A 279,680-nucleotide genomic window follows, 5' to 3' on the forward strand; every position below is an offset into this window, starting at 1 on the left:
AGACTCTAAGAATCTAGCTTGGGGAATTAAAGGGATGGGAATGTGCTGCATTTTGTCAATGTAGGTCTCGAGTGGTCGTTCTTCTACAGGAAAATCGCTGCGTGAATTTGGGAACACAGGCAGATATTGGAGGCAAGGATCCCACGGAATCTTTGTCAATTCGAGAAGATCTCCTCTCTCCAGTATTTCCGACAAGATTGTGAACAGGTTCTTTCAGAAGAGCTTCATGAGAGGGGAGAACACATCGGGAACTCAGATGCAAGTGTGATTACATAGAGAATAACACATACCTGCGAGTGAGTATATAGACAGTAATCTATACCTGGGATTGGTTATACAGAGAATAACACATACCTGGGAGAGAGTATATAGACAGTAATCTATACCTGGGATTGGTTATACAGAGAATAACACATACCTGGGAGAGAGTATATAGACAGTAATCTATACCTGGGATTGATTATACAGAGAATAACACATACCTGGGAGAGAGTATATAGACAGTAATCTATACCTGGGATTGATTATACAGAGAATAACACATACCTGGGAGAGAGTATATAGACAGTAATCTATACCTGGGATTGGTTATACAGAGAATAACACATACCTGGGAGAGAGTATATAGACAGTAATCTATACCTGGGATTGATTATACAGAGAATAACACATACATGGGAGTGAGTATATAGACAGTAATCTATACCTGGGATTGGTTATACAGAGAATAACACATACCTGGGAGAGAGTATATAGACAGTAATCTATACCTGGGATTGATTATACAGAGAATAACACATACCTGGGAGAGAGTATATAGACAGTAATCTATACCTGGGATTGGTTATACAGAGAATAACACATACCTGCGAGTGAGTATATAGACAGTAATCTATACCTGGGATTGGTTATACAGAGAATAACACATACCTGGGAGAGAGTATATAGACAGTAATCTATACCTGGGATTGGTTATACAGAGAATAACACATACCTGGGAGTGAGTATATAGACAGCAATCTATGCCTGGGATTGGTTATACAGAGAATAACACATACCTGGGAGAGAGTATATAGACAGTAATCTATACCTGGGATTGGTTATACAGAGAATAACACATACATGGGAGTGAGTATATAGACAGTAATGTAAACCTGGGATTGGTTATACAGAGAATAACACATACATGGGAGTGAGTATATAGACAGTAATGTAAACCTGGGATTGGTTATACAGAGAATAACACATACCTGGGAGAGAGTATATAGACAGTAATCTATACCTGGGATTGGTTATACAGAGAATAACACATACCTGGGAGTGAGTATATAGACAGTAATCTATACCTGGGATTGGTTATACAGAGAATAACACATACATGGGAGTGAGTATATAGACAGCAATCTATACCTGGGATTGGTTATACAGAGAATAACACATACCTGGGAGAGAGTATATAGACGGTAATCTATACCTGGGATTGGTTATACAGAGAATAACACATACATGGGAGTGAGTATATAGACAGCAATCTATACCTGGGATTGGTTATACAGAGAATAACACATACCTGGGAGAGAGTATATAGACGGTAATCTATACCTGGGATTGATTATACAGAGAATAACACATACCTGGGAGAGAGTATATAGACAGTAATCTATACCTGGGATTGGTTATACAGAGAATAACACATACCTGGGAGTGAGTATATAGACAGCAATCTATGCCTGGGATTGGTTATACAGAGAATAACACATACATGGGAGTGAGTATATAGACAGTAATGTAAACCTGGGATTGGTTATACAGAGAATAACACATACCTGGGAGAGAGTATATAGACAGTAATCTATACCTGGGATTGGTTATACAGAGAATAACACATACCTGGGAGTGAGTATATAGACAGTAATCTATACCTGGGATTGGTTATACAGAGAATAACACATACCTGGGAGAGAGTATATAGACGGTAATCTATACCTGGGATTGGTTATACAGAGAATAACACATACATGGGAGTGAGTATATAGACAGCAATCTATACCTGGGATTGGTTATACAGAGAATAACACATACATGGGAGAGAGTATATAGACGGTAATCTATACCTGGGATTGGTTATACAGAGAATAACACATACATGGGAAAGAGTATATAGACAGTAATCTATACCTGGGATTGGTTATACAGAGAATAACACATACATGGGAGTGAGTATATAGACAGTAATCTATACCTGGGATTGGTTATACAGAGAATAACACATACCTGCGAGAGAGTATATATACAGTAATCTATACCTGGGATTGGTTATACAGAGAATAACACATACATGGGAGTGAGTATATAGACAGTAATCTATACCTGGGACTGATTATACAGAGAAGAACAGGTACTCCTATGATTTCCTGAGGATACTGGGTACCTCAATGTGAAGAGTACAACTAGGTTATAATGTACCTACTGACATGAGATTACAAACTTGTCATCACTTCCAGGTACATCTTCATTCATTCTATTATCAATGCAAGGAATTTTGAATGGGTTATGTGGTTGGTCCTACATTACAACAGTGACTCCACTTCAAAAGTACTTCATTGGCTGTAAAGCACTTTGGGACGTCCGGTGGTCGTGAAAGGCGCTATAGAAATGCAAGTCTTTCTTTTCTTGATGCCACTAGCTTTTTGATATTCGACTGCTGCAAAGTTGTAAATCCTATTTATTTATTTATTTGAGTGGTACCATTAGAAATATTAGTGACGGGCATGAGGCTAACAAAAGGTCACCAACAGTACTTTTGTGCTAAAATAACCAAAGTCATCACATCCCAAATCACATGCATGGTACAAACATTGGCCGGAATTTTCCCATTGCCGCGTGTGCAGGTTTGGAGGCGGGTCGGCTGTAAAAATTGCGAAAATAGGCGGCGCGTCGGGAACCCGCTGTCAGCCCGCTCCTCGCGCCTTTACCTCGGGCATGTTTGCCAGCGCGGCCGTGACCCGAATGGGAGAGGCGGGCCACCTAATTAAGCTCATTAAATTCTCATTATCAGACCCTTAACGGGGTTTTTAACAGCAGCTTCTGAATTTAACGGCGTGAGCACGGGAAGCACGCAGCTCGGGAACCTCGCCTGTGAGGGGAGGCGGAAGTTCAGTGGCCGTTGTGCGAGGGCATTAATTGAGAGCTGGGTTACGTAATAAAACTGACTACACACTTGGTTTGAGCATAAAGCAAGGCTTTAATCAACTTGTTTCAGAACATGGAGGTCTAGTTGTACTTCACTAGTTCCTTGTCTTACAAAATGTCCCTGGCAAGCTGGGCCCACGCCCGAGTATTTATACTCCTTGGACGGCGCCACCAGCTGGCCGTCCAGTGTTATTTCACGAGTAGTTTCTTGATGAAAGATGAGATTTATAACACAGGGAACACCAGATAAATACACACACCTTACACCTCATTAGTTGCCTAAGGGAAAGGCTCTTGCTGACTCCATTTTGTGCACAGCTTTAGGTTTCTGGAGTTGGCAAGTCATTTCTGCAACCTCAGAAGCCACTCTCACCACATTGCTAGTCTCTATCACAACATTGACGGGTTGGCCCTCTGATCGCCACTTCACCTGCCATCTATTACATCAGCATGGATGCCGCTTATACTGTCTCACCTTGGTCCTCAGAATCGGACCAAGATGAGCCCCAACACCAACAACACCAGCAGCAACCACAACAGTAGCCTTCTCCTCAACAACCTGATGCTCCACAGGAGAGAGGGGGCACCACAGGGATGCACCGCACCGGAGGCAATACCCTCAACACAGGGTATACAGGCAGAGGATGAGCTTCCTCAACAAGGCTGAGCAGCAGTGCTTCATTCAGGAGGCTCAGGCTATGGCGCCAGTTCGTCGCAGACATTTGTAGCTTGCTGGAACAAGACCTGCAGCCCAGAGGTCCTGGTGGACACGCCTTACCAGTGGCTGTCAAAGTCACCACCACCCTCAACCTCTTCGCCTCAGGCTCCTTCCAGGGATCTGCAGCAGACATTTGCGGCATCTTACAGTCGGCCGCCCACAGATGCATCACTCAGGCAACCGATGCCATGTTTCACAAGTCAGCTAATTATATCCACTTTGCCGCTAATGAAGCCAGTGTTACTGAGCGGGCGCATGGCTTTGCAGCTCTGGCTGGCTTCCCACAGGTGCAGGGCATCATTGACTGCACACATGTGGCCATCAGGGCACCCCATCATCACCCAGGAGTGTTTGTGAACCGCAAAGGCTTCCACTCCCTCAATGTACAGCTCATCTGCAACCATAGGAAGATTATCATGCATGTGTGTGCCAGATTCTCTGGCAGCTATCATGACTCTTCCGTGCTGCACCAGTCCACCCTCCCTCAGTTCTTTGCACCTCCAAACAGACTTACCAGCTGGCTGCTTGGAGACAAGGGCTGTCCACTGAAGATGTGGCTCATGACACCCCTGAGGAGGCCAAATAGTGAGGCCGAGGAGCGCTATAATGAGAGCCACATCTCCACCAGATGTGTCATAGAAAAAGCAGTAGGCATGCTGAAGATGCGCTTCAGATGCCTTGACAGATCTGGAGGAGCCCTTCAGTACGCAGCAGCCAGGGTCTCCAGAATCATCGTCGTCTGCTGCGCGCTGCACAACATAGCACAGCAGCGAGGATTGGAGCTGCAGGAGGAGCATGGCGCAGAGCGCACAGCCTCTTCAAAGGAGAAGGAGGAGGACGAGCAGGCGGAAGAGGAGGAGGAGAAGGAGGAAGCTGAGGAGGAGCAGGAGGAGGGACCTGAGGTGGAGATGGCAACAGCAGTGGTGCACATTGCTGCCCGGGAGGCCCGGGATGGCCTCATCATGGCCAGATTTACTTAACTTGCTCCAATACAGCCACATGGCTGCCCCATGTTGTACTAAGTTCCCCCTCCCCCCAGCAACGCTATAAAGCATCCGTACAATGACCAATCCATTGCGCTCACCCAAAGCTCCAGGTTAAATAATGTGTAACCATTCACTCCAAGTGACAAAGCCACTTCCAAGGTTTGAGGCAAAAACGGACAAGACCCGAAAGTGGTGCAAAGAAAAACGTTTGTGTGTGTAATCAAAACAACTGAAACTTAGCACTAACATTTGTTGATACACCCATGTGCTTACCCTTGTGCATCTACTTTTGTGTCATTTTTCTTTTGCGAGTGCTTCTACGAGGTGCGACCCCTGTGACTTAAGCAGAGGCAGGCTGCTCACTTCCCTGCTGTGACTGCTTATGACACTTTTGGCGGACCTCCTCTGGGCTTTGGAGCCCGTGAGGGCCCCGCCAATGACTGCTCCTCCTGCGACTGTGCAGGGGCAGATTCGACCATCGGGATCCGAGGCAGCATGTGGGGCTCTGACTGAGGGGGAGGCAACGGGGGAGAAGTGGGAGCGCTTTGAGAGGAGCCCCCACTTCCATGTCCCCTCTCACCATCATCCCTCTCATGAGCCACCCGCACTTCCTTGCTAGCAAGGAGCTGGAGAGCAGCTTCCCGCACAGCAGTGAGGCCATGAGGACCCAAGTCAACGTTTACATTCCACCTTGAGAGGAGGTCTATGAGCGCCTGCCATCTGTTGTCCACAGTTAGCATGTGCTCATGTGACTGGCGCATTTGCTGCTCCATGCAGGTGGCCATCCATTCCATGGAAGAGGAAAGGTTGGGTGATTGGGCAGATGCATGGCAAATGCAGTATAATGTGGATAAATGCGAGGTTATCCACTTCAGTGGCAAAAACAGGAAGACAGATTATTATCTGAACAGCAAAAGATTGGGAAAATGGGAAGTGCAACAAGACCTGGGTGTCCTTGTGCACCAGTCGCTGAAAGTAAGCATGCAGGTGCAGCAGGCGGTTAAGAAGGCAAATGGTATGTTGGCCTTCGTAGCGAGACGATTTGAGTACAGGAGCAAGGATGTCTTGCTGCAGTTGTACAGGGCCTTGGTGAGATCACACCTTGAGTATTGTGTTCAGTTTTGGTCGCCTTATCTGAGAAAGGATGTTTTTGCCATGGAGAGAGTGCAGTGAAGATTCACCAGGCTGATACCTGGGATGGCAGGAATGACGTATGAAGAGAGATTTGTCGATTAGGCTTATATTCGCTAGAGTTTAGAAGAATGAGAGGGGATCTCATTGAAACTTATAAAATTCTAACAGGACTAGACAGACTAGATGCAGGAAGGATGTTCCCGATGGTCGGGGAGTTCAGAACCAGGGGTCACAGTCTAAGGATAAGGGGTAAGCCATTTAGGACTGAGATGAGGAGGAATTTCTTCACCCAGAGAGTGGTGAACCTGTGGAATTCTCTACCACAGAAGCCAGTTGAGGCCAATTCATTAAATATATTCAAGAAGGAGTTAGATATATTTCTTAAGGCTAAAGGGATCAAGGGGTATGGAGAGAAAGCAGGGACAGGGTACTGAATTTGGATGATCAGCCGTGATCTCATTAAATAGCAGACCGGCTCGAGGGGCCGAATGGCCTACTCCTGCTCCTATCTTCAATGTTTCTATGTTTCTAAGAGCACATCATCGCCATCGCCTGCGACATGGTGGTGCTCATGTTGGAGATGGACTCCTCCACTCTCTGCACATTTGCAGACATCGCCGCTGCAAAAGCTGCCAGAGCCTCGTGCAATTGTTGCTGCCCCTCCAACATCACCCGCTTTCTCAACGGCCCCCGAGGCTCAGAGTCTGCATGCAGCTGAGCAGAGCTTGGAGCGTCCTGCGCCCTCCGGCGAGGAGTCTCCACTGCTGTCCCTGTCATTACCACCTGCTCTTGCTCACTTGTGAATTGGGAGAGACCAGGTGACAACTCTACTCTGTGGCGCAAAGGACCCACCCAGGTGTGCCTATCTGCGCTGGTGCTGGGTGTGCTTGGGTCTGCTGACTCTGCACCCTCAGAGGCTGGAGCTTCCTCTGAGGAGTTATCTTCCTCCTCCGCTGGACAGTGGGGGGGCGGGGGGGGCGGCAGCAGTTGATGGACCTGTGGGAGAGTAAAGAGATGAATTAGAAGTGTTATAATAAGAATGGGTAAGGTTACTGACGTAAGAAAACTACTAGGCACTTGGTCTAAGCGTTAAACAAAGCTTTAATCAACTGTTTTTCAACATGGAGGTCTAGTTGTGTCCTTCACTAGTTCATGTTAAAGAATGTCCTGAGCAAGCTGGGCCCATGCCCGAGTATTTATACTCTCCCTGGACAGCGCCACCAGCAGGCCGCCCAGTATTATTACATAAGTCATTTCCACATGAAGGACAAGATTCATGTCAGTTACCATTATGCACATGATGACATTTCACTAGCTGCTGACATCAGTCACCAAAAGGGTGACTGTTGTAAGCCATGTGGCTGCATGAGATATGATTCTGTCACCAGGTTGCTGGGAAGTCCCCCCTCTCTCCGTCTCCCAACGCCAGCGTCTCTCGAGCTCCTGAAATTCCAGAGTCACCTCCTCTGCTACTGTGAGATGTGCAGTTACTGGAGGGTCACCTCCGGTTCTCTCCCTCTCCCTGCTGTTGTGGGATCTCTTCTCGTGCGAGGAGTGAGAGAAAAGAAGTTTGAGTGAGCGGGATGGAATGACTGTAAGGAATGGATGGGTTACATCTGTAGAGGGTGACTATGAGGGAGTGGGGTGCCAATGCCAAATGGCCTCTTTCAGTGGTGTTACTTACTATGATTGCATTAGGATGAGGGTGAGTGTGAGGGGTGCTTAGTCAGAGGGAGATGTGAGTATGTACATAGAGAGAGAGAGATGGGTGGACATGCAAGGTGTGTTGGTGGGTGGAATGATGTGCAGGAGTAGGCTTGGGAAGGCAGAGTGATGGGGATGTGGTAACAGGCACATCAGGATGAAGGTGAGTGTGGTTTTGCAGTCACTTTTCCTGACCTCATCAGATCATTGAATCTCTTCCTGCACTGGATCCAGGTCCTCCTCACCACATCCCTGCTGCTAACATCCTCAGCTATATCCAGCCAGGCTCTTTTGGCTTCTTGTGGAGGTCTCCTTTGCCTATCAGCAGGGAAGAGGACTTCCCTGCGTGCTCCGACAGCCTCCACAAGAGTATGCAGTGATGAATCAGAGAAGCGTGGTCCAGCCCTTTGCCTTTGGCTATCCATTCTTCCAAAGTTTTATCTCACTTGTGGCCTTCCTTTGACACCTTCCACCCTCCTCTGGCAGCCTTCAAGTGAGTTCAGCGCAAATCCGCTTTAAATATCATCGCTGGAAACGAGTCATCGATGACGTCATCAGACCCGCACCATTTAATAGGACCGGGAAATGCGCATGACTCTTTCAATTGGGGCCATTAAGTGAAAGTCGCTCACAACATCGCGTTCCCAACCCGGCGCAAAGGTGAAAATCCCGGCCCTTCTTTCAGTTCTGATGCAGGATTGAACGTGAAGATTGTAAAGATAATTCTGTGACAGTATCTGGCGATATCAGAACTGGCAACATGGTTCCTTTCATAGTCTTATTGAACTGGGCTCAGATTATGAGTTCCAGGACCTTCTTCTGGTCAATGAGAATCAAGTAAAATGGGCCTACGAACCCAACACCTGGATTTCTCAGCAGACACTCTGGGAGTTGGCTCATGTCTGCTGGGCTCCCAGAATCTTTTCCATAGAATCTACAGCAGAGAAACAGGCCATTCGGCCCAACTGGTCTATGCCGGTGTTTATGCTCCACACGAGCCTCCTCCCACCCCTCTTCACCTCACCCCATCAACATATCCTTCTATTCCTTTCTCCCTCATGTGTTTATCGAGGTTTCTCTTAAATGTATCTATACTATTCACCTCAACCACTCCCTGTGGTAGCGAGTTCCACATTCTCACCACTCTCTGGGTAAAGGAGTTTCTCCTGAATTCCCGATTGGATTTATTAGTGACGATCTTATATTGATGGCCCCTAGTTCTGGTCTCCCCCACAAGTGGAAACATCTTCTCTACGTCTACCCTGTCAAACCCTTTCATAATGTTAAAGCCCTCTATTAGGTCTTTAAATTAGGTCTTTAATCTGAATTAAAAGAACAATATCAAAGTAGCTGAAAGGACATGTACTCCCAGAAGAGTGGATTGCCGTTGCACTAGATGCCAGAAATACTGTACTGCGATATTAGCAGACGGAGTCCTCATGCTTGGCGTTCTTCTGCCCACTATTATAACAGCCATCAGCCCATTTCAAATGAATGGGCTACCGCCTTGCTTAAAATAGCGGGCAGAAGACCGTCACCCAAGCATGTGAAGTGTGGGTCCACTAGTACCACCAATGGTCATTGCTGGCCCTTAATTCAGGAGAGCAAGGAAGTTATGCTAAACCTTTATAAATCACTGGTTGACCTCAGCTGGAGTATTGTGTCCAATTCTGGGCACCACACTTTAGGAAGGATGCCAAGGCCTTGGAGAGGGTGCAGAGGAGATTTACTAGAATGGTTCCAGGGATGAGGGACTTCAGTTATGTGGAGAGACTGGAGAAGCTGGGATTGTTCTCCTTAGAGCAGAGAAGGTTAAGGGGAGATTGACCAGAATGGTTCCAGGGATGAGGGACTTCAGTTATGTGGAGAGACTGGAGAAGCTGGGATTGTTCTCCTTAGAGCAGAGAAGGTTAAGGGGAGATTGACCAGAAGGGTACCAGGGATGAGGGACTTCAGTGATGTGGAGAGACTGGAGAAGCTGGGATTGTTCTCCTTAGAGCAGAGAAGGTTAAGGGGAGATTGACCAGAAGGGTACCAGGGATGAGTGACGTCAGTGATGTGGAGAGACTGGAGAAGCTGGGATTGTTCTCCTTAGAGCAGAGAAGGTAAAGGGGAGATTGACCAGAATGGTACCAGGGATGAGGGACTTCAGTTATGTGGAGAGACTAGAGAAGCTGGGATTGTTCTCCTTAGAGCAGAGAAGGTAAAGGGGAGATTGACCAGAATGGTACCAGGGATGAGGGACTTCAGTGATGTGGAGAGACTGGAGAAGCTGGGATTGTTCTCCTTAGAGCAGAGAAGGTAAAGGGGAGATTGACCAGAATGGTACCAGGGATGAGGGACTTCAGTTATGTGGGGAGACTGGAGAAGCTGGGATTGTTCTCTTTAGAGCAGAGCAGGTTGAGAGGAGATTTGATAGAGGTGTTAAAAATTATGAAGAGTAAATAAGGAAAAACTGTTTCCACTGGCAGGAGGGTCGGTAACCAGAGGACACAGACTTAAGATCATTGGCAAAAGAACCAGAGGGGAGATGAGGAGAATTTTTTTTTATGCAGCGAGTTGTTATGATCTGGAATGCGCTGCCTGAAAGAGCGGTGGAAGCAGATTCAATAGTAACTTTCAAAAGGGAATTGGATAAATATTTGAAATGGAAAATTTTGCAGGGAGAGAGCAGGGGAGTGGGGCGAATTGGACAGCTCTACCAAAGAGCCGGCCCAGGCATGATGGGCCGAATGGCCTCTTTCGGCGCTGTATCATTCTATGATTCTATGTCAGCAGAGCACTGTAACCACACAATACAAAAGAAATTGATATAAATAGATTTAATTTACCCATGGCAATTACAGTACCCTGCGTCGTTCAGCTTTCAGTGCCCCGTGGTTACTGTGGAGACACTGAATTGCTATCATCCGACCAACCATGATTGGGTTATGCACTGAAAGCTAATAAGTGCGCAATAATGCTGTAACTTCATTTGTAAATACAATGGATGCAAATTTAAATTGAATCTAAGGCAGTGAATAATCAGTTGAAGTGGAAATTTGCTACGGTTTGCTTTCGCCTGTGCAATCAGCTCGACTTAGTCAGAGAATCCTGTGGTGCAGAGCAAGGCTCTGGTTGACATTTTAATAAGTGTCTCTCTCTCTCGCTCCAAATAAACTCTTCATTTCCTGAAAGTCATACGTAGGGCAGCAGACAATATAAATTACTTAAAAGTTTAAGATGGAAGACAGCTGACACAGATCGGTTACCTTTTTAGTGTATTCTGAACAAGGCCAGCTGAAACTATGCAGTGCTCTGTCGAGCTACATCTGTCCAGGGTCACGCTGTCCCTGGAGCACTGCGTACGGTTCGGGTTATGACGTTGCAAGGGGTCATCCAGTGCCCTAGAGGTGGTGGAGGGGAGAGCCCTTGGGTCAGAGCGGCAAAATACGAGGAATGACCTGACAAGTTAGGGCTCGATAAGAGATGTCTCAAGGGGACTTTGTAGAGGTGTGCAAGATATTTAACGGGATAGAGAAAGTAAGACTTGCATTTCTATAGCGCCTTTCACGACCTCAGGACGTCCCAAAGCGCTTTACATACCCCAAAGTACTTTTGAAGTGGAGTCGCTGTTGTAATGCAGGAAATGCGGCAGCCAATTTGCGCACAGCAAGATCCCACAAACAGCAATGCAATAAATGACCAGATCATCTGTTTTTAGGCGTTGGGTGAGGGATAAATATTCGTCGGGGCACCGGGGAGAACTCCTCTGGTCTTCTTCGAATATTTCCATGGCAGCTTTCATGTCGACCCGAGAGGGCAGACGGGGCCTCGTTTTAACATCTCATCCGAAAGACGGCACCTCCGACAGTGCAGCTCTCCCTCAGCACTGCACTGGGAGTGCCAGCCTGGATTTTATGCTCATGTCTCTGGAGGTGGGGCTTGAACCCATGACGTGCTGATGCAGGTGAGAGTGCGACCCACTGAGCCACAGCTGACACCTGAGCACACCCAAGGCCATTACGGAGGTACGGTAGCATAGTGGTTATGTTACTGGACTAGTAATCTCAGAGGCCTGGACTCATGACCTGGCGACATGAGTTCAAATCCCACCACGGCAGCTGGGGAATTTAAAATTCAGTTAATTAAATAAATCTGGAATAAAAAGGTAGTATCAGAAATGGTGACCATCTGGTTCACTAATGTCCCTTCGAGAAGGAAATCTGCCGTCCTTACCCGGTCTGGCCGATATGTGACTCCAGACCCACAGCAATGTGGTTGACTCTTAACTGCCCTCTGAAATGGCCTAGCAAGCCACTCAGTTGTAACAAACCGCTACAAAAAAAGACCTTCACCACACAGACTGCAGAGGTTCAAGGTGGCAGCTCACCATCACCTTCTCGAGGGCAATTAGGGATGGGCAATAAATGCTGGCCTTACCAGCGATGCCCACATGAATGAATAATAAAAAAAAAATTGGGTAAAGGTACAGAAGGACATTCATATCCCACAGACATTCAGTGCCTTGAGGTGGGGGGAGGGACAGAGAAAATTGGAGCAATTTAACTAAATAGAACTCCCAGAAATCTACTTCCACCAGTGCTGAGTGAAAACAAAGCACAGATAACTGCTAACTGTTCAGGTAATTACAGGACTAGCTATAACTACAAAAGCATATGACTTCGAAGAAAGTAACCTCTCACGTTTCAGGTCTGGTATGAATTAGTAACAGTGGAAGAAATGATCCCTAACTAAAGCAAACGTGGAAGTGAGGTGAGAGTGACTGCCCTTGACATCAAGGCAGCATCTGACCGAGTGTGGCATCAAGGAGACACAGTAAAACTGAAGTCAATGGGAATCGGGGGTGAAAACTCTCCACTGGCTGGAGTCATACCTAGCACAAAGGACATTGCTGGAGGAGTTCCTCAGGGCAGTGTCCTGGACCCAACCATCTTCAGCTGCTTCATCAATGACCTTCCCATCATCATAAGGTCAGAAGTGGGGATGTTCGCTGATGATTGCAGTTAACAGTTCCATTCAGATAACGAAGCAGTCCATGCCCGCATGCAGCAAGACCTGGACGACGTTCAGACTTGAGCTGATAAGTGGCAGGTAACATTCGCGTCACAGAAGTGCCAGGCAATGACTATCTCCAACAAGCGAGAGTCTAATCACCTCCTCTTGACATTCAATGGCATTATCATCGCCGAATCCCCCACCATCACCATCCTGGGGGTCACCATTGACCAGAAACTTAACTGGACCAGCCACATAAATACTGTGGCAACAAGAGCAGGTCAGAGGCTGGGTATTCTGCGGCGAGTGTCTCACCTCCTGACTCCCCAAAGCCTTTCCACCATCTACAAGGCACAAGTCAGGAGTGTGATGGAATACTCTCCACTTGCCTGGATGAGTGCAGCTCTAACAACACTCAAGAAGCTCGACACCATCCAGGACAAAGCAGCCCACTTGATTGGCACCCCATCCACCACCTTAAACATTCACTCCCTCCACCACCGGCGTACCGTGGCTGCAGTGTGTACCATCTACAAGATGCACTGCAGCAACTCGCCAAGGCTTCTTCGGCAGCACCTCCCAAACCCGCGACCTCTTCCACCTAGAAGGACAAGGGCAGCAGGCGCATGGGAACACCACCACCTCCAAGTTCCCCTCCAAGTCACACATCATCCTGACTTGGAAGTATATCGCCGATCCTTCATCGTTGCTGGGTCAAAATCCTGGAACTCCCTCCCTAACAGCACTGTGGGAGTACCTTCACCACACGGACTGCAGCAGTTCAAGGAGGCGGCTCACCACCACCTTCTCAAGGGCAATTAGGGATGGGCAATAAATGCTGGCCTTGCCAACGATGCCCACACTCCAGGAACGAATTTTTTAAAAGTGCATATCTGTAAAATATATAAAAGCCTTGCGTATAGCGCATGCTTCCCCATCACACTTTGTTGATAACCCACTCCCTTTTATTGTAAAGCAGCATATCCTTCATAGAAACATAGAAAAATAGGAGCAGGAGTCGGCCATTCGGCCCTTCGAGCCTGCTCCGCCATTCAATATGATCACGGCTGATCCTCTATCTCAATACCATATTCCCGCTCTCTCCCCGTACCCCTTGATGCCTTTTGTGTCTAGAAATCTATCTATCTCCTTCTTAAATCTATTCAGTGACTTGGCCTCCACAGTCTTCTGTGGTGGAGAATTCCACAGGTTCACCACCCTCTGAGTGAAGACATTTCTCCTCATCTCAGTCCTAAATGTTCTACCCCGTATCCTGAGACTGTGACCCCTCGTTCTAGACCCCCCCAGCCAGGGGAAACATCCTCCCTGCATCCAGTCTGTCTAGCCCTGTCAGAATTTTATACGTTTCAATGAGATCCCCTCTCATTCTTCTAAACTCTAGTGAATACAGGCCTAGTCGACCCAATCTCTCCTCATACGACAGTCCTGCCATCCCAGGAATCAGTCTGGTGAACCTTCGCTGCACTCCCTCTATGGCAAGTATATCCTTCCTTAGGTAAGGAGACCAAAACTGCTCACAGTACTCCAGGTGTGGTCTCACCAAGGTCCTCTTCGCCTCACTGTGAGCAACACCAGGGGAGATCTGCTTCTTTCTAAATTCTGCTCTTAAAAGGAGGTATAAAGTGTTAAAATGAGTTGGAAATAAAAGCATTCCTTGTTCCCGTCTTTGCGGTGATAATTACAATTACAAGCTTCTCCAGGGAGTCCACTTTTTTAAGGAGACGTGTCAAAACTAATCTGTGACTGAAGCGGTTTCTTCTTAATATTCCCCATGAGAGGAGGTACCAAGGGCACTGGCCCAGTGATTGGGAGTGGACACAATGCAAGGTTGAATTCCAGGGCCTCATGTCACGCCAAGTCCCCACTCCTTTGAACGAGGTCAAGAAGCAGCGGTCTAACAACAGTCATTACTGCAGTGAGGAGTTAGCTGTCACATATCTGGCGGGAAGCACTTGCAATTTCCAATGTTGCACTGCAATTAGCAGTGACAGCTACACCAAGGGCAGTGGTGCCACTCGGTACCAAGCAGTTTTATGTTGCCCAAGTCAAAAAATGGGTACTGCCTGTTACTGTTGCGTCAGTGGGGAGGTAAAATTCCAATGTATTTATTTTTGTTTGCTTGCTTGTTCCTATTCATAGTGACACTGAGTGATTACTTTTAACCCTGTAACCTCCTCCAGCCCTACAACCCTCCGAGATCTCTGCGCGCCTCCAATTCTGGCCTCTTGCGCGTTCCCCGATTATAATCGCTCTACCATTGGTGGCCGTGCCTTCAGCAGCCCAGCCCCTAAGCTCTGGAATTCCCTCCCTAAACCTCTCCGCCTCTCTACCTCTCTCTCCTTTAAGACGCTCCTTAAAACCTACCTCTTTGACCAAGCCCTGTCCTAATATCTCCTTATGTGGCTCGGTGTCAAATTTTGCCTGATAACGCTCCTGTGAAGCACCTTGGGACGTTTTACTACGTTAACGGCGCTATATAAATGCAAGTGGTTGTTGTTTTATTTCTGAGGAAATAGTTACCTGCTTTAATTTGTGTTCAGTTTTGGTTTTATATACATATATAAGAACAAAAGAACTTGCATTTCTGTAGCGCCTTTCATGACCTCAGGGCGTCCCAAAGCGCTTCACAGCCAATGAAGCACTTTTTGAAGTGCAGTCACTGTTGTAATGTCGGATGTGGTACAGCAATACCCCAAGCACGGGAATGAAGATGAGCACACAGGAACAGGAGCCAGCCATTCGGCCCATCGAGCCTTCTCCACCACTTTGTTAGCCATTGCAGCTCTTTGGGGGAAAAATTGGGTAGCGCCCATTTTGAGGCGCTAATATTGGCCGGGCGCAAAGTTTAGCGCCCGCCGCTAATTATCGCCTCCGACTGCAAAATTCGCCTCCATCGCCCCGGATGTGATTTAAGCGCTAAATCAGGCGCTACACACCTCTCTTAAGGTGCTAACATCAGGGAGCGAGGCGCTACCTCAGAACGCTACCGAAGCTCAGGCGATGTCCGTTACCATGGAAGCCAGGCAGACTGGCGCCATCCAGTTCGTAAAGGGGAGGGGCCATCTTGCTGGCCAGCCACACCCTGCTCATTGCAGCCTTCAATCTCGGCCTGGAGAGACCTCAAAAGTGTTGGAAGGACTAATGGATAGGCCCTGGGAAAGAGCTCGGCACTTAGGAACCTCAAAAGTGGTGCTGAGGGCCAAAACTCCTTAGGACAGCATTAAAACCAAAAATGTTGCCGACAAGAAAAGACAGGACGCGCCCGCCTTTAAATAGCGCTCCCCCAGCCCCTTCCCGACTTGGAAACGTTCCCCATTACCTGTCGTTCCTAGCGGCAGGCGCTAAGGCAGGGGGCGCGACTCAATATCCGGTCCGGGGCGCTACCGGGGCGTTGCACACTTGACTGACATCACGATCTGTGGGCGCAGGAGATCGTGGCGGTAGTGTTCAGCGCTGCCGTAAAACGACTGGTCAATTTTGCGAGCGGCGCTAAAACCACCGCGCTGGGGCGCTAAGTTCCTAGCGTCCCGTTAGCGCCCCCCAGAGGCGCTAAAGGGAGGCACTAACCACCCGAACTTTTCCCCCTTAATCTTTTGAATGCATATCCAAGTACAACACAGATAACAGGAGAAATGCGATGTAGTCTTATTTGCCAAGCGAGGGCGGTGAAACACAAATAACTAAAGAAGCAGTGCATTGAGCCGACAATTCACACAAGGCTTTGTCCAGTGAAAATCCTGGTGGATGATCGGGATGGCAGATAATGGAGGGTCCACCACACTTCAGAAGCTTTTTAGTCTCTGCTTTGCAAAGATGTTGTACATCTGTGCCCAGGGTCTGAAGAGACTGATCTTCTGCCTAATGCACAGTCTTCTTGTCTAACATGGCATGTTTTGTCTGTAGCATTAGGAAGTGTCTGCAGGAGTGTATTTTTCTAACATAGGCTACCTCCAGCTCTGTTCCTGTGCACTGATTTCATGGCAAGAAGGATCAAAGGATTATCACTGGTGCAAAGGTCCAACTGCCTTCTTTTTTGTTTCTATGACAACAATATCTGTTTGATTTATATGGAACGTCGAGTCCTTTCTTTATAGCCTTATGGCCCACTTAATGAGAACACTGTCAAATTAGGCACCACAAATATAACTTGTAGTTTCTTACGCTAATGGAACCAACCTATATAACCCGAGCTCACATGTGTCTCTGTCACTTTACCAAATAAGGTCCCTGTTCATATCTTAAAGCAACATATAACAATGTGAATACTATTATTTGTCTCCCCGTATAATATGGCCCAGTGCACCATGAATTTTGCCGTGACCAAGGGTGTTCAGAGACGGGTTTTGCCAATGGGGAGCTTTTGGAGGCGGGACTCCCACTTGTCGGGTTTTAGTCCCGCCTCCATCGACTTCTGGCCAACCCACGCTATCTTCCCTTGATTGACCTTGTTAAGCCCGCCCAGCGGGCTCAGCAGGCCAATTAAGGGAAAGCCGATTACAGAGAACATCAGCGTATGATGTTTCAGATGCATTGTCATCGTTTGACAGCTCTGTGAAGCTGTCAAACACTGACATTCTCTGTAGTTTGATGAGTTCTTGAATTCAAGACCTCATCAAACCTCTTTCTTTAGCAGAAATTAGATGATTGTTGCACCGGAGAATGCAGCAGCCATCTGTCATCTCTGCCGCGGAGGTGCGAGACTCTCCGCATCCCCAACTCTTGAAGCCTGCAGGAAGAAACAAAGGTAAGTAAACTTTTACTAACACTTTCCACTTACCTCAGATACTCACCTCTCCACACTTGCACCCATCACTCACCTTCACCGCACTTTTGCACCCCTCCGACCCCCGCAGACCCACTGCTTGCCTCAGTGACCCTGGCGGGGTTCGCAGCCTTCGGGAAGCCCGCACTTCAGGGCTCAAAATGGGGATAATCCTCTTATCTGCCTGTTAACAGGCAGTTAAGTGGCTGTAATCCCCTTCCCGCCTCCAAGGAGACAGGACCCGGCGTGGGATGGCTACCCGCCTCCTGACAAGATGGCACGGAGGCGGGTTGGGCACCCGCCCCCAGATTCTGCCATTTTCCCAGCAGTCCCGCCTCCAAACCAGCCTCCCCAGGACTGGCAAGATCGCGGCAGTTGCCAGGCCCCTGCCAATGCCCAGAGTGCACTGCAAGAACCAGGTAGCAAGGGAATGTTCGACTGAACCAGACATTTCCAGCTACCCTTAGGAACTACAATACCAACAATCTACTATGACAACCCTTGTCACATAACTACCAAACTTAAAATGTATCAGTAACAACTGCAAGGCACAAGCAGTGAAAAATAACCATTAAAAAGAAAAAATATTTAGGCCCCAAATTGACACAGGCCTTCCAGCACGCTCTCTCCACAGCAGGAGTGCATGGGAAGGCACCAGGGATGAGTTTTTTCTGTGTTCCAATATTCCTCGCAGAAACATATGTGCAATCGTTTGTCGCAGAATTCAAATTACTACTGCGAGGTGGAAAAGTTCTGATCAAAACATAATTATTGATATCATTACGACTTGACCTCTCATGGAGTTGCTGCCCTGTAAAATGGTGCTCTGGAGGGGAGGCTGGGTCCTGGGATGGGGTGGGGGTGGCAATGGGGCGGTGTTCATATCCTGCTGATCTTACTCATCCGTGCAAACCATATGGGTTCAAGACGCTCTCCAGAACATTATCCAGGCTGACACTCCAGGGCAGTACTGAGGGAGTGCTGCACTGTCGGAGGGGCAGTACTGAGGGAGCGCTGCACTGTCGGAGGGCCAGTACCGAGGGAGCGCTGCACTGTCGGAGGGCCAGTACCGAGGGAGCGCTGCACTGTCGGAGGGGCAGTACCGAGGGAGCGCTGCACTGTCGGAGGGGCAGTACCGAGGGAGCGCTGCACTGTCGGAGGGGCAGTACCGAGGGAGTGCTGCACTGTCGGAGGGGCAGTACCGAGGGAGTGCTGCACTGTCGGAGGGGGAGTGCTGCACTGTCGGAGGGGCAGTGCTGCACTGTCGGAGGGGCAGTGCTGCACTGTCGGAGGGGCAGTGCTGCACTGTCGGAGGGGCAGTGCTGCACTGTCGGAGGGGCAGTGCTGCACTGTCGGAGGGGCAGTGCTGCACTGTCGGAGGGGCAGTGCTGCACTGTCGGAGGGGCAGTGCTGCACTGTCGGAGGGGCAGTGCTGCACTGTCGGAGGGGCAGTGCTGCACTGTCGGAGGGGCAGTGCTGCACTGTCGGAGGGGCAGTGCTGCACTGTCGGAGGGGCAGTACTGAGGGAGCGCTGCACTGTCGGAGGGGGCAGTACTGAGGGAGCGCTGCACTGCTGGAGGGGCAGTACTGAGGGAGCGCTGCACTGCCGGAGGGGCAGTACTGAGGGAGCGCCGCGCTGTCGGAGGTGTTAAACCGAGGCCCTGTCTGTCCTCCTAGGTGGACGTAAGAGACCCCATGACACATTGCAAAGAAGAGCACTGAGTTTTTCTGGGGTGTCCGCTATCATTGCTTCCTCAACCCCACCAGAAAGAGATTCATTGTTCAGCCATCTCATTTGTCCTTTGAGGGACCTTGCTGTGCACAACTTGGCTGCTATATTTGCCTACATAACACAATAACAGTGACCCCACTTCAAAAATAACTGATTGGCTGTGAATTGCCTTGGGACGTCCTGAGGATGTGGTAAGCACTATATAAATGCAAGTACTTTCTTTCCCATGGCAGCTCTTACGACATCCACCCAAATTATCGACAGCAGCTCATACAAACGACAGTGCCACTCTGACAGTGCCATGCTCCCTCAGTATTGCACTCAAGTGCCAGCCGAGATTATGTGCGCAAACTCATTCGTGGGACTTCAACCTACGACCTCCTGGCCTGGAGGTGAGAGTAATGACCCAAAGATGACCCAGTCCCGTTGGCGCACACAGTGTGTCATCACTTGACTTTCAAACATAACTGAATTTTTTTTTAAGTGATTATTAACACTCGATTGCACATTGAAAACTGTAATGGGTTAAGACATTCTCTAACTCTTGCGACTGGTTCTGTCTTGTGAAGTTTTGACTTTTACAAAGATTATGCAACACTGACACCTACTGGTACAATCAGGATCAGCAGCCCTTCCAGTCATCATCATGGTATATAACATGAAGTAACAACAGAGAATGCTGGAAAAACTCAGCAGGTCAGGCAACACCTGTGGAGAGAAATTTGACTTGACGTTTCGGGTCGAAACCCTTCTTCAAAACTGGAAAGAAAAGAAAATAGATCGAAGGCAAGGCTGCGATCGAACAAAAGAGACAATAAAAGGTATTCAAAGCCAGACGAGATGGCAATAGGCCCGTGGAGACAAAAGGCAGCTGAGATTACATGAGTCCAGCTTATTTCCCATGTCTCGAAACCACGGCCCAGAAATTCGGGTCGGAGGCTTCCCGCGGGTGCAAGCCCCCGACCTGCACTTACCTAGCGCGCTGGCTGTTGTGCTGTGGGCCCCTCTGGGATTCCGATCCTGGGCCTGCTCCAACTGCCGGTGCGCAGTGCTTGCGTATCCCAGGGGCGCAGTTAGTTCGATGCGTCCCCTGGGATCATGTGGGCCATGGAGAGCCAATTGTAGCAGGAAATCTCTATTCATAGATTTGACAGGAAGACCTGTCAAATTTATGAATGAAAGATCGACCCCAAAACATAACTAAAACTTCAAATAAATTTTTTTAAATCACATTTTTTAAATAATAAACCTGTGGAAAAAATGTTTTAATTTAACTTAATTCACCACGTACCTTGTTAAAAGCAGGCCTTGCGACTGCTTTTTACAAGCGTAGCTGCTGGAGACGTACCCTCCCGGAGAAACCGGTAAAAAAAACGGAAGTTCCAGGCGTACGCGCTGCCTCTCCGGCGCACGCGTTCGACCTCTGAACCCATTCCTTTAAGGGAACGGAAGTTCCGGTTTCCCGCGCATGCGCAGTGCATGCACGAAACCGGCACTTCCGTTGGGCCTACGCGTGAGTACCCCATGCGTACTCACCCGTGGGGACCCGAATTTCTGGCCCAATATATTATTTAGAGCACAGCCTAGTTCGTGTTTAGGGCTCCTAATGATCAGACTTCTTGAGTTTTGCTTTTCCATTCATTACCTTAATGTGCAACGGTTAATGGTGTAAACCTAGATTTTAAACTCATTGAAATGTATAAAATTCTTACAGGGCTTGACAGGGTAGATGCAGGGAGGATGTTTCCCCTGGCTGGGGAGTCTAGAACCAGGGGTCACAGTCTCAGAATAAGGGGTCGGCCATTTAGCACTGAGATGAGGAGAAATCTTTGGAATTCTCTACCCCAGAGGGCTGTGGAGGCTCAGTCGTTGAGTATATTCAAGACAGAGATCGATAGATTTTTGGATATTAAGGGAATGAAGGGATACGGGGATAGTGCAGGAAAGTGGAGTTGAGGTAGAAGATCAGCCATGCTCTCATTGACTGACGGAGCAGGCTCGAGGGGCCAAATGGCCTACTCCTGCTCCTATTTCTTATGTTCTTATTAACAGATTGCTCAATCAAAACAAAATTCAAAAAAATGATGCAAATTTGAGACACATTTATCAACTGGTTCAACACAACCGAAATGGCTTTTATTCAAATCGCCTCAGTATGTGGAGAAAGTCTCATCTATACTTCCACGTGATTATGCTCCCAATCTGCAACTTTAAGTATTATCAAATGCTTTGAAACAGTTTCAATGATGGATGAGAGCCTCAGCAAACTTATTGGTACAGCGATGGTTCCCTGACTTCAGCAAAGGGTATTACTGTACAATCTCCCCGAGTGTCAATAGACAACACTAGCAACAACTTGCATTTATGTAGCGCCTTTAACATCGTAAAACGTCCCAAGGCGCTTCACAGGAGCGATTATCAAACAAAATTTGACACCGAGCCACATAAGGAGATATTAGGGCAGGTGACCAAAAGCTTAGTCAAAGAGGTAGGTTTTAAGGAGCGTCTTAAAGGAGGAGAGAGAGGTAGAGAGGCGGAGAGGTTTAGGGAGGGAATTCCAGAGCTTAGGGCCCAGGCAACAGAAGGCATGGCCGCCAATGGTGGAGCAATTAAAATCAGGGATGCGCAAGAGGCCAGAATTGGAGGAGCGCAGAGATCTTGGGGGGTTGTAGGGCTGGAGGAGGTTACAGAGATAGGGAGGGGCGAGGGCCATGGAGGGATTTGAAAACAAGGATGAGAATTTTAAAAATCGAGGCGTTGCTGGACTGGGAGCCAATGTAGGTCAGCGAGCACAGGGGAGATGGGTGAACGGGACTTGGTGCGAGTTAGGACACAGGCAGCAGAGTTTTGGATGACCTCAAGTTTACGGACTTTGATGCAGATACTCAGACTTTTGTCTGTTTGGTTTGATAACGCTCCTGTGATGCACCTTGGGACCTTTTTACTATGTTAAAGGCGCTGTATAAATGCAAGTTGTTGTTGTTGCTACCTTTGAGCCAGGGCTGATACCTGGTGACATGAATCAGTCATTCATGAAGGAAAGACTTACGAAATAATACTGAGCGGCCTGCGGGTGGTGCTGTCCAGGGAGAGTATAAATACTCAGGCACGGGCCCAGCTTGCGCAGGGCATTCTTAACAGGAACTAGTGAAGGACACAACTAGACCTCCATGTTGTAAAACAGTTGATTAAAGCTTTGTTTAACGCTTAGACCAAGTGCCTAGTAGTTTTCTTACGTCACCTGGTACTGGGCTCCAAAATCCACAGTCCAAGCCTCTCTCAGCCCCACTGCCTTTCAGAGCTTTCCTCCTGAATAAATCCACTATTCCCTCCTCATATTCAGTGAGACGTTTCTGGTGGTATGGTCCACCAGCCTTTCAATTTATGCTGATGTGTAAATCAGTCCTTTAAACATAAGTGCAACGTGAATTAAATCAGGGTGATTTGACGATAGAAATTCCTTCTTGCAGTGCATTCTATTTCCCATCATGATGTGTGTAAGGTCATTTGAAGAAACCCTGCTATTTTCACTTCTACCTTTCTTGCTACACCCTTGCTAACATTTCCTTCATTTTTTTTTTATATTTGTTCCTGGGATGTGGGATGTTCCACCATCTACAAGGCACAAGTCAGGATTGTGATGGAATTCTCTCCACTTGCCTGGATGAGTGCAGCTCCAACAACACTCAAGAAGCTCGACACCATCCAGGACAAAGCAGCCCCTTGATTGGCACCCCATCCACCACCTTAAACATTCACTCCCTCCACCACCGGCGTACCGTGGCTGCAGTGTGTACCATCTAGAAGATGCACTGCAGCAACTCGCCAAGGCTTCTTCAACAGCAGCTCCCAAATCCGCGACCTCTTCCACCTAGAAGGACAAGGGCAGCAGGCGCATGGGAACACCACCACCTCCAGGTTCCCCTCCAAGTCACACATCATCTTGACTTGGAAATATATCGGCCGTTCCTTCATCGTTGCTGGGTCAAAATCCTGGAACTCCCTCCCTAACAGCACTGTGGGAGTACCTTCACCACACGGACTGCAGCGGTTCAAGAAGGCGGCTCACCGCCACCTTCTCAAGGGCAACTAGGGATGGGCAATAAATGCTGGCCTCGCCAGCGACGCCCACATCTCACGAACGAATAATAAAAATGAATGCCATCCTTGCCCACATTTTGAGAATGAATAAATAAGGAATTCACTTAACTACCTTTGGAAATCAGAGACATGCCAGAGTTTACTTGGTAGTTTTATTTGTCTTCATTCACCCCCCTCATCAAGTATCTTGACATTAACCAATTACACGAGGAATCATTGTCCCTGTTCGAGAGGTGGCTCAGTTTCAGCTGATGCACCAATGTAACTTAATGTAGTTAAAAGCCAAAGTCGTAAAAATACCCAGCGAGGATTTGCTCTGACATTCGACCGGCCATGGTTTTGTGCAATGTACTTTTGCTGCTGTAGCATTTTGAAAATTGGTTGGAAAGATACTGCATTCCAACTGGTTTCAAACATAGCCTCAGGAGACTTTGTCCATTCCATTGACAGCATGCAATCCCCAGCATGATTTCACCCCTTAATGAGGAAGTAATATTTCCGTGCATTAGTGAACCATCCGAGCCTTGCCACAGGATTTTCTTTTTTAAATCTGCTCTCTTTTCGACATACAACAGCGCTTGTATGACATACTGAGGTCCCACTGTTTGGTGACGCTGCAGAAATAGCAGTCGGAACGCAGGGACTGCAATCTTCTTGGTATGCCGAGGCCAATAAAGAGACAAAATACCAGGTTTTGTACATCCCAACACTTACTGCACTTTCTTTCCTGCATTGTTTCCCGACAGCCGATCAGTCAATGTTTTATGTCCCTCAGCCTCATGGCGCACCCACTCGAATAGCTCTCCTTGCCGAACCTGTCTGCATTTATTTTACGATAGCAAAATACTGCAGATGTTGGAAATCCGAAATAACAGAAAATGCTGGAAAAACTCAGCAGGTCAGGCAACATCCGTGGAGAGAAATTTGAGTTGACGTTTCGGGTTGAACCCTTCTTCAAAACTGGAAAGAAAAGAAACTGGATCGAAGGCAGGGCTGCGATCGGACAAAAGAATAAAAGAAACAAAAGAAGTAAAAGAGATTAGAAGCCAGACGAGATGGTAATAGGCTGAGATTAGGTGTAAAGTGTACTGGCAGGGCAAGAGATAGCTGCCAGGTGTGAGAGAGAAACAAAAGGAAAGGGGGGGGGGGGAAAGGAGAGGAAAAATTACAGGTAAAAATTAATAGGGGCCGAGGTTATGATCTGAAATTGTTGAACTCGATATTGAGTCCGGAAGGCTGCAAAGTGCCTAATCGGAAGATGAGGTGCTGTTCCTCGAGTTTACGCTGAGCTTCCGTGGAACAATACAAGAGGCCAAGGACGGTGAGGTCCGAGAGGGAATGGAGCGGTGAATTAAAGTGACAGGCGACCGGAAGCTTGGGGTCACCCTTACGGACTGAACGGAGGTGTTCCGCAAAATAAAATTTTACCTTTTCAATTATTCTCCACCTTCTCTCCTGATACTTGCTGGTATAAGATTTCATTCCTCTCTTGTTCAGAATACAAAAGTTCAAAGGTCAAGCGAGACACTAGTTATTATCTAACTTTCAAGAATTTAATTTGACATACAACGTGACAATCTGCACCAGAAAGAAAGTAGTAAACATAGAAACATAGAAGATAGGGGCAGGAGTAGGCCATTCGGCCCCTCGGGCCTGCTCCGCCATTCAATGCGATCATGGCTGATCATCCAAATTCAGTACCCTGTCCCTGCTTTCTCCCCATATCCCTTGATCCCCTTCGCCTTAAGAAATATATCCAACTCCTTCTTGAATATATTTAATGAATTGGCCTCGACTGCCTTCTGTGGTAGAGAATTCCACAGGTTCACCACTCTCTGGGTAAAGAAATTCCTCCTCATTTCTGTCCTAAATGGCTTACCCCTTATCCTTAGACTGTGACCCCTGGTTCTGGACTCCCCGGCCATCATAAACATCCTTCCTGCATCTAGTCTGTCCAGTCCTGTTAGAATTTTATAAGTTTCAATGAGATCCCCTCTCATTCTTCTAAACTCCAGCGAATATAAGCCCAATCGACCCAATCTCTCCTCATACGTCATTCCTGCCATCCCAGGTATCAGTCTGGTGAATCTTCGCTGCACTCCCTCCATGGCAAGAACATCCTTCCTCAGATAAGGCGACCAAAACTGCACACAATACTCAAGATGTGTAATTTTTCATACACCCTTTTTTCTAGCGAGTACAACTCAGGACAAAGAGTTGAGGAAGTTCTTTGTCCTGGGAGATGAAGATGGTTCCTCTCCTACACTGTCTTGCCCTGACGACGCATGTGGATCTCCTGAAAGCCCTTGTAGAATGGGGTCAATTTTCTTTCCAAAATCTGCTGTTTAATTATCATACTGTTCGTGGGGTGTTTCAAACATCAAAGAATCTTTTATCAGTTTTCAGGCTTTGTTTCTTTATCTCTGCAACTGTCAGTATTGTTTCTCCTTATCAGGTTTTATCTGAAGGCGCCATTCAATCTTGCTGACAATAACTCTCTCTTAGCATCCTGGACTATAAACAAAGACCATCATGCATCCTGTGTTTGGCCAAGCTGACAGTTCTGTGTTCTTTGACCTAGAAATGGAGGGTTTCAAGCCCCTTCTTTTAAAACAAGTATCAAAAGTCCACAATGAAAAGTCCAGAATCCTTCACTAGCTAAAGTTCCATGCCACCCCCTGCCTTCCAGTGCGTGTCGTCGAGTTATTCAACTATGTTGGCATCACAGCTGAGCCAATCTTGTCCTTGGCCAACCTTTGCGCATACATTCAAATAAAAGCCATTGGATAGAAATCGGAAGCGGGGACTCTACCTCATAAGTTGTAGGTTCAAGTCCCACTCCAGTAAATGAGCACATAATCCAGGCCGACACTCCCAGTGCAGTACTGAGGGAGTGCTGCACTGTCGGAGGAGCCTCCTTTCAGATGAGATGTTAAACTGAGGCCCCACCTATCTGTCCAGGTGAGCATGAAAGACCCCATGGCACTATTTTGAAGAAGAGTAGGCGAGTTGTGTGTCCTGGCCAAATTTCATCTCTCCATCAAAACCACCAAAAACAGATTATTGGGTCATTCATTCATTTTCTGTTTGTGGGATCTTGCTGTCCGCAAATTGGCTGCCATATTTGCCTGCATAACAACAGTGTCGCCACTTCAAAAGTAAACTTTTGGTTGTAAAGAACTTGGAGCCAGCCGGAGGATGTGTAAGGCACTATATAAATGCAAGTTTTTTCTTTGTAGTATCTCAGCTGCTGCCCTGGTAAGATTAGTTGACTCCAGGTGAACTCTTTGGAGGAGGCTGGGGAGCCACCAAGGGTTAATGGCGCCTGACATAATAAAACTCACTACGCACTTGGTTTGAGTATAAAGCAAGGCTTTAATCAACTTGTTTCAGAACATGGAGGTCTAGTTGTACTTCACTAGTTCCTTGTCTTACAAAATGTCCCTGAAAAGCTGGGCCCACACCCGAGTATTTATACTCCTTGGACGGCGCCACCAGCTGGCCGTCCAGCGTTATTTCATGAGTAGTTTCTTTACGATGATGAGATTTATAACAGCGCCGAGGCCAGAAGATCAGCTGGCAGGTCTCCTGCCACGCTGGAGATATGCCCCAACTCCACAGAAGTGGAAAGTCCAGACCACGGTGTCTGAGACAGTGTGCCCATTATTACAAATTACCCTTTTACTGAGACAGCGGGTAGTGGAGGTCATATGGGATTATCCATTGCATTATTCTATCATCTATCAGAGTTGTGCCAATTGTCCTGCCATCTTCTGCACAGTGTTGGGCACCATCCCCAGTGCCTGCACATACTCGATGCTCTGAAAGCATCGTTCTTTTAAAAGCAGGACCCGTGACATCGGGGTCCAGGCTCCTGAGCCCAGAAGGGACATCTCCTGATCCTCTGGGCAGCAATGTCTTCCTCCTCGTGATCAATCCCAGCTCCTTCTGCCCACCCACGCTCTGGGCATCAGCCCATGCGCTCCTTTCTAGTTCTTTTTCTAATAGCAACCTGGGTGGACGCCCGGGCTACCGCTTGGGAGGGAAAGAGTGACTGGCAACGTGTGCAATGAAATACTGGCAGGGCTAGGAGCAAGGGGTCTTCTTCTTCCTCTTGTATCTAATCTTCCTCGGCCCTTTCTGGAAGAGCAGAAGAAGAGAGGTTAGAATGGGTGGCCTGCAGCAGGCACCTAACCCTCTCCAGCTTCCTCTATTGCCTCCTTCTCCAGGAGCTCAGTTGCTTCCTCCTTGTAGTGGGCAAAAGAACCGAGATCTGGGGGGGTTTAATCAACCGTCGCCAACCTCTTTCAGCTGCCCGGGACTGTTTTGGCCGAGAAAAAATGAGGGCAACAGGGGTCAAATTAGAGGCAATAAAACCCAGCTATCTGTGTGCAGCTCATGTTGGGAGTGCATGTGAATTCACCAAGCAATTGCTGTCCATGTGAGGCTTTTAGTAGGGCGATTGTATGTCGGGCTATGAGTGAAGGACCACGATGAAGGCTGGGGTTGCCAGGGTAGGTTCATCAAGCACTTTCCCACAGTGAGACAGAGCGAGCTACGAGTGGCAGATAAGCGGAGTACAATTAATTCTTGGAAGGCAGCTGGCTGTTCTTACCTTGCCTGATATGGTGAGGTTGTTAAGCTTCTTGCATCATTGAGTGGCTGTGAATTGACACTGGCTACCCAGGCCATCTCCTTCCTCTTCTCTGCTTCCCTCCTGTCATTGATCTCCTGCAGAAGCACCTCAATATCTGTGAAGTGGGGCTCTTGCAGTAGACTTGCCGGACATTTTCCTGGCGACTAGCCAAAAGCCTTCAGATGGTGCCTGGCCCTTTAAGCTGCTGCAGGCATTTAAATCCTGCGGCAGCTTGCTATTTCCCAGGCCCCCGCCCCAGCCCCCAAATGGGCAAGTTCCCAACTAAGCGACGCTGTGCTTTCGGGTGGGCAGAGGGCCCTCCCTGCCCCCCTTCCAGCAGCAGTTGCGCTGGAGAGGAAAATCCAGGCTCCTGTGCATTGGCCAACATTCCCCCCCCTCAACCAACACCAACACGAACTGCGCGCAGTTTTATTGGGTTTTATTGCGTTGCATGCTGCTGAGCTCGTCAGTCATTTCAGTGGTGCTTGTGGGGTCGTGCTGTGCTTCTTGCATAGATAACAGGCATCCGCCAGGCCTTACTCACCCAAGCTGTGTTTTGAATTTGGAGATTAACTTTCGAAAAGTCAGTGGCATGGTTACAGAGCGATGCTGCTTGGCCCCATAGATCGGTCGGATGTGGGCTTGAGTTCACAGTTGGTGAGTTCTTGATCTGAGGCCATCTGAGGAGGTACTAAACTTAGGGGGGGGGGAGGGAGTGAAACAGGGGCAAGAAAAATGAGCACTTTATTATCCTTAAAACATATATGGAAGCAAGCGATCTCATGTGAGATCATGAATTATATATAGAATATAATTGACAGCTAAGCATAAGCAGATTCTGAATGTCATCAGAATCCTGATATTAGATTACACTCTCTGGTATCTATTATAAATAATATGCTTAGATATTCATTATGCTATTAAGTCCATTAGTCATGCTGGTTTAAGCCATAGTCCTATGCCCACAAGCCACATAAGGCATGTGCTTCATAACAAGATATTTCTCTTTGTGCACATCGAGCTTCTTGCTGGCCAAAAATGCCTCTCCCCAAGTATCAGCGGTAAGGAGCATTGTCACAGCCTGCTTGTTATTTTTTAATATTATCTCTTTATTCCACACTTATTGCATCAGTCCTCGAGGAGAGTTTACACTCCCGTGAGCCCGTTGTTGCTCATTCAGCTAAGGCATGCAGAACAGCCGCAGTAATAGAAACACTTGAGCTCATTATTGGATTTCCGTATAACAGACGGTAGACGGGGTAAATATTGCGAGACTCCGCTCCCTGCATGGAGTCTCACGTCACCACAGTGTAGATTAAAGAATCGGGTGCGGAGGTCCCGATTTTCTCAAAAGAAAGGAACACTTGCATTTATATAGAGCGCCTCTCACAACCTCAGGACGTCCCAAAGGGCTCTACAGCCACTAAAGTACTTTGGAAGTGTAGTCACTGTTGTGATGTAGGAAACACGGCAGCCAATCTAGGCTGATACTGTAGTGCAGTGCTGAGAAAGTGCTGCACTGTCGGAAAATAAGACGTTAAGCCGAGGCCCCGTCTGCTTGTTCAGATGGATATAAAAGATCCCACGGCACGATTTGAAAAGGAGCAGGGAGCTTTCCTGGCCACCCTTCCTCCCTCAGCCAATTCCAACAAAACACAGATTAAGCGGTGTTGGCATATGGAACTCAGTTAATTCAGCTTCTGAAAAGTGTTCATGTTTAGTTCATTCAATATAGGGAGGAAAATGCTGTTGGTATCATTGGAGAGAGAGAGGCACAGATTTCACTTAGCAACAGCCGGTGTTTGGTAACTATGGCCTTGGATATTTTCATAGTTTAGATTAGAAATGTTATGTTAGAATAAGAAAGTCTAGAGACTAGAAGGTTTATGCTTACCACAACAAGGCCACAGTGTTTTTACGTGCTTCTAACGTTGTTGATGGGTGTTGAAGAAAATGTAGACTTGTCTCTCTGGACCATGCAGTAGCTAAAGACTACCATACCAGTTTGATAAGAAAACAGTCTATAAATATAAGCTTTTTCCATGGTTCAAGCAGCACGAAAAGACCCATGCCTAGGTTCACGTACTCTATCTTTGACTATACTCCACTTGTAAATTGCTTTTCATGCTGTAGTTAAGAATAAAATGATTATAACCAGAAGACTGAATTGATTACTACTCAAGTGAACAAACAGAAGTATGTTTAAGACAACATACCCACCTGCCAAATCCCCCACCATCAACATCCTGGGGGGGTGGGGGGGGGGGGGGGGCGGTCACCATTGTCCAGAAACTTAACTGGACCAGCCACATAAATACTGTGGCAACAAGAACAGGTCAGAGGCTGGGTATTCTGCGGCGAGTGTCTCACCTCCCGACTCCCCAAAGCCTTTCCACCATCTGCAAGGCACAAGTAAGGAGTGTGATGGAATACTCTCCACTTGCCTGGATGAGTGCAGCTCCACCAACACTCAAGAAGCTCGACACGATCCAAGACAAAGCAGCCCGCTTGATTGGCACTCCATCCACCACCTTAAACATTCACTCCCTCCACCACCGGCGTATCGTAGCTGCAGTGTGTACTGTTATATCCGTGTATCTTAATGTTGTGTCCTTCAATAATCAGACAACAGACTGCAGGGAACGATCAACAGGTGTTTACTGAATGAGGGTTACTCTAGAACTAACGATACAGATCACTACTCAGGGTTTATATACAGGTGTGGTCACTGCCGGTACTACAGTATACAGGAGCTGTAAAAAGTAGTTCTCTCCCTTAAGGTATATATACATTACATACATTACAATTCCTCCCCTTTTAGATTAACAGTACCATAATACTCATTTAACAATTAACATTTTTAATATACAATGTTATATGAAAATAGTCCATTCATATATTCAGTCTCTGGGGAGGCTTCCTGATTCTTTCTGGATAACGCCTTTCCCGAGTGTCTCGCTCTTGGTGCGGAGGCGATTCTAGCACCCTGTCGTCAGTTGATTCATCAGCTTCCGATGTTCTGAGGTAGATGCGGCCTGTACGTCGGGTTCCTCACCAGGTACGTATGGCCGTGACATGGGGTTGACTTGTTCCTGTGACTCTAGGATCTGGTCAGCATGGCGTCTCACGATGCTCTCCCCAACGTCCACTGTGTACATTAGTGGGCCCTGCCGTGTGCATATCGTTCCTGGTTGCCATTTCTCTGTTCGGTAGTCGCGGGCCAAGACTGGTTGCCCTACATTGAAGCTCCTTGTCGGCTTCTCATTGATGTGCTGGAATTGCTTACTCTCAACATCTCTTTGTACATTTGGTCTGAGCAAATCCAGACGAGATCTCAACCTTCGGTTAAAGAACATCATGGCCGGGGTCTGGTTGGTGACTGCATGTGTCACATTTCTGTAGGCTAACAGGAAATTGTCCACCTTATGCTGCAGTGGAATGTCGTCATCGCACATGGCCTTTACTGCTTTTTTAAAGGTTTGTACGAACCTCTCAGCCAATCCATTTGTGGCTGGATGATACGGGGCGGATGTGTAATGCCTTACCCCATTCCTTTTCATAAATCTTCGAAACTCCTCGGACACAAACTGTGGTCCGTTGTCGGAGCAAATCTGCTCTGGCAAGCCATTCCTGGCAAAAATGGTCCGTAGGACTGCAATAGTTTTCTCCGTGGTGGTGGAGGACATTTTGATCACCTCAGGCCATTTCGAGTGCGCATCCACGGCTATTAAAAACATTCAGTCCATGAATGGACCAGCAAAATCAATATGCACCCGTTGCCATGGAGATGAGGGCCACTCCCATGGGTGTAGAGGGGCATGTGGTGGTGCATTTTGGACCTTCTGGCATCCTGAGCAGCTCTTTGTCAGGTCCTCGATTTGCTGATCGATCCCCGGCCACCACACATAAGCCCTAGCAAGGCTTTTCATTTTCACCCCTCCCAGATGACCTTCGTGAAGCTCATTGAGCACTCTCTCCCTTAACTTGGGTGGAATTACCACTCGGGATCCACACATCAAGGTCCCCTGGCATACTGACAGCGGTTCTCTTCTGGATGAGAATGCTGGCAACAGTGAGTCGCCATGTGCTGGCCATCCCTTCACCGTCAAATCATATACCCGAGACAGTGTCGGGTCATTTCGGGTCTCCTTCTCTATACCAGCGTTAGTTACTGGCAAGCATTCAATTAGAGTTGAATGAAATATTTCAACAGGATCCACTGCTGGTGCTTCCTCCGCAGTAGGCAGTGGCAGGCGTGATAGCCCATCAGCGTTTCCATGCTGTTTCGTGCCCTTATACTCGATTTCATATTGGTGCGCCCCTAGAAAAAGGGACCATCTTTGTAGCCGTTGCGCTGTCATCACCGGAACGCCCTTCTTTGGATTAAAGATGGAGACAAGTGGTTGGTGGTCAGTCAGCAAGGTGAACTTCTGCCCGTGCAGATAGTGATTGAACTTTTTCACTCCCCACACTAGGCTGAGGGCCTCCCTGTCAATCTGGGCGTAGTTACGCTCGGCTGAGGTTAGTGACCGAGACGCAAAGGCTACTGGCCTCTCCGAGTCGTCCGGGAATTTGTGCGACAGCACCGCTCCAATGCCATAGGGTGATGCATCACACGCCAACCGAATTGGTAGTGCTGGGTTGAAATGAGCCAACACCTCTTTTGATGTGATCAATGCTTTGCTCTTCTGGAAAGCTCGTTTACATTCGTCACTCCACTTCCATGGTACCCCCGTTTGCAGTAGGGTGTTCAGTGGGTGTAGTACGGTAGACAAATTCGGCGAGAACTTATGGTAGTAGTTCACCAGCCCGAGGAACGACCTCTGGAGCCTTGACTACTGCCTCAATCTTTTCAGGGGACTTATGTAACCCCTCTTTATCAATAACGTGGCCACAATACGAGATCTGCTTCTGGAAAAACTCGCATTTGTGGCGATTAGCTCGGAGCCCATATTCCTTCAATCTAGTGAGCACCTGCTCCAGGTTGCCGAGGTGATCACTGTCATTTTCGCCCGTGACCAGGATGTCGTCCAAATAGCACTGGGTCCCTGGAATCCCTTGCAGGACTTGTTCCATTGCCCTTTGCCAAATAGCCGGAGCCGATGCTACCCGGAACACCAGCCGGTTGTATTGGTGGAGACCTTTATGAGTGTTGATCGTGAGGTACTGTTTCGAGGCTTCTTCTACCTCCATTTGCAGGTACGCCTGGGCCAGATCAATCTTAGTGAAGCGTTTCCCTCCAGATAGCGAGGCGAAAATATCTTCAATCCGCGGAAGCGGATATCGTACAGTGTGAAGGACTGGGTTCACTGTCACCTTAAAGTCCCCACAGATGCGAACCTTCTTTGGTTCCTCAGGCATATTACTCAACGACCTCTTCATTACAGGAACGATGGGTGTAGCCCACTCGCTCCAGTCTACTTTGGACAGTACTCCTGAACGTTCCAAACCTTCCAGCTCTGCTTCGACGGCTGGGCGGATCGCATAAGGTACCGGTCTGGCCTTAAAAAACTTTGGGCTTGCATTTTCCTCTATTTTGATTGTCGCTGTTATGCTTTTTAGTGTTCCGAGTCCCTGCTGGAACACTTCTTGTGCGTCAGTTAGCATTTTTGACAGTCGTCCAGGTGTGACGTCGTCATCCTTTTTGGCATCTACAGTCAGTGCTTGTATGGAATGCCAATCTAGCTGTATCTTCCAGATCCATTCACGTCCTAGTAGTGGTGGTCCTCCATCTGGCAATACATATAGGTCCATTTTTGGTGTTTCCTTGCCATTATATATAACGTTCACCCTTATTTTTCCTTTGGGGTAGACTTTTTGCCCCGTGTACGTCTTCAAGACAATCTTTGTATCTCTCAAGGGTATATGTGAGAATAGCCGCTTGTAGTCCCTTCGGTTTATGACTGTTAGGGCTGATCCTGTGTCCAATTCCATTTTCACTTGGACTCCTGCTATCTTGAGCATGACCCAGATAGTTTGGTGATCCTCCGTTTTGATCACATTATGTAGTTTCAGACAACCCAGCTCCTTGCTTCCGGAGTCTGTATCACTCTTCTGTTCGTCTGAACTACTCTCCGTCACCTTATGTACCTTCTTGTACTTCTCCTGTGGAGATTTCTTGCTGCTGGTTTTCTTTCCCGACCTGCAGACTCTTGCTATGTGTCCTACTTTTCCACACTGTCTGCACACTTTGTCCTTGAACCAGCAATCATTATGGTCGTGTGTTGTTCTGCCGCAGCGATAGCACTTCACTGTTCCGTATGACATTTCATTTGTGCCATATTCTTGCGGTCTCCGTTGTATCTCTGCAGCGCCTCGTGCTGCTGCTTCGTGTGATACTGCAATGCTGAAAGCCTTGTCCAGCGTAAGATCCTTTTCTGATAGAAGCCGTTTCTGGGTTCCTTCACTTTGAAGCCCACACACAAACTTGTCCCTTATAGCATCTGCTAGTCCCGTTCCAAACTGGCAGTGTTTCGATAGCTTGCGCAGTTCCATTAAATACTCAGCATTACTTTCATCTTTATGCTGGTTCCTTTTGTGAAACTTAAATCTTTCTGCTATCAGCAGCGGTGTGGGGTTTAAGTGGTCCTGTAGGATTGACACTATGTTTTCAAAATCCTTTTCTACTGGCTTCTCTGGGGTTACTAGGTTTTGTAGTAAGCCATACGTTTTTGCACCCATTGAATTCAACAATACCAGCGCTTTCTTGTCATCTGGCACTTCATTCGCCTTGCAGTATACTTCTATGCGTTCGACATATGTCGTCCAATCTTCGACTTCATTGTCGAACGCTGTGATACTGCCACTCTTCGGCATTTTTGGGTGTGGTTAGACTGGCTTAAAATGGCGTCTCCCGCGCTTTCCTTTCTTCCCCGCTGCAGCTTAAAATGGCGTCTCCCGCGCTTTCCTTTCTTCCCCGCTGCGGCTTAAAATGGCGTCTCCCGCGCTGCTGCCAACGCCGCTCTCGGCGGTCCTCGTGGCAAATGTCGACGCCCTGTGTGTTTCGTGCGCTGCTCCTGCGCTGCTGCCAATGCCAGCACCTCGCGTTTTCCTGTGCGCCTCTCTCCCCCGTTGACGCTGCTCGGCCCTTGACCACCAGCTGCGCTCTGCTCTCTCTCGTCTCTCTCCCCGTTGATGCCGCTCGGTCCTGAACACCGGCTGCGCCCTGTGCGCTCTGCCCTCTCTCTCTCCCCCGTCAACGCTGCTCGGCCTTTTTCTGTGCCGCTTGGTCGGCTCTAGCCGCCACTGTCCGGGAAGGGTCTGCGCAGTACCTGTTGCCAGCCCGTTTCGCTGGACCACCGTGACTGGAAAGCCAAGCCTGGCTCTCGACAGCCTCCCTTGCGATGCTCAAATCTCCGCTGGATGACTGGGCAGTTGCCCGTGGTCGACGGCCGTGCTTCTGGACTCGACCTCCTTCCACTGTTCTCCAGGAGCGAATCCCTGGGAGGTGATGCAGAGTTGCAGGTAGGTTCGAATCTGCATCGTCGCCAATGTTATATCCGTGTATCTTAATGTTGTGTCCTTCAATAATCAGACAACAGACTGCAGGGAACGATCAACAGGTGTTTACTGAATGAGGGTTACTCTAGAACTAACTGTACAGATCACTACTCAGGGTTTATATACAGGTGTGGTCACTGCCGGTACTACAGTATATAGGAGCTGTAAAAAGTAGTTCTCTCCCTTAAGGTATATATACATTACATGTACCATCTACAAGATGCACTGCAGCAACTCGCCAAGGCTTCTTCGGCAGCACCTCCCAAACCCGCGACCTCTTCCAGCTAGAAAGGCAAGGGCAGCAGATGCACGGGAACAGCACCACCTCCAAGTTCCTCTCCAAGTCACACACCATCCTGACTTGGAAAGTTTTAGCATGTTTAAAACAGCAGATCATTTAAATAACAAGCAATGTTCTGTTGCCAATGGTACCGTGAAGTCACTTCCTTATTAGAGCCAGTGTTCCTCAGTGTGACAAAAATAGGAATTTCTGCCTTTACAGTAGTTTTATATAGTTTCAAGGAAGCAGGGTTTAAAATGGAGGCTACTCTTTTAGCTAAGGACAAAATGGTGGAATAGAGGTATTGCATCTGCATGAACCAGGCAGGGCTGGTTTATCATTGATTAGGTGATAAAGACAGTTCGCACTAATTGCTGGGGTGCTATATTTAAAATGTTAATATATGCAGCTTTGACAGACAGATGCATAATTTCTGTTGTGCTGAAATCAGTCTGGGGGAAATTGCCTAAAGTAACATGGCCATTTCAGGCCAGTATCCCATTGCCTGCCAAGCTGTGAAGACTGTTAATCGTTTGCTTGTTTGACTTCTTCAAAAGAAATTACTTCACTTCTAAGAAGTTCCACGGGATCCTAGGCTGGTTGTCTTCAGTTGTGGCAAAGGCATCCAGGCTCCATAAGCATGAGTGGCTCACGTATTCTACCGACACCATCTCCTCCCAAAAGATATCTTTTGACTGTAGACTGTGCACCAAGTTAAGGGAAAGCCTCAGCTGATTCATCCTATTGAACAGTTACATTCAAGAAACTGTCAAAGCAGACTGACCTCTCCGGAGTCTCCGCGACTGGCCTCTCCGGAGTCTCCGCGACTGGCCTCTCTGGAGGTCCCACGACTGACCTCTCTGGAGGTCCCATGACTGACCTCTCTGGAGGTCCCATGCGGGGCAGCATGTAGATGAGAAATAGGAGGGTGGCAAGGATAGATCATTGAGGGACTCGTGATATTGGTGTGGGAGTGGGAAGAGAAGCCATTGCAAGTGATTCTCTGGCTACGACTGGATAGATAAGGCAGTCCCACCCAGCTGGACAACGAAGGAGAGGCATTGGAGGAGGATAGTGTGGTCATCTGTGTCAAAGGCTGGAGAGAGATCGAAAAGGAGGAGGAGGGATAGTTTACCACGGTCACAGTCACATAGGCTGTAATTTGTGACTTTGATGAGAGCTGTTTCAGTACTGTGGCAGGAGCGTAAACCTGATTTTAGAGGGTGAAGCATGGAGTTGCAGGAAAGATGGGCACGGATTTGAGAGGCGACAACACGTTCAAGGACTTTGGAGAGCAAAGGGAGGTTGGAGATGGGGCGTTAGCTTGCACGGATAGAAAGAAAGAAAGACTATGAAGATGACAGTTAATGACCCCCAGATACAGGTGTTCAGCTGTGTAAGGCGAGGACTGTGCTGATTTGGCTCAGAGTTATGCTATTGCTTTAAGAACTACCACTTAATGAAGAAAGAAAAACTTGCATTTCTATAGCGCCTTTCATGACCACCGGACGTCTCAGCCAATGAAGTACTTTTTTTGAAGTGTAGTCACTGTTGTAATGTGGAAGACGCAGCAGCCAATTTTGCGCACAGCAAGCTCCCACAAACAGCAATGTGATAATGACCAGATCATCTATTTTTGTTATGTGGATAGAGGGATAAATATTGGCCAGGACACTGGTGATAACTCCCCCTGCTCTTGTCCAAAGTAGTGCCCGCGGGATCTTTTATGTCCACCTGAGAGAACAGACAGGGCCTCGGTTTAACGTCTCATCCTCCGACAGTGCAGCACTCCCTCAGCACTGCACTGGAGCGTCAGTCTAGATTTATGTGCTCAAGTCCCTGGAGTGGGACTTGAACCCACAACCTTCGCACTCAGGGCGCGAGGGTGCTCCCCACTGAGCCACAGCTGACACAGGGATAGGGGTAAAGGGAGGGTTTTTTGAGGAAGGGATTGATGACAGCAGAATTGAATGGGAGTGGGACAGTACCAGAGGAGAGGGAACCATTTACAATATCAGCTCGCATGAGGGCCAGGAAGGGAAGTTGGCTGGTCAGCAGTTTAGTGGGAGTAGGGTCGAGAGAGCAGGAAGTGGTTACACTGCTTGCATTACAATGATCACTGAGTTGTGTAAGTACATTGGTCACCTGACCTTCAAAAGAACATTGATGCATTGGGAAGCGTTCAGAGAAGAACATGAAGGCTAGTTCCAGGGCCACGGTCAAGACCATTCTACATTTCAGACTTCAATGTCATTTGCCAAGATAAGGCCTCATTGATTATGATGCCATCTAGACCCCTCTATTTTGTAATCATCTCATTTAGAGCTCTCACAGAGCCATCTGTTAGCGATAGCTTTCTGAGACTGGAAAGCTGACACCCTACACAGGTCCAACATCTATCGATGTGGACTTTCAAATGATTTGCACTGGAGGGCTGGCAGTATCCTTGGATCCATAACCCAGCACGAGTTAGGAGAGGATCAGAGGAAAATTGGGGACATAAAATCCTGAATATATCCCTTCAATGTGAGCACAAAAGTACTGTTTCCCCTCCTGTACCCAATAAGTTCGATGATGTCACAGGTTCAACTGATAACATCATCCTGCATTTCATATGATAATTGCAACAGTATCATTTTCAAACCATTTAACGCTATGCTTGGGATTCTGAACATTTGAGCACTAGCTTTCTCACTGAAGATTCATTAACACACTGTTTACGTTATGGCACAAGTCAGGAGTGTGATGGAATACTCTCCACTGGCCTGGATGAGTGCAGCTCCAACAACACTCATGAAGCTCGACACCATCCAGGACAAAGCAGCCCGCTTGATTGGCACCCCATCCACCACCTTCAACATTCACTCCCTCCACCACCAGCGTACCGTGGCTGCAGTGTGTACCATCTACAAGATGCACTGCAGCAACTCGCCAAGGCTTCTTCGGCAACACCTCCCAAACTCGCGACCTCTTCCACCTAGAAGGACAAGGGCAGCAGGCGCATGGGAACACCACCACCTCCAAGTTCCCTTCCAAGTCACACACCATCCTGACTTGGAAATATATCGCCGATCCTTCATCGTCGCTGGGTCAAAATCCAGGAACTCCCTCCCTAACAGCACTGTAGGAGTACCTTCACCACACGGACTGCAGCGGTTCAAGGCGGCGGCTCACCACCACCTTCTCAAGGGCAATTAGGGATGGGCAACAAATGGTGGCCTTGCCAGCGATGACCACATCCTGTGAATGAATTTTTTAAAAATCTTGCTGTGTGCAAATTGGCTGTTGCATTCATTCGTGACTTAATAAAAAAAAATTGAAGAAATAATCATAAATTAGGATTCTTTTATTGAATTCTGTCTTTGTTTTAACACTGAGTGCTAATGGAATCATTAGGAAACTGGTTTGTAGAGATTACTAAGCCTTGACAGTGTAAAGGAACATAGGAACGAGAGGAGGCCATTCATCCCCTGGAGCCTGTTCCGCCCTTCTATTAGATCATGGCTAATTGCATCGCAACTCCATTTAACCGCCTTGGATTCACATCCCTTGATACCCTTACCTAACAAAAATCAATCTTGAAAATTTCAATTGACCCCCAACATCCACAAACTTTTTTGGGGGGCAGGAATAGAATTCTAGATTTCCACTATCCTTTGTGTGATAACGTGCTTCCTGATTTCACTCCGAAATGGCCTAGCTTTAATTTTAAGGTTGTGCACCCTTTTGCTGGATTCCTCTACCAGAGGAAATAGTTTCTCTCTATCGACCCCTTTCAACATTTTAAGCACCTCAATCAGATCACCCCTTAACCTTCGAAACTCAAGGGTCTACAAGCTAAACTGAAGGAAGAAAATGAACATGCACCATCCAAGCTTAAGCACCTCAGGTGAAAATGGAGGCAGGAATGCTTGGACTGCTATGTGGTAGGACTTTGTCTAACCACAGACTGCTTTTGATTCATAGTTTTTGGACACGTTGGAATGGGTCCATGAAAGGACGACACCACGGAGATGAACCACAAAGGAGAAGTGGTGGTGGAGGGCTTTATTGCTTTTTTTTTTTAAAGATTCCTTTCCCACCTTCCAATGTCTCCTCAAACCATGCCCTAAGTCACCTCACACACACAGAATCCCCACAGTGCAGATAGAGGCCATTTCGGCCCATCGAGCCTGCACCGACACATATCCCACCCTATCCCCGTAACCCCACGTATTTAATCCCCTAACACTAAGGGTCAATTTATCATAGCCAAATCAACCTAACCCGCACATCTTTGGACTGTGGGAGGAAACCGGAGCACCCGGAGGAAACCCACGCAGACACAGGGAGAATGTGCAAACTCCACACAGACAGTCGCCTGAGGCCAGATTTGAACCCGGGATCCCTGGCGCTGTGAGGCAACAGTGCTAACCACTATGCTCCTCTAACTTCTCCCTGGTTCCTGCTCAGTATCCATCACTGCCCTTCTAAGCACTTTGGGACAGTTCCTTATTGTGAAAGGTGTTGTATGAATTTAAGTGGTTGATTTAAGGTGCAGATGCAAAAATTATTAGGCTGCGATGTTCTCTGTACACTTGCAATTGTGTACAATTCCAAGCCGAACTCTGTTTAGCTTCAGAGATCGCAGCGGATCGGGCACTATCAGAGGACTGTAGCGGTTGGCTAATATTGGCCAGGACACCGGGGAGAACTCCCCTGCTCTTCTTTGAAATAGTGCCATGGGCTTTTTTACGTCCACCTGAGAGAGCAGACGGGGCCTCGGTTTAACGTCTCATCCGAATGATGGCATGCAACTTAATGACATGAGCCTCGGAGCGAGTGATGGACTTTCTTTGCAGCCCGCTATGCATGGCTGCAGTATTCTATTCCTGAGTCTACATGACTTTGTCGAGTACGACTGTGGCAATTCAGGGCGGGAGTTCTTGAGAGCTCCCGTTATTCTTCCAGCTTTTTTTTTTAGCCCTCTTTGTACAGTGAAAGTAAATTGCACTATATTTTGAAATACCAGTGTAGTAAAATGCACTGGCATCCCAGAAACGTGGTGTGGAGATGCCGGAGTTGGACTGGGGTGGACAAATGTAAGAAGTCACACAACACCAGGTTATAGTCCAACAGCTTTATTTGAAATCACAAGCTTTCGGAGCGCTGCTCCTTCTTCAGGTGAAGTGGAGAAATGCATAAAGACACAGCTTATATAGTCAGAGAATCATGTCAGATGTTTACAGGTAACCTTTCCAACTGCCATTTATCGCACCTCGGCAGAGAGATAATCACAGCAGTCAAAGGTGTGAATGGTGTCCAAACAGGTCAGTCAGGGAAACATTACATCAAAGAACAATGAGGTGGGGTCACAAGGGGTCAAATATTGCAGATGCTGGGGTCTGTATGAAAAACAAAAAAAGACAAAAAACCGGAGCATGGTACATCGGCGAGACCATGCAGACACTGCGACAACGGATGAACGGACACCGCGCAACAATCACCAGGCAGGAGTGTTCCCTCCCAGTCGGGGAACACTTCAGCAGTCAAGAACATTCAGCCTCCGATCTTCGGGTAAGCATTCTCCAAGGTGGCCTTCGAGACACACAACGCAAAATCGTCGAGCAGAAACTGATAGCCAAGTTCCGCACTCATGAGGACGGCCTCAACCGAGATCTTGGGTTCATGTCACGCTACATGTAACCCCACCTGATGCAGGGTCATCCAGACTCGAGTCGACATTGGCTTGTTCTCTCTACACAGATGCGGCCGGACCTGCTGTGATTTCCAGCCAAAAAAAATGTTTTTTGTCTTTTTTATACAGACCCCAGCATCTGCAATATTTGACCCCTTGTGACCCCACCTCATTGTTCTTTGATGTAATGTTTCCCTGACTGACCTGTTTGGACACCATTCACACCTTTGACTGCTGTGATTATCTCTCTGCCGAGGTGTGATAAATGGCAGTTGGAAAGGTTACCTGTAAACATCTGACATTATTCTCTGACTATATAAGCTGTGTCTTTATGCATTTCTCCACTTCACCTGATGAAGGAGCAGCGCTCCGAAAGCTTGTGATTTCAAATAAAGCTGTTGGACTATAACCTGGTGTTGTGTGATTTCTTACATTTATCCCAGAAACATTCCATGACAGATTTGGATTTGCCCGACCATGAGTCACGTATATCAGCGACCAAAAGTAGACCCACTCGCGATTATCAATTGGAAGCAGCGAGACATGATTTTATAAGCAGCGCCGTGACTGACACAAAATATTTGCGACTTTGATACTGAGCTTCTGGTAAGGTTAGAGACACTTTGCTGTGACATTGGGCCCAATTGATTGTTCCAGAGACTTCCTGTTGCTAATGGAGCTTTGCGTGGCCTCTCACTTCCTCACTGAATATCCTGTATTTCACACTCGTGAAGAACAATAGGAGCACAGCTATCAAAGTAATATAGTATGCATCTACAAAGACTACTTTTAATGCAGCTAGCAAAGAAAACTCAGAATAATCTTTCTTTTCCTATTTTTGTACAGGGTGTTCCTGTTAATTTATCTTGGGAACAGGGTATGAAGCCGATAGTTAATGACCCCCGGACACAGGTATTCAGCTGTGTAAGGAGAGGACTGTGCTGATTTGGCTCAAAGAGTTACGCTATTACTTTAAGAACTACTGCTTAATGAAGAAAGACCTGCATTTATATAGCGCCTTTCACAACCATCGGACATCTCAAAGCGCTTTACAGCCAATGAAATACTTTTTGAAGAAGTGTACTCACTGTTGTAATGTGGGAAACGCGGCAGCCAATTAGCACACAGCAAGCTCCCACAAACATCAATGTGATTATGACCAGATCATCTGTTTTAGTGATGTTGGTTGAGGGATAAATATTGGCCCAGGACACCGGGGAGAACTCCCCTGCTCTTCTTCGAAATAGTGGCCATGAGATCTTTTACGTCCACCCGAGAGGGCAGACGGGGCCTCGGTTTAACGTCTCATCTAAAAGACAGCACCTCCGACAGTGCAGCACTCCCTCGGGAGTGTCAGCCTAACTTTACGTGCATCAGGTCCCTGGAGCGGGACTTGAACCCACAACCTTCGGACTCAGAGGCGAGGGTGCTGCCCACTGAGCCATGGCCGACACTTAAAGGGCCACTGGCAGCATCAGGTCCTCCAGTTAGAAATTTAAAGCTCCAATTTTTGTGCTGGCAGCGAGGAAGCTTGCCTGCCACCAGCGCATCCCAGAAAATAGTGGGCAAGCTGCCCGCAATTGTCCATCTGGTGAAATCAATGGGTGGCAAATTGCGAGCAATGTCCACGCAATTTTCCGATATGTAACAGTGGCAGGTGCATACTCTGAAAATGACTGCCTGAGCATTATCCAGTTGTATTTAAAAGGGGCAGTGACAGTATGAGGTACTTTTGAACCGGGCCAAATTCCCAGAACCAGCCTGTTCTCAAAACTCAGCCTGCGGGCTGCTGAGAAGAGGGTTGCCCGATAGCAGATCCGCTATCAACGGTCACTTGAAACTCTTCCAAGCAGCCCTGGAGAGTACTGTGGAGCCGAGAGAAACGCTCCTGCTCCTCCTGACTCCACATCAAACTTAAGAAAATATAACCTACCTTTCCGGTGGCAGCCGCTTACGAGGCCGCATCCAGGCCTGGCAAACCTGTGCGGAGTAGGCCAGGCTCCTGCTCTGCTCAGGGTTAGTCCAGTTTCCGTGAGGGGTCTGAAAATAGGCCTTAGGCCCCCTCATTAACAAATGCAAGGGGCCCAACACCTGTTTTTTTTTTTTTTTTTTTTTTTTTTAAGGTGGCTGACCCAGGTGCCTGAAAAGTGGCCTGATGCAATATCGAATCGGACGTCTTTCAGACGCCCTTGGGGCTCAAAACGTTGCTACCTCAAATTGTCCCATGGCCCAATGAACGAGGTCCAATTTCTACCTCTACGTGGGGTGAACTGGACATGGCTGCTTGACCAATCAGAAATGGTGCATATAGTGTATAAGTAGCAGGAAGCCATATTAACAAGTAACTGGTAAGTGGTGCTGACTAAAAAAAAAGACAAGTGTCTGTTTCATGAACAGCCTACTTATTCATAATTCACAGCTAACAGTTTAAATATAAAAAACAAAGGCAAATGTAACTTGCGTGGTAGAAAAATATATAACAATTCTTGTCAAATGTCAGCTCATCTGTTACGGTGGGCATATAGCTTCTCCAGTTTACATGTTTGTACAAGTGTTGATGCTGACACGAAAGGACTATTTGTCTAGTGCAGCGGATTGATAAATAGATCTGAGGAAGACCCGGATTACACAGGGCAATGCTTTCTTGGGTCTCTTTTTAATTGAACATAGCCCACTGTCGAAGCTGACTGAGATAGAGCAAGTTTTCAATGCATACAGGGCTCAGAGACTGAAAGAGGAAAAGGAGGATGTGAAGCAAGAAGCAAATGAAGCGTGGTCCACGAAGGAATGACTTCGGCAGCAACATCTTCTTCGGCAGCATCTCCCAAACCCGCGACCTCTTCCACCTAGAAGGACAAGGGCAGCAGGCTCATGGGAACACTGCCACCTCCAAGTTCCCCTCCAAGTCACACATCATCCTGACTTGGAAATATATCGGCCGATCCTTCATCGTCGCTGGGTCAAACTCCTGGAACTCCCTCCCTAACAGCACTGTGGGAGTACTTTCACCACACGGACTGCAGCGGTTCAAGAAGGCAGCTCATCACCACCTTCTCAAGGGCAACTAGGGATGGGCAATAAATGCTGGCCTCGCCAGCGACGCCCACATCCCATGAATGAATAAAACAACCATACAGGTACATCTCATCACCTCACCTTTTCATTTGTACCAGATCCCTCTCCAGCCAGGTGACCTTAGTAGTTTGCTTAAGGGAATCCACATTAAGTATGCTAGAAATTCTTTAAATATTTTTAGCGTTTCAGCCATATATTTCCTTGGCGCTGGTATCTGTAAAAAGTGACCGTAAAGCTGTCCGATTGTCGTAAAAACCCAGCTGGCTCATCAATGTCCCTTTAGAGAAAGAAACCTGCCTTCCTTACCCAGTCTGGCCTATATTTGATTCAACAACAACTTGTATTTATATAGCGCCTTTAATGTAGCAAAACGTCCCAAGGTGCTTCACAGGAGTATTTTTTAAGACAAAAAAATTTGACACCGAGCCACATAAGGATTAATTAGGGCAGGTGACCAAATTCCAGTCCCACACCAATGTGGTTGACTCTTAACTGTCCTCTGAAGTGACTCAGCTTTTGGTCACCTGTCCGAATGTCTCCTTATGCTGCTCGGTGTCAAATTTTGTTCGATAACGCTCCTGCGAAGCGGTGTGGGACCTTTTACTGCGCGAAAGGCGCTATATAAATGCACGATGCTGTTGCGGCTGTTCCTCGCTAAGAAGGAAAAAGTTTGGGATTCTACATTATGGGATAGAGTCGTATGAACGCTTGCGATTTAACACCACGCTCTGTGTTCAATTTTTTGGCTACCAGATTGCTGGGACAATAACTTTGTGAGTTTGTTGTGCATACTCAAGAGTTCAATTCTGTCGCCTTCTGGATCTAGCTAGCTAGCCTTGCACTTCACGGTTTTCACATCATGCTCAGAGGCATGAGCTATTAGATAATGTGGCAATATGTTTTCTGATCATGACACTTCCCGGAACCCATTTCAAATGATTGGGTTCCCGTTCGGAACTACAATTGTAAAACCTAGACCTTAACCTCTATTAACCTTACAATTTCATCTCGTAAACTCCTCCGTCTTCTGCCGAGCAGGTCAAAGGGTTGGTCGCCTTTTGTTTAACCTCCTGCTCCTTTCTAAAGTTCCCTGCCTTTCTCGTCAACCTCTCTTTGTTCGTCTCTCTTCCTTCCTTTTGGCTTTTCCCTTTCCTTCTCCTCTCTGGTTGGTGAGGGGAAAGGTCTGTTGTTTTTAAATCTTAAATCTGTACCGAGATAAAACCTCTTGCCAGGGCTAAATCTCAATGTCCAGTTAAGAGTTATGCGAGTCCCTCCCAATGTGTCAATCGATTTTGCGAAGAACGTCAGAAATTATAATGGTCAAATTTTGCGTTTGGCTGAGAAGCACAGCTTCCTGACCAGTTGAACCTTTCTCCTCAATCCGCTCCAGATTGAGGGTCAGCATCACAACTTTGACAGCACCTTAAAAATCATTGTGTTCATCTCGTGGTCAGGTACCCAGACTGATCGTGGGACAGGTTTATAACCTTTATGGCCCCAGGCTCTCTCAATTAGACGTTTGTCGGTTATCTATGGCTGAGAGTTGCTTAGCCGTCAACTTTTCAAGGATCTGGGCTTCCCAGAATTCCAGTATTAACCCTTTGGGGTTCTCCCAGAATTCAGGGCCCCTCCGACAGGGAAAGGGAAATAAAGGCACAGTTAAACTAAAGTAGTTTTGGAAGAGAATTCCAAAGGGCAGGGGCATACTGATTGAGTGGGTGGGAAGTGGCAGTAATCCAGAGTCGGAGGAACAAGAGAGTGTGGTAGGAATGGTTGGTGGGAGAAGATTACCCAGATCTGGGTAGGGCCATGGAGTGTTTTGAAATGAGGATGTGGATGTTCAAGTTGATTCATTGGGGCACAAGGAGCCAGTTTAGCTGGAGAACAGGACTGAAGCGTCAACTAGACGTAAGAGGAGAGGAGGGAGGCGAGAGTGAGTAGTTATTGTTGGCAAATAGACATTTGAGGCTTTTATTGCATTATCCTGGAGTAATAGGAGGATTTCACCAGCAAGACTGAGAGATGTACTGTTTTAAAGAGGCCTAGCCAGATAGGATGGTGATTGTGGGATGATAATGAGATAGTCAGTGCCTATAGAGCAATTGCATTATTTAGTGCTGAAGCCTGAGGCCTACTGTGCGCCTCCACTCCACGGTGCAGTTTAATGGGGTGGAGAAGCACCTGTGGTGCTAAGGGCTAGTACATTAGGCAAGCACTAGTCTCATTCAGGCCTCAAAAATATATTAATGGCCTCAATGCCGGAACTCGGTGCCCATATCAAACGGTCGATGGCTAGTTGGCCCAGTCACCCACGTTGGTTGCATTAAGTAGCTGCATGCATACCTGCGCTGCCCGTCTGAAGCAGGAGGCTGTGGGTTCAAATCCCACTCGAGACTTGAGCACAAAATCAAGGCTGACACTCCAGTGAAATACTGAGGGAGTGCTGCACTGTTGGAGGTTCCATCTTACAGATGAGACATTAACCCGAAGCCCAGTCTGCTCTCTCAGGTGGATGTAAAAGATCCCATGGCACTATTTTGAAGAAGAGCAGGGGGAGTTCTCCCCGGTGTCCTGGGCCAATATTTATCCCTCAACCAACATAACAAACAGATTATCTAGTCATGATCACATTGCTGTTTGTGGGAGCTTGCTGTGCGCAAATTGGGTGCCACGTTTCCTACATTACAACAGTGACTACACTTCAAAAAGTACTTCATTGGCTGTAAAGCGCTTTGGGACGTCCTGAGGTCGTGATATGGTGCTATAGAAATGCAAGTCTTTCCTTCTTTACTGGCGGTGACCAATTTCCCCCCATAAGGTTTTTGCTGCCCACGTGAACCTAGGGAGAAGCTGCGATTCTAGTGTTGTTTTCCGTGAAAAAGGGCAGAATTCACACCGCTTGCTGCTGCCATCCTGAAACAGCAAGAGATCGTTCCAAATCAAACAAACCAATTAAAAAAAAGATTCTCTACCCTCTTTGTATTACAATGCCAACATTTAGCCACCTCAGGGTTTGAGCACCACCCGAACCCCTCGCTCATAGGTTATAACGTCATTTGTCTTTTCCATTCCAGTACTGTCTTTTCTTGCACTTATTTATCTTTTTTCAAAAAAACAAGTGCTCTTTGTTGTGAATCTCTTCCAGAAGAGGGGGGTGTTGCACTGTGGCTTGCAATGCAACAATCCCACTGACTGTGGCCTCAAAGGGGTAGGGACCAAAAATGAGCTCTTTGTCTTTAAATGTAGATTGTATCCATAGTGTATCCCCACAATCACTTGCTACAATTCTACCAACAGTCAGAAAAATGGCTTGCTGGTGCCGTTTTTTCAGTCCTCCTTTTAATCTTGGCAGTTTTAACATAATGTGGATATGCCGGTGTTGGACTGGGGTGGACAAATGGAAGAAGTCACACAACACCAGGTTATAGTCCAACAGCTTTATTTGAAATCACAAGCTTTCGGAGCGCTGCTCCTTCGTCAGGTGAACATGGGATACTTGGAATTCCCACCCTAAACCTCTCCGCCTCTCTTTCCTCCTTCAAGACGCTCCTTAAAACCTACCTCTTTGCCCTAATACCTCCTGTGGCCTGGTGTCAATTTTTGTCTGATAACGCTCCCGTGACGTGCCTTGGGATGTTTCACTATGTTAAAGGCGCTATACAAATGCAAGTAGTTGTTGTTGACAGTTCCGAAAGGCGAGCAGCCATGTGAAGCGAAACAAGTCAAAAGGGAGAGGCGCTCGATTAGTAACATTACAGGCAGGATGAAGGAGTTCAACAGGGCTAAAAACTGGGTGCGTAACTCTGGGGACAAATTTGATGCAGCAAATTCTCTGGACACACTCCGTACACACCACATCTATCCAGGGACGACCACTGTAACATTCAGGCTGCCCATTTGCATCACTTCTACAGTGAAGGAATTCAATTCTAAACTTTTGGTTCAAACATCTGAAAAATCACCTTCCCAAATTCAGCGTTTGGACGTATAAACTACCGAGACAGTTTCAATCACACACAACGTACAACCCAACTTTTCACCTCGAAAGATGGCTTCAGGTTAAATGGACATCCCAGTCTATTCCCCTCGATTTGTTGAAAGAACTGGGACAGATAGTGTAGCTTTTTTGGGGTGGGTCAAACTATGACGTTTGCACATTCTGGCTCCCTCGGGTTGTTGCTCATGGGGTGAGTGAGTCAAAATGGCAGCAATACTAAACCATAAATGCTGAGAAGTTGTTTCCCCTGGCTGGAGTGTCTAGAACTAGGGGGCATAGTCTCAGGATAAAGGGGTCGGCCATTTAAGACCGAGACGAGGAGGAATTTCTTCACCCAGAGGGTTGTGAATCTTTGGAATTCTCTGCCCTAGAGGGCTGAGAATGCTGAGTCTTTGAGTATATTCAAGGTTGAGATCGATAGATGTTTTTTGGACTCTAGGGGAATCAAGGGATATGGGGATCGGGCGGGAAAGTGGAGTTGAGGTCAATGATCAGCCATGATCTTATTGAATGGCGGAGCAGGCTCGAGGGGCCGTATGGCCCACTCCTGCTCTTATTTCTTATGTTCTTATGGTCTGAATTATGTGGATAGGCTCGAAACACTTGTGAATTATTTAGCCTTGAAAGGAGGTCAATCAGAGGGGACTGTCTGGAGGTACGTATGTGAAATAGAAAAGGTCATATCTAGAGCACTATTTTAAGTGACAAGGGGATTGTCGTGGATTGGGCTTTTCCCAAACACTGCAGCATGCATAATCAGAGTCTCTTACCAATCAAAACCTGTATCCTTACTTCCTGCCGTATACAGGTTAGTGTGCCCAGGTTTAACAATTAACCAGCACATTTTCCCATCACCAGGTTGAGAAAGGGTGAAGAGCGCTTTAGTCTTTCTCTCTTTTCTTCAATGACGGGAAAGTCCTAATGTAGGTTAACCTTCTGGTGTAGGAGGGGGAGTTGGTCTTACGCTGGGGACATGCCCCTTTGCCAAAGTCCCTCACATGAGGACCTGGATTCACGGTGACAAATAAGCCTGATACCTGGCATTGGGCCTGGACATCTAGAACATCAAGGTAGCTGGCACATTGAAAGCTGCTCTGTACACATCCTACCAGGACTGGCGCAACAGCTGCTGAAAGGCAGTGCTGGAGCCTGGGCACTTGTGCGACCCTCCTGGTCTCTGTGGCAGGTAACATTCGCGCCACATAAGTGCCAGGCAATGACTATCTCCAACAAGCGAGGGTCTAGCCACCTCCCCTCGACATTCAATGGCATTATTAATCGCTGAATCCCCCAGCATCAAGATCCTGGGGGTCACCATTGACCAGAAACTTAACTGGACCAGCCACATAAATACTGTGGCAACAAGAGCAGGTCAGAGGCTGGGTATTCTGCAGCGAGTGTCTCACCTCCTGACTCCCCAAAGCCTTTCCACCATCTACAAGGTACGAGTAAGGAGTGTGATGGAATACTCTCCACTTGCCTGGATGAGTGCAGCTCCAACAACACTCAAGAAGCTCGACACCATCCAAGACAAAGCAGCCCGTTTGATTGGCACCTCATCCACCACCTTAAACCTTCACTCCCTCCACCACCGGCGTACCGTGGCTGTAGTGTGTATCATCTACAAGATGCACTGCAGCAACTCGCCAAGGTTTCTTCGGCAGCACCTCCCAAACCTGACCTCTACCACCTAGAAGGACAAGGGCAGCAGGCGCATGGGAACACCACCACCTCCAAGTTCCCCTCCAAGTCACACACCATCCTGACTTGGAAATATATCGGCCGGTCCTTCATCGTCGCTGGGTCAAAATCCTGGAACTCCCTCCCCAACAGCACTGTGGGAGCACCTTCACCACACGGACTGCAGCGGTTCAAGGCGGCGGCTCACCACCACCTTCTCAAGGGCAACTAGGGATGGGCAATAAATGCTGGCCTTACCAGCAACACCTACATCCCATAAACGAATTTTTAAAAGTACCACACTGCCAGTGCTGTCTTCTACTTCGTGAATCTGGTCGGTGAGGCAAACATGTCAGTTTAGCAACTGCATCAATCCCGTTCATATCATGTACTCTTTCAAGATGCATTTACCAGTTAACATTATTATCCCTTTAAATGGACATTCCTAGTCATTGTTTTGTGCACTACATGAACCAGGTTTGGGTGCTCTGGGACCTTGGGCAGATTGTGGACGGACCTTACAGGATGATTTACCCTTGGTCCCAAGATGTGTCACTAACCTCTTGCTGATTTGAACCGCTCGGTAAAATCTCCTCTGGTGTACAGTTCAGACGTAGGGTGATCATTTGGGCAGCTTGCCTTTCAGATCAAAGACCAATGGAAAGTAAAATGGCTTCCAGGTTACAGGGGATTATCATTGTTGAACTGAGGGCTTGTTAACAGCAGCTTCAAGGAGGTGGTGGGGTGCTTTTGCTGGCACTTTGCCGACATCCTCGTCAATGCTGCATCTATCCATTGCTTTGCACCACATCTCGAACAACAAATTTCCTTGGAAATGTTAGGGGTGGGTCATATAGAACCCTCCCCTGTCTATTAACTTCACCTCAGAAATCCGGCCACCAAGATTGATCCATGGTTGTGTCAGCTGTCCTGCTCCCAGGCAGCTTTGTGCTTCTAAGTGCCCCACTGATTATCCTGATAGGACCATAGGAATTGCTAGATGGAAAAAACACAAGGCCCATCTAGTTCACCTTCTACCATCCTGGTGGTCGTATGATACAATGATAATGGAGTTGTTGACTAATCACAGCAATCAGTCTGTTATCAATTAATCTACAACAGATCCAGACGTGAGGCGAGGAAAACCCCCAGTGGTGAAGAGCTTTGGGAACCATTGGCCCAAAGCCACCCGTTCCCCCCGAGCATGCTACACTCCCCACACATCATGTCTCAAATAACTCTCATACTGCATCCCAAAATGTTACTTTTGGAAAGAAATCAGTCATAGTCATAATGGCACAGAAGGAGGCCATTCGGCCCATCGAGTCAGTGCCAGCTCACTGTAGAGCAATCCAGTCAGTCCCATTCCCCCGCTCTCTCCCCGTAGCCCTGCAAGTTTATTTCCCTCAAGTGCCTATCCAGTCTCCCCTTGAAAACATTGAATGTCTCCGCTTCCATCGGCAGCGAGTTCCAAGTCCTCACCACTCACTGCGTAAAAGTTTTTCCTCACAGCCCCCCTGTATCTCTTGCCCAAAACCTTATATCTGTGTCCCCTAGTCCTTGTACCATCAGCTAGTGGGAACAGCCTTTCCCCGTCTAGCCTATCCAAACCCGTCATAATCTTGTACACCTCTATCAAATCACCCCTCAACCTCCTTTGCTCTAATGAAAACAAATCCAGCTTCTCCAACTTGTCCCTGTAGCTAAAGATTCCCCATCCCCAGAACCATTCTGGTAAATCTCCTCTGCACCCTCTCAAGGACCTTCACAACTTTCCTAAAGCGTGGTGACCAGAACTGGACGCAATACTCCAGTTGTGATTTAAAAAAACTTCCTGAAGGAGCTATCAAGCTGTCACGGGGCAAGCACAAAACTGTTACATGAGCATCTTAGCCTTGGTGCTACACACTGGGAGACAAATAGTTAATAGCGCTTAGCCACGAGACATGATCATCCCAGGCTGGGCTCTGAACTCCAGCCCTCCCACTGGCAGCCCAACTTTTGGTCACTAGAAATACGGGAGAATCTTTCATATTTCCACTAAAAATGTAAGAACACGTAAATCACAACACTTAGACCACACAGAGCTGGATTTATAATAATTATTAAGAATAATATGTACAGTATTGCTTAGAGGCTGAAGGCCTCAACTTTGGCATAGTTTTAAAAAACAGTTTAAAAAAAAATTGAAAAATGGAATGAATTTAACAGATTTTTTACAATTACAAAAGGATACAGTTAACTAGAAGAATGTAGAGTTTGGAACGGATTGGAATGGTTAAAATACAAACTAAATATTGCATACGTAATACATGCCAGAAAGACACAAAAATAAAATGGCAACCCCGTGGCTTTGTACAAGGAATGTATGGATTATTTGAAGTCTATTTCCTTCCCCCACCCGCCCCCCACCCAAGTCCACAGCTTACTTTTTAAATAATGACTACTGATGGGCAGACTTATTCAAATCCAGTATTATAAAAATATACATATATATCCTGAGTCTACACCTCAGCATTTATTACTAAAATGTCACTGCCCCCCCACCACCCCCAGCTTTGTATCAGCTATTCTGCTGGATGATGTCACGAACTAAACAAACAATGCAAGGCCATTCAATCCATGACATCAGGAACATTCCATTCATATGCGGGGGAAGCAACATAAATTGAAAAATAAAACTGATGGCACAGATCCAGAGTTTTAAACTTTTCAACAGTGTCATTTTAAAAAGTTTGCTGCTCGGGTTATTTTGTTTGAAAATGAAAGGCCAATGAGTTACTTTGAAACAACTTGCTTTAAATAATTTTGTCGTCTTTGGACAGCAACGTTTACAAACATAATTTTAAAACTTTCCAATAAATAAAACTGATCAGTGAACCGGCTGATAATACATCAATTTCCCATCGTCAGACTCGACCTCCGCCTCACGAACCCATCTGTAATAATCGGGAGATCTAGGGTCAATGATGTACACTCAAGCCATTCTGAAGGTCGTCATTTTTCGGGAGCTCGACGGGACTTGTTACCATGCCGGGTCAACCTGGCTACGCCTGTAATAAAGTCAGCTAAATTGAGAGAGAGTCCATTAAGGAATAGGTTTGGGCCTACTTGGGGGTGGAAGCAGAGCTCTGTAATGTAGCAGCACAATGGGCTTGGGAGAGGCCAGAAAATGAGTGAGAGAAAGGTACACACACACAGAAAGAATCAGAGAGTCATACACATATACACGAGAGAAACAGAGAGAGAGCGAGAGAGAGGCATAAGAACCGCGGAATAAAGAAAAAGCATGCCCGCTTTCAAGAGTCCATAGAAGCATCAGGCCTTGATATGGTTAGGCTCATGTACATTATCTAGATGAAGCTTCAGCCTTTCACCAACATGAACCTAGATTCCCATTTTAGTAAAATACACTCTGAGGGGGGTTGGGGGCCTGGAACAAACCTGCAGTCCTGTCCATTTGGTATTTTTGCTCACTCAATAGAGAGCCGAACAGTAATCAGGGAAAGAGCATTATAAAAGATCACATCAAATAAAACTCAGTGTCATACTAACATCTTCAGTAGAATCCCACAGCAGGCAAACAGTTATCTGGTCTGGGTTTCTGCAGGGCTGCTGTATATTACTAGGTCATAGTAGTCATGGTTACTTGAAGTCTTTTTAAAAAAATTAAACAGTAAGTGATGTTGAATTTGTACAAGATACTGCTTAGGCAGTTCTGGGCACCCCATTATAGGAAGGATAATAGAGCCGTGGAAAGGGAACGGTGAAGATTCATTATAATGATGCCAGGAATGAGATGCAATAATTAAGAAGGACGGCTTGATAAATTGGGGCTTTTTTTTGTTGGAACAGAGAAAGAAAGACTTGCATTTCTATAGCGCCTTTCACGACCACTGGACGTCCCAAAGCGCTTTACAGCCAATGAAGTACTTTTTGGAGTGTAGTCACTGTTGTAAAGTAGGAAACGCGGCAGCCAATTTGCACACAGCAAGCTCCCACAAACAGCAATGAAATAATGACCAGATAATCGTGTTTTTTTTTGTTTTTTTTTAAAAAGCGATCTTGGTTGAGGGATAAATATTAGCCAGGGCTCACGGGATAACTCCCCTGTTAGATTAAGGAAGGGAGCTGACAGGTTTCCAAAATTATGAAAGGCTTTGAGAGGATTAATAGTGAAAGACTGTTTCGACTGGTTGCTGAATCAATAAAAAAAGGGGGCCATAGACTATGGGTTATCACTAGAAGAAGAATGAAGAGGAAATAAGAAGAAATTTGTCCCAAGTTATTAGAAGGTGGAATGTTTTGCCAGAAGTGACTGTCAAAAAAGGGAATTAGATAAGATTTGAAAAGGAGGAGATAAAAGCATATGTGGAAAGAGCAGAGAAATGAGATTAGAGTAGCTGGATCCAGTTAAGAAGCTGGCACTGGGACAGGCACGATAGGCAGAATGGCCTCCTTTGTGCTGCAAATGGTTTTTGAGTGATGATGCAGCTAAGCATCAAAACCACAAATTTGGATTAGAACGCAAGGCTGATTTTTTTTTTTTTTTAAACAAGGTCTCGCACAAGATCATTGGGTTTTTTTCCACCTCTTTTGCAAAATGACATCGGAGAAAACCGTAACACTAAATTGCATCTGAAATGCCTTATATTTACATGTAAACCTTTGATTCTTGGCCTTCAGGTAACCCTTTCAGACGGCAAGTGTTCAATTCCCTAAAATAGGCTACCGACAGCTTCCAGGAGTTTGTTACATTTTCTTAAATATAGGAATTTCAACTTTACATTGTAAAGCACAACTTTGGTACTGCCTAATAAAATTAGAAACTGTCAGTTTTTAATCGCCTGATGCTTGCATTTAGAGCTGACCGATGTACATTCTGGGAACCGCGGACACCAGTGAGAGCTGGAGGCGGAGCCTCACCTGACTGGAGTTTGGTTTTGATAACTGCACAGATTCACTTTTTGTTCTTCTTTCCCCCCCCTACCACCAACTCATACTGAGGTGCAGGTTCCACGGGCACCAGCCATTCTCTGGTGCCTCACCCAAGTGGTCCTTCTTCACGTGGGAGCCTGAGCAGCGAGTGCCCGCCGGCTAGTCAACCGCGAAGGGCGTCTGAGCCGAGTCCGCCCCACTCGACGCCCAAGCAACAAAGGTGCTCCTTTCAGCCGAGTTGCTTTAAGGGAGGCCAGGAGCCAGCCCAGCGGAGATCAGCGAGCTCGGCCGCGATTCTTTGGCAGGGCTGTCACTGGCGGTGGTAGCGAAGGAGTAGTTTGAGGTCATGAACTAAGGGTTTGACCCCAGAATTGTATCACAACATTTAAGGGTATTGGCTTAAGTGCAAATGTTCCTATAGTGTATACAGTAAATAAATCTAGTGACAGATCAGAGGTCTATCTCAATTGAAAACCATAACATTGCAAGGGAGTGTGACTGAGTGTCCTAACAATAGGTAAGTCAATTCCCTCGACAGCATTCAGTCCCATAACTTCCAACAGGAGAGAATGTGCCAGTTAGCAAGGGAAGAAAAAAAAACCTGGAATAAAATGATTGCCGGATCTGAACTGAACCAGTTCCGATTCTAATTGGATGCATCCTTCTCAATTCACCGGGCTCAGATCTAGTCAGGATTGGACTCATGGGGCCACGGCTGTGCAGCAGGTCAAGAACCTGGAGCCAGCCTGTCGAGTGTCGGTGACGTAATCCTAAACTCAGACCCCCCACACGCAATCTGAAAAATAGGAGCCCCGAGTCCAGGACCAAAGTCAGGATTGAAATTCCATCCCATGTAATCAACACTTGGTGGAAGATTAACCCTTTGAGTACTGCAACAGTCATAAGTAAATGGATAACCAAGAATGGGCTGGATGTAAAACATGGAGTAGAATGCAGATTTTAATCATTCAGATTTTTCCCAGAGTGTCTTTAAGTGGCTGAAACCCGCAGTAAAAACAAAAAGTGAAGAGATTCGACTTATTAAGAGGGGGGGGGGGGGGGATTTGTCCCTACATCTGTTTCTAGGTAGACTTCATGGCTCTAAACTTTTCTTTCATTGAGTATTATGGGAGGGAAAATGCCTCCCCTTCAGTAAAAATCCTCCCATCCTGAAAAAAACTGCAAGTCTAACTGGACTTCCTTTTGTTGTTGTTGCTGGATGTGATTTCCAAATAAACCAAAATACTTAGCAATACTCAAAGGGCTAATCACCTGGAAATGCTCAGAAGGAATTCCAAATGGGTTTGAAATCAATGCAAGAGAAAAATAACGAAGGCAGCCGCCATTTTACTTTGGCAATAACAGACGCCAAAGTTCCTTTGGAGTCGCCACAAAAGGCCAAATCGACTGTACAAAACATAGGAGTAATATTAGAAAAATACCTTAAATTAATTAAGACTACAAGCACAGAAAGAACTTCATGGTTAATGTGTCCAGGCTAATACTGTCGTAGCAAGGCATTCAATTTTCACGGGCTGTCCAAGTTTGGTTGGAAAGACAACACTTCTCGTCAAGTCTTTTCTCTTGAGGAATGCTCGCTCCCCAACCTCCACCGTTGTTTTGAGCTCTTTTTTTCTCCACACAACGCCGTTCTTGTGTGCCCATGTGTAGTGGATTAGGAAGATACACGTGCAGGAAATTCATTTCAGGGAGTCGTTGGGACTAACAAAAATAAGTTCATCCCAAGATGCTCCTCAATGGAACAGTTTTCAATAACACTGTCTTTTTTGGTCGCAGTTCCCCCAACCCACCCTTTTCTTCAGAGGCGTTTCCACCCGTTTCGTATCACCGCATCTGCGCGTCGGTACGGTTGACTTCTAAGATCTGTGGAAAACAGAAACCAAAAAGGGTAAAGGTAATTGGTACCAATGACTTTGCTCTTCTGGTTGGGTAACAAGAGGCAATCAAGCGACAAAGCGAAGCAGCTCTGCAGGGGAGCGGGTCTGAAACAACGACAAGACATCAAGTTGCGTACAATCAAAATGACGGCAAGCAATAGCAAATGGTACCTCTGAAGATACACGCACACTTATCCAGCTAACAGGTATAGGTGTTGGGAAATGGATGATTATTTTTCAAATGGACTCAATCAGTCACAGCTGATGTGTAGTACAAACTGAGTGCACAGGAAGGCTGGGAACAGTAGCATAGTGGTTATGTTACTGGACTAGTAATCCAGAGGCTTGGACTAATCCAGAGAAATGAGTTCAAATCCCACCACGGTAGCTGGGGAATTTAAATTCAGTGAATTAAATAAATCTGGAATAAAAAGCTAGTATCGGTAATGGTGACCATGAAACCATCAGATTGTCGTAAAAACCCATCTGGTTCACTAATGTCCTTTAGGGAGGGAAATCTGCCGTCCTGACCCGGTCTGGCCTGTATGTGACTCCAGACCCACAGCAATGTGGTTGACTCTTAACTGCCCTCTGAAATGGCCCAGCAAGCCACTCAGTTGTACCAAACCGCTAATAAGAGCATCGGTTCAAGGCAGCAGCTCACCACCTTCTCAAGGGCAATTAGGGATGGCCAATAAATGCTGGCCTTGCCAGCGACGCCCACATCCCGTGAACAAATAAATTTAAAAAAAACTCCCCACACGTTGCACTTAATTGGTTCCCTTTTCCATACTCTTTTTCTTATGGCTTCAGCATTTAGATGGTCAAAGACACACCATTAAGGAAGAGCGGACACCACCAGTCCTGTCCTACCAAAGTTAGGAGAGTGCAATGGCACCACAGCTCAGCTGCCTGCCTTCTATTGGATGGAAGGAAGTTTGGGAGAACAGCTGGGATACTCTGTAATTCACTTGACACTTGGACTGCCTCCGCCCCTTTGCCGTCAGATCCACAATCTCTCCTTCACCCAGGAAGAAGGGGTGGCACAAGTAGTCACCGTCGCTCAACAATTGAGCCAACAGCAGCTACCCTCACGTGAGCTTGGACTGGTCCAGTCACTTGGTGTACCTTGAGAGGGGTACAAACCAACAATGTGCTCCATCTCAATGGCTGTTTTGTATCCTAACTCCATCTATCCGCCTTGGCTCCATATCTCTTAATAACCCATCGATCTCACATTTGCAGGAAGTACTCCCTCTGCCTTTCCGTCACCTTCAGCCCTAAGGCTGGACACTTTTTGAAACAATTCAGGTACAATCTGTTCAACAAGTTCTGCTTTCATGCTTGACTGCAAAAAAATAAATAATCGAGTTGACTGGCAACCAAAAGTCACAATTTATCCCATTGTCCAATCAAAAAGAGGCACCCTTCTAAAACTCCTTTCTCAAAACAAGGTCGAGTAAATGATCAAAGTTACCCGTGGTCCCATCACCGAGGCGAGGACACCCGAAAATTAGGTCCCTGAGCCAGCACTTAAAATTCCTGAAATGTCGTGCTGCAATGCAACAAGTGGAATTATTCCTTCGACCAGCTTTCCCCAGACGGCACGGTGGGTAAATGCCGTGGTACTGAGCCAGAGAGACCTGGGAGATCCTAGGTTCAATCTGTGTTGACTCAGCTGGTCTCAGCCAGGGTAGCAGTGTGGGCAATGCAACTGGCCGCAACAGGAAAACGAAGGAACTTTCACGACCTCAGGACGTCCCAAAGCACTTTGAATGACGTGCTTTGGCAGTGTGGTCACTGTTGTAATGTAGAAAATGCCGATTTGTGTGCCGATCTGTGCCACAAACAGCAATGTGATAATGATCAGCTCATCTGTTTTAGTGATGTTGGTTGAGGGATAAATACTGGGCCAGGACACCAGGAAGAATTCCCCCGCTCTTCTTCAAATAGTGGCCGTGGGATCTTTTACATCCACCTGAGAGCGCAGACGGGGCCTCGGTACTGGAGTGTCAGCCCAGATTATGTGCTCAAGTCTCTGGAGTGGGACTTGAACCTACTGAATCAGAGGCGAGGGCGCTGCGGCTGAATACTGGAAGCTGCGGAAGGGCAAAAAAAAAAATCAGCAGGGGTTTCCACTATCCAATAACCACTACCCTGATGCCCTTCACAGTCCAATAGCCTGCCAACACTCAAGTCTCTAGGCATATACGTCAAGAACAGCTACTTGGGTGCAGTGCCCGCGGAACAGTACCTCACTAAAGGTTATGGCCTTCAGGAGAGCAAGGGAAACAATTGGAAAAACAAATCGACTGGCTGAGGAGTCATTAAAGCTTTGTGTTATGATCCGCATGTCCCCATATACTGGGAGAGTTAGCAATGGAACACAGCCATCTGACTGGAACAAGGCAATCAGCAGTCGCGTATTTGATTTCAGGCAACTCTTGGGTCATGTTCCTTGTAGTCCATAGCAACTAGTGAAACCGAGCCTGGAGCTGGTTCTGCTCCTTATGCGCATCAAGGACTTATTATGTATTTCCTTTTTTTTTTTTTAAAACCACACAGGCCTGTGAAAGAAAAGAGTCTCAGAATCGTCTGGCAACACGGGGTCAATTTTGCAACTGCACCCTTGTTTGAGCCGGAATTCGGCATTTGTTTAATAGTTGCATCTGGGTGCGATAAAATTCTAACGTTGAGCGATATTCTGAGAAAAAAATAAATTTAAAAGTTTGTAACATTTGCAAAAATTTCTCAAAGCAGATCAGTTGACCTAGATTGTAAACCAAAAGCATTTCAAAGCCTTCCCTTAGCCTTCGCCCTCCCAGAGGACTCTTACTTGAGGCTCGATTCACATTAGCTTCTCATTTTGGGCTACAGATGGTAGGGCTGAAGCTGGCAAGCTTGCGAGCACACTAGTTTCATTGCTGTGGCCGTGCATTCAACAAACCCTTACCCGTGTCGGAGAATTTGGAAAATTACGGATCATACTCTTCCCTTCAGCTAAAGAAATGAAGAAAATGAAGATGAATGAATGGAGGCGACAGAAGAAAAGCTTTTTAATAAAAAGGGATGGGATTCCGACCATCGCCAGTTTTACCTGCAGCTAGAACTTCAGCGAAGAGTCATGGTGCTGAGAGGAGGAGACAACTACAATCCTTTCAGAAATTAGAATTTCTTTCACTTACTTTTATTGTCCCAGAATAAACAAGACTATTCCATTTGAAAAGATGATAAGATGTCACAGAGACTACACATTCAATTAGAAATGCAAGGAGAGCAACAAAGGATGAGGAGAATGAACGTGGGAATGAATGAATGGAAGAGCTTTGCAAAAATATTGATCAGGCACACAAAGAAACAACAGAATTCTCTCGCCTAAAATTGAAACACTTGCCTTGTAGCTTTCCGCCGTCGCACTGTCCTACAGGTAACAGAAGACAACCTGGCTGGCAAAGTTCTGCTTGGCCACCGTCAATGTTCCTTAGCAACAGCTACCAAGAGGCAACACCACCCACCACCACCCCATCTGAACCAATCCCCCCCACCTCCCTCAACCCACCCCAACTGATTCTTCCCCCTCAACCAAACCCCAAATTGGGGGACCTTGCATCAGTGTCTGGACAAGCCATTTTACTAGCTGGGTATATCCAGGTCTGAATGAATCCCTGCCTCAACTGGCAAACTCCATGTTCTACCATTGACTGCAAGGAGCCATCTCCTGGAACACCAGGGGAGAGGCATTAAATGATCATTTACAGTGAATTGATAAAAGAAAACTCTCAGAAGGGTTAATTAAAATGGACCATGTAAAACGATCATTTCCTTTTAAAAAACAGTAAGAGACACACAATGAAAAAAAAGGATTATATAAACCTGTCACAGCTGTAGACTGTAGAGGGCACAAATATTAACAATTGGACTCTTCACACAATGACGTTTCACAGAAGAACCGGGACCCACGTTTAGCAGTTCGGGCTGTGAAGGGCACACTCTTCAGCACTGCAGAAAGAAGATTGCGCAATAGAGAGAGGCGAGGGGAGGAAGAGAGAGAGAGAGAGAGAGAGAAGCAGAAGGGGGGGGAAAAAAGAAAAAGAAACCACATCAAATCATACAATAGCGAGGAGCCTCAATATGCTCATAATGCAAAAAGCAACACATGCAATTGAAGGTGAAACCTTTGTCAGAATGTCCACACCTGTCCATTATTTTTTGGACCACTGCATAATCAAAAATATATGTCACAAGACTGGAACAGTCATAAGAACAGAACATAAGAACTAGGAGCAGGAGTGGACCATTTGGCCCCTCGAGCCTGCTCCATCATTCAATAAGATCATGGCTGATCTTCTACCTCATCTCCACTTTCCCGCACTATCCCCATATCCCTCGATACCCTTAATATTCAAAATCTATCGATCTCTGTCTTGAATATACTCAATGATTGAGCTTCCACAGCCCTCTGGGGTAGAGAATTCCAAAGATTCACCACCCTCTGAGTGAAGAAATTCCTCCTCATCTCAGTCCTAAATGGCACCTTCACCACACGGACTGCAGCGGTTCAAGGCAGCGGCTCACCACCACCTTCTCAAGGGCAACTAGGGATGGGCAATAAATGCTGGCCTTGCCAGCGACGCCCACATCCCATGAATGAATACATTTTTAAAAAACGAAGGAATTTGCCAATAAACTGGACCAAAGAGCGATGGGATGTGGCTCGAAGTCCTTGAATCCACATACGCCAAGCTCTGGAATCCAATCATGCCATTATGGCCAGTTACTGACTGGAGGCCTGGTACTTCCCAACATGAAGGAAAAAATTCATAGCTCCCGGAAGTTTTAATAGTCATTTCACTCACTCTATGGGTGTTGGGTTGACCTCCCTCCTAACATCATTCCCTTGATTTTTAAAAACACAGAAAAAGAGGGGAAGTAGGATTCAATGGTGACTTTATATGAGTTTATATTACAAAGCCAGGTAGGGTTTGAACTGAGGCCCAGGGACACGAGAAGCAAAAGTCTTCCTGGAGTCATGGGTGAAGGGGGAGCTATGCTGCAAACAACGTATCTTAAACAAATATGTTTTCTTCTTGCTGAAACCCTCATCCATGCCTTTGTTACCTCTACCTCTAGACTGGACTATTCCAATGCTCTCCCGGCCGGCCTCTCCCCTTGCACCCTCTGTAAACTTAAGCTCATCCAAAACTCGGCTGCCCGTGTCCCAACTCGCACCAAGTCCCGTTCACCCATCACTCCTGTGCTTGCGGACCTACATTGGCTCCCAGTCCACCAACGCCTCGATTTTAAAATTCTCATCCTCGTTTTCAAATCGCTCCATGGCCTCGCCCCTCCCCATCTCTAACCTCCTTCAGCCCTACAACCCCCTCCTCCAATTCTGGCTTCTTGTACATCCCCGATTTTAATCACTCCACCATTGGTGGCCGTGCCTTCAGCTGCCTGGGCCCATAAGCTCTGGAATTCCCTCCTTAAACCTCTCCGCCTCTCTACCTGTTTCTCTCTCCAACTTTAAGACGCTCCTTAAAACCTACCCATAACCAAGCATTTGGTCACCTGTCCCAATATCTCATGTGGCTCGGTGTCAAATTTTGTTTGATAATCGCTCCTGTGAACGTTTTACTACGTTAAAGGGGCTAGATAAATGCACAAGTTATTGTGGGTTTTACCAAAAAATCAGAATCAAGTATCTGTTTTAAAAGGAGCATCTTTGTTGCCCATTTTAATTGCAGCACTTTGATATAACAAGTTAGGCTGCTGGTGGACGAGTCTTGTAACACGATATAGACCATGACAGTGTGGTTCAAGTTGTGAAGCTGGACATCCTGTATTCACTTCATAAAAATAAACAGTCAGTCAGCCATAACCAAGAGCCAATACAGCAGATGAAGAAAATGATTTGGCCATTTTCAGTGTCCAGCCAGTTCAGGTATTCATTGAATTAGGTGTGGAGCAGGCTGTACCATTTGATCAGGTACCATGCAACATGACAGAGGTTCCACCTATCAAATAAAACAAGGCTGAACCAAGAAACCACCACCCCTCCCCCATCACCAACAGATTACCCACTTTGAAATGACATCATAGATCAAGCACCACCACCAGGTAGTTAGCAGAGCCAGTTTGAGAAAGAAACCCAACAAGAATGAAGACACCTCAGACGTAACATGGGTTATTCTTGCAGTCAGGGCAGAAAGATAAATTAATCTACCTGCTCTGGGCTTTGCTCACAGCCGATTGGGATTTAAACCCTTCAGAGACAGTTGGGGGTTTTCCCAGGAGCTTCTGTATAGAATATTTCAAGGACCACCTCAACTGAAGAGCACCCTTTGATCTGTCACCTCCACAATTCTGTATTCGGCAGAATTGACGCACGTCTCTCGGTCTTGGTTTGGAGCACAGACCGACAGCGAGCAGGTAAAGCTCGCCACTCAGGAGCACAAGTTGGCGCAAGATCAGAAACCTGGATTAATGGACCGGAGACGGCTTTCGCAAACCCCGAACCCAATTACATCCAATTTATTTGATCCCTTACCAAAAACAAAAAAATGTTGCAAAGCTATAGGTATCTGCGAGAGGCCTATTCTGGCATCCATACCACATCTCTTTTGTGCCAGTAATATTTAAAGCATAATATAAATGCTTGGCCACACAGTCAAGCATTTCAACAAGGCAACTGGTTCGAGCAGAACAAAGAGGAAATCCCACCCAAACAAGCCTGTTAACCTTGGCACTCAAGGTCAACCTTGCAGTAAGAACATCAAGGGCAATGGCTTGAGCAGCAGTACAGAAACTCGCTGGAACTGGGTCAATTGTCTACAAACATGCTGCCTATCACATATGATCTACATTTAAGGAATCCAAAAAAGCAAAAAAATACAGGCAACTTTTATTTGAAATAGATGATCATCGGAATTCTCAGCGAGGACATCGGACTTGAGAACACGAAGATGATCTACTTCTTCCACCAACCCATCTAACCTGACCCATGACATATTCCTGGCCTTTACCTGTGATAATGTCTTCAATGGTTCCATCTTTCCCTTCATACACCGGTCGGTGATCTTTGACCTGCCGTCTCCGCAACTCGGCAATGAGCTCCTGCTGCTGCCGTTTGTTCCGGTGGCACGGAGTCTGTAAAAACAAAACCGCCTTTACTGAAGAGGTGGAACTGAATAAGCCATGAGGTTCTTTCACTATTTTCCAGCTTCATGCCCTAAATACAACATCAATGTACATTGAAAGTTGATCTGAAAACAAAATGTAAGAAAAAAATGTCGAAAGTAGAGCTCTGGGCGATTGAGCGTTTGAAATAGTTGACGGCGATCATTTCAAGATAGTGCAGCAAATCTGAATTTGCTTGGAGGTAAATTTTTTGCCTCTTCAAAGTCAAATAAAGAATTATCCAGACTTCACCACAGTGTTAAAGCAACGTGGCACTAGATTACGATTAAAAGTCAAATATTCACCGGTGCGCACTCAATGACAGAGGGAGCAAAAAAGGTAAAAATGTATTCAATCTGTTCATTTCCAGTTACAAGTAAAGTGAGGTCACTGGCCGTCTGTCTGTGTTGGGTCAGCCATCGTACGATCGTCCATTTTGAAATTAAGAGGCCATTGAGACTCCTGTGTCCAACTTGGAATCAATGTGGAAAATGAGTTGGCGGATTCACGACTTGTTTTGCTCTTCGATGTCTGTCGCATGCTTTGCAAAACAACACTGCTCCATTGTGCTAGCGACACTTAGTGGCTGGATGAGAATACTGCACCAACCCTTTTTTATTATTAAATTTTTTTAAACAAACATTCTCCAATAGCTGGGGCTCATTCTATAGTATCCAACTGGAATGCCAATTTTTCATTGGACAGTTGGAGCAGGGACCACTTCCAAGCACAGATAACGTGATCACTCTGTTCAGACCTGAACATTTCACATTGGAACTCCCATTCTTCATGGAAGTGTTTGAGCTTAAGGAAGATTTGCTCTCTCAATTATCTGAAGTGGGTTATGTGAATTTGATAGGACAATCAACAGGCCCTCTGGAAACTCCGCCTAACCAAATTCTACCCTCCTCTCCTGAAGGAGCAGGCCCACGTATCCAGTACCGAGGGAGCGCTGCAACGTCAGAGGTGTCATCTTTCGGATGAGACGTTAAACCAAGATGTCTGCCTTCTCAGGTGGGCGTAAAAGATCCCAGGGCACGATGTGAAGAGGAGCCGGGGAGTTCTCCCTGGTGTTCTGACCAATCTTTATCACTCAACCAACATCACTAAAAACAGATTATCTGGTCATCATCACATTGCTGTTTGTGGGATCTTGCTGTGCACAAATTGGCTGCCGTGTTTCCTACATTACAACAGTGACTACACTTCAAACGTACTTCATTGGCTGTAAAGTGTCATAGAGTTTTACAGCACAGAAAGAGGCCCTTCGGCCCATCGTGTCTGCGCCGCCCATCCATCCCTGTCCAGTCTAATCCCATTTTCCAGCATTTGGTCCATAACCTTGTATGCAATGGCATTTCAAGTGCTCATCCAAATGCTTCTTGAACGTTGTGAGGGTTCCTGCCTCTACCACCCTTTCAGGCATTGAGTTCCACATTCCAACCACCCTCTGGGTGAAAAAGTTCCTCCTCAAATCCCCTCTAAATCTCCTGCTTTGGGACATCCTGAGGTCATGAAAGGCGCTATAGAAATGCAAGTCTTTCTTTAGACAATAACAGTTGGTGGGCTATTCCACCATGATGACTGAACCCAATCCTTTTATAATTCAACACCCAAACAAATGCGGCTTCCAGCAGGAGTCACCGGAGAAGCCCAACTGGCTTTTACTATTTCCTGAAGCCAATTGCTTTGTTTCACCCCGCCCCCCCCTCCCCGCCACATTGTTAATCCCCTGGCTATGATGAGCACAGGTCAAGGGTCGAAGTTGAGACATTCCTGGTCTGCTTGCGCAAAGTGAAGCGGTGAGATTAAAGTCGGTGCGTCACGTACCTTTTGGTCCTGTTGAAGCTTGGCTTCCTGTGCCAGCATCTTCTCTCTCAAAGCTTGTTCCTGCTTTTTCCTCAGCTCATTTTCCTGTTCTGCTTCCTGGAAACAGATTCGAAGAAGATACATTCTTAGCGTTTCTCCTTTCAGTGTCCATTCGTCAGCCGCTTTCTAAGCAGCTGTTAGTGGAGGTTAATGGTGTGAAGGAACATGACCACGTTGCTCCTCCATGGGAAAGTGTCTGATCTCTGCTCAGCAAGCAGCACATCCATAGAATCTCTCAGCACAGGAGGAGGCCGTTCAGCCCCTTGCGCCTGTGCCAGCTCTTTGAAAGTGCTATCCAATTAATCGCAACTCCACTCGCTCTTTCCCCAGAGCCCTGCAATTTTTTTCTCCTTCAAGTATATATCGAATTCCCTTTTGAAAGATACCATTCAATTTGCTTCCACTGCCCTTTCATTGCATTCCAGAGAATAACACGCTGCATTAAAATAAAAAAATCTACCCTCTGGTTCTTTTGCCAATTATCTTAAATCTGTGTCCTCTGGTTACCGACCCTCCTGCCACTGAAAACTGTTTCTCCTTATTTACTCTGTCAAAACCCCTCATAATAGTGAGCACTTCTATTAAATCTCCCCTTAACCTTCTCTGCTCTAAGGAGAACAATCCCAGCTTCTCCAGTCTCTCCACATCACTGAACTCCCTCATCCCTGGTACCATTCTAGTAAATCTCCTCTGCACCCTCTCCAAGGCCTTGATGTCCTTCCTAAAGTGTGGTGCCCAGAATTGGGCACAATAACCCAGCTGGGGCCTAACCAGGTATACCCATGCAGGTATAGAAACTTGTGTTCCATCCTTCTGTGACACAGCACATTGGAAGACCAACATGGTGTCACTCTGTAAACCCCACATCCTTAGATTAAAGAAGTAATTGCTTGCAATGCAGCAACATGAAAATGCATGGCACTTCAGTGTTAGCGTTGCTACCATTACGTGGAAGAAAGTCGCAAAGTAGTGGAAAGAATCTTTCATTATTTACCATCTCAAGACTACAAAAACCTCGACTACATCTCCCTTTAGCCTTCTCTTGCACAGTGAAAAATGCCCCAATTTTTCAAACCAGTCTTCAAAATTATAACCCCTCATTCCTGGCATAATTCTACAGACTGCCCTTTCCATGCCTCGGATATCCTTCCTGTAAGGGGGAGGCCCAGAACTGCACACAATACGCTGACCGTGGCCCCACCAATGTCTTCTACACATGCAACATCTAGTAGAAGATGTCAACTCGACAAGATGGTGAGGTACCACCTTGTGTCTTTGGAGTCACAGCATCCGGGGACCCTCAGATCTCTTAATTAGAGATTCAGTATCCCCAGTTAATAGAAAGTCAAAGAATAAGAAATACAACCAATCATTAAATCAGCTGTGGCTCAGTGGGTAGCACACTCGCCTCCGAGTCAGAAGGTTGTGGGTTCAAGTCCCACTCCAGGGACTTGAGCACATATATCTAAGCTGACACTCCAGTGCAGTGCTGTACTGAGGGAGCGCTGCACTGTTGGAGGTGTCATCTTTCGGATGAGATGTTAAACAGAGGCCCTGTCTGCTCTCGCAGGTGGACGTAAAAGATCCCATGGCACTATTTTGAAGAAGAGCAGGGGAGTTCTCCCCGGTGTCCTGGCTAATATTTATCCCTCAATCAACATAACAAAAACAGATTATCTGGTCATTATCACATTGCTGTTTGTGGGAGCTTGCTGTGCTCAAATTGGCTGCCGCGTTTCCCACATTACAACAGTGACTACACTTCAAATAGTACTTCATTGGCTGTAAAGCAATTTGAGACGTCCAATGGTCGTGAAAGGCGCTATAGAAAGGCAAGTCTGTCTTTCTTTCATTTTACATAGTATTGACAGCACAGAAACAGGCCATTCGGCCCAACTGGTCCGTGCCGGTGTTTATGTGCCACACGAGCCTCCTCCCACCCCTCTTCATCTCACCCCATCAACATATCCCTCTATTCCTTTCTCCCTCGTGTGTTTATCGAGCTTCCCCTTAAAGGCATCTATACTATTCGCCTCAACTATTCCCTGTGGTAGCGAGTTCCACATTCTAACCATTCTCTGGGTAAAGAAGTTTCTCCTAAATTTTGTGTCTTTTCATTGCATGTAGTTTGTTTTTCAATGTAAACATACAATGATTTAGTGGCGTGGTTGACCTTCGACCTACATTGGACACAAGCCCATATTTATTACAGCATAATGGAGCTCCTTATTTGGTATAGTTCTGAGCACAGCAAAGTAAAAGGAATAACTAACTTTGAGGTGAAGTAAAGATGGATTTTCAAAGTCAATCAGCGCAGCAGCTGTGTTTACTGAAGGAAGGAGGTTTCAATTCTTTTTGTTAAACAGTATTTCAATTGTGAATGTGCACAAATCGCACAGGCTTCAAAAAATAAACTGCAGACACACACAACAGCCTGTTGTTTGATTCCTTGCCTCGCTGAGGAAACACAGTACAATACGGCACTTTCTACTCAGAGTGGACCTCTTCTTGGCTCAGTTTGCAAGCGCACTGTCTAGTCTGCTACTCATGGACACACAAGAACAGGAGGGGGCCATTCAGCCCCTCAGCCCTGCACTGCTATTCAATTGGATCATGGCTGATCTGTACCTCGACCCCACTTACCCGCCCAAGCTCCATACCGCTCGATACCCTTACACAACAAAAATCTAGCAATCTTGGTCTTTAAAGCTCCAATTGTCCCCCCCAAATCCACAGCCTTTTTGAGGGAGCGAGTTCCAGATTTCCACAACCCTTTGTGTGAAAAAGTGCTTCCTGATTTCACTCCTAATTGGCCAAGATAATATCCCCTCATGCTTGATTTCCCCCACCAGAGGAAATAGTTTATCTGTATCTACTCCATTGAACGTTTTAAACACCTTGGTCAGATCTCCCCTCAATCTTCTACAGACCAGCAAGTTCTGCTGTGGACGGAGTTAGCTGATCCAGCCAGGATATCTGGATGGGTGCTACAATTCAGCAGAGTAACCCTTGAGCAATCAGCCAGGACTTCCGCTCCTGACCAGCGAGCCCTGTTGGAGGGCGCAGGCATGAGGGCTTCAGGTCTAGGACAGAATAAGGTTCTCCACTGAAGCTCCCTATAGTGAAACACCGTGTTAATGTTCACCGACCAGGCTCGGGCATGAAGGATGACCGCTTGGGCCAGTTATTAAACAGCACCCATCAAACCATACCCGCCGCATGACTTAGCACCTTCAAGATATGAGAGGAAGTTGGGTGGGGGAGGTGGAGGGGAAGAAGAGGAAGGGGAAACATTTACAGTGCATGAGTCAACCTTGATAAAACCCACTGAGAATTGAGCACAAACATCTAGGAGGAGAATTTCAGTGGGAGTTCTCCGGATTTCCCGCCGAGCTTTCGGCGGAGACCCTGGAGCGAGGGTGCGAACGGCTAAAAACCGTCACCTCCTGCACCTCGTTTCTCTGGGATTTGCGCCGATCTTCCACTGAAGTTACAGCGGGAGAGCGGGTCAACCTGCCCTGCAGAAGTTCTACACCCTAAATTCTGGGCCAAGTTTTGAATCTTTAAATCCGATATTGGCAAAAATTCGACCACAGCTCTTAATGGGTTAAGAACGCAGTTCATCTTTACATAGAAAAGAAAAGCAGGTGAGAAACGCTTTCCTCAAATGGCTTCCTCAGCTACTTCAAGAACTCCTCTCCCACCGTTGTACGGTACGTCAGAGACTTGCTGGCCGTTTTATTTTCCTAAACAGAAAGCCTAATGTGATCATAGTCCCGATTACAAGTATTCGCCTTCCATCCACATCCAATGCTTTTATTGTTGCAACAAATAGTCTGCAACATGTGAACAAGTGGGAGGCCAGCACCAGGTGGCCATGGGGAGTTCAGGAAATGGGAGGCATCTGCTAGACAATGCCAGGAAGCGAGTGGATTCATTAACTCCATCCCTCGCCATTCAGCAGCACTGTGCCCTTTCACAGGTAGCTGTGGTGTTGGCCCTTCAGGCTGGGAATCACAAGCAGGCTTCCCTCCACAGGGAGAGTCTGACCAAAAATCAGCTCAAGTAATTTTAAACAGCAAATGGCAAGTGACCAGGGGAGGGGGCGGAGAGACATATCTGCTGCCCATACCGCTCAAACAAGCATTGGATGGTCAACCAAGGTGCCCCATACAATAACCTGGGTCTCTAACGGGGTGACCCTGCCTCATCCTCCATCACGAAATACACGCAGATAGATTTGAAACATCCCTGGAAACTGTCACAACAGAAAGAGTACTGATCCAAATTATCTCAGAAGATTAAATAATTTATAAAAAGCAGAATAATGATGGATCTCCATCAAATCAAGATATTTTCTTTCACTTAGCTCCTTCCAATGGCTTATGAGTAAATGCACCACCCGGTTTGAAATGGAGCCATACAGAGCCGGAAAGTGTCACGTTTAATCCCTACTTTATGCCAAGTTAGCTCATCGCAGCCAGGACAACAGTGGGTGGCCTCGGTGCGTTGGGCATTGTGGAATTTAACAGGGTTTCTGCATCCTGATCACTACCTGGTGACCCCGGCTGGAGTGTGCATGCATGGGCATTGGTTAGGAGAGTACTGGGCTCGACTGTGATGCCCCTCCCCCCCCCGCCCAATGTGGAATAACCCGGCAACATTTGCTGTCTAGCCTCACCTATGAAGAATGGTCATGTGGCAGAGTGCTAGAGGGTAGCTAATGCCCTTGGATCCACATCCGAGCAAGGAGTCAATGCCTTCAGGACTGGGGGAGGACAAAGGCAGGGGGGGTGGGGTGGAAGAGAGAAAAAAAGGGCACTATCTTCTCATTTCAACAGAGGAGATTCCAGTCTCAGCAAAGGCAGACCATAATATGGTTCAACTATTGAGGAGTTAATTTTCATTAATGTGTACAAAGAATTTTTTTTTTTTTTAGGTTGTATGATGTGGTACACCATGACATCTCCCAGCACCTTCCCCCATTTACTAAATGGGGCCTAAACAACAGGGCGTGCCAGCTGGGCCGAGTTGCTTTTTCCTCATTCCCCCTTGTTATTAAACTTAAAGCTGCTGATGCCAGTGGATAAAAGTCGTTTCAATATTGAATATAGTAAGGGATACACAAAATTAAGAAAAAGGCAGAGGGACAAAAGAAAGTCATAGTCAAGGTCTCATTAACTTTGCCACGTCATATTAATGGCCACTTGCCTTCCAAGGGCAGCAACTAGAACCATTTCCTCCATGCACTAGATCTACCATTTGAAGTTACAGGAATGCCAAATGGATGCAGAAGGGGAAAAAAAACAAACAGATCAGCTGAAAGATCTTACCCTGTAGGACTTGACAAACCGGACAAAGACTGGGAAGAACACGGATGGGGGCGTTGTCTTGGGACTTTCTCCAAAATACTCAACCACTTTATTGTACGCTTCCTGTACAGGGCAAAAAGGAAATTAGGTACAGTCTCATTAACCCTCCATCTTCACCAGGTTACAGTTCCAACAATAGAGCCAGCTTTTTTAATAGCAGCCATGTTTTTCTTTTCCTTGCTCTCTCTCGCTGGCAAAGGTTAAAGATCAAGGATCAAGCAACTAGGCGTAATTGCAATCCACCAAGAATTAATTATCTTTTCGCTTCTGTGAAGGAACTGTTGATTTTAAGGTTTCCTTGCCCTCACTTTCTCGCTCAGAAACACAGACGATGTTGACTCAAAAGCTTAGCTGTGAGGGGGAGGCCACTGAAGTCTGTAACATTTTCCCACACATTCCATTTTATCCTGGTCTCTTCCCAAACTTCAGAGAGGGATTACACAAGGATTCACCATAAAACCCAGCGCACAAGTCACAGGAGAGCAAGATACACTCCCACTTTACAATTGATTTTATGTATCCTGTACCCTGGTGTAGTTCAGTGAGCCAATGTTCAATTTGTGCCTTAACTCTTTAAAGACAACTGCAGAATTTCAATGGCAAAATCATTTCGAATTCTGTAGCACAGTGTCCACCTCCGACAGGCTAGGGTTGTCAATAAATAAAGATTCAACTGCAGGATACTGTTGTGAGCAACCCAGGAAAAAAATCATAAGGGCATTAAAAAAAAGTGTTTCTTTCATTTTCTTTGAACTCTTCCATTTATTAGTTACAAAAGACATCAGAGATTTTTTTTAAACTTCATTCACGGGATGTGGGCGTCGTTGGCAAGGCCAGCATTTATTGCCCATCCCTAATTGCCCTCGAGAAGGTGGTGATCTGCCTTATACAACTGAGTGGCTTGCTAGGTCATTTCAGAGGGTAGTTAAGAGTCAACCACACTGCTGTGGGTCTGGAGTCACATATAGGCCAGACCGGGTAAGGGCAGTAGATTTCCTTCCCTAAAGGACATTAGTGAACCAGATGGGTTTTTACGACAATCCGATAGTTTACCATCATTGATACCAGCTTTTTATTCCAGATTTGTTTAATTAACTGAATTTAAATTCCCCAGCTGCCGTGGTGGGATTTGAACTTATGTCTCCAGATCACTGAGTCCAGTACCCTAACCACGATGCTACCGGTGGAAAAGAGGCTGCTTGACTGGCAGTCAAGAATCAACCAATCGGGTAACCGAGTGTCTGTCCGCTTTCCAATCGCTGTGGGAAGGTGGTGCACGCAAGGATGGACAGGTCAGGTGACCAATGGCAGGAGCGTGGGGGCGGAGCAATTGGACACCATCCCGCAGGTTTCAGAGGAGATTCCAGTCTCGGCAAAGGCAGACCATAATATGGTTCAACTATTGAGGAGTTAATTTTCATTCATGTGTACAAAGACTTACTTTCTTTTGGGATCGCAGACATAATCCCAGATGTAGTGCACTATGATGTCACCCAGCACCCTGCCCCTTGGGGCTGAAACCTCTACGAATGGGCCCAACCTTGGTTGGCAACCCTACTTATGGCGGGCGCAAATTTGATCTGCCCGCTATATGTGTTGGACGGTTTCACCCCTCTATCTGCAACATTCGTGAGGTTCAGAACTGAAATATCAACGAAACAGATTCAATGAAAGGTTTTGACCGAGTGGATACAGAGAGAATGTTTCCACTTGTGGGGAAGAGCATAACTAGAGGCCATCAATATAAGATAGTCACCAAGAAATCCAATTGGGAATTCAGAAGAAACTTCTTTACCCAGAGAGTGGTGAGAATGTGGAACTCGCTGCCACAGGGAGTGGTTGAAGTGAATAGTATAGATGCATTTAAGGGGAGGCTGGACAAGCATATGAGGGAGAAGGGAATAGAGGGTTATGGTGATAGATTTAGATGAGGAAAGACGGGAGGAGGCTCGAGTGGAGCATAAACACCGGCATGGACTGGTTGGGCCAAATGGCCTGTTTCTGTGCCATATATCCGATGTAATCCTATGTAATGCTCGACAGCTTTGTGTGAAAAAATTAATTAATCAAGATTTAGCTAATCCTTTGTAGAATGACGTAATGATTTGGGATATTTTAGAATTGGACACACTACTTCAGGTTTCATGTTTTCTCTGTGACTGGAAGGGGAGGTGGGGGATGGGCGGTTACATGAGAAATCAAAACTTGAACTTGAAGTACTTTTTTTTTTAAAGTGTAGTCACTGTTGCAATGTAGGAAACGTGGCAAACAAATTGCACACAGCAAGCTCCCACAAACAGCAGTGAGATAAATGACCAGATAATCTCTTTCCCCCACCCCCCCCCCAAGGTGATGTTGGTTGAGGGATAAATATTGGCCAGGACACCAGGCAGAACTTCCCCGCTCTTCTTCAAACTGGTGCGGAGAGATCTTTTACGTCCACCTGAGAGGGCTACCAGCAACATTTCCTATAAGCCACGCGGCTGCGCAGCTCTCTGCCGGTCTCGCGCAGTCCGGAACCGGCTTTTTCAGTGTTAAATTTCGGGCATGTGCGAAACAGTGAATGGGCCGCGCACCCAAAAATAAAATTAGGAAGAACATTGGCAGCCAGGGGCCTTGGTTAAGTGACTCATCTGAAAGACTCCATGATGAGATTGGAATCTTAGCACTCCTGGTCTTTCCATAATCTATAACCGGTTAAAAGTGTAACATCCCCACCGACACCTGGGAAACCCTGGCTCAAGACCACACAAAATGGAGGAGAAGCATCCGGGAAAGCGCCGAACACCTCGAGTCTCTTCGCCGGGAGCAAGCGTAAGCCAAGCGCAGGCAGCGCACGTTAACCCAAGCACCCCACCCACCCGCCCCTTCAACCACCGTCTGCCCCACCTGTGACAGAGACTGTAGGTCCCACATTGGACTCATCAGTCACCTGAGAACTCATTTTTAATGTGGAAGCAAGTCATCCTCGGTTCCGAGGGACTGCCTAAGAAGAACCACCACCTCTTACAGTAGGTACAGGGTAACAGATCTATTGAGGAAAGATCTATTGAGGAAAAAAACAAGGTCAATGCTAACCTCTTTTATATTTAGGGCTCATGTTGTATCTGACCTGAAAATCCTTGATTTAATCACTGAGTGCAAAGAATAGAAAAGCAAAGCTGTTTGAACGACAAACTAATTTGATCGAGAGGAAACTCAGTGATGTGTTCTACTTGCCTGTGCAGTTCTGGAATCTCTCTGAAGTTTTTCCAGCTTCCCTTCATTTTGTGACAGGAAATCCTTCAGCACCACATTGTGCTCGTGCATGCTGCTCTCCCGTTTGACCAGCTCCATGTTGTGTCCCATCTCCTTTACGTCCAATAGAACATTTTCCAATGACACTGCAAGAGGGAGTGGTGTGAAAAGGTCATTAAAACACCCGGACGCTGTCTCTATCAATGCACCCTGTGGGCAAATAGAATCACAAGACTGGAGAAAGTGGTTTTAACCTTAATACAAACCGCTCCCTACCTACTATGCTACTTCCTGTGCAGTTCTGTCAATGGCACTCAAGAATTCTAACAGGACTAGACAGACTAGATGCAGGAAGGATGTTCCCGATGGTCGGGGAGTCCAGAACCAGGGGTCACAGTCTAAGGATAAGGGGTAAGCCATTTAGGACAGAGATGAGGAGGAATTTCTTCACCCAGAGAGTGGTGAACCTGTGGAATTCTCTACCACAGAAGGCAGTAGAGGCCAATTCATTAAATATATTCAAGAAGGAGTTGGATATATATCTTAAGGCTAAAGGGATCAAGGGGTATGGGGAGAAGGCAGGGACAGGGTACTGAATTTGGATGATCAGCCATGATCTCATTGAATGGCGGAGCAGGCTCGAGGGGCCGAATGGCCTACTCCTGCTCCTATCTTCTATGTCACAAGGAGATGCTCGATAAACTGCCCAAAGTAACTCACCCTTTGACTTCCCCTTCCATTAGGAAAACCAGCTAGATTCCATTTGGTGCCATCTTCATAGAATGGCACAGCACAGGAAGCCGCCATTCGGCCCATCATGCCTGTGCCAGCTCTTTGGTAGAGCTCTCCAATTAGTCCCACTCCCCTGCACATTTTTTTCTTCAAGTATTTATCCAATTCTCTTTTGAATGTTACTGTTGAACCTGCTTCCACTGCCCTTTCTGACAGTGCATGCCAGCGTAAAAAAATGTTTCTTTCATGTTCTTTTGCCAATCACCTTAAATCGGTGTGCTTTGGTTACTGACCCTTCTGCCACTGGAAACAGTTTTTCCTTATTTACTCTGTCCAGACCCATCATTTTGAATCTCCTCTTAACCTTCTCTGCTCCAAGGAGAACAACCCCAGCTTCTCCAGTCTCCCCACATAACTGAAGCCCTTCATCCCTGGTACCATTCTAGCAAATCTCCTCTGCACCCTCTCCAATACTTTGACATCCTTCCTAAAGTGCGGTTCCCAGAATTGGAAACAATACTCTAGCTGAGGCCTAACCAGTGATTTATAAAGGTTTAGCATCTTCTGTTGAAAGTCAAATGACCCAACGTAACGAATCAGGGTATGATGCCATGTCTTACTATGCCATGACACAGCATGTTAGAGCGCCAACTCATTGCGGCACCACTCCACCAGCACAGGCGACCCTACTGAGTCTTCATCCACACCCATTGTCGCCCATCTCCTCCCAAAGGCACACCGTGGCACAGTCCCATGGCTACCAGCCACTCCCCCAGGACCTTGCTAAGTGGCGGTCCTTCATGTGGCACCCAAGACAGTGAATGCCAGCGGGCTACTCCAAGGACACTAACCTGCCGCAGCTTTCTCGATGAAATGCAGCTCACTCCAGAACGTGGCGATGTTAGAGTACTTCTTCTTCGCGACGATCGCAATGTAGTGCAACAGGGTCAGCTTGCGATCGGTGGATTTTGTATCCGAGAGCTGAACAGACAAAAACATTTGAAATTAGAGAGAATCGTTTCGCCTTTTATTCATCATCACCAGCCATCTTTTACAAATATTGTCACTCTTGACTCATAATTTGATGCCTTATAAGGAATTTGATAAAGAAAAAGCCAATAGCAACCCCATGCTTGACAATCATTTCTCGCCCCCCCCCCCCAATTGACTCCTCACCTCAAGGGGTGCTGTCCTACAAGTAGGCCTTACTTACCTCATCCCAAGTAGCCACTATTTCTGTGTGAGTTTAGTCATTAAAGGTCGGTTTTCAAGCCCCTCGCCCCAGCCAACCCCTCTTCCGCCGGAAACCGTGAAGTCGGGAGGGGGGGCGCGGCGGAAGGGTGGAGGAATTCCCGCCGCATTCCCACCTCAGTCATTTTTACTTGCCTGCCCCAGAAGGGTGGAGGCCTAATTTAAATGGCATCACTGCCAGAGACAGCAGCAAATAGTCAAGACCACAGGAGGCCCAGGCATATTTTTTTTCTTAACTTTTCAAAAAAGGTTCCTTGTGGGCCAGGAGGAGTGGTGCCTTGGGCCTCCCCTGCCCCAGCTTTCCCCCTCCCTCCCCCGATCACAGACTTGCTGCCATCTTCCAATCCATACTTAACTTGCCGGGGACCGTTTCCATGGGTCCCAAGAGGCAGCCTGACCCGCCCCAATCACCCTCATTCTGACCTCTGCTCGCTGCCAGTGGCATCCATTGGTCATGGTGGGATTTGAACACCGACCTCTGGGTTGCTGGTCCAGCAGAATCATTAGTTGTTGGTGGGTTTGGTGCTAAACGGCAGAATGATACTCCGACTCCAGGGGTTAAATTACGAGGAAAGATTACATAAACTAGGGTTATATTCCCTGAAATGTAGAAGGTTAAGGTGTGATTTGATCAAAGTTTTCAGGATATTAAGGGGAACAGATAGGGTAGATAGAGAGAAAGTATTTCCGCTGGTTGGGGATTCTAGGACGAGGGGGCATAGTCTAAAAATTACAGCCAGACCTTTCAGGAGTGAAATTAGGAACCACTTCTACACACAAAGGGTGGTAGAAGCTTGGAACTCTCTTCTGCAAACAGCAAGTGATGCTGGGGGTCAGTTGTAAATTTTAAATGAGATTGATAGATTTTTGTTAATCAAAAGGTATTAAGGGATATGAGCCAAAGGTGGGTATATGGAGTTAGGTCACAGATCAGCCATGATCTCATTGAATGGCAGAACAGGCTCAAGGGGCTCAATGGCCTAGTCCTGGTCCTATGATACGAATTGAGACGTACAGCTCCTTTAATGAATAGTAGCTCATCTTAAAAAGGAAAAAAAGGGTCTTTTACAAAACTCTCACGCGAGCCTAAATGTGATAAAGGGAGATACCTGAATACTTGCGGGAATCCCAAGTTCCTTTCTAGAACTGAGGGCAATGCCTAAAGCCCCACGCGTCATAATGTGACTGGGATGGAGCTGCGACACAAAGCGGCAGCTTGATCGTATTAAACGCAAGAACAAAGGGCTACGACATACTAGCTGGTGCGAAGGTATCTCCCTTAATAATACTTCACGTTATGTAGTAATCCTGTAAAAAGTCCCCTTCTTTTAAAAGATATTCCCACTCTGGAGGGGGAGGGGGGAAATAAATATTCGACATTCAGAAAAACATGATTGTTGCTACAATCCCACTGCCCTCTTTTGGGGCTTTCTGTCTGAAATGGGAACTCCCTGCGCTAGGCACCTGACCAAACCGAGTAGCGATAGGTTGCTAGGGTGGTTGCTCCGGACGACCAACAACATTGAAAGCTGAACTATGCTTCAAACTTCCCTAAATACCAGTTTCACTTTTACCCTCTGCCTGGATAACTTTCTGCAGGGAGAATAGCATGACGTGAATAATTTGCAAAGAGCATGGAGCACTTAGACTGGAATCCGGTTCAGCAACTTCCAGACTCCTTGGGCCGGCCATTTAATTTTCAGTTCTCAAGCTCATAATGTTGGCACATGCGTTAATACTTAAACCTACTTGGATATTAGGGAGCAGCTTTATTGCTGTGATACAAATCCTACAGAATTCAAAAATATTGGCTTCAAAATACAGGCCAAGAAATTCGTCACGGGCGGGATCGGATCAGATCGGCCGCCCACTCTACGCAGCGCGCCTGATATTCAGTTCCACTGACCGCCACCCGAGGTGAATTGCTCAGCCATAATCTTGAACACATGACTCTGTCTTGCCCACCACTTCAATCACTTCACTGCAAAAAATAAATGTTCCTGCCATTTTCATCACGGGTTGCAAGCTGTGCGCCGAATTCTTTTGCTGTCCCACAGGCTGCAATTAAATCTTTTGGTTTTTAGCGACGTTAGTCGTTCACAGCTATGAACTGAGCGATTTCCTCCTTTCCCCCCTCCATCAAGATATTCCATTGACCAGAATGCAACAACAGCATCTAAGGTTTGGCAGAATTATTGTGGCTTTCAATCAATACTTCTGCACTAAACACGTCTCTTTTCGAAGAGAGACGTTTCCCAAGACAGACACAGCAGGGCGGGCTCGGCCGCCATCTGTTTTAGGACAAGGGGGTTCCAAGTCGTGAGCGTACAGTAGGCTTTTGGCTCCAAGAGCTGGTTCCAGGACAGTTGAACTTGTCTCGTCGAAAATGTGCTTGGATTCCGGTGGCTGCCAATAGGAGGAGATGACAAATCGCCAACTGGCAAACTCGGAATTAGTTAAATTAGGCCGCGGTTATAATCTTGGGGAAAAATAAAACACTTTTGAAAACATTTTACACAGAAACAGATTTCTAAAAAATGCCTCAGTGGAAAGAAAATGAAACTGTGGATGCTGGAAATCGGAGCTAAAAAGCAACAAACTGCTTCTCATGTAGTAACTAAATGCCTCAGGGTAATCCTCAAGGGATCTTGGGCACCAAGCAGGAACAGGAGGAGACCTTTCAGCCCCTCGGGCCTGTTCCGCCATTCAATTAGATCATGGCTGATCTGTACCTCAACTCCATTTTCCCAGCTTTGCTCCATACCCCTTGATACCCTTAACCAACAAAAGTCTACCAATAAGAACATAAGAATCAGGAGCAGGAGGCGGCCATTTGGCCCTTCGAGCCTGCTCTGCCATTCAGCAAGATCATGGCTGATCTTCTACCTCACCTCAGTCTTGAAAGCTCCAACTGTCCCCCAGCATCCACAGCCTTTGGGGCGAGTTTTCCAGATTTCCACTACCCTCCGTGTGAAAAAGTGGTTCCTGATTTCACCCAACTCTAATTTTAACATTGAGCTCCCTTGTTTTGTATTCTGTCACCAGAGGAAATGGTTTCTCTGTATCTACCCTATCGAATCTTTTTAACATTTTAAACGCCTTGATCAGATCAGCCCCTCAACCTTCTAGCTAGGAGGGTGGAAAGAAGTTACAGGAGGTGACTGAAGGTGCAGTTGAAAGGGCTGGGAATGCCCCAACAGGCCGGCCAGCCTCCGAAAGAGAGAAACGAAAAGGTGAACGTCTCAAATGACAACAGAAAATGCTGGAAACACTCAGCAGGTCAGGCAGCATCGAGGAGAGGAGAAACAGAGTCGACGTTTCGGGTGGAGGACCCTTCGCCAAACTGGAAAAGGTTGGAGAGAAGAGAGATTTTTAAGCAGGGGAGGAAAGAACAAAGGGAAGGCTGGTGATAGGCTGGAAGGCAGGAGAGATTAAATGACAAAAGGGACGATGGTGCGAGGCAAAAAGAGAGGTAATGGGACAAGTTAAGAAACAAAAGATGACCCTAGATGAGGTGTGAATGGCGACGGCAGAATCATCGACAGCTGCCATGTGAGAAGACAAGGGGGGGAAAAATAAACAGATATAGGGGTCGAGGTTATAGTTTTAACGTCTCAGGTAGGCCTGGACAAAAGTTCTATCCCTGAAACACTCATCTGCTTTTCTCCCTCTCACCCGCCACCTTCAGATACTGACTGGTTCGCTGTGTGCTTCCAGCATTTCCTGTCTTTTTTTTTCAAACCTCCTAAAATGCGCTGATCACAGGCTGAAATGTTGGCAATGGTCCGTCTGCTTTTTTAACACTCAAGTGCATGAAATAAACAGTTGGAAAGCACATCCTGTTTCGGTCAGTAACGCTGCAGAGCATAAGTGAATGGAATGTGATTTTGATAAACTGAGCCTCTATATTTAGACCAAGTTATGCGTTTGTCCAGAAACAACTAATCCTGTGGGGGTGGGGGGGCGGAAGGAAAGGGGGAAATCAGGCAGTTACAAGGCTGTCTTTCTGTCTCTGGAACTTAGGTTTAAATCCAGCCTAGACTAGCTAGATGAACACCTCTCTCTCTCTATGTTTCTCCCTGCAAGTCTCCTCGCTGCTGACTGTAAAAGGTGCAAACAGGAGGTGGCTTCGAGCGCGCTGAACTTCAGCACAACGCAACACCCACCAGAAGCTGGACACCACTCAGAAATGGCCGGCCCACGGGTGGCTGGGGCCAGACGCGAGATGACGCACAGGCACAGGCGCCCCTCTGACGCCAGAGTCAAGGGAGAGACAGCCGCGCTCTTCATCGAACCCAAGCAACCGCTGACCCAGAATGCCCACACCGCTGGCCAAAAGTGGAAAGCTTTCCCATTCCCCTCTCTGCTGTCTTTCACCGTGAGAAGGGCTCGCCTTGCGAGTTCAGAAACTGCCAAGGCCCCACAGGGCAGGACATCACCCAAGATTGAAAGAGTAGGACAGAAGATGAGGGAAGTCGAGATAAGGATGAGGGTCAAATGCTGGTTTGGGCTGCTCCAGGATTGCCTACACAAGCAAATTAGCAATTAATAGGCTTTATTTTGTGGGGCTAGGGCACGCTCTAAACCTGCACACTTCAAATATATTACCACACACTTAATAAAGAATACTCTGATTGCACCAGTCTTTAGAATGAGAGGCATCATCAGTACATTACCCTGCAGAGCCTGCGAATGGAATATTCTACATACCAGGTCCAAGCTCTGCAATTTGAAGCCGTACACAGCTCCTCTTTTACTGCTGTTCATGTAGTTCCCGAGTGCCAGAATAATCTGGGGGGCAGGGGGAGAAAGACACGCTATTAGATACGTTACAAAGAGTATGGCAAAAGACAGTTGCTCCGTATAAGCTCCAGCAGCATTAAAGGCAGTTGTGATCGCAGAGAACGCTGCACGAGTCCACTATTAGTACAGACACATCCCTTTGTGGGACAGGCATATTGCAGGCCAGTGGTACTCGCAGTACAGCCACTTGCGGCCGTCAGAGGACCTACTGCTCAAGGTGCTGCTGGCCATCCAGTTGCAGCCTGCCCAGCTCTGGGATGCCGACGGAGCTGGGATGCAGTGCTGCCCTTTTCCTGTGCTTTTCATTGCCCTTCAGTATAAAGATGGCAACTATTAGGAGAGTCGGGGCTGCCCCCAGCTTCGACTGGACAAATAGCACCAATTTCCACAATTGTGGTCCCTTAGACAGCTTTTATTGGAGCACATAATCTAGGCTGACACTCCTCATGCAGCACTGAGGGAGTGCTGCACTGTCGGAGGTGCCATCTTTCAGATGAGACATTGAACCGAGACACCGTCTGCCCCCTCAGGTGGACATAAATGATCACACAGCCACTATTGCGAAGAAGAGCAGGGGCATTCTCCCCGGTGTCCTGACCAATATTTATCCCTCAACCAACATCACCAGCATGGACCTGTTGGGCTGAATAGCCGGTTTCTGTGCTGTAGATACTTTGTAATCACTAAAACAGATTAGTCATTATCTCATTGTTTGTGGGATCTTGCTGTGCACAAATTGCCTGTCGCGTTTCCTACATTACAACAGTGACGACACTTCAAAAAGTACTTCAGTGGCTGTAAAGGGCTTTGGGACGTCCTGAGGTTGTGAAAGGCACTATAGAAACGCAAGGTCTTTGTTTAATCAGTTATTATCTTTTGGGAAGTGCCTGGTCTCCACTCAACAATTGGCCACCGTGGCGGGATTGAAATCCTATGCCCCGTCATTCCACACCGCAGCGTGTGGCAGGATTCCAGAAAGAGAACCTTGAACAGGACACTGACCGGGATCATAGGCCTTGGCAAAGAGGTTCGTTAAGCAACACAGGCACACACTCAAATACAAGCAGGTAATTAAGATACTCTTCGGAAGTAGGAAATGATCCCAATTTAGTCCGATCACAGTTGATTGAAGTGAAAAAGGTTATAAGCAAAGCTCTGTGACACTAAGATTGCTGCTTTTCCACATGATGTATATAACGCGTGTCATTTTAATGGGATTAATTTGTGACCAATTGGTTATGCATGCGTTTTTACAATTTTTTTTCTTGGAAGCAACAGCTTTTCCCCACTTCACTCCAAGCAGAATTAGCTTTTTTATTTCTGAATTAATTAGTTTGTACTTCTCATGTTTGTTACTCCCTAAATGTATTTCTTCAAAATATTTCCAGAGCTTCCTTAGCCACCTTGCAAGTGTACAGATTTGTGTAATGCCTTCAACTGCCTAGACCCCAAGCTCTGGAATTCCCTCCCTAAACCTCTCCGCCTCTCTATCCTGCTTTAAGACGCTCCTTAAAATCTACCTCTTTCCTGTGCTAAAGTCTCTTTATGTGGCTCGGTGTCAAATTTTGTTTGATAACGCTCCTTGGGACGTTTATGTTAAAGGCGCTATATAAATGCAAGTCATTTTTGTTGTCAAATGGCAGGGTAGGGGAGACTGTCAGAGACTCTTCTGCAGCAGAGGAGCTGGATTCAAGCAGTTCTCAAACCTAGGGACATGCGGGTATACATACAAGACTGCATAATCACCAGGGCTTAAAGCAAGTTGCGCTGCGATGGTCTCAACCCTGTTTTTACACTGGTGTAGTCATGCAAGTATAATTATGAAGGGTGAAATTAAACTAGCTCTTCAGTTTTGGATGAGAATTTTTTCCGATCCTTTTCCCAGGAGAAGAACAACCTGCTCACAGCCCACCCAGTGCCAGCCGTGGCTCAGTGGGCAGCACTCTCGCCCCCGAGTCAGAAGGTTGTGGGTTCAAATCCTACTCCAGAGACTTGAGCACAAAATCCAGGCTGACACGCCTGGACATTGTCAGAGGTGCCGTCTTTCAGATGAGAAGTTAAATTGAGCGGTCTGCTCTCTCAGGGGGACGCAAATGATCCCATGGCACTATTTCGAAGAAGAGCAGGGGAGTTATCCCTGGTGTCCTGGCCATCATTTAAGAGTTTTCCTGGCCATCATTTAAACACTCAACCAATATCACTAAAACAGATGAGTTGGTCATTATGTCACTGCTGTTTGTGGGATCTTGCTGTGTTTCCTACATTACAACAAGGACTACACTTCAAACGTACTTCATTGGCTGCAATGCGCTTTGGGGCTGTCCTGAGGTCGTGAGAGGCGCTATATAATTGCAAGTCTTTCTTTCTCTGCCTAGGCTGGTCTAAACTGACTTTGAGGAGATGGGCAAGAATGACACATGGTAACTGGTCCTCAAATATACCCTCCCCTGCAGAACGGTCTGGCATCAGCACAGCAGAATCTGGCAACTTGATATGGGTGAAATCACTCTGGAATCTTACTCCACGGCTGTTCGAATATACCGCGCAAATCTTATCCCAATTGGAATCATAACGAAAGCACACTCACCTCCAACATTCTCTTCAACTTCTGCGAGGTCTTAATAGATGCAGAAGCAGCTATTATTGCATTCAGTTGCTGGAAGAAAAAGTTAGAAGGTAAAATATCTTATAGGTTCTATATATTGGTATACAGATGTTGACCTCAGATACTAATGTTATGAAACCCATTGATGTAATAAAACTCACTACGCACTTGGTTCGAGTATAAAGCAAGGCTTTAATCAACTTGTTTCAGAACATGGAGGTCTAGTTGTACTTCACTAGTTCCTGTCTTACAAAATGTCCCTGAGCAAGCTGGGCCCACGCCCGAGTATTTATACTCCTTGGACGGCGCCACCAGCTGGCCGTCCAGCGTTATTTCATGAGTTGTTTCTTCATGATGAGATTTATAACACCCATCGTGTAAATATATTGGAACACAGGGTTCAGGGGGATTTCACAACAAAATTTACTTTTCAATTTACTGAACAGTTGAAGGAGATCAAAGATATAAAGCAACTAGCCTGAGGTCATTTACAACAACAATCTGCAGCTGTAGGGGTGGGGGAGGGAGAGGAAGCGGAGGGGGAAGAAAGGGCCTTGGCAGGGGGGGGTGGGGGGCAGGTCCTGGGGGTGTAGGTGGGGGGGGGGGGGGGGGGGAGAAAGAGGAAAGGGCCTGGGGGCGGGGGAATTGCGGGAGGATAACAGATAAGGGAAATGGAAAGAGGATCGAGTCAAGGAATGAAGGAGGGGTTCGGAAGATGTCTCGTGTAAAACGAAACCCTAGCGGTTTACCTCCAAGTGAAAGATAGATCAGCCCTCATCAGAGAGAGTAGCTGGGTCATCCAGTATTATAGTCTTCAATGCATGGGGTGCGGAGGGCAATTGTCATGGCCTAATGCCATCATAGCAGAGCTCAGCCAAGCCAAAACAAATGGTGATTGAGCCTGGGATCTTGCTGGTCCATATAGCGCAGGACCACAACGAATGGTGTATTTACCATCATTGGGGAATTTCTTGTGTTTATTGATAGAAACATAGCAGGAGATAACTGCAGAATATGGTCAGTGAATTGCTAATGTTGCTCCAATACTTGGAATGTTCTCTCTATATCAAACACTGGAAATGTGGCTTACTTCCCCGCGACCCCCTCCCTAGTGCCCCCGATTTAAAGATGAAGGAGACCTACCGGATTCAACATCTGAATATTTTCGGAGAAGTTGCCGACAAACGTCATGATGGTCATGCGCTGAGAGAGGCGCTCGATTTTGCAGAACTGCAGCATGAAGCGGTCCTCATTGGACAGGTCGTCGAGTGGTTTCCGCTCCTTCTCGTACTGCTTCAGAAGCTTCACCTCATTCTCTAAAGGCAGGAAGCGATTCAGACACTCCACAAAGTCCAGGGGCAGGGTCTTCAAATCATACCTACAAGAGGGAAGTCAACGCTTTAGTCCAGTAAAATAAACTCGAATCACCATAAACAGTCATCAGAGCCTTTACAACTGAAAATTACTCTGGGGGGTGGGGGGAGGGGGTTAATTTCCCACACGCGCTCCAAGCGAGTCATTTCAAGAGTGCCGCAGAGCGCGCGCATCTTTTGCCCGGCTTGATCGCACATTACAAAATGATCCCCGGCACGGAATGGCTGGCTCGCCGTTATAGCGCTGAATTCATGCCTTGGCATTGTTAAGCTTGCAAATGCGGGCAAAATTGGCATCTAAAATCCAGCTTGCACCATTTATTATTATTATTTTTATTTTTTTGCAGCGTCCTCGCTTCGTGCAATTATTTCGATCCCTTTGCTGGCTTCCCAAGAGCGCCGGAAGTTACCGACTGTACCCGGGTTGCAGTTTGGGACGCTGGGCACAGAGCAATGCCCCAACATGAATTGCGAAGGCTTTGACTTAATCAGCAGGTATGCGCCCCTTGGGTCAGAATCATGCAGATATATGCCCGCTGCCCGGGAGCACACACAATGCCTTCATTTTAAAGGCAGTCCACAGTGCTGCCGCTGTTTGAAGGGAAAGGAAGATCGGAGGGTAAGGATACCCACTGCTGCCACAACTGATGCCGCTTTTGCGCCCCTCAAACTACAGCCGAAAACAAGTACAACAAGGCTCACCAACACGACAAGGATGATCATGGGTCCAGTTTTTCGTGAATGGATGTCCATCCATCAATCATGCAGTCAGACTCTGCAGTAGATACGTTTGGGGAGTGCTAAACGAACGATCCCAAAGATCCTGGCTCAATCCAGAGCCGTGGCACTCCTGCACCGCCTTGAAGAGTGAGGGCGGGGATGGGAGCTGGTTCTCCAGCTGCTTGCCTCTCTTCTAAGGACTTGTGCGTGCCCGGGTGACCCTGGAGCAAGATCACATGGGGCCCACCAGTTTGCTTCAAGCATCTCATGACCGGTGGGCACCCTTGTCTGGAAGTGATCGTTGTTTTGTGGCATTGTGGGGGGGGGGGGGGGGGGGGGAAAGCCACTGGCACGCGCCCGGTTCAAGCAAAATAGGACAAGGACAATCAGCCAACTTATGGAGGGAGGAGCAGAATCCACTGCTCACGGCAACGCTTGAAGGCCCAGAGTGAGAACAACGAACATGAGTACCAGTGCAAGGCAGAAAGGCTGCACCAACATGCGATGCTTTCCAAAGAGCCCGACTGTTAGCGGATTCAAAATGCCAACACTCCAAATCTACCCATGTGTCTTTCCAGTCTCACTTTCTGCTGCACTTTTGTCTCATGTTCTGTCCTCATCATAGCTCTTAGTCTGGAGCCGCTTTCCCCCCCCCCCCCCCCCCGAGCGCTCTTAAAATAAATACTCTGTACAACACCAGAGTTCGAGTCCAGTGCTTTTAAGCTGAAAATTGCTGCTGTCCATATTATTTGGTGGACAATTAACGCATTTGCAAGACATTCCTTCGTTTGTTATTACACCGGCGGTAACTCACACATTGCAAAATGAGTTAGTCTCCACTAGAATAGCGGATAAAGGCATGTCCTCTGAATAGATGACCTGTCCGTCACCAAGAGTAACGTCGAGGTTTTTATTACCACCATTCTGTGTGCCGTGAATGTCACCAGCGCGATTTTGCACACTACTTTCCGCTTGTGCCGCATGTGCATGTGGTGTGAGCCATCAATCACACTACTCCTGATGCCCTAATGCCAGGAGTAGGTATGCTGGCAGGCTGTGTTGGTTTCCCTGCTGGTCTGCTGGGATTACAGTGGCACGAGAGCGCCAAGGGTCCAGCATCGGAGTCAGCGGCATCGGGCACCGTTCGAGCAGCCTGGTGCTGCCCGTCTTCTGGCACATCTGCCCTCGCCGCTGCAAAAGTGCTTGATGGCCTGGATTTGGCACCGTGGCGAGAACCTTGACCGCTACATGCATGCGCCTGCTGAAGGCTCGCTCCTTCCCATGACCAATAATCCGTCGGAGAGCACAGTTTTGGGCATCTACAAGGCCTGTGAATCCCCGCGTCAAGGTTGTGCAACTGTTTTCCAAGCGGGTTGGAACTGGCATCTTGGAGTCTGGACCCATATGGTTCCCAAAGGAGCAATCGAAGCATTCACGAGGGATGCCCCCACTGTGCCTATGCCCATGAGGTCTCCACTGCAAATGCCACTGGTGTTCCACATGCTCCATGGCAGGCTGCAGTGCCACCAACCTTTCATCCAGAAATGCGCAGATTTGGGCGATGGGACTCCTCCACAAGCATCCCCAGAGGTTGTAGCGCGTGTTCCGCCGAGACAAGTGGCAGACGATCCTGCTCAGACAATAATCTCTATCTGTAAAGAGGCCCGATGGAGGTCAAACTCCCCAGGTGCTGCAGCAAGGTCAATAACCAAGCAAGACCTCCATCCAGCTTAGCGATGGGGCAAAGTGGAGGAGCCATCTACACTGCCACATTACCTTCTAGTAAGATGAAGAGTGCCTGCAGAGGTGCAGCATTCCGTCCAGCTCTCTGGAGGGAAGGGAGGAGGAACGGATGGTGTCAAAACGCAGGTTAAGAAAAATTGCAATGTTACAGAGACACACAAAACGCCATTCAGATACCAGCAGCAGCAAACCCCTTTGTACCAAAGCACCAGATTGGTGACCGGTTTAAGAAAATGCATCAGAGAAGCATGCAAAGACCAATGGAGTGAGAAACTGGGATGGCCAAAGTGGACAGCTCCAGTGTGAAGTCAGGTGGACAGATAAGCTGGGGTTGGGATGCAAATCCATTTACTAGGAGCGGAGCGAATTGGGTTTCCTCGTAGTCCGAACTGGTCAAGCCAATCAGAGGCTTGCAGCCCCGAGTCACGTGCCCACAGAAAACTTTAGTCACAGGTAGGGCGGGGCGAGAGGAAGGGAAGCGATTCTGCTGCAGTAACAATGCCAGCCATGAGCGACCCTGGGGAAAGGGGAGGGAGGGGTAAGAGGCAACAGGAAATGTCAGTCACTTTCTTAAGTGGACCGTGCGGGTGAAAGTCAAATCTGTCACCTACAAAGTAAAAATAGGCCTTCTGCACGTGGCAGGGTCAACATTCACGAATGAAAACACCACGCGGTCAGTGAGATAGTGACTGAAATTTTACAGCCCCAATATTTTAGTAGCCTTACAATAAAGCAAAAGCACAACCCACATGTTAAGAAGTGGGTGGGGAGTGGGCAGGGCAACTGCAAGATTAGAAGCAGAGATTGGGGGGGGGGGGGGGTATCATAATTCGTGGTAAAAATATTGGGAGGGGTCAGGCACACCCCCCCTCATCCCTCCCAGTGGTTGCGCCCGTGCGACAAAGCGCAACTGTTAAATCCTTCCCGGCAAATCGGATCCGGGCGGAAAACTGGAGGCGGGGGGGGGGGAAAGAGCAATCCTGGACTGTGGGGGGGGCGGGGCAAAGGGGTTGAGCAAAACGATCTACGCAAATGCACGCGGCTGCCAGTCCACACTTCACACTCAAGCGACACAATTAAAGAGGTCTGAAGGCTTTACAACATACATTTGAATGGCCCTGCAAATCTCTTCAGTTGTCTTGCCAGCCTTGCGCAGCGTAATGGCGAGATTCTTTGCTCGGTTGGCTTCGAGCAGCATCACTTTACTCAGCGCTTTCTGCGCACTTTTGCTTTTCTGACAGGAGATTTCAATGGAGGGTCCCTGGGCTTTCGTCTTGAAGAGGTCTTCAAATTCATCCAGGTCAAGCTCCTACAGCACAAAGTGATTGGATAAACACCTTTATTATTATTTTACACTCGTCGGTCTCCCGTGCTCACGGGCAATTTCGCTTTCAAATTGTGCCTCCCTGCGATTGAAACCTTCTCTCTGCACGTGGCCACTTCTTTCCGCGTGCATCTCTCTGCCTTTCTGCTCGTGTTCCACTTTTTCCTCTCTCTTTCGCTACAGCTCTCGCACACTTTCATTGCTGTCTCTCTGCTTGACTCTTGATGCCACCCTCCGTCTCCCTCTTTCTGCAAGTCACGCCTTCCCTCCATTGCATCGCTCCTCTGTACGTCTCCCACTCTCCATCGCTCTCGCACGTTTGACGGTAGGCGAATACAGGGATCGGGCGGGGGGAGGAGAGGGGGCCGGACTGGGCCTGGTGGACTGCGAGAGAGGGGCCATCTGGAAGTTGTAACACGTGCGAGTGAGGGAGGAACTGGAGGATGGGGCTTGAGCTGGGATAGGAGGCTCAGGAGAGAACAGTGTGGGAGCCTGGGAACTGGGAGGGAGAGGTGGCAAGGTCTGGATTGAGAAGAGCCGGGGGGGGGCGGGGTGGGTGGCTAGAGTCTGGGCTTGAAGAGAGTGGACGGGGAGGGGCATTGGGGTTTAGCTGTGCTGTGGACCAATTCCTCTTGCTGTTGCGATAGATGTGGAGTTGCAGTCCTGACTGGCCTGATACTGACACTGCAGCTGGTGATGGGGGCGGGCGCGTGGAACACGGTGGCCTGAGGCTAGGAGGGTATGGGAAAGTCCTGGGGTTGGTTAGGCAGCGGGACCTTAGGTTTTGGCCGGGAGGGAGCTGGGCTGAGTGGAGAGGCAAGCAAGAATAGGTCCGTCAGCACAGGGGAACCTGCCTCATCAAGATTGCTGGGCATGAGACAGCAAGGCACCAGGGAGAGGAGCGGAGGTGCAGGGAGCATGACATGGGCACAAGGAGCAGAGTCTGGGACTGGGGAGAGCTGCTGGATTGAAGCCTGGAGACGTGGCAGTAGGGTGCACCTAAAACCACAATGGTGTAGTGAGGGAGTGGAGATGGATGGTCTTCTGTGGTAGAATGGGGAGTACATCAGGTGGGCTTCAGTGAGAGAGCAGAAGCTTTGCAGGGAACAAAGCCCGAAAAGAGTGGGGAAAGGATTGATGGAGGAGGAGAAGAATGGACAACTATCATGGCAACAAAAAACAAGTGGAATACTTCGCCCCCTCCGAAAGATCTGACTGGTCCATGACCGTTGTATTGTGTGGCTTGCATGGATGAATCAACAATGTTAGAGGCTCACTACACTATCACAGATACAAGGGCGTTAAATCGGGGCGGGATCAGTGTGTGCGGCGGAGGGGCCAGGGCAAGCAACAAACTCGCAGGCCAAGGCTCGAAGAGATTTTGACTCCCGGGCCATTTTAACTAGTCGGGCCCCCGACTCCCACCCGAACCCGGCAAGAATCACTGCCTGGCCGGTGGGCGGGAGCGGGAATCCGTGCAAGGGAGGCCCAAGGTTTCCTTGTGGGGCCCAAGAGGAGAATTCAGATCCCTCCTGGCCCCACAAGGAAATTTAGAAAAACATTTCAAACTTACCTCGCTAGGCCTCTCCTGGTCCTCGATCCAGCTCCTGGCAGGTTTGGCCTGGTGGGGAAGCCACCAGTGCTCTCCCGCTCAGGCCTCAGGCTAAAATCGCAGATCGGGCCCCATTGACATCACCACAGCCCGACCTGCATATTTAAAGAGGACCCCACCGGCTCGGGAGAGGGTGTCCTCGCCGCCCGCAATTTCAAAATTACAGTTGGTCATATCAGGGCAGGAAAGGAGTGGGCAAGTCCCCCACTCCATTTTAACTTCCTGCCTCACCGGTCTGGTTTCCACCAGTTGAGGCCGAACCAGTGTTTTATAAAGGTTCATCATAACTTCCTTGCTTTTGTACTCTATGCCTCTATTTATGAAGCCCAGGATCCCGTATGCTTTTTTAACCACTTTCTCAATCTGCCCTGCCACCTTCAACGATTTGTGCACATATACCCCCAGGTCTCTCTGTTCGTGCACCCCCTTCAGGATTGTACCATTTAGTTTATATTTCCTCTCCTCGTTCTTCCTACCAAAATGTATCACTTCACACTTTTCTGCGTTAAATTTGATCTGCCACGTGTCCACCCATTCCACCAGCCTGTCTCTGTCCTCTTGAGGCCGATCACTCTCCTCCTCACTGTTCACTATACTTCCAAGTTTTGTCTCATCTGCAATTTTTGAAATTGTGCCCTGTACACCCACGTCTAAGTCATTAATATATATCAAGAAAAGCAGTGGTCCTAGTACCGACCCCTGGGGAACCCCACTGTGTACCTTCCTCCAGTCTGAAAAACAACCGTTCACCACTACTCTCTGTTTCCTGTCACTTAGCTAATTCCGTATCCATGCTGCCACTGTCCCTTTTATTCCATGGGCTTCAACTTTGCTGGCAAGCCTATTATGTGGCACTTTATCAAACGCCTTTTGGAAATCCATGTACACCACGTCAACCGCATTGCCCTCATCAACCCTCTCTGTTACCTCATCAAAAAACTCAATCAACTTAGTTAAACACGATTTGCCTTTAACAAATCCGTGCTGGCTTTCCTTAATTAATCCATACTTATCCAAGTGACTGTTAATTTTGTCCCTGATCGTTTCTAAAAGCTTCCCCACTACCGAGGTTAAACTGACTGGCCTGTAGTTGCTGGGTTTATCCTTACACCCTTTTTTGAACAAGGGTGTAACATTTGTAATTCTCCAGTCCTCTGGCACCAGCCCCGTATCCAAGGAGGATTGGAAGATTATGGCCAGTACCTCCGCAATTTCCACCTTTACTTCCCTCAGCGTCCGAGGATGCATCCCATCCGGTCCTGGTGACTTATCTACTTTAAGTACAGCCAGCCTTTCTAGTACTTCCTCTTCATCAATTTTTATCCCATCCAGTATCTCAACTACCTCCTCTTTCACTATGACTTTGGCAGCATCTTCTTCCTTGGTAAAGACAGATGCAAGGTACTCATTTAGTACCCCAGCCATGCTCTCTGCCTCCATGCGTAGGTCTCCTTTTTAGTTCCTAATCGGCCCCACCCCTCCTCTTACTACCCGTTTACTATTTATATATCTATAGAAGACTTTTGGATTCCCTTTTACGTTAGCTGCCAATCTATTCTTATACTCTCTCTTTGCCCCTCTTATTTCCTTTTTCACTTCCCCTCTGAACTTTCTACATTCAGCCTGGTTCTCACTTGTATTCTCAACCTGACATCTGTCATACGTTTTCTGCTTCATCATCCAGGGAGCTCTGTCTTTGGTTGCCCTACCTTTGCCCCTCGTGGGAATGTACCTCAATTGTACCTGAACCATCTCCTCTTTAAAGGCAGCCCATTGTTCGATTATAGTTTTGCCTGCCAATCTTTGATTCCAATTTACCAGGGCCAGCTCTATCTCAACCCACTGAAATTGGCCTTCCACCAATTAAGTATTTTTACTCTAGATTGCTCCGTCATTTTCCATAGCTAATCTAAACCTTATGATACTGTGATCACTGTTCCTTAAATGTTCCCCGACTGACACTTGCTCTACTTGACCCACCTCATTGTCCAGAACCAGGTCCAGCAATGTCTCCTTTCTCGTTGGGCCGGAAACGTACTGATCAAGAAAGTGCTCCTGAACACGCTTCAGAAATTCTTCCCCTTCTCTGCCCTTTACACTATTACTATCCCAGTCTATATTAGGATAGTTGAAGTCCTCCATTATCACTACTCTATAGTTCTTGCACCTCTGCAAATTTGCTCCTCTATATCCTTCCCACGAGTTGACGGCCTATAGAATACACCTAGTAGTGTAATGGCACCTCTATTGTTTCTCAACTCTAACCAATTAGATTGTGTCCTTGACCCCTCCAGGACATCCTCCCTCTCCAGCATCTTTAATATTCTCCTTAATCAATACTGCCACCCCACTGCCTTTCTTTCCTTCCCCATCTTTGCTGAACACCTTATATCCAGGAATATTTAGTACCCAATCCTGCCCTTTTTTGAGCCAGGTCTCCGTTATCGCCACAACATCATATTCCCAGGCCAGGTTGAGCACTGGGTAGATGCAGGGTAATGCCTTACCCAAACAAGTGCATCAACCACAACCTTGAAAGATCAGCCCCTGCTCCGGCAGGATCTTTCAAAACACCTCAGATAACTGTGTTCTAGTTCTTCATCCTTTCTGGGTCCACCTTACCAAGGATAATGGATTGCAGCATCTTTCCCACTGTTACCCAATCTCATCACCGTCTACCTTCCCTGTGCACTTTTCCTGCAGTTGGATGTTGTGTGTACTTGTGCATGTCTACAATCAACATCTAGCCATATCATCCAAAACAACGTGGAGCAAGTCTTGGGCTGTTGAGGTTCATACCCAGGACTGGGGAGTGGGATGGATGGGACAAATGTCCATGGTCCAAAATAGTAGAGAGAACTTAATCAAGGCAAATTTAATAGGACCACTTACGTTGCTCAATATTATTATTTTTTGGGGCGGGGGGCTGCGGGTGTATAACATGATTTGTCCCAAGTCCTTTTTGGAACCCCTGCAGCCCTGTGGCATGACTTAACACGCTTGTTGTAGTCTTGTTTGAAGCAAAGAGGCCAGGGGTGGGGAAAAAAAAAATCATCAAATCAAATCACCCAGCTTACCTCTAATATTTTTTCATCATCGATTTCGGTGAAGACCGTCCCATTGATCTGGTTGGGTTTCAGAGGCATCCAGTTAAATACCGGCAACCGGAATTTCGTTTTAATTGGTTTCTTTATCCGGATGGCTGAAAGGAGAAAGGAAAGGATTTAGCTCAGGCCACAATACTAATGACGGAGGGGGTTTATGGCTCAGTGGCAGTATTCCTGCCTCAGAGCCAGAAGGTGCAGGGTTCGAACCCCACTCCGGACAGTCCCTGCGAGTGGAGACCGGAGTTCCGGCTCCGAATTCTGGGTTATCCAGCGGGATACTCATGTTCGGTGGGCGTGGGTGGCCTCCCCCTCATTGTATGGGTTATGGGAGCCCGTAAACCCCTCCCGCTGTATAGGACTAATCGCCCTATCAACTGATATAAAGATAGTTACAGCCATGGAAGGAATGGTTACGTCACGGCCCATCAAGAGCGTGAATCAGCCAGCGAATCCTTCCACTACTTCACACCGTTCTCCAAGGGAAGAGCGCGAAGACACAAAATCAACAAAGTGTACAATTTGACCTCGACAGTCCTTCCCAGAGCGTGAAAGGCCGAGAACGCAATGTCACAAGTAAGATTCTGAGGTTTGGTCAAAGGAGTGACGTTTGGCCACATTGTTGGAAATATATAGGAGGCCATTCTGCCCATTGTGCCTATGCTAGCACCACAATGGCGCCCTGTACTGTAATCGTATTTCTCTGTTCTGGTTCTCCATAGCCTTTGATATTTTTCTTCAAGTGATTAGCTAATTCCCTCTTAAATGTTGTGGTCGACTCCGCTTCAGTTGCCACTTAGTGATGCATTCCATATTTTGATAAACATTTGTGTGAAAATATTCTTTGAATTTGCCCCTTTTCTGTTTCCAGCACTAATCCTAGCTTTATGCCCCTGGTTACTTATTCACCAACCAAAGCTTTCAACACTTACCCTTCTCAAATCCTTTCATTACTTTGAACAATTCTATTACACTCCCTATTAACATTCTCTGCTCCAGCGAATGTCACTCAAGTTTTCCAAGTCTCATCAGAGCTCATAGGTTGTCCCTTTGTCGTTTCATTACTGACCTCCTCCAGTATTCTGGAGTGTTGAACAGCCAGGCCGGACAAATTATGGGGTGGAAGTGGGGAATCTTTCTCTTTAGAACTTGGAGGTAGACCATATAGTAAGGTCAGGCGGGGAGGATCACGTCACAGGAACAGGAGTAGGCCATTTAATCCCTCGAGCCTGTTCCGCCATTCAATGAGATCATGGCTGATCTGTGACCTAACTCCATATACCCGCCTTTGGCCCATATCCCTTAATACAGGAAACTCTTTTACCCGGCACCGACGGGACCGGCGTGGTGCCGGTTTATCAAAAAGTCCGGATTACAGAGAGGTATAGTAAAAGGTATGAGAGCTCCGTACACAGCAACAAATCCAGGCTTCCCTGTTGCTTAGCAACATGTGCAAGAACCCCGGCCACAGACCAAGCGTCCCTGTTGCTTAGCAACAAGTGCAGGAACCCCGGTTACACAGCCACAGATCCAGGAACGGCCACGAATATGAAGTAAAACTTACCTGAACCTACTCCCGAATTTTGCCGGTTAACCGAGATTTCCGGTTATTTAGGAGCCGGTAAATCGAGAGTTTCCTGTATCTTTGGTTAACAAAAATCTATCACTCAGATTTAAATTTAGCAATTGATCCAGCATTAAATGCCATTTGCGGAGAGTTACAAACTTCTACCGCCCTTTGCTGTAGAAGTGTTTCCTAACTTCGCTCTCGAAAGGCTCGGTTCTAACTTTTAGGCTATGTTCCCTGGTCCTAGACTCCCCAACCAGCGAAAATAGTTTCTCTCTCTCTGTTCTCCTGAATACCTTGAAAACTTCGATCAGATCACCCCTTAATCTTCTAAATTCCAAGGAATACAACCCTAGTTTGTGTCCTGAATGCAGCCCACCTAATTGGACAGAAAATCGGACAGGCTGCATTGCTGTTGTGGGATTCCTGCCCTGTTCGTTTTTCCCATATGATGCTCCATGCCCAAGAACTGAAAAGGAAAATAATGCTCACCAATCTCAAGTACCATTAACCCTGTTAATACAGTTTTTGAGATATCTCTCTTGGTGGTGGCTGCCGTACCACAGCCCCAAAAACAACAACTTGCATTTATATAGCGCCTTTAACATAGCGTAAGTTTCATGGAACAGTTTGGCCCCAGCACTGAACGGCATGGAACGCTTAAACTTTGAGGCACAGAAAAGTTTGCAGTTCCTGGAGAACACAGTGATACTGGACAATGAAAGCTTTGACTCATGATTAACTCTGAAAAGGACATGGACATTGAACTGTGAGGTCTTGAATCATAATTTTTCCCATCGAAACCAATCAACATCTGGACAATGCTCTGAGTTTAACTGAAACAATGGGGGTCACGATCGACTTCCTGACATGAATGGAAGACACACTAGTCCTGAGCAGACAATCAGCTAACCGCCCATCAACAGCAATAGAAATCACATTGTGTATGCGTTACAGAGAACGGGAAAGGAGATAGAGAGTTATCTTCGATCTCACAGCTCTGCATAGCTCCGGTGATTGAATTACAGGTCGACGAGGTGTGAACGGCCAGTTCAGCAAACCGACAACCGAAACTGGTTGGGGGAGGCCCAGCCAAGGGGCCATGTGATGGAAGAACTATAAGAAGGAGCGACATCGACTTGCTGCAGTCAGGTGAATGAGGACGGGGGACCGGTCACCTCCAGATCCAAGGCCTACGACCAACATCGGTAACGACCAGCCGCACGGGAGATTGTAAGTTTCAGCCAAATCTCGAAGGGGTTTTTGTCTGTGGTTTGTTGGTTTTAATAAACTAACAGTTTTGGGTTGAGCCTAAACCTTTGTGTCGTGTATATTTTGTTCCTGTAAATCCAGAGTCCAAGAATCCTTGTAAGGCACAAGCGAACTGAACACCTTACAACAGTAAAACGTCCCAAGGTGCTTCACAGCAGCATTATCAAAATTTGACACCGAGCCACGTAACGAGCTATTCGGACAGGTGACCAAAAGCTTGGTCAAAGAGGTAGGTTTTAAGGAGCGTCTTAAAAGGTGGAGAGAGGTAGAGAGGCAGAGGTGTTTAGGGAGAGAATTCCAGAGCTTAGGGCCCAGGCAACAGAAGGCACGGCCGGCAATGGTGGAGCAATTAAAATCGGGGATGCTCAAGAGGCCAGAATTGGAGGAGCGCAGAGATCTCGGAGGGTTGTAGACCTGGAGGAGGTTCCAGAGATTGGGAGAGACAGCGGTTTCAGGAGAGGGAGGGGTGCAAAAAAGCAAGAAAATTGGAAAATTACAACAAAAAATTCCCGCTGCTCCAAATGTAGCATTTCAATCACATGAAGAATAAAAAAGTACTTATATTGTGTCAAACACAGCAGAACCTGGCGCAGGAACTCCCGTTAAAACCACACCTTATATTTCCAAGGCCTTTTTAGCGCATTGCTCTTTGAGAAAGGTAGTTTCAGCAATAAGTCTCATCACGATAGATAACACATGGACCGTTACCTGACAATCCATGACTGAGGATAACCGCTAGAGAACTGCCAGGTAACGGGGGAGCAGCAGGAGGTGGTGGTGGCGGCGGCGGCGGTGGCGGTGCTTGACCTGTAGGAAAAGACAAACGTTATTAAAATCCCCTGGTCCGCACCCGCCCTTGCAAAACAGACATTTTGATTTAAATTGCCAGTGCACCGATTTTGCTTCAAGCCCAATTTGTGACTCTACATCCCAGCACATCCTTCCCACTGGCACACTTCCTTTCATCCTTGCGCCCAAAGGATGAGACAATTCAGGAAGAGGGCTGCTCCAGAGGCACCATCAGTGCCAGTCTACGATCAGCTGATGGCAAACTTGTATGCCAACAGGCCAGAGATATTGAGAACTGCGCAACCATTTAAATAAAAATAGGTCCATGTCGCCCATGGAAAGCAACCCATTGCCCTCGAGCCAATAATCTGCAATCATCCCCGTAACTTTTCCTTGGCCGGAATGAGGAACACACGTGGGTCAGGTCATCTTACCCAGAATGCACTCCAGGAAGGAGAAGCAATAACACCCCCTGGTGGTGAAGAAATGATATTTTCCAAGCAGAAAAGGTGGCACCATTCCGAGTAAAGTATTCCCATCTTAAATAGGATCAGGAATGCCTTTAAGCCGCATTTGCACATTTGTTAATCTGAGTAAACTCACGACAGTGTCAAGCTACCACTGAATCTGGCCCCTTTTAATAAGGCAGCAGATTAGGCCCAATGTAAACACAATGCCGTAAGATGAATCTGAGCCTACCATTCATCAATGGTCTTGAGGAAAGGTGGGGGGGGGGGCGGAGGGGGTATGTTCAAGCAGTTTGATCAGGAGGTGTACAAGTTCTATCTGGGAGGGATCAGCCACGTTGCCTGCCAATTCCCGAAGTTTCCGGCAAACCTCCCATCTGCACTGTTCCATTGCCCTGTCTGAGGTGGTGCCACTGGGAGATTTGCTGCTGGCACAGGTGATACAGGAGATCGTAAGGCCTACTCCACACAGCACTCTCCAGAGCATCTCAGAGTACCGTGCACAGTTCTGGTCTCCATATTAGAAAAAGGATAGAGAGGCACCGGTGAAGGTGCAAAAAAGATTTACAAGGATGATACCAGAACTGAGTAGTTATACTCATCAGGAAAGACTGGTGCTCTTTTCTCTAGAACAGAGAAGACTGAGGGGATTGCATAGGATATACAGCACAGAGACAGGCCATTCGGCCCAACCAGTCCATGCCGGCGTTTATGCTCCACTCGAGCCTCCTCCCGTCTTTCCTCATCTAAATCTATCAGCATAACCCTCTATTCCTTTCTCCCTCATATGCTTGTCTAGCCTCCCCTTAAATCCATCTATACTATTCACCTCAACCACTCCCAGTCGGTAGCGAGTTCCACATTCTCACCACTCTCTGGGTAAAGAAGTTTCTCCTGAATTCCCGATTGGATTTCTTGGTGACCATCTTATATTGATGGCCTCTAGTTATGCTCTTCCCCACAAGTGGAAAGATTCTCTCTGCATCCACTCGATCAAAAGCTTTCATAATTTTAAAGATCTATATTAGGTCACCTTTTTTTTTTTTTTTTTGCGAGAAACGAGACCCAGCCTGTTCATCCTTTCCTGATAGGTATACCCTCGCATTTCTGGTATCATCCTTGAAAATCTTCTCTGCACCCTCTCCAGTGCCTCTAAATCCTTTTTATAATATGGCGACCAGCACTGTACGCAGTACTCTAAGTGTGGTCTAACCAAGGTTCGATACAGGTTTAGCATAACTTCCCTACTTTTCAATTCTATCCCTCTAGAAATAAACCCTAGTGCTTGGTTTGCTTTTTTTATGGCCTTGCTAACCTGTGTCGCAACTTTTAGTGATTTGTGTATTTGTAATCCGAGATCCCTTTGTTCCTCTACCTCACCTAGACTCGCACCCTCCAAGTGATAAATGACCTCCCTATTCTTCCTACCAAAATGTAACACCTCACATTTATCTGTGTTGAACTTCATTTGTCAATTATATTATTAGGGGTGGCCTAACGTAGGTCTTCAAGATTATGAAAGGGTTCGATAGGGTACACGTAGAGATAGAAACATAGAAGATAGGAGCAGGAGTAGGCCATTCGGCCCCTCGAGCCTGCTCCGCCATTCAATGAGATCATGGCTGATCATCCAAACTCAGTACCCTGTCCCTGCTTTCTCCCCATATCCCTTGATCCCTTTAGCCTTAAGAAATATATCCAACTCCTTCTTGAATATATTTAATGAATTGGCCTCTACTGCCTTCTGTGGTAGAGAATTCCACAGGTTCACCACTCTCTGGGTGAAGAAATTCCTCCTCATCTCTGTCCTAAATGGCTTACCCCTTATCCTTAGACTGTGACCTCTGGTTCTGGACTCCCCTGCCAGCGGGAACATCCTTCCTGCATCTAGTCTGTCTAGTCCGGTTAGAATTTTATAAGTTTCAATGAGATCCCCTCTCATTCTTCTAAACTCGAGCGAATATAAGCCCAATCGACCCAATCTCTCCTCATACGTCATTCCTGCCATCCCAGGTATCAGTCTGGTGAATCTTCGCTGCACTCCCTCCATGGCAAGAACATCCTTCCTCAGATAAGGCGACCAAAACTGCACACAATACTCAAGGTGGGGTCTCACCAAGGCCCTGTACAACTGCAGCAAGGCATCTTTGTTCCCGTACTCGAATCCTCTCGCTATGAAGGCCAACATACCATTTGCCTTCTTAACCGCCTGCTGCACCTGCATGCTTACCTTCAGCGACTGGTGCACAAGAACACCCAGGTCTCGTTGCACTTCCCCTTCTCCCAATCTATTGCCATTCAGATAATAATCTGTCTTCCTGTTTTTGCCACTGAAGTGAATAACCTCGCATTTATCCACATTATACTGCATCTGCCATGCATCTGCCCAATCACCCAACCTGTCCAAATCATACTGGAGTTTCTCTGCATCCTCCTCACAACACACACGCCCACCCAGCTTTGTGTCGTCTGCAAACTTGGAGATATTACATCTAGTTCCCTCGTCTAGATCATTAATATATATCGTGAATAGGTGGGGTCCTAGCACCGATCCCTGCGGTACCCCACCAGTCACTGCCTGCCACTTGGAAAAAGACCCGTTTATTCCAACTCTTTGCTTCCTGTCTGCCAACCAGTTCTCTATCCAAGTCAGTACCTTACCCCCAATCCCATGTGCTTTAACTTTACACACTAATCTCTTATGCGGGATCTTATCGAAAGCCTTCTGAAAGTCCAAATACATAACATCCACTGGTTCTCCCTTATCTATTCTACCAGTTACATCCTCAAAAAATTCCAGTAGGTTAGTCAAGTACGATTTACCTTTTGTAAATCCATGTTGACTTTGTCCGATCCTGTCACTGTTTTCCAAGTGCTCTGCTATTACATCTTTTATAATGGACTCTAGCATTTTCCCCACTACCGATTTCCCCGTTTTCTCTCCACCACCTTTTTTGAATAGTGGGGTTACATTAGCTACCCTCCAATCCATGGGAACTGTGCCAGAGTCTATAGAATTTTGGAAGATGACCAGCAATGCATCTACTATTTCTAGGGCCACTTCCTTAAGTACCCTAGGATGTAGATTATCAGCCTTCAATCCCGTCAATTTCCCGAACACCATTTCCCTACAAATATTGATTTCATTCAATTCCTCCCTCTTATTAGACCCTATGTTGCCCGACATCTCTGGGAGTTTATTTGTGTCCACTTGTGGGGGAGACCAGAACTAGGGGCCATCAATATAAGATCGTCACTAATAAATCCAACAGGGAATTTAAGAGAAACTTCTTTACCCAGAGAGTGGTGAGAATGTGGAACTCGCTACCACAGGGAGTGGTTGAGGCGAATAGCACAGATACATTGAAGGGGAAGCTGGATAAACACAGGAGGGAGAAAGCAATAGAAGGTTATGCAGGTAGGGTTAGATGAAGTAGGGTGGGAGGCGGCTCTTGGGAACCTCTTTCTGTGCTGTAATGTCGATGTAATCTAACATTCACTGATCTGCAAAAGGTTGGAAAATTCCTCCTACCAGTTAACCAGGACAGAGGTGACTTTCCAGCTCTGAGCCATGTGTGTGTTTTTCTCTCTCTAATCATTTGGGATTTCCATTCTCAGCTTTCATGCTACATTTAATCCTTTGTGGCCTATTTCTAACTCTTCATCTGCACCAAAAGGTGTATTAAGTCATATTTACATTTAATTTCCTCTGATGAAATTCAGTAAGGCTGTTTAATTAATTGAGAAGTTAACTTAGGCAAGTTGTTTTTTTTTTTTTTTAAGTTCTACTTGCAAAACTTCTTAAGATCTTTGAACATTGCCGACTTCTGATCTCATCGCAGCCCTGTGCCGAGTAAGACAGAGACAAGGGACCTTCATTTCCTCAGCACAAGCAGGAGCAGTGTTGACACACGAGGCCCACAGGTACCAAGTTTCAAAATTAATTTCAGTCAGATTACAGGACAGCCTCACCTCACAAATGATTGCATTTGTGCAAAGAGGAGAGAAGGAAGGAATTTAAGCCAAGAGGGAAGATTAAAGGAACGTTGGGCTGGTTTCCTTTGATAAAGGCAAGACCTTCAAGGTGACCGGATTGAAGTCGTCGGGGCTATGAAGGGAATTGACAGCATCGATCACTGTGGCAGAGGCTTCAAATCCCAGGGGATCGTTAAAATGGGAAAAAGGAGCAAGGAGGGAAGTCCGGTGGTATCTTTTTGCACAAAAGGCAATTAGAGTTGAGTAATAAATTTCCAGGGAAGGGCACTGAAGCAGACAGTATAAATGGGTGGAAGAAGCAATTAGACGTGTTTGTGGAGAGAGAAGGGACTGAGGGATGTGGCGAGAAGGTGGATCAATCTGTCAAAAAGTGTATGGGCTTGTTCAGCTTAACCTCCGTTCCCAAGTTGTAAAAGTGCTTGTAACAGATTTGAGGTGTGACGTAAGCTGCTTCTGGCAAAACTAATATTATTTGCGATTTTGGCTCTCTTTTGAAAACCGAGTGATTTCAAATATTGGTTCCGTGAACAGGTCAAAATCACTGAAACTCCCTGAAATCACAGAGTCAGTAGGGTTGATTGTATACCTGCTGACCCAGCGGGAACACTGCGGCGGGTGGGGGAGGGGGGTTAAAAATCAGGTTTGGGAACTTGCCCCGCCATTCCAGAACCATTTACTTCAGTCACCCTTTTAGCTGGTGCCTGGAGCTCGACAAGCAAGGGCCTAATTGAAATGGCAAAGTCGTGGCCCAGTGACATCATTCGGACGTGCGCGCCATTTTAACTGCGGGCCGCGCAGTTCTGGACCCGCCAGCATCGCGGCCAGAAGAGGCACGGGTACAGTTTAGGTTCCTTGTGGGCCAGGAGGACACCTTGGGCCTCCCCTACCCAGGCTTCCTCCACCACCCTCACCACCCTGACCATGCTCATTGCCAGCTCCCACCCACCCCCACCACCACCTTTCTAGCTTACCTTGCTGGGGGTCCGATTCCGTGGGTCCAATTCCGTGGGTCCCAGGTTACGGCCTACCACCGCACGATTTCCCACAATCCGCCCCGCGTCATTCCCACAGATCGCTTCAGCTCCCGTTTCTCCCCACCCAGAGTATCTGTGGGACCCCTCCCCCCCCCCTTTTTTCTCCCCGAATAGTGAGGAGCACAGCTTTACCTGGTAACGGTGGAGCTAGTGGCGGTGGCGGAGGGGTTGGTGGTGCAGCTGGTGCAGGAATGGTTTCCATTAGTTCCGAACCCATGGCAGACCGAGACAGCATGGAAAAACCTCCGTCGGGACAATCCCCAACGGATCCGCGTTGCAGACCAGTCATCTGTTTCTCCAGGTGAAACTGCCGCTGGAAAGCCTCCTCTTTCTCCTTGATCATCTTCCGCAACGTGTGCACCTGGCTGCTGGCATCTTTGTACGTTTCCTGTCAGGGCGCAAAGAGTTGGCGTGGCTTGCGGTCAAACAGTGCTCGACGGCAAGTTGCGTTACTTTCCAACTAACTTCAATTGTTTTAACACTCAACAAGGAGCCTTCCACATCTGCACGCATCTCCACCAACCAGGGGTGCTGGATGGTCTAAGCGAGCCACCTGGTCAACAACAGTCGACAAAGCCACTCTGTAATGAACGTCCAGCGTGGCTTCAAACAAATGGCAACCAGGCAGCTGAAAGCTCTGCACTTGGAAGCAGCAACATCCTTAACTCTGGTCAAGGAGTTTTAGTCCATTAACATCGTCTTCAATATTTGACTGATTTCCAAGTACAATAGAGAACTGTATCCATAGAAACATAGGAGCAGGAGTCGGCCATTCGGCCCTTCGAGCCTGCTCCGCCATTCAATATGATCATGGCTGATCCTGTATCTCAATACCATATTCCCGCTCTCTTCCCATACCCCTTGATGCCTTTTGTGTCTAGAAATCTATCTATCTCCTTCTTAAATATATTCAGTGACTTGGCCTCCACTGCCTTCTGTGGTAGAGAATTCCACAGGTTCACCACCCTCTGAGTGAAGACATTTCTCCTCATCTCAGTCCTAAATGTCTTACCCCGTATCCTGAGACTGTGACCCCTCGTTCTAGACCCCCCCAGCAAGGGGAAACATCCTCCCTGCATCCAGTCTGTCTGGCCCTGTCAGAATTTAGCCAAGCAAAGTAGGCTTGTTTGGTGGCCCAGGCTATCCTGGGGACTAGTGCCAGAGTCTACAGTGCAGCTACAGCACAGGGACCCCTGAACGTCACAAAAGAAAGAGGAAACTATGGGGTTAAGCGACTTAAGCCACTGCATATTTTCCACTCCATATTTTCCTGAGACTTTTGCACAATTCCGCCATTACCCTCGCTGTAAACAGTTAGACGGTAATTATCATTGCGCCTCCCCTTCTTGAAATCGACAGCAGTCGCTGCTCTGTACAAGCATGCTATTTAAAAAAAAAAATTAAATTGCGATATGAAGATACTACACAATCCCAGCCTGGAGACCCTACCTTTATCGTTTCCAGTTCAGTATCTCGATGGAGTAGCTGCTTTTCCAGTTCCGCCACCCTCATCATATTTTCATTCTCCAGTTCCTGAAGCTTCTCAGACAACTGGGAGGAGAGAGACAGTTTCAAGTTCAATTAATCGGAAACAAAACCCTTTTCGCTTAACAAATAATTCAGCCAGTTACATTCGCAATGAAGGATTCGGATTCTGAATATCTACAGTGCTATGGGACTACTCAAGGTACCATTCTCCCAGAAATGCAGATCCCAACATCTCTAAATTACAGATGCCAGATAGCCCTCGACTCACCAACTCATCAAATGCTTCAAAATGTGGCCTCAACGTGATAACTTACTGGTAGTCAGTTTGCCTCCAGACCAGAATGTTGGGTGTTCAAATGACACCAGAAGAGTGTAGATGTAGTATGTAGGTGTGGAGGGTAGTATACCCAATACTAATATCCCAGGGATGTTCAAGGCACGGAGCTTTCAGTAAGATATGAAACTATCTCTATCTGCCATACTGCGTTTGTCACCATCCAATGACATTTCTTGTAGGGAGTCATGACAGAGAGAAAGAAGAACTATCCCAATATTTTCTCCAGAACGCTGTCCAGTATCCATTTTTTAATTCGGTCCCAACATAAGTAATGGCATCGCACGGAGTTCATCTGCTTTACCTTAAAAGGTTTTCCAAATGCAGGCTACAGGCAGGGAGCTTCACCCACCAGCCGAGCTCATCGGGAAGTGGCAAGTAGCCTTGTTACAGATAGAAAATTGCATCAATTGACAGTGGCTGAGGTTCCCAGCCAGTGCGGTCCATGCGGATAATCGGTCCTTTAAGCCTATGTACAGGAGATCATAGGAGGCCACAGCTCCACTTAGTTGCAAATAGCTCCTTCACCCATTTCCTTTTATTTTTCTCTGGCCCTGTACTTGCTTCTCAACTGTTCAATCTCTAACATCTTCCAGTTCTGATGAAAGGTCATTGACCTTCCAGCCACCTTTTTTTGTTTATTAGGCTTCAGCATAATTAACGGCAAGGTGTCAGCCATGGCTCAGTGGGGTAGCACTCTCACTTGAGTCGGAAGGTTGTGGGTTCAAGTCCCACTCCAACAGACTTGAACACAAAAATCTAGGCTGACACTCCCAGTGCAGTGCTGAGGGACTGCCGCACTGTCTGAGGTGCCGTCTTTCGGATGAGACTTTAAACAAAATCTGCTCTCTCAGGTGGATGCAAAAGATCCCAGGGCACTATTTCGAAGAGAAGCAGGGGAGTTCTCCCCGGTGTCCTGGCCAATATTTATCCCTCAATCAACATCACTAAAACAGATTATCTGGTCATTATCACAGTGCTGTTTGTGGGAGCTTGCTGTGCACAAATTGGCTGCTACATTACAACAGTGATTACACTTCAAAAGTACGTCATTGGTTGTAAAGCGCTTTGGGACATCTTGAGGTCGCGAAAGGCGCTATATAAATGCAAGTCTTTCTTTTTTTGAAACGTTAACTCGGTTTCTCTCTCCACTGATGCTGACCTGCTGAGTGTTTCCAGCATTTTCGGTTTCTGGATTAGCTCCTTCACAGTGCTCCCTGTAAATGTCAACACAGACCCAGGGGGGGGGGGGGGGGGGGATCTCGGTAAATACTGACACGCACCTCGGGACTCCCTGCGAAGGTCCACGCAGTCCCCGGCAACCTGCATAAATACTGACACACTCCCGCAGGCGAGGGTCGCCAACCCTCCAGGATTGCCCTGGCAGGAATGACGTATGAGGAGAGATTGGGTCGATTGGGCTGGTACTCGCTGGAGTTTAGAAGAATGAGAGGGGATCTCATCGAAACTTATAAAATTCTGACAGGACTAGACAAACTAGATGCAGGAAGGATGTTCCCGATGGTCGGGGAGTCCAGAACCAGGGGTCACAGTCTAAGGATAAGGGGTAAGCCATTTAGGACAGAGATGAGGAGGAATTTCTTCACCCAGAGAGTGGTGAACCTGTGGAATTCTCTACCACAGAAGGCGGTGGAGGCCAATTCATTAAATATATTCAAGAAGGAGTTGGATATATTTCTTAAGGCTAAAGGGATCAAGGGATATGGAGAGAAGGCAGGGACCGGGTACTGAGTTTGGATGATCAGCCATGATCTCATTGAATGGCGGAGCAGGCTCGAGGGGCCGAATGGCCTACTCCTGCTCCTATCTTCTATGTTTCTATGTTACGAAGAATGTTTCTATGGGTCTCCAGGAACTAAAGAGGAATCTCCTGGACAACTGCTGCGAGCAACCCGGTCATTAAAAAAGTGTTTGCCCCCCACCCAATTTTCTTTGAACACTTTTGTTTATTAATTATTAAAAAAATGGGAGATGGGGGGCGCGGGGGTTGGAGGTCACGTGATGAAAGCTCCAGGACTATGCCCAACCAGAGTTGGCAACTCTACCACAGATCCCCTTCTCCTACCTTCGGAAACAGAGTGTCAGTAAATGTTCCTTTTAAGCTGCGTAACCGCACAGCACTCTGCAGCTCCCGCGCAGCCGGCTTTTACATCTGAAAAACCGCGCATGCGCCCAAAAAATATTAAAGTGAACATTGGTGCCAATTGGCGCACAGCAATGGAGATAACATCCCAGTAACGAAACATTGGAGAATGTTTACCATACCGTGCTCGCAGTGCACAATATGAACAGTCTTACACAGAGAGAAATTTTATGAGTTTGCAGATCCTGCGCCCCGCACCCCCCCCCCCGATAACTTGAATCTCTTGCAGCCGCGAGTGGCAGACACCCAATACGGCAACGGCGCAAGAACCTGTGCAGTTTGAGGTAGCATGCTCTGCTCTACGTGAACTACCAGTCTTCCGCGTCAAAGGGAGACAAGTCCAAGAATGACATTACATATTGACATGAATCAGTCATTCATGAAAGAAAGACTTAGGAAATAATACTGAGCGGCCTGCGGGTGGCGCTGTCCAGGGAGAGTATAAATACTCAGGCACAGGCCCAGCTTGCGCAGGACATTCTTAACAGGAACTAGTGAAGGACACAACTAGACCTCCATGTTGTAAAACAGTTGATTAAAGCTTTGTTTAACGCTTAGACCAAGTGCCCAGTAGTTTTCTTACGTCACATATCATTTAAACTTCATCTAGAGTCATCTTTTGTTTCTTTACTTGTCCCATTACCATCTCCTCTTGCCTTGCGCCATCATCCCTTTTGTCTCTTAATCTCTCCTGCCTTCCATCCTATCACAGACCTTCCCTTTTGTTCTTTCCTCCCCTCCCCCATCTCCCTGCCCCTACATTTGCTTAAAAACCGGTTCCATCTCCAGCTTCTTCCAGTTCTGACGAAGGGTCGTTGACCTGAACCGTTAATTCTGTTTCTCTCTCCACAGATGCTGCCTGACCCGCTGAGTATTTCCAGTTTTCATTTCAGATTTCCAGCATCCGCAGTATTGTGATTTTGTATAACATATGTGCTCACATGCGACAAGTGCTCCTCCAGTTCGTCCACTTTCTCCAAGGCGGCGTTCTTTGTCTCGGCATCCTCGAGGAGGCCTCCCACATCAAACACATTGTCCAGGTAGGCCTGGATCTGAACCTGGAGTTTGTCACTTTCCGTGTGCTTGGATTTCTGAAGAGAAAATAAATTGTAACCATTATCGGGGGGGGTGCAGTAACAGACTTCTGTTTCCACTAAATAGCTGGCTTTAAATTGCGTTGTGTGTTCCCAAAACAAGAATGGAAGATGGGGTGACAAGGCCATTGACGTAATTTGGAATTTGAGGAATGCTGATTAAAGATACTGGCAATGCACTGCACAGATTTAAATGGTTTTGAAGATATCACTGTGCTGGGCAGGGAGGACACATTCCACCCACACAATTGGGGTCATTTTGGGGTCTCCACCCTCCATGCCTTAAATATGGCTGATATAAAGAATATGGGTTTGCATTGTGACTTGGGAGAGACTTGCCATCATGTTGACCAGGCCTTTGGCAAGACTCCCTTCCCTCAAGACTATTCGATGGATATCGTGGGTTGAACTCTCATATTACCCACGTGCCTTTCTTTTATAGAGACAGATTACAAAAAAAAGACGCAAGCTGTGGCGATTAGATCTTTTATTCTCTCTTTTTCTGCACTCACTGTACAACCTGATCCCTCAGGCCAATATTTTCAGCACAGTACGTGGATTTCTGATGTCGCATCTCGACAGGATGCAACTGCCCCAGAGAATGCTTAAAGCAACATTACAAATATGCTGGATATTATTATGGGGGGGGGGCGCTAGTGGTGGTGTCAAGTGAGTGAGCCATATCATTTTGATAAAATCTAGCTGGCAGACCAGTACCAATAATTCCAAAGTGCGGGTTTAGGCTAAGAGAGGGTATTATAAAGCTTTCCATTTTAAATGTGCGAGGGGCCCCTTCAATTGGCCCTGCACTTTGTGAGGGTGGGGGGGTGGAGGGGGGGGAGAAATAAAGAAATTGCCAGGGTTAAGTGGGACCATGCTTTTCACGAGTGCACCGACGAATCTCACACCCACCTCCAGGAATTCGTCGAGGCCCAGCTTGGTGAACTCGAACTGCAAGTGGACCCGGAAGTTCATGTCCTCCACAGAATGGACCACGATGTTGATGAACTGCATGCACGCCACCTAGCAGAACGCAAGGGGGGGGAAAGAGAGAGAAGAAGCTGAGAGACAATGTCAGAGTAACTTCCACTAGAGCAAAATAATAAGTAAGTTATGATGATCTGGAACGTGCTGCCTGAAAGGGTGGTGGAAGCAGATTCAATAGTAACTTTCAAAAGGGAATTGGGTAAGTACTTGAAGGGAAAAATTGCAGGGCTGTGGGGAACGAGCAGGGGCGGAGTGGGACTAATTGAGTAGGTCTTTCAAAGAGCCGGCACAGGCACGATGGGTCAAATGGCCTCTTTCTGTGCTGTATGATTCCAGGATTCACTCTACAGTATTGTAAATTGGAGGCCAATGGTTTATTTTTTTTAAAAATCATAAAAATGAGAAGGGTTGGAATCATACTGCATGATATTAACAACAAACTTTCAGCACATTCATACATAGAAGATAGGAGCAGGAGTGGGCCATTCGGCCCCTCGAGCCCGCTCCGCCATTCAATGAGATCATGGCTGATCATCCAAATTCAGTACCCTGTCCCTGCCTTCTCCCCATATCGCTTGATCCCCTTAAGAAATATATCTAACTCCTTCTTGAATATATTTAATGAATTGGCCTCTACTGCCTTCTGTGGTAGAGAATTCCACAGTTCACCACTCTCTGGGTGAAGAAATTCCTCCTCATCTCAGTCCTAAATGGCTTACCCCTTATCCTTAGACTGTGACCCCTGGTTCTGGACTCCCCCGACCATCGGGAACATCCTTCCTGCATCTAGTCTGTCCAGTCCTGTTAGAATTTTATAAGTTTCAATGAGATCCCCTCTCATTCTTCTAAACTCTAGCGAATATAAGCCTAATCAACCCAATCTCTCCTCATACGTCATTCCTGCCACCCCAGGTATCAGTCTGGTGAATCTTCGCTGCACTCCCTCCATGGCAAGAACATCCTTCCTCAGATAAGGTGACCAAAACTGCACACAATACTCAAGATGTGGTCTCACCAAGGCCCTGTACAACTGCAGCAAGACATCCTTGTTCCTGTACTCAAACCCTCTCGCTATGAAGGCCAACATACCATTTGCCTTCTTAACCGCCTGCTGCACCTGCATGCTTACCTTCAGCGACTGGTGCACAAGGACACCCAGGTCTCGTTGCACTTCCCCTTTTCCCAATCTATTGCCGTTCAGATAATAATCTGCCTTCCTGTTTTTGCTACAAAATGTGAATCTGCTATTTTAAATAATAAAAGATGCCCTACCACTTAAAATAAACCTAAAAGATAGCGGGGACATTGACGAGGTCCAGCTTGCTCACCCCATCATTTAGATCCATCCTGGCCTGCACCAATTCTATCCCTCTCAGTACTGAACTCCTATCCCTCTACTCCCTGTTGAAACAGCAGTCTATTCATTTCCTTCTTTAACGCTTATACCAATTTCCCATGTACCGTACCATCAGGGAAGATTTTCGCTTGCTAATATTGCCGGTGAAATTCTAAATGCATCGTTTTAGAACACGTTTAATGATTCAATCAGAAATAGCAATCAGAGGAAATGTTCCCACTACATTTACGATGTCGCTGATGTACTTCTCTTTCTCATGGAGAACAGACTTAGCTCCTTCAGCCTCTCCTCGTAGCTCACTGACGCAAGGAGCCACAACTGCAAGCAGAGACACGGACTTCAGTCTACCGAGTAAATAGAGCTGCAATCTGCTCTTTCCCTTCACGGCAAGGCATGCGGAAATATAGGAACAGAAGAAACAGTCATGGACAAGGACAGGCCCCATGGCCCATCGAGCTCGTCCCCCCCAAGTACAGGAAACTCTTTTATCCGGCACCGACGGGACCGGCGTGGTGCCGGTTTATCAAAAAGTCCGGATTACAGAGAGTTATAGTTTAAAAGGTACGAGAGCCCCGTACACAGCAACAAATCCAGGCTTCCCTGTTGCTTAGCAACAGGTGCAAGAAGCCCGGCCACAGACCAAGCGTCCCTGTTGCTTAGCAACAAGTGCAGGAACCCCCGATTACACAGCCAAGAATCAAGAAACGGCCCCGAATATGAAGAAAAACTTAACTGAACCTACTCCTGAATTTTGCCGGTTAACCGAGATTTCTGGTTGTTTGGGTGCCGGTAAATCGAGAGTTTCCTATACTTCAACTCACCCATCCCAGCCTCCAACTCCACCACCGCTCCCAACGCATTCTATTTAAAATCCCGCGTCTTCATCTAAAACTTCATCCATGCCCTCGCCCCACCCCATGCTGCTTTCATGAGAGAGGAAATTATGGGGTGATTTGATAAACGTGTTTAAAATGGTGAAGGGATGAGACAGGGTTGGTAGAAACAGGCCGATTCCAGTGGTTGCAGGGTCTAGAACAAGAGGATATAGATACAAGATTAAATGGGAGAGATTTAGGACAGGGAGCAGGAGAAACCTTTTTATATGAAGGGTTGAGAGGCTGTGGAATGCACTAAGTGATTGAGGCAGAGATCATGTCGACATTTAAGAATAGGTTAGAGAGGTGGCTGAAGGAAAGGGATATGGGAACAGGGAGGGCACATGTGGAGGATAAACACCAACATGGACTGGTTGGGCTACATGGCCAGTTTCTGTTATAATTTCTATGTAATTCTATGTAATTTCCTCCAGCCCTACATCTCCTCCCACGGATTCCAGCCTTCGGTTTTATCCTCCTCTCCACGCAACGCATATTTTCAAGCAGCACTTCACCGTGATGCTACTTTTGCAACTCCCCTCGAAGCTCCTCCACCTCCCAAAACCTCAAGGCCCAACTCTTTGACGAAGCTTTTGGTCACCCCATCTAATTTCTCCGTTCTTGGCTCGAGAGCCATTTTCCTTCCATCTCCGTGAAGTGTCTTGGGACAGTTTGTTGCATTGCAGGCGCTGTATAGAAATGCAAGTTGTTTGTTGCTGAACTCCATTAATGTCTTCACCTAACCGAACACCCTTCGAGAAGCTCAGGAAATCCCTCCCTAAACCTCTCCGCCTCTCTCTCCTGCTTTAAGACGCTCCGTAAAACCTCCCTCTTTGACCAAGCTTTTGGTCACCTGTCCTAATATCTCCTTATGTGGCTCGGTGTCAAATTTTGTTTGATAATTGCTCCTGTGAAGCGCCTTGGGATGTTTTACTCTGTTAAAGGCGCTATATAAATGCAAGTTGTTGTTGAGTGAGGAAACCTTTTTCTAAGATTTAATTTGAATTTCTGGCTTTTCATTCTACTAGTCTGACTGACCATAAACTATCATTCTGGTTTCATCTTCTCTACATGCAATTAATACTTTAGATACTTCAATGAGGTTCCTCCCCCGGCTTAATCTCCTTCTCTCTGGACTGTACAGCTCAAGCTTCTCTAGTCTTTGATCCAGCTCATTCCCTGGACACTTCTGCATAAAACCCAGTGACTCGTCGCTGGAAATAGAGATAAAGAAAGACTTGCATTTCCATAGCGCCTTTCACGACCACTGGACGTCCCAAAGCGCTTTACAGCCAATGAAGTACTTTTGAAGTGTACTCACTATTGTAATGTAGGAAACACGGCAGCCAATTTGCACACAGCAAGCTTCCACAAACAGCAATGTGAAAATGACCAGATAATCTGTTTTTGTTATGTTGGTTGAGGGAGAAATATTGGCCAGGACACCAGGGAGAACTCCCCTGCTCTTCTTCGAAATAGTGTCATAGGATCTTTTACATCCACCTCAGGGAGCAGACGGGGCCTCGGTTTAACATCTCATCCGAAAGACGGCACCTCTGACGGTGCAGCGTTCCCTCAGCACTCCACTGGAGTGTCAACCTGGATTTTTGTGCTCAAGTCTCTGCAGTGGGACTTGAACCCACAACCTTCTGACTCAGAGGAGAGGGTGCTGCCCACTGAGCCACAGCTGGCACTGAAATAAGTGAGGCCTTTGGCCCAAAGGTGTCCTTACTGCCTTCTTCAAAATGTTTCCCGTGCTACGGTTGGTGGTCTTCCAAAGGTGGCTTCACCCGATGTTTCAGCGCGCGCCCAGCTCCGTCGAGGGGGTGGCAAAGCGGTGCCAAACGCATGGGAGCCTGGACAGTGCCGATTCTCTGAGGTACAACCTCCAGCGGAGAGCGTCGCCTACCCGCTGTGACATCGCAAGCACGTTGCACTGAAGCTACAGGGCAACTGCGGAGAGCCTGCACTGCTGGCACGGACCCACGCTTGTGGCAAATACGGATCGGGCAATCAGTGCCCACCTGGTGAGGCTCCACACTGGGAGCTCAGCCTCACACCTTTTCCCCTTGTACCCCACTTCCAATGAGCAGGTCTTGCTGGCTCTTACCATGAAATCAATGTTGCTGTCTTCATTTCGAAAATATTCCATCAGGTTTTCAAAGCGATGCTTTTCTTTGCACACCTAAAAGAAACAGAACAGTTAGCCCTTTTATTACTTTTTAGAAGAAAAGGAAACAATCTTACCAATTCAACAAAAGAGGAAGTGAGGAAGCTAATGTCGATCTCGCAGTCCAGGAGCAAGAGGAGAGAAAACCAGTAAACAACAACAACTTGTATTTACATAGCGCCTTAAACGTAGTAAAACACCCCAAGGTGCTTCACAGGAGCGATTATCAAACAACATTTGACACATGAGATATTAAGGTGGCATAGTGGTTAGCACTGTTGCCTCACAGCGCCAGAGACCCGGGTTCGAATCCGGCCTCGGGCGACTGTCTGTGTGGAGTTTGCACATTCTCCCCGTGTTTGCGTGGGTTTTCTCCGGGTGCTCCAGTTTCCTCCCACAGTCCAAAGATGTGCGGGTTAGGTTGATTGGCTATGATAAATTGACCCTTAGTGTTAGGGGGATTAAATACGTGGGGTTACGGGGATAGGGTGGGATATGTGTTGGTGTAGGGGTTACAGGGATCGGGTGGGATATGTGTCGGTGCAGGCTCGATGGGCCGAAATGGCCTCTATCTGCACTGTGGGGTTTCTGTGATTCTGTGATTCTGTGATGACCAAAAGCTTGGTTAAAGAGGTGGGTTTTAAGGAGCATCTTAAAGGAGGAGAGGTGTGTAGAGAGGCGGAGAGGTTTAGGGAGGGAATTCCAGAGCTTGGGGCCCAGGCAGCTGAAGGCACGGCCGCCAATTGTGGAGCGATTAAAATCAGGGATGTGCAAGAGGCCAGGAGCGCAGAGATCTCGGAGGGTTGTGGGGCTGGAGCGGATTACAGAGGGAGGGCGAAGGCCCTGGAGGGATTTGAAAACAAGGATGAGGATTTTTAAAATTTTAAAATAAACTTGTATCTGAGCAGCAGTCAGGCAGGGGGTAAGGGGGGCAATAAATTAATATCAGACCTATGGTTTGAGGTGTGGGAGGGGGGTGAGAAAACCAACAATATTAGGCCCAATTAATACTATGTGGCTGAGGAACTTCAAGCAAAAGGAACAAAAGCAGTCGAGGTAGCTTTCCTCCTAATGCAAAGGAACAGATCTTCAGAGCTCAGTAGACCTTTATACCCGGGGGGGGGGGGGGGGGGGGGGGAGAAATTGGCTTGCGCCCCATTTGAGGCGATATCTTCAGTAGCACCCCGAAAAAGTTAGCATCCCCGCGCCCGAGATTGAATGGTAGCGCCCCAAGGAGGAGGCGGGGCTACTGGAAACGCTCCCCTCCCTCTTGGGGCGCTCCCATTGAATATCGCGGCGCTACGTGTGGCAGAGCCACGGTACTGCAGGCCTCCCACCCCTGATTAAAGGGGAGGGGCCTAGCGCAGTGCTCACTGGGGCCCTGCTGGACCACCGGGGAGCAGGGTGCCGGCAAAAGAGCCCGGCACTCAAGAGGAGGAGTGCTGGGCTGCCCGATGCCGCGCGGGAGGCGGCGAGAGGGGACCCCCCCAAAAAATGGCCGCCCGGCTCCTGCCCTTTAATTATCGCCGCCCTGGCTGCAAAAACGTCCCCCTGACCCTGTCAGACATAGCGTCCGGTGGCAGGTCAGGGGGCACGAACCAAGTTTGCAGCCGGGGTGCTGCACACGGCAAAGACGTCATCGGCAGAGGTGCAGCGCCGCAGCGCCGCAGGGCGCTACCGGCTACCGCCGCCGCTAACCTCCTGCTGAATTTCGAGAGAGGCGTTAGCGGGCACTAACGAGGCGCCAAGCAACCGACTTCTTCTCCCCAGGTGTGTATCGCCGCATACATGGCTCCACACGCACAGACTCTGCTACCTGATGAGGTGATTTCATCTCCTGCCTTTGGAGGGAAAACCCAACTGGTGGCCAATGTAAATGATCACCAGATACAGCCCACCCATACAGGCCGCCATTGTAAGTTCCACGTTTGTACGGGCCTTTCCTCAACATTGGGCAAAGTCCTTGGCCAGAGTTGAGGCCTCCTTAAGGTTACTTGAAGGCAGCTGCGGGTGCATCAGATTCCAATGCCCAGAACTCCAGCAGCCCCCCTCACATCACGGGAGCTGCGTCTGGCGGAATAGCTCCCCAGTGTGGAGGGCGAGGTGTGCCACGAGCCGAGCGGTGGCTCATTCCCACCGGACACAGGACAAGCTACCTTCGTCAGGCAGTTGGCCAGGACAACCCCAAACAGCAGCAGGACCTTGCTCACCCTGGAGAAGGCAACCTCCGACAAGCAACACCACTGGCAGGCAGCAGCCACGAAGAAACACCCAGCTGGCGATACCCCACCCTCTCTTCGGGAAAGGGGAAGTCAGATGAGCAACAGTTGCAATGATCCAAGAGCCCAAAGATAGCTCTCCCCTCCGCCCACACACATGCACGCGCTCAGAAGTCACCATTGGGATGTTGAAAGTTCCCTACCGGCAGGACGGAACTAAAAGCTCTCTTACCTCTTTGAAGTGGTCGAACGCAGATAGGATGATTTCATGTCCTCCTCGCACAAGACAGACTGCCGCTAATAGCTCCAGTACCAGGGCTTTGGTTCTGCGAAAAAAAGGGCATTTATTCACTATTCGGGACTTAGGAATTGCCAGTCTAAAAAAGACCACAGTCCATCTAGTTCGCGTTCTACCCTCCTGGTAGTCACATGATCCAACGATAATGGAGTTGTTGACTAATCACAGCGATCAATCTCGATCAATGAGTTTACAACAGACCCAGACATGAGCTGAGGAAAACTCCCAGTGGTGGAGAGCTTTGGGAACCATAGGTCCAAAGTCACCTGTTCCTCCCAAGCACGCTGCACTCCCCACACGTCATGTCTCAAATTACTCCTATACGGTGTGTCCCAAAATGTTATTTTCTGATATAGTCGCAGTCAGAATCAGAATGGAAGATTTTACGGTTTGAAAGAGATGACATTCTTGTGTTTGGGGGGTGGGGGGGAAGGAAAAGAGGTGTGGTCAATTTTTCCTGAGTATGCGCCAGTGACTGGGAACCTCGCCTGCTGCCATTGCCCATTAAAGAAAGACTTGCATTTCTATAGCGCCTTTCACAACCACCGGATGTCTCAAAGCGCTTCACAGCCAATGAAGTACTTTTGAAGTGGAGTCACTGTTGTATTGTGGGAAACACGGCAGCCAATTTGCACACAGCAAGCTCCCACAAACAGCAATGTGATGATGACCAGATATTCTGTTTTAATGATGTTGGTTGAGGGATAAATATTGGCCAGAACACCGGGGAGAACTCCCCTGCTCTTCTTCGAAATAGTGCCACGTGATCTTTTACATCCACCCGAGAGAGCAGACGGGGCCTCGGTTTAATGTCTCATCCGAAAGACGGCACCTCCGACAGTGCAGCACTCCCTCAGTACTGCACTGGAGTGTCAGCCTAGCTTAATGTGCTCAAGTGTAATGATCAATAACATGTCATTCTATAGTGGACACTAGGTGGAGCCGTAGAGCTGTGTAGAGCTGTATGTATAAGACTACACTACCCAGCTGTATGTATATTAAGATTACATTACCCATTAGGCACTAGGCTACCCACAAGGCAACAGTCAAGATGGATGCCTCTACAGATACCGTACCTAGTCCACATGTGCTCAATAAAAGTGTCTAGCAAAAGCTAGCTGTGTTCATAAGAAGAATGTCTATTTATTAATGAACATGAGAGTGTCAGCCTAGCTTGATGTGCTCAAGTTCCTGGAGTGGGGCTTGAACCCACAACCTTCTGACTCAGAGGCGAGGGTGCCGCCCACTGAGCCACGGTTGACACATTAGAACATCGCGGACGAGGCTCCTCATCACTAGCGTGCAATCGGAAAATTACTGCCAGGCTTTCCCCTTCAGCTGGAATGGCAGGATGGTTAGGCCCAAGGATCTCTTCATGACTAACCAACCATGTCACTTAACAACTGGCCATCCAGCAACCTGCCGATACCCAGGTCGGCCATGGTCTAATTGAATGGTGGAACGGGCTGAGCGGCCTCCTCCGGTTCCTATGTTCCACTCTCTTACCCCCAGCGTGAATCAGCACCTTCCAAGGAAGGCGGGAGAATCAGATGGCAAAAAAAGGTGACAAATTTGTTGACATGAAATGAATTGATTCATGAGGAGGAGGAGGCGGACCTGTGTGGGAGCGGCAGCGGGACCCGAGAGAAGGCGGAGCAGCCATAAAGGAGCACTGCAGAGGAGTGCTGCAAGTTGGGAAAAAGAGTCCGAGAGCGGGAGCAGTCAAACAACAACTGCGAAACCGCTAAAGTGACGTCGCAACCAGGGAAGAAGCTGATTAGAAATACTCACCAGGTCCTATTTACCACAGTCCAGTCGTTGAAGTAAAAGTAAGGTCTCTAGTTTAGAGTTAGTGGCTAAAGTGAAGTAAGGTCCCTAGTGTATTTAATATTCTTTAATTTAAAAGGAAGTAAAGGGAGTAAGTTAAGGTTAAGACATGGCAGGGCAGCTCGGCAGCGTGGAGTGCTCCTCTTGTGCTATGTGGGAAGTCAGGGACACTTTCGGTGTCCACAGCGAACACATGCGCAGGAAGTGTCTCCAGCTGCAGCTACTCGAAATCCGCATTTCGGAGCTGGAGCTGCGGCTGAAGTCACTGTGGAGCATCCGCGAAGCTGAGATCTTCATGGATAGCACGTTTAACGAGGTGGTCACACCGCAGGTAAAGAGTGCACAGGCAGAAAGGGAATGGGTGACCGCTAGACAGAGTAAAAGAACTAGGAAGGTAGTACAGGAGTCCCCTGGGTCCATCTCCCTCTCCAACAGATTTTCCGTTTTGGATACTGCTGGGGGAGATGGTTTCTCAGGGGAATGCAGCAAGAGCCAAGTCCGTGGCACTACGAGTGGCTCAGCTGCACAGGAGGGGAGGAAAAAGTGTGGAAGAGCAATAGTGATAGGGGATTCTATCGTGAGGGGAACAGATAGACGTTCCTGTGGCCGCAGACATGACTCCAAGATGGTATGTTGCCTCCCTGGTGCCAGGGTCAAGGATGTCACTGGATGGCTGCAGGGCATTCTGAAGGGGGAGGGCGAACAGTCAGAGGTTGTGGTTCACATTGGTACCAATGACATAGGTAGAAAGAAGGATGAGGTCCTGCAACAGGAATTTAGGGAGCTAGGTAGCAGATTAAAAAACAGGACCTCAAAGATTGTAATCTCTGGATTACTCCTGGTGCCACGTGCTAGTGAGTATAGGAATAGAAGGATAGAGCAGATAAATGCGTGGCTAAAGAGTTGGTGCAGGAGGGAGGGCTTTAGTTTCCTGGATCACTAGGTCTGCTTCTGGGGAAGGTGGGACCTGGACGAGTCGGACGGGTTGCACCTGAACCGGAACAGGACCAACATCCTTGTGGGGAGGTTTGCTAGTACTGTTGGGGGGGGGGGGGGGGGGGGTTTAAACTAACTTGGCAGGGGGGTGGGATACGGAGTGGAGCTATAGTAGGGGGTGATGCACAGCCAAATGTAGAGGAAAAAAACAAGTCAGCCTGGAAGGCAGAGCCAATATGTAACAGCACAAGGGAGTATGGCAAGGCTGGATGGCATTTATTTTAATGCAAGGAGTCTTATGAGTAAGGCAGATGAATTGAAGGTGTTGATGAACACATGGGAGTATGATATTGTTGCTATCACAGATACATGGTTGAGGGAGGGGCAGGACTGGCAGCTCAATATTCCGGGGTATAGAATCTTCAGACGAGACAGAGGGGGGTGTAAAAGAGGGGGTGTTGCAATATTAATCAAGGAGTCAATTACTGCAGTAAGGAGGGATGATATCTAGCAGGTTCCTCTAATGAGGCCATATGGGTAGAACTTAAAAACAAAAAGGGGGAAAGCACTTTGCTGGGAGTGTACTATATGCCCCCAAACAGTCAGGGGGAGATAGAGAAACAGATATGTAGGCAAATCTCAGAGAAGTGTAGAAATAATAGGATAATAGTAGGGGATTTCAACTTCCCCAATATTAACTGGGATAGTCAGAGTGTGAAAGGCTTAGAGGGTGCAGAATTCTTAAAGTGCATCCAGGAGAGCTTTTTGAGCCAGCATGTAGAAAGTCCTACAAGAGAGGGGGCGGTACTGGACCTAATTCTAGGGAATGTAGCCGGGCAAGTGGTAGAAGTGTCAGTAGGAGAGCATTTTGGTGACAGTGACCATAGTTCGATGAGATTTAAGGTAGTCATGGAAAAGGACAAAGATGGACCGGAAATAAAGGTTCTAAATTGGGGGAAGGCCGATTTTAGTATGATAAGGCAGGATCTGGCCAAAGTGGATTGGGATAAGCTACTTGTAGGAAAATCCACATCAGAGCAGTGGGAGTCTTTCAGAAAGGAAATAGAGAGGAGAGTACAACGCCAACATGTTCCCGTAAAGGTCAAGGGTGGGACCAACAAGCCCAGGGAACCCTGGATGTCAAGGGATGTACAAGAATGGATTAGGAAAAAAGGGAGGCTTTTAGCAGATACAAAGGACTAAAAACAATGGAAGCCCTAGAGGAGTATAGAAAGTGCAGGGTGGTACTTAAAGAAATTAGGAGAGCGAAGAGGTGGCATGAAAAAACACCGGCGGCCAAAATAAAAGGAAAATCCCAAGGTGCTTTATAAGTATATTATTAAGGGCAAGAGGATAACCAGGGAAAGAGTAGCGCCCATTAGGGACCAAAGTGGCAATCTGTGTGCAGAGCCAGAAGATGTGGGTGAGGTTTTAAATGAATATTTTGCATCTGTGTTCACTATGGAGAAGGACGATGTAGGTATAGAAATCAGGCAGGGGGATTGTGATATACTTGAACAAATTAGTATTGAGGGGGAGGAGGTACTAGTGGTTTTAGCAGGCTTAAAAGTGGATAAATCCCCAGGCCGCTGTGTGAGGCAAGGGAGGAGATTGCAGGGGCTCTGACACAAATTTTCAGAACCTCTCTGGCCACAGAGGAGATGCCAGAGGACTGGAGGACAGCTAACGTAGTACCATTATTCAAGAAGGGTAGTGGGATAAACCAGGGAATTACAGGCCAGTGAGCCGAACATCAGTGGTAGGAAAATTATTGGAAAAAATTATGAGGGAGAGAATTAGTCTCCACTTGGAGAGACAAGGATTAATCAAGGATAGTCAGCATGGTTTTGTCAAGGGGAAATCATGTCTAACCAATTTGATTGAATTTTTCGAGGGGGTGACTAGGTGTGTAGATGAGGGTAGCACAGTTGATGTAGTCTACATGGACTTCAGTAAGGCTTTTGACAAAGTCCCACATGGGAGACTGGTCAAGAAGGTAAGAGCCCATGGGATCCAGGGCAATTTGGCACATTGGATCCAAAATTGGCTTAGTGGCAGGAGGCAGAGGGTGATGGTTGAAGATTGTTTTTGTGACTGGAAGCCTGTGTCCAGTGGTGTACCGCAGGGATCGGTACTGGGTCCTTTGCTGTTTGTAGTGTACATTATGATTTAGATATGAATGTAGGAGGTATGATCAGTAAGTTCGCAGATGACACGAAAATTGGTGGGGTGGTAAATAGCGAGGCGGGAAGCCTCAGGCTACAGGACGATATAGACGGGTTGGTCAGATGGGCAGAACAGCAGAAAATGGAATTTAACCCTGAAAAGTGTGAGGTGATGCATTTTGGGAAGACTAACAAGGCAAGGGAATACACAATGAATGGTAGGACCCTAGGAAGCACAGAGGATCAGATAGACCTTGGTGTGCAATAGATTGGGAGAAGGGGAAGTGCAACGAGACCTGGGTGTCCTTGTGCACCAGTCGCTGAAGGTAAGCATGCAGGTGCAGCAGGCGGTTAAGAAGGCAAATGGTATGTTGGCCTTCGTAGTGAGAGGGTTCGAGTACAGGAGCAAGGATGTCTTGCTGCAGTAGAGGCCAAGTCATTAAATATATTCAAGAGGGAGTTAGATATACAGGAAACTCTTTTTTATCCGGCACCGACGGGACTGGCGTGGTGCTGGTTTATCAAAAAGTCCGGATTACAGAGAGGTATAGTTTAAAAGGTACGAGAGCTCCATACACAGCAACAAATCCAGGCTTCCCTGTTGCTTAGCAACAGGTGCAAGAACCCCGGCCACAGACCAAGCGTCCCTGTTCCTTAGCAACAAGTGCAGAAACCCCCGATTACACAGCCAAGAATCAAGAAACGGCCCCTAATATGAAGAAAAACTTAACTGAACCTACTCCTGAATTTTGCCGGTTAACCGAGATTTCCGGTTGTTTGGGTGCCGGTAAAGCGAGAGTTTCCTGTATTTCTTAAGGCTAAAGGGATCAAGGGATATGGGGAGAAAGCAGGGACAGGGTACTGAATTTGGATGATCAGCCATGATCTCATTGAATGGCGGAGCAGGCTCGAAGGGCCGAATGGCCTCCTCCTGCTCCTATCTTATGTTTCTAATGTTTACATAGATTCCTGAAGGCAGCAGGACAGGTAGATAAGGTGGTTAAAACTATACTTATATTCTATGCCTCGGCTAATGAAGGCAAGAGCAGGGAGGTTATGATGGAGCTGTAAAACGCTAGTTAGGCCACAGCTGGAATACTGTGTGCAGTTCTGTTTGCCACACTATAGGAAGGATGTGATTGCATTGGAGAGGGTGCAGAGGAGATTCACCAGGATGTTACCTGGGCTGGAGCGCTTCAGCTATGAAGAGAGACTGGACAGGCTGGGGTTGTTTTCCTTAGAGCAGAGAAGGCTGAGGGGGGACCTGATTGAGGTGTACAAAATTATGAGGGGCATAGATAGGGTAGATAGAAAGGAACTTTTCCCCTTAGTAGAGGGGTCAATAACCAGGGGGCATAGTTTCAAGGTAAGGGGCAGGAGGTTTAGAGGGGATTTGAGGAGGAACTTTTTCACCCAGAGGGTGGTTGGAATCTGGAACTCACTGCCTGAAAGGGTGGTAGAGGCAGGAACCCTCACAACATTCAAGAAGCATTTAGATGAGCACTTGAAACGCCACAGCATACAAGACTACGGACCAAGTGCTGGAAAATGGGATTAGAATAGACGGGGCTTGATGGCCGGCGTGGACACGATGGGCCGAAGGGCCTCTTTCTGTGCTGTATAAATCTATGATTTTATGACTCTGATTCCCGATGACTTTGGACAAACAAGAACAAGAGAAGATGCTGGTTTCTTACCTGGGATTTTTGTTGTTCAGGCTAAGTGCGATTTCATTCACAGCATGTGGGTGCGACATGACTAAATTGAAGCCATACTGAAAGAGAGAAGGGAGAACAGTAGGGGACATCAGCACATCTTTAATAAAAGCAGATCCCAGAAAATTAATGAACCCTATTGTGTAATGGAGTAGCATTAGCCGATGGACTTGCGTGTCAATCACAATGATATAAAGCGCAGATGGGGGAACAGGCTCTTATGAAGTCGTCACTTGGAGGGAATGTCTTCCTTCAGTTAATTGGAAGTTTCAAGGAGTCCCAGTTTAATTTGGCCGTACCTGGTAGTTCATGACCGCCCGCAAGCACATGATACAGACGTGGACATCGTCCTTCTGGCTCACAAGTCTGGAATTCTTCAGAAGTTTCCTGTCAGGTAAAGTGTTGTAGCTGTGGAAAAAACTCAACGTTACTACAGTCATCACTGGACCGGTTGTATACCCACCGTAAAATGGCAGCCAGTGCCAAGACCCGGAGAAGTTGGCGATAAGAGGAACTGATGCCCATTCCTCTGGCATGCTGGATGGCTAGAAAAGCTGTATTAAAGGTATCCACGCTAAAACAGCTCTCCAACACTTGCTGTCAAGGCTCACGTGTGAAGAATGGCTGCTTGGGTCAGGCAAACAACAACAACAACTTGTATTTATATACAGGTAGCTCCTTTCATGTAGTAAAACGTCCCAAGGCGCTTCACAGGAGCGATTATCAAACAAAATTTGACACCGAGCCACATAAGGAGATATTAGGGCAGGTGACCAAAAGCTTGGTCAAAGAGGTAGGTTTTAAAGAGCGTCTTAAAAAGGAGGAAAAGATAGATGGAGAGGTTTAGGGAGGGAATTCCAGAGCTTCGGGCCTAGGCAGCTGAAGGCACGGCCGCCAATGAAGGAAATTGGGGATTTTAAGGAGGGCATCCCAGAGCCTGTGGAGCACTAACCCGCAGGAGAAGAGGAGAAAATTGGAGGAAAAAAGCTTAAAACACATCCCTCATCACTCAAGAAGGCAACACCCCCACATACTGATAAATTACAAGATTATTTTCTCGAAGACGTATTTGCATTTAGTGAGTGGAGAAGGTGAAGGCCTATTGGAATTGGGTCGAGAGCTCTTTTAGCAGAAGAAGCAGAGATTCAGCTGGTTTAGCGAGATTCAAACCAAACAGCAAATAGGATTAGCCGACACTCAAATTAGATTAATGGGAATTGCCTCAATATTACATGGTCGGCTGCATTCGAGACAATTTGAGGCTTCATTTTACACACATGAAAGAGAACCCAACATTCTATGCGGCTGCATTCTAAAATTCTTGCCGCTCGCATTGGGCTAATGCGCAAAACGAAATAGAACCTAGATCCTGAAACGGAGATAAGCAACGTTTCTTGTAAAAAAAGGCAATGGTCCGAGAACCACAGAATGAGCCTTTTCCTGTTCACAGCAGTTTGGTGGTTTTCCCGTCAGGTACAGGTATGTGCACTGAAAGAGGAAATGGAAACACTCAGACACAAGAGGCTTTAAGGGAGTCACAAAGGAGGCCTGAAGACATTTCTTTCAACAAGAGAGCAACAAGTTGCTTTGCAAAGAAATGACAACAATCCAAATTAGGATGGAGGTGGTGTTTGGGAGTCTCTGCAGAAGCAAGGGTGAATGATGTCCTCAGATCATCTGCCGCAGCCTTCTTGTTGGAGAAGGCTCTGTGTTCGTAAGTGTCGAGACTTCTTGGAGCTTTCAGAGTGTAAATCTACTGCATTGGCTTAAATGCATTGTGAAAGGTACCTTTTTGCAAGTCAGCTAAAACTCAGTGGAAAAGCACGAGTCAGATGTGGTTACGTCACCCTACCAAAATACACTTCAGAAAGGAGAACCAGCAGTGTCCCTTCCTGGACTATTTTAATGAATGAATTACCAACTGGATAACACCACACAGCTCAGAGCATTTAAGTGTTTGTTGGTGAACAAACTGCTGACATTTTTATTAGCAGGGCTGAGTGACCCATTTTATTACCTAACCTGCATCTGGCCGGTGCTTACAGTAGGGAATGTCATTCTGTGTCTATTTTTTTGCTTACTAGTTTCTTTTGCTCTCTCCACCCCAAAGAAAAGTCCCACTGCCACATTTAGTCTTCAGCCAAGACGACTCCTGGTCTCAGATGACAATGGCTCTCTCCAGATTTTTAAAAATTAATTCTCGGGATGTGGGCGTCGCTGGCAAGGCCAGCATTTATTGCCCATCCCTCGTTGCCCTCGAGAAGGCGGTGGTGAGCCGCCTTCTTGAACCGCTGCAGTCCGTGTGGTGAAGGTGCTCCCACAGTGCTGTTAGGGAGGGAGTTCCAGGATTTTGACTCAGCGACGATGAAGGAATGGGCAATCCATGTCCAAATCAGGATGGTGTGCAACTTGGAGGTGATGGTGTTCCCATGCACATGCTCTTCCCTTGTCCTTCTAGACGGCGGAGGTCGCTGGTTTGGGAGGTGTTCCAATAAGATGGACTGGAAGCTGTTGTTTTTTTTTAAAGAAGTTCTCTTTGATGGAAGCTTTCCTCTTCATTGCTCCATCTAGCAACCAGGCTCCAAACTAGTTCATGAGAATTGACAGCACTTGATGTCCCCCAAACCCATAGAGTTATGTACTTCGACAGTGAAGGATGCCAAATTAAGATGATGATGAAGAATGAGACCTGAACACTTGCCATGTGATCAAGGGGAAGGGGCGAAGAACCACCCATGGTCGATCAATCAATGGGCCAGTGCTTTAATCCATCAATATGCTCCCTCGCTACACCACCAGAGCATCTAAAATGTGACCACATGTTGGAAGGAAACCACTATGGAAAGAACAGGAAATGAAAACCCATGTTGCATAAAACAGATGGGTCATAAATAACCCACCATTGTTATCCCATGTTATTTAGTGTCATAATCTTGCAAACCAAAGTCACGAATATAAATTTCACAAAGTTCCCCACTGGAACTGATACAGCCGTTGGAGATCCACCTTCTTTCACCAAACAGTGGTTCATTTGAGAACACGGCCATTGGACACACTTGGGGATGAACGCAATTGAGGAATTCCAGGGAAAACAATAAGCTGTACTTCCTAACTGACTAAAGCCCAATCAAGATAGGCACGCGACAGTGGACTGCCTGTACATGATGCTGAATGCCTTTGCAGAGCAACTGAAAATAGCTGGGGCCAGCTGTATAGGACAGGACTCAAGAGGTCTAGCAGAAGCTACGCATCCCACCTACTGCACTGCATATATCTCTGATTATAAATCAAAGATTATGCTGGATAGCTGTCACTGCTATTTATGTCATTTGCACTGAAGATAGCCAGACACTTCATATTTTAAACCAAGCACAGATTTCTGCTCCAGTTACAGCTCCATTGCACCACAGGCAAGATATATAACACACATATACTCACAAACAAGTTAGATGTCAAATAATGGATAGGTTTGTAAAAGATTCGTCAGGAACTCTGGTTCAACTCAGGGCCTCGGTTGTCATTCCAACTTGGCTTCCATGAATGGGTGGATAGGAATATTGGCAGTACTCGGAGAAGCATCCCAAGCACGAGGGGGCTGGAGTTGTGTGGACAGGAAGGTGGAACTGACAGCGCCAGCCCCATGCTCCGAAGAGCAGCAGTTCTCGCGGGGTACTAACATGGGCAATGAAGAAATTCATGGTCAGGACTTCATTACCCCCTTGCTGGCGTGGAGGAGGAAACTTAGTGGCTAAGTCAGGACTTTAAACTGGAGGTTTTCTGCGAAGAGTCAACTGCTGAGAGTTGAGCGCTACTGGATCCCCCTCTAAATTATAATCCTCCTCTTCCTCTATTTATTCAATGATTCTCCTTTTCCACTCTCCAACCAAGCGGAAACATCTGTTTCTGTTCATTTCTCCCAGAGCCTGGAGGTATGGGCAGTGCGAGTGGAATATGGGTTGGTTCACCCTGACAGATCTCCTCACTTCTATTCAACACCTTGCCCCCGCCCCCCCCGCTCCCCGGCAGCCCCTGGAGAGATTGATGCGTCTCTTCAAGGCACAACAAATCAATGCAATAAAAAGCCACATTGCCAGGGAAATCAGAATTAGAAATATTGCAACAAAAAAAAGAAAAACCCGGCAATGAACCTACAAGAGAGGAGAAAAAAAAAACAATCCTACAAATTAAACATGGAAACATTTGGTAACTTGGCTTGTGGCCATCAAGAACCCCCAGTCTCAATGCAACTGCGATACACGACTCCTAACCGATCCGCTAGGCGGATCACTGGGACCTCATTCGGCGAAATGCAGCATTTGGCGTAAAACGTGAGCAGCACAAACAGCAGGCAATAGGCAAGTTATCGGCACATTGTAAAGCTGAGACTCCAGGGATGCAATGGTTCAACTCAAGGCCACTCCCACCGCCTTTGTCGTGGCAAGGTTCAAATAGGCCTGGTCTGCTACTCTTGTCTTCATGACTGATCACTGGCATGGCACTGTCCCTTTAAACAATCCGTCAAACTGGAAGCCAAATGGCTTTAACCGAATAACTCGGGGAAGTGATGAAACCTTTACACATAAACTCTCGCATAGAAAAACTGCGATGCAGTCCAATTTGTCTTCAGATTTGACAGATTTTATATAAACACATACCATACAGATACCCCCACACACACATAAATATACATTAAAGCCAGTTTTAAAGGAACACTGCCACTTTTAGCGATCAAACTCAAGATTTTTTTTTTTTATAGAAGCTTTTGCTAGATTCAGGGTTAAGTGCAGAATGACGGAGAGCAGGGAGCGAGTTATTCTGCTGTAATCTGAAGTGCAAGCATTTCATGAACGTTCCCTGACCTTTGAGTTCAGATTAGTACTGCAAGCATACTTTTTTGTCAAAAAAAAAAGCGCAACAAATAGCGGGGATCGGGAGTGGGAATGGTGATTTCTGTCTTCGGTTTACAGTTGCCAACTCGGGTTGGACGTATTCCTGGCGGGTTCGTCACATCGTCCCCCCCCCCCCACGACACTCACACCACTGGTCGCCCGACACGCCTATCCTCACAAAGCGCCTCCCCCCGCCATCCCAGTGCACAGCCCCCGTACTATTGGTCTTACTGGCACAGAAATAAGGTCGCCAACTCTCCAGGGTTGCCCTGGAGTCTCCAGAAATTGAAGATTAGTCTCCAGGACATTGCTGCAATGCAACCTGGGAGTAAAAAAAAATCACATGGGCATTATAAAAAAAAGTGGCCTTTTCTCCCCCCCATTTTCTTGACCACTTGTTTATTAGTTATAAAAATATTGGAAATGGGAAAAGAAGGCTGTTTGACTGACAGTCGAGAATCATCCAATCAGGTAATGAAGAGCCTCTTCGCTTTCCAATCGGCGCGTGAAGGCGCCGAGTGGCGAGGATGGACATGTCGGGCAACCAATGGCGGGAGTGTGGGGGGCGGGAGGTCATGTGATGAAACCGCCAGGAACACGTCCAACCAGAGTTGGTAACCCTAAACAGAAGACAGAAGTCTTCATCCCCACTCCCGATCACTATCCAGTGACTGTTGTTGGTAAGGTTTAAGTGTAGCCAGCAGAGTCAGCGAAGATAGCCCTCATGGTCAAATAGCCTGTTGGCAATCCTGGTCTCGTTTCCACATGAAAAACGGCCACTTGGCTGAGGTCTTGAGGGGTCTTCAGTGTCCTTAGAACCATACCTCCTTCAGGACAGCAGGAAAGTCAATTGTGTCGATTAAAAAGGGCTGCCCTTGATACTGAAAAGGCCAATCAAAATGAGGACCGGGCTGCATGCGCCACTTGGCACCACAGAATCTATACACACAGGACTGTGCATTCTTTCATTCTTCAGGAAGAGCAGCATTTGCAGCCAGACCACTCACTGCATTTGTACAGTTAGCGCGTTTATTTTACTTCATCCATTCATCAATCCTGTCCTGGCCCTGGTTGTATTGCTCCTGGTTGGCAGTCTTTCGGATGAGACGTTAAACCGAGGCCCGGTCTGCTCAGTGGATGTAAAAGTTCCCATGGCACTATTTTGAAGAGGAGCAGGGGAGTTCTCCCCGGTGTCCCGGGCCAATATTTATCCCTCAACCAACATCACTAAAACAGATGATATGGTCATTATCACATTGCTGTTTTGTGGGAGCTTGCTGTGCGCCAATGGGCTGCCCCGTTTCCCACAATACAACAGTGACTACACTTCAAAAAGTACTTAATTGGCTGTAAAGCACTTTGGGACGTTTGGTGGTTGTGAAAGGCGCTATAGAAATGCAAGTCTTTCTTTCACTGCGCAACAGTCCAGAACGTTGGGGGAAAAAAGCTTGCTTTAATTCGTCACACAGCTCTCCGATAGAAGTGCCTCCGACAGCGAGAATTATGGGCGTACCCCTACTGAATGTACATCTGCTGCACCAAGTGCCCATGTGGGCTCCAGATGTTTGTGCTAAATCTTTCCCCTGTGCCAACCAGGAGCAATAAAACAAGGGCCAGGACAGGATTGTTGAATGCAGCAAAGATAATGAATGAAAGAGGAGCCTCGGCTCAAACAGTGAACGTAAAAGGACTGTGGAATGTTCACCTTTAGGTGGTCTTTGCAGACAGGTGATCGAGACTAATTTCTTGCACGAGTCCTGAGCGTTAAAAAAAATGCAACTTATGGGTGATGTGCAAGTGGTTGGAATGATTACAAGGGCTGGTCTCTTTTTAAATATTTCAAATTTTTGTGCGCAAGGTGAGGGAATGGAACATTTTTTTTCCATTTGAGGCGCCCAGTATCCCCATCAAGTTCTCCCAAGTCAGATGCAAAGTAAAGCTCCCTCCAACTCTGCCCCAACACTAAGCCTCAATCTCAACCTCAAATGAGCATCTCCTACTGCACCAGTGAGAGTGTTTTTTTCCCATTTCCGTTTGGCCCTTAGAAATTGGCAATTAGGGAGAATTTTGCGCTGTGGGCCCATGTTCCCTAGGATCTGGATTGAGGCAGCCCAAACTCATTACACGTTGGATCCTTACAGCCAGCAGACAGAGAAGACATCATCTCATCAGTCCGGCCTGGATTTGAACCCAGGTACCAGAGGTGACAATGAACTTTCAACAAGGGCCTTTCCTGTATAGTGTGTAGTCCTGATCTCTCCGTGGGCGAGGCCAAGTACTCATTGCATCCCTTAGTGTCCGTTAGAAGCGGAGCAGTACATACCGTAGGATAGATTGCCTGGCAGAGCGAGAGAGGCTGTTGCTGAAAGCCAGGGGCAGGACATTGCTCTGGTGCAGATCTTCTATAGACCTGCCCCAGGGTTTCGACTTGTCGAGTGCACCATCATCACCATTCTCCACAAGGTCAAAGTCAAACCTAGGTCACAATGGGATAAAAATGTCTTTTGATCACCCCCATCCACATTTATTAACACGTAGCCCCTTCAAGTACAGGATCGCCCTTGCGCCTATTTCCGTCATATATTACCAACAAAAAAGTACACGTTGCCTAAAATGTCTGTTGCTGAATGTTTAAATGAGGATTAAGGAGCTTTGCAAGCTAGGCATTGACGGTTTTTTTTCCTTGAAGATTTGCACATTGTTCGAGAATCGTGAGTTTTCTCCCTTTAACTTACGGACACCGTTTTCATCAGAGCAAGCACAAGTCGCGCGAAGAACAGCAAGGGGTCACCACGTGCGAAACCAACGGTGCTGTGCTGCTCCTCACCAGCAACGGTGGTCATGCGCAAGAGCAAAACCATGACAACCACCTGCTCTGGTCAGAGCCAGTTCAAAGCAGACGGGATTTCCGCAGAATGCGCAGGTGCCGGTCAATCCACACCCGTCGAGAAGAGACGAGTTCTTCCCAGAGCCAGACGGTCATTTCCAACGTGCAAAAAAAAAAAAGGGGGAGTTTCATCATGGAAAAATTTGGAAATGCGCAACGTCAACACATCAACAACAGTTGGATGCTAGAGAGCATTTTGGAAGCACTTCACACTCAAAGATCTAGTTACTGAAAGCACTGAGGAATGGGGGAAGAGTCTGCAACAATGAAATGAAGCATGAAATGCAGAATGCTGAAGCACAGAGCTATAAAACGGGTTACAAATTTGTTGCTAATGGTTAGAACGTTCCTCTGAAAAACCCCCCAGAGAATTTACAAATGCAAGTTTACGACTAAAATATGCTTTTTGCCTTTGTGGGCTGCTCGGGTGCAATACACGGAGTCTGGGGGCCGCCACATATAAACTAATAAACCCATGGTCCCATTAATTCCCAGATCGCTCCAGCTACCGATGCGAATTGCCGTTCCGATTTAAGATTTAAAAGGCAACAGGGTTAAGAACAGGCACTTCCGATTAGGCACTTTACAGCCTTCCGGACTCAATATCATCGAGTTCAACAACTTCAGATCATAACCTCGGCCCCTATTATATTTTTAAACCACACTTTTGGTTTGTGCCTTTTCCTTTTTATTTTCTCTCTCCCACATGGCAGCTGTCTCTCACTCTGCCAGCGCATTTCACACTTCATCTAGAGCCATTGTCTGTTTCTTTACCTGTCCTATTACCATCTCGTCCCGCCTTGAATATCTCTTAATGTCTCTTCTTTCATCCCCTCCCCCATTTCCCAGCCCCCAAACTGCCTTTTAATCTGTTTCATTTCCTGCCTTTTTTCTCAGTTCTGACGAAGGGTTTCGACCCAAAACGTTGACTATTTCTCTCTCCACGGATGTTGCCTGGCCTGCTGAGTTTTTCCAGCGTTTTCTGTTGTTATTTAGGGTTAAGAACAGCCCTTTCCCAACCTCCAAGGTCACATGCAGAAGAAACCAATGAATACGAAATACAAATCCAAAAAGAACAGAGTTGCCTGGGTTTTGCGGGCCAGAATGTGGACAGCTTGAACAGTCTATGGGATCCTTTCTTCTGCATTGTATTTCAATAATGACATCGGGCCTGGCTAGACATTGCTTAAGGCAATTGCAAATTTAAAAAAAAAATTAATTCAAGAAAGGTAAAGCAAAGGTTAATTGAACTGTGAAACTCTGCAGCGGATGTGGTCACCCACTTGACCATTCAAGATGGAGGATGGGGTTGAGGAAAATGTGATAGCCAAGACTGGTAGCTCGAAGGATCTGATCAGTTTGGCCAGCTACAACTGTACATCTGTCCACTTAGGGAACAACGGTGGCGCAACCATGGAAAATCTCTCAGATGAGGGAAGCCATTTGGCTTAATCCGTTCACAAAAACCTATACACGCCCCCCCCGGACCCCTTCTTTAAGATGGCTCATGCTGGAATTGAACCCAGGACCTGCCAAGTGTTATTAATGAAACTCCTGATGGCAGCATCGTACCTCGAGGCCCACAAACCAGGCAACTTGCGGCCGCCGGGAATCAAATCCATTTGTCGACAGTGAATCTTGAGACATCCTGCCCAAATACAAGGTGTGGCTGTACGCAGACAGGAGGCCTTGTTTTGAGATGGATGGAGGGATTCAACGCTGGTAGGTAGAATCAAGTTATGTAAATTGTTGCGATTTCAATCCAAGATGCCATGGACGTGAGGAAAAGTCACAATCTCCATGTTACTGGGCCACCCAAGAACTAAGTATATTCCCACACTATTCACTTACCACAAGTGTATTCAAGGGAGTTTAATTGTTTAGGCAGTTTTAATGCATCCAGTCCTAACATCTGTTGTGCCCGACTTCCGTTGTTGAAAGATTTCAACGAGAGCAGAGATAAGAAATGGAAAGCAGAGAATGAAGTCTTGAATAGAACTTAAATTTTAAATAAACAAGAGGGGTGGAAGAATAAAGATGGATGAGGGAGATACCAGGCAACTCCCCCTCTGGCTACTTACATGACTGCACACTGTGCAAAGGAGAGATAGTCCACCAGCACATTGAGACCCTGGTTCTCATCATTTAAAAACTCTCGCACCCACCTAGAAAAGAATAGAACAGATTTAATTAAAGGCCGGCATTTATTGCCCATCCCTAATTGCCCTCGAGAATGTGGTGGTGAGCCACCTTCGTGAACCGCTACAGTCCATGTGGTGACAGTGCTGTTAGGGAGGGAGTTCCAGGATTTTGACCCAGCGACGATGAAGGAACGGCCGATCTATTCCCAAGTCAGGATGGTGTGTGACTTGGAGGGCGGGAGGAGGTTTCCGAGATAGGGAGGGAGCGAGGTCGTGGAGGGATTTGAAAACCAAGATGAGAATCTCAAAATCGAGGCGTTTAAAATCTTAATTTTAACATTTTAAAATCCAATAGCTACAAGATTGGCAAGACTTTCCTCCCATTAGTCTGGGCTGGATTTGAACCAGAGAGCAGGAGCTCCTCCAGTGTATCCTGCCTCTTTGAACAATCACTGGCCTATTTATTTTCATTATCGAGAAGCGGCAATACACTGCCGGTTCTGATTTGTAGGAAGCGGTTCATTTCCTCCTCCCCTCCTCCACCAGCTCACGCCATTACGGAGTGAAGTTCAGGAGCTGTTTTGCACATCTGCGCTGGTTGTGTACCCAATACAGTACATGGCCATTTAACTCGAGCCTGTTGATTCTGAATGTGCCGATAGCCCAAAATAGCAGTAGCTGTAATGAGCAGGAAATGGAGGCCCAGCATCAGATAGGATGTATGCTGCAGGCAAACCTTTTTTTTCATGTGCGGAATTGAAGTGACTTGAGGTCACAGACGTTGTTGCGGTTCCATTTTTATTTATTTATTTGCTGAAAAGGAAGCTATTTTTGAAGGTGAATTATCTCCTCTCTTTGTCTCCATTTAATCCTGTGTCCTCTTCCGGTGGCTTTTGTTTTCAAATGCCGCCCGGACGGACGGAAGAAAAATCTCCTCCATCTTATTGCTTGTTGTCCTATTTACTGAAGCACTGATTTTTTTTTTTTTTTTTTTTTTTTTATAAATGATTTGCCAAGAAATAAAATGATTCCCAAACACACCCTAACCAAAAAAAAGAAGAGCTGCTTTGATAGTTGGGTAAATGCTGCGTCTGATGGGCGACTGAGGCAGACAGATGGGGAAGAGTCCAAATTCTGTTGGCCATGGTTGAGGTAGCTGACCTCAGCAGAGATTACTTCAGCGATGCTACCACTGGCCTCGCCAACCCTGGGCTCAGGAGGGGAGGAAGGAAACCAGCCCTGATCAGCATCCGGCAACTCCCACTAGGAAGAGCCAGTGTCTGGACACTGGGGGAGGACAGGGTGAGGCTCGGCTGCGTTGGCTTTCATGGTTGAATAACCCACTAGCACTCGCTATCTAAGCTCATACATGAAGTATGGTCACTTGGATGAGGTATCGGTGGAACTGCACCCAGCAAGCAGGATTCAATGCCTTTGGGTGAGGAAATGGGACAATCGAAGGGGTAAAAAAACGATGACAAAAACCAGAGATGGATCGGACACTATCTTGGGAATGATTGTCTTTTTGAGTGGAATTTCAAGTACATGGCATTTTCCCCCTTAACTGTAAGGTAAGCAGGTTGGGCCGGTAAAAATGTCAAAAACCACAAGGGGACACCGAGGTAAGCTTTCCCTCATCGTGGTCTCTCTCCTCGTCCCGCTTTCTCCCCCTGTAACCTGCTCAGCCTTTGATCCAGTGTGCTGAGCATGCCGACACTACACCCAGAGGCCACCATCTGCCTCTGGGAGTCTTTCAGCAAAATCACACTGACGCAAGAAAACTACTAGGCACTTGGTCTAAGCGTTAAACAAAGCTTTAATCAACGGTTTTACAACATGGAGGTCTAGTTGTGTCCTTCACTAGTTCCTGTTAAGAATGTCCTGCGCAAGCTGGGCCCGTGCCCGAGTATTTATACTCTCCCTGGACAGCGCCACCCGTGGCCGCTCAGTATTATTTCATAAGTCTTTCTTTCATGAATTACTGATTCATGTCACACATTACTTGTGCAATGCAGTAACTCTTGGGATGTCACACCCTGTAAAAAAAAAAATCGCCCGCCTCAACTATCTGACGGGCATCAGGATGGACAACAGAACACAAAGTTAGCAAGTGCACAAGATAATACAACTCCTCTGCACTTGTGGGCAGCAGTTAGGATCTGATTGTGAACCTGAATACTTCGCTACTGTGACTGCATGGCTCTTTCTGCAACACAATGGAGGCTGGATAAGCTCCGCCTAACCTCCTGGTCAATCTCGGGGTCCTCCCACTGAAGAGACTGCAGATCAGGGTAAAGGAAAGGGAGCAGGAAACGGAGGCGGGACAACAAGGTAAGCCCAACTGCGAGTGGAATTAACCTATGTACGTTCAGGAACTCACATCCTATGTCAACAACATTCCAAAATTATTTTTGTTTTGGCAACAAGCCCTCTATGGGACGGCTTCTCCGCAAAATCTGTTTATGCTCTGTGCAACTGCTTTCAACAGGGCTTCCCAGGCAAAATGGACAGGCACTGCTGTTTATCGCCAAACATCCTACCAACCGAGCTATTCAACAATATGACGTACACCGCCACCTGCAAGGGGACACCGAACCTTGGTTAGACCACACTTGGAGCACGGTGCACAGTTCTGGTTTCCATATTACAAAAAGAATATAGAGGGCACTGGTAAAGGTGCAAGAAAAAGATTTATGGGGAGACCAGAACTGCCAGATTATAACGATCAGGAAAGGCTAAACAGGCTCAGGATCTTTTCTCTAGAAAAGAGAAGGCCGAGAGGTGGCCTGATAGAGGTCTTTAAAAGAGGCGTTCGATAGGGTGGACGTAGGGAAGATGTTTCGACTTGTGTGGGAATCCAAAGCTAGGGGTCATAAACAATGTTCCCTTTAGGCTGCGTGGCCATCCGGCCGCACAGCGTTCTAGGGGTCCCTTGCAGCCGGTGAGCCGGCTTTTAAACTGAAAAAACCGCGCATGCACAGGATTTTGTATGAGCCGTCCAGCCTGTTAAAGGGGCCGCACGGCCCAAAAATAAATTACTGGGAACATTGGGTCATAAATCTAAGATAGTCACTAATAAATCCAATCAGGAATTCAGGAGAAACTTCTTTACCCAGAGAGTGGTGAGAATGTGGAACTCGCTACCACAGGGAGTGGTTGAAGCGAATAGTATAGATACAGTTAAGGGGAGGCTAGACAAGTATATGAGGGAGAAGGGAACAGAAGGATCTGCTGATAGGGGGAGATGAAGTAGGGTGGGAGGAGGTTTGTGTGGAGCATAAACCAGTGGGGCCAAATGGCCTGTTTCTGTGCTGTATATTCTATGTAGTTCTATGTAACGGAGTTTCTCCCACTAGTGGATAATTCAAGCATACGGTTAGAAACACACTATGTGCATTGAGGGATGGCGTCGACACAGTGGCGATGTACTTTTGGTGTCAATTACTCCTCCCAATCTTGGAAAACTCCTAATCTACAGCAGACATTCAATTATATTCCCTCCCACGGATAGACAGGTTGTTTTGACCCTTTTAACTCAGTTGGTATTGAAGCTTTGCGGTCTAGACACCTCCTGATTGGCATCCATGACGAGGAGGAATGCCAGTCAGTGTGGCATCCCATTAGGTCAGTCACTTGACGAGTCCCAAAGCTGTCAATGGGTGACCAGCTCCTTGAGGAGTGTGGAGGCCTGGCTCTATGGGTCCCCATCAGAGGGGGTGATGATTGGGGGGGCAAGGGGGGCAGGAAATAAAACTTTTAAAATACAAGAGAAGGGGAGATTTGAATGATTCTCAAAGTCGAATGAAACAACTTCTTCCTCCCACAGTTAGCTTTTAGTTCATGCTATTCCTCCCATCACCCATTGATGCATGACTCCGTCGACAGGCCTCCCTGCATACCAGTTCAGTTCACAAATCGGCTTTAGGGGATCTAGGCTCTATTTGGCAGACTATGCATTGGATTAATCCCAACTGGTTTAATGAAGACTATGATGCTTATCGTTATTCCCCAATAGAGATTCTTTTCAAAAAGGAAAATGCCCCCAACAAGACTAAACTGGGCTCAACCACCCCAGGCTCAATCTGCCCCCACTATAATTCAGTCCTGACCTACGTCCCAGTTCCTCATGGGGCCTTTGTACTCCACAAAGTGTTTTGATGAGGAGCAGTAACAAGGACAGCCAAAGGCCACAGCCACTTGGACAGGAGCTCATGTGGGATCATAGGTCTAGCCAGACAGGAAATGTTTACAATTTTAAATGCAAGGTTTTTAAAAAAATATAGTTTTTAAGATATACATCTCGGATAGGTTGGGGCTGAAACGGAGCTAATGTTCTGGCAATTGAATAGAAAAGCGAGATGCCATTCCGATAATTATGTCCATCCATCAGTGCCTGATACGTGGGATGAAGAACCTAACAGTGGGAGTATTGGAAGTTTCGAGCAAATACAGAAGCACAGTGCACAATACGTCCTTTCTTGGAACACCGAGACTTTAAACAAAGGGCCTCATCCAAAGTGTTAACCCATCTTTCTCTCTCAGATGCTCAGTACATAACTAACTCCAGTTGCCTACACAGCGACGAGGACTGCGCTCCATAGTAATTCATTATTCTGTGAAGCATTTGGAGGCACTTGGCAGGGATGTAATACAGTCAGATAAATGAGTGTCTCTCTTTCTTTCTTTCTGACAGGCCTGCTGTGCATGACCAGGATTTTCTGGCCATTCTTTCAGATTTCCAACTGTTTATATCTAACTTTAAAAAAAAGAAATAGTGAGCACTTGACTTCCTATTCCCTCAGCTCTCTCGTGCTCCCGCCAATGTACAAGTCCATTCCCATCGGGTACAGGTCTGCCGCTTCCAGCCGATCTTACGGAAACACAGCCTTGAAGAGGCTTCGAAGCACGGAAATTTACGAACTGGTCCGTGTGTCACTGGCCCTCCCCACCAGTCCTGGAAATGCAATCACTTTGGAGTCGAAATGCAGAATCTGGACCAGCACCAAATGCAAGACCCCTAAAGAGGGAGAGTACGAGGTACTGGGTACTGGGTACCGCCCCCCACCACCACCCTCCCAAGGAGTTTTTAATGTTACAACAACAAACATTGCACACATCCCAAATGTTTTTTTTTAAAATTCTGGCAAGGCGCCTCCAACGGGAACGAGATCTCTGCAGCAATCCGTTAGCACTTCAGTGCAATTGCTTTCAGTGGAGCTTCCCAGGCAAGAGGCATGCGCACAAACTGTTTATCTCCAAACATCCTGCCAAGCAGGCCGTGCAACAATGCGATGTGCGCCGCCATCTGCAAGGGGACTGTGACGCGGGACCGGCGTTATCACTGGATCTCGTGGATTCAGCAGTCTGCAGGAAGCCATTGTAGCACAGATAATGGGAGGCTTTTCCTCCCAGCTAGTCGAGTCCAACCTGCTGTGTAATTGAGGCTGTACAATGGCATTTCCGAACCGTATTTCCACCATTCATTTACTAACTCCCCTCCCCAACCCTTACAGATTATATTCCTTTTCATTCCGACACCTCCTCGGCTTAACCCTTGCAATGCATTTTTCTTCTGCCAAGGCCTGCAATTATTTTTTTTTAAATGAGCAATAATTAATTACAGCTTCAGGCTGACTGTGGTCGTCCCACCCACATGGTGACTGACCACTGAAAAGAAAAACAAATGGATCCAACCTCATGTTACCCTGTATTGGTAATTACTGTATGTGGAGCACAGAACCGTGTGTCGGAAAGTAATCACTATGGCGATGTTTAGAAAGCTTGTTTGAATGACATGAAATATTCTTTCTAATCTCTAGTCTTGCTTGAGGCTGGTTAATGTTACGCTGCAGTTCTGGGTCCACGCTCTCAAGTTAAACGACCTGTTTGCAGTGACATTGTCAAGTGTTCTTAAAAAACTGGATCATGGCCTCCTCCGCCCCCACTCAAAAAAACAATTCGCCCAATAAATACTGATCTGGAAGGCCATTCAGCCCATCTTTACTCATCTGTACAGTCCTCCCATGGCAGCATCCGACTGGCTCTTAAATGGTTTTTGTCTCCCCTAGTCTACCCAGAGCTCCATTCCAAGTGTTACTCAGTTTTTGCACAAAAGAGGCTCCTGATATTTGTCCAAATTTGCCTTTCACCAATTGGACTCTGTTCCCCGCCTTGTCCCACCAAGAGCCTCTCCTCCCCGCCTTGTCCCACCAAGAGCCTCTCCTCACAAGTTAGAGCCCTCACTCCCCAGGTCATCCAGTCAATCTTCTCTGAACCTTGCCAACGTCCTCCTGAAGGCCGTTGCCCAAAACTACAGACAAAGGGGTCGAAATCCATCTTGGGCAGCAGCGCGAAGCGGGCGGAATCGCAATGGGACCGAATGTCGGGTGGGGAGTACAAGGGTCGGCGATAGGGCAGTGCCCGTCTTGCGCCACTTCCCAAGACAAATTTCTACCCCAATATTTCAAATTTGGCCTCAGATGTGAGCTAAGGGAAATTTGGGGAAGAAACTAAGGTTATAAGGAGAGACTCGAGATACTGGGAGTATTTCCACGGCAGCAGAGAAGGCCAAGAGGAGATTTAATGGAGCTTTTTAGAATTATGAAAAGGTATCGATAGGGTGAATATGGAAAGACTATTTCCTCTGCTTGGGGAGTCAGTGATGAGGAGCCATCAGTTTAAAATGGTCACTAGGAGAGCGAGAAGTGAGGTTAAGAGAAATGTCTTTATGCAGAGGGTTGTTGGAAGCATAAAATGCTTTGCTACAGGAAGTGGTTGCAGCAGAGAGCATTGCATCTTAAGGGTAAAGTGGATAATCATTTAAACAGAGGAATATACAGGGCAATGGGGAGAGCGCAGGGTAGCGGGCTAAGTTTTGGATTGCTCTTGCAAAGAGCTGGCACAGACATGATGGGCAAAATGGTCTTCCTCCAAGCTGTAAATCCTAGAATGGTTCCAGCACGGAGGAGGCCATTTGGCCCGTGCCAGCTCTCTGCAAGAGCACTTCAGCGAGTCCCACTCCCCCAACCTTTCCCCGTAGCCCTGCAAATTTTTTTCCTTCAGATACTTATCCAATTCCCTTTTGAAAGCCACGATTGAGTCTGCCTCCACCGCCCCCTCAGACAGTGCATTCCAGATCCTAACCACTCGCTGTCGCCTTTGGTTCTTCTGCCAATCACCTTAAATCTGTGTCCTCTGGTTCTCAACCCTTCCGCCAATGGGAACAGTTTCTCTCTATCTACTCTGTCCAGACCCCTCATGATTTTGAACACCTCGATCAAATCTCCTCTCAACCTTCTCTGCTCTAAAAGAGGTGACAGGAAGGAGTTAACTCTGCTTCCTGCACCCCCTCAACAGTAGCCTGTCTCACACTTATTCCTGACCCCTGTCCTCACTGACCTACACTGGCTCCTCCTCTCCCCCCAGCATTAAATTTGAACTTCTCATCCTAGTCTTCAAATCACCCCATCTCTGCAATTTTCTCCAGCCCTATCCTCTCTCCAGTACACTTCAGTGCACCGACTCTGGCCTTGTATGCAACCCTCCCTCTGACGATTAATGGAAGAGTGTTCAGCCACCTCAGCCCTGCTCCTTATAACTCTCTGCCTGCATCCTTAGGTCTCTCCACCTTTGAAAACCCTTTCTTTTTAACTAGGCTTTCGGTCAGCTCTCCGAAACACTCCCTCCGTGGCTCAGCGTTCGTTTCCTGCCTTATTTCAATTTGGTGAGGCGTTGGGACGACTTGTTGTGTGTTAAGGGCGCCGTATAAATGCAAGCTGTTGTTGTTCCGATGACTCGACAGTGAGCACAGCCCCCTGCAATGTCAAGGCACACAGCACACTCACCCAATGTAGTTGGTTCGGAGGGAGATCTCAAGCTCCCGCAGTACTTTGGTTGATTCTTGCACTCGGCGTCTGAATTTCTGCAATAAAAGAAGAAAAGGGATCAGACTGGCACAGGGTGCAGATCTGGTTCCTTCCTGGCTGGGGCATTAAACAGAGGACTACACGAAAGAGACAGAAAAGATGGTACAACTCACCACCCTATAAGTGCACAGATGCACACAATAGCCCATCTCTCCCTCCCTCCACCCTTTCTCGCTCCCCCTCCACCCCGCTCTCCCTCCTCCGCCTCCCTTCCCGCTCTCCCTCCTCCCCCCCCCTTTCTCGCTCCCCCTCCCCGCTCTCCCTCCTCCCCCCCTTCCCGCTCCTCCCCCCCTTCCCGCTCTCCCTCCTCCGCCTCCCTTCCCGCTCTCCCTCCTCCCCCCCCTTTCTCGCTCCCCCTCCCTCCTCCCCCCTCCCTCCTCTCCCCCCTTCCCGCTCTCGCTCCTCCCCCCTCCCTCCCTCTTCCCGCTCTCCCTCCTCCCCCCTCCCTCCTCCTCCCCCCCTCTTCCCGCTCTCCCTCCTCCCCCCCTCTCCCTCCTCCTCCCCCCCTCTTCCCCCTCCCTCTCCCTCCTCCGCCTCTCCCTCCTTTCCTGCTCTCCCTCCTCCCCCCCCTTCCCGCTCTCCCTCCTCCCCCCCTTTCCCCCTCCTCCTCCTCCCCCGCTCTCCCTCCCCCTCCTCCTCCCCCCCTCTTCCTCCTCCCCCCCCTCTTCCCGCTCTCCCTCCTCCTCCCCCCCTCCTCCCCCCCCGCCCTCCTCCTCCCCCCCCGCCCTCCTCCTCCCCCCCCGCCCTCCTCCTCCCCCCCCTCTTCCCGCTCTCCCTCCTCCCCCCCTCTCCCTCCTCCTCCCCCCCTCTTCCCCCTCCGCCCCTCCCTCCTTTCCCGCTCTCCCTCCTCCCCCCCCTTCCCGCTCTCCCTCCTCCCCCCCTTTCCCGCTCTCCCTCCTCCCCCCCCTTTCCCGCTCTCCCTCCTCCCCCCCCTTTCCCGCTCTCCCTCCTCCCCCCCCCTTTCCCGCTCTCCCTCCTTCCCCCCCCCTTCCCGCTCTCCCTCCTCCCCCCCCTTTCCCGCTCTCTCTCCTCCCCCCCACTTTCCCGCTCTCCCTCCTTCCCCCCCCCTTTCCCGCTCTCCCTCCTCCCCCCCCCTTTCCCGCTCTCCCTCCTCCTCCCCCCCTTTCCCGCTCTCCCTCCTCCCCCCCCTTTCCCGCTCTCCCTCCTCACCCCCCCTTTCCCGCTCTCCCTCCTCACCCCCCTTTCCCGCTCTCCCTCCTCCCCCCCCCGTCTCGCTCGCCAAGAAAGTCAGGCGGCAAGGAAATGGAGGAAAAATTGAACAACCTTGCCGTGTAACCTGGATCTGTGGCCGGGGTTCCTGCATGGATCATTTGATTTTTGGTGAATTCTGGGCTCAGCAAGGTGAGGGCCAACAATGCTGGGGTTTTTGAACACCTGCACGCTTGGCATCAGTGGGGAGCCTTGCTCGCAGAGAGAGATTATTGGAAGCTCTGGTGTGTACCGAGCCCAATTTTCTGACTGGAATTTCTGATCGGTGTTCTCCGTGGGCAAGGCTCCTCTCCAAGAGCAAGAAGTCAGAAAGTGGCTGCTCACACGTGGTCACCCAGCACTCCCGGATCAGGAAAGGTGCCAACGGTCTTATAACCTGGCAAGAAAGCCACATGTCTCAACCAATCAGGCCAGTGTTAAAATAGCAGTCGGGGCCCGATGACATCACCGAACACCGATCTGCAAATGTCAATGAGGACCCCTGCCGGCTTTGGGCAGACAGGCTAGCTGCCTGTCCAGAAGCCAGAGTCAAAATAGCAGGGTGGGGTGGCAAGATCCAGGCAGCTGGAGGGCGAATAAACCTGGGTGATTTATTGCCAGGTGGGTAGGGTTAAAATCATCCCCTCAATCCCAGAGATGAAAGGACTGTGCGATATACCTTCACAAAAATTATTTCGAAGTACACACAGCTCATGTATTGTGCCACCATTTGCTGTGATGCGCAAGAAACTAAGGGGGAAAAATTCGGTTGCTTAGCGCCTCCAGGGGTGCTAACGGAGGCGCTAGGAACTTGGCGCCTGAGTGCAGCGATTTTAGAGCCGTTCGCGAAACTGACCAGTCGTTTTACGGTGGCGCTAATCACCATCGCCATGACCTCCTGCGCCTGCAGATCGTGACGTCTGTCGAGCATGAAACGCCCCAGACCGGATATTGAGTCACGCCTCCTGCCTTAGCGCCTGCCGCTAGGAACGACAGGTAGAGGGGAACGTTGTCAAGTCGGGAAGGGGCTGGGGGAGCGCTATTTAAAGGCAGGCGCTTCCTGCCTTTTCTCGTCGGCAAAATTTTTGGTACACGCAGGTTAAGAAACATGTCTGGAGAGATTCGACGCTGTCCAAAGGAGCTTTGGGTCCAGAGAACCACTTTTGAGGTTCCTAAGTGCCGAGCTCTTTCCCTGGGCCTATCCATTAGTGCTTCCAACACAATTGCTTTTGAGGTCTCTCCAGGCCGAGATTCAAGGTTGCAATGAGCAGGGAGTGGCTGGCCAGCAAGATGGCCCCTCCCCTTTAAGAACTGGACGGCACTAGTCTGTCTGGCTTCCATGGTGACGGATATCGCCTGAGCTTCGGTAGCGTTCTGAGGTAGCGCCTCGCTCCCTGATGTTTGCGCCAAGAGAGGTGTGTAGCACCTGATTTAACGCTCCAATCACCTCCAGGGGCGATAGAGGCGAATTTTGCAGTTGGAGGCGATAATTAGCGCCGGGCGCTAAACTTTGCGCCCGGCCGATATTGGCGCCCCAAAATGGGCGATACCCAATTTTTCTCCCAAGGCTCTCTGCGTAACAACCCCTTTATTTGTGAGTGTGCAGCCATAGCTCCTTTTACCTTCCTGGTGACTCCTGGGTCCAGGTAGCTCTTCAGTTTCTGGATGTAGGTATGTGGAGGATTCTTCACCTGAAACCGCTCCTGACAATGCAGAACAAAACAAACAAACAAACAAACGTCAGTCAGTCCTTTAGTCTCAAACACAACAAAAAGGAAATAGAAGAGAAATGAAAAGCTCTCTGGCATGTGCAGTGGCACCTCATTTGTAAATTTACATCAATCCAAATTCAATATTGAAAATGAAATGTTTTCACCTCACACTTAAGAATAGTGGGCTTATGGTTAAAGAACCAGAGGGGCGACGAGGAGAAATTTCTTTATGCAGCGCGTTATGATGATCTGGAATGCACCCCTTGGAAGCAGATTCAATAATAACTTTCAAAAGGAAATTGGATAAACACTTGAAAAGTAAACATTTGCAGGACTCGGGATAAGATCGGGTTTGGGGGGGGGGGGGGGGCGGTGGAGAATTAATTGGATTGCTCTTTCAAAGAGACTGCACAGGCACGATGGGCCTCCTTCTGTGCTGTATGATCTATGTCACAACAGATAAACATACAGTAAGTACAAATCATTGCCTACATTGCAGTACTTGGGAGGAGCGAGGCCCCCTTCGCCCAGTTTTATCTCTTCTCCTAAAGGCTGGGGCACAACTCTGCCCGCCGACAGCTCACCCAAGTGGCCATTCTTCACGTGCGAGCCAAGTCACTGAGTGTTGGCAGGACATCTGAGCGCAGGAGGAGGAGTCACAACCAAGCCCGATCCCTTCCTCGCTCAAAGCCCACGTACGCGCTTTCCACTGGAAAGCAATCGGGGGCGGGGGTGGGAGGCAGGAACCCTGGCCGATTGTCTTTCCCATACCCAAGGCACAGATGCAGAGGCCAACAGTAATGCCCCCAGCCCGTTAGCAGGTAGAGAACGGCTTACTCAGGGCAGACCGGGGATCTAACCTGGGCCAGTCATGTCATGTATGGCCAGTTCGACACCATGAAGCGCATTTGCTGATTGGCTAATCAATTAGAGGGGACAAGATTGAACCGTTAATGCAGTGCAAGCCTCGATTGCCCAAAGCAGCAACGAAAATTCCAGAAGGCACGATTCTTAGTTAAATAGATTAACGGAGTTAAATGGCCTCTTGCACATCCCCGATTTTAATCGCTCCACCATTGGCGGCCGTGCCTTCAGCTGCCTGGGCCCTAAGCTCTGGAATTCCTTCCCTAAACCTCTCTACCTCTTTCTCCTCCTTTAAGGCGATCCTTAAAACCTACCTCTTTGACCAAGCTTTTGGTCACCTGCCCTAATACCTCATGTGGCTCGTTGTCAAATTTTGTTCGATTACGCTCCTGTGAAGTACCCTGGGATGTTTTACTAAAGGCGCTAAGTAAATGCAAGTTGTTCATAGAAATCATCATAGAAAGTTACAGCACAGAAGGAGGCCATTCGGCCCATCGTGTCTGTGCCGGCCGAAAAAGAGCTCTCCAGCCTAATCCCACTTTCCAGCTCTTGGTCCGTAGCCCTGTAGGTTACGGCACTTCAAGTGCCTATCCAAGGTTTTTAAATGCGGTGAGGGTTTCTGCCTCTACCACCCTTTCAGGCAGTGAGTTCCAGATCCCCACCACCATCTGGGGGTGAAAGAAGTTCTCAACTCCCCTCTAATCCTTCTACCAATTACGTTAAATCTATGCCCCCCCCCTGGTTATTGACCTCTCTGCTAAGGGAAATAGGTCCTTCCTATCCACTCTATCTAGGCCCCTCATAATTTTATACATCTCAATTAACATCACATCATAGATGCACCTTGGGTGCACTTTTATACGTGACAACATGGAAGAGGCGGTGAACAATTATTCTTGTTGGTGACCAAATACTGCTTAATGGCACCTAGACGAGTAAACATGTCCATTACACTAGGAGAGTTAAAAACTGGTAGAGAGTATTGCCAGATAAGGCCAAATATATTCCATTGTTTCCTTTTGCCAACCTACCCTTTAATTAGGTTGAACTAATGGGCCAGTAATTCCGGTCCCAACGCGTGAGTACGGACGGTGTACTCATGCGTGTGGCCGGAGGAATTGCCGGATTCCAGCATGCACAGCGCATGCGCGGGAAACCGGCATTTCCTCTCCATCGAACCAAGGGGTTAAGAGGTCCAACGCGTGCGCGCAGGACTCTGCGCGCACGCGTTGAACTTCCTTCTTTTTGACAGGTTTGCCCGTGTGCAAGGGCCTGAACTTTTTAGAAATGAAAAAAGGAGGCGTAAGGAGTGGATTCTTGCAGGTAAGTGGTCTATTATTTAAAATTATTACATTTTTTCCACAGCTTCATTGTTTTTAAGGACTTTACAGTAAGGTAAGTTTATTTTTAGACCCGATTTCGTAAAAAATTATTTTTCAAAAATTTTATTAATTGTTTTAAATAGTTTTTTAAAGTTATTTATAGTTTATTTAATTATTGGGGTGTTTTTTTAAAATGTTAATTAAAGTTAAACTAGTCTTTTGGGCGCCCGTACTTTTCATGAGTTTGACAGTTCTTACTATCAAACTCATGAATGAGTTTCCCCTCCCCTGATTGGCTGCAGAGTGCTCACCTGATCCCAGCCGGCACATCGCACTAACTACGCCGCTGGATCAGGTAAGCACATCGCGCCGACATCTGAACCGGGCCTGTGACAGGAATTCCAAGCAGGCCCAGGCTTCAGATGTCGGCGCGCCGGGTGAGTGCACATCGGGGGCTTGCACGCACGGCAAGCAGCTGATCCTAATTTCTGGGCCAATAAAAGAAAATGGGATTGCACTGAAGAAATCGGCACCTATTCAGTGGAGACACGGAATGAAATAAAAGGATGGTATAGATTTTAGGAACAAAGTTATCAGTACGAGCCATACACACTTAAATTAAACATATGATGATAGAGTATGCTGATTCTTATAATAGATTAATAAGGGGCTGAATATATTGCCAGACAAATTCAAAAAATAAGTAAGCAGAATCCTGCCTGGGCACCTCCACAATGAACCAAAAATATATATTTGATTTATTATAGGAAGAGGATACTGAAGTAGTGCTCCATGTAATTAAATAACAGGTATAGTTGCAGTCTGAAGTTTACCTTTTTAATTTGCCTCAAGTTTCAGCATTCACAAATATTTTGCACAAGCTCACAATGAGGACTTCCTCTTAAGAGCTGCCTTCTCCAATTATTTTACACTAGCAGTACGTACTAAAATATGCTGCGAGATCAACATGAAAAGATTTCTGAACTGAATTAACCCGATTATCTCTTACTGGTAGGCTGCTCACAGATGCTCACCAGGACATTAGTGAACTCCATGTTGGGAATTATTTTTATTTATTTATTTTTTTTTAAATTTTTTTTTAAATAATTTGTTCTTGGGATGCGAGTGACGCAGGTAAGAGAGTATTTATGTCCATTCCTAGTAGCCACAAAGGCATCGAGTCACCCACGTTGACTGGAGTCATATGTAGGGCAGATCAGGTAAATATGGCTGGTTCCCTTCCCTGAAGGACATTAGTGCACCAGTTAGGTGTAGTAGATCGGGCTTTGGGGCAGGGTTGGGGGGTTGGTCAGAACAGAATGGATATCACAGCATCATGTAGCTAAGTTCATAGGGCCAATTTTTGGAATGCGTGCTCCTGTTGGGCAGCCTCACCCCTCGAGAGTCCACATTGGGAAACCGCAGGTGCAGTCCCCCACAATTTTCCATCCATTAAAATGAATGGGAAGGAAATCATTGGCAGCCGCCTGTGATTTATGATGTGTTCTCCCGCCCGGCGAGCTTTCCCCAACGGGAGCACGCATCCAAAAGATTGGCCCCATGGAGCTCATGGTACATGTCCAGGCTGACCATTTTGTCCAACCTTATTGCCAACATCTGAACCGACAGATACACTTGGTTGTCTTCGACCGACCGATTGCATTGGCGTGAATCAGATTTCAACCGTGCCGTATCCTTTCAGCAAACAGGGCCTGCGAACTTTTCTGATGCAGCAATACTAGGCCGAGAGTGTTTTATTGATCCAGATGCTGGCACAGAGGAGCTGCCCGGGGGCTTTTCCGTGCGGTTGACAGCACAGCCAAACCTGACAGACCTCAAGGGCTAAAAATTGAGTAACGCCCCAATCGGGGCGCTAACTTCGCCGGGGCGCTAAAAGTAGCGTCCCCGCGCCGGAAATTGAGTGGTTGCGCCCCAAGAAGGAAGCGGGGCGCTACTGGAGGTGCCCCGCATCCCTCTTGGGGCACTGCAAGTCAATATTGCGGCGTTATGTGCCGCAGCGCCACACGTTGCAGCACGTCGCGCCGTGGTATTGCAGGCCTTCCTCCCCTTCTTAAAGGGGAGGGGCCTTGTGCAGCGCGACCTGGGGACCAGCTGGGCCCCCAGGGATCGGGAGTGCAGGCAAGAGAGCCCGGCACTCAAGAGAAGTGCCGGGCTCCTGGAGCGCAGCCGGCACTCTGCGGGGGGAGGGGGTGGGGTGGGTCAGGAGGCCGGGGACGGGATCGCAGGCAGGTGCTGGCAGGCGGCCAGCAACAAAAATGGCTGCCCCACACCTCGCCTTTAAATTGCACCTCCCCGGCCGCAGGTACGCCCCCCTGACCCCGCCTGACATAGCGTCCGGCGGTAAGTCAGGGGGCACTCCCGAAGATCATGGCTGGGGCATCAGCAGGGTGCCGCGCACACCAATGATGTCATCGCCAGCGGCGCAGCGCCACAGGGCGCTACGGGTTAGTGCCACCACTAACCTCCCGCTGAATTTTGCGGGAGGCGTGGGCAGTGCCGCGCCCGGGCGCTAGTTGCGTTGCGTCCCGTTGCGCCCTCTTAAGGCGCTAACGGGAGGCGCAACCAACTGAATTTCCCCCCCAATTCTCGCGTCTAGCAGAACCGTTCCCTGAAGAGGGGAGAGTCAGTGGCCCGGAATGGACCCTCATCAACGCAAAGTGAATTTCTAAACAAACATGGAGAGGCGACATTTCCCGTCCCACCCCACGAATGTTCGAGGAGAAGGGCACCATAGGACTCTCTGCAATTTACACATGGATTGCAAGTACCTGGTCACAGATGAGATCCCATTTCTTCTCGTTGTCGTACTGTCGCAGCAACCGTGCTTTATCTGGAGGAAGGTTCATAGAATTCTGCAAAGCAAACAAATGCAGTGCTGTGTTATTTCCCAGTGGGATAGATTCACAAAGTTACGGCAAACTCCGTCATGTCAGCAAACAAACACCGAGCAATGTTAGGAAACGGTGGGGTAGATTTTCAACTAAAACTGGCATTGTGGATTGGCCGCCCATTCCAGCAACCGCCCGATTTTCACAAAATCGATGCAAATGAAAAAACGGGCACTTTTCTAGAACAGGTGGCCGATCCACAACAGCAGTTTTACACCCAGGCGGCAAGTGGAAAATCAGCCACGTCTCAAATACCGTCGACCCACCCAACATATACAGCATACCATCCGCCCCACCCAATATAGGCTGCCGAGGACAGGGGCGATGGGTGAGCGGGACTAAGTGTGGGATAAGATACGGGCAGCAGAGTGCACAAGCTCTGCTCACCAGCTGTCCACATCATGGAGACCGAGATTGGGAACTCCACAGCATGGAGGAGGTTGAATACATTCCAGAAATAATGGGGAACCAAGGGTCTACAGAGAATGAGGAATTTAAAGAAATCAGTGTAAGTAAATCACAGAAACCCCAGTGTGCAGATAGAGGCCATTTCGGCCATCGAGCACATATCCCACCCTATCCCCGTAACCCCACGTATTTAATCCCCCTAACACTAAGGGTCAATTTATCATAGCCAATCATCCTAACCCGCACATCTTTGGACTAAAGACATGGTGCTGGAGAAATTAATGGGACTAAGTGGCGACAAATCCCCTGGACCAGACGACCTGCATCCTTGGGTTTTAAAAGAGTTAGCTGCAGAGATAGTGGATGCACTGGTATTAATATTGCAGAATTCCCTAGATTCTAGAACAGTCCCCAAGGATTGGAAGGTAGCAAACATAACCCCGCTATTTAAAAAAGGAGGAAGAGAAAAAACAGGGAACTATAGGCCTGTTAATCTATCAGTAGTAGGCAAAATGCTAGAATCTATTAATAGGGATGTGGTAACAGGGCACTTAGAAAATCGTAATATGATTAGGCAAAGTCAACATGGTTTTATGAAAGGGAAATCGTGTTTGACAAATCTGTTAAGAGTTTTTTGAAGATGTAACTGGTCGGATGGATATGGGGGGGAAACCAGTAGATGTAGTGTATTTGGATTTTCAAAAAAGCATTCGATAGACGTTATTACACAAAATTAGGACTCATGGGGTTGGGGATAATATATTAGCATGGATTGAGAATTGGTTGATGGACAGAAAACAGAGAGTAGGAATAAAAAGGGACTTTTTCGGGTCGGCAGGCTGTAACTAGAGGGATTCCGCAAGGATCAGTGCTTGGGCCTCAGCCATTTACAATCTATATTAATGACTTAGATGAAGGGACTGAGTGTAACGTATCCAAGTTTGCTGATGATACAAAGTTAGGTGGGAAAGTAAGCTGTGAGGGGGGACGCAAAGAGGCTGCAGAGAGATATAGACAGGTTGACTGAGTGGGCAAGAACACGGCAAATGGAATACAATGTGGGGAAGTGTGAAGTTATCCACTTTGGTACGAAAAACAAAAAAGCAGAATATTTTTTGAATGGAGAGAGACTGAGAAATGTTTGGATTCAGGAGGGACCTGGGTGTCCTTGTACATGAATCACAGAAAGTGAACATGCAGGTACAGCAAACAATTAGGTAAGCAAATGATACGTTAGCTTTTGTTGCAAAGGGATTAGAGTATAAGAGTAAAGAAGTCTCACTACAATTATACAGGGCCCTGGTGAGGCCACTCCTGGAGTACTGTGTACAGTTCTGGTCTCCTTACCTAAGGAAAGACATACTTACCTTAGAGGGAGTGCAATGAAGGTTCACCAGACTGGTTCCTGGAATGGGGGGGATTGCTCAATGAGGAGAGATTGAGTAGACTAGGCCTACATTTCCTAGAGTTTAAAAGAATGAGAGGTGCTCTAATTGAAACATATAAAATTCTTAAGGGGCTTGACAGGGTAGATGCTGAGAAAATGTTTCCCCTGGCTGGGGAATCCAGAACACGGGGTCACAGTCTCAGAATAAGGGGTCAGCCATTTAGGACTGAGATGAGGAGAAATTTCTTCACTCAGAGGGTGGTGAATCTTTGGAATTCTCTACCCCAGAGGGCTGTGGAGGCTCAGTCGTGGAGAATATTCAAGACAGAGGTCGATAAATTTTTGGGAACTCAGGGAATTGAGTGATATGGGGATAGTGCAGGAAAGTGGAGTTGAGGTAGAAGATCAGCCATGATCTTATTGAATGGCGGAGCAGGCCCAAAGGGCCTACTCCTTCTTATGTTATGTTCTTGCGTTTCCCTCCACGCCATGGTGCCTGATCTGAAGAGTTCCACTACACTAATGTAATTCCTCCACCAGGCAGATTAAGCCACATCGCATGAATTCAGCCACAGCCCCATATGTTCTATGCCATACCCTCTGCTAACATGACTGAATGCTGCGGAAAAGAAGAAAAAAACTAAAAAGGAGAGGCTAAGTTTGACCTGCAGAAACACTCAAGTCAGGTCATGTACACATATGCCAACCGAATGCATTTTACTGTACAACATGGATACTGAACTCCAGAAGCTCTGGAGACCACATTACTTTGAACACCGAGTGCCTGTGTCGATAATCAAGAACAAATGAACTTGGATTGATATAGCACCTCCGCCCATCTCTCAGAAACATCCCGGAGAGCTTCACAAAAAATGAATTGCTGCGAGTGTTATTAAACATGGCAGCCGTGCAGTGCACATCGAGGTCTTCCAAATAATATGAATGACCAGTTAATCTATTCCCCATGGCGTTGACCGAGGCAAGATTGTTGGCCAAGACACCTCCTTGCTGTCAGTGTGAACTATACTACTAGAACAGGCAGATAGGCCCTCGTTAAAATGTCTGATCTGAAGGTAGACCTCCAGGAGGAGTGCGAAGTCCGAAGTCCTGGAGTGGAGCTTGTTCTTATGTAACCCACAATTTTCCACCTCAGAAGTCCGAGTGTTACCAGCTAAGCCACGCTGACACATGACCTACAGATTATCGCCGGACTTATATAATCGGTGGCTATACTCTAATGTTAAAGATATTGGAGAACATACGTCGTAGGCATTATTTGCCGTCACGTTTCAGGATCTAGACCAGAGTTATTTTAAAATGTGCTTCCAAGTTAAAACGCGCTTAGAAAAAGGGGCAAGTTTCTCAAGAACAGCCACATACTGGGATGCAAGTCCGCAGCCAGACAAAGCCATCTGGCTGGATGGCCTCAGCCAATGGAGCTCGTTAAAATACTTTCCAGCAAACAGTCACACCTTACAGATGCGAATGCCTCATTCTTTTTTGAGTTTCGCATGGAGCTCGTTGCAAGGGTGGCCCGTAGCCGGACAGATTTGATTGGCAGCTCCACTGGCCAGCCCTCGGTCCCCAAACAAAGTCAGAAGTAAGATAGCCGAGCTTGCTGGTCATTGAAAGATTTTGAATCAGCTGGGTTTCAAGAGCAGTCGGTCTTTTGTCAAGGGAAAAGCTGTGAGGGCATTCATTGAGGCAAAGAGGCTCAAAACGTTGAACCCCTGCTTAAGTCAAGCAAGATAACCCGTTGAAGCAGGGTAGCGTAACGTGTTCATTATTTTTATGTTATTAAGTGGAAATAGGTTGCGTCGATTGAACCAAGTGAACCTAAGCAGAACGATTGCTCTGTACATTCACTTTGCTGTGTAATAAAGCAGCTCAATGATTCAAACCAAGCCCCGCCTCATCTAATGTTAGCTCGGTCTGCCTTTGGAGAGATTGAGGAAATACACTGGTGAATGACGTGGAGATCCGGTCCAGATCACAAGGGAGTTTCATTGTTACACCCCTGGGTCGCACTGCTGCACAAGTAGATATAGAGTCATGTGAGTCGACTCCCATAAACCTAAGGCACTCAGACCATTTACGGGACACTAGTGAACCCGAGAAGGTATCTACAGCAGACCTGAATTCATGCCGGTTGCCTTCATCCGAGTTACAGTACTTGCAAAGCAGGAGCCCAGTCTCCCTGGCATAAAGGGAGATTGTCCTTCCTTTTATCTCGACAGGTGCAATGTTTGACCTCTTGACCCAGAGCTGTGGGCAGGCCAAGATCCTGATGGATTTCAGCTGCCTCCCGACTACCAGGCATGCTTTTCGGTATTTCCCAGAAAACATTCTTCTCTCAACTGACTAGCTGTAATGTGGGGGTATGAGAAGAGAAGAAAGACAGAGGAATACTCTTTGTCCTTCAGCCTGGGCTGGAAGAACTCCAATAATTGGGAGGTACCCCATCTGATTGCCTGGTGGAAAAGTGTTTCGCACAATCATGAAGGACCAGAGTCACAGAGAACCTTGGCGCTTGAACCCATAAACCATCTGGTTGTAAATGAGACAACCCCCTCCCCCAACATCTTACAAATCAATCTCAGCTTGGATAATCTATTTACTTAAGACTAAACTGAACCAAGAACTCTGAGCCAGAGTGTAAGCACTAAAAACAAATCATCAAATTGGTTCAGCTCAAATGTCACAGATGAATTTATGCAATAATAATTGCCTTTACTTTATTCCCTTAAAAATAACAATCCCTTGATAGCTCAATTAATGTTTGCAACGAGTGGCTGAGCTAGACAAAGCAAGTAGGTCCCACATTCAACCTCAATCAATCAGTGCTGTGAGTTGATCTCAGTCAGTGCAGCTGTAGGGGTATTATACAGGAAACTCTTTGGTATCCGGCACCGACGGGACCGGCGTGTTGCCGGTTGATCAAAAATTCCGGATGACGGAGAGGGTTATCTACCGAGGCTATTTTTAACAAAGAAAAATAAAAAATCAAGAAATGTGCAGTATACAGTAATTGGGTACTCACCTACAGAATGTTGTGTTAAATGGACGGTGGAAGATGCTTGATTAAGTACAGTACTGCCAGTTGACGGTAATGCAATGCAGTGACTACCAGCAGCGTGGGAGACACACAGTACCCCTGTAAAATGGTGGATCAGAAGAGACTCCCGGCAGCGCGGGAGAGTCAGACTCCTGTTATTGAGGTGTTCGGACTTCCGACAGCGCCAAGAAGCCGAGTAGTGGCAGTTAGGAGAACTACCCCCACTGACTAACTCGGCCACCGTGGGAGACTCGGACTCGGCAACATTGCCGGTTATTGAGGTGTTGTTTTCGGAGTGAGAATTTTGCCGGTTAATAGAGAATTCCGGATATTTAGGTGCCGTTTAAACGAGAGTTTCCTGTAATTGGTCTCGGTGGCTGGGGTAGGATGGGGGGGGGGGGGGGGGGGGGAAAAAAAAAAAAAAAAATGGGCCATGGTTCCTGCTCTTGGATCACTCTCAGATGATCGCTGTATGCACACGTGCGCGCGAGAATGCGCACAAGTGAATGTGGCTGAAGAGAGGATTGGGTACGGGCGAATACCCAGCCAACACGCAGGTAAAGAATAGTCACCTGGGTGGGATCCTGAAGGATGATTGGCAACTGTGGAACTCAGCAAGGAGTCAATGCCTTCAGGAGAGATGGGGAGAAAATAGGAGGACTTTTTTTTTTTTTTTTTTAAATGGAGGTATCTCAGCTGCTTTTTTCCCCTCCCCTCTTGAAAGTGTCACGTAGCCACTGGGTGAAGACAGAATCAGGCTGGGTTGCAAATTGTGCCCAGTGGCCACGTGCACCCACATCCAGCATTCTCTGGATGTGAATCAAGAGTAGGAATCCTGGCTGATTTATCCCTGCCCTGACCCAGGAGGATGAGTCTATTGATCAGCTAACTCAGCTCAGACCAGTGATTGAACCTGGTACTTTCGCAAAACTCCACTGATGGGGAGATCCACTATGCACAAGGTATCTAGACGAGAATACCACTGGGACGCTCCCCTTCCCCGGGATGGCTCAGTGGGTGATAGCACGTCAGGGGATGGTAATGAGACCCGCATACCAAGGTGGTCCCAGGATACCTGATCTCAGCTGAGGCTGCAGGGGTTGCTACAACTAGTGCCTGCGGGTTGGCGGAGGAGGACGGGGAAAGAGAGGCAGTCAGTCCGTCAGGGTTCCTGGGCCTGATTCAATGAGCCATGTGGATATTGGGTGAAGACGGGCTCAAGTTCGACTCCGAGGTCCACTATAACCTGGTCACAAACCTTACCAACACTCTACCCAACAGCCTGGGCGCGGTACTGGAGTTCACCTTCAGGAGAGGAGGGGATTAAAAAAATAAATCACTCACGGGACAGTAAAATGATGGATAATCCATGATGAACTAATATAAACCAGTGCCAGCCGTGGCTCAGTGGGCAGCACTCTCACCTCCGAGTCAGAAGGTTGTGGGTTCAAGTCCCACTCCAGAGACTTGAGCACGGAAAGCCAGGTAGACACTCCAGTGCAGTGCTGAGGGAGTGCTACACTGTCGGAGGTGCCGTCTTTCAGATGAGACATTAAACCGAGCTCTCAGGTAAAAGATCCCATGGCACTATTTCGAAGAAGAGCAGGGGAGATCTCACCCCAGTTTCCTGGCCAATATTTATCTCTCAGTCAGCATCACAAAAAAAGGAGATTATCTGGTCATTATCACATTGCGGGAGCTTGCTGTGCGCAAATTGACTGCCGCGTTTCTATAATTTATTAATTGTGCTTACTAAAAAAAGAGCAGCAACAGTAACAATGGGCTGGAGGAGGATTAAATGAAGAAACCGTACCAGCTTCAGGCCTCTTTTATAGGTTGTCTCTGCAACTTTTTGAGATGGTTAAGAGGGGGGGATAAAAAAAATCTCGAAACATTTCCTCTTGTGCCTTCTCAGGAGGGAGACTCTCAAAATTGTCTAATAATGCAAACGACATCATTTCCTGTCTGGTGTGCATGGGGCTGAAGGCCACACAGTGTGCGCGCCTCACAGACCATTCCAGGGCATGAGTAACTGCCACAAGAGGAACCCAGAGTGGTGCGTTTTGCTTTGTAAGAAAAAAAAATTAAAACTGGTGCTCATGCGGGAAGAATGCAATGAGCTATAAATTCTAAATCGAACCCACTTTAAGCCCACGGTTTGGCTCAGTCCAAAGACTGTACAATTCATTTCTCAAGGGCAGCCGAATTAATCGCCGCACCAGCACAAGTCTAGCTTTATGTTTGAACAGAATGCATCCTGGGCAGAATTAACTCTCTCCTAGCCCAGGGTTTTTCCCTGGTATATAGTTTACGGGACCTTTCTGCACTGCCAGATATCAAAGAGAAGCTCCGAGTGAGCTCCCTCACTAGTTTACTGGGTCAAGTCATTAGCTCGTGTAGTACTGAGCCAAGCAGATTAGATGGTGTCAAGCTTGATTACCGGTCTATAACAATTTACATTTATACAGCGCCTTGAACATAGTAAAACGTCCCAAAGTGCTTCACAAGAGCGATTATCAAACAAAAATGGACACCGAGCCACAGAAAGAGAAATTAGGGCAGGTGACCAAAAGGAGGAGTGAGAGGTAGAGGTGGAGGAGTTCAGGGAGGGAACTCCAGAACTTGGAGCCCAGGCAGTTGAAGGCACGGCCGCCAATGGTGGAGCGATGAAAATCGGGGCTGCGCAAGAGGCCAGAATTGGAGGAGAGCAGAGATCTCCGAGGGTCGTGAGGCTGGAGGAGAGCAGAGATCTCCGAGGCTGGAGGAGAGCAGAGATCTCCGAGGCTGGAGGAGAGCAGAGATCTCCGAGGCTGGAGGAGAGCAGAGATCTCCGAGGCTGGAGGAGAGCAGAGATCTCCGAGGCTGGAGGAGAGCAGAGATCTCCGAGGCTGGAGGAGAGCAGAGATCTCCGAGGCTGGAGGAGAGCAGAGATCTCCGAGGCTGGAGGAGAGCAGAGATCTCCGAGGCTGGAGGAGAGCAGAGATCTCCGAGGCTGGAGGAGAGCAGAGATCTCCGAGGCTGGAGGAGAGCAGAGATCTCCGAGGCTGGAGGAGAGCAGAGATCTCCGAGGCTGGAGGAGAGCAGAGATCTCCGAGGCTGGAGGAGAGCAGAGATCTCCGAGGCTGGAGGAGAGCAGAGATCTCCGAGGCTGGAGGAGAGCAGAGATCTCCGAGGCTGGAGGAGAGCAGAGATCTCCGAGGCTGGAGGAGAGCAGAGATCTCCGAGGGTTGCGAGGCTGGAGGAGAGCAGAGATCTCCGAGGGTTGCGAGGCTGGAGGAGAGCAGAGATCTCCGAGGCTGGAGGAGAGCAGAGATCTCCGAGGCTGGAGGAGAGCAGAGATCTCCGAGGCTGGAGGAGAGCAGAGATCTCCGAGGCTGGAGGAGAGCAGAGATCTCCGAGGCTGGAGGAGAGCAGAGATCTCCGAGGCTGGAGGAGAGCAGAGATCTCCGAGGCTGGAGGAGAGCAGAGATCTCCGAGGCTGGAGGAGAGCAGAGATCTCCGAGGCTGGAGGAGAGCAGAGATCTCCGAGGGTTGCGAGGCTGGAGGAGAGCAGAGATCTCCGAGGGTTGCGAGGCTGGAGGAGAGCAGAGATCTCCGAGGGTTGCGAGGCTGGAGGAGAGCAGAGATCTCCGAGGGTTGCGAGGCTGGAGGAGAGCAGAGATCTCCGAGGGTTGCGAGGCTGGAGGAGAGCAGAGATCTCCGAGGGTTGCGAGGCTGGAGGAGAGCAGAGATCTCCGAGGGTTGCGAGGCTGGAGGAGAGCAGAGATCTCCGAGGGTTGCGAGGCTGGAGGAGAGCAGAGATCTCCGAGGGTTGCGAGGCTGGAGGAGAGCAGAGATCTCCGAGGGTTGCGAGGCTGGAGGAGAGTATAGAGATGGGGAGGGACGAGGCCACGGCGTCAATTTGAAAACGAGGATGAGAATTCATTCCATGAGAAGTTAGCTGACCCCAACCTCAAGAAGCTACAAGTAGCTCCGTTACCTTGGGACCGGGGAGGGGCAAAAGAGCCGAGGGAAATCACCTAGGCTTCCCACTTATTATCGCTCTCCAGTAATCCTCACGCTGGAAAGCACGTGTCTAGAGGTTGAACGAGAACAGAAATCGGGCTCGCCAGCAACGCCCTCCGCAGTGAGAACAGCCTGGTGACGCTCACCGTCTACGGCAACATGTGAAGGTTGGTCACTTGGGCAATTTAGCGGCGGGCGGATGGAGCCTGTGTTACTATACCCCAGAGTCAGCACTTTTGAAGAGAAGGGGGGAAAACTGGCAAAAGTTAAATACTTGGCTCCGCAGGCAGGGATATCCAATGACCCTCAGGTGACAGGACTGACCCCTCCCCTCCCCCTCGTGATCAGAGGGGGGGAAACAAAAGTTACCGCGACTGCTTCACAATCGTAAACTAAATGGAAGAGGAAAAGAGAAGTGCTTTTTTTTTTTAAAACTTTGTTCTCTTTCTTCTCCCTTTCAAAATGAGTACAAAGTCGAGGGGGGCGGGGCACGTGCTCGGCTCCGGGTGAAGGAGTGACCCTCCATCGCATCAGAAAGTTGGCATCTCCGCCTCATCGTAATGAGGATAAGGTGCACTTGCCTGCTGCCAAGCCAGTCACGGCTCTGCCATCCCTACTGTGTGCAGGTCTGGCAATAAGCAATGGTTTAAGGTCTCTCCCGGCTGGTTACACATGAACAGGATTGGATTACATCTTCGTATAAACATGTTGATCAAGGAGAACACACATTTTATGCCATTTCCAACCCCTGCTCCCCCTTTCCCACCTTCCCCCGCCGCCACCCTGCAAAACGAGGTGGATCAGCCAACCTTGGTGAATGGAGCCTTTGTCTACAATTTGCCCAGTATGACGGAAAAATCTAACAGAAGACCAGCTGAATTTGGAAAAACCCAGGAAGGCCACAGGACAGAAACGTGGGTATTTTGGAAGCTATAATGAAGTCGTAGCCTTTCCAGAGGGCAAAGGTCAAGCTTTTACGGACAGCAGTGGCAGCGAGGCTGGACTCGAAACATTAACAAACCATTATAGACACAAGCCAGTATTGAAAGGGGCCTTGTCATTTTACAAGGTTTGTAAACCAAGTTGCGAAAAAAAAAAACATAACACACTACCACATTGTTAATCGTCTTCCCCGAGCGGCTCAGCGGCTGGCACCGTGTGATGTGGCGCTGAACCACACACACCAGAGAAGGTCCCAAGTTTTGATGCTTAGCCTGTGCTGTGTTTGCTGATCTTGGCTGGGAGAGCAGCGAGACCACTAAAATTAGCTTCAGTATCCCCAGGCGAGAGAGAGAGAGAGAGACAATAAAAATAAACCAAGGTTCTGGTAACCCTTGTTGGTGTGCGTGTGTGTCGAGAAAGGGCAGGATCGGACTCTGCTCTCGGGTTGCCAACTCTGGTCAGACATATTCCTGGAGATTTCATCACATGACCTCCTAGCTCCAATTTTTTTCATTTAACTAAAACAAAAAAGTGTTTCAAGACAAATGAAACTTTTTTTTTTTTTTTTTAAAAACACCCCTATTATTTTTCTCCCTGGGTTGCTCGCCTGCAGGGTCCTGGAGATTAATCCCTAATTCCCGGAGACTCCAGGCCAATCCTGGAGGGTTGGCAACACTGCTCGGCTTCGATGCCCTTGCAATTCAATTGCCTGCTGACTCAGACCTGAAAAATGGCCCGAGAAGAGGGAAGCGAAGAGTGGTTACTGCCCATGAAACTGTAGACCAGCACAAGTCACAACCTTGAGGACAACACGTTTTGTTTATGACACACATCAGTCAAGAAGGGCTTTTGGCTTTAGTTACACGCCAGCTGGAGGCGTACCAGCAGACACTGGAAAGCCAGCTGGAGGCGTACCAGCAGACACTGGAAAGCCAGCTGGAGGCGTACCAGCAGACACTGGAAAGCCAGCTGGAGGCGTACCAGCAGACACTGGAAAGCCAGCTGGAGGCGTACCAGCAGACACTGGAAATCCAGCTGGAGGCGTACCAGCAGACACTGGAAATCCAGCTGGAGGCGTACCAGCAGACACTGGAAATCCAGCTGGAGGCGTACCAGCAGACACTGGAAATCCAGCTGGAGGCGTACCAGCAGACACTGGAAATCCAGCTGGAGGCGTACCAGCAGACACTGGAAATCCAGCTGGAGGCGTACCAGCAGACATTGGAAATCCCACTTAACATATTAAAGAAGTGAAGATTAATCTCTTGGACACTGCTGTGAGAAACTCGAGAAAAATCATAGGAGCATTGAAAACAAGTGTGTGTTTTTTCTAATTTTCTTTGAACACTTGTTGATTAATTATAAAAAAACATTGGAGATGAGGAAAAGGCTGTTCGACAAGGCGGGGAGTCACGCGATGAAACCTCGAGGAACACGTCCAACCAGCACTAGGCAGCCCTAGCCGCAGCAGTTTTGCCGCTTAGGCCCGGGTTAAAACACAGTCAAGGGACCACCGACGTCATGAGACCCCGACTTGCATTCATTCATGAGGCACTCGCTCGAGTCCAGCGGGGGCGCCTCATCTGCTGCCAAACCAGCGACGCCGATTCCAAAATCTGCCGGAGCGGAGAACACCATTTTAAAGGCCTCCGCCCCATTGCCAACAAGCAGGGCGAGTTAAAATCGCCCCCCTGTTGTTTCGCTCATTTCTCCGATAACCTCGTGTTATTATTTTCACTATTGATGCAGATATACTCAGGAGAGTTAGCCAATAACAATCCCCGACACAAAAGGCGTGCAGGGAGGAAGAAAACAACCAAAATGGCCGCCCCTTGTATTCCATAAAAGAGCACAAAGGTTTAACCTGAATTCTGCGCTTCCATCTGAAGTGAAGACTGTGTGGTCTTTGAATTTAGCTGTTACAATTCAACTGTTTACTTAGACCTATTTTCTCCCAGAGGAAGTGAGGACAACTCTCAGGGGGTGTATGGCTGGCTGCTGCAGAGAAACGGCGAGACATGAGTCCCTTTCACAAAAGTGCATTCAGTTCAAACCATGCGGTGGATTGATTTCCACCCCCCACCGCCCCCCCGAAATCCCCGAGGCAGTTTCTCTGCCATAGGAAGTGCAGGCCCGACCAGAGACTTTCATTACACTGTTCAGAAAGCTCTTGATCTCGGTATTGGGATAAAACAGCTCTCGCCTCTCCTTCAGTAGCTTGTCCTGCTCACTACATGGGTGCACCCTTAAGGTCATAAAAGAAAGAACTTAGATTTATACAGCACCTTTCACATTCTTGGGACCTCCCAAAGCTTCCCCCAAGGTCCTGCTGGAGTAGCTTTTTTGATGAGCTTTTTGCTTTTGAATTGTCTGCCAATACATTCTACAGTTCTTAGGAAGTATCAAGAAAGACTTGCATTTCTATAGCGCCTTGCACGATCTCAGGATGTCCCAAAGTGCTTTACAGCCAATGAAGTACTTTTTGAAGTGTCGTCACTGTTGTAATGTAGAAGACGCAGCAGCCAATTTGCACACAGCAAGATCCCACAAACAGCAATGTGATAATGACCAGATATGGCCTATAAAACACCACTGACTACACTTCAAAAGTAATTAATTGCCTGCGACTACGGGATGTACGGGGGATACAAAAGATGCTATGTAAATGAAAGTTCTCTCTTAATCTATGCCTTGCTGTACAAACTCCTGGCACCAGGAGGGCTTCTTATCCAAAAACACTACAAGCGGGCATCACTTTGAGTTTATTTGCCTGTTATTTTGCTGGGTGAATTTCGCCCAACTTGGCTGCACTGGCATCGTTCCCGTCCCTCGATCAGGAGCACGTGCCCGCTCGAGCCTCAGATCAAGGGCGCACATAATCCAAACAGTGTCATACTGAGTGCGCGCTGCATTATCGGGTGGTTGCAGTTGTTCCGGTGGGACATTAAAACGGTGGTCCTGCCTCCCCTCTTCAAGTGGATTTGAAAGATTCCCCCTGGTACTAACTCAAAGAGGAGCAGGGCAGTTCTCCTGGGCCAACATTCTCCCCTCAAAAAAAAAAAACCAAATCAACTGCTCGTTTATCTCAGTGCTGTGCACAGAACAAAAGCCATTGCACTTCAAAAATAATTCAATGCGTGAAACATTCCAAGGTGTTTTGACGTCAAGCACGATATCAATTCAAATAAGGTCAAATTTTGTTTAGTAAATTGTAGATTCCCAAGTTCCTTTGGACAGTTGAATCGACAAAGCTTCACCTCCCCCCTTGACCTTTAACATTTCCTTTCTCTGCCTTTTGGTTCTTGACATCATTGACTCCCAACAGCATACACGCCGTATGGTTAACACAACACAAGTAGCACTGCAAAGGGTTAAAAGACAGAAGCACACGCAAAACAAAACCGTATGTGCAGAGAACAAAAAGCCCATTCAGAACTTTTTGGTAAAATACACAAACCAAATGGACTCGTACTTTTCTTTTTCCATTTCAGAAAGAGTCTCGGCTTCAGATAACGGAGTCTCGTATAATCCTTCCACGCAGATGCAAGTTTTTTTGTGAGTTCTTTTGCCATTAAAAGTAACGCAGCACTAAACCATTCAGGCCGGGGGTGCTGGGTTATTAATTCGCCCCTCCCCAACAGTGCAAGCACAATCGAAACCAGGTGCCCTTCACGGGTCAGTTATTAGCATTCATTCAAAGTCTAGAAACACTTTCGTACTTGGACCAAAGCTTCTGGTAGCCAAAGATACCAAAACGCTTTAACACAAATTCTGGGGAATCTGACTTAAAAAGGAAAGTTCCACAAGTCAAATGAAACCAGTCAGGAGTCGAGGCTGTTGAGAAAATATTGGACGTCTCCCAAGTAGATTAGCCCTGTTCTCCATCAATGGACCCAATTCCTGGAGGACCTCCATCATCATCTTGGTTGCAAAGCAAGGAGGAAGCAAAAATAAAAAGGACCAAGGGTCAAGCTCCCAATTGCCAGATTAGCGCAACCTCAGATCATAGATGGGAAAAGCAGAAGGAAAGTCCCCATGGCTCAGTGGGTATTTTAGCTGCTCTGTGATACTGAGCCATCCAGATTCGAGGAGCTCAGGGGTTCAATGCCGGGTCGCCAATGCTGGTTGGACGTTTTCCTTGCGGTTTCGTCACATGACCTCCCGTCTCCAACTGCCCCGCCCCCGCACTCCCACCATTGGTCACCCGACACGTCGCTCATGGCGCCCCGCCTCCCCATGCCAATTGAACAGCGATCATACCGCCATTAACAGATTGGAGGTATCTTGGCGGTCACAAAACAGCCTTCTTTCGCATCTCCCCCTCTAAAAATGTTCAAAGAATTGAATTTTTTTTTTTATATATATATATATATATATATATATATATTTATATTATTGGCGACCTCATTTCTGGCCTGAACCGAGGTAGCTAATCTTAGTCTCAAAATACGGATACCACAATCAGCCACAGCACCACTGGGCTAGAGAGAAGAAAATATTAGTCAAGCACGTGTGGACAGATTCGACCTTGGCTGTGATGCTCCTGTAGTCGAATAGCCTGCCTACTCGTTGCTAAGGTTCGGTCATGAAGAATGGGCCCTCGCATTCAGCACCAGAGGCCAACCGATGGAGCATATCTCAGTAAGAGTCGGCACTTAAGGAGGGGAAATAAGGGGAGGAAAACAGCACAAGGAATGGAAAGAAAAGGTCACATTCAATAGTAACCATTAGTAATTCTCTTAATCTTCTTTAATTTTCTTTCTTCTGTGTATTAGGCAAGATGGAGGCCATTAACAATGAGTTAGCTCATAAAATGGACCCGACAGTTGCGAAGAGAAAGACAACCCTGGAGAAGTATTCGGGTACCCCAACTGTACAAATTGCTCCCCTCCATATTGTGTCAGCTGTGGCTCAGTTGGTAACACATTCGCCTGAGTCAGAAGGTTGTGGGTTAAAGTCCCACTCCAGGGGCTTGCGCAAATAAAGCTAGGCTGACACTCCAGTGCAGTACTGAGGGAGTGCTGCACTGTCGGAGGTGCAGTCTTTCGGATGATATGTTAAACCGCGGCCCTGTCTGAGGTGGACGTAAAAGATCCCATGACACTATTTCAAAGAAGACTGGGGGAGCTATCCCTGGTGTCCTGGCCAATATTTCTCCCTCAACCAACCTAACAAAAAGAGATTTTATCTGGTCATTTTCACATTGCTGTTTGTGGGACCTTGCTGTGCGCAAAATTGGCTGCTGCGTTTCCCACATTACAACAGCAACTACACTTCAAAAGTACTTCATTGGCTGTAAAGCGCTTGGAGATGCCCGGTGGTCGTGAAAGACGCTATATAAATGCAAGTCTTTCTTTTTCATACAACATAAGATCGTAGTCGGGAATGTGCTTTTAGATCCAATGAAGGGATTAGGAAGATAGGAATGTAAAGGACTGGAAAGGGACACTCCAGTCAGTCAATCTGGTTGGTCCCAGTGTCCAGGAAACAGCATACCCCACCATACACCTGAATAATCTTTTTAAAACATTTTTTTTTAATTGCTCTCTCTAGGATTTGCTGATACAAATCAGCCCCCCATCCTTCCCACCCCCCCCCCCCCACTCCCCGGGCACTCCGCCCCCATTCCCCCCCCCCCCCAGGCACTCCGCCGCCGCCGCCGCCCCCCCCCCCCCAGGGTCACTCCGCCCCCATCCTCCCCACCCCCACCCCGGGTCACTCCGCCCCCATCCTCCCCACCCCCACCCCGGGTCACTCCGCCCCCATCCTCCCCACCCCCACCCCGGGTCACTCCGCCCCCATCCTCCCCACCCCCACCCCGGGTCACTCCGCCCCCATCCTCCTCCCCGGGGCACTCCGCCCCCATCCTCCTCCCCGGGGCAACTTCTCTTATCTTTGCAGACATGTGCTAAAAGGAAAACCCAGAGTTAAAGTCTTTCAAGACATCTCAAACTACCAACCCCCATCCAGCCTCTGTGTAAAGTAGTTAAATCTAATCCCTGACTGGATTAAATATATTGACGTTCATCTTGTCTGTACCCTTTATGATCTTGGGTCCTTTAAGAAGATGACCCCCGAGCTGCCTCTTCTCCAGTGTAAACATTCCCAGCTTCTGCCGCCTCTCCTCATACCTCAGACGGACTGATCCCAGCTATCAATTTAATTGCCCTTCAATGCACAATGCCTGGATGTCTTTCTCATACATGGTGACCAGATTTGTATTCCCAGACCTGCTCCCTACACAAACTCAGCATCATGTTTGAGAGATTGGGTTCCATTCTATCCTATTTGCTTTCTTTCAAACTGCCATACACTGTGCTGGTGGCTTCAGTGGCCTACCCACCAGTGACTCCCCCCACCCCCAGATCCCTGGCCTCCCATCGTGTCCTGTAGAACAGAACCAATTTAGCTTCTACCACAAAAGTTCATTCCCCTTCCTCAATGCACCTGTCCCCATTTAAACGACATTTGCCACTTGTTAGCCCAGTTTCCCAATCGATCCTGGCCCTACTGTTGCTCATAGTCCCTCCCGTTTTGGCATTGCCTACGATCTTGGAATTTTGCTCCTGTTCCCCGTTACCAAATCACTGGCATACGTTGTAAACAGCAACAGCCCCAGTACTGATCCTCGAGGCACCTCACGAGTTACTTCCTTCTTCCTTGCGAATGGAGGCTTTTGATATCTGTATCTAATGACCACATTTTCATAGACTTGTTAACAGGTCAAGGGGTTACCAGTTGCAATTGAGATAGGTCTGCCAAACAGCAAAGCTTGAACTTGCACACGCAGTTCCATTAGAGACTGCACTATCTTGTTAGGGAGGGGAAGGAGACACACACACGCGGTAACGTCCCCTTCTCTTATCTTTGCAGACGTGCTAAAAGGAAAACCCAGAGTTAAAGTCTTTCAAGACATCTCAAACTACCAACTCCCAAGATGATGATGATGAAAAATAAACCATGTCAACACAATCGGGCAGCCAGATATTCAGTCACACGGGCCTGGGGTGGGGTTGGGGGGTTCAAAAATTCTTCGTTACATAGAAACATCGAAGATAGGAGCAGGCCATTCGGCCCCTCGAGCCTACTCCGCCATTCAATGAGATCATGGCTGATCATCCAAACTCAGTACCCGGTCCCTGCTTTCTCCCCATATCCCTTGATCCCTTTAGCCTTAAGAAGTATATCTAACTCCTTCTTGAATATATTTAATGAATTGGCCTCCACTGCCTTCTGTGGTAGAGAATTCCACAGGTTCACCACTCTCTGGGTGAAGAAATTCCTCCTCATCTGTCCTAAATGGCTTACCCCTTATCCTTAGACTGTGACCCCTGTTACAATTGAGATGTGGTGTGTGTCAGCTTGGTGCGTCGAGTCTCAGCTGCGATCATTCCCTTCCAGGAAACGCAGTTGCCATAACGACTGGGGAGTTTCCTTGCCACTGCTGACTCGCCTGGCGGATCAGTCAGCTGGGCGGCAGGCATCAGAGGGGAAACACAAGGTGGGTGGGACGGGCGGCTGCTCCGACACAGAAAAGGAAGAGCCAGCATACACAACCCAAAAAAAAAGAGAAACGTGTTCAGTGAGTAACGCGACCACTGAAGCCACAGAACCGCTCTTCAGGGACACAGCATCCAAGCCTGGCAAAGCGCGTCACAAATGGCCAATGGCCTCGGAGTCATTGAATCTTCGTTCCTGCGGAAGCAAAATTGTTCTCAAGGTCGTGGCATGAATTTTTTTTTTTTTTTTTTTAAAAAGGGTAATGAGGTTTTCTTTATGAGTCATTGGTCATAAGGGCCCACAAGAGGCTTGAAGCTCCATGGGACACTCTAAAAATAGACCACGCGAGTTCAAAGATCTGGTTCAACGAAACTGGCCGACTCCAGGACATGCCGCCACGGACGGCGAGAGCCCTGCGGGTGTCCAAATCGTAAATCTTTGATATTTCAAATCGCACACATTAATGTTGTTGGACCCAAATGAACTTGCGAGCAGCTGACCAGTCTGAATTAACCACTAAAATAACTGTTCATACGTGTCTTCCACGCTGTCAACTAGCACTAGCGTACCATATAATAACCGACCACAATACCCAGTGGATAAATGAAGCAAAACATCCTAACGTTCAATTCTGCCACCAATTACACCAACAACCCTTGAAGCCACAAATCCCAATTGCCAGGCGATTCCACGTGTACTCAGATATTACCACGTTGGGGTTTGTTAAAATTACTGCTTTCCCTTTCAATGGCTTCCCAGCCAGTCCCGTAAGCAAGTGGATCTCATCACTTGCGACCCAGAAGCTGTATTTGTTCAAACATCTGCCCTACACAGGAGGTGCACGACCCAGGGGCTACCAGACGCGCAGCAATATTCTTACGTCATGTGTCAGCCATGGCTCAGTCGGTAGCACCCTCGCCTCAGAGTCAGAAGGTTATGGGTTCAAGTCCCACCCCAGAGACTTGAGCACATAAAGCTAGGCCGACACTGCAGTGCAGTACCGAGGGAGTGCCGCACTGTCGGAGGTGCTGTCTTTCGGAGGAGACGTTAAACCGAGGCCCCGTCAGGTGGACGTAAAAGATCCCATGGCACTATTTCGAAGAGCAGGGGAGTTCTTCCCGGTGTCCTGGCCAATATTTATCCCTCAAATCAACATCACTAAAACAAATGATCTGGTCATTATCACATTGCTGTTTGCTGTGTGCAAATTGGCTGCCGCGTTTCCCACATTATAACAGCGACTCCACTTCAAAAGTACTTGATTGGCTGTAAAGCGCTTTGGGACGTCCGGTGGTTGTGAAAGGCGCTGTAGAAATGCAAGTCTGTTGTTCTAACAGCTTTACGGGTGCTATGCTTGTCCATTGATATAATAGAATATCAAACATTGAATTGAGCTTTCACAGGCTAAATTAAGCATCAGGAAAACATCTGACGAAGATGTGAAAAAAAGAGGGTCAGTTTTGCTTCACGAGGTAGTGCAAGCAGAGCTAAGGGACTCAAAGGGACTCTTGATGGAGTCAAATTTCCTTTGATGTCCAAAATTACAAACTTATGTATCAAACTGTGCCACCGAGGCGTGGAGCGAAGACAAAAATGAGCTGATTTTTATTTTTAAATTCACCTGATGGTTGTGGGCATAACTGGGAGCCATTTTTAACAAACGCACCACACATTCACGTCCATGAAATAAAGACATCGAAACCAGGACATTGGTTGTAAAAAGAGTGCTTCAGTGACTGAACTGGCTAAGCAGGTTATCCTGGAGAACCATTTAACACAGAAACCCATTCCAAGTGGGCCCTTCCCAATTTAAACATCAAGACCCTGATCAGAACTACATCTCTTGCAGGTAACTTTTCCCTGGAAACTACTGCGATTTAAAGGGGCAATGATTTAATGGAACGGCGACATATTTTTCAACATTCCCGACACCAGAAATAAATGCATCTCTTCCAAAGGCATAAGGATATTCAGATGGATCACTGATGGCTTGACTTCTCGGTCTCATAAATTGGCTTATAAATCTACCCAAAGATCCATCGTGACTCAATATTCCAATTGGACGGAATGAGCTATCATACCCCACTTCAACCAGCTTTATCGCACTGAAAATCGCACGGGCCACTCTGGGAAACAGTCTTCATGCAGCTGGTATCGACCCACTATCCAGATGGACGGAATCGTGGGACGCATGCAGCCAACACGCAGAGGTCCCTGGCTTCGACCTCCCTCGAAGACAGTGGACAGCGCTCGGCCGAGTCCGCACAGGGCATGGGCGATGCCAGGAAGGATGTTCTTGCCATGGAGGGAGTGCAGCGAAGATTCACCAGACTGATACCTGGGATGGCAGGAATGACGTATGAGGAGAGATTGGGTCGATTGGGCTTATACTCACTGGAGTTTAGAAGAATGAGAGGGGATCTCATTGAAACTTATAAAATTCTAACAGGACTAGATGCAGGAAGGATGTTCCCGATGGTCGGGGAGTCCAGAACCAGGGGTCACAGTCTAAGGATAAGGGGTAAGCCATTTAGGACAGAAATGGAGAGTGGTGAACCTGTGGAATTCTCTACCACAGAAGGCAGTAGAGGCCAATTCATTAAATATATTCAAGAAAGAGTTGGATATATTTCTTAAGGCTAAAGGGATCAAGGGATATGGGGAGAAGGCAGGGACAGGGTACTGAATTTGGATGATCAGCCGTGATCTCACTGCATGGCGGAGCAGGCTCGAGGGGCCGAATGGCCGACTCCTGCTCCTATCTTCTATGTTTCTATGATGTGGTCACCTGCTCCACAAGTGGAAGGTGAGGGACGCCCCGAAATTAGACTGTGGCCATGAGCCCCAGACCATGGAACACATCACATCAACCCACCCATTGCGATCTGTTGCAGGAGGCACCTCATTTCTCCACTCAGCATCTCAGGAGGCCATCGAGTGGAGAGCCAAACTAGACATCCCATCATAAGCTTTTCCCATCATACGAAAGCAGTAGTTTCCCTACTCCAAGAGTGTACAATACAGTCATTAAAAAAGTGGTAAGTGTTACGATCATAGGTAAAAGGCACACGGTACTTTATTGCTTGGTTCAGTGCCCTACACACATGCCTGATCACGTGTATGTAAATCATGTTCTGACCACTGCACACTGGTCCTTTCATACCCATCCTGCAACAGGATTCATCCATTGAACCAGGTGAAACCCACCCAGCCAGAGAAGAAGGGTGGTGATTTTCCCCCTCGCCCTGCTCCCTATTTTAATTCACTTTTTAAAGCCGTCGTCCCTTCCCATACCAGGGCATGTGGCTTCCTGCTAAGCCTGCACATTCGTTCACCCGTGGCCATTGATGGCAAGACACACAGGCCTCCCGCTGTTGGAAGCACTCCAATATATAGGTCACATATATATGACCTGGCCTCCAGACACTTGGAGATAAAGAGGACCCACGTCTTCCTGGGGCTTGCGAGCTGTAGTCAAATCCACGCTACAACTAAAGGATCAAAGCCAGATTCCCTCCTGTTCACCAACAGGAAGGAACGCGACGAGGGGAGGGGGCCGCACAGAGGTCAAGGGGTATCCGTTTGACCAAAGCTCCCACTAAGTATGATTATATCACAGGGGTATTGCTATTCCAGCACATTGCACCACTTGAACGCCTGGGGAATAGTTCCTCAACAGTAAAAACAGGAATTCAAACTCAGGCGTTCTGAAAGAGGCGCCAATATTTTTACAACAGGAGCGTTACTGGACTCCCATATTTTTGAGCTGTTTTTGGACTCTCTCACACACACCAATGTAGAGTCTTAACAGGCCTCCCTGCAATGTGGCAAAAATCTCCCGGCGTTTGTAAATCAGACTAAATGACATTTTTACTGTTTTATGGCTAACGGTTGCTTTCGTGTTTACAGAAAAAAAAGTGCTGAGGTGTGGTATTCATTTTTAAAAAATATAAAAGTGCAGCTCAAGTCCGGGTTATCTAATGCTGCAGCTTGAACGGAGCAGAGCGCAGACAGCACAGTAGTCTTGTTTTAAAAAAATAATAAAAAGAAATGAAAGAAATTTTAAAAGGAGCAGCCAAAGTAAACAAAACGCAGCTGCAGAAAATTAAAGAAAAATGATCCCCAAGCTCAGACTCTGAGCAAATTGCCTGTAAATTCTGCTCTTTGGATCCCGATACTGTCCCTTTCTCTGTTGATATTTTCCTGCAGTCTGTTGCACCGTCTGCAAATCACGCAGACATTTAGGGGGCGCGGGAGGGGAGGGGGGAAACACACTTAAGTATCAAAGGATTACTGTTTGCACGAGAAGCCCTCCAACACTTGCCCTGACCGGCCTCCCAGGTTCTACCCGCCGTAACACTTGAGCTCATCCCAAACTCTGTTGCCTGAGTTCTAACTCACACCAAGTCCCGTTGACCCATCACCCCTGTGCTCGCTGACCTACATTGGCTCCCAGTCAAGCAACACCTCAAATTTAAAATTCTCATCCATGTTTTCAAATCCCTCCATGGCCTTGCCGTTCCCCATCAGTATAACCTCCTCCAGCCCAACAATCCCCCCCAAGAGATGTCTGCGCTCCTCTAATTCTGCCCTCTTGAGCATCTCCTGATTTTAGTCACTCCACCATTGGTGGCCGTGCCTTCTGTTGCCTGGGCCGTAAGCTCTGGAATTCCCTCCCTAAACTCTCTGCCTCGCTACCTCTCTTTCCTCCTTTAAGACGCTTCCTAAAACCTACCTCTTACCTGCCCTAACATCTCCATGTGGCTCAGTGTCAAACTTTGTTCTATAACACTCCTGTGAAACATCTGGGGACGTTTTACTATGTTAAAGGCGTTCGATAAATGGAAGTTGTTGTTGCTGAGAGTTCAGTCAAGTGAGGGGCTTTGAATTTCCCAACCGAATTCTATTCCAAGAACATCCCAAAGTGCCTCGAGCTCCCTGCTGTCCCACCATATTGAAGTGTCGACGGATTGGAATTATGCATGGCACGTGACTAGACACCACCTCTCAAACTAAAAATGCGCAAACAATGTAGGGGGTGCCCCACATAACACAAAAAAAAACCTGCTAATCTGTCATCAAATGGACATGTTTTATGCATCTGCAACACTCTGGCTTTGAAATACAACAATGGCCCAGGCGTCTGAATTTGGGGATTGGGAAAATTAGGTCTTGAGCAATGGGGCCAGTGGGGGTTGGGGAGGAGAAGGGGAAATTGTTTCTATCTGAGAACAGACTTCATACAACTACTACTATGTAAAGTAAATTTATATTTGTGTCAGCTGTGGCTCAGTGGGTAGCACGCTCACCTCAGGCAGAACATTGTGGGTTCAAGTCCCACTCCAGGGACTTGAGCACGTGATCGAGGCTGACACTGCAGTGCAGTGCTGAGGGAGTACGGCACTGTCGGAGGTGCCGTCTTTTGGATGAGGCGTTAAACCGAGGCCCCGTCTGCTCTCTCATAAGGATGCAAAAGATCCCATGGCACTATTTCGAAAAAGAGCAGAGGAGTTATTATAAGAAATGGAAGATAGGAGCAGGAGTAGGCCATTCGGCCCTTCGAGCCTGCTCCGCCATTCAATGAGAGCATGGCTGATCTTCTGCCTCAATTCCATTCACCGGCCTTATCGCCATATCCCTTGATGCCCTTACTAGTCATAGAAGATATCCCCGGTGTCCTGGTCAATATTTATCCCTCAACCAACATCACTAAAACGGATAATCTGGTCATTATCACATTGCTGTTTGTGGGAGCTCGCTGTGTGCAAATTGGCTGCCGCGTTTCCCACATTACAACAGTGACTACACTTCAAAAGTAATTCATTGGCTGTAAAGCGCTTTGGGACATCCTGAGGTCGTGAAAGGCGCTATACAAATGCAAGTCTTTCTTTATATTTCCTAAGAACTGCAGAATGTATTGGCAGACAATTGAAAAGCAAAAACCTCACAAAAAAAGCTACTCAGCAAGACCTTGGAGGAATCAGGTGCACTGTGATGATTCATCACTGAAGCCAAAGCACCATCATTTTACCGGCAGGATGCTACTTAAGTATTTTAACACCTCTATCAAGTCCCTTGACCAGATATACAAGGCCCTTCGTCTGACAGCCTTTCCGTCTCTCACCTCTACCAGCCAACCACTCACTCGCACAGCCTTTCTTAACATCCTCTATTCTGTCAACATTACTTTGGCCAGTGCCCCTTTGAATTTTCCTCCCTTGTTCCTCTTCAGCTGCAACTAGGACATCCTCACATGGCCTTTTCCTCTCTGCATCTTCACCATGTGGAGATTATCCATCTCCTACTCTCAACTCATTCTTTCCCAGGGACCTCAAAACTGTGGAACTCCACATCTCCCTCAGTCCCCCTTTCCCCCTACAATCTACAGGCTTTCCAAACCCAATGTTGGCATCACCAAAGCAGTACTTCTCCACTTATCCCTTCCTTGTTGGTATCCCAAACCGTGACTGTATTCCCTTCAGGAAATGTTGGTGTTCAGAGGGACCTGGGTGTCCTTGTACACGAATCACTGAAAGTTAACATGCAGGTACAGCAAGCAATTAGGAAAGCAAATGGTATGTTGGCCATTATTACAAGAGGATTTGAGTATAAGAGTAAAGACGTCTTACTGTAATTATATAGGGCCCTGGTGAGACCACACCTGGAGTATTGTGTACAGTTTTGGTCTCCTTACCTAAGGAAAGATATACTTGCCATAGAGGGAGTGCAACGAAGGTTCACCAGACTGGTTCCTGGGATGGGGGGAATTGTCCTATGAGAGATTGAGTAGACTAGGCCTATATTCTCTAGAGTTTAGAAGAATGAGAGGTGATCTCATTGAAACATACAAAATCCTTACAGGGCTTGACAGGGTAGATGCAGGGAGGATGTTTCCCCTGGCTGGGGAGTCTAGAACCAGGGGTCACAGTCTCAGAATAAGGGGTCGGCCATTTAGGACTGAGATGAGAAATTTCTTCACTCAGAGGGTGTGAATCTTTGGAATTCTCTACCCCAGAGGGCTGTGGAGGCTCAGTCGTTGAGTATATTCAAGACAGAGATTGATAGATTTTTGGATATTAAGGGAATGAAGGGATATGGGGATAGTGCAGGAAAGTGGAGTTGAGGTCGAAGATCAGCCATGATCTCATTGAATGGCGGAGCAGGCTCGAAGGGTCAAATCCTGCTCCTATTTCTTATGTTCTTATTAACAGATTGCTCAATCAAAACAAAATTCAAAAAAATGATGCAAATTTGAGACACATTTATCAACTGGTTCAACACAACCGAAATGGCTTTTATTCAAATCGCCTCAGTATGTGGAGAAAGTCTCATCTATACTTCCACGTGATTATGCTCCCAATCTGCAACTTTAAGCATTATCAAATGCTTTGAAACAGTTTCAGTGATGGATGAGAGCCTCAGCAAACTTATTGGTACAGCGATGGCTCCCTGACTTCAGCAAAGGGTATTACTGTACAATCTCCCCGAGTGTCAATAGACAACACTAGCAACAACTTGCATTTATCTAGCACCTTTAACATAGTAAAACGTCCCAAGGCGCTTCACAGGAGCGATTATCAGACAAAATTTGACACCGAGCCACATAAAGGAGATATTAGGGCAGATGACCAAAAGCTTAGTCAAAGAGGTAGGTTTTAAGGAGCGTCTTAAAGGAAGAGAGCGGTGTAGAGAGGCGGAGAGATTTAGGGAGGGAGGTTCAGAGCTTAGGACCTCGGTAGCTGAAGGCATGACCGCCAACAGTGGAGCGATGAAAATCAGGGATGTGCAAGAGGCCAGAATTGGAGGAGCTCAGCGATCTTCGGCAATCCTTTTACAGTAGCCCTCAGTGGGGCGTGTCATGAATCTCATCATTCATGAAGAAATAACTCATGAAGTAACACTGGGTGGCCAGCTGGTGGCGCCGTCCAAGGAGTATAAATACTCGGGCGTGGGCCCAGCTTGCTCAGGATGTTTCTGTAACCAGAAACTAGTGATGTAACTAGAAATCTCATGGTTTTGAAAGTTGATTAAAGCCTTGTTTTATACTCAAACCAAGTGCCCAGTAGTCTTTTTACATCAGGGCGTTTGCAGTTCCAGAAACACAGGTCTTGCATAGCTGACTGCAAACCGTTTCAGAAGTCCTACAAGCTACCAGTCGTAGCACGTCTCAGGAGTTTCACGGTCGGCTTGTGGCCAGCTAACAGATGTGCAGCTCAGGAACCACCATTGCAACCACTTCACTGATACCTACAGAAAAGATTCAGGTCCCACACAAAGAATCCAAACTCTTCCAACAGGGAACCCCTTTAGTGTTTGGCGTTTCCGGTGACTAAAGGGTCGATAACCAGAGGGCACAGATTGAAGATGATTGGCAAAAGAACCAGAGACGACGAGGGAAAACTTTTTTTTTTTTTTACAAACGCAACAAGTGGTTAGGATGTGGAATGCGCTGCCTGATAGGGTGGTGGATACAGATTCAATAGTAGCCTTCAAAAAGGAATTGGATAAATACTGAAGGAGAAAAAATTGCAGGGATATGGGGAAAGAGCGGGGGAGTGGGACTAACTGGATTGCTCTTCGAAAGAGCCGGTGCTGACTCGATGGGCCGAATGGCCTCCTTCTGTGCTGTCTCATTCTACACAATTGTGCTGGAATCCTCTCCAAATTTGGCACACATGCGGTTAACATCTCTACCTAATGCCAACCCCGCGGAGCCAGACTCCCTCCCTTTCAACAGCAGGAATGACGGATCTCTGACCTCCAATGGTCCTAATTAAGAACAGCGGCACCAGCCACAGTAAACAGAAAACTGTGCTCGAAGGTCAGGGAGCTCGCTGCGAACATTGCTCCCCGGGAGCACGCACACACAAAGTCCAGTGTGTCTGTCGAGCATTTGGTCCTCACCCTGGTGTTGCATATGCAAATGTCTGCGGCACACTTGAATCCTGATCAAGTCAAATTCCACATTCATAAAGCATCAACAAATGGCAACTGAACAGGTGAATCCTGATCAAGTCAAATTCCACATTCATAAAGCATCAACAAATGGCAACTGAACAGGTGAATCCTGATCAAGTCAAATTCCACATTCATAAAGCATCAACAAATGGCAACTGAGCAGGTGAGGGACGTACCAGTCCAAAAGGGGGGGAAATGAGAACGACCAATCAAGCACTTCGAAGGGCAAATGAACCCCCTCCCCCCGCCCCCCAATAACGATAGCTAGGAGAGGAAAGAAAACCAATAAAAATCACTCCACGTATTTTTGGGGGGAAATTATTTCCTCCGAGGACATGGTACTGGAAATAAGGGCCTGGATTTTCCACCATCCTGGCACATCCTGGGCAGGGCGGAGCTTCCATGCACTCATTTGCATTCTATAGGCAGGGGTGCAGTGATTGGCTGCAACTGTCCAAGTCAACCAGCCATTTGAAAGACTTGGACTGTGTCCCATCAGATCAATTCAGAGAGTCACTTCGACCGTAGCATTTGAAATCCCGAAATCATTCTGGTCCTTCTCCTCTGAACGCTCCCCAGTGCATCATTGCCCTTTTGAGGATAGAGTGCCCAAATTGCTCATTGTATTCCAAATGCAGACCACCACAGATACATCTCAAGCACATTTGGAGCACACAGTGAAGCAGACCCTGTATATAAAGCATTGACCAGCCACGCCAACCACATTGAAAGCAAGAAAGACAGACTAGCATTTCTACAGCGTCTTTCACGACCACCGGACATCTCAAAGCACTTCACAGCCAATGAAGTACTTTTGAAGTGGAGTCACTGTTGTAATGCAGGAAACGCAGCAGCCAATTTGCGCACAGCAAGTTCCCACAAACAGCAATGTGATAATGACCAGATAATCTGTTTTTGTTATGTTGATTGAGGGATAAATATTGGCCAGGACACCAGGGATAACTCCCCTGCTCTTCCGAGAAATAGTGCTGTGGGATCTTTTACGTCCACCTGAGAGAGCAGACGGGACCTCGGTTTAATGTCTCATCCGAACTGCACTGAGAGTGTCAGCCCAGATTTTGTGCTCATGCCTCCGGAGTGGGACTTGAACCCACAACCTTCTGATTCAGAGGCGAGGGTGCAACCCACTGAGCCACAGCTAACACAGTATGGAGGGGAGCAATTTGTACAGTTGGGGTACCCGAATACTTCTCCAGGGTTGTCTTTCTCTTCGCAACCATCGGTTCCATTTTATGAGCTAACTCATTGTTAATGGCCTTCATCTCCATCTCCTGCTCTTCTTCGAAATAGTGCCTTGGGGTCTTTTACATCCACCTGAGAGCGCAGTCCGTTTAACGTCTCATCTGAAAGACGGCATCTCCGACAGTGTAGCTCTCCCTCAGCACTGCACTGGAGTGTCAGCCTAGCTTTATGTGCTCAAGCCCCTGGAGTGGGACTTGAACCCACAACCTTCTGACTCCGAGGCGAGGGTGCTACCCTCTGAGACACGGCTGACATTTAATCAAGCTGACAGTGAATGGACACTTGCAGTTTGCTTCTGTTGGAATTAGCCCAGCAGCTAAAAAGCTGCTTATAATTCAGAACCAAATGACATTTAACCGGCAGGTTCAGTCAGAGAGACCACAAAAGAACGGCTGATGTGGGCCATGGATAGTTCACCCTGGTGCAGGAGGGGTTGCTGCTGCGAGGTTGGGTTTAAGGCACAGTGCTAGAACAATGTAGAGGGAGCTTTATTTAAACTGTGCAACACCTTACAATGGAAGTGCTTGATGCAGAGACCGGGCACAAAACTGTAAAAGGGGTTCCAATGCCCAATATTGACATCTTTCACTTAGAGGAGCACAAAAGCCAAAATATTGATATAATAAAGTACAACATTTTGGGGCAGATTCTCTCAAAGTGCCAAGATTCCCACTCACCAATCCAGACTTGTGGGCTTGTTATGCTGCAGATCTCACTGAAATGTTGACTGCAAAGTTTTGAAAGTTTCAATTGTTTACAAGACTGGCCAAAGTTCAACTCTGCAATTTCAAAGGCTTCATTTTGAAGAAATTGCAGTTTGACAGAACAAGCATCTTTAATACAAAGGGAGCCTCGGGTTGACACAGCTGAAGCCTCACAAACTTCTAAATAGTTTGCCCAAGACAGGTTATGCTTGGGCAGATATAAAGTGCACATTATTCACTCTGAATTCAGTCACAATCTAGGCCGACACTTCAGCGCAGAACTGACGGAGTGCTGCACTGGCGGAGGTTTGAAGGAGATATTAAACCGAGGCCCTGTCTGCCTACTGAGGTGGACGTTGTGGTGTATGTAACCGTTCCACCTTTAAGAGAACTATTTTAAGAGTTGCACTACTTTATCTTGGCTGCTGTATACTGTAATACCGGTGGTGACCACACCGGTATATAAGTGCTGTGTAATGATTTATTGGGCAGTTCAACCCGGACCTTCGACTAGTAAAGACCTGTTAAAAGTTACTCTTGTGGTCTGTGTAGTAATTCTCAATATAACACACAGACTTCAGTGGCGACGAGTACGATCTTACCCTGCGGCAGAGATACATCCAAGGCAGTTTAACGGGCGTCGAGAGGAGGCATCCGCCCTCATCATTCTGCTGAGAAAAGACTCGGGTCTGCAGAGCAAAGGAAGAATTCTGACACGAAGCCTTCCATCAGCAACAGGCAGTGATCATCCCTTCTATCACGGTGGTGGGTAAGCCGATCAGCGACGAGCAGCAAGTCTGCCACGTTGGTGTGAAGTAGGGGAGGGAAAAACGGAGGATATAAGGGCGAAGAACTCGACCACGGCCGGGGAAAAGAGCCGGACAGAAGTCAGGGCCAGAGGCGCTGAGACTAGGGCAGCGTAAGGCACGGGAGCCGCGGTGAATGCAAACGCAGCCGGTGTAAAAGACCGGGCTGCAAGCGGGCTGGGAGACGCAACAGCGTCGAGAAAGAGCTCGACCGCGACCGGTGAAAAAGGCCGGGCAGCTACCGAGGCCGCGAGGTGCAGCGACCGGGTCAGCGTAAGGCGCGGGAGAATTTTTTTTTTTAAAAACCGCGGAGAACTCAGCCGCAGCCGGGGGGAAAGGACCGGACTGCAAGAGGGGCTGGGAGGCACGATTTGAAAACCGCTGGGGAGGGCGAACGCAGCAATACGGCAATCGCCATTACAGGCAAACGCGGGAAGCCGCCATTTTCGTAGGCGGGGGGGGGGGGGGGGGAAAGAAGACAAGCGCGGGAAACCGCCATTTTGAAAAAAAAAAATAAAAGAAAAATTTCTTTTTGTTTCTCAAGAAGATTGCGAGGATGCCTAAGCGTGGTAACATCAACGATTTCGATCCCAATGTTGAAGATTGGGCCACGTATGTGGAACGCATAGAGGTATATTGTAAGGCAAATAAAATATCAGATGAAGATAAAGCACTAACCTTACTAAACTCAATGGGTGCGAAGACATACGGGCTATTGAAGCATCTTCTATCACCAGCTAAACCGGCGGATCAGACTTTCGCTAAAATTGTTGCTGTCCTGAAAAATCATTTGAACTGCACACCGCTGATGTTAGCGGAACGATTTAAATTTTATGCGAGAACGCAACTGAAAGAGGAAAGCAACGCAGAGTATTTAATTGAACTGCGTAAGCTAGCGAAATACTGTCAGTTTGGGGAAAGTCTGACAGAGGCACTGAGAGACAAATTCGTGTGTGGATTGTCGAAAGAAGGAACACAAAAGCGGCTGCTTGAAGAGAATGATCTTACACTTGATAAGGCTGTCACTATTGCAGCATCGCACGAAGCCGCAGCGAGAGGCACTGCGGAAATGCAGCTGAAGGCAGCGGTACTCAGCGTAGATCAAATGGCTTTCGATACAACGAAATGTTAGCGTTGTGGAAAGACAACACACGATCAGAACCAATACTGGTTTAAAAACCAGGAATGTAGAAAATGTGGCAAGCTTGGTCACATAGCTAAAGTATGCCGGTCAGGAAAGAAGACCAGCAACAAAAAGTCACCGCAGGAAAAGTGCAGAAAGGTACATAAGGTGGCTGAGAAGAGTTCGGATGAACAGAATTCGGATTCAGACTCCAACAGCAAGGAACTGGGTAGTCTGAGAATTCACAATGTGAGTAAGGAAGCTGACCTACAAACTATCTGGGTCACACTGCAGATAGCAGGAGTCCAAGTGAAGATGGAATTGGACACCGGATCGGCGTTGACGGTCATGAATAAGCAAGATTACAAAAAGTTATTCAAACATATTCCCCTACGGGATACGGAGATAGTATTGCAGACATACACGGGGCAAAGAGTATACCCCATCGGAAAGATAAAAGTCAAGGTGGTACACAAGGGCAAAGAACACCAAGGAATGGACTTATATGTACTACCTGAGGGAGGTCCACCACTTCTGGGACGGGAGTGGATCAGGAAAATAAATATGGACTGGCACTCCCTAAACGCAATAACGGTAGATTCCAGAAAAAAAGATGTCAAACCTGAACGATTGTCCAGAATATTGGATGAGGCTAAAGAGGTGTTCCAACAGGGACTGGGAACACAGAGGAATTAAGGCAAAAATCAAGATTGCAGAACATGCAAACCCAAAATTTTTCAAAGCCAGACCGGTACCTTATGTGATACGACCTGCTGTGGAAGCTGAGCTGGAAGGGCTAGAACGTTCAGGAGTACTGTCTAAGGTGGACTGGAGTGAGTGGGCCACGCCCATTGTTCCCGCCATGAAGCGTTCATCGAGTAACAAGCCAGGGGAACCGGGGAAGGTCCGCATCTGTGGAGACTTCAAGATCACAGTTAATCCGGTGCTTCACACGGTGCAATATCTGCTTCCGCGGATTGAGGATATCTTTGCTTCATTGTCTGGCGGGAAACGCTTCACCAAGATAGACCTGGCGCAAGCGTACTTACAGATGGAAGTTGAGGAAGAGTCGCGCCAGTATCTCACAATCAACACGCACAGAGGCTTGTATCGATATAATAGACTGGTTTTTGGAGTGGCTTCGGCTCCAGCAATTTGGCAGAGGGCCATGGAGCAGGTATTACAGGGAATTCCAAGCACTCAATGTTACTTGGACGATATCCTGATTACAGGAGATGACGATGAGGAACACCTTGCAAATTTGAAACTGGTGCTCACCAGGTTGAAGGAATATGGCCTTCGAGTTAATCACCAGAAATGTGAGTTCTTTCAGAAACGGATCTCGTACTGTGGTCATGTCATTGACCAGGAGGGGCTGCACAAGTCACCTGACAAGATCGAAGCTGTTGTGAAGGCTCCCGCTCCGGAAAATGTATCCCAGTTGAGGTCGTTCCTAGGGTTGATTAACTATTACCATAAGTTTCTGCCAAATCTATCCACGGTGCTGCACCCGCTGAATGCTCTTTTGCAGAAAGAAGTACCATGGAAGTGGAGCGAGGACTGTAAGAAGGCCTTTCGCAAAAGCAAGGCATTGATCACCTCAGAGGAAGTGTTGGCTCACTTCAACCCAACGCTACCTATTCGTTTAGCTTGTGATGCTTCTCCTTATGGTATTGGAGCAGTACTCTCACACAAGTTGCCAAATGGCTCGGAAAGGCCAGTCGCATTTGCATCCAGATCATTGACCTCCGCTGAGCGCAACTATGCTCAGATAGATAGGGAGGCTCTCAGCCTGGTGTGGGGAGTAAAGAAGTTTAATCATCACCTGCAGGGCCAGAAGTTTACACTGCTGACAGACCACCAGCCGTTGGTATCCATATTCAACCCTAAAAAGGGCGTTTCCATTATGACAGCGCAAAGGCTACAGAGGTGGTCCCTTTTCCTAGGGGCACACCAATATGACATAGAATACAAAGGATCAAAACAGCATGGGAATGCTGACGGGTTATCGCGCCTACCGTTGCCAACAGTAGAAGAGGTGCCTACAGTGGACCCAGTGGAGATGTTCCACTCAACCAAAGTGGAATGTCTACCAATAACAAATTCTACGATCGAAAAGGAAACAAGAAATGACCCGACTCTCTCACGAGTCTACGATTTAACGGTGAAGGGATGGCCAGCACATGGCGAACCGCTGTTGCCAGCATTTTCGCAAAGAAGAGAACAGCGGTCAGTGTGCCGAGGAACTTTGATGTGTGGATCCAGAGTGGTGATTCCACCCAAACTCCAGTATAAAGTGCTAAAGGAGCTTCACGAGGGGCATCTGGGTGGAGTGAAAATGAAGAACCTAGCCAGAGCGTTTGTGTGGTGGCCAGGTATCGATGGAGACATCGAAGAAATGACCAAGAGCTGTCTAGGATGCCAGAAGGTCCAAAACGCCCCACCACAAGCTCCTCTACATCCATGGGAGTGGCCCTCATCTCCATGGCAAAGGGTACATATCGACTTTGCTGGTCCATTTATGGACTCAATGTTCTTAATCGCGGTGGATGCATACTCCAAGTGGCTGGAGGTAATAAAGATGTCCTCCACCACCACGGAAAAAACCATCACAGTATTAAGGACCATATTTGCCAGATCTGTTCTGATAATGGACCGCAATTTGTGTCCGAAGAATTCAGGAAGTTCTTAAAAAGGAATGGGGTTAAGCACTACACGTCCGCCCCATACCATCCCGCCACCAATGGATTAGCTGAAAGGTTTGTCCAGACCTTCAAGAAGGCCATAAAGGCCATGGGTAAGGAAGACATAAATCTACAACATAAGGTAGATAACTTCTTGTTGGCGTACAGGAATGCAACACATGCGGTTACAAACCAAACTCCCGCCATGATGTTTTTCCAATAGAAGACTAAGATGCCGGCTGGATTTGATCAAGCCAAACATCAGAAGGGACGTAGAGAACCGGCAATTTCAAGGCATGAATGAAAGGCCAACTAGAACCTTCCAGATAGGTCAACAAGTTTTGGCCCGGGACTACCGTACCGAGAAATGGCAGCCTGGAACTATTTGCACACGACTAGGACCGCTGATGTATACCGTGGACATTGGTGAAAGCATAATAAGGCGCCATGTTGACCAGATCATAGAGTCATCCGAAAAGGGACAACCTACTCCACAACTCTATACGCCTAATGATGAAGCAGAGATACCCATAGGATCTACCTCCGATCCGGTGATACTGGAATCAGATGAACCCGACACTGGCATTCAAGCCGAATCGACCTTGCCAAAAGAACCTACTACACCACCGAAAACTACTACACCACCGAGGCGTTATCCGGACCGAGCCAGGAAGCCTCCAGAGAGACTGAATCTGTGAACTGTTTTTGCATGAAGTTGTGTATATATGTTATGTTATGTTAATGGGGAATATATACTGTTAAGCTAAAAAGGGAGGATTGTGGTGTATGTAACCGTTCCACCTTTAAGAGAACTATTTTAAGAGTTGCACTACTTTATCTTGGCTGCTGTATACTGTAATACCGGTGGTGACCACACCGGTATATAAGTGCTGTGTAATGATTTATTGGGCAGTTCAGCCCGGACCTTCGACTAGTAAAGACCTGTTAAAAGTTACTCTTGTGGTCTGTGTAGTAATTCTCATTATAACACACAGACTTAACAGACGTTAAAGATCCCGTGGCACTATTCAAGGAGCAGGGAGCTCTCCCGGAGTCCTGGCCAACATCAAGGGGTATGGGGATGGAGCAGGAATATGGTATTGAGATAGAAGATCAGCCATGATCATATTGAATGGCGGAGCAGGCTCGAAGGGCCGAATGGCCTACTTCTGCTCCTATTTGTCTATGTTTCTATACATCCGTCCACAATATCATCATGAAGTAGATTAACTGGTCAGTCATCTCTCTGCTGTTTGTGGGATCTTGTGTGCAAAATGGCTGCCACATTTGCCAACTGCACTTCAAAAGTAATTCATTGCCTGCAAAGCTCGGCGATGTGATAAAGTGCTCTATAAATCCAAGTGTTTATTTCCTCAGACTCCCCCTCACCCACCAAAAAAAAAAAACATTCCCTATTCTGAAGAAATCTTTAGTTCAATATTTTGCAAAGGGGGTTAAATTCTGTTCATAATCTCACCAACAAAGTCAGCAGGAGTACAGAATGAGGAGTCCTGTTCTGTGTTCATCGTGCTTTTTTTTTGTTGCTAAAATTACTGACTGGAGGAATTTCACCCCCCCCCCACCAAACTGTTGATTGATTCATATCTTTGGCATCTAGCAGCCCTCTCACACAGCTACTTTCAGGAGCAAAAGTCACACTGCTGCGTCGTATTGGCTCAGTTTTCTACATGCCTGGTCAGGTGGGTAAATAATTATACGTCAGGTGCTTTTGGGCCTATTGTCCAACAAGCCTTTCAGACCCAAGCGCACTGCTCCTGCAATGCAAGCCATCCACTGCACTGGTGAAAACCAACAGAAAAATGCCTCCAACTGAGAGGAGGAGCGTTTTTCTCTCTCCCCTAAACCCATTTTGATTCACTCGTTCGGTCCCTTGTGCCACAAACCTTGCCGTGCCACAAACCTTGCCCTGACCAAGTAAGTCATTGGGCATAACACGGAGAAGGGGCACTGGGCCAGAGAGAGAGGAAGCCTCTCTGAAGGGTTGTACTTTATTAGCTGTGAAACGCTTTGGGATGTCTTGAGGTCGGGAAAGGCATGATGGAAATGCCGTGCTTTCTTTTTTTTTCTTTGAAAGAATCCAGAGGGCAGGGAGACTCGTGCATCACTGCAGCCGACCCCAGAAATCGGAGCCAGAAACCGTGCAGGCCATGACTCCAAAGGCAGGTAAAGGTGTGTGTGTGAGAGCGTATGAATGGATGACAAGGGAACTTTACAAAAATACACGCAGTGGAGAGAGGCCAAATATCATGCAACTTATCAGGAGGAATCAACAACAGCCCGGGACTGAAAAGGCCGTAAGGGCCTCTGTTCTTAACAAAAGAGCTGGTCCCAATTAGCGAACGAAGTAACCCATTGATTATAGCACTCGGCAATCTTTGGATTAACATTAGTTTCACTTGAGGACATACCAGTGCATTAGATGCAGTCAGAAGGATTGTAAAATCTTCGCATACGTCTTCAGCAAAAGTCAAACCACAACTGCCACACAACTTCAACTTTGATTTCCAACTCCCTCCCCTGAATCTCGCTTCCTCACCCAAGTGGTAACTTCTCAGGTGAGAGTTTGAACCGGATTTTGTCCTCCGTTAGCTCAGTTGGTACCTGATGCGCTATCAATTACTCATAAAAGACTGAGAGTTAGAAGAGTAACTAAAGGCTTTTATTAACAACAGAATGGAGGTCTGCCTCGCGTGGTCGACCGGTCCATGATACTAAGGGCTGGGGAGCAGTCACCTTTATACTAGGACCTGTGGGAGGAGTCAGCCGAGGCATGTACACAGTGGAATACAAACAGGACAAACAGGAATACAAACAGTGGTTTACCACATTCACCCCTTGTTTAAAATTGAGTCCGGCGGGGTGAAGTGTATTAAAAGTTAGTGTATTGGAGTCTCTCCGGAGGTCTTGTCTGCCGCTGTGATCTGCGTGGCGACGGCAGGGGTAGTGAAGTTTCCGGCGTCGAGTCCAGCGTAGGCTGTGGCACAGGCGTGTCGTCCTCGTAGATGTCGAGCGGGTCGCGGGGCCCAGGCCTGCCGTCTGCTGGGGCTGGATATCGGATCGTGGGGGGGGGGGGGGTGGTAGTGGGTAGTGGGTTACTGCGGCCCCCGAGGGTGCAAGGTCTCTTATGGAGACTGTGTCCTCCCACCCGTCCGGGTATGCGATGTAAGCATACTGGGGGTTGGCGTGGAGGAGGTCGACCCTCTCGACCAGGGGGTCCGTTTATGGGTCCTCACGTGTCTTCTCAGTAGGACCGGCCCTGGGGACGTCAGCCATGGCGGTAGCGATGTCCCCGATGTGGACTTCCTTGGGAAGACAAACATTTTCTCATGAGGGGTGGCGTTAGTGGCAGTGCAGAGCAGTGACCGAATAGAGTGGAGCGCATCGGGGAGCACATCCTGCCAGCGGGAGGTTGGAAGGCCCCTAGACTTTAAGGCTAGCAGGACGGCCTTCCAAACTGTCGCATTTTCTCTTTCCACCTGTCCGTTCCCCCGGGGGTTGTAACTGGTGGTCCTGCTTGTGGCAATACCCCTAGTTAGCAGGTACTGACGGAGTTCGTCGCTCATAAACGATGAGCCCCGGTCGCTATGGATATAGCTGGGGAAGCCGAACAGGGTGAAGAGGTTGTTCAGACATTTAATGACCGTGGCACTGGTCATGTCCGGGCAGGGGAAGGCGAACGGGAAACGGGAGTACTCATCAATAATATTGAGGAAGTACACATTGCGGTCGGAGGAGGGGAGAGGCCCTTTAAAATCGACGCTCAGGCGCTCGAAGGGGCGAGTGGCTTTTATCAGGTGGGCCCCGTCTGGTCTATAAAAGTGCGGTTTGCACTCAGCGCAGACTTGGCAGTTCCTGGTCATGGTCCTGACCTCCTCAATAGAGTAAGGCAGGTTGCGGGCCTTGATGAAGTGGAAGAACCTGGTGACCCCCGGGTGGCAGAGGTCATTGTGGAGGGCCCGCAGTCTATCGATCTGCGCGCTGGCGCAGGTGCCACGCGATAGCGCATCCGGGGGTTCATTTAGCTTCCCGGGCTGGTACAAGATCTCGTAGTTGTAGGTGGAAAGTTCGATTCTCCACCTCAAGATCTTGTCATTTTTGATTTTGCCCCTCTGCTTGTTGTTAAACATAAAAGCAACTGAACGCTGGTCAGTGAGCAGGGTAAATAGTTTTCCGGCCAGGTAGTGCCTCCAATGACGCACAGCCTCCACAATCGCCTGGGCCTCCTTCTCAACAGCGGAGTGTCTGGTCTCCGGGCCTTGGAGGGTTCGTGAAAAGAAGGCCACGGGTCTCCCCGCCTGATTGAGGGTAGCGGCCAGGGCAAAGTCAGACGCGTCGCTTTCCACCTGGAAGGGGATGGATTCGTCCACTGCGTGCATGGTGGCTTTGGCGATGTCCTCCTTGATACGGTGGAAGGCTAAGCGGGCCTCTGCCGTCAAGGGAAAAGAGGTGGACTTGATCAGCGGACGGGCCTTGTCCGCATAGTAGGGGACCCACTGGGCGTAATAGGAGAAAAACCCTAGGCACCTCTTCAGGCCCTTGAGGCAGTGGGGCAGTGGAAGTTCCATAAGGGGACGCATCCGGTCGGGGTCGGGGCCGATGACTCCGGTGTTCCACAACACAGCCAAGGATGGCGAGGCGGTTTGTGCGGAATATGCACTTCTCCTTGTTATATGTCAGGTTTAGGAGTTGGGCGGTGCGGAGGAATTTTTCGAGGTTTGCGTCATGGTCCTGCAAGTCACGGCCGCAGATGGTCACATTGTCCAGATATGGGAAAGTGGCCTGCAACGCATTTTGATCTACCATCCGGTCCATCTCCCTTTGGAAGACGGAGACCCCGTTGGTGACGCCAAAGGGAACCCTAAGGAAGTGATAGAGGCGGCCGTTTGCCTCAAAGGCAGTGTACTGGCGGTCCTCAGGGCGGATGGGGAGCTGGTGGTACGCTGATTTCAGGTCAATGGTCGAGAAGACGCGGTACTGCGCGATCTGGTTGACCATATCAGCTATACGGGGGAGTGGGTAGGCGTCCAGCAGGGTGTAGCGATTTATTGTCTGGCTGTAGTCGATGACCAGGCGCTGCTTCTCGCCGGTCTTAACGACCACAACCTGGGCTCGCCAGGGGCTGGTGCTGCCCTCAATAATCCCTTCTTTCAGGAGCCGCTCCACTTCGGTTTTAATGAAAACCCTGTCCCCGGCACTGTATCGCCTGCTCTTTGTGGCGATGGGCTTACAGTCGGGGGTGAGGTTAGCAAACAGTTGGGGGGGGGGGGGGGGGGTGACTCTGAGTGTGGAGAGGTTGCACCTGGTGCGCGGCGGGCAGTTTGGAAGCTGCTGGCTGCGGACTGTGAGTGGGGGTAGGGGTCCACCGTACGCCATCGTAACACTTTTAAGGTGGCACTGAAAATCTAACCCCAGCAGGACGGCAGCGCAGAGGTCAGGCAGGACCAGAAGTTTAAAATGATCGTACACGGTCCCGTCTACTACGAGTGTCACCACGCAGTAGCCGCCGATGTCCGCCGACTGGGACTCGGAGGCCATAGAAATCCGCTGTTGCGCAGGCAGGACTGGGAGAGAGCAACGCCGCACCGTGTCGGGGTGGATGAAGCTCTCCGTGCTCCCAGAGTCAAAAAGGCAGATTGTATCGTGACCATTTACCTTAATGTCCATTGTGGAACTGGCCAGTTGGTGCGGTTTCGCTTGGTCCAGTGTAACGGATGCCAGCGTAGGGGTCGGTGTGTCGCTGCGGGTATCAGATGAGGCGGTGTCGGGGGCCTGCTGCGTCCCGGCTGTCGTCCAAGATGGCGGCGTCCATGATCCCCATGTGGCTGGAGGCGTCCAAAATGGCTGCTGTACCGGTGATTCGCACATGGCCGGGGAGGTCCAAGATGGCGGCCCGCATGGCCCACACGCGGCGCTGCTGGGGTTCGGGGTGGCTTTGGCCCTGCAGACGCTAGCGTAGTGTCCCTTCTTCCCGCAGCCCGAGCAGATCACGTTTTTCGCCGGGCAGCGCGCTCTGGGGTGTTTTGCCTGGCCACAGAAGTAGCATTTCTGGCCTTGGGGCACTGCTGTCTGGCCTTGGGACACTGCTGCGGTAGTTGGGCCGTTGTTGGGGTGTGGCTGGGGTGGCACGGCGCTATGAGGCGGTCCTACCGTGTCCCAGGCTGTCATTCCCCGCGGCGTCCACGGTGCAGAGGAGTAGGCATCCATGCCCTGGTAGGCTGCATCCAACGATAGTGCGAGTTCAGAGGCCTTGTTGAGGTCGAGGTTACTCTGCTCCAACAGTCGCTGTCGGGTGTAATTGGATCTGTGGCCCGCTACAAAAGCGTCCCGGATAAGTTCCTCTGTGTACACGGCGGCCTTTACATCCTTACAACCACAGGCCCGACCAAGCACAGACAGTGCCTGAAGGTATTCCACGGTCGATTCCCCAGGTTGTTGTTTACGACTCCCCAGGAGGTGCCTGGCGTACACTTCGTTCACTGGGCGCGTGTACTGGTCCTTGAGGAGCTTGATAGCGTCCGCGTACGAGGTCGCGTCTTGGATGACCGAGTACACTCGGTGGTTCACTTTGGAGGTCAGGACATCCAGTTTGTCCTCGTCCGATTTGATTGCTTCGGAGGCGGTCAGGAATTTTTCGAAACACTTAAGCCAGTGAGTAAACTTGGTGGATGAGTCCGCCTCCTGATGATCTAAGTCCAGGCATGCTGGTGTGAGGATCTTCTCCATTATAAAAATGTTGTTAATAAAATTGATGCGCTATCAATTACTCATAAAAGACTGAGAGTTAGAAGAGTAACTAAAGGCTTTTATTAACAACAGAATGGAGGTCTGCCTCGCGTGGTCGACCGGTCCATGATACTCAGGGCTGGGGAGCAGTCACCTTTATACTAGGACCTGTGGGAGGAGTCAGCCGAGGCATGTCCAGGCATGTACACAGTGGAATACAAACAGGACAAACAGGAATACAAACAGTGGTTTACCACAGTACCACTCTTCCGAGTCAGAAGGTTGTGGGTTCAAGTCCCACTCCACAGACTTGAACACAAAAAGCTAGGCTGACGCTCCCAGTGCAGTGCTGAGGGAGTGCTTCACTGTCAGAGGTGCCGTCGTTTGGATGAGACGTTAAACCGAGGCCCCGTCTGCTCTCTCAGGTGGACGTCAAATATCCCATGGCATTATTTCGAAGAAGAGCAGGGGAGTTCTCCCCGGTGTCCTGGGCCAATATTTATCCCTCAATCAGCATCACTAAAACAGACTATCTGGCCATTATCACATTGCTGTTTGTGGGAGCTTGCTGTGTGCAAATTGGCTGCCGCGTTTCCCACATTACAACAGCAACTACACTTCAAAAAAAGGCACTTAATTGGCTGTAAAGCGCTTTGGAACGTCCTGAGGGTGTGAAAGGCGTTATAGAAATCTAAGTCTTTCTTTCTTCCGTCTCAAGAAATCCACCCTCACTGCATAACCCAAGAAAGGCCATTCAGCCCATTAGTCCTGCTCCATCCAGAGTCTTGTATGATTATTCTATCGTGGGCTTCCCTTCCAAACTATCGTTTGATCAACCACTCTATGGAATATTAATTTACTTCCCTGAACGCCCTTGGAAAAAAAGTGAAGCAGCATTGTTAAATATCTCTCATCTCCTCAGTCCCTCTCAACAGAGATTGATCCAGCTCCCTTTTAAAAGTGTCAGTTGACCCCGAATCACCTTCAAAATTCTCTTGAAGTTGGTGCCACTAATAAATGACAATTAGGTTTTGGGTTTCCTTCCCATCAGCTCAGGTCATCTGACTCAATCCAGACCAGAGATCGAGGGAGAGGCCCTCCTGACCTATATGGCTCAGTACCACACCATGTCGCGCAGTTGCCCACGGCAGCAAATTTGTCTTGCATAAACTGTAACAACATTTGAAAGGAGGTAGCCACCCATAAAAAGGAAAAGAATTCATGTGCAAAAACCTGCCCCATTTATAAACATGGCTGGCAACCATACCACTCGTGAACGCTAAAAAGAAAGAAGGGACTTGCATTTATATAGCGTCTTTCACATCCTCGAGACATTCCAAAGGGCTTCAGAGCTAAAGAATTACTTTTGAAGTGTAGGCGTTGCTGTAATGCACGTAAACGTTGCAGCCAATTAGCGCACAGCACAGTCCCACAAACCGCAATGTGGTAAATGACCAGCTCATCTGCCTTTGGAGGTGTTGATTGGGGGAGGAATGTTGGCCTGGACACCTCCTCTGCTCTTTTTCGAATAGTGTTGCAGGACCTTTGAGCCACCTCAACAGGGTCTTGGTTTAACGTCTCATCTGAAAGGCAGCACATCCAACAGTGCAGCACTCCCTCGGTACTGTACCAACCTAGATGATGTGCTCAAGTCCCGGGAGTGCGGCTTGAACCTGCGATCTTCTGGATCGGAGGCGAGAGTGCCACCAACTGAGCCAAGCTGACACATCAAAAAGAATCGATTGCAACAAGAAAATTGAACCAGAATATCGTTGCTGCTGGGTTGTCACTCAGAGCATTTGCCAGGTACCAGTAGCTCACAGTTTCCCGTATCTGACTAAACAATCTGTTGGCACAGTGCGTCCTGGTGACCCTTGTGCACCGTGCCAACATGTCCTCCTGAGCTCAGTCCCACACTGCTATACAGTGCACTACCTGAAGAGGCCCAATGCCCAGTCTGCTTTCTGAAGAGCACAATTATGGTTGGCACTGGCTCAGACAAGCTGTTGGGCTCTTACTGCACCAATTAAACCGCCCCCCCCCCCCCCCCCGCACATCCCCTCCCCGAGCTGGTGCCAATTGCTGGAAGGGCAGTTTTATTCTTGGGAGTGGATGCCAACTAAAACTCCTTTCTCTTATAACTGTTAGAATAACCATCTGGTATGGATTGAAATCCAGCTGGCCAAGGTTAAAAGCCAGTATTTTAACACACTGCCACCTCGGCCCGTTTATCAACTAAATTGAAGGATATTCAGAGTCGCTGATTACAATTTTACACAACAAAGCCAGCATTCCCAACTTACGACATAAAGGAGCCTTAAATAAAACACATGTAAGAAATCTCACAACACCAGGTTATAGTCCAACAGCTTTATTTGAAATCACAAGCTTTCGGAGCGCTGCTCCTTCGTCAGGACTTCACCTGACGAAGGAGCAGCGCTCCGAAAGCTTGTGATTTCAAATAAAGCTGTTGGACTATAACCTGGTGTTGTGAGATTTCTTACATTTGTCCACCCCAGTCCAACTCCGGCATCTCCACACCTTAAATAAAACAGAAGAGGGAACTAAAGGCCAAAACTTTGAGTGTACCTTGCCCACTATCAGTATACTTCAGGAAATCATCGGCATTCTACCTACAATTTTCTAATATGCCCCACTACGCACGTGGGATGAGAAGTTTCGTTTACATGGGGGCTAAAGAGATTACCATGCACACCCAAATGAGCACTATGGGCCCTGATGGCAGCAGACATTTTTTGGCAACCATTCATTCAAGGTGATTCCAATGGTCTTCGGGTCCAAGTGCGTAGTTAGAATGGTTTGGGCAGCCCTCAGAAACTCCTCTCCCCAAACTTGAGATGGGAGGATTAAACACTTTTGTCTCTCACTGGTACTGCTGGGTTTTTTTTTTAAAACTAGCCATTCTCCCGTGGCACTGCTCACATGTTGTCTGCGGCACGATTGTCCTGTTGAGCTGCTGAGATGGAGCAGCGTTTAACCTGGCCTGTCCCTTTAAAGGCACCGACTCAGATAGATGGGCACATGCTGGGGTCATTGAATGGCAAAGTGCTGAGGGAAGCTTCGATATAGATAGGCAGCTGCTTGTAAATGCCTGACTCTTGCCCTTGACGAGGAGCCAGGTTCTCAAGACCAGCAAACCAGCGGAAAATGATTGGCTTTACAAAAAAAAACATATATAATACACACACACACATATATATATATATATATATATATACTGTATATATTTTTTTAAACTTTGAAAGGCGACATCTGAAGTTTGACAGGCATGCAAGTAGATGCAAAGACGAGGATCGCCAGGAATTTCCGCAAGGGTCTGTTGTTCTACATAGAAACATAGAAGATAGGAGCAGGAGTAGGCCATTCGGCCCCTCGAGCCTGCTCCACTATTCAATGAGATCATGGCTGATCATCCAAACTCAGCACCCTGTCCCTGCTTTCTCTCCATATCCCTTGATCCCTTTAGCCTTAAGAAATATATCTAACTCCTTCTTGAATATCTTTAATGAATTGGCCTTGACTGCCTTCTGTGGTAGAGAATTCCACAGGTTCACCACTCTCTGGGTGAAGAAATTCCTCCTCATCTCTGTCCTAAATGGCTTACCCATTATCCTTAGACTGTGACCCCCTGGTTCTGGATTCCCCCGCCATCAGGAACATCCTTCCTGCATCTAGTCTGTCCAGTCCTGTCAGAATTTTATAAGTTTCAATGAGATCCCCACTCATTCTTCTAAACTCCAGCGAGTATAAGCCCAATCGACCCAATCTCTCCTCATATGTCATTCCTGCCATCCCAGGTATCAGCCATGGCAAGAACATCCTTCCTCAGATAAGGTGACCAAAACTGTACACAATACTCAAGGTGTGGTCTCACCAAGGCCCTGTACAACTGCAGCAAGACATCCTTGTTCCTGTACTCAAACCCTCTCGCTACGAAGGCCAACATACCATTTGCCTTCTTAACCGCCTGCTGCACCTGCATGCTTACCTTCAGCGACTGGTGCACAAGGACACCCAGGTCTCGTTGCACTTCCCCTTCTCCCAATCTATTGCCATTCCGATAATAATCTGCCTTCCTGTTTTTGACACCACCGTAACTTCAGTGGAAGACCGCTGAAACCTCCCGGGAAAACCGTGTAAGCGATGAAAGACAGCTGTTCCCGGCGGCTCTCCAGGGTTGCCACCAAAGCCCCGGCAGTGGTCAGGAGAACGCCACTGGAGGTCAGTGGGGCACTCCGCGAGATTTATCAAAAAGGAATGGCCTTAATGTTTACCTCGCCCCGCAGCACAAGTTGCAACTTTATCTTAAAGCAATGGGTGGGGTCCATTTTGGACAAGATCGGCCCCTTTCCAACGGAAACGAAAATGGGGCGAGGTGTTCAACGGGCGGCCGAGCCGATGTCGCGTGCTTCACACCATTGGCAAAATGCAAAATTACCCCCCCAATCATTTCAGCCAGGAGTTACACTGAAACGCTCGGGAAAACGCCAACCAGTGTGCGATGGCCTCCTGGAAGAGGGGTCACGTCGCAGGCGTTTAGACGGCACGGTCGTTTCCAGAGTTACGCTGCCGCTCTTTTGTTGCTGTGCGCCCAAACCCATTTCGCGTCAATACAAAAGTGGCAGCATAACCCTTGAATCCCCCCACGACGGAGCTGGATTTCTGATCATTGCCGTTGCTATCGGTGTCCGAACTCGTGCACAAACTGTTGCAACGCAGTCGATTCTCCCCACCCGCACCTCGCCAACCCTCCCATCTCCTACTTTACTTTTGGAAGGATGATTTTCTTTTGCATCCTCTAGAATAAGCAGGGATCACCAGTTGCGTAACTCCAACATAAATCAAATACTTAATTGGATAAGCTACAGTTGCACAAATGAAACAATCTGCGGAATAGTTGCTGCTCCGAAGTGCTTCCTAAATAAACTGCAGATATTTCAACTCCTTTGGCTCGGCCCTTTGGAGCAGAAGTTTCAGCGTAGTCTAAACAAGAGCTGAAATCTGCAAGCCTCGTCTCACGGCGACCTCCGCTGCAGCTTAACCTGTCAAAAACGAGGCAGAAGTATCTGGCTAATAGAGCGAGGCACCAGGAGGGGGGTTCGAGGCTTCAAAAACAGTCCGTGATTTCTCACTGGAGCTGGGCTGATGAGTGCGCGTGCTTTATTTCTGCCTCTCTCGCTCCTCTCTCATCTCAGGCGAAACCCGCTCAAGAATATCCATCAGATTTTCTTACCGAGAAATGATAGCTCCCCTTTCCCCCCACCCCTCGGAGGCCATTCTTCACTCAAGGTGATTGCAACATGGCCACATCTCCCACTGACCCCGTTATGCGCACTCCTCTACAGCACAGAGCAATGCGAGAAGCTGCAAGGCGAGTCTTGGGGGAGAAGTAGCTGCTAGGCCCATATTGGCCACTGGCCAACTCGCTTTCTGAAGTATTCAACAGTCAATAATCCAAGGCCCGAAATTGGTCTGCTCCATGGCTTTCCCCTAAAACAAAAGGCCTAATCTACTGCCCAGTGCCTCAGTCGGATAATACACTGCATGGTGCCCTGCTATTTTACGAATACTTGTTGATGTGATAGCAATATACGTCCATGTCTCAATGCTCTTCACACATCAGGGGTCATTTTAACTCGCGATGGTGTAAAATGGGCCATAGCAAATTGGCTCAATGAAAGGGAAAATAATTGGGCAGGGTGGAATAACGGGCGGCCATTTCAATAGCACCTGCTTGACACCATCGGCAAAAGTCAAAACGACCCCCAATGAGTTACTTTTGAAGAGCAGTCGCTCTCGTTGTCGAGGCCAATTGGGCAGCCATTTTGCACCAGAAGCTCCTGCCCCACATAGGAGGTGTCCCTGGCCTGTACCGAGTCGGCTAGCCTCAGCAAGGCTGGCAATGACGGTGCTACAATTATCTGAGGGTTTCAACTGGGAGTGGGGAGGGGCGGAAAAGTAATGATGGTTTCCAGCCATAATCGCAGTTATCATCCACACATATGAGGCGACCGAGAATGAATACACAAAATGTGTGGATGGGTGGGGGGGGGGGGGGGGGATGTGTTGGTCTCGTGTCGGTGCGGATCGGGGGGGGGGGGGGGCGCGACGGGATTGGGGGAGGTGTCCTGTCGGTGCGGGGTGGGGATTTCGGCCATCGCTGTGCAATCATATGCAGCCCAGAAAACGGTTCCGACGCATGCATTTGGGCCCTAGCTCCAAAGAAGGTTGGACATCCCCGATATGAAAGGGCACAAATCCTACATTAAACAACAAACAGGCCTGTTCACTGACTGTCGGCAAATGTCACTGTGCCACAGAATAACCTCCCCCTCCCACCACCCCCCCCCCCACCCCTCACTTGACCTCTGCACAAACCCATCTGTACAATGCATTAGGCGGAGTGTCTGGCCAGCTGAATTCCAACTACGTGCAGTCTGCAGTTAAAAGGGCAACGCAGTCAACTCCAGACGTACAGAATTTCAAAAAAAAATTCAATTTTCACAGTTAATCAAAGCCTCCAATAGTTCTGCGGTTCTCTCTCTCTCTAGAGTTCTTCTATTACTCTCCAAGTTCACAGTCTGCAGCCATCTCTTGTGTCAAGCTTCTGGGGAACAGCAGACGTGTGCTTTGAAAGGCTGAAAAGCATCTTTTATACTCAAAGGGTTAAAGGCTGGAATACTGAAGGGGGATGGGGGTTAGAAAAACACAAAGAATTTGGATCTGAAATCAAGTCCGTTTTGCCCTTTTTTATTTCCGGTTTCCTGTCTCAGTTGATTTCAGTGGGAGCAACTGCAGCCGACGTTGGGAGAAAGACGGGATGGAAACCATGATTTTTGTTTAAAGTATATTGTGTAGTTTTCTGACCATATACTGCAAAGCCCACAATGGCATTTTGTTCTTAAAAAAAAAAGTGCCAAATTCAAGCAGGACATCAACAATCACCGCTCATCATAGAATCATAGAATGAGACAGCACAGGAGGCCATTCGGCCCATCGAGTCTGTGCCGGCTCTGTCGAAGAACAATCCAGTCAGTCCCACTCCCCCGCTCTTTCCCCATATCCCTGCCATTGTTTCTCCTTCAAGTATTTATCCAATTCCCTTTTGAAGGCTACGATTGAATCTGCCTCCACCGCCCCATCAGGCAGCGCATTCCAAATCCTAACCACTCGCTGCGGAAAAACGCTTTTCCTCATGTCGCCTCTGGTTCTTTTGTCAATCACCTTAAATCTGTGCCCTCTGGTTCTCGACCCTTCAGCCATTGGAAACAGTTTCTCTTTATTTACTCTGTCTAAACCCTTTATGATTTTAAACACCTCTATCAAATCTCGTCTTAGCCTTCCCTGCTCGAAGGAGAACAATATGTGCAGTAGATTTCAGAGAATTTCTGAAGTTGCCATCGAGCTTCTCGAACACATATTCCGTGTACCATCAGCGCTGGACGCTCTCTCTGTCCCATGTCCCAGGCTCCAGAGCCAGCTAACCTGGAGCCGCTACAGAACGGAGGGTGTCCGAGTGCCAGTAGGGGCTGCTGGGATACCAGCAGTGCATCGGCTGAGGAGACCTGGTCACATGACCTTGGCAAGAGGGAAATGTTGCACTTAAAAATGGAGATACCACGTGGCCTGATGCTGTCAATGAGCAGATCGATTGTGGTGAGCTTTCATCAGGCATATCGGAGTCAAAATCTACCAGGAGGGCACAGTTGTAATGTAGGGAAACGCAGCAGCCAAGTTGTGCACAGCAAGATCCCACATCAATCCTTCCACCCCCAGATTGATTTGCGGACTGACATCGGTGTGTTCAGCCCCTTCTATTCGTGAAGCAGGGTCTGCAGGTGAAGTTACCTCTCAAAGTGATTAGCAACATGTAGGACTAGATCCCATCTGGGAGACCGAGTGGCTCCCTTGGTATACTGGGGCCTGTCACTTCTGAGACTCAGGTTGGAGTCGAGCCCCAGCTGATGGAATGACAGTCTCGTCTCTCTGCTCACCACGTGCCCTATATGCAGTGAGCTTGGGCACTGCCAACCCACAGCACAACACTGCCCCATAAATGACATTGCTCATGTAAGTGCCAATTTAAGAGACGCCACAGGAGGGCTGGTGTGCGAAATGGAAAACATTACGCTCGTGGAGTAGGAGGTGCTCTGTTGGGGCTGGGACCAAGACACTTTCTTGGGGCAGACTGGTAGGCACTTGACTCTCCACCAATGATGGATCCGAGCTGGAAGTGCTGGGGTGCCCGAACTATAAACATGTTCCATTCTCCAGCCCAGTCTTTCACCAAATCACGTTGTTTTCTCCGGGGGGTTCTGCCAATCTCCCGTCTGTCTTAATGAGCGTAACAAAACAAATTGAGAGAAAAATAAATACATTTATGCTGGAAGTGGAGTGGCTGGGTTGGACCAGCGAATGGACCTCCAAAGGACACGGTTTATAGGCTGATCCGGGGTTGAGGGGCGGTTGAGCACAGGCATTTGCCAGTGGCCAAGGCAGAAGACAGGGAGAACAAGTCAGGTTCCCGCACCCACATTCATGCACAGATTGGACCTCCCATCAACTCAAAGAACAACATTGACCAAAGGTGCTGGAAAAGTTGCCCCAAATGAATCCGCCGGCCACTTGCGTGGGCAACCCCTTATTGAAACAAGAAGCCCCAGTAATGGAACTCCCAACATGCCAAAGCAAACGCACCCATTTATGGCAACTGTAGTATTTACCCATTCTTCCATCCCCACCCCCCCATTGAGAAACTTAGGTGAAAAGTCGAGGCCCAGAGTGATGATGTAAAGCAAGAATTAGCTGGATAACGCAAAATTCGGGTTTTAAAAGCCTTCATAGAGCAGGCCGACAAGAATCCAGTTCCATCCTCAGCCTCTATTCAGACCTGGCACTGTACGATTTTAAGCTTCTTCCATGTGATAATTCTAAATGTTTCATGAATTAGCCAGCTGCAGGACATGCCTGCAATGCAGCGAGGTAAACGGGTGAGATTTTAAGGTGATCCCCCAACTCCTTATTTTGCAGTTTCCTCGGTGAACGAGAATGATCAAGGACGACGCCAACAAAAAATCACGATGTCATCTCGCTCCACACAGGTGGTTTGTTGTTCTGGTTTCTGCAGCCAGACTGGAGAGGTGGCGAGGTCGTGTGCAGGACACACACAGATTGTCAGGTCAGGTTTAGTACCCAAGACCCTTTATTGACCATTTAACTGCCTCCAAACATTAGAATATTTCCTCCATTTTTTCAAAACACACAAGGCCTGGTGGCAAGGAAGGCAAAATGAAGCCTGGGCTTGGATTTAGAAGCCACTCTTGTATAGGGTCGCCAACTCTGGTTGGACGTATTGTTGGAGGTTTCATCACATGACCTCCCGCCTCGCCCAAACAGCCTTTTTACCCATGTCCAATATTTTTATAACCAATAAATGAAAAAGTGTTCAACGATCATGAAAATAACAATTTTTTTATTTTTTGAATGCCCCTATCATTTTTCTCCCAGGTTGCACTCAGTACTGTTCTGGAGATTAATCTTTAATTCTTGGAGTCTCCAGGCCAATCCGGGCGGGTTGGCGACCCTACTCTTGTACCACATTCAGCCTACAATAAATCTGCCGTTTTGAAATTAAAACTACACTGAGATGGAGGAACTCACAACCTCGCGACTGGATCAAGCTCGCTTGGAGAGTAAAATGGGCACAGCAGAGTCCTGCGTAATCCAAAACGGGCCTGCCTCCTACTCATGGCAGGTTTGTCTCTTCCTGCCCAGTCCAGGACTTGAGAACTGGTTGAAAAGTGTTACGTCAAAATAAATAGGGAAAACAAAAATCCATAAACAGGCTTCCGCCGATTCGTCTTCAGCTTTTTTTTGGTTTCCATCAGAAGGATCTTCTCCTCCCAATAAACAGAGAGACAGTAGTGGGGGAGAGCAAGGGGCTATGAAGGCAAGAACAGTTAAGATGGTTTCAAAATTGTGACTGTCCTGCCATGGAGCAATCTCTAAATCCTCTTGAAAAGTAGACATCAGCACCTTCCAGCAGGAATCACTGGGTAACAATCAGGAGTAGGAAGCCTGGCTGGTTATCATCACACCGCTCCTCTCCACCCACCCCGCCCCCCCGCAGTCCAGGGCCACTCGGTCCAATTGTAGCTCTTCCATCTGCTGTCCAAGCTGCGATCAGCTAACGTAGCACAGGCCAAAAGACTGAACCTGGGAACTGTGGGTCTGTGAGCCTCAGTACCAATCTGGTGGTGCATTTGCCCCACTGAGGTTTTGTTGGGACCATGAAGTTTAAAAAAATTATATATATATATATATATATATATATATATATATATATATATATATATATATATATATATATAATGAAAGGACATATTTTGATTTAGTGTTTAAACATTGCTGTGCTTTTAAGTAAACCATTCCATTCAGTCCCAAAGATGACCACTTAAAAATGTTTTAAAAGGGGCCCCCGTTAGGAATTTCCTCATATAAACAACCCAACTGCGTGACACTGGGTTGCAGGACTGACATCATGTTTTTAGCAGCACTCTAGTATCGAAGCAAGGTCATGTTTTTAAAACATCTCAAAAACAGCTCCAAGAAGGACAGCAGTTGGCTTGCAGACTGCCACCAAGTAAAAGAGCCTCCCTCCTGATAAAAAGCCCTTCTGAACCATTCACCCCAACAACTTGCCCTTTAACATACTTAATCCTTCAAAAGTTGCCACAGTTGTGGTGCCAAGCCAGTTCTAGATTATTCGTGGGGGCAAGAGTCAAAGCACAAGCAACAGATTCTAACCCGACAAGCCCAGTCCGTCAGTCAGTTGATTGGACATAGACACCTCAGGATCTCAGCACTTGCACTTGTCAACTCCCCTCGGCTGTCTGCCTGCTGTTACTTGGCCATTCAGTTCCTCCTGTACATCTTCAACTGAGGATTGTCCTTCCACATGATCTTTCCCAGCTGGGAGCCATTCCATGACCTCCTTAGGGTACAGATCCTCAACCGTACATCACACGTGCCCTGCCCTTTGTAATCTCACCATAACATCGCGGTTATGACACAAACTTCTTCTCATTACTTCAATGTTGGTCGCTCAGTCCATGTACCAGATATCAAATGTCCTCCTTGCCCAGAAGGTCCGAGATATATCTAGCCTCTGCCTGTGGACTGGCCACCATGGCCTAGATCATCAAGCAGAGGAGCCCCCTTGTTAAGCAGGGTAAGGGCTGAAGCATCAGTCGCCGCTAGCATTGGACGAACTGTGCAGCGCTCCTGTTTGTTCAACAAAATAAGGGGTTAAAGCTATTTTTTGGAACTGTAGCAGCTTCACAGGGTGTTGCATTTAGAGCCTGCCACACAGATACAATAATTCCTATTCTGCAGAAAACAAGTAGAGAAAACACCCTCTGCAAAATAAGCAGCTCTGTGCTGCTTTCAAACTTAAATATAGGTTTATAGCAATGGACTGGACATAGATCGTGCACAGGCCGCTAATTAGTGTTACAGCAGATCCCATTTACTCAAGGCATTTGGCCAACAAGAGCAACAGGTCCCTGCTGATTGGGAGGCTCTGGATAATTTAATCTGTCTTAAGACCGTGGTGTTTTCTTTTAAATCAGAGATAGGCAACGCCTTAGTTTACACCAAGTCAGCACCATCAAATCACACTGGTGTCCAACTGGTACAGCCTCAAAACCAATCGAGAAACAATGGCGTGGTGTCCAATACTGGCGTCCGCACAACTGGGGGGGCGGTGAAGGGATGCGCCTTGTTATAAATATCATTCATCAAGAAACTGCTCATGAAATAACGCTGAACAGCCAGCTGGTGGCGCCATCCAAGGAGTATAAATACTCGGGCCTGGGCCCAGCTTCCAGGGACATTTTGTAAGGCAAGGAACTAGTGAAGTACAACTAGACCTCCATGTTCTGAAACAAGTTGATTAAAGCCTTGCTTTATAATCAAACCAAGTGCGTAGTGAGTTTTATTACGTCACTCCTATTCTATGCTGGTGCTTCTCCGAGCTTGGTTCTGTCAGCCTCCTGCACAGACACCAGCCAAACCAGAATAAAGTAGGACCCAGAGAAAGCAAATCCAGCCATCCCATTTCTCCTTCTGTTTATTAAGTGTAGAAATTGGCCTAATTTTTGGGTGGGGGGGTGCAGAAATCTTGGGAGAGGAGGGGCGGGAACCATCTGCCCCAGGTCTCCACCCGCTTTCTGGCTCCCAAGACATGTTTGGACGAGGGTGTTGATGTGCCTCAATAATTCCGAGACTCGAAGTTAGCAGAACAAAAACAAGGCTTTTATTAACTTAGAAAGTAACACGTAAGAGAGAGAGATGTCTTCCTTCTGGAGACCGAGGCCAGACTGAAGCTAGCTTACAAACGGGGCCAGGTATGGGCGGAGCCCTACACACAGCACATTCCAGTATACAATACAGCACATTCCAGTACACAATACAATGAGGTCTGGGGGAAGGGAAATGACACTGAAACCGATCTCAGTCACAGGCAGTGGTGAATGGGATATTTCATCACATTCACCCCTTCCATAGATTTAGTCTGTTCGGGGGTTTGATAGTCCTCTGCGACCGACGTGGCTGTTGCGGTGCCGCGGGTGTCGGCTGGGTGTCCCCGGTAGCCTCCTGGGTCTCTGCCGGGGGTGCCGCCAGGGTTGTTGGAGGGGTAGTTGGTGGGGGTGCCGTTGGTCGGTGTTCTTCCGGGGGTGATGAAAGAGTAGTGGGTGGGTAAGAGTTGCTGTGATCGTCATTGCTGCTATTGCCGTGGTTGTTGTCGATGCCGGCTGGGGCGACGTCTCTTATGGACACGGTGTCGTCTTTTATGGACACGGTGTCCTCCCTTCCGTCGGCGTGCCGGACATATGCGTATTGGGGGTTGGCGTGGAGTAGGTGTACTGGCTCCACGAGAGGGTCCGTCTTGTGGCCCCTCACATGCCTTCGCACGAGTACCGGACCTGGGGTGGAGAGCCATGACGGCATGGATACGCCTGAGGTGGATTTCCGGGGTGATATACCTATCAATTCGTCCAATAAAAAGCGACGAGTTAGGAACGTAACTAAAGGTTTTTATTGACTAAATAACAGAGCCCACCCTCGTGGGTGATCGGGTCCAACAAGGAGGAATACCAGCCAGTCGACTACCTTTATACCTGGGCAGGTAGGTGGAGCCATGGGCGGAGTCGGAGGTGGTCAGCCCAGGTATAACAGCGCGACAAGAGGCGACCTCGTATCGTGATACAACAGTGATAACGGTGATAACAATACAACAGTGATAACTATAGTGTAACGATAAAAGTGGTTTACCACACGGGGAAAGACAAACATTCGTTCATGAGGCGTGGCATTAGTGGCCGTACACAATAGCGACCGTATCGAATGGAGCACATCCGAGAGGACTTCCTGCCAGCGGGAGATAGGGAGGCCCTTGGTCCTTAGAGCTAGAGTGACTGCTTTCCATACTGTCCCGTTCTCTCGCTCCACTTGGCCGTTACCCCGGGGGTTGTAGCTGGTGGTACGGCTCGTGGCGATCCCCTTGGACAGCATGTACTGGCGTAGCTCTTCACTCATGAAGGACGCCCCCCTATCCGTATGGATGTAGCTCGGCATACCGAACAGGCAGAACAGGCTGTTGAGGCATTTAATGACCGTGGCGCTGGTCATGTCTGGGCAGGGGAAGGCGAATGGGAACCGGGAGTATTCGTCCACAATGTTCAGGAAGTAAACATTGCGGTCGACGGACGGGAGGGGGCCCTTGAAATCTAAGCTGAGCCGCTCAAAGGGCCGTGTAGCTTTGATTAAGTGGGCTCTATCTGGGCGGTAGAACCAAGGCTTGCACTCGGCGCAAGTGCGGCAGTTCCTGGTCAGGGACCGAACTTCCTCAATCGAGTAGGGTAAGTTACGGGACTTTATGAAGTGGAACAGCCGCGTGACCCCTGGGTGGCAGAGGTCGTTGTGGAGGGTCTGTAGCCGATCCCCGGTGGCGCTGGCACACATCCCTCGTGAGAGGGCGTCAGGGGATTCGTTAAGGGCTCCTGGCCGGTAAATGATGTCGTACTCGAAGGTGGAGAGCTCGATCCGCCACCTAAGAATCTTTTCATTTTTAATCTTCCCCCTTTGTTTATTATTGAACATAAACGCTACCGACCGCTGGTTGGTAAGTAGGGTGAAGCGTTTGCCGGCTAGGTAGTGGCGCCAGTAGCGCACTGCCTCCACGATGGCTTGGGCCTCCTTTTCCACGGAGGAGTGTCTGATCTCGGGCCCTTGGAGGGTCCTCGAGAAGAAAGCTACGGGCCGCCCCGCCTGGTTGAGGGTGGCCGCCAAGGCGAAGTCAGACGCATCACTTTCCACTTGAAATGGAGTGTTCTCGTCCACTGCCTGTAGCGTGGCCCGCTCAATATCCTGCTTAATGCTTTTGAAGGCGGCGTGGGCCTCAGCAGAGAGCGGGAAAGAGGATGCTTTCAAGAGGGGGCGGGCTTTGTCGGAGTAGTTGGGGACCCATTGGGAATAATAAGAAAATAACCCCAGGCACCTTTTCAGGGCTTTGGGAGTGTTGGGCAGGGGCAGCTCCCATAGGGGGCGCAATCGGTCGGGGTCTGGCCCGATTTCCCCATTCTCCACCACGCTGCCCAGTATGCAGAGGCGCGTGGTGTTGTAAACGCACTTGTCCTCGTTGTAGGTGAGGTTGAGTTTTTGTGCGGTTTTCAGGAACCTCTCGAGGTTCGAGTCGTGATCCTGCTGGTTGTGACCGCAGATGGGGACGTTGTCGAGGTAGGGGAAGGTTGCCTGCAAGTGGTGGTCATCGACCATGCGGTCCATCTCCCTCTGGAAGACCGAGACCCCATTCGTCACCCCAAAGGGGACTCTGAGGAATTGGTAGAGGCGTCCGTTCGCCTCGAAGGCTGTGTACGGGCGGTCCTCTGGTCTGATAGGGAGCTGGTGGTACGCTGACTTGAGGTCGATGGTGGAGAACACTCGGTATTGGGCGATTTGGTTCACCATTTCTGATATGCGGGGTAGCGGGTAGGCGTCTAGTAGGGTGTACCTGTTGATCGTTTGACTATAGTCGATCACCATCCGTTTCTTCTCGCTACCCCTTACCACTACCACTTGGGCGCGCCACGGGCTGTTGCTGCGTTCAATAATGCGCTCTTTCAGGAGCCTGTCTACCTCGGTCGCGATAAACCGCCTGTCCTCCCAGCTGTACCTCCTGCTTTTGGTCGCTATTGGCCGGCAGTTAGGGGTAAGGTTCGCGAATAGCGAAGGCGGCTTTACCTTCAGGGTAGCCAGACCGCACACTGAGGGGCGGCTGGGACCCACCGTGCTTGAGCGTGATGCTTTGGTGGTTGCACTGGAAATCCAGGCCCAAGATCACGCTCGCACATAGGTTCTTCATGATTAATACTTTAAAATTATCATATGCAGTTCTGTTAACGCACAATTGTACCGTGCAGTAACCCAGAATGGTCGATGTCTGGGTTTTATCAGCCATAGAGATGGTACCCTGAGTAGGGACCACCTTTAGGGAGAGTTGTTGTGCCAGTTCTGGGTGGATAAAGCTCTCCGTGCTTCCACTGTCAATTAAGCATTTAACCCGGCACCCGTTTACCTCGATGTCCACCATTGATCTGGATAGCGGGTGCGGCCTGGTCTGGTCCACTGTGACCGATGCCACTGTAGGGCCCTGATCGATACAAGATGGCGTCCACGCTGTCTGCTCACAAGATGGCGGACCCCACGAGGTCGGGTAAGATGGCGTCCAAGATGGCCGCTCCCACGGCGCACACGCGGCGGTGGCGGGTTTTCCGGCGGTTGGTTTTCCGGCGGGGTTCCCTCTGCACACCTTCCCGAAGTGCCCCTTCTTACCGCACTTAAAGCAGGTGGTGCCTTTCGCCGGGCACAGGTTTCTGGTGTGCTTTGGCTGCCCGCAGAAGTAGCAGTTGGGTCCCTGACGCGTCGCGGCTGTCATAGGGCTTCTGGGGGGGAGAGCGGGGCCCAGCCGGTGTCGGGCTGGGAAGATGCCTTCCAAGATGGCGGCGCCCTCGGTGCACACGTGGCGGCGTGGACGGCGCGGGCTGAAGAGTAGGCGTCCGAGTTTCTCTGGGCCACATCCAGGGATCGCGCGGTGTCCGCAGCCTGTTTCAGGTCCAACCCCGTTTTTTCCAGCAGTCTTTGCCGGATGTAAGTGGAGCTGAGGCCTGTGATGAAGGCATCGCGAACAAGCTCGTCAGTGTACACTGCGGCTTTTACATCTCGGCACTTGCTGTCTTTGCCAAGCATTTTCAGGGTGCTTAGGAACTCCTCCACCGATTCCCCAGGTCGCTGTGCGCGGGTAGCGAGCAGGTGCCTAGCATACACCTCATTCGTAGGCTGCTGGTAATGCGCCTTTAAGATGTCGCAGGCGGCCAGGTACGTCTCGGCGTCTTGGATGAGGGGGTAAACCCGGTGGCTTACCCAATTCCGCAGAATTCCGAGTCTCATCCTCACAGCGTCCGTAGCGTCTTTGACGGCTGCGGAATTGTCCAGGAAGAATTCCATACACTCAAACCAGTGTCCGAAGCGTGCTGATGCGTCCGGAGCATGTTGATCCAAATCCAAACGTTCGGGTTTCAGGAGTTGATCCATAGTGTTGAAAAATAAGTTAATAAAATTGATGTGCCTCAATAATTCCGAGACTCGAAGTTAGCAGAACAAAAACAAGGCTTTTATTAACTTAGAAAGTAACACGTAAGAGAGAGAGATGTCTTCCTTCTGGAGACTGAGGCCAGACTGAAGCTAGCTTACAAACGGGGCCAGGTATGGGCGGAGCCCTACACACAGCACATTCCAGTATACAATACAGCACATTCCAGTACACAATACAATGAGGTCTGGGGGAAGGGAAATGACACTGAAACCGATCTCAGTCACAGGCAGTGGTGAATGGAATATTTCATCACAGGTGTGACTGGGCCACTTCATCCGCCTGTGTTCCCTCCGCCATGGCATCACTTTTGGGGGGCAGGACTGGTGGGTTCCTGGGCTCCCGCCAGTTCCATCTGCTGTATCGCCGGCAGCAAGTACACGTGTGGGCCCCACAAGGCCACATTCAAACTGCAATCAATACAGGAGAGATTTGATACGGTCAGACCAGCACTGAAGGGCGATCGGCAAATCTTTCAACTTCAGCCAGTCTGTCCTGCAGCCTCCCAACCCCTTCCCTGTAGGAAAAGCAGGGCGTCACTCCAAAATCCTGGCAGGCCTGCGGGACAGGAGCCCCACTAACACTGGTACTGGCTTGGAAGCCTGGCCTTATTATTAAACAACCTCATCCCCAGCACAGATAGTGGTCCATAGTCTCATCAGTCCATAGCAGGACCAATATCTATAGATTCCCCACTCCCCAATACTCCATAGTCTCATGAGTTCACAGTATCCATTTCACATTCCACCTAGACATCTCACATCAAACTAACCTGGTTCAGAGAGTACCCAATGGCCCAGAAATTCGGGTCGGAGGCTTCCCGCGGGTGCAAGCCCCCGATCTACACTTACCTAGCGCACCAGCCGTTGAGCTGTGAGCCCCCGTGGGATTCCAATCCTGGGCCTGCTCCAGCTGCCGGCGCGCAGGACTTGCGTATCCCAGGGGTGCAGTTAGTTCGATGCAGCCCCTGGGATCACGTGGGCCATGGGGAGCCCATCGGAGCAGGGAATGCTCCATTCATAAGATTGACAGGAAGAGCTGTCAAAACTTATAAATACTACGGCCCAAAAACATCACTAAATCTTCAAATAATTTTTTTTAAAACATCACATTTTTTTAAATAAACTATAAATTACATGAAATAACTATTTTAAACAATAATTTAAATTTTTGAAAAAAATAATTTTATTTTCTAACAGGGCTAAAAATAAACTTACCTTTCTTTAAAGTATTTAAAAATAATAAACCTGTGGAAAAAATGTTTTAATTTTAATTAATTCACCACTTACCTTGTAAAAAGCAGGCCTTACACCTGCTTTTTATATTTCTAACTTCTGCAGGCTTACCCTCCCGGGAAAACCTGTAAAAAAAAAAAAAGCGAAGTTCGATGCGCATGCGCAGCCTCTCCCGCGCACGCGTTCAACCTCTGAACCCTTCCTTTCAGGGGAACGGAAGTGCCGGTTTCCCGCGCATGCACAAAACCGGCACTTCCATTGGGCCTACGGGTGAGTACCCCGTGCGTACTCACCCGTGGAGACCCGAATTTCTGGGCCATTATGTTTCGGTCCCCTTTACACTTGCCCCCTCTCCATGACTGCAGTTTTTTTTATTCTGAAACCAGATTTCACCAGTTCCACATTCCCAGCAGGGAGCCACACTTGAAGAGACTGCAGGTCGCAGATACAGCCAGAACACCGTATCCCCGATCCTCTGACCTCTGCTCCCTTCAAGACGGGCGCCCTGCTGGGGGTGTGGAATTGGTGCACGTGTAGGAATTGACGAATTCCTAACTAATAACTGAGGTCGACTCAGGAGATCAAACAGGTCTTTAATGTAAGACTAAACGAGTTCAAACAGTTTGGTGAGATCGATACAGGAGAGCCACGAAAACAGGTCTTAACAAGATGGAGATTCCACGAGGACTGCCTCGGCAGTCACGTGACGTCATCGCGTTTGCCCGCGTGTTCCCGCACTCTTAAAGGGGCCACGCCCCGTGCATACAAACACTATATACAAAACAAAGTAATGTCTAACACAATGGTACCAGCTTAGGCTGGTGTTAGAACATCGTTAAAGGGAATTATATACAGTTGCCCAGTCATTCAGTGGCTCCGCCACACACGTACCCTTCACTGCCAACTTTACCCATTCCAATAACAAACAAAAAAAGCCAAACCTTGCAGACCATCCATACGAAACAATGTGCTTTCGCTCAATCCCATCACTTGCTGGACCACATAAAAGAACTTTTGCTTCCACAGAATGACAACTTCAAATAACATTAAAAACCACCAGATAAATAAGCACTTGTCCTTTCTTTCTTCAGCTTCCCCCCCCACCCCCTCCACAAATGTTCTTCCCCCCCTCGCTTTCATTCTCTGTTGAAAGTCCTCTCACTGGGGTACAAGTTCTACTCCGTTACCTTGACCATTCTACACATGGGAGCCCAGACAGCGGGTGTCTAGGCTATTCAAATACGGCGGGGGCATCACATCGAAGCCTGATTCTGCCCTAACCCGATGTCCACGCATGCACACTTTCCAGCAGCGGACACTGGATTGCAATCAGGGACAAGGAATCCATGGCTGACTTTTCCCCCCTCTAACCATGGGCACTGAGGCCAACTGAAGGGCTCCAATCCCCGCCCTGTCCGGGATCGGCTAACTCAGCACAGACTGGAAAGCACAAATACTTATCCTCTCCATTAGGTCTTAAAAATTAGTTTGAGAGTTTTCTATTTAACCTTTAGGTTATTTAACTTGATCACACAGCGACGCACACACACCGACAGTAGCAGCCCCACAGAAAATCCCTTCATGCCCCATTAAGAGACGGGGAGGTGAATTGGTTTCAAAAGATCTCGATGCTGGTTCTGCAAAGTGTCTGTCTGGTAAAAACGGTGATGTCATTTCTCTTTTAACCCAAATATTTGCAGCTTTACCCAAGAGTAGATTACTTTACCTCCAGGAGATCCCAAGAGATGTCCCTGTTAACAGTTTCTCAACATGGTTACAGTGCCAACAAACACAAACCTGGGGGGAGGGGGGCAGGAGGGAGCCGGGAAAAGAGAGAGAGAGAGAGAGAGAGAAAAAAGGAATTCTACCTGACTGTGCAGGGCATTGAAGTCAAGAGGGAAATGGAACATTCGTTAGCAATTATACTTAAATATATCTTGCGGCTTCCAAAGAAAACACAGGCTCTAGATCATTTAAGTGCGCAGAGTGATGGGTTCCCCCCCCCACCGCCACCCCCACTTTCTCCCCTCCTCTCCTAAAGGCGCTGACTTCTCACTGCGGAACCTTTCCGCAGACACCAGCTTGCTCACGTGGCCATTTCTCACATGCGAGCCGAGACAACAACAACTTGCATTTATCTAGCACCTTTAGCGTAGTGAAACGTCATCGAACAAAACTCGACGCCGAGCCACATGAGGAAATGAATAGGACAGGTGACCAAAAGCTTGATAAGAGATGTTGGTTTTGAGGAGCGTCTTAAATGAGGAGCAAGAGGTGGAGGTGTTTAAGGAGGGAATTCCAGAGCTGAGGGCCCAGGCGGCTGAAGGCACGGCCAATGGTGGAGTGATTGAGCATCCCTGATTTCTAAGAGGCCAGAATTGGAGGAGCGCAGAGATCTGAGGGTTTTAGGGCTGCAGGAGACAGTGACTATTGGCAAACTATTTGACCTTGATGGGGATTATAGCGGAGCCCAATCCTGCCCTCATGTGCACACACACCCATCAGCTACTGGATAGTGGCCAGCAGTGGAAACCAAGGCTGAATGTCCCGTCCAAAGCTCAACAGCACTGAATAGTGCCCCAACTGCAACCGACTAACTCAGCAAAGACGGAGGAACAAACCGGGGCGCTTACTATTCTATATGACTTTGTACCACACTGGACTGTGCATTTACTCACTAACCCATCAGGTAATTTCAGATTATGCTGGTATAAATAGCATTTTTTTTGATAAATCACTGAATTAGAGAAATGCACAGAATATTCTATCCAATGAAAGGAACTGTTTCGCCCCCCCCCCTTCCCCATTCTATTCACTCCACCACCCTTGATTATAGTGTCCTGAACATCTCTCAAGGGTCACAAGGAGCCCAGACAGCACGCCATAGCAACATCACTCCCCAGCCACGGAACTAGACTGTGCTGGATAAACCTCAACTCAAAAAAAGGAAGGGAACACCTAACTAAAATACAACAGCTTTCATTTCTCTAGATGCTCCTCATGTACAGACAAACATCTCATGTGTTACAGGGCACTGGACAAGGAGATGACACCAAGCAGGAGGAACAAAGGGATGAGGGCTGGTTAGCGGCCAAAAGCTTGGACAAAAAGAAAGGTCTTCAGGTGACTTTTGAAGCAGGGAGGGAGATGGCAAAGCAGAGATGATGAGGGAGAGCGTTCCAGGGGGCAGGGGCAAGGTAGAAGGTCAAAAAGGTAAGGAGCGGCAAGTCGGAAAGGGTTTTGAAAGGGAGGACCCGAACCTTAAATTTGAGTCTCTATCACATGAGAAGCAAGGACAGAGCTGATGGCACAGCCATTGCATTTTGGATAACTTGTAGCTTATGGATGGTGGCAGCAGGGAGGCTGGCCAGAAGTGTGTTGGAGAAGTCCATCGATAAAGGCAATGGCTTCAGTGGCAAATGGGAAGAGGTCGGGCAGAAGCAGCTGGTATTTCGGAGGTGGAAGAAAGCAGTCTTGGCGACAGATGGAATTTTTTTTTTTTTTTTTTAAATCCTTCTCAGAATGTGGGCATCGCTGGCAAGGCCGGCATTTATTGCCCATCCCTAGTTGCCCTGGAACGTTTGATACAGCCAAGTGGCTTGCTTGGTCACTTCAGCGAGCAGCTAAGAATCAACCACATTGATGTGGGAATGGAGTCACATATCGGCTAGATCGGGCAAGGATGGCAGATTTGATTCCCTGATGGACATTAGTGAATCAACTGGCTTTTTATGACATGGTCACTTTTACTGATACCCAGATTTTTAAAAACCAAATTCAAATTCTTAAAACTACCACAGTGGTATTTTAACTCACTTTCTCTGGACTATTAGTCCAGGCCTCTAGATTATTAGTCCAGTAACGTAACTTCTACACTACCTATGGGGAAGGAAGCTAAATTTGGGGTTAAGCAGTGCATCAAGGTTTCGTACCCCTGCTCTTGGTCTGAGGCAGCAGCCGGGGAGCAAGATGGAGTCACGGCTGAAGTCAAGGTGTTGCAGGACCTAAAGGTAACTTCAGTATTGTCAACAATTCGCTGGAGGGTGCTTTCACTCATCTAGGTCTTAACGTCGGATAGACAATACAAAAATATTCATGGGGATAAGGGAAAGTATGGGAGGAGCTCAGCTTGGATGGAATGATGGTGGAGTACTTTCATTGTTTAAGTGCTGTTCCTTATGGTCATCAGTACTTCATTATATGCACACATGCAAGATCCTGCAAATTCATTGGCAGGATACGCGCACCAACGTCCGTGTTCTCGCTCAGACCAAAATCCCCAGCATTGAAGCTTTGACCATGCTCGATCAGCTCCGATGGACGGGTCACATTGTCCCCATGCCCGATATGAGACTCCCTACTCGGAGCTCCGACATGGCAAGAGAGCCCCAGGTGGGCAGAAGAAACGCTTCAAGGACACCCTCAAAGCCTCCTTGGAAAAAGTGCAACATCCCCACTGACACCTGGGAATCCTTGGCCCAAGACCGCTCAAAGTGGAGGAGAAGCATCCGGGAAGGCGCCGAACACCTCGAGTCTCTTCACCGTGAGCAAGCGGAAGCCAAGCGCAAACAGCGGAAGGAGCGCACGTCAACCCAAGCACCCCACCCACCCGCCCCTTCAACCACCGTCTGCCCCACCTATGACAGAGACTGTAGGTCCCGCATTGGACTCATCAGTCACCTGAGAAATCAGTTTTAGGGTGGAAGCAAGTCATCGTCGGTTCCGCCTAAGAAGACAACAACTCCATTATATGTATATACAACTCAGGGATATAATCAGACACAACAAGCCCCACGCAATAGGTCACTCACTTCTACTCACTATAAATGTGTACCTGTTACGAGTATTATCCTTTAGGTACCATGTTAGAGACAGGAATAGACGGGGGAGGGTGTTAGTGCAGAAATATTTGGCTACATATTGCACTGTATCTTCAAAAGGTCCTCATTCCTGATGCAAAGTGTTGCCCCAACTGTTCCACTGCATTGCATTCCAATGCCATATTTCAAATCCAAGCTCTCATCCCACTATACAATCTGCATTTATTGTACATAGCAGTTTTATTGAATTGGCAGATAAGCGTCCAATTCAAATTGCAATCTATTTTCAACAAAACAAAAAAAAAAAAATGCCAAACCCACTTCCTCTCTACGCCCACTCGAATCCAGCACAGCTCGCCGTAAATCACGCAGCACAACAATAGCTGAAAAAAAAAGGCCCACGCTGAAGAAAGCCGGGCCTGAGGCAGCGATTTCCACGGCCTGAGTGGTGTTCGCACACTGCCCGTTGAACGGCTGAGGCGTGCAGATACAAACCACAGGGCTCAAGATGTCACTGAACAACAGTTGTGGCAGTGGCAAGACAGTTTTTAAGGATGGTTCAGGAAAAATAAATGTTTTTTTCAAAAAAACAGAATTTGACCTTTGCCCTTAAAGGAGTAATCCCCCTCGAGGAGGGTTCGTTCGTGGTGGAATCACGGTGATTTGATCAGTAACAATTATCTCCTTTCTTTAGAACAACAACTGCATTTATAACTATGTTCTTTTTTAAACCTAAATTAAAAACAGAGGTCCTCCACCATTTTAAGACAGACTGACCATTTTGACACAAGAGAGCTGTAGAAACTGCAGCCACAGCATGTCTTGTGGAGATGTTTAATAGGCGCCTTATTGTGTCCATCACTAGATCAGGCCTATAGGGGAATGAAGGCTATTTATAAAATGGTAACATTATTAATGTGCTGCTCCTTTAAAGTGTTTGGCTTCTACCAGCAGAGAGGAAAAGGTTTTGGCAGACACCACGGCCTTCAGACGTCTAGAGTTGAATGCAAATGCTTCCCCGAAACAGATGCGAGGGTCCCATCTGGGTGTGAAGCTTTTCTACTGATGCAGAGCAGGACTCGCCAAGCACTCGGATAATGCAGGCCTAGCCTTTAAACGTCAATACTGGATACCCAGGAGAGGGGGAAAGGCTAGGCCTTGCAGCATCACTGGGCAGAATTATGAGGCAACTTTGACAATATCACTGCAGAATAGCAGAGACTTTGTTGTTTAATCCAAAGAGAAACTGGGCTAGTTGGCTGTATAAATGTGTTCATAGGATCATGCAGCACAGAAAGAGGCCATTCGGCCCATTGTGCCTGTGCCGGCTCTTTGAAAGAGCTATCCAATTAGTCCCACTCCCCTGCTCTTTCCCCATAGACCTGTAAATTTTTCCTTTTCAAGTATTTATCCAATTCCCTTTTGAAAGTTACTATTGAATCTGCTTCCACCGCCCTTTCAGGCAGCGCATTCCAGATCACAACAACTCGCGAAGTAAAAACATTTCTCCTCATCTCCCCTCTGGTTCTTTTGCCAAATTATCTTAAATCTGCGTCCACTGGTTACCGACCCTCCTGCCTATTGCGTTGTGCGCGCCCCCACCCCGCCCTTTTTTTTTTGGAACGGTTTTGCTGTTTTGGGGTTTTAAAGCCAGCTCAGTTCCTGGGAGACTCACCAACAGCCAAAACAAAAACAACAGAACAATGGCTAACAGTGCGTGGCGTGTTGCATAACATAGAAGCATAGAAGATAGGAGTAGGCCATTCGGCCCTTCGAGCCTGCTCCGCCATTCAATGAGATCATGGCTGATCATCCAAACTCAGTACCCTGTCCCTGCCTTCTCCCCATATCCCTTGATCCCTTTAGCCTTAAGAAATATATCCAACTCTTTCTTGAATATATTTAATGAACTGGCCTCCACCGCCCTCTGTGGTAGAGAATTCCACAGGTTCACCACTCTCTGGGTGAAGAAATTCCTCCTCATTTCAGTCCTAAATGACTTAGCCCTTATCCTTAGACTATGACCCCTGGTTCTGGACTCCCCGGCCATCAGAAACATCCTTCCTGCATCTAGTCTGTCCAGGCCTGACAGAATTTTATAGGTTTCGATGACATCCCCTCGCAATCTTCTAAACTCCAGTGATTATAATCCCAATCGACACAATCTCTCCTCATACGTCATTCCTGCCATCCCAGGTATCAGCCTGGTGAATCTTCGCTGCACTCCTTCCATGGCAAGAACGTCCTTCCTCAGGTAAGGTGACCAAAACTGCACACAATACTCAAGGTGCGGTCTCACCAAGGCCCTGTACAACTGTAGCAAGACATCCTTGTTCCTGTACTCGAACCTTCTTGCTACAAAGGCCAACATACTATTTGCCTTCTTAACTGCCTGCTGCACCTGCATGCTTACCTTCAGCGACTGGTGCACAAGAACACCCAGGTCTCTTTGCACTTCCCCTTCTCCCAATCTATTGCCATTCAAATAATAATCTGCCTTCCTGTTTTTGCCACCAAAGTGGATAACCTCACATTTATCCACATTATAGTGCATTTGCCATGTTTCTGCCCAATCACCCAATCTGTCCAAATCGTACTGGAGTTTCCTGACATCCTCCTCACAGCTTACCCTCCCACCCAGCTTTGTCTCGTCTGCAAATTTGGAGATATTACATCCAATTCCCTCGTCCAGATCATTAATATATATTGTGAACAGCTGGGGCCCTAGGACCGATCCTTGCGGTACCCCACTAGTTACTGCCTGCCACTCGGAAAACGACCCGTTTATTCCAACTCTTTGCTTTCTGTCCGCCAACCAGTTCTCTATCCAAGTCAATACCTTGCCCCCAATCCCATGTGCCTTAATTTTGCACGCTAATCTCTTATGTGGGACCTTATCGAAAGCCTTCTGAAAGTCCAAATACACCACATCCACTGGTTCTCCTTTATCTATTTTACCAGTTACATCCTCAAAAAATTCCAGTAGATTAGTCAAGCATGATTTACCTTTTGTAAATCCATGTTGACTTTGTCCGATCCTGTCACTGCTTACCAAGTGCTCTGCTATTACATCTTTTATAATAGATTCTAGCATTTTCCCCACTACCGATGTCAGGCTTACCGGTCTATAATTCCCCGCTTTTTCTCTGCCACCTTTTTTGAATAGTGGGGTAACATTAGCTACCCTCCAATCCATGGGTACGGTTCCAGAGTCTATCGAGTTCTGGAAGATGACCAGCAATGCATCTACTATTTCTAGGGCCACTTCCTTAAGTACCCCGGGATGTAGATTATCAGGCCCTGGGGATTTATCGGCCTTCAGTCCCATCAATTTTCCGAACACCATTTACGTTATACGACACGGGAGCGGTCAGTGATGTGGTGATGGGACGGCAGCATTGATCAGGTCCCTGTACTTCAACATGAAGACACTTTGGGGTTTAATTTCCTCTGGTAACGCAATGCTCAACGGCCAGCAGTGGCTGTGCACATAAAGTGCCTCAGTCCATCTGCTACCGAAACCCTCATACATGCATTTGTTACCTCCAGACTCGACTATTCCAACGCTCTCCAGGACGGCCTCCCATCTCCCACCCTCCATAAACCTGACCTCATCCAAAACTCTGCTGCCTGTGTCCTAACTCACACCAAGTCCCGCTTACCCATCACCCCTGTGTTGGCTGACCCATTGGCTCCCGGTCCGGCAACACCTCAATTTTAAAATTCTTATCCTGGTTTCCAAATCCCTCCATGGCCTCGCCCCCTCCCTATCTCTGTAACCACCTCCAGCCCTACAACCCTCCGAGAACTCTGCATTCCTCCAACTCGGGCCTCTTGCCGCATCTATCCCCCAACTTCCATCGCTCCACTAGTGGCGGCAACACCTTCAGCTTTCTAGAGCCTAAGCTCTGGACATCCCTCCCTAAATATCTCCGCCTCGCCACCTCCTCTAAAACGCTCCTTAAAACCTACTGACATGAATCAACTGAGCGGCCTGCGGGTGGCGCTGTCCAGGGAGAGTATAAATACTCGGGCACGGGCCCAGCTTGTGCAGGACATTCTTAACGGGAACTAGTGAAGGACACAACTAGACCTCCATGTTGTAAAACAGTTGATTAAAGCTTTGTTTAACGCTTAAACCAAGTGCCGAGTAGTTTGCTTACGTCACCTACCTCTTTGACCAAGCTTTTGGTCACCTGTCCCAATATCTCCTTATGTGGCTTGGTGTCAAATTTTGGCTGATAATCGCTCCTGTGAAGCGTCTTGGGATGTTTTACTACGTTAAAGGCGCTATATAAATGCAAGTCGATGTTGAATAAACCCCAAGGAACCCTCCCTTCGCCCCCCCGGTACCTTCGAAACTTTTGGTGTCTCCTCCAAATCGTTCTCCCCCACCCCACATCTAAAATCAGTTCAAGGGACATGATACTATCCCCCTCCAGAGTCTTGCGCCACTTCGGTCCAGATCTCTACAAAGTCTGAACTGCTTCACAGCAACACTAAAGTTGCAGTGTAAACGCACCCTTAATGAGCACTTTGGAAGTAAACTCCTGCAAGTGCAACAGGAGCAGATGACTCTAAAGGAGTATCTGAGGGCGCTCCGTGCTGAAGCAATAAAAAGGACTGCAAAGAAATGCAGATATCGGCACGCGATCAAGAGCACAAGCTTGCTTTTGATTCAGGAAATCAAGCAGTCACCTGTTGCTGCGGCGACTGTCATGGCAACATTTAGATTTTCGTTACACTAGTCTGTGCCGGGGTTCGTCGGGCTTCCTGCCTGTGAAACCACATCAGCTTCAAGCCCATCGGACTCGTACACTATCACGCAACAGTGTCAGACGGAGACACGTGGCTCAGCCGGTAGCACGCTCGCCTCCAAGTCAGAAGGTCGTGGGTTCAAGTCCCACTCCAGAGACTTGAGCCCATAATCCAGGCCGACACTCCCAGTACGGAGGGAGTGCTGCATTGTCAGAGGTGCCATCTTTCGGATGAGAAGTTAAACCGAGGCCCCGTCTGCTCTCTCAGGTGGACGTAAAAGATCCCACGGCACCATTTCAAAGAAGAGCAGGGGAGTTCTCCCCGGTGTCCTGGACAATATTTATCCCTCAATCAACATCACACAAATGATCTGGTCATTATCACATTGCTGTTTGTGGGAGCTTGCTGTGCGCAAATTGGCTGCTGCGTTTCCCACATTACAACAGTGACTATACGTCAAAAAGTACTTCATTGGCTGTAAAGCGCTTTGAGATGTCCGGTGGTCGTGAAAGGCGCTATATAAATGCAAGTCATTCTTTCTTTCTCGAGCCTGTTCCGCCATTCAATTAGATCATGGCTGATCTGTATCTTAACTCCATTTACCTGCCTTTGCTCAATATCTCTATACTCTTTCCTATAATAAGAATCTATCGATCGAAGTCTCAAGAGCTCCAATTGTCCCACAGGATCTATAATCTTTTGAGCGAGTTTTCCAGCAGTCTACAACACTGCGTGATTCTCTCCTGAATGGCCGAGTTCTAACTTCAAGGTTCCACCCGCTTGTTCTGGACTGCCCCACCAGAGGCAATAGTTTCTCTGTATCTAACCTATCGAATCCTTTTATATCATTTTAAACACCTCGATCAGAGCATTCCTCAACCTTCTAAACTCAAGCCTTGTCTATGCAACCTGTCCTCATCATTTAACCCTTTTAGCCCCGGTATCATTCTGGTGAATCTGCGCTGCCCCCCACTCCGAGGCCAGTATATTCTTCCCGAGGTGCGGGGCCTAGAACTGAACGCAGTACTCCAGATGGGCTCTGACCAGGGCCTCTGTGCAACTAAAGCATCGCTTCCTCCTGAATGGGGTGAAAACGTTCTTCATCGACGCGCTCACAGTTTTACTACACCTAGTGCACGGACAAAATCTTCCCATCAAGCCCCTTCCACCCCCACCCTCCACCATTTCCTAATCCCGCAACAACTCGATGCGTTGGCCAGCCAGCCAGCCAGCCTGCTGCACTGCAGACCAGTCGAGGCCAAGAGAAACTTATTTACGTCTTAGTTCACGTTGAATCAAATGATAGCCGGAGGAGTGGTTTTTTTTTTAAATAAAAAGAGAGGTCGGTGAAAGTCTGCAAAGAAAAAGGCAAACACGCACACACAAAAAATTGCCTCAATTGGGCCATGATTTGAAGCACAGTTTCCTGTCTCGGGCATGCATACAGCCTTATTTAGGTGGGAGCATAACAGTCTGGGTTGCAGAACGCGAGCTGCAGGTTGTTTATTTGCCCCTACAGTGTAGAGACCCAGGGGAATTCCATTTCTAACAGTTAAGAAAGCTTTCATTATTCTTCTCTCTCTCACTTTCTTCACTTCCACCACCCCCCACCCCCCCAATAGTTTTTTTTAAAAACTAACTTCAAGACCTTGATCACTTCATCTAAAACGCAATCTATGGAGAACTACCGTAATAGAAAATACAAGAGTTTCCCCAGATGACTGGAATTTTCCACAGGGCGGAAAAAAAAACTAAGCTCTCGGGTTTTATTGCTGATCGCTTTCTCCTCTTTCGAAAACCAAGGTTTTTCAGCTGAAAAACCAGACACAATGAGATAATTTTATTGCTGCGATTAAAATCACCTCCTGGTTTTTTTAAGTGTATCCTCGGGTTAATGATAATAGGGTAGGCTCCTGGCTACAACGATAAATGCTCCTGATGGACTTGGCCCAGTTCAAACCCCAGTCTAGGTTGACATTTTGCACATGGGCTTCACTTGGAGGTCAAGTTTTGCCAGTCTTTGGCAGGTCATTGAGGGGCTGGCCAAGGGAGAACAGCAGCCAGCCAGTCCTTTCTTGCCCAATTTCATCTCCAGGCAAGTTAGCCACATGGCAATGCTGATGCCATCTGTTAAGGTGCCCACGGGCAGGAACGGCACACTATTTCCCCACACAGGGAGCACGCCACATTCCTACCCTCTCTCCCACCCCCAACATGGTTCAAGGGCCTGCCGACACTTAGACTCACGCATTAATAGCCACTTGCGTGAAATACTGAAGGGCTCGATGCCAGCAGAACCGTACCCGAGCATGATTCAGCACCTTTAGCCAAAGGGGCAGAATGGCGGGCAGAGGGGGGAGGAATATCGAGACAGAAAATGTCCTTGTTAAGCAGTCAGTGCACCTCTGGCATAGTCCCTGTTAAAGGAGATGAGATACAAGACAAAGTGAAAAAGAATAACTAAACTCATCTGGTGATCCAGTTCTCAGATAACCGCACTACAAAAGAATCCCAACCGAGATCAGTGAACTCACTCAAGATTAACGAACACAGTGCTTCTTTCATAAAGTATCAGAGACCCAGAACGCATGAGTTGTGCTTCTGCACGCAGCTCAAAGTGGGCCGTCCATAGCAGTAAAAGGTTGGATCAAAAATCACTGGTAAGATGCTGAACCCCACTTGAAACTTAAGCAGAACATTCTCAACTAGGCTGTGGGTCGATAATTTATGGTAGTCCCTGATTTATGGGAATCCCTGGCCCAAGACCGCACAAAAAGTGGAGGAGAAGCATCCGGGAAGGCGCCAAACACCTCGAGTCTCTTCGCGGAAGCCAAGCGCAGGCAGCGCAAGGAGTGCACGTCAACCCTAGCACCCCACCCACCCGCCCCTTCAACCACCGTCTGCCCCACCTGTGACAGAGACTGTAGGTCCCGCATTGGACTCAGCAGTCACCTGAGAACTCATTTTTAGTGTGGAAGCAAGTCATCCTCGGTTCCGAGGGACTGCCTAAGAAGTGGTGGTAGGCCCTGCCTGCCTGTTCATGTGGATCCCATGGCATTATTTCAAAGAAGAGCGGGGAGTTTCCCTGGTGTCCTGGTTAACACTCCTCCCTCAACCAACATGATCAAAAACATCTTCATAGCTCTCAGTGGGATCTTGATGCATGCAGAATGGCTGCCACGTTTGTCCTCTTATCAATAGTCTCTGCATTTGGAATGATTTCATTGTATGCAAAGTGTTTTGAGATGTTTGAGAGATGAGAGGTCTTTCTATTAGGAAGTACCAAACGATAAGCATTTCCCATGCTAATTGAGCTACAGAATTACTCATACAGTAAGGACCTTACAGCTATTGAAAAAAGAAAGCGCATTTAAAGTAGAAAAATGTCCCCAAAGTACTGCACAATGGAATCCAAGCCAAAGGAGGAGAGATTAGGAAGGGTGACCAAACGTTTAGTCAAAGAGGTGGATTTTGAGGAGGGGGCGGTGGGGGAAGGTGGAGAGATGGAGGGGTCCAGAGAGGGAATTCGAGAGTAGAACCAAGGTAGTTGAAAACATGGCCTCCAAATGGTGGAGCGAAGGGGGACGGAAGCGCACGAGGCCAAAGTCTGGGGAACGGAGAGTTTGGGGGCGGGGTTGCAAGGGCTGGGGGAGGTTATGGAGCTAGGGTGTGGCAAGATCATGCAGGGAATTTAAACAGAAGGATGAGAAGTTTAAATCTGAGGCCCTGGGGAATGGGGAGCCAATGGAGCTTAGTGTGGCTAAGAGTCAAATCTTTCACTACCAAATGAGCCGCCTTCATTCAGGGTGCGATTTTATTACCCAATCTTTATTGGTCATTTGTTCCCCATGCCATGCACCGCGCCAGCCAATATGGCTACAAAAATGGCCAGGTTCCCAAACTCCATCATGGGACTCTGTAAAAGTGGCGACCAAGTGATGTAAAAGTGGCGACCAAGTAATGGCCAAGAGGGTACATCCTGCGATCCTGGGTTCCCAGTGGGGAGCCAAGCTCACAGGGAGCACTGGATCGGAGAATCGGGGCTACAACATTGTCGCTCCATCTCCAGCTTACACCGTCTTCCTCGCTGGGAGCCCAGGATTGTAGCGTTTACCCGAGGGACAAGTCCTCTTCCTCAGCAACCAGTGGTCTAAAGGTCACATATTACCTGAACACAAAACAGGGAGATTTTCCCCTAGATGATTTTCTCAGGTGGTGATCCTGGCACACACCGGGATATTGCGCCACCCAAAGTGGAAAATCTCTACCTAAATATCTTGGAAACTGTTGGGTGAAATCTCAATTCATATTTTTTCTGGGAGGAAAAAAGGCATTGTTGAAAATGAAGCACCTTAGCAATGCGAGGGCCATCGAGCTGCTTATTATGGTCTGTTTTATATCAAAGTGCGACAGAAAGGTCCTGGGTTTGGTCCTCAATCTATGCTGGTATGTGTCAGCTGTGGCTCAGTTGGTAGCACCAGAGCCTCCGAGTCAGAAGGTTGTGGGGTTCAAGTTCCACTCCAGAAACTTGAGCACAAAATCCAGGCCAACACTCTAGTGCAGTGCTGAGGGAATGCTGCACTGTCGGAGGTGCCGTCTTTTGGATGAGACGTTAAACCAAGGCCTCGTCTGCTCTCTCAGGTGGACGCAAAAGATCCCATGACACTATTTCGAAGAAGAGCAGGGGAGTTCTCCCCGGTGTCCCGACCAATATTTATCCCTCAACCAACATCACTAAAACAGATGATTTGGTCATTATCACATTGCTGTTTGTGGGAGCTTGCTGTGTGCAAATTGGCTGCTGCGTTTCCTGCATTACAACAGTGACTACACTTCGAACAGTACTGCATTGGTTGTAAAGCTCTTTGGGATGTCCGGTGGTCGTGAAAGGCGCTATAGAAATGCAAGTCTTCCTTTGTTTTTTTCCTCGAGTTAACTGATCTCAGTTAAAAGGTGTTAAAAAAAAAATGAATGCCCGCCACCATTTATTATTTATTCGTTTATGGGATCAGGGAGACACTGGCAAGGCCAGCATTTATTGCTCATCCCTAATTGCCCTCGAGAAGGTGGTGGTGAGCCGCCTTCTTGAACCGCTGCAGTCCGTGTGGCGAAGGTGCTCCCACAGTGCTGTTAGGGAGGGAGTTCCAGGATTTTGACCCAGCGACGATGAAGGAACGGCCAATATATTTCCAAGTCAGGATGGTGTGTGACGTGGAGGGGAACTTGGAGGTGGTGGTGTTCCCATGCGCCTGCTGCCCTTGTCCTTCCAGGTGGAAGAGGTCGCGGGTTTGGGAGGTGCTGCCGAAGAAGCTTTGGCGAGTTGCTGCAGTGCATCTTGTAGATGGTGCACACTGCATTAATAGCTTCAATGCCCCCAGAGTGGGGTGTGGGGAAAAAATAAGCCAGGGTTCTGATAGAGAAGTTAAGGAGAAACTGTTTCCGCTGATCGGAGGGTCAGTAACCAAAGGACAAAAAGCCAGAGGGGAGATGAGGAGAATGTTTTTTTACACAGCGAGTTATGATGATCGGGAACGTGCTGCCTGAAGGGGCGGTGGAAGCAGATTCAATAGTAACTTTCAAAAGGGAATTGGATAAATACTTGAAAAGAGAAAAAAAAAATCAGCAGGGCTGCGGTGGAAGAGCAGGGAAGTGGGATTAATTGGCGAGCTCTTTCAACGAGCCAGCACAGGCACCATGGGCCGAATGGCCTCCTCCTGTGCTGCAAGATGCTAGGACCCCTGCTGGAGCGCTTGGGCGGGCGGCTGCTGGGCGTGAACACCCAGTTCTGACGAAGGGTCATCGACCAGAAACGTTAACTCTGTTTCTCTCTCCACAGATGCTGCCTGACCTGAGTATTTCCAGCATTTTCTGGTTTTTATTTCAGATTTCCAGCATCCGCAGTATTTTGCTTTTGTATTAGTGTTTAATTCACTGCCACTTCTCTTCTAAGAATGCCCACCTTGAAGTTCTGCTCTTCTCTCCGACGGAATTTCCGTTTGTCTCTTTTACTTTGTTCATCTTCATTGCTCCTCCCCCCTTTCCCTACCCCACACTCGCTTAAAATCTGTTCCATCTCGAACTTTTTCCAGTTCTGACGAAGGGTCATCGACCTGAACAGTTAACTCGGTTTCTCTCTCCACAGATGCTGAGTATTTCCAGCATTTTCTGTTTTTTATTTCGGATTTTTGCTTGTGTGCCGGGCGCGAGTGCAGTCCTCAGTCGATTCGCCCGCCCAAATTCTCAGCTAGGCCTGGCGCATGACAAAAAAGGAACTGGGTGGGCGTGACACCAGAGAGCGGCTGGCATCTGGAGAACCCTGTCCCAGCACCTTCCCCAAGAGGGTGGGAGAATGTCAAACCGGTAGGACTGTGCAATGTTAGAAACATAAAAAGTCGAGACTTGAGCAAACTTATATAAAAAAAAACAGAATTTCGACGACAAAACACACACACACAAATCACACAAGTCTTCTTAAGTGAAACAACTTGTAAGCTTTTATTGCGGGGGGGGATGGGGAATTCGGAGGAATTACTTACACAGGAGCAATTAGCTTTCAGCAGGAAATACTTCTTTAAACGACCCGCTGGTAATTGCCGTGGCCTGCAATTGTATGCATTCCGAGGCCAGAATCTACCCACCACCCCCTCACTGAACACCCCAGCAAAGTCACTGCAACTTTCCTCCCTTGAAGACGTAAACTCATTTACACGGCTCACTTTCCCTTCGACGCAAACTGGGTTTTGCAAAAGCAGCAGTATTGACTCGGGTGTCGACCGAGCCCACTGAAGCCCAGACGTGCAAGAATCACTGCAGGAGGGTGTCTTACACCAGCGTGACCTCGGTGCAAATGCACTATGACTGCAGCCCTTAGTCGCCGACAATCTGGGTCACATAGATTCAGCGGTTTCCTATTTCCTCTCACTCGCATTCTCATCTTTGCGCTTTACTGACTGTCTTGTTCCAAACTCGACTGCCCACATCCTGTCCCACACACAGTCCTGCTCGCTCCATCACCCCTCTCCTAACTCCATTGGCTCCCTAGCCACCACCCCTCCCTCCCATCAAATGCACTGAAATCAAGATCCTTGTCTTCATTGACAAATTGCCCCCACCCAATGGTCTTGCCTACCTCCAAAACCTCCTCCAGCTGTACATCCCAGACTGTACCCTTCAGTTCTCCTGACTCTGAACTTCTGTAAACCCAATCGTTCCAGTCAGGAGCATTCAGCCATCTCGGCCCTACTCTCAAACTCCCTCCCAAAACCCTTGCCTCAAAACCTATCTTTTCAACCATACTTTTGGCCACATGTCCTAACCTCTCCTCCCATTACCATCTCCTTTGCCTTGCACCATCATCCCTTTTTGTCTCTTAATCTCTCCTGCCTTCCACCCTATCAGAAACCTTCCCTTCCCTCCCCCCTTTCCCGGCCCCTGCACTTGCTTAAAAACCTGTTCCATCTCCAGCTTTTTCCAGTTCTGACGAAGGGTCACAGATCTGAACCGTTAACTCTGTTTCTCTCTCCACAGATGCTGCCTGACCCGCTGAGTATTTCCAGCGTTTTCTGTTTTTATTTCAGATTTCCAGCATCTGCAGTATTTTGCTTTTGTCCTAATCTCTCCTGTTGCTACTCAACATCCATTTCTCCTGTGAAGCGCCTTGCGACATTTACATTGTTAAAGGTGCTGTATGGACTTTGTAGCAAGTGTTGTTGATGCCTCCACGAACAATCGGTTTCACCAAATACAATACTTTCAAGATTTACAGTAAGCCCACTTTTAAATATGGTGAAAATCAACACAAACGTGTACTCATTAGGTCAATCAAACATTTTACCTCAGTTCTGGTGTGCGGTTGGAGAGGTCATGATGTTGTGGCCTCTCGTCAACGTGCAAACTAGAATCTATTTTGGATGGTATTGAATAGCAGCAATCCCTTAACCTGGACAGAGAAGGTGCGACGGATGGATGGAGGAGCTTTTGCTCGTGTCCTGTCCAGGAGTGCCAGAGAGGTGACGGAGCAGCCTCTCCACATTTGGGAGCAGTGCTCGACCTTAGAAATCGAGTTAGGCCGGGAATTTTCCCCCAAGCTCTTCTGTTCATTAATGAATAGACATTCTTATTATGAACACAGCTAGCTTTTGCTAGACACTTTTATTGAGCCCATGTGGACTAGGTACAGTATCTGTAGAGGCTTCCATCTTGACTGCTGCCTTGTGGGTAGCCTAGTGCCTCATGGGTAATGTAGTCTTATACATACAGCTATATACAGCTCTACGGCTCCACCTAGTGTCCACTATAGAATGACATGTTATTGATCATTACACAAGCTGCTTCCACTTTGTAGCTTGGGCCCATAATCGGGGATTCCGCCACAGTCACTGTTGTAATGTAGGGAAAGCGGCAGCCAATTTGCACACAGGAAGGTCCCACATACAGCATTGTAATAATGACCAAATAACCTGTTTTAGTGATGTTGGTTGAGGATAAATGTTGACCCAGGACACCGGGGAGAACTCCCCTGCGCTTCTTCAAAATATGGGATTTTTTACGCCCACCGGGGTGGTTTAACCGCTCATTCGAAAGACGGCACCTGCGACAGTGCAGCACTCCCTCAGTACTGCACGGGAGTGTCAGCTTAGATTTTTTGTACTCAAGTCCTGGCGTGGCACTGGAACCCACAACCTTCTGACTCAGAGGCAAGCATGCTACCAACTGGTTAGGCCTCAGCTGGAGTATGGTGTACAATTCTGGGCACCATACTTTAGGAAGGATGTCAATGCCCCGCAGAGGGTACAGAGGAGGTTTACCAGAATGGTACCAGGGATGAGGGACTTCAGTGATGTGGAGAGACTGGAGAAGCTGGGGTTGTTCTCCTTAGAGCAGAGAAGGTTAAAGGGAAACCTAATAGAGGTGTTCAAAATTATGAGGGGTTTTGTTAGAACAAGTAGGGAGAAACTGTTCCTCTGGCAAGATTTAAAATAATTGGCAAAGGAACTAGAGGGGAAATGAGGAAGAAACTTCTTCACACAGAGGGTTGTTATGATCTGGAACACACTGCCAGTGGTGGAATCAGATTCCATAGGAACTTTCAAAAGGCAATTGGACATGTGCTTGAAGAGGACTAATTTGCAGGACTATGAGAAAAAGCTGGAGTGTGGGACTAATTGGATCGCTCTTTCAAAAGAGCCGGCACAGGCACGATGGGCCAAGTGGCCTCCTGCTGTGCTGTAAGATTCTAACTGAGCCAAAGCACAGGATGGAGGAGTGGGTGAAGAGGGAAGAGTGGCGTTTGAACAAGGAACTCCGTCAGAATCAAGACCATCCACCAGGCTCAAGACCCACATTCTGGCAGTCAGCTGCACTGTTTCTCCTCTGTCGGACAGTGAGCAACAGGACAGACAACCAGTGTGAGACAGGCCACAGCCCAGTGTGGCTTGATCCAAAGGGTGGAGTGGGGACAAATTCTTTTTTTAAATAAAGAGGCCAAGAGCCTCTTAAATGAGCAATGCCCAAAAAAATAGTAATGGTTTTCCTTTCGCCAGTCTGATTAAACAATGTAGCCTGGGAACTTTGCCCCTTAATCAAACTGAAGCATTCACATTGAACAAGAGGTTCCACAACCATCGCCCCGATGGGTGAATCAAAGATTAGCAGCAGAAGAGAAGCGAAAGGGAAAGCAAAAGAGAGAGGGGAAAAATGAGTGTCGTGTGCGACTCAAGTGGGGGTTTTTTTTTTTGTTTTTTAGGAAAAAATTGCATACGGTCATGACCGACTGGGACAACCCGACCACCCTCTCAGGGAAAAGGTCACTGAGGGGGCAGTAATGAGAAATATCTTAAGGAAGGAGGTGGAAACTACACAGGCATATTATTGAAGGTCAAGCAGATTAAAAATATTCCCCAGCCCGTGCAGCTGTTGCCTGCATTGTACTTCTCCCAAAAGCGGGGAGGTTATCTCTAAGTCCAAACAATGGCCCTGCTCTATGTTGGCTGGGGGTTATTTTATATACTGGCATCATAGGGGGCGATTTTCAACAACATAAGGGGCTGACCATTTCTCACCTGAAAAATGGGTGGCCGGCAATTGAACAATCGATGGATGGGGAGGGGGCAAGAGAGCACCTCAGCCACACCACAGGCCCATAGCCTGCCTGATGCCATCTTCAGGCAGGCCTGTAAATGGGTGGGGCAGCACGAACTCCTGAAACAGGCAGGATGCTCTTTAACTGTGCAAATCGGAGGTCCCCCCGCCGGTTCTAGGACCCCCAATTGCAACTTTCAAGTAGAACGTTCCTGGCACCCTGCCTTTTTGTACCAGGCATTGAGAGGTCTAAACACCGCACCTTAAAGTGACCGCTCAAAAAACTGCTCAGGAAGCTACTCAATTTTTTTTATTTTTTTTTATAAATTGGTGGGTCCAGGAGCAGTGGGAATGCTTGAATATTTTTTTTTCTTTCAATTTAAGCTGTGGAAAGGCACACAGGCTTCTTTCCAACGATCCAAAATTCAGTACATGGGGAAACTTGGTAGACACAGCCTGTATCCGCCCTTTACAAGGCCAGAGATGCAACCAGGGGGCTGGAGGAGAACTTTCTACACTGGGAATTCCCGGATCCCCGGCCTCAAGTGAGACCTGGTGTATGTTTGGAGACCAGTATGCCCAATGAGGCGTACTAGCCCACCGAAGGGTACAAGTGGACCCCACTTGGGGAGGGGTTTAGGCCAGGGAAGCCACTTGGACCCTTGAAGATGAGGAAAATTTTTTAATGGGTAGTGTTGGCCAAAGAGGGTGGCATACAGACAGAACCGGGCTCGACCAGATAGGTCATTCCCTGTGGACACTTTAGGTAGCTCAGAATGAGATTTGAAATTTGCACATTAAATATGCAGAAGATCACAGTGATCGCAAGCAAGAGCAGATTAAGGGCCTGCAGATTTATTCTCAGGGTTAGACAGGACTAAGGAGCAGATGAATATGTACAACTTCTGATGATGTCCCTTTAAGAAGTAGCTAATTACAGTGCTGCCCTATCATGTTAAAGTTTGGCCTGTCACGGCAACATTCACTGTACAGGAAACCGATTGGCTCACAATTTACACACTGCTCAGGTATGTTAAAGGCCAAGCAAAATTGGACCTGCATTTGCAGGCCAAAGACAATCGGTTATTTCAGGCAGGCTCAAATAATATTTCAAGAACAAACGACATTTCCCCAAACGTCCCGACTTCAAGCATTTTAAAGAGACGGAATTACAGTACTGGCAAGGCCGGCATTTATTGCCCATCCCTAAGTGCCCTCAAGAAGGTGGTGGCAGTTAAGAGTTGACCACATTGCTATGGGACTGGAGTCACATATAGGCCAGACTGGGTAAGGACGGCAGATTTCCTTCCCTAAAGGACATTAGTGAGCCAGGTGCGTTTTTACGACAATCCCGGTAGTTTCATGGTCACCATTACAGATACCAGTCTTTTTATTCCAGATTTATTTAATGAACTGAACTTAAATTCCCCAGCTGGTGGGATCTGAACTGGCATCTTTGGATTATAAGTCCAGGCCTCTGGATTACTAGTCCAGTAACATTACCACGATGCTACCGTACCCCATCCTTACATGTGATGTAACGGAAGGCAGCAGCTCCCAGTGATGTGGGAGACACTGGGGATTAAACCGCAACTTTTTCCCCCCCATAAAACAGGCCGCAATTTCATTAGCAACAGGAAGCATTATTCCATTCTGCAACAGTGTGCGGTGGGCAAATGGAGACATGGATCTAGGGATACACTTCCGACCGGCTTAATGCGCTCATATTAAATCACTCGGCACTTTACCACAGGAGTTAACCCATTTATACACATGATGATCACCTGCGTTTAAAAAAAAAGCACAGCGAGAGACTCATCAAAAACTCATCAGCATCTGTATGGGACGGTAACTACACCCTTCTGAGTCTCTCTACCGAGTTAGCCGCTCTTGCTGAAGTTGCCAGTGGGGACACTACAATCAGAATTAGCACCCCCTGGGCTAGGGAGGGCCAAACAAATGTGTCAGTCATGGTCCTTGTTCTCGATAATTATCCAGTGACATTTCCCCCCCACCCCCCACCACAAACATTGCCTGAAGTCCACACTGGTGGGCATGGTGAGCGCTCAGGATTGGGCCTGGATGGATGGAACCTCTTTGCAAGTGGCCTGCCAACACGCAAGTTGGAATGCACAGCCTGAAAAGGTGATGGAAGCAGATTCAATTGTAACCTTCAAAAAGGGAACTGGATAAATACTTGAAAAGGAAACATTTGCAGGGCTACGGGGAAAGAACAGGGGAGTGGGACTAGTTGGAGAGCTCTTTCAAAGAGCCGGCACAGACACGATGGGCCAAATAGCCTCCCTTGGTGCTGTATGATTCGAAGTGCACTGGTGCACACAATGAAGAACGGGTACCAGAAGGCAGAGCAGCACCCATGGGACCGCACCCCAACGTGGCTCAGTGCCTTCAGGAGAGGGGGCGGGACAGAGAAACTTGGGGAAAGATAAAGAGAGCTTCACTTCACGAAGAGCGGACCTGTACAACTGGTACCCTTGCTCTCCGCTTCTCTCCTCCTCCATTCGGAGTCAGGCGGAGAACCGATTGCTTAGACGGTCAATTAGGCCACAACCACTTTTGCACAGGGATGGTGCAGGGTTAAGGCGTCGCGCCTTGGGACGTTGTGCCACGTTAAAGGGCGCTATACAAATGCAAGTTGTTGTTGCTGTTCCGCACAAGATGGGGAACTTGAATGAAGAAAGAGGTGCTGCAGCGACCATATAAAGGCATCTGGTAAATCTCAACTGACAGGCATCCAGGATTCGAGCCAGTGGATTTGGTCACATTTCACAAAGGCCCCACAAATCAGATGATGAAACATGACCAAATTCGCTGTGTAGCATCTTGGATGCCTGCCAGTTGAAATGAAAAAGATTTCCCGCCCCCCCCTCATCAAAAAGGATAAGGAATGGGATTTCAAACTGTACAACGGTTTTACAAAATATTTCATCTGTATCAACTTTCTTCTAAATGTGATCTGCCAGCGCATTTTCCCACACAAAACAAGAGCATGAATCATTCTGGTTAACAACACTACTTAGTCAAAAAAAAAAGTACGTGAAACTTCCAAAAAAAAGGGGAAAAGCCTCAGTTATGTCATTGGCAAAATATAGAACTTAACGCGATGTCAGCTCACATGCCTGTGGATTAATTCGCATCCAAGTTACTCATTTTCTCAACATGGCATTCCTAGGCCACACACAACGAGTTGCTGTCCTCAATCTGCCGCACAAACAACTCTGCAAAGCAAGCTCCAACAGGCAGGGTTCCTGCTGTATCCATTCTGGAAGTTGCAATAGCTTGATAGAAACATAGAAGATAGGAGCAGGAGTAGGCCATTCGGCCCCTCGAGCCTGCTCCCCATTCAATGAGATCATGGCTGATCATCCAAATTCAGTACCCTGTCCCTGCCTTCTCCCCATATCCCTTGATCCCTTTAGCCTTAAGAAATATATCCAACTCCTTCTTGAATATATTTAATGAATTGGCCTCTACTGCCTTGTGTGGTAGAGAATTCCACAGGTTCACCACTCTCTGGGTGAAGAAATTCCTCCTCATCTCTGTCCTAAATGGCTTACCCCTTATCCTTAGACTGTGACCCCTGGTTCTGGACTCCCCGACCATCGGGAACATCCTTCCTGCATCTATGATAGTATGGTTGCTGAAGAGGAGACAACCAGCCTGTGTGGTACTGGGTCACAGAGACCAGGATCGGCCCAGGTTTGATGCCCCGCCTGTGCTCGAGTTATCTGATCTCAGCCGAGGTTAGGTGGGACAATTGGCCTCAGGCGTGTCCGACGGGAGAGAGGGGGGGGGGAAATCAGCTCAGGTTCCCGGATGACCCATCCAGTGATGTGCGCTGCAAAGTGGGCATTAAGTGAGGGCAGGATCAGACTCGGATGCGATGCCTCGTGTGGTCGAATAGCCAGCCAACACTCGCCATCTAGGCTCACGTGAAGAATGGCCATTTGGGCAAAGTATTGCAGGGTGGATGGAGCCTACACTACTGTAATCCCACCCCATCCCCCACACACCTCACCCTCCCTCACAAGTCACACGAGAAGGGGAGAAAATTGTGTGCGGGGGGTGGGGGGGGGGGCGGGGGGAGATGGGAAACTTGCTAGATCAAGGGACACAGGCATGAATAACTTCTTGTAGGCTGCACAATCCAACCCAACATGATAGAGAGCAACCCCCGCCAGTAAGTCCCATTTACTTGTCATAGACTCCGGCATCACTGTGCGCTGAACCCTGTCTTCTTTCCAATTTTTAAGCTTCATTTTTCACTTAAAACTTAACAATTACACATGTATCCCTCTAGTGAGTAGGAAACATCAGTGCTGGATTCTCAAGCAAGGATTACACAGGATACACGTCACAGAAACAGGCCATTCGGCCTAACCAGTCCATGCCGGCGTTTAGGTTCCACGCGACACCCACCTCGTCTCCTCCAACCCGGACTGACATTAAAAGGGAGGAGGGCAATATCTCACATTGTGGACAATCTCTGTGCTTTTTCAAAGCTGCGGGGGGTGGGGGGGAATTCCCCAGTTACTCACCAAAAACCACCATGCCGTTTTCTTGTAAATGGTACATTTGTCTGCTGTGTTTTATGTGACTGGGGGATGGAGGAGATGGGGTCCAATTGCTAAGTCTGCTTTTGTTTTTCCTTTCTGCTCCACAATCTAGAAGGTTTACAGAGCGAGCAGAACACACAAACCGTTAGGTTCCCCGCGTGTGAGCAGTGCTGGATAGGGCAGGCAATGGTTAAATTACATTCTGTGGTTATTATAGGAGTGCGCCAGCATTCAGATGCCAGGAGGCTTTTCACAATGCACCGTGTCCATTGTAAGCTTTATTCAAGTTTGCGTAAACTTGGCTTGTATCCCCTCGAGTTTGGAAGATTGAGGGGTGATCCGATTGAGGTGTTTAAAATATTAAAAGGATTCGATGGGGTCGAGAGAGAGAAACTATTTCCTCTGATGGGGTAATCAAGTTCGAGGGGACATAATAACCTTAAAATTAGAGCTAGGTCATTTAGGAATGAAATCAGGAAGCACTTTTTCCACACAAAGGGTCGTGGAAGTTCGGATTCTCGCCCCCCAAAAGGCTGTGGATGCATGGGGAGTGCGGGGGGGGGGGGGGAAATTGGAACTTTCAAGACTGAGATTGATAGATCTTTGTTGGGTAAGGATGTCAAGAGATATAGAAACATAGAAGATAGGAGCAGGAGTAGGCCATTCGGCCCCTCGAGCCTGCTCCGCCATTCAATGCGATCATGGCTGATCATCCAAACTCAGTACCCTGTCCCTGCTTTCTCCCCATATCCTTGATCCCTTTAGCCTTAAGAAACATATCCAACTCCTTCTTGAATATATTTAATATATTGGCCTCCACCGCCCTCTGTGGTAGAGAATTCCACAGGTTCACCACTCTCTGGGTGAAGAAATTCCTCCTCATCCCTGTCCTAAATGGCTTACCCCTTATCCTTAGACTGTGACCCCTGGTTCTGGACTCCCCCGCCATCGGGAACATCCTCCCTGCATCTAGTCTGTCCAGTCCTGCCAGTATTTTATAAGTTTCAATGCGATCCCCTCTCAATCTTCTAAACTCCAGCGAGTATAAGCCCAATCGACCCAATCTCTCCTCGTACGTCATTCCTGCCATCCCAGGTATTAGCCTGGTAAATCTTCGCTGCACTCCCTCCATGGCAAGAACATCCTTCCTCAGATAAGGCGACCAGAACTGCACACAATACTCAAGATGTGGTCTCACCAAGGCCCTGTACAACTGCAGCAAGACATCCTTGTTCCTGTACTCGAACCCTCTTGCTACGAAGGCCAACATACCATTTGCCTTCTTTACCGCCTGCTGCACCTGCATGCTTACCTTCAGCGACTGGTGCACAAGGACACCCAGGTCTCGTTGCACTTCCCCTTCTCCCAATCTATTGCCATTCAAACAATATGGAGCAAAGGCGGGTAAATGGAGCCGAGATACAATCGGCCATGATCGAATCGAATGTCGGAGCAGGCTCGAGGGGCTGAATGGCCTCCTCCTGCTCCAGTATTCAAATACTGCAAGCGCAGCCCGCGCTGGCTTAATTACAGGATAAATCTCCCAAGGTGCTTCACAGGAGCGTTACCAAACAAAATTTGACACCGAGCCACATAAGGAGATATTAAGACGAGTGACCAAAAGCTTGGTCAAAGAGGTAGGTTTTAAATAATGTCTTAAAAGATAGAGAGGCAGAGAGACTTGGGGAGGGAATTCCAGAGCTTAGGGCCTTGGCAACTGAAGGCACGGCCGCCAATGGTGGAGCGATGAAAATCGGGGATGTGCAAGAGGCCAGAATTGGAGGAGCGCAGAGATCTCAGAGGGTTGTAGGGCTGGAGAAGGTTACAGAGATAGGGAGGGGCAAGATCAGATGTTTTCATAGAATTCGATAGAATGCACAGCACAGAAACAGGCCATTCGGCCCAACTGGTCTGTGCCGGTGTTTATGCTTCACACGAGCCTCCTCCCACCCCTACTTAATCTCACCCCATCAGCATATCCTTTTATTCCTTTCTCCCTCGTGTTTATCTAGCTTCCCCTTAAATCCATCTATACTATTCGCCTTAGCCACTCCTTGCGGTAGCGAGTTCCACATTCTAACCACTCTGTGGGTAAAGAAGTTTCTCCTGAATCTTCTATTGGATTTATCAGTGACTATCTTATGTTTATACCCCTAGTTTTCAACTCCCGCACAAGCGGAAACATATTCTCCGTGTTTACCCTATCAAACCCTTTCATAATCTTAAAGACCTTTCAAACAGGATGAGGTTAACGCTCCTTTGGAAATCATCAGAATCGGAGTGATAATTACTAAACACAAAAGGTTCCACAACTTGATTAGGGCTTAATTTGTCCTGTTACAGAACCCAGAGAGCGTCATACACCAAAAACAACCCAGCATGCCCACGTTCTATAAAAGGAACCCAGCATCCAATACCAGAAGTTAACCCACGGCAGTGTGTCAAGAGTCTAGCAAAGTGGTTAAGCTATTAAGCTGGCGAGGCAGAATCTGAGGGCACACGTACAGTTTCACACTGGTTTAGTGCATGATGACAGGAAGTCACTGATGAACAGCCTGTTACTTAAATGATAAGCCATTGTCTACACATGACAACACAGTCTGCGGCAAAGCGTGGGTTTCTCTTAGCTCTTTCATGGGTAGGTAGGCTGAAGAGTTGAAGAAAAGCAAAATAGTTCAGCTGTCGACGTTCTGACCCCTGCTATCAGGGAGTGTGTGGAACGCTGTCAGTGAGCGGCTTTCCCAGAGCATGCTTGCAGATAGGGGTGGAATTGCACACTCCCTCCTCCTCCCCACATCACCCCTTCCTTCCCTGAAGCCACTGACTTGTGCTGGGAGACGAGGCGCGGTCTCCTGCTTCGCGCTCCAGGATCATGCCGGAGGTGCCCAAGCGGAAAATCTCCCCTTTGGGTTCACGATCACCACCTGCTTTCCAGTGACGTGCCAAGTAGCCATTCGGCATGGGTGTGCCTAAAAAGAACTTCCTTCTCTACAGCGCCTTGCACGATCTCAGGACGTCCCAAACAGTTTTGCAGCCAATGAAGTTATTTTTTTGAAGTGTAGTCACTGTTGTACTGTAGGAAATGCAGCAGCCAATTTGTGCACAGAAAGCTCCCACAAACAGCAATGAGAGAATAACCAGATAATTCTGTTTTTAGTGAGGTTTGTTGAAGGCTAAATATTGGCCCAGGACACCGGGGAGAACTCCCATTGCTCTTCTTCGAAATAGTGCCTTGGGATCTTTTACATCCACCTCAGAGAGCAGACGGGGGCCTCGGTTTAACGTCTCATCCGAAAGATGGCACCTCCGACAGTGCGGCCGAGCTTGAATTAATTGGGCCTCACTTCAAATGAACTGACTTCATTGGGAAAGAAAATTGGGCAGAGTGTAAAACGGGCTGCCAATTCACACTGGGAGTGTCAGACTTGATTTTGTGCTCAAGTCTCTGGAGCGGGACTTGCACCCACAACCTTCTGACTCAGAGGCGAGCGTGCTGCCCACTGAGCCACAGCTCACACCCTGGACTGGGAGCGTCAGCAGGAGATTCGACTGGAGGGCAGGGGTCGGGGGGGGGGGGGGGGGATGGTTGCTGTAGTGTATGTGCCTTTAAGGGGAGAACTACTTTTTACAACTCCTGTATACTGTAATACCGGCAGTGACCACACCTGTATATAACCCTGAGTAGGGATCTGTACTGTTTAGTTTTAGAGCAACCCTCATCCAGTAAACCCCTGTTGATTGTTCCTCTGCAGTCTCTGTCGATTATTTGAAGGACACACTACCTAAAGATTCACGGATTCAACAGTTGCGAGGGCAGGGGTCGGGGGGGGGGGGACGGTTGCGAGGGCAGGGGTCGGGGGGATGGTTGCGAGGGGAGGGGACGGTTGCGAGGGCAGGGGTCGGGGGGGAATGGTTGCGAGGGCAGGGGTCGGGGGGATGGTTGCGAGGGGAGGGGACGGTTGCGAGGGCAGGGGTCGGGGGGGAATGGTTGCGAGGGCAGGGGTCGGGGGGGAATGGTTGCGAGGGCAGGGGTCGGGGGGGGACGGTTGCGAGGGCAGGGGTCGGGGGGGGACGGTTGCGAGGGCAGGGGTCGGGGGGGGGGGGAACGGTTGCGAGGGCAGGGGTCGGGGGGGACGGTTGCGAGGGCAGGGGTCGGGGGGGGGACGGTTGCGAGGGCAGGGGTCGGGGGGATGGTTGCGAGGGGAGGGGACGGTTGCGAGGTCAGGGGTCGGGGGGGAATGGTTGCGAGGGCAGGGGTCGGGGGGGAATGGTTGCGAGGGCAGGGGTCGGGGGGGGGGACGGTTGCGAGGGCAGGGGTCGGGGGGGGACGGTTGCGAGGGCAGGGGTCGGGGGGGGGACGGTTGCGAGGGCAGGGGTCGGGGGGGGGGGAGACGGTTGCGAGGGCAGGGGTCGGGGGGGACGGTTGCGAGGGCAGGGGTCGGGGGGGGGGACGGTTGCGAGGGCAGGGGTCGGGGGGGGGGACGGTTGCGAGGGCAGGGGTCGGGGGGGGGGACGGTTGCGAGGGCAGAGGTCGGGGGGGACGGTTGCGAGGGCAGGGGTCGGGGGGGGACGGTTGCGAGGGCAGGGGTCGGGGGGGGACGGTTGCGAGGGCAGGGGTCGGGGGGGGGGGTTGCGAGGGCAGGGGTCGGGGGGGGACGGTTGCGAGGGCAGGGGTCGGGGGGGGACGGTTGCGAGGGCAGGGGTCGGGGGGGGGGGACGGTTGCGAGGGCAGGGGTCGGGGGGGACGGTTGCGAGGGCAGGGGTCGGGGGGGGGACACGGGGGGGGAAGGTTGCGAGGGCAGGGGTCGGGGGGAGGGGGGGGAACGGTTGCGAGGGCAGGGGTCGGGGGGGGGGGGGACGGTTGCGAGGGCAGGGGTCGGGGGGGGGGGAACGGTTGCGAGGGCAGGGGTCGGCGGGGGGGGGGGGGACGGTTGCGAGGGCAGGGGTCGGGGGGGGGGGAACGGTTGCGAGGGCAGGGGTCGGGGGGGGGGGGACGGTTGCGAGGGCAGGGGTCGGGGGGGGGGAACGGTTGCGAGGGCGGGGGGGGGGGGGACGGTTGCGAGGGCAGGGGTCGGGGGGGGGGGGGGGGGGGGGAACACAACCAAGCCTGATTTTCCTCATTCAACGGCCACCAGGGGTCACTGGAGTAGGAAAGCGGGTTGAGATTTTCTCCTCCGTAGCCCTGGGGCACTGAGGCTAATCGTACCAGCCTTCGAAGCACCCTAGCTGAGATCAACTAAAGTCAGCACAGGCCAGAGTTTAAACCTTCTGTACTCATTTCAAGCACAGCTGCGATGTAGTGACCGAGGACTTCGCCCTCCCTCCATTACTCGGTTGTGCAATTACTTTCACTGAATGGTAACCTAATCCCAATAAGGGGATTAAGCTTGTCAGAAGCAGCCTTATTACTGCTCAGGTAAAGAGCACCACATACTGAGAGGGAGTTTCCATGTGTGTGCAGTGTCAAGACAGAAATGGATACAACAGCCTGCAGTTGGTGGCAGAGAGAGCATAACACACACACACACACACCATGGAAAGAGGCCATTCAGCCCAACCAGTTCATGTTCAGCCCAACCAATCAGTTTTGAAGAAGGGTTCGACCCGAAACGTCAACTCAAATTTCTGTCCACGGATGTTGCCTGACCTGCTGAGTTTTTCCAGCATTTTCTGTTGTTATTTCAGTTCATGTCATTGTTTACCCTCCACGTGAGCAAGTAGTCCTAATCACATTGACCCGATTGCCACATCCCTTCATCCACCTATTAAATCTAATCTTGAATGTGGACATAGTCGCTGGCTCAACCACCAACCCTGGAAGTGAATCCACAGCCTCACAACACTCTCTGTGCCAAGAAGTTTCTCCTGCCCTCTGTTCTAAATCTCTCACATTTAACCTTGTATCTAGTTCTCCTTACTTTGGACCCCCTCAACAGCCGGAAACAGCCCGCTTCTACCGCTCCTGCCCCATCCTTTCATCACTTTAAAACACTATTATGTATCCATAGAGCCAAGCGCGTTTCGGGAATATTGGGATCAACTCCCCCCTTCAACTCAATGCACCATGCGTAGCTGATGAGAATCCTTCAGTGACTTCGGGAAGTACAGCACATGAGGGAGAAAGGAATAGAAGGATATGTTGATGGGGTGAGATGAAGTAGGGTGGGAGGAAGCTCGTGTGGAGCATAAACACCGGCATAGACCAGTTGGGCCGAATGGCCTGTTTCTGTGCTGTATATTAACATACTGCATTGTTAACTCAGATTATTTGATATAGGTTGGGTGGAAGGATCTGCTCTGGAGTTGGAAGACCCAAGAAGGGTTAAATTCAGAAGAGCATACACTTGATAAACTTCTACCGTTACACAGTGTCTGTATTTCTGCACTGGTTGCTCTGGGGCCTGACCACATGATCTCACACAAAAAAAAAATCATCCACTTTTACACAGGAAACAAATGTGTATTACTGCCCCAGGAATAGGAATTTAGGAACAGGAGGCGGCCATTCAGCTCCTTGAGCCTGCTCCACCATTCAATTAGATCATGGCTGATCAAATCTTCACTCCATCTACTCGCCTTGGTTCCATATCCCTTAATACTCTGGCCCAACAGAAATCGATCAATCTCAGTCTTAAAATTTTCAATTGACCCCCCCAGCCTCAACAGCTTTTTGGGGGAGAGAGTTCCAGATTTCCACCACCCTTTGTGTGAAGAAGTGCTTCCTGACATCACCCCTGAACGGCCTGGCTCTAATTTTAAGGTTATGCCCCCTTGTTCTGGACTCCCCCCACCAGAGGAAATAGTTTCTCTCGATCTATCCTATCAACTCCTTTAATCATCTTAAATACCTCATTTAGAGCACCCCTTAATCTTCTATACTCAAGGGAAAACAAGCCTAAAATTGTATTCTTCATGCTAAGAGTGTTCCCTTCCCCAGTGCTTGCATCCCTCACCAAGACAAGCATAAAAAAATCAAACAAGAAACACCCTAGCCATCTCCCATAGGAAACACAGTGCTTGTGGTCAGAACTACTTTCGGACACGTGACGACTCTTTAGCCAAGCATACTTAGTGAACGTAGAGCTATGAAATCGAGGTACAAACCAATCACCATACGGTCAGTCTTGCCAAGTGTTGACGTGGGTCATGCCAACCAGCTTCGGCAGTTTAAAACGCTCCCGAAACAAAAAGGAGCCTCAATAGTCAACTTAGCCAAAGTTTGCACTCTTGATTTTCTCCCAAGGATTGGAAACTCATTTTCCCAAAAGGAGGCAAGCTGCACAGAAACAGTCGAATTTACTTCCAAGAATGTGAGAAATTCCACTGGCTTATTCAAATAAACTTGGGATACCGTACCAATTCTCTGCTGTGGTTGAGGGGAATGTACAGTAAGGTACACTCGGGTCGTTTCTGAATCCAGCAGAGACAGGACAAAGCCATGGATACAGTTAAACACGTCAAATACGAACATTGCTTCTGTGTTCAAGCAGGCTGCTTTTCAGGGTGCTCCCTCAGCCTGTTCATGAGTAGCCCCTCTCTTGAACACTTCCAGATATGCGACACATTGTTCTGTCCCTATGAAACCACATATCTGGTCGCGCACCCCTACAATAAGCCACACATGTTGCATGTCCCTTTCAGGGAGTCCCCACACTGCATCAATCAGACAACACAGTTTCCGATAGACCACCATCTAGTGAACCTTGCATTGAAATTTGGCTAGTACCCCCCAGTGGCTTAAACAAAACTTGCATTTCTATAGCGCCTGTCACAATGTCCCAAAGAACTTTACAGCCAATGAAGTACTTTTTGAAGTGTCGTCACTGTTCTAGTGTGGGAAACGCAGCAGCCAATTTGCACAGAGCAAGCTCCCACAAACAACAATGTGATAATGACCAGATAATCTGTTTTAGTGATGGCGGTTGCCCGATAAATATTGTCCAGGACACCGGGGAGAACTCCCCTGCTCCTCTTCGAAATAGTGCCAAGGGATCTTTTACGTCCACCTGTGATGACAGACGGGGTCTCAGTTTAACGTCTCATCCGAGAGACAGCACCTCCGACAGTGCAGCACTCCCTCAGCACTGCACTGGGAGTGTCAGCCCGGATTTTGTGTGGAAGTCTATGGAATGGAACTTGAACCCACAACCTTCTGACTCAGCAGCGAAAGTGCTACCCACTGAGCCACAGCTGACACTTAGTTGGTAGATGCCCTGCCCAGTGAGCTCCCAGGTTCGACCCTCTTTGATAGCTGATCACAACTGTGGTGGTACCAGTGGCCCTGAGCTGGGAAGGAAAAGAAAGCCAGAGCTACCACGTCGTACTGTTCCACCATTGCCGGCCGTGCCTTCAGTTGTCTAGGCCCCAAGCTCTGGAATTCCCTCCCTAAACCTCTCTACCTCTCTCCTCCTTTAAGATGCTCCTTAAAACCTACCTCTTTGACCAAGCATTTGGTCACCTGCCCTAATATCTCATTCTGTGGCTCGGTGTCACATTTTGTTTGAGAACGCTCCTGTGAAGCGCCTTGGGACATTTTACCAGGTGACAGGCTCTATATAAATGCAAGTTGTTGTTGTTTGAGACAAAACAAATGTTGCACACGGGCGTCGATCCAGCACGAAACCATTAATGCCACACACAGAGTAAAGCAGAATCATTGAAAGTATATAACAAAGCAGCTGGACCGGACTAAGAATTGGATCCCATTCTTGGCTCCCACTCAATACAAGAAATCAAACCTGGTCAAAGTACAGAGAGTATTAAATGGCTCCAAAACAATCACACAGATTTCGTAATTATCAAGTTTTCACAACTCCACACTGTAGGTGTCAGTTCTTAGATCCTTCCCTTGTGCTAGGTTCTGCTCAGTGTCTCTCATGCCAGACAAAGCCCCTTTGGAAACTCCTAGTTTGAGAGTAATGCAGGGCTCTAATAGATGACTAATGCTTCTTCGTATTCAAGCCTTTGTAACAGATGCCCCGAGGCTCCCCCGATGGATAAGTGGCTAAGTGCACCAGCTGGTGTGGTGCCAGGGCGATCCGACGTGCCACCCCCCAATTTGTGCCGAGTTAACTGATCATAGTCGTGTTGCAACAATTTTCCTCGGTGTCCCTGGGCTGGGGGGATGGGGGGGGGAGAAAGCGGGGAAATCAGCCAAGGTTTCCACTCCCCTTATCGCTACGTAGTGACGTGCTGGAAAGTGCCCGTGTGTGGACGTCGTGCGAGGGCAGGACTGGGTTCGGCCGTGATGCCCCTCATGGCAGATTGCCCCTTAATGTGCACTGTTAAGGTTCACACGTGAAGAATGACCACCCTGGCGAGATATTGGAGGGCTGCTGTACCCATGGAACTGTATTCGCAGCAAGGGTCAGCGTCTTCGGAGGAGAAAACGGTCAACAACAACTTGCGTTGATATAGCACCTTTAACATAGTAAAATGTCCCAGGGCACTTCACAGGAGCATCATCAGGCAAAAACCGACACCGAGCCAAAGGAGGAGATATTAGGACAGGGGACAAAGAGATAGGTTTTAAGGCGCATCTTGAGAGAGGCGGAGAGGTTTAGGGAGGGAATTCCAGAGGTTAGGGCCTGGAGGGCTGAAGGCTTGGCCGCCAATCATAGAATGGTTACAGCACAGAAGAAGGCCATTCGGCCCGTCGAACCCGTGCCGTCTCTCTGCAAGAGCACTTCAGCTAGTCCCACTCCCCCGCCCTTTCCCCGTAGTCCTGCAAGTTTTTTATCCTCAGTTACTTATCCAATTCCCTTTTGAAAGCTGTGATTGAATCTGCCTCCACCGCCCCCTCAGGCAGTGCATTCCAGATCCTAACCACTCGCTGAGTGAAAAAGATTTCCTCATGTCGCCTTTGGTTCTTTTGCCAATCACCTTAAATCTGTGTCCTCTGGTTCTTGACCCTTCCGCCAATGGGAACAGTTTCTCTCTATCTACTATGTCTAGACCCCTCATAATTTTGAACACCTCTATCAAATCTCCTCTCAATCTTCTCTGCTCTAAGGAGAACAACCCCAGCTTCTCTAGTCTACCCATGTAACTGAAGTCCCTCATCCCTGGAATCATTCTCGTAAATCTTTTCTGCATCCTCTCGAAGGCCTTCACATCCTTCCGAAAGTGCGGTGCCCAGAATTGGACACAATACTCCAGTTGAGGCCGAACCAGTGTTTTATGGAGTCAGGAATGCGCAAGAGGCCAGAATTGGAGACGCGTAGAGATCTGGGAGGGTTGTGGGGCTGGAGGAAGTTGCAGAGATAGGGAGGGGCGAGGCCATGGAGGGTTATCAAGAGGAGGAGGAAGAGAATATTAAATTTGAGGCGTTGCTGGACCGGGAGCAACTGTAGCACGAGGGGTGATGGGTGAATGGGGCTTGGTAGGAGTTTGGATACGGGCAGTAGCAAACCACGAACCATCTCCAACCCAGCGAAGGCTATAAACAAAATTAACAGTGAATGCTTGTGCGACCCAAAACAAAACTTCCGAGGTGGTAATGGTGCGACTCGCACTTCACCCTCCCTCACCTTCAAGACCCCACAGAACATCCGCATTACAGACACTGAGCCACAAGATTTCTCAATAGCTTACCACAACAATAAAAAGAACCAGAATCTTATGAATGAGAACAGGTTATTCGACACATCAGCATGTCCTGCCGAGTGGACTGATACCACTCATCTCCCATCTGTTATTGTACTCAAGACTGCCCCAGCACAAACCCTCCCCCCTAACTATTTGGTTACAGAGTGGAGATTTTATCCCAATGCAGAAATACATCCAGATTTCTTTTTGAAAGACTCTGCGGACTCAGCACTTCGTACACCAGGGGCCAATTCATTCCGCAAGGTAGCAGCTCTTGTGCCAGACTTTCTCCGAACTTGGGGCTCCTTAAAATTTGGAAACGTGAAAGAAAGACTTGCATTTCTATAGCGCCTCTCACGACCACTGGATGTCTCAACGTGCTTCACAGCCAATTAAGTACTTTTGGAGTGTAGTCACTGTTGTAATGTGGGAAACATGGCAGCCAATTTGTGCACAGCAAGCTCCCACAAACAGCAATGTGATAATGACCAGATAATCTGTTTTTGTTATGTTGGTTGAGGGATAAATATTGTCCAGGACACCAGGGATAACTCCCCTGATCTTCTTCAAAATAGTACCATGGGATCTTTTACATCCACCTGAGAGAGGAGACGGGGCCTCGGTTTAACGTCTCATCCGAAAGACGGCACCTCCGACAATGCAGCACTCCCTTAGTACTGCACTGGAGCGTCAGCCTAACTTTATGTGCTCCTGTTTCCTGGATTGGGACTTGAACCCACAACCTTCTGACTCAGGCGAGGGTGCTGCCCACTGAGCCATAGCCGACACACAAACCCAACACAGCTCTTTTAGTCTGTCCTCACAGCACCTTTTATAAAGCAAATTAAACTGGCTTTTGAAACCCAGATCTGCTTTCAAATCAACCTGACCGCCAGCACAAAGCTCTTTCCCCCAGGCCCCGTATTAAACTGTGCCTCTGCTCTCAAATCGAGAGGGAGGGGTGGGGGGTGGTGAAGAGACTGGGAACCAAAGTCAAACAGATAGCAGATAGTCTGCACATTTCTAGTTTCCTCTCAAACATCTGTTTTCTGTGACTGCAACTGAACTGTCAGCCGTTTGAACTGAGAATTCAGCTTCCAAGTGCCAGAGCTAAGAGGCAAATCTCTCTCACACGCACACTCTTACAGCACAGAACAAATTGAAATACTCCAGGGTGACGGCATAGTTTGTCTGCGTTGCTTTCCAGTGGGTTTTTAAAGCCCATCTGCATCACGTCTAGTAAAAAGGGATCCTGTCCCTTTAATTAGCTAGAAAATGGTGACCGTTACTGGGGTCTGGTGGGGAGAGAGGAGGAGGGGGGACTATTTAATACTCCAACGAAGCTGAGGAAACGAGCGGATCGCACAGAAATAAAGCGTCCGAAATAACCCGAAGATCTACTGGCATACTTGGAATTAAAGCTTTTGTAACTGATTTGGAATCTCATTAAAAAGTAAAAGCGAAAAAGTTTCACTTACCAAGACGATGGCAAACCTCTCCTCCAGCTCGCATTGTTGGGGTATTGGTAATCTCAGCGGCATGGTTTGAACACTCAAATTCATCTGCCCATCCAGACTTCCAGTGTTTCCCATTTCATCTGGAGCGATACAAGAAATTGAAATTCCCCTTTTTGGGAAGGGGGGGGGGGGGGGGGGGGAGGGAAATCCCAATAATTGACCTCCCGCAGTGTCCGTCTGGTCCTCGTTCCAAAACTTTTCAAAAACTTTTTAAAAACTTGTCAAGAAATACTTCCCCCCCCCCACCCCTAAAGTGTTTTTTTTGGTGTTACCCTCCCCTTTGTCCTCAGAGGGGAATAAGTTTCCAACAGTTGGAAGCTATCCTACAGGAATCATTTCAGCTGCTTTCTGTCTGGATGTCCTTGCTGGGCTTGTAGTAAGGACTCTCTGGCTCCATTCATTGTTCAGTGTCAGTTTCTCCCCTGTAACTGAAAGCCCGAGCGCGCGCCCATTCACGAACTCAGGAGGCAGCTCTTCCTCCCATTGGTCCGACCGACTGTCAATCACCCCTGTGACAAAGAGAGGGACGGGCCGCAGAGACTGTGGGGAGATTGCAGTTCCGCTGATTGTGTAGAGGATGTTCACGAATGCCTTATTGGCATTTGGAGGACTGGAGCATTGGAGGGGTTCCCTATACTAAAAAAACTGCTTCAATGTGGAGTGTCTGCCTACAGCAGGAACAATGTATTTCATTCATGGACCTTTCACATTTTCTTGTCTCATAGAAACATAGAAGATAGGAGCAGGAGTAGGCCATTCGGCCCCTCGAGCCTGTTCCGCCATTTAATGAGATCATGGCTGATCATCCAAATTCAGTACCCTGTCCCTGCTTTCTCCCCATATCCCTTGATCCCTTTACCCTTAAGAAATATATCCAACTCCTTCTTGAATATATTTAATGAATTGGCCTCTACTGCCTTGTGTGGTAGAGAATTCCACAGGTTCACCACTCTCTGGGTGAAGAAATTCCTCCTCATCTCTGTCCTAAATGGCCTACCCCTTATCTTTAGACTGTGACCCCTGGTTCTGGACTCCCCGACCATCGGGAACATCCTTCCTGCATCTAGTCTGTCTAGTCCTGTTAGAATTTTATAAGTTTCAATGAGATCCCCTCTCATTCTTCTAAACTCCAGCGAGTACAAGCCCAATCGACCCAATCTCTCCTCATACGTCATTCCTGCCATCCCAGGTATCAGCCTGGTGAATCTTCGCTGAACTCCCTCCATGGCAAGAACATCCTTCCTCAGATAAGGTGACCAAAACTGCACACAATACTCAAGGTGTGGTCTCACCAAGGCCCTGTACAACTGCAGCAAGACATCTTTGCTCCTGTACTCGAACCCGCTCGCTACGAAGGCAAACATACCATTTGCATTCTAACCGCCTGCTGCACCTGCATGCTTACCTTCAGCGACTGGTGCACAAGGACACCCAGGTCTCGTTGCACTTCCCCTTCTCCCAACCTATTGCCGTTCAGATAATAATCTGCCTTCCTGTTTTTGCCACCAAAGTGGATAACCTCGCAATTATCCACATTATACTGCATCTGCCATGCATCTGCCCAATCACCCAACTTGTCCAAATCATACTGGAGTTTCTCGGCATCCTCCTCACTGCACACACGCCCACCCAGCTTTGTGTCGTCTGCAAACTTGGAGATATTACATCTAGTTCCCTCGTCTAGATCATTAATATATATTGTGAATAGCTGGGGTCCTAGCACCGATCCCTGCGGTACCCTACTAGTCACTGCCTGCCACTCGGAAAAAGACCCGTTTATTCCAACTCTTTGCTTCCTGTCCGCCAACCAGTTCTCTATCCAAGTCAATACCTTGCCCCCAATCCCATGTGCCTTAATTTTGCACGCTAATCTCTTATGCGGGACCTTATCGAAAACCTTCTGAAAGTCCAAATACACCACATCCACTGGTTCTCCCTTATCTATTTTACTAGTTACATCCTCAAAAAATTCCAGTAGATTTGCATTTCTATAGCGCCTTTCACAACCACTGCAGTACTTTTGAACTGTAGTCACTGTTGTAATGTGGGAAACGCAGCAGCCAATTTGAGCACAGCAAGCTCCCACAAACAGCAATGTGGTAATGACCAGATCATCTGTTTTTGTTATGTTGGTTGAGGGATTAATGTTGACCAGGACACCAGGGATACCTCCCCTGCTCTATTCAATAGTGCCATGGGATCTTTTACATCCACCTGAGAGAGCAGACAGGGCCTCGGTTTAACATCTCATCTGAAAAACGGCACGTCCAACAGTGCAGCGCTCCCTCAGCACTGCACTGGAGTGTCAGCCTAGCTTTATGTGCTCAAGTCCCTGAAATGGGACTTAAACCCACAGCCTTCTGACTCAGAGGCAAGTGTGCTACCCACTGAGCCACAGCTGATACTTAAGAACATAAGAACATAAGAAATCGGAGCAAGAGTCGGCCATTTGGCCCCTCGAGCCTGCTCCGCCATTCAATAAGATCATGGCTGATCTTCTACCTCATCTCCACTTTCCTGCACTATCCCCATATCCCTTGATTCCCTTAATATTCAAAAATCTATCGATCTCAGCCTTGAATATACTCAACGACTGAGCCTCCACAGCCCTCTGGGGTAGAGAATTCCAAAGATTCACCACCCTCTGAGTGAAGAAATGTCTCCTCATCTCAGTCCTAAATGGCCGACCCCTTATTCTGAGACTGTGATCCCTGGTTCTGGACTCCCCAGACAGGGGAAACATCCTCTCTGCATCTACCCTGTCAAGCCCTGTAAGAATTTTGTATGTTTCAATGAGATCACCTCTCATTCTTCTAAACTCTAGAGAATATAGGCCTAGTCTACTCAATCTCTCCTCATAGGACAATCCCCCCATCCCAGGAACCAGTCTGGTGAACCTTCATTGCACTCCCTCTATGGCAAGTATATCCTTCCTTAGGTAAGGGGGCCAAAACTGTACACAATACTCCAGGCGTGGTCTCACCAGGGCCCTATATAATTGCAGTAAGACGTCTCTATTTGCTTGCTTTCTACTTAGTTTTCCTTTAGTTTCCTTCCCTTTCCGCCTGTTTATGCCTCCTTTCCCCATTTATTTCAAGGTTGTCACCAACAGAGAAATATTGGGAGTGAGGTCTACTATTACTAAATTCCAGCGGGCCAAATGAATTCACTGCACTGTTGTTCTTCTCTCTGGACATTGTCTATCCTGTGCTTCCTTGGTCTTCCTGGGCCTCCTGCTCCATGTTCCTCTGTGTGCCGGCCCATCAAAGGTATTCTATCGGTTTCCAAACCATCGCAGTGCTCTTTCTTGGACCTTCTGCATAAGAATCATAGAAGTTTATGGCACAGAAGGAGGCCATTCGGCCCATCGTGTCCGTGCCAGCCGACAAAGAGCTCTCCAGCCGAATCCCACTTTCCAGCTCTCGGTCCGTAGCCCTGTAGGTTACGGTACTTCAAGTGCATAACCAAGTACTTTTTAAATGTGGTGAGGGTTTCTGCCTCTCCCACCCTTTCAGGCAGTGAGTTCCAGACCCCCACCACCCTCTGGGTGAAACAGGTTCTCCTCAACTCCCCTCTAATCCTTCGACCAACTACTTTAAATCTATGCCCCCTGGTTATTGATTTCGCTGCTAAGGGAAATAGGTCCTTCCTGTCCACTCTCTCTAGGCCCCTCATAATTTTATACACCTCAATTAAATCTCCCCTCAGCCTCCTCTGTGCCAAAGAGAACATCCCCAGCCTATCCAGTCTTTCCTCATAGGTAAAATTCTCCAGCCCAGGCAACACCCTCATAAATGTCCTCTCTGCCCTGTAAGGGTTGTTTCTTGTCCAAGTCATGCTCTTATTCCACGGTTAAATCTGGTGAGTACAGCTCGCTCCCTCCCTTTCACCATGAGAAACTGTTCTCCAGTCACTATCTCCCGCCCTCTGGCATTCTCTCCCCAAACCACCTTGTCCTACCACCTCCCTCCCTGACCCTTTTCTGGGACTCAGCCTCACACACTCCCAATTCCTCCTTATTTTCAGGCTGGATGTCCACCATTCTTTGTGAGGTGCCCTGAGATACTTCCTTTCACCTGAGGAGTGTTGCAGAAATGTTTGCTGTCTGGCCAACATCAAGAAACGTTAACATGGAGAATACACGGTAATGGAGGAACCACCACGAAAAGGCCGAGGACATGCTTGCAAATACAATGCAGTGTTGATATTTTGTAGACACGGATGGAAAGGCGCTGTGTAAGCTGGGGGTCTGTTGGGCCACGTTAATCCCCGGTTGAGTCAGTGCAGGTGCCTGCACGTTGAGTCAAGCCCCTGTTGCAAACAGAAGGGACTTTCTGGGCCTGGCAAAAAAAGCCATTAATTGGTCCAGGCAGCGGGCGCTCGAGGGGGTCATCCAGCCAGATTGCCTTCCTCGCTTCCGCGGCCATGTTCGCGCCCGGGTGGCCCTGGAGATGGAGCACGCGGTGTCCGTCGGCGCGCTCGAGCGCTTCCGTGAACGGTGGGCGCCGCGGGGACTGGAGTGCATAATTGATTTAAACGACCAAATTTTAATTTGATTTGTTAAGTTTTATTTAAAGATTTATTAGAGTTTTTGTTACAGTTTATTTGTCTAATTTATTTTGGTCTTACAAAAAGAGGGAAGGGACTTTCTGGGGGACCTCCTGTGCTCGGTCACAGCTGTAACAGTACGTGACTCGTGGGGGAAATCCTGATTAAACGAGTCCATTTCTGATCTGGTGCCATTCACGTGGACATTTCCCCTATTTTTGTTCTTTCAGTTTCCTGGGGAAAAAAATGACCCGGGTGTTTGTATTTCAGAAAAAGGTGACGGTTTGTAACTTGGCAATAAGGCGAGGTTACAGTCTGGATCACAGTCTGGAGCATGTTGTACTGTTTTTTTGCAACAGCAGTGATTGAATTCGGTGCAATCCATTCTACTCCATTTCCCCCTACAATATTTTAAAATGCACACAAGTATTGTTTAATCTCCGCGTGCATTCTAATATTTGTTGCATGAACTCTGCATGAATACAGATTTCAATCCTTTCCAGACATGCCGTTTTATCCCACATTTCACACCTGATTGGTGTTCTCTCTCTCTCTCTATCTCTATCTATCGATATATAAATAAAAAAATATTTCTATATATATATATGCCCCCCTCTGGCTACAGCTAGTATTGCTGCATTCACACTTAGTCCACCTTGGCCTGGGAAAAAAGGAAAGACTTGCATTTCTATAGCGCCTTTCACGACCACCGGACATCTCAAAGCGTTTACAGCCAACTAAATACTTTTCGAAGTATAGTCACTGTTGTACTGTGGGAAATGCGGCAGCCAATTTGCACACAGCAAGCTCCCACAAACAGCAATGTGATAATGACCAGATCATCTGTTTTGTTATGTTGATTGAGGGATAAATATTGTCCAGAACACCAGGAATAACTGCAATTTACTTGTACTTCTTGCAATCTAGTATACTGTATTCGCTGCTCATGATGTGGTCTCCTCTACATTGGCGAGACCAAACGCAGATTGGGTGACTGCTTTGCGGAACACCTCCATTCAGTCTGTAAGGGGGACCCTGAGCTTCCGGTCGCCTGTCACTTTACTTCACCGCTCCATTCCCACTCGGACCTCACCGTCCTTGGCCTCTTGCATTGCTCCACGGAAGCTCAGCGTAAGCTCGAGGAACAGCACCTCATCTTCCGATTAGGCACTTTACAGCCTTCCGGACTTAATATCGAGTTCAACAATTTCAGATCATAACCTCGGCCCCAATCATATTTTAATATATTTTTTATCCACACTTTTGGTTTGTGCCTTTTCCTTTTTATTTTCTCTCTCCCACATGGCAGCTGTCTCTCACTCTGCCAGCGCATTTCACACTTCATCTAGAGCCATCTTTTGTCTCTTTACCTGTCCTATTACCATCTCGTCTCGCCTTGAATATCTCTTAATGTCTCTTCACCTCCCAGACCTTCCCTTTTGTTCTTTCATCCCCTCCCCCATTTCCCAGCACCCAAACTTGCTTTTTAATCTGTTTCATTTCCTGCTTTTTTTCTCAGTTCTGACGAAGGGTCTTCGACCTGAAACGTTAACTCTGTTTCTCTCTCCACGGATGTTGCCTGGCCTGCTGAGTTTTTCCAGCGTTTTCTGTTGTTATTTCGGATTTCCAGCATCCGCAGTATTTTGCTATCGTACCAGGGAGAACTCCCCTGCTCTTCTTCAAAATAGTGCCATGGGGACTTTTACGTCCATTTGAGAGAGCAGACGGGGCCTCAGTTTAACATCTCATCCGAAAGACGGCACCTCCAACAGTGCAGCACTTCCTCAGCACTGCACTGGAGTATCAGCCTAGATTATGTGCTCAAGCCCCTGGAGTGGAACTTGAACCCACAACCCTCTGACTCACAGGCGAGTGTGCTACCAACTGAGCCACAGCTGACACAGGGAGAGTGTTGCACGGAGCAGTCCCGTGCAATAAAGTTTTAAGTAGGTTCACGGGCACCCAGGCCGCCTGCCTTTTCTGCGGCCTGGAGGAGTCTGTGTTCCATGTTTATATGGAGTGTGAGAGGTTGCAGCCCTCTTCCGCTATCTGAAGGGGCTGCTCCTCGATTTGTGGCTACACTTCAGTCCCACGCTCCTGATCTTCGGTCACCCGGTGCGGAGGGGAGCGGGCAGGTCGGCGGGGGACCTCCTCGTGAGACTGCTCCTGGCCAAAGTGGCTGTTATGAATCTTATGATCCATGAAGAAAGACTCATGAAATAACACTGGACGGCCAAATGGTGGCGCCGTCCAAGGAGTATAAATGCTCGGGCGTGGGCCCAGCTTGCCCAGGACATTGTGTAAACAGGAACTAGTGAAAGATAACTAGACCGTCAACTGGTCCAGGCAGCGGACGGTCGAGGGGGTCGTTCGGCCTTACTGCCTGCCTCTCTTTTACGGCCACGTTTGCGCCCGGGTGGCCCTGGAGACGGAGCACGCGGTGTCCGCCGGCACGCTTGAGGCCTTCCGTGACTGGTGTACACCGCAGGGACTGGAGTGCAGCATCACCCCCGGGAATGGGATTTTAATTTAATTTATTGAGTTTCCTTTAATGTTTTAAGTTAAGTTACAGTTTATTTGTTTATCGTGTGCATCAAAAGAGTACACCCGGCCCAGATTGACGGGCGAACAGAAGCTGTTCGGGGTATTTCGGTAAACTTCGGGGGGGGGGATTTTTTCATGAAATCTGCTCATTCTGTGGTGGGAATCTCCAGGTTATTTTATAAATATTCGACTGCTAACCACAGCAGTAAACACGAAAGCACTGGCATACTCCTTCGATCAGATCCCCCATTGGTTGCTGTACTGCCAGTTTGAGACTATGAGGTTATCGAAGAAGAATTCTAAAATTCCACCAATAATCATTTTCGCTTTGTCATTGGAAACAGATTCAACAGTAGCTTTCAAAAGGGTATTGGATATATGTTTGAAAAGGAAAAAAATTGCAGGGCTATGGGGAAAGATCACGGGAGTGGGGCTAATTTGCCAAGTCTTCTTTGGCAGCACCTCCCGAACCCGTGACCTCTACCACCTAGAAGGACAAGGGCAGCAGGCGCATGGGAACACCACCACCTCCAAGTTCCCCTCCAAGTCACACACCATCCTGACTTGGAAGTATATCACCGATCCTTCATCGTCACTGTGGCAACAAGAGCAGGTCAGAGGCTGGGTATTCTGCGGCGAGTGTCTCACCTCCTGACTCCCCAAAGCCTTTCCACCATCTACAAGGCACAAGTCAGGAGTGTGATGGAATACTGTCCACTTGCCTGGATGAGTGCAGCTCTAACAACACTCAAGAAGCTCGACACCATCAAGGACAAAGCAGCTCGCTTGATTGGCACTCCATCCACCACCTTAAACATTCACTCCCCCCGACCACCGGCGTACCGTGGCTGCAGTGTGTACCATCTACAAGATGCACTGCAGCAACTCGCCAAGGCTTCTTCGGCAGCACCTCCCAAACCCGCGACCTCTTCCACCTAGAAGGACAAGGGCAGCAGGCGCATGGGAACACCACCACCTCCAAGTTCCCCTCCAAGTCACACACCATCCTGACTTGGAAATATATCGCCGATCCTTCATCGTCGCTGGGTCAAAATCCTGGCACTCCCTCCCTAACAGCACTGTGGGAGCACCTTCACCACACGGACTGCAGCGGTTCAAGAAGGCGGCTCACCACCACCTTCTCGAGGGCAACTAGGGATGGGCAATAAATGCCGGCCTTGCCAGCGACGCCCACATCCCACGACGAATAAAATTGGTTCGCCCTTTCAAAGAGCCGGCACAGGCACAATGGGTCGAATGGCCTCCTTCTGTGGTGTATCATTCTATGAAGGCACTGAATCGGGCCAGGGTACAGTTCCACAGACACCAGGCGTCATTCTTAATGTGTGAGACCAGACAGTGAGTGCTATTCACTTATGGGAGGCATCGTAGCTGAGACAGATCCCGTCCTTAAGCAACATCCACACACGCACACACTATTCCAGCAGCAGTCATCAGGTAGCAATCAGGAACAGGAACCCTGAGTGATTTCTCCTCTCCCTAATCCAGGGTTTCTGAGCTTAATTGTGTCACCCCACCTGTTACGTTGCCTGAGCTATGTATAGGCCTGGAAATAAATGACAGGGTAATAAATTGCAGGAGTGTGGACTGGCTCATTGGGGGGTGGGTGTCAGCCCAATTCGAGGTGCTCCCGATTTCTCAGAGAATAAAATCAGCAGCGTTGTGAATTGGACACGCTGCCCTCTGCGCCCAGTTCTCCAATTTGCACTCCTGTTGAGTGAAGCTCCAGGCTGGGAGCGGAGCCTGGCCGATTGACCCATATAATTAACCCTTCGCCTGTTTGGAGGCTTCAGCAATTGCAGTGGCCAGTCTTTAACTCTTGCACCGTGGCACTGAATCGAATCCCAATCCTGCATCTCAGTAATCGGCCACTCAGCTGTCAGGAGTAGCTGTATCGGCCCAGAAATGGCGAGTTCACGCCGCGCGCCGTTATTAGTGCGCGAACAGACCCAGCAATGTATCGTGAGGAAGGGACATGCCGTGATTGGCGAATCGCCCAAATTGCTGTGGCGGTAACCTCGCGAAATCGGGAGCTCGCCGTCTTCCTCCCCATTGCCCTTCATCGAGGGTCAAGAAATGGCTGGATTTGCGCTGTAGCTACGAAAGGTGGCTTCGCGCCTTTCATGTCCTCAGGACGTCCCAAAGCGCTGCACAGCCAATGAATTACTATTGGCGTGCAGTCACCGTTGCAACATAGGCAAACATGGCAGCCAACTTGTGCACAGCAAGCTCCCAAAAAGGCAAAATTAGATTAATGACCATAAGAACATAAGGACTAGGAGCAGGAGTCGGCCACACGGCCCCTCAAGCCTGCTCCACCATTCAATAAGATCATGGCTGGTCTTCTGCCTCAACTCCATTCACTGGCCCTATCGCCATATCCCTTGATGCCCTTACTAGTCAGAAATCTATCAATCTCTGTCTTGAATATACCCAATGACTGAGCCTCCACAGCCCTCTGGGGTAGAGAATTCCAAAGATTCACCACCCTCTGTGTGAAGAAATTTCTTCTCATCTCAGTCCTGAATGGCCTACCCTTTATCCTGGGGCTGTGGCCCCTGGTTCTAGACTCCCCAGCCAAGGGAAACATTCTCCCAGCATCCATCCTATCAAGCCCTGTAATAATTTTGTATGCTTCAACGGGATCCCCTCTCATTCTTCTGAATTCAAGAGAATACAGGCCTAGTTTACTCAGTCTCTTCTCATACGACAGTCCCGCCATCCCAGGAATCAATCTCGTGAACCTTCGTTGCACTCCCTCTATGGCAAGTATATCCTTCCTTAGGTAAGGAGACCAAAATTGTACACAGTACTCCAGGTGTGGTCTCACCAAGGCCCTATATAATTGGAGTAAGACTTCTTTACTCCTGTACTCAAATCCTCTTGTAATGAAGGCCAGCATACCATTTGCCATCCTAATGGCTTGCTGCACCTGCACATTCACTTTCAGTGACTCATGTACAAGGACACCCAGGTCCCTTTGAGCATCTGCATTCCCCAATCTTTCACCATTTAGGAAATACTCTGCCTTTCTGTTTTTTCTACCAAAGTGGATAACTTCACATTTATCCACATTATATTCCATCTGCCATGTTCTCGCCCACTCACTGAGCCTGTCGAGATCCCCTTGAAGCCTCTTCACATCCTCTTCGCAACTGACACTGCCACCTAGCTTTGCGTCATCAGCAAATTTGGAAATGTTACATTTAGTCCCCTCATCCAAATCATTTAACCAGGTGTAGGTTCCAGGGTTAAATGTTGGCCAGGACACCAGTACAACTCCCCCATCTCAGCATCAAATAGCACTTTGGCATCCTCGACATCAATTGGGACAGACAATCTCATGTTAACATCTCGTTGTAGGGCAACACCTCCAACAGTGCAGCACTCCCTCAGCACTGCACTGAAGTGTCAGCCTAGATTATCAGCTCAAGTCCTGGAGTGGGACTTGAACCTACAACCTTCTGGCGCAAAGACGAGAGTGCTACCCACTGAGCCTGGCCCATTCCCTAGAAGGTGGTGTTTTAGGTTATCTCAGCCAGGGTAGTGGTAAAGGGCCTATAATTAGCTTCAGCGCCTTTGGCGAAGGAATTCAAAATTCAACAAGGTTCTTGCTTCTGATAGCTATCGAGTAGAGTTCTGCTGTCAAGTGTGTCCGTGTGGCTATCAGGTGAGGACAGGCTCAGGCTTAGTCACAGTCTAGGTTCACACGTGAAGAATGACCTCTTACCCAAGGTACCAGAAGACTATTGGCACCCATGGAACGGTACCTCAGCAAGAGTCAGCGCCTTCACCACCACCTCTCTCGACTCCTCCACCGTCTCTAAATTGTCAGACTGCTTGCCCGACATCCAGCTCTGGATGAGCAGAAATTTCCTCCAACTAAATATTGGGAAGACCGAAGCCATTGTCTTCAGTCCCACCACAAACTTCATTCCCTAGCCACTGACTCCATCCCTCTCCCTGGCAACTCTCTGAGGCCGAACCAGACTGTTTGCAACCTTGGTGTCATATTTGACCTTGAAATGAGTTTCCGACCACATATCCGTGGCATAACTAAGACCGCCTACTTCCACCTCTGTAACATTGCCTGTCTCCGCCCCTGCCTCAGCTCATCTGCTGCTGAAACCTTCATCCATGCCTTTGTTACCTCTAGACTTGACTATTCCAACGCACTCCTGGCTGGCCTCCCACGTTCTATCCTATGAAAACTTGAGGTCGTCCAAAACTCGGCTGCCTGTGTCCTAACTCACACCAAGTCCCTGTGCTCGCTGACCTACATTGGCTCCTGGTTAAGCAGCGCCTCGATTTCAAAATTCTCATCCTTGTTTTCAAATTCCTCCATGGCCTCGCCCCTTCCTATCTCTGTAATCTCCTTGAGCCCCACAACCCCCCGAGATCTCTGCGCTCCAATTCTGGCCTCTTGCACATCCCTGATTTTCTTCGCTCCACCATTGGGGGCCGTGCCTTCAGCTGCCTGGGCCCTGAGCTCTGGAATTCCCTCCCTAAACCTCTCCGCCTCTCTACCTCTCTCTCCTCCTTTAAGACCAAGCTTTTTGTCACCTGCCCTAATTTCTCCTTATGTGGCTCGGTGTCAAATTTTTTGTCTTATAATACTCCTGTGAAGCGCCTTGGGATGTTTTACTACATTAAAGGAGCTATATAAATGCAAGGTGTTGTTGTTGTTGAGATGGGGAACTCTTTTAAAAAGAATTAATTTAAGTTTCTGAAATATTGTATAATTTCTGGTGCCCTGTACATACAACCGAAACAGACAATGGCCCCCGTACTTTTCTATAACACCCTATTATCTATTATTGTGTGTGATACAAACCCTTCACTTTCCCCTGCCCTTCCTTTGTGTATGACTGTAAAGCACCCGGGGGGGGGTTCTACATCAAAGGCACTGTATAAATGTAAGACACTGTGGACAGCAGCAGGTTGCTGGTAATGATGGCTAATAGCCATATGGGACTCAGCACTGCCGTATCACAATAGGCCATGGGAACAGGAGCCTCTGTAGGGCGACATAACGTCAAAGCCCTGGGAACACGGCAACACACCTGGCCTGTGTGGCCCACTCCTTTGAGCCCAACCTCTGATAGGTCAAAATGGAGCAAATGGGGAATTAAGATCCTTTGTCTGTGTCACAACAGTTTATGTGCAGGCAAGTATTTAACTCGATAATAATGAATAGATTGGTGTGTTTACTGTATGGTTTAGACCAGTCAGGGTTATTTTGGCTTGAGATGGGTATGTTAGCATAGTGGTTATGTTACTGGTGCTAGTAATCCAGAGGCTTGGGCTACTAATCCAGAATCATGAATTCAAATCCCACCATGGCAGCTGGGGAATTTAAATTCAGTTAATTAAATAAATCTGGAATAAAAAGATATCATCGTTGGAATAAACGGGTCTTTCTCCAAGTGGCAGGCAGTGACTAGTGGGGTACCGCAGGGATCGGTGCTAGGACCCCAGCTATTCACAATATATATTAATGATCTAGACGAGGGAACTAGATGTAATATCTCCAAGTTTGCAGACGACACAAAGCTGGGTGGGCGTGTGTGCTGTGAGGAGGATGCCGAGAAACTCCAGTATGATTTGGACAGGTTGGGTGATATGGCAGATGCAGTATAATGTGGATAAATGCAAGGTTATCCGCTTTGGTGGCAAAAACAGGAAGACAGATTATTATCTGACCGGCAATAGATTGGGAGAAGGGGAAGTGCAACGAGACCTGGGTGTCCTTGTGCACCAGTCACTGAAGGTAAGCATGCAGGTGCAGCAGGCGGTTAAGAAGGCAAATGGTATGTTGGCCTTCAAAGCGAGAGGATTCGAGTACAGGAACAAGGATGTCTTGCTGTAGTTGTACAGTGACACCACACCTTGAGTATTGTGTGCAGTTTTGATCACCTTATCTGAGGAAGGATGTTCTTGCCATGGAGGGAGTGCAGCGAAGATTCACCAGACTGATACCTGGGATGGCAGGAATGACGTATGAGGAGAGATTGGGTCGATTGGGCTTATATTCGCTGGAGTTTAGAAGAATGAGAGGGGATCTCATTGAAACCTATAAAATTCTAACAGGACTAGACAGACTAGATGCAGGAAGGATGTTCCCGATGGCGGGGGAGTCCAGAACCAGGGGTCACAGTCTAAAGATAAGGGGTAAGCCATTTAGGACAGAGATGAGGAGGAATTTCTTCACCCAGAGAGTGGTGAACCTGTGGAATTCTCTACCACAGAAGGCAGTTGAGGCCAATTCATTAAATATATTCAAGAAGGAGTTAGATATATTTCTTAAGGCTAAAGGGATATGGGGAGAAAGCAGGGACAGGGTACTGAATTTGGATGATTAGCCATGATCTCATTAAATGGTGGAACAGGCTCGAGGGGCCGAATGGCCTACTCCTGCTCCTATCTTCTATGTTTCTATCAATAATGGTGACTATGAAGCTATTGTCAACTATCGGATTGTTGTAAAAACCCATCTGGTTCACTAATGTCCTTTAGAGAGGGAAATCTGGCGTCCTTACCCGGTCTGGCCTACATGTGACTCCAGACCCATAGCAATGTGGTTGACTATTAACTGCCCTCTGAAATGGCCTAGCAAGCCACTCAGTTGTCAAGAACATGATTCAAGAAGGTTGCTCACCACCACCTTCTCAAGGGCAATTAGGGATGGGCAATAAATGCCGGCCTTGCCAGCGATGCCCACACTCCAGGAACGAATAAAAAAAAGACAGAAGCCGAGTGCTAAATCAGCCTGTTATGCTCAGCTGTTAGATAACTGTACAACGTTGAAATTATTATTTCCACTAGACATTGCAGATTTATTATTTATTTTTAATACAATGCTTCTTTTTATTCTCAATCATTCTTCACAATTTTTTTTGGGGGTGCTGATGGGCGGGGGTCGGGGGGAGTGCGGGGGTGGAGAAATTTCATGTTCGTCAATTACCTCCATGTTTTTGCCCCCAGTGTTAGCATCAAGTACTCCCAGGTCAGGTCCAGCATGGGCCTGATGCAGGTTAGAGATCCCTCTATAGTATATAGAGTTACAATGCAAAAATAGGCCCAGCCAGTCCGTGTTGGTGTTTGTCCTCCACTCAATTAGTAGTCCTAATCCCATGATCCCGCCCTGTTCCCATATCCCTTTATTCCTCTTTTCCTTCAGCCACCTCTCTAACTTACTCTTAAATGTTGACCTGGTCTCCGCTTCAATCACTAACTCCAGTAGTGCATCCCACTGCCTCACAACCCTCTGTGTGAAAAGGTTTCTCCTGCTCTCTGTTCTAAATCTCTTACATTTAATCTTGTATCTATATCCCCTTGTTCTAGACCCGCAACCACTGGAAAAGGCTGTTTCTATCTACCCTGTCCCCTCCCTTCATAATTTTAAACACCTCTATCAAATCACCCCATAATCTGCTCTGTCCTAATGAAAACACCCCCAGCTTTTTAAGCAAGACGCCATTTGATTCTATATTGTTTGCCCAACAATGCACCGTGACCCCAAAGTTGAAAGGGCACGGCCTGTGGTATTTCTATTTCCTGTATCAGCCAACTTTTATGTTAAGGCATCTCTGCGTAAGATAAAAAGAAAGACTTGCATTTCTATAGCGCCTTTCACGACCACCGGGCGTCCCAAAGCGCTTTACAGCCAATGAAGTACTTTTTTTGGAGTGTAGTTGCTATTTTAATGTGGGAAACACGGCAGCCAATTTGTGCACAGCAAGCTCCCACAAACAGCAAGGTGATAATGACCAGATAATCTGTTTTTTTAGTGATGTTGAGTGAGGGATAAATATTGGCCAGAACACCAGGGATAACACCCCTGCTCTTCTTTGAAATAGTGCCATAGGATCTTTTATGCACAGCTTTATTGTGTCTTAGGCAGTCCCTCGGAACCGAGGATGACTTGCTTCCACACTAAAAATGAGTTCTCAGGTGGCTGATGAGTCCAATGCGGGACCTACAGTCTCTGTCACAGGTGGGGCAGACGGTGATTGAAGGGGCGGGTGGATGGGGTGCTTGGGTTGACGTGTGCTCCTTGCGCTGCCTGCGCTTGGCTTCCGCTTGCTCCCAGCGAAGAGACTCGAGGTGTTCGGCGCCTTCCCGGATGCTTTTCCTCCACTTTGTGCGGTCTTGGGCCAGGGATTCCCAGGTGTCGGTGGGAATGTTGCACTTTTTCAAGGAGGCTTTGAGGGTGTCCTTGAAACGTTTCCTCTGCCCACCTGGGGCTCTCTTACCGTGTCGGAGCTCCGAGTAGAGCGCTTGTTTTGGGAGTCTCGTATCAGGCATGCGGACGATGTGGCCCGTCTATCGGAGCTGATCGAGCGTGGTCAAAGCTTCGATGCTGGGGATGTTGGCCTGAGCGAGAACACTGACGTTGGTGTGCCTATCCTGCCAATGGATTTGCAGGATCTTGCGGAGGCAGCGTTGGTGGTACCTCTCCAGTGCTTTGAGGTGCCTGCTGTACATGATCCATGTCTCTGAGGCATACAGCAGGGCGGGTATCACTGCTGCTCTGTAGACCATGAGCTTGGTGCTGGGTTTGAGGTCCTGGTCTTCAAACACTCTCTTCCTCAGGTGACCGAAGGCTGCACTGGCACACTGAAGACGGTGTTGGACTTTGTCATCGACATCTGCCCTTGTTGACAGTAGGCTCCCAAGATATGGAAAGTGGTCCACATTGTCCAAGGCCTCGTCGTGGATTTTGATAATCGGGGAGCAGTACTGTGTGGCGGGGGCAGGATAGTTGAGGACTTTTGTCTTACGGGTGTTTAGTGTAAGGCCCATGCTCTCGTACGCTTCGGTGAAGGTGTTGATGATGGTTTGGAGTTCGACCTCTGAGTGTGCACAGACGCTAGTGTCGTTAGCATACTGTAATTCGATTACAGAGGATGGGACTGTAATGATCAATAACATTTCATTCTATAGTGGACACTAGGTGGAGCCGTAGAGCTGTGTAGAGCTGTATGTATAAGACTACACTACCCAGCTGTATGTATATTAAGACTACATTACCCATGAGGCACTAGGCTACCCACAAGGCAGCAGTCAAGATGGAAGCCTCTACAGATACTGTACCTAGTCCACATGTGCTCAATAAAGTATCTAGCAAAAGCTAGCTGTGTTCATAATAAGAATGTCTATTTATTAATGAACATAAGATGGTACCAGGATGGTGAAGATCTGCTGAAAATTGTGAAAAGCGACATGGAGAATTTGAAGCCACAAGAGCGTTTGAAACTCACAGAAAAAATCGACTACAATTGGAAGACTTTTAAACAGCAATTCGAACTCTACATTGCAGCCATCGGATTCGGTACGAAGCCAGACGCAAGGAAGATAGCGTTGCTGCTTACGGTTGCAGGCCCACAGGCGATAGAGGTATTTAATACATTTGTATTTAATCCAGCGGAGAACAGAGACAAATTAGACGATGTGCTACAGAAATTTGATGCACATTGTTCTCCCAAAAAGAATGAGACGTATGAAAGATACATCTTCCGTTCTCGGACACAGCAACAAAATGAGACTTTTGATAGCTTTATAACTGATCTGAAACTGAAAGCACAGACATGTAATTTCTCTGAGCTCAAAGCATCCATGATTCGTGACCAGATTGTGTTTGGTATTCATGATAAAAAAGTCAGGGAACGTCTGTTGAGAGAAACCGAACTAAATTTGGAAAATGCAGTGAAAATATGCCAAGCCAGCGAGCTAGCTCAAAAGCACGCGAAGACTTTCAGTGAAATCAATAATGATGCGATTGTAATGAGTGATAATGCTGCTGTCGGTGCTGTGTCCTATAAGGGGAAGAAACGTGGGCAGAACAGAAATGAAAAGCAATCGGAGGATGAAATTTTTAATTGTAAACGCTGTGGTTACAAACACCAGTTAAGACAATGCCCAGTGTTTGGAAAAATGTGCACAAAGTGTAATGGAAAGAATCACTTTGCCAAACAATGCTTTTCAAAAGTACAAACTAAGAAAGGGCAACGAGTTAATGTAATTGAGGACACTGATTTAAGTGAGACATTTTTTGTAGGAATGGTGTCATGTGACAATATCAAAAAGGATACAGAAAATGTGCAGCCCTCAGAAATGGACAATGCTGAACATAAAGTTAATGCAGTAAAAGAGGACAAATGGATGATCCCACTGCAGGTAAATGGAGCATTAGTTACCTTGAAACTAGACACTGGGGCAAAAGCAAACTTAATGAGTATGAGTGACATTAACAACATGAAAGAAAAGCCCAAAATACAGAAAAAGTCAGTACTACTGAAGGACTATAATGGACAGAAAATAGATAGCTTAGGTGTATGCAGACTTAAAGTGACAGTCAAAGACAAAGTGCATCATCTCATGTTTTCTGTTGTGGCTGAAAGACTTGATTCGATACTAGGTGACAAAGCTTGTGAAGACTTAGAACTGGTCAAGAGAGTCTACCGTATAAACTGTGCCATAAGAAGACCAGATGACTCAGGTGATGAAGCAGAGAGCCCATCAAGGATGAAAAGGCCAAAGGGTATCCATGTCTTCAAAAAGCCTAGTTTCTCCAAGAAGAAAGAAAAAGACTTTAAGGTCAAAGAGAAGCCAAAGGAAGAAAAGCACAAAGAGGAAAAACACAAGGAGAAAAAGTCCAAAGATATAACTGCAGCAGATGTTGTTAAGCAGTGGAAAGAGAAAAAGAAAAAGAAGAAGCCTGCACCAGAGCAGGAAGCAGTTCCGGTGGATACTCCTTCTTCCCTCAGGCCAATCTTTGGTGTTCCATTAGCCGAGGCTGCTGAGAGGACTATGCTGTATGATGGGATCCAGCTGCCAGCAGTTTTTTCGAGAGTGCATTGACTACATTGAGAGTTATGGCATGAAGAGTGAAGGAAACACTGAAACCCTCTCCAAGCAAAGATCGCAAGGAGACCTCGATCTATACAAGAGCAGATTGATGACAATGCCGCAACTGCATCTTGTCATTCACCACCAGAACAATCTCATGAAGACACATCAGACTTACCCGTGTTGAGAAGATCCACACGTGAAGTAAAAAAGCCTGATAGACTTAATCTTTGAGTACAATGTAAAGCTTTGAAAATGTGTTGACTGTTTTGAAAATGTTTATGTTTATAGAGCACTAACAAAAGTGTTACTGATATTATCTTTATTGTTTTCTTGAAAGTTGATTGATATTGATTTTGTTAAACCTCAAAGAAAGGAGGATGTAATGATCAATAACATGTCATTCTATAGTGGACACTAGGTGGAGCCATAGAGCTGTGTAGAGCTGTATGTATAAGACTACACTACCCAGCTGTATGTATATTAAGACTACATTACCCATGAGGCACTAGGCTACCCACAAGGCAGCAGTCAAGATGGAAGCCTCTACAGATACTGTACCCAGTCCACATGTGCTCAATAAAGTAACTAGCAAAAGCTAGCTGTGTTCATAATAAGAATGTCTATTTATTAATGAACATAAGAGGGACAACCTTGGATTTGGACTGGAGGTGACGGAGGTTGAACAGTTTCCCATTTGTTCTGTAAATTAGCTCCACTCCAATGGGGAACTTACTGAGGGTGAGATGGAGCATTGCAGCCAGGAAGATCGAGAAGAGCGTTGGTGCAATGACGCAGCCTTGTTTGACCCCGATCCATACGTGAATTGGGTCTGTGGTGGAACCATTGGTCAGGATCACGGCTTGCATGTCGTCGTGAAGCAGGCGGAGGATGGTGACAAACTTTTGAGGGCAGCCGAATTTGAGGAGGACACTCCATAATCCCTCACAGTTGACGGTGTCGAAGGCCTTTGTGAGGTCAAAGAAGGCCATGTACAGTGGTTGGTGCTGTTCGCTGCATTTCTCTTGTAGTTGACACGCGGTGAAGATCAGGTCCATTGTGCCCCTTAGTGGGCGGAATCCGCATTGCGACTCTGGGAGGAGCTCTTCGGCCACTGGGAGAAGGCAATTGAGGAGGATTCTTGCGATGACTTTCCCTGTGGCAGACAGCAGGGAGACTCCTCTGTAATTACCGCAATCGGACTTGTCACCTTTCTTGAAGATGGTCACGATTACGGCGTCTCTGAGATCCACTGGCATGCTCTCCTCCTTCCAAATAAGAGAAATGAGTTCATGTATTTGCGCCAATAGTGCTTCTCCACCATGCTTTAGCGCATCTGCGGGGATTCCATCTGCTCCTGAGGCCTTGTTGTTCTTCAGTTGTCAGATGGTCTTTTCAACCTCATGCTGGGCTGGGGTTGTGCTGAGGTGGTGGCGGGTAGCATGCTGCGGGATGGAGTTGAGGACACTCGCGTCGAAGACAGTCTCGGTTAAGGAGATCTTCAAAGTGCTCCTTCCAGCGGGCATTGACTGCCTCTCTGTCCTTGATGAGTACCTCTCCGTTCTTGGCCTGCAGTTGGGTAGGGCCTTGGGTGCTTGGGCCGTAGGTGGTCTTGACTGCGCTAAAGAATCCACGCACGTCGTGGTTGTCGGCTAGCTGCTGGATCTCCTGCGCTTTCTCCACCCACCATCTGTTCTTTAGGTCGCGAGTTTTTTGTTGGACCTCAGCCTTCAGGCGGCTGTAGAGCTGCATTCTTGCTCTCGAGTTCTGTTGCTGTTTCCAGATTAGGAATGCCTTGCGCTTACGGCTTATTAGCTCCTGGATCTCCTGGTCGTTCTCATCGAACCAGTCTTGGTGTATCCTGGTCGAGTGACCGAGCGTCTCTTCACAGGTGCTGATTATGGAGGCCTTGAGTGAAGGCTAGGCGCTGTGGGCACTCTGTGTCTCTGCATCACCGGGAGTCATCAGGTTGGTTGTGAGGCGCAGGCTGAATAGGGCTTTGAGTGCTCCAGCGTTGATTTTCCTGCGGCATTGCTTCTGTTGCCGTCGCTGTTTTGGGGCTACGTTGATGGAGATGACAAAGCGGATTAGGCGGTGGTCTGTCCAGCAGTCGTCAGCTCCTGTCATGGCGCGGGTGATGCGGACGTCCTTGCGGTCCCTCGCTCGGATGATGATGTAGTCCAGCAGATGCCAGTGCTTGGAGCGAGGGTGTTGCCATGAAGCCTTGTACTTGTCTGTCTGACAGAACAAGGTGTTGGTTATAACAAGACCATGTTCTAAGCATTTCGACAGGAGGAGGGTACCGTTGGAGCTGGCTTTCCCCACCCCCTCTCTGCCGATCACACCTCCCCAGAGGTCTGTGTCCTTTCCAACTCTGGCGTTAAAGTCGCCAAGGAGGATCAGCTTGTCGCCTGTTGGGACTCACAACAGGGATTGTTGGAGGCTGGAGTAGAATTCCTCTTTGGTCTTGTCTGTGATTTCCAGTGTTGGGGCATACGCACTGATGACCGTAGCGCTCTGGTTCCGGGCTAGGGTGAGCCGTAGAGTCATGAGGCGCTCGTTTATTCCACAAGGGGAGTCTCTGAGACGTTCAACTAGCTCATTGTTTATGGTGAAGCCGACCCCGTGGAGGCGGCGTTCTTCCTCAGGTTTGCCTTTCCAGAAGAAGGTGTAACCACTGCCTTATTCCTTGAGCTGGCCTTCCCCTGCCCACCGGGTCTCGCTTAGGTCGGCAATGTCTATGTCGAAACGTCTGAGCTCCCGGGCAATGATAGCAGTATGGCGTTCCGGTCTGTCACTGTTGGGGTTGTCCATGAGGGTCCTGACGTTCCGGTCTGTCACTGTTGGGGTTGTCCATGAGGGTCCTGACGTTCCAGGTCCCGAACTTCATTTTAAAGGGTGGAAGATGCCTGTGCGTGAAGTCTTTTAACGTGGGATGGCCGTTGCACACCAGCTACCACACGGGCTTGACAGAGCAAGGTCTTGGTCCAATGGCAAGGGGATCCAAGACGATTGGAGACCAGGCTCTGCTACAACGGCCTAGCACACACACACACACACAAACATACTCCTACAGATTTATTGTGTAATAATTTATTCATTATATGAAGTAAAATATATTTGTTTCTTTCCCCTTCTTGTGGACTTTATGCACCACCCCTGGTCAATAGGGTCGGCAGCCAATCTCTTGCCTGGCCTCTGTTTACTCTGTTTTAAGGTTGGCCACTCTGAGCTTTCTGAGATTGTCCTTTCTTATTTACCCTTGTGAGGAAGCGTAGCTCAGGGCTTGCCAAAAACAGCATGGTTGCAATCAAGAATTTACCGTGTAGAAAACTATGGGTGTGACCAGTATCCGTAGCCCAGTACATTGGAGCTCCAGCCCAGAACTGGTTTTTCAAAGGGATCCTGATCGCTGAGATCCAATATTTATTTTGAGGCCACTTACTATCTACTTTTCTTCTCTTAGAGTAGAGGAGTTCTCCCCGGTGTCCTGGCCAATATTTATCCCTCAACCAACATAACAAAAAAACAGATTATCTTGTAGGAATTGACGAATTCCTAACCAATAACTGAGGTCGACTCAGGAGATCAATCAAACAGGTCTTTAATGTAAGACTAAACGAGTTCAAACCGTTTGTTGAGATCGATACAGGAGAACCACGAAAACAGGTCTTAACAAGATGGAGATTCCATGAGGACTGCCCGGACAGTCACGTGGTTTGCGACGTGACGTCATTGCGTTTGCCCGCGTTTTCCCGCGCTCTTAAAGGGGCCATGCCCCGTACATACAAACACTATATACAAAACACAGTAATGTCTAACACAATGGTACAGGCTTAGGCTGGTGTTAGAACATCGTTAAAGGGAATTATACACAGTTGCCCAGAGTCATTCAGTGGCTCCGCCACAATCTGGTCATTATCACACTGCTGTTTGTGGGAGCTTGCTGTGCGCAAATTGGCTGCCGCGTTTCCCACATTACAACAGTGACTCCACTTCAAAACTACTTCATTGGCTGTAAAGCGCTTGGAGACGCCTGGTGGTCGTGAAAGACGCTATAAAAATGCAAGACTTTCTCTTACTTTCTTTTCTGATCTCCCTGGGCCACCCACTGTGGCTGAGAGAGTGGGTTGGCAACCTATGACGAGTGTCAGCCGTGGCTCAGTGGGTAGCACTTCTGAGTCAGAAGGTCGTGGGTTAAAGCCCCACTCCAGAGACTTGAACCCATAATCCAGGTTTGACACTCCCAGTGCAGTACTGCAGGAGTGCTGCACTGTCAGAGGTGCCATCTTTTGGATGAGACGTTAAACTGAGGTCCCCATCTGCCCTTTCTTTCTTTGCTACCAGGACTCAGCCAGTGCTCTTCGAAAGAAAGAACTTGCATTTCTATAGCGCCTTTCACGACCTCAGGATGTCCGAAAGCGCTTTACATGTAAGATTTGCAAAATTTCTGCATTTCCCCGAAGGCTGTTATTAATAAACGGGACCCTGCGTGCACATTTTAAATCAAGAAGGGTACCCAAGATGGCGTCCGTGCCTCGTGGCAGAAAGCCTGTGAGATTTTTAAATGGACTCTGCAACGCGGACAGCTTGTGGATCGAAACCAAAGCTGCAGGTTTCTGTGAAGAGAGACTTTGTATTTTGGAACCAGACAGGACTCTGAATTATGCATTAGACCGAATTGGAGACAAATCTAAATTCAGTTTAGGCCGATAGTTAAGGCCATCTAGCAGTCTACATATAATATCGGAAACAGATTAACAGAGCCATCGAGGCCAGACAGGCCCATCAAGGAACTTTCAGGACAATACAAGTAAATTATCGGGCCGGTAGATGCGATTACCGGCCATCTAAAACCAGTTAGTATGGATTGCTACCATTATTTAAAATAGCCCGCCAAGATTAAAACAAAGAACGAACCTGATTTGGCGCGCAGATAAGGGTTTTCGATGAAGGTATAATTGAAGGCCCCCGGGTAGCAATCGGGGTGTTCGGTGTTCTTTGTTGGTTGGTGTGCTGGTGCTGCTGCTCTTCGGCCCCTCGCCCTCGTGGCTGCCGCTCTTTCCCCGTCCCGCACTTACCCCCTGGCCTTTATCCGTGCCCTTTTCCCACTCCATCTGGAACTAGCCCCGGCACTTGGTCGGGCGGACACGGACAATTCAGGCCAGGCGAGGCGGGACACGACGAGGGGAGGAGGGAAGACCACCGGAGGGAAGGCCACCTGAGGAAGACTGGCTGAAGAAGACCAACTGAGGAGATGAACTGAGGGGAGGCTTCGAATTATCGGGCCTTCAGCCTCAGCCGACCTTCGAATATCTGCACACCAACTCAATCTGGCGGCTGTTGACGAAGAATCATCCCTGCAAGGTAAAGTGCCCAAGCAGAGACTGTAACTTTGGGGTACTCGAACCTGGACAACGCCCTTGCAGCACCCGGAGCCCACGTGACGACGGCAGGCTCCAGAGAGCACCAAGAGCGATCCCCGAACCCAACCGCTGTTTTGAGGCTAACAAACCCTTTTGATTGGTGAGCATGAAGTTCTGACCCCTCATAGCTTAATCTAGTTAGGTATAGGGGGTGGGATAAGGATAAGGGGATTGTTAAGATAGTTGTTTTCCCTCGATGTGCCGTGTGTTCCCCATTCCCTGTATAAGTATATAGTTATTCTTCTTTTGTATTTTTGCCTGTAGAAGTGCACACTAGTAATTTTTCCCATAAGATTGTTTCCTCTTCAATAAAATCTTGGTTTTTGTTTACATCCAACCACCTGTCTACTCGAGTCTTCTCTGTACCGCCGCCTTGTACCTAAGTCCGGTGTCTAGAACCCAGGGGCGTGGGAGCGATTGGAACCGCTCACAAAACAGTCAGGGGCATAACTGACTGGGCGTATGCACCAAACAACACCACCACACGCCACCCCCTACATACAGTCAATTTTTTTTTTTCGTTTCTGGGATGTGGGCGTCGCTGGCAAAGCCAGCATTTATTGCCCATCCCTAATTGCCCTTGAGAAGGCGGTGGTGAGCCGCCTTCTTGAACCGCTGCAGTCCGTGTGGTGAAGGTGCTCCCACAGTGCTGTTAGGGAGGGAGTTCCAGGATTTTGACCCAGTGACGATGAAGGATCGGCGATATACTTCCAACTCAGGATGGTGTGTGACTTGGAGGGGAACTTGGAGGTGGTGGTGTTCCCATGTGCCTGCTGCCCTTGTCCTTCTAAGTGGAAGAGGTCGCGGGTTTGGGAGATGCTGCTGAAGAAGCCTTGGTGAGTTGCTGCAGTGCATCTTGCAGATGGTGCACACTGCAGCCACGGTACGCCGGTACGTGGAGGGAGTGAATGTTTAAGGTGGTGGGTGAGGTGCCAATCAAACGGGCTGCTTTGTCCTGGATGGTGTCGAGCTTCCTGAGTGTTGTTGGAGCTGCACTCATCCAGGCAAGTGGAGAGTATTCCATCACACTCCTTACTTGTCCCTTGTAGATGGTGGAAAGGCTTTGGAGAGTCAGGAGGTGAGACACTCGCCACAGAATACCTAGCCTCTGACCTGCTCTTGTTGCCACAGTATTTATGTGGCTGGTCCAGTTAAGCTTCTGGTCAACGGTGACCCCCAGGATGTTGATTGTGGGGGATTCGGCGATGGAAATGCCGCTGAATGTCAAGGGGAGGTGGTTAGACTCTCGCTTGTTGGAGATAGTCATTGCCTGGCACTTGTGTTGCGTGAATGTTACCTGCCAGGAGGTAACATTAAGTACTTTTGAAGTGTAGTCAATTATAATGTAGTACCACCACCAGTGAACGGACAGGAATAGGCTGGAGCAGCTCCTCCAATTCTCCATGGGCAGTCTGACGTAATAAACCTCACTACGCACTTGGTTTGAGTATAAAGCAAGGCTTTAATCAACTTGTTTCAGAACATGGCGGTCTAGTTGTACTTCACTAGTTCCTTGTCTTACAAAATGTCCCTGGAAAGCTGGGCCCACACCCGAGTATTTATACTCCTTGGACGGCGCCACCAGCTGGCCGTCGAGCGTTATTTCATGAGTCGTTTCTTCATGATGATGAGATTTATAACACAGTCCTCTTGCAATTCTTTGGCTCCTCCTGACAAAGATACAATTAAGATCAGCAATCCTTCCGGTGTGGGGTGGGGGGCAATTGAGCTTATACCCACCACAGTGCCACAGATTGACCTTCCATCACACGGTGCCATAATCCCATCTTCCGTGGCTTCCTTTTTAATATGACAGCACCCTCAGGAAGGCAAGTAACTATTTCATTTAAAGAAAATAAATAACTTCATATTTAAATTGTTCTTTTGGAACAGTTCCTCTAGCGTGCGATAAATCAGGCTGCAAGAATAAATAAATGGATACAGCAAATGAATAATTGATGGTTGGGAAACATTACAAGAATGTACACATTCCCAGATTGGTTTGTATGGAATTTCACTCACTGCCAGGGAACTTTTAACACATTCAATGCATTTGGTGATGCGATAAAATTGACAGCGTATAGCTCCCCTTGTGGCTTAGAGGGGAAATGCCTTGTGTGGAACTGTGCCGCACAAGCCAAGAAGATCCCAGGTTTGATCCCTGGTCTGTACTGAATGAGCTGCTCTCAGCCGGAACCACAGTGGCGCTACAATAGGCCCAGGTTAGAGAGGGGAAAATGTCCTGATTGCTATCCATGCCTCCTGCTCCAAAGTGCGTGCGTGTGGATGTTGGGTGAAGGCTAGAATGGGCTTGCTTCTGATTGCCTGCTATAGTTCAATAGCCTACCAACATTGACAGTCTAGGCTCACACAAGAAGAATCACCACCTGGGGCAACAAGCCCTTGCCCTGAGGAGATGTACCCCAGCAAGAAGTCGTCGCCTTCAGGAGAGGAGACGCTAATTGATGGTGTGGTGGCACCATGCCATAGAGTGGAAGGGTAAGGTTTCCAGCAAAGCAGATATCCCATCACAGGACATGCTGTTGGTGGCTGCAGAGCTGAAGCCTAGGAAGGAGGCAAAAGTCAACAGGTTACATAGAATTCCATCGAATGTACAGCACAGAAACAGGCCATTCGGCCCAACTGGTCCATGCCGGTGTTTATGCTCCACACGAGCCTCCTCCCACCCCTCTTCATCTCATATCCTTCTATTCCTTTCTCCCTCATGTGTTTATCTAGCTTCCCCTTAAATGCATCGATACTGTTCACCTCAACCACTCCCTGTGGTAGCAGGGTCCACATTCTCACCACTCTCTGGGTGAAGAAGTTTCTCCTGAATTCCCGATTGGATTGATTAGTCAGTTCTTTGGCCACTGTTGCTTAATCTTGCAGTGGCTGGATGACGAGGCATAAGACTGGGAGTGGGTTGCCTGCCAGCCTCCTTGACAAGAAGAATGGTCAATGCTCGGGAGATCTAAGAGTCGGCGGTGGGGCGGGGGAGGGGATCTAATTTTTAATTGTCCTCCTAAACCAAAAGCAGTTAAGTATAAACGCATACACAAGAACAACATACGAACTGGATTCCAAGCTTGGTGTTTTGAAAGGGCACGTGGTCGCTCACTGGCAGCATGCATGTCCATACCAGTCCGAAACACCAACCCCAAGCCAACCCGAGGTTCATGAAATTCCATGATACATTTGTTGGCTGTTCAGGTTCAACATGTCAAAAAGCCACCTGGAGGCCACATGAAGTCCTAGCGCCCATTTCTTTTCCCTTAAATCCTGTTTGCCCAGAATTGGAAGGATAGTCAATAATAACGTGGGGGAGATTATGGAACAGGTCGCCTGATTGGCAGAGCTCAGCAACCTAAACTCATTAAAAATGAGAAAGGAGCAGCTACTCATTTTTTTTAGCGATATGTAGTTCAGCCAATTGCCTCCCTTTTCTCTCCCCCCTCTCCTGAACGCACCGACTCCGTGCTGGGTTATGGCTTCATTTGGCATTGGTCGCTCTCTGATACCTTGCCCAAGTAACCATTCTTCATGTGAGCTTCTGGATGGTGAGTGGCGGCAGGCTATTCAACTGCGGGACCTCACAGCCAATCAGCATGTGTACCTTCTAACAGGAGGCACGGTGGCATAGTGGTTAGCACTGTTGCCTCACAGCGCCAGGGACCCGGGTTCGAATCCGGCCTCGGGTGACTGTCTGTGTGGAGTTTGCACATTCTCCCTGTGTTTGCGTGGGTTTTCTCCGGGTGCTCCGGTTTCCTCCCACAGTCCAAAGATGTGCGGGTTAGGTTGATTGGCTATGATAAATTGACCCTTAGTGTTAGGGGGATTAAAATATGTGGGGTTACGGGGATAGGGTGGGATATGTGTTGGTGTAGGGGTTACGGGGAATCGGGTGGGATATGTGTCGGTGCAGGCTCGATGGGCCGAAATGGCCTCTATCTGCACTGTGGGGTTTCTGTGATTCTGTGATTCTGTGAGGTAACTGAAAGAAAAGAAAGACTTGCATTTCTATAGCGCCTTTCATGACCACCGAATATCCTAAAGCTCTTTACAGCCAATGAAGCACTTTTTGGAGTGTAGTCACTGTTGCAATGTGGGAAATGCGGCAGCCAATTTGCGCACAGCAATCTCCCACAGACAGCAACGTGATAAAGACCAGATAATCTGTTTTTGTGATGCTGGTTGAGGGATAAATATAGGCCAGGACGAACTCTCCTGCTCTTCTTCGAAATAGTGCCATGGGATCTTTCACATCTAACTGAGAGAGCAGACGGGGCCTCGGTTTAATATCCCATCCGAAAGACAGCACCTCCGACAGTACAGCACTCCCTTGGTACTGCACTGGAGTGTCAGCCTAGATTTTGTGCTCAAGTCCCTGGAGTGGGACTTGAACCCATAACCTTCGGACTCAGAAGCAAGGGTGATGCCCACTGAGTCACGACTGACACTGGATAGTGATCAAGGGTGAAAACCCTGGTTGATTGGCTGCCTGCAGCCCTGAGACACCAAACCTAATCGCTACTGCTTCCCCAGCAGACATTTCTCATTCTCATCCTTGTTTTCAAATCCCTCCGTGGCCTCGTCCCTCCCTGTCTCTGTAACCTCCTTCAGCCCTACAACCCTTCGAGATCTCTGCGCTCCTCCAATTCGGGCCTCTTGACCATCCCTGATTATAATCGCTCCACCATTGGTGGCCGTGCCTTCAGCTGCCTAGGCCCTAAGCTCTGGAATTCCCTCCCTAAAATCTCCATCTCTCTATCTCTCTCTCCTCCTTTAAGACGCTCATTAAAACCTACCTCTTTTTGTTACCTGTCTAAATATCTCCTTATGTGGCTCGGTGTCAAATATTGTTTGATAATTGCTCCTGTGAAGCGCCTAGGGATGTTTGACCTCGTTAAAGGCGCGGTATAAATGCAAGTTACAGGAAACTTTTTTTTATCCGGCACCGACGGGACCAACGTGGTGCCGGTTCATCAAAAATTCCGGATAACCGAAAGCTATAGTAAAAGATACGGAGCTGAGCGCTCCGTATAAAGCAACAAACTCTGTTGCTTAGCAACAGGTTCAGAACAATGGCCACAAGTTCCAAGCGTCTCTGTAGCTTAGCAACAGCTGCAGCCACACCCTTGCACAGCAACAGATCGAGGAAGGCAAGTAATAAAACTTACCTGAACCTACTCCTGAATTTTGCCGGTTAACCGAGATTTCCGGTTATTTAGGCGCCGGTAAATTGAAAGTTTCCTGTATTTGTTATTAGCTAATTCAGTACAGACTGGGAATCAAACCAGAGACCTTGTGTTCTTTATGGCGCAGTAACAAACTGCCTTTACCAAGCGAGAGGAAGCTTCTCATTGAAAGGTTAGCAATGGAAAGCAAAGAGTTGCTAAACAGTAAGGTGGAAATCCATACAGTTGTCACTAAAAAAAGGCCTGCTGAAATGTTCCACTGAGATTAGACATTCATATGTTGCAGTGGTTAGATGTGAACATGTCTCAAAGCTCACCAGCTACTCCCCAATCTGGCGAGATTGGAAGCTGATGACACCAGTTTGTTCAGGGGAGTTGCAGTGTCCTTTATGAGGATTTTGGTGCCAGCCTCAGGGTGGGTGGCAGTGCCCGGAGAATTTACCCAACTGCAAGGCCATGTGTCAAAATGAGGTCTCAATTTGATTTCTCTTACTTTCGCCCTTCTTCTCTATCCCCTTTACTCTTCTTCTACACACCATAATCCAACATCCCTCCAGGCTCTGCAATGGCCACCATACAGTGCACAGGAGGACCTTTCACTCTGATTTTTTCACCTCTTTGTCCCTCCAGAGAATTATCTCACCTTCACTTGGTGACTTTTCTGCTGAAATTGGGAACTACAGTAAACTCTCGATTTACCGGCACCCAAATCTCGGTTAACCGGCAAAATTCAGGAGTAGGTTCAGTTAAGTTTTTCTTCAGATTAGTGGCCATTTCTTGATTCTTGGCTGTGTAATCGGGGGTTCCTGCACTTGTTGCTAAGCAACAGGGACGCTTGGTCTGTGGCCGGGCTTCTTGCACCAGGGAAGCCTGGATTTGTTGCTGTGTAGGGAGCTCTCGTACCTTTTAACTATACCTCCCTGTAATCCGGACTTTTTGATAAACTGGCACCACGGCGGTCCCGTCTGTGCCGGATAAAAGAGTTTCCTGTAATTATCCCCAAAGCTGCTGTTGTATGCTTCTCCTAAGACCCAAGCTTCACCTAAGCACTACCTCTTGCGCTATGGGCCCTCATTTATCCTCACTGACCTACATTGACTCCTGGTCCTCCAATGCCTCAAATTTAAAATCCCTTTAAGGCCTCACCCCTCCCTATCTGTAAACTCTTCCAGCACTACAATCCCCCTCCTCAGATTCTCCATTCTGAGCAGCCTCTTGTGCATCTCTGCCTCCTTTCGGCCCGCCATTGATGGCTGTTCCTGGGCCCGAAGCTCTGGAATTCCCTTCCTAAACCCCTCCGCCTCTCCACTGCCCTCTCCCCCTCTAAGATCTTCCTTAAAAGCCACCTCTTTGACCAAGCTTTAGGTCACCCCTCCTAATCTCTCCATGTATTTTTTTCCCCATATGTCTCTGTGTAGCACCTTGGGATGTTTGCCTATGTTGGAGGTGTTCTATAAATGCAAGTCGTTGTTGCATGCTGGTGCCACAAGAGGGCGATGGTGCAACAGTGCTATTTGGGTTACTGACTATTGGTAGTTGAGTTACTTAGCGCACAGCAAACTGAGCTTTGCAAACATCTTGTAACCAGCTGTAAAGTGCCACTGACTGCAAATCTTGTGGTTACAGATACTCTTCATATCCAAGAATTTGGGTTGAGTGACATTTAATTATTTTAAATTTCAGTTTCAAAGTTCCTACCTTTCGGACCTTTGTCAAATACTGGCCATACACATCAGCATCCCTTCACTGGGGAATACAGTCTCATCCCTTCCAGTGGGGAATTAAAGATACTTTTATATTTACCTATTTTTGGTTTTGTTTGTTTCAATCTCAGTCTCTGTGCTGCCCCACAACAACAACTTGCATTTATCTAGTGCCTTTAATATAGCAAAACATCCCAAGGTGCTGCACAGGCGTGTTATCAGACTAAATTTGACACCGAGCCACATAAGGAGATATTAGGACTGGTTGGTCAAAGAGGTAGGTTTTCAGGAGTGTCTTAAAGGAGGAGAGGGAGCCAATTAAATATTGGGAAAACGAAAGCCATTCTCTTCAGCACCTGCCACTGAATCCTTTCCCCTCCCTGGCCAAATCAGCCTGTTCACAGCCTCGGCGTCCTACTTGAATCTGAGCTGAGCTTCCAACCTCTCCATCACCAAGACCGCCTATTTCCACCTCCACAACATCGCCCGTCTCCGCCCTTGCCTCAGCTCATCCGCTGCTGAAACCCTCATCCATGCCTTTGTTACCTCGAGACGCGACTATTCCAACACACTCCTGGCCGGCCTCCAATCTTCCATCCTCTGTAAACTTGGAGCGCATCCAAATCTCTGCTGTCCATATTCTAACTCGCACCAAGTCCCGTTCGCCCATCACCCCTGTGCTCGCTGACCTACATTGGCTCCCGGTTAAGCAACACCTCGATTTTAAAATTCTCATCCTTGTTTTCAAATCCCTCCATGGCCTCGCCCCTCCCTATCTCTGTAACCCCCTCCAGCCCAACAACCCTCCGAGATCTCTGCGCTCCTCCAATTCTGGCCTTTTGTGCATCTCTGTTTATAATCGCTCAACCATCGGTGGCCGTGCGTTCAGCTCCCTGGGCCCTAAGCTCTGGAATTCCCTCCCTAAACCTCTCCGCCTCGCTCCCTCTCTTTCCTCCTTTAAGACGCTCCTTAAAGCCTACCTCTTCGACCAAGCTTTTGGTCACCTGCCCTAATATCTCCTTATTTGGCTTGGAGATCTCGGAGGGTTGCAGGGCTGGAGGAGGTTACAGAGATAGGGGAGGGCACACATTCATATTACAATGCAGCCCTGACATGGATACCGAACTACAAAGCCGACTGTTCTGATTACAACACAAGCAAGCCCTGAAAGAAGTTCTGAAGCCTTACCTTCTGGTTCCAGATTAATGGCCTGCTTTCCATGCGACAGTGTCAATTATACCCTTGCTGTAATTATTTATTGGGATATTTAGTCAAATAAATAGATAGTTCATCATATATTATGATGTAAAAATCAATATGCGAAGTACTTTATCATTTATAAGTGTAATGTATATACCTTTAAGGGGGGGACTATTTTGTACAGTTCATGTATACTGTAGTACCGGCAGTGACCACATCTGTATATAGCACTGAGTAGTAATCTGTACAGGCAGTTCCACTGTGAGCCATGTTGAGTAAACACCTGTTGTACCATTTCTCCTGCAGTCTGTGTCTTATTATACCCAGACGCAACATTGGCGACAAGGCAAGTTCGAACCTACCTGCAACTCTGCATCACCTCCCGGGGATTCGTTCCTGGAGATCAGTGGATTGGAGGTCAAGGCCAGAGACTCGGGCGTCGACCACGGGCAACCGCCCAGTCATCCAGCAGAGACTCGAGAATTGCGGGGGAGGCTGTCGAGAGCCAGGCTTGGCTTTCCAGTCGAGGTGGTCCAGCGAAACGGGCTGGCAACAGGTAGTGCGCAGACCCTTCCCGGACAGCGGCGGGCTAGAGCCCGACCGAGCGGCACAGCAAAAGGGCCAAGCAGCGTCGACGGGGGAGAGAGAGAGAGGGCAGAGCGCACAGGGCGCAGCCGGTGTTCAGGGGCCGAGCAGCGTCGAAGAGAGGGAGAGAGAGACGCGCAGAAACCCGCGAGGCGCCGCTATTGCCATGAGGACCGCCGAGAGCGGCGTTGGCAGCAGCGGGGGAGGAAGGAAAGCGCGGGAGATGCCATTTTAAGCCATTGGGAGATGCCATTTTAAACCACACCCAAAATGCCGAAGAGTGGCAGTATCACTGCATTTGACAATGAAGTCGAAGATTGGACTACATATGTCGAACGAATAGAGGTGTACTGCAAGGCAAATGAGGTGTCAGATGACAAGAAAGCGTCGGTATTGTTAAATTTAATGGTTGCAAAGACATATGGTTTATTACGAAATCTAGTAACCCCAATGAAGCCAATGGAAAAGAGTTTTGAAGACATAGTAACGATACTACAGGAACATTTAAACCCCACACCGCTGCTGATAGCAGAAAGATTCAAGTTTCACAAATGGAACCAGCATAAGGATGAAAGCAATGCTGATTATTTAACAGAACTGCGCAAACTATCGAAACACTGTCAGTTTGGAGCGGGACTGGCAGATACCTTAAGGGACAAGTTTGTGTGTGGGCTTCAAAGTGAAGGAACCCAGAAACGGCTTTTATCTGAAAAGGACCTTACGCTGGAAAAGGCTTTCAGCATTGCGGTATCATATGAAGCAGCAGCACGGGGCGCTGCAGAGATACAACAGAGACCGCAAGAATATGGCACAAACGAAATGTCATATGGAACAGAGAAGTGCTATCACTGCGGCAGAACAACACACGACCAGAATGATTGCTGGTTCAAAGACAAAGTGTGCAGACAGTGTGGAAAAGTAGGACACATAGCACGAGTCTGCAGGTCGGGAAAGAAAACCAGCAATAAGAAACCTACCAAAGAAAAGTACAAGAAGGTACATAAGATGACGGAGAATAGTTCAGACGAACAAAAGAGTGATAACGACTCCGAAAGCAGGGAACTGAGTTGTCTGAAACTACATAATGTGATCACAATGGAGGATCACCGAACCATTTGGGTCACTCTCAAGATAGCAGGAGTCCAGGTAAAGATGGAATTGGACACAGGATCAGCTCTAACAGTCATAAACCGACAGGACTACGAGCGGCTATTCTCACACATACCCTTGAGAGACACAAAAATTATTTTGAAGATGTACACGGGGCAAAAAGTCTACCCCAAAGGAAAAATAAGGGTGACCGTTATATATAACGGTAAGGAAACACCAAAACTAGACCTGTATGTATTGCAAGATGGAGGACCACTGTAATGTATGTTCAAGGGCCGAGCAGCGTCAACGGGGGAGAGAGGCGCGCAGGAAAACGCGAGGCGCTGCCATTGCCATGAGGACCGCAGAGAGCGGCGTTGCAGCAGCGCAGGAGCAGCGCGCGAAACCCACAGGGCATCGCCATTTGCCACGAGGACCACCGAGAGCGGCGTTGGCAGCAGCGCGGGAGATGCCATTTTAAGCCGCAGGGGGGAAGAAAGGAAAGCGCGGGAGATGCCATTTTAAGCCAGTCTAACCACACCCAAAAATGCCGAAGAGTGGCAGTATCACAGCGTTCGACAATGAAGTCGAAGATTGGACGACATATGTCGAACGCATAGAAGTATACTGCAAGGCGAATGAAGTGCCAGATGACAAGAAAGCGCTGGTATTGTTGAATTCAATGGGTGCAAAAACGTATGGCTTACTACGAAACCTAGTAACCCCAGAGAAGCCAGTAGAAAAGGATTTTGAAAACATAGTGTCAATCCTACAGGACCACTTAAACCCCACACCGCTGCTGATAGCAGAAAGATTTAAGTTTCACAAAAGGAACCAGCATAAAGATGAAAGTAATGCTGAGTATTTAACAGAACTGCGCAAGCTATCGAAAAACTGCCAGTTTGGAACGGGACTAGCAGATACTTTAAGGGACAAGTTTGTGTGTGGGCTTCAAAGTGAAGGAACCCAGAAACGGCTTCTATCAGAAAAGGATCTTACGCTGGACAAGGCTTTCAGCATTGCAGTATCACACGAAGCAGCAGCACGGGGCGCTGCAGAGATACAACGGAGACTGCAAGAATATGGCACAAATGAAATGTCATATGGAACAGTGAAGTGCTATCGCTGCGGCAGAACAACACACGACCATAATGATTGCTGGTTCAAGGACAAAGTGTGCAGACAGTGTGGAAAAGTAGGACACATAGCACGAGTCTGCAGGTCGGGAAAGAAAACCAGCAATAAGAAACCGACCAAAGGGAAGTACAAGAAGGTACATAAGATAACGGAGAATAGTTCAGACGAACAAAAGAGTGATAACGACTCCGAAAGCAAGGAACTGAGTTGTCTGAAACTACATAATGTGATCACAATGGAGGATCACCGAACCATTTGGGTCACTCTCAAGATAGCAGGAGTCCAGGTAAAGATGGAATTGGACACAGGATCAGCTCTAACAGTCATAAACCGACGGGACTACGAGCGGCTATTCTCACACATACCCTTGAGAGACACAAAAATTATTTTGAAGACGTACACGGGGCAAAAAGTCTACCCCAAAGGAAAAATAAGGGTGACCGTTATATATAACGGTAAGGAAACACCAAAACTAGACCTGTAGGTATTGCAAGATGGAGGACCACCATTACTGGGACGTGAATGGATCTGGAAAATACAACTGGATTGGCATTCCATACAGGCACTGACTGTGGCTGACAAAAAGGATGACGACGTCACACCTGGGCGACTGTCAAAGACCCTAACTGACGCGAAAGAAGTGTTCCAGCAAGGACTCGGAACACTAAAAGGCATGACAGCGACGATTAAAATTGAAGAAAACGCAAGCCCAAAATTTTTTAAGGCCAGACCTTATGTGATCCGCCCAGCCGTCGAAGCAATGCTGGAGAGTCTGGAACGTTCAGGTGTACTGTCCAAGGTAGACTGGAGCGAGTGGGCTACACCCATCGTCCCTGTGATGAAAAAGTCGTTGAGCAGCACGCCTGGGGAACCAAGGAAGGTTCGCATCCGTGGGGACTTTAAGGTAACAGTGAACCCGGTCCTTCACACCGTACAATATCCACTTCCGCGGATTGAAGATATTTTCGCCTTGCTATCTGGAAGGAAACGCTTCACTAAGATTGATCTGGCCCAGGCGTATCTGCAAATGGAGGTAGAAGAAGCATCAAAAAAATACCTCACAATCAACACCCATAAAGGTCTCTACCAATACAACCGGCTGGTATTCGGGGTAGCATCAGCTCCGGCTATTTGGCAGAGGGCAATGGAACAAGTCCTGCAAGGGATCCCAGGGACCCAGTGTTATTTGGACGACATCCTGGTCACGGGCGAAAATGACAGTGATCACCTTGCCAACCTGGAGCAGGTGCTCACTAGATTGCAGGAATATGGGCTCCGAGCTAACCGCCCCAAATGCGAGTTTTTTAGAAAACAGATCTCGTATTGTGGCCACGTTATCGATAAAGAGGGGTTACATAAGTCCCCAGAGAAGATTGAGGCAGTAGTCAAGGCTCCAGCACCGGAAAATGTGTCACAACTGAGGTTGTTCCTCGGGCTGGTAAACTACTACCATAAGTTCTTGCCAAATTTGTCTACAATACTACACCCACTGAACACCCTACTGCAAACTGGGGTGCCATGGAAGTGGAGCGACGAATGTAGACAAGCTTTCCAGAAGAGCAAAACACTAATCACATCGAAAGAGGTATTGGCCCATTACAACCCGGCATTACCAATTCGGTTGGCATGTGATGCGTCACCCTACGGCATTGGAGCGGTGCTGTCGCACAAATTCTCGGACGGCTCAGAGAGGCCAATAGCCTTTGCATCACGATCACTAACCTCAGCCGAGCGTAACTACGCCCAGATTGACAGGGAGGCCCTCAGCCTAGTGTGGGGAGTGAAAAAGTTCAATCACTATCTGCACGGGCAGAAATTCACCTTGCTGACTGACCACCAGCCTCTTGTCTCCATTTTTAATCCGAAGAAGGGCGTTCCGGTGATGACTGCGCAACGACTACAAAGATGGTCACTTTTTCTAGGGGCGCACCACTATGAGATTGAATATAAGGGCACGAAACAGCATGGAAATGCTGATGGGCTATCACGCCTGCCACTGCCTACTGCGGAGGAAGCACCAGCAGTGGATCCTGTCGAAATATTCCATTCGACTATAGTTGAATACCTACCGGTAACTAACGCTTGTATCGAAAAGGAAACCCGAAATGACCCGACACTGTCTTGGGTATATGATTTGACGGTGAAGGGATGGCCAGCACATGGCGACTCACTGTTGCCAGCATTCTCGACAAGGAGAGAACAGCTGTCAGTGTGCCGGGGGACCTTGATGTGTGGATCCCGAGTGGTAATTCCACCCAAGTTAAGGGATAGAGTGCTCAATGAGCTTCATGAGGGTCATCTGGCAGGGGTAAAAATGAAAAGCCTAGCCAGGGCTTATGTGTGGTGGCCGGGAATCGATAAACAAATCGAGGACCTGACCAAGAGCTGCTCAGGATGCCAGAGAGTCCAAAATGCACTACCACAGGCCCCTCTACACCCATGGGAGTGGCCCTCATCTCCATGGCAACGGGTGCATATTGATTTTGCTGGTCCATTCATGGACTCAATGTTTTTAATAGCCGTGGATGCGCACTCGAAATGGCCTGAGGTCATCAAAATGTCCTCCACCACCACGGAGAAAACTATTGCAGTCCTACGGACCATTTTTGCCAGGAATGGCTTGCCAGAAGAGATTTGCTCCGACAACGGACCACAGTTTGTGTCCGAAGAGTTCCGCCCCGTATCATCCAGCCACAAATGGATTGGCTGAGAGGTTCGTACAAACCTTTAAGAAGGCAATAAAGGCTATGTACAATGACAACATTCCGCTGCAGCATAAGGTGGACAATTTCCTGTTCGCCTACCGGAATGCGACACATGCAGTCACCAACCAGGCCCCAGCCATGATGTTCTTTAACCGAAGGTTAAGATCTCGCCTGGATTTGCTCAGACCAAACGTACGAAGAGATGTTGAGAGTAAGCAATTCCAGC

General features: G+C 48.1%; 1 protein-coding gene across 5 annotated transcripts; it reads right to left on the minus strand.

Annotated features, from left to right (window-relative positions):
- Window positions 1-52,281: 52,281 nt before the first annotated feature.
- LOC147096992 (formin-like protein 3) lies at window positions 52,282-242,884 on the minus strand. 5 transcript variants are annotated; one of them, XR_015074454.1, is made up of 28 exons: window positions 242,409-242,884; window positions 148,443-148,526; window positions 143,378-143,458; window positions 140,466-140,542; window positions 132,562-132,645; window positions 129,917-130,069; window positions 123,004-123,112; window positions 122,687-122,763; window positions 115,996-116,089; window positions 113,485-113,559; window positions 109,068-109,178; window positions 108,003-108,152; window positions 104,525-104,626; window positions 103,208-103,463; window positions 97,498-97,596; window positions 93,924-94,048; window positions 89,017-89,219; window positions 85,218-85,452; window positions 84,057-84,125; window positions 81,377-81,457; window positions 76,267-76,396; window positions 74,666-74,829; window positions 71,408-71,509; window positions 66,036-66,131; window positions 64,052-64,175; window positions 60,903-61,028; window positions 59,983-60,029; window positions 56,976-57,015 (listed from the first exon to the last, which is right to left on the minus strand). XR_015074454.1 is itself a non-coding variant. In XM_085972706.1 (27 exons), the coding sequence occupies exons 1-27, from the start codon at window positions 242,520-242,522 to the stop codon at window positions 56,977-56,979; spliced, it is 3,081 nt and encodes a 1,026-aa protein (XP_085828832.1). In that variant the 5' UTR covers window positions 242,523-242,884; the 3' UTR covers window positions 52,282-56,976. The 5 variants fall into 5 exon arrangements, 4 of the variants coding, with proteins under 4 accessions (XP_085828832.1, XP_085828833.1, XP_085828831.1 ...); XM_085972706.1 differs by lacking the exon at window positions 60,903-61,028 and having other exon boundaries at window positions 52,282-57,015; XM_085972705.1 differs by lacking the exon at window positions 59,983-60,029 and having other exon boundaries at window positions 56,932-57,015.
- Window positions 242,885-279,680: the final 36,796 nt, after the last annotated feature.

The sequence above is a fragment of the Somniosus microcephalus genome, chromosome 33 (genome assembly GCF_052327205.1).
Source record: "Somniosus microcephalus isolate GS21.2 chromosome 33, FLI_Smic_1.0, whole genome shotgun sequence".
NCBI classification, from domain to species: Eukaryota; Metazoa; Chordata; class Chondrichthyes; order Squaliformes; family Somniosidae; genus Somniosus; species Somniosus microcephalus.

Coding starts and splice junctions, on each gene's coding strand:
- LOC147096992 (XM_085972705.1), bottom strand. CDS start 242,522: ATGGGAAACACTGGAAGTCTGGATGGGCAGATGAATTTGAGTGTTCAA. Junction 104,627..108,002: donor TGGAGGAGCACTTGTCGCAT/GTGAGCACATAT, acceptor CTCTCCTCCCAG/TTGTCTGAGAAGCTTCAGGA. Junction 76,397..81,376: donor AATTGCAGAGCTTGGACCTG/GTATGTAGAATA, acceptor TTGTCTGTTCAG/CTCTCGGATACAAAATCCAC.